Here is a 288,358-nt window from a genome sequence, read left to right as displayed (position 1 = left end):
AACCACTCTGGTACAGTCTGGTCATGTGCCCAAGTTCCCCCCTCAGTCTAATGGGTAGCCAGTGAACTTAGTTCATCAAAGACAAGTGAGACAAAAGCTTTCCTGAACAAGTACTAGGTACACTAAGTAAAGGTCAACAGATTTAACTCAGACCAGACAAATAGTGTTGGGAAATCAATAGCTAGGAGATTGGCATTTTATCTACTGTAGATTACATTGAACTGTTCTACTGGTTAGTAGTTTTCAGTGTCAGAAGGGTTCTCCTTATTCATGTTTGGTTTACTTTAACCATTGGTTCTTGTCTTACCCTTGGATATAAGGAAGAAGAATCCCACATTCTCTGCTTTGTGACATCTTTTCATGTTTTGGAAAACTCCTATTATGATAGTTTGAATGCATCTTCATAAGACTGGATAATTTTGTTTAGACCATTGCAATGTTTTTCTCCAAAATGGTTTGGAAACTAGTTGCTCAACAGGGCTGGGTATTTTGATCATATCATACCACTGCTATCCTAAAAGGCCTGGATTATTTCAAATTAGAAATCTGAAAGACTGCCTTTTCCTGTTTTAGATCGTGAAATCTCTAGAGCAGTGATGGCAAATCTATGGAATATGTGTCAAAAGTGATTTGTCACAATGTTTTGGGTAATATGCCAGAATTCACTGATACCAGATCACAGTTCTTTTGAATGGTTTTCAGAGGCTGCAGAAGACACTCCTCCAAACTGTTTCAAGAACAAAGACCTCATGCAACCTGGAACAGTCTTGGGTAGGCTGTAGGGGCCTGTCAACAGAAAGAGAACGATGCCTGAAAGTAAGCAGTGATGGCAGATTCTGAGGGGTGCTGGGCTATGGGAACAATGGAATGGTGCAAGGCAGGCTTTCTGAGTGGCAGCAGTAGTACTAGGTCTGGAGTCAAGGTTGAGTCTCAACTTCAGGCCCAGCTTTGATGCTGTTATTGTGCCTAGATAATACAAAGTTAGGATGGCCTAGGTAATGGAAAGTTAGAGAATGGTTTCTTTTTGGTTTGGAGAAAAGTGCATGTGACACTCCAAGTTAGACAGAGGATCTTTTGTTAGTAGTAATCTTAATTATGCAATTAATCGCCTCCTGATTCTTGACTCCTGGCATCTTCTTAACTGATGTTCAGCATTAAGTGATAAACTTTATTTAATTAGACCTCTGTGATAGATAGATGATATATAATTTTGTGGTCTGTGTGTGTGTGGAGAGAGAGACAGACAGAGAGATTAGAGAGAGATGATAGAGATAGACTGATTATACAAGTCTTCCAATTTCAGTTTTGAAATCATATTAAATACAATTTGAAATACAATATCTGAAGTTATAGGATATTAATATAGGACATGGCTAAATGTCAAATAATTTATGAATAAGACTGCAGGAGGATTGCTGAGCTACATGAAATTAAGATATTGTTAATATGTTCTATTGCTAGTCTCTGTTCAGCAATATTAATATGTATCATGTATTATTTGTAGATTTTTTGTTTTCTTTTTGTCTAAGACTTCCATGTCTGTCAGATGGCTAGACAAGCATTTATATAAACTTCAACCGGAACCCTCCTTATCCCTACTGCATGAAAATAATGGGAATTGTAGCTCCACCATTGGGGGGATGGGGAATACCTTGTTTAGAAGACTCTTCTCTTTAAAGGAAGAAGGATGACAGAGATTCAGCAGAAGGTCACCACAATGAATTTAACCTGCAGGACTAGCTAATTGATTTCACTTGCTTTGCATGATCTCTGTAAGAGTATTTTAAATGCTGAATGGGGAGTATTCTAAACAGAAAGGACAAGAGGCTTTTGGCAAACTCAGAAGTGTCATTGGGCTTTAAATGGAGAGGAATGGGTCCCCCTGTAATGTGAATGACAATAGAACAGTAATATGGTCCTAAAGCTCAGGCTGAAACAAAAGCAACTAGAGTTAACATCTGCTACCCTTTGGCTAATTCCAGTATGTCACCAAATGGTCTAACCTTTTCTTTCTTTCCCCCACCTCTTTTTCAATAGTCTTGCTTTACTGTACTTAATGGAATGGGGTGAGGGGGAAAAAAGAAAAAGAAGAGAGTTGTTTCTCCCCACGGAATGGAAGAAAGCAGCCAAGAGATTAGTGAGTTACAGATAATGCAGCAAACAAATATTGATTAAACCAAACTGCTCATTAAACAAAGAAAACCATTCAATCCAATGGACTTTTATTTCAGAGCTGAAGTAATCGTCACTCTTGAATTGCAGTTTCCAAAAGCCAGGTTTGCACATCGGAGTGGAAGCCATTTTTCCCACAGAGTCTGGTTGTGACAGTATATTAAACATGGGAAAAGGTCTATTTGAAGTGCAGAATGATGGTGCAGTTGTGTATGGAACAGTTGTATCCAAGACAAGGGGTGTCTACAGTGTACAAGATGGCAGCCATAATGGGCCAGTTGTAGTGTCACATGTTTTTTTATGTGCCTCCATATAAAACACAGCTGGAGCCTCAGATATGCCTGAACACTTTACAATTTGGAACTGGATTTTGGTCCTATACTCATTCATATCCACATCCTGGGCAAGGCTCCCCATCCCCCCTTTAAATCTATTTTACAGATAGATGAGTAATAAAAGGCAGAGTCTCCCGTGAGTCATGTTCAATCTCTGGGTACATGGACAACACTATTGCAATTGTTTGACCCTTGCCTTTTTTGAGGAGGTCGTCAATTTCCAACTTACCTTACAGCTTTGGTATTCCTGGCAGACTCTTATCCTAGCATAAACCGATTAGACTTTCCCCTGTTTAGGTTTTTGAGAACAAGAAGTCGCCTAATAAAGCAAGTGGAAAACAAAATTGCATTTAAATTATAGCCAGAAGTAGCTATCTCAAAACATCCAGCATTAGGACATTCACTCAAGAGACCAATTTTTGTTTGTTTGTTTGTTTTTCAGCTACTTCACCTCATCTTCACAGGGGAGGAATTGTCCTGGATGCATCCTAACAGTCCTCTGAAATCAGCAGAGTTGCAGTGCTGGTCCTTCAGTAGCCATGTAAGGTCACTTCTTTTCTTTGAGAAGTATGTGTCACTGTGTGGTTGGAAGGGTGTCTGGCCTTCGGATTCCCTTCTGATCTCCTGCCCCACAGCAGCAAGGGACCTGCTACTGTTGCTGGTGGGGGTCCCTCAAGGAGCTTCACTTTTCAATGTGTTTGACTCACAGGCTCTTTCTAAGTGGCTACCTGTCAGTTTCCATTTCAGCCTCACCTTACTGTTTACATGAGTGCTGACCACTGCTGACATATTACCTGTATTGATTCTCTAATAGCTGTCAAGGTGGAGAGAAAGACTATTCTAAGACGAGGCTCTGAGCTCTTAGTCGAGTAGGATCATAAACGCCACCCCATCCCACCCACCCACCCACCCATTACAGCTTCCATTCAATAACAATCTTTACTAAAGTAAATGGACATCAGTGATCTCCCCAGCAAGCTGCCTAATGCAAAGGCCATTATAACAGAGGGAAGCAGCGATAGAGTAAAATTATGGTGGTGGTATCAGTTTCATGTTTTCAAGCATTTCCTTTAATGAAAAGCACTTATTTCTTCCTCAGGGTCATAATAAAGAAACCTATCTCCTCAGAGTTGCTTAGGAATCTCCTGGTCAACTTAAGGGCAGAGCTGCCAAGAAAAATAAAAAAAAGGCATTCTTTCTGTAAATGTTCATTTAGGACAAAGAGGAGCCAGAGATTTGAGCTTGCTTGTCCTAAATGTAATAATGTAGGTTTCCCCAGCCTCTCTAGCTATGTTGGAGTCCTTTAATCGCTAAGCAACTAGTCAAGATATTATGGTTAACAGTGGCCGTGAAGGATTGGAAATGAGATCAAATATATTTGGAGTGCACCAGGAGGGAGAAGCTTGATAAACCCCTTCTCTTAGACAATTGCCTTGAGAAACATTTATACCTGTTACAATACTTTTATTTTTCAAAGGATCTACGTCCAATGATATGTTAATGTCAGAACCAGTTTTTGGTTCTGAGGCTCTCCTTCCTTGATGTAGCAGATGTCTTTTCAGGGCAGCTGTTGGCAATTTGGGTGACAGAAGATGCACCCTTGATTGATCAAAGTTCAGCTGAAAGCCTGTTCTGTATAGTATTTGAGGCTATTGTGGTTCTCATCTTTATCACCCAAGCCTGGTGCTTATAGTCTAGCTAGCCCATCCTACTGGTTTCCTCTATAGTACAAGAGAAATTGGAGTAATGAAAATTAAAAACAAGCAAAGCAAAGTAGGTCCCTTAACTTCAGAAAGTGAAAAAGCTCTTACAGCAAAATGTTTGATTCTGTAACAGCAGCTAAACCAGGACTAGGGGATATTATTCCAATTCATTTTGAATGTCATTTCAAAAACAATTTAGCTCCCTTCATTTCACGCTTGTTATTTGTTGTGCATTGAGAAATGGGTGCTTTAGTAGTTTCTCTTTATTTCCATCTACTGCTTGAAAGAATGTGGAACAGATGACTTTACAACAATGGCAGATGGTGAGCTTGCTTCTGGGATAGCTGATTAAGATGGCATGTTTTCTTCTCCCCCCCTATTATTTACCTTATATAAAGACTTACCCCAAAAGCGGCTGTTTGGCATAGCCTTATCGTCTAACTCTGTCATTGTGAGGTAACATCCATACTAGACTGAAACAGTCTACTCATATGTGGCATGGTCACTGATGGTGTAAATTCAAAGGCTAGTCTGTAAAAAAGACTTATTAATGCTTTAGTTAAACATATTAGTATTGATCACACAGAGACTTTCAGTCATAATTTTAGAGGTATCTACAAGGAGCAAAACAAGGGTCAGTTGGTGAATAGTTCTACACTTTAGGTCAAAGGTGAATGTGTTCAGTCATTAAAAACCAATCACAATAGATTAAATGCTTTCCTTTGATTGGTAATATAAGGTAGTTTTCCTGAAACAGTTAAGGTATGATTGGCTTTTTAGCTTGGCCAATAATAATATAAGTTAGTCATTCCTTAAGGTCTTTTATCTGAGACCTGAAGGAACAAGATTATTAGCTCAGCTCAAAAAGACCATTTCTATAGAAATCAATTTAATAGTAAAGGTAAACTTTAGATGTTGACTGTAGGGATATCAGGTCTATGAGGTCTGGTACAGATTCAATTCAGAAAACTATTAATTTTTTACTATTGTATAAAGTTATGTGAATTTTGGTAGCCCTAATGCTATCAAATCGCTCTTTTTATCACTGCAATTTCTCTATAGTAGGCTTGTTAAATATCTAACATTTGATATATAATTAATAATCTGACAAGAGATAAATGTTTAATCAGATTTTCTTAATGGATTATGGTTTAATATATTGCATCATGGCTTTACTTTGATCCAAATCACAGAAATGGGGTCACTTACCACCTCTTTGCTCATTTTACATACAGAAGCTGACCTAGCTAATTAGCATTGGGTTGCAATTTAGGAATAGGGCACCATCCTCCACTGTCAGGAGTAGTTTCAGTTAAGGACATTGGACAGATCATTCAGCATTCAGTTCTTCAGGTTACTGGGTTGCCATAATCTTAAACTTCTCTTACCTCATTCTACTTGCCTTCTGTTAGGGTGGGATACAAAAAGCGTGGTTGATATTTTAAAAGTTCCTCCAGCGTCCATCATTCTTTAAAGAAATAAATAAAATGCCTTCAAAGGCTGAGCTGTAATCCTGCCTCACTTCTCTCAGTTGAAAATGGGTTTTATTTTAAACATAGCAACTTTAAATTAAATCTGATATTTCCCATGTGGCTCATGAGCAAGGTTTAGATTTCATCATCTCTGCAGAAGAAAAAGACATTTGTAAATTTGCCAAGATAGATTTTTTTAAATGTACATAATGAGACATCTTTCTTTCATAATTTTATTAGGATAGTTAAGAAAACAAGATTTTCCTTTTTTACAGTGTATTGACCACAAATCAAATTTACACTTCAAATTCATTGGTAATATTTGTGTGTGCATAATGACCCTGGATTATGCCCATGCTTGAGAGTGCTTTAAAAAAATGATATGGCTTAGAACCAGTAAGTTTTTCTACCATTGTAGAAAGCAGGTACATATATAGTCTAGGGTTGTCCACAAAATGATAACAAAGGTTCGGCAAGAGAGTGTCCATCAGATTGATGGTAGGGGTAATAAATGTAGGGTATCAATAAATGCCACTCAGAATTAACAAAGCTGATGGGAGTGTAGTTAGAAAGAAGGTTAATTCATCTTCCCACTAGCTTCCTTCTCGGCTAAACTTTATTGCCCACACTAATAAGGCCTTTGGTCTTTTCCTGATAGATGCCTGGAATAGGCAATAGATTTCAAGATAATCATGACAATGACTGTAATAATGGTTGCTCTCCAGTTGAGGGAATTATGAGTTAGCTTCAAAAGAAGCCTAAGAGAAACTAGATCATTTTCCTGTGGTTTTCTCCATCTTTCAGAGGTTTATGTAGTCTTAAGAGTCAGCCCTCTCTGTGTTGACTGTTCTAGAGGAAAGAATTGACAGGTAAGGTCAGGCACATTCTTCGCTCTCTTGGCTTCAGCACAGTCATCTCTGCTCTCAAATGCAGAGATGCCCTCAGTCTCTGGGGCAGGATTTACCATTGTTATGGCTTGTGGTAACTGTCAGATGCCTGATTGGCCAAGGTGTCCACAGAGGCAAAGCAGACTGGAACAGAGGTATTGCAAGGAGACAAAGATGACAAAGCTTTTTTGTTTTTTGTTTGTTTTCCTTTTCCCTCTTCCTTTCAGAGTAGGTAAACCTGCATGTGGAAAACTGGATTATATAAATACATTCAAATGTTATACAATTATACTATACAATATATAAAACAAAATACAATACAAAAATATGTACAAATGCTGTACAAATATAAACAAAGGGGCAGTTTTTGTAATAATTTGGAGTGGGTTGGGCAGATCCTTTGTATTTGAATCTTAAAGAACTTTGATTTCACATTGAAGAAATGTTACATAGCAACATTGTGGACAGTACTCTTAAAATACAGAAAGGTCTTCCCATAATTGGATGCTTCTCCACATACAATATTCCCTGCATATAAAACATGAGCATATTAATAAAAGGGCTTTAGTCTGGCCTTAATCCTTACTTTCCACACAAAATAATAGTTTAGGAATGTTTAAAAATTGCAGTGCTCGCTTCGGCAGCACATATACTAAAATTGGAACGATACAGAGAAGATTAGCATGGCCCCTGCGCAAGGATGACACGCAAATTCGTGAAGCGTTCCATATTTTTAAATAATAAAAATATATTGGGAAAAAAAATTGCAGTCATTACGCTCTAAATCTCAACTTTAAAATGTAATCCTTCTGAATATAGAAAATAACTTTACTATGCAAGGAAGATATTATTACAATATGAATACCGAGCCCTCTTTTATTATTTCTCTTAATTACAGGGGGAACCCATTTCGAAGTCTTATGGAATAATTTGTTAGATGGTAGAAATGCTTTGTGGCAGAATTTCTGAGGATACATTTAGAGTTCAACAGGTAGCCATAGCCAAGAGTTCCTTCATCTGAAAATATTTCAGGACAGAAGCCTGTATACAACCTGATGAATTGAGAAACAAAACTGTTTTGCATTCCTGATGAGAGACATTTTGATGCAGCATAATAGCCATTATTTCAGAAATGGTTGTAATGGTGTTTTTAAAAACTCTTTAACCTATTTATATGTAGATGAACCATGGAGCATTGCATTCCAAGAAGATACTTAGCAAGTATAGCCTCAGGATGTTGTGTGTATGTGTGCATGCATGCACATCCACACATGGTAATCAATCAATCATCTCACATGGCTCCTATGTTCTTTCTAAGTGAGGGATTCAGTAAGATCAGAAACTAAAAGGAAGAATTTTTACTAGGCTTTTTGTTAGTTAAATATAACCTTACTGTTGTTTGTTGTTTTATTCTACTGTTATTATTTTGGTCTGCCTTTGGTAGAGACACAATAAAATATTTCAGTATGAAATATTAGTTATTTCCCTGAAGTACTTCTAGAAAACTTCAAAAATTGCTTACTCAATACTTTTAATTTGGTTGTATTACATTAATTGTCCTACAATATTCTGGATTTTCTTTTTTACATTTGTAATGCAACATTTCCAAGCAAGCCTTAGCCTGCTTTATAAGCATCAGGAATATCAAGAAAAATCCCTACTAAAACTAGGCTCCTTTTATGGGTGGAAAGACCCATTCAGCTGATAGAAGTGCAGCTTTGGATCTAATAGGCTGTTACTTTTTGCATTTGATTCTTTACATTTTCAATTCCGTACTATCTTTAAACTGTCTCCTATATTACAACTCCTAAGCCAAGTTGAGAAGCAACAAACGTTGCCTATTGCTGATTTAAAACCATCTTTCAATGGAATAGTTCTGTAAATTTTTTGCTAGTGTTCCAGGAATGCAGTTTTGTCCTTGCCCACTTTTCATCAATAACCTGGTCTAACGTTCCTTCTGCAATTTTTCTGTAGTCTCTGTAAGAGGAAAAGAAAACAGATGGGAAGAACATTTGCTCTTCTTCATTCTGAATGCTTCTTGCTAGAAATTGATTTCTTGATTTTGTTAATGCCTTTTAGCATAAATGCCCCCATTAAATTTCATATTTGAAGAAGTAGCAACAAATCTGATTGACATATTCAAGTATATGTCAGTGTGCTGTACCTAGTTTTCTAGTTATGATATTGAACATGCTTCATTTTAAGAGGAATAACCTTGAGTTGTCATTGTATTAGAAATCTCACACTGGTTAGGATGCTTCCATTAAGGTCCTCAGGTAAAAGCTACAGCCAAATCCCCTCGGGGAAACATGAGGGATAAAGGAATTTTATTGTTTTCTGGACACTAAATCCATTTGTTAAAATGTATGGTAAATGTAATTGAGAAGTTATAGTTATTTAATTCCATTGTGAAATAAGTTAGTAAGAAGGATTACATCTCATTGATGTTCTATAGTATCTATATCAGTGGTTCTCAATCTTTTTTTGGCCATGCCACACCTAAGCATCTCTAAAATCCTGATGTCCCCCCTGTGACTTATAATTCTTACTTTACTCAAAAAGTGAACTCTACTTACGCGGAGGAAGCCTAAAAGGCCAATAACTTGGTTTAAACAAGGTTCAAATTGCCCCCATTAAAAATCAAATTGCCCCCCTACTGGGGCGTGCGCCTCACATTGATAACCACTGATTTATATTATGAAATTTGGGGCTAACTCTTGTTTAGGAAGAAATCACTTAATAATGTGTGAATGATACAAAGCATAAAGAATATAAGATAAACATTTATGTCCTGATATGAAACAAGCAGCAAAGTTTAACTTTGTGTGATCTGAAATTACCATCACTTGAGAAGCTATTCTTCAGAGTAGAGTTTAGAAGGGTTAAATGTTAATCTTATTTTCTATACATAGGAGGAGACATATACTGAGATTCAGGGAAGCCCAAGCTTACATGGTAAGAGGACTTGGAGCTTATAAACAATTTCTTGTTGTTTGCATCCTTTTTATTTCCCCAATTTAAACTTTTCTTCCCAGAAAAATTAAAATAACTTAAAACCATCAAGTCATGGTTGGACCTGCCTTGTTCATAAGCAAATCTCAAGATTGACCAGGATCATGACTGAATTCTGACCAAAGAGCTGTGAGTAGTACTGAATATCACATTTTGTAGCTTGGGTTATTTCTCAACAATTTTGAAGGACAGAAATCAATGAACACGATATGAGTAAAATTATCAGAAAAATACATTTGCTAGATTCTGCTTTTCATGTACCATAGCTTAGTATTAAATTTCCCAGTAATTTCTACAAAATAAAGTGTCCTAGAAACATATCCTATGAATAAAACCAATTCCTCAAGCAGAACCTATGTAAATTCTCTCTCTTGAATATTTATGAAGATTGACTTACATGGAACTTCCATTTATACTGTTTTATCTTTGCAATGAGATCCATTTTACAGTTTAGTTAGCAAAAAATCTATAGAATGTTTTTTAGAGCAAAATTAACACAGACATTGCCATAAAGGTTAAGTAATACTGAGCATTTGTAAATTATTTTCAATTAATGTTACCATGAAATACTTTGAAACCTGTTTTTTTAATGACAGAGAGAGGAAAATAGGAGTTAAAGAAATTTCCTTGGGATCTGTTGTTAAAGAATCTAATTAGTCTAATTAGTAGGAGTAGAAAAATATTTGCAGATAACACTACAACCCCAGCTGATAAAATATGGTGGCTGCTGTTAACAAGTATAGTTAGCTTTTGACTCAGAATATTTTGCAGATGCAGATATTACGTTAATTCAGTTCAGTTAACCATGAGACAGTATATTGTATAAACATAATCACATTTTTGACAGAAAAAAATCCTCCAACTATATTTTTTATACTGGAAATCATTTTTACTCTATAAAAGTAGAGGTATGGGTGATTACTTCCCCTTCATCCGGTAGGAAGAATAATAAAAGAGCAAGGGTTCTTTTTTAGCCCTACAAAACAGGCCATGACAAACTCTACAGTTTGTCAAAAAATTGATGAGTAGAGGTAGACCTTGACTTAATGCTAATTGCTTTGCAACTGCTCTGACCGTGCTCCCTAGGCCTACTTATGACCCAGATTTGAAGTTCCAATGGCCACAACCCTCCCCCCACAGTCACATGATCAGATTTGGGACACCTTAGTGTAGCCAGTCACTAAATACTCTCTGCCACAATACAGTTCCCTCAAATACTGATTGGTAGATTATCATATTTTTGGGAGTATAAGACGCACCAAGGTTTTGAAGAGGCAAATTAAAAAAAAAGTTTTTGCACTCTACAAACCTCCCAAAATGGCTCATTTTTCGTGAAAACGGGCCCATTTTTTTTTTAAAGGGCTTGAATAGCCTTTAGGCGGCTTATAGAGTGCTCCTGGGGGGTGGGGTGGGCAAAACACCCCTTTTTTTGCTCATTTCTGCCCTCCCCAGCCCCCAGGAGCACTCTGAAAGCTTCCTAGAGGCTATGCATGGCCATTTTGGTGAAGGGGCGGGGTTTCGGAAGGCAAAAATGCTGTATTCGGTGTATAAGAAGCATCCAGACTTTCAGCCTCTTTTTGAGGAAAAAAGGTGCGTCTTATACTCCGAAAAATACAGTAGCTGATTAAGTCATATCCTCCCTGCCCATCTAATATACTGCCATGCACTTGAGATTTTCTCAGCTGATTTTTGATGGCTTCACTATTAGCTTTCAGTATTTTAAAATTTACCTAATATGAACATACATACCTTCATATATATATAAAAAAACAGGTTCAGCCTTATCATGAAGTGAGTTGTGGAAGCCCCATAACTTTGTCTTTGCATGAAGGGACATGCCATGAAAACCAGGAGACAGAATCTATGCAGCCTAGATGGAATCCATGGGCATTCTTGGAGATCAAGAGGATTCTGGAGAGTTGTGCTTTGTTTTGATGCTTATTTGCTTCCTTTTGTTAGTTTTACTTAATTTGACTTTTTAAAATATGGGATTAGAAAAGCCTGATGCCTCCGTAGCCATGTGCAGCTATTTTGATCCACTGAAACAACTAGGAAACCTTAAAAAGCTTTGAAGAAGGGCAGGTAGTAAACTCATTACAATTGTGTGCATTCTGATGAGCTTTTCTAACAAAACTATTTGTTCTGTCTTCGATTTGTGTACAATTGTTGGGATCTAATTGCTAGGTATCTTCCTACAATTCTCCTCGTACAGAAATTTCATATTTTCCCCCAAAGTATCTTTCCCTGGATTTTCTGTTTTTGATATTACACCAATGCTCCACATTTTCAATATTCTTTGAAACAACTTAAAGTAGATAGGAAAAGAAGGCTAGCAGTTCTATATGTATTTAAATAAAAGCACTATCCTTAGTATGCCCTTGTACTGTTAAGCATCACCGCCTTATTGATTGAAATTTGGAAGTTAATAAGCTTTGGACTAATTAATCAGATGGGTAGGGACTGGAACTGCACTGCAAGGCTTAATCAAGTCATCAAAATTCTCAAGCCATGGAAAAGGTAATTAGTGAAAACAAATATGCTAGTTATATAGTAACAGGAGCCTAGGGAAAAAAAAATAAAGGAAAGAAAGAAGATAGAGAACCCTCATTTTCTTTTGTGCACCTTTCTGGTATAAATCAGTCCTATGACGAAGAAAGTGCTTCCAGGTTGATCTTAGTAAATGGTGCCAGACAAATGCATAAATCAGTCCAGAAAAGTCATTTACTTCAGCTTGTCGAATTGGCAGTGAAGTTATGTTTATTTGAAATAGATTTATTTTGGTACTATGGAGGCCTTCAGCAGAAGCTACTTGTGCATGTGCCAGTTTTCTGCAAGGCAGCTTGATTTACTAATGTGTGGCTTACAAACCTAATGAATAAAGTGTATTTGTTAAGACAATAGACAGATTAGGCACTGGCAAACTGTATAGTTTAATGGAAAATTCCATTTATGTATGTATGTGTGTGTGTGTGTGTGTGTGTGTGTGTGTGTGTGTATATATATATATATATGTATGAATATATGAATATATATATATATATATATATCACATTTCATAAAATATATTCTTACAAGTAACATTTGTGGACAATATACCTTAGATTCTATGTTATTTCCGTCTCAAATTTTTTGTCCATGTTTACACCATTTTTCTGCAAAATAACCAAGTTATTATACAACAATGGAAGAAGAAAAATGAAAAACTACAAGGCTTGTAGCAACATGAAATCTTCAATGCTTACATAAAAATGTTGGTTCCAGAAAGCTTTGTATAATTCAATTTTTGCCTGAATTGGGTATTTAAATTTACCTAAGTCCTTTCTTAGGTAACCCAGGATGAGTAATATATTTGTTAATACTTTCCCCTTCTAAAACTGGAGTACTGATTGAAGTGAGTACATTCTTCCATCTTCATCCACCACTTTCACAATTATGTGACAACCAGCTTTTCCAGAAGCCTTTTCTTCAGTTTTAATAGGCAGATAGGTTCCTAGCAAAAGAAGTAGTTCCACTGTCATCAAACTTTTCAATCATTTACTGTTTAAAATTTTAAATAAACAAGTTGAACTGAAGCCCAGAAAAACTGACAGCAATTGCAAGGTTTCTCAAATGATTTTCAATAGTTTTTCTAGAACTGCTATTTGAATATGAACTTTGTGCTGTGCACCAGTTACCGGTAATTTCAGTTTATTCAGCGTCTCATAAAATTTTGAGCAATATGTCCAAATGCATTTGGTCCATCTAAGGACTTCCCTCCCTACATAATTATTAATTATTATCAGAGACATCCATTGAATCTGGGTTATGTTCTGGTGAAAGTTGGCCTACCAATGCAAAAAGGGTACTTAACATCATGGTGCACGCTTCAACACTTCTATCCCTTATTTTTTCCCCTTGACATTGCAGTTATTATTAACTTCATTTATGTAACATGATTTATCCATAGTAGTTGCCATGCAGCAGAGATTGTTAGAAGAATACAGTGATGCATTTTTCTGGTAACCTCAACAAGGCAAAGTGGTGGGATGGAGAAACTTAGGTACACGTTTGGATCCACTGGAATCACTCATATACTTGAAGAATCACGCTTCATGCTAAAGGATTGTAATGAAAGAGCAGTGCTCCATCAGGGTCCTTGCAGGTTGTTCATAATCCTTCAGAAGATTCTGAACTCTTGAGTATTTAAGTCAGAAAAGGCTAAATATTTCTTTTTACATTTTGTCCCTTTAGATTGAATGTCTGAAGGAGGTGCTAATAATTGTTATATTAGTCATTAGTAATTGATATTGTGACAACTGTCAGGGAACCAGTTTGGTGTAGTTGTTAAGGTACCAGATTAGAAACCAGGAGACAATTAGTTAGACAAAGAGTTATACTCTTGCCTTAGGCCAACTGGGTGATCTTGGGCCAGTCATTCTCTCTCAAGCCTAGGAAAGAGGAAGTAGCAAGTTTTGACATCTTCGAGGAAACTTGCAAAGAAAACTGCAAGGATTTTGCATACAGTCAGGAGTCAACACTGACTTGAAGACGTGCACACAATTGTCTTAATCTCAATAATAATAAATGCTTTTTAAAAGCATTTGGCCAAAAAATCTTGGCCAAATATGGTGTTTTTGCAATTGTGCTGTGATTGTCCTGTTAGGTCAGGCAGATTTCTTTTGGCTACAGTTTTATGGTCCTTAGGACAATTTTCTAAGGATCAAAAAGGTAGTCCTTGAGTTACAAATGCAATGAAGCCTGCCCATTCCATTCATAGCCTGAGGATTCATGGAAGTGAATCTTGTACCTTGAACGGGATCACTCCCTTCTTTTGGCCACGCATTCGCTAATAAAATGCGAGGCTTGTTAAGTGCACACAAGGAATCTCAAGTGGGGAAGGCCATGGAGGGGCCTAGTGATGGAAAGGCCACCTGCCTAAGACAACCCAAGGCCTCCACAACCCACTGAAATACCTCATGCTCCCCATAATTACTTTCCCCCCACCCAACCTGCAGCGCCAAGTCACTTACTTGTGAAGAACTAACAAGCAGTCTCCTTTCCAGCCTCTCAGCTGTGTATGCCCTTCTGCAGTTCCGTTTGGGCTTCCACAGGCCTCCCCTGGCCCATTGCAGGCCAAAATGGATTCACCCTTGGAAGCGCCAGTTTTGCAAGTTGTTTGCAAATGCTAGGGGACACTTATCACGTAACTTCAAATCAATGGTAGGTTGCAAATATTTTTATTACTGGTTTGGGTGCGCTCCCGCACGTGCATGCAACACTTCTGTGCATGGGTGGGTGGATGGGGCCTCCTGCTGCGGCTACTATCGGTTCAGCCAAACAGTGAGCAACATACCACTATTTCAAACATTTGCTAAGGGAACGCTCATAACCTGGTGATTACCTGTACAGTATATTAGATTTTTCCCTTTCACAGCTGGAAAAAGAAAAGGTTGCAACCTCAGAACAGAGATTTTATGTTGGAATTGGAATTCCTTTATTGTGTCTTGCCAGCTCTAAGTTAGTCTCTTTTTAATATCAGCAAACTGGAAACTCTAGAAAGAAGAAAAAGGCCAAAAGAAAGCCTGCTGATAAATGACATGGTTCCGTGTTGAAGGTTTAATGCACTTCAGTTTGTTCCTCTATTGGATACAATATACAATGAATTCTGGCCTTGGCATAAATGTTCTTCTTTAGCAAACAAAGCTGGGAAGAGAAGTAGTCCCGCAAAAGTCTTCTTTCCTTCCTTTCCAACCTGCCAGGTGCTTGCCAATAGGGCTTTCAGAATGTCAGAATCACCAGAGCACTCTGATTGTGAAAAATTTACCCTGCCTGTATCTTCTTATTGCTTCTTTTAGGTTCTCCTACGGAAAGGCATTAACGTCTGTTAGACATGATACCAATACTTTTTAGGTAGTGTTATGAAGGATAGGGATAGAGAAAAAAAGTGCCATCCTCACTTTACTATTCCAACATTCTGACATCTACAAGATGTACAAACAGAAAACAATCCAATTCAGCTGAAGCAGTTACGCCAACCTGATTTTCACCAACAGTTCAGTCCAAATCCAACATATCTTGTGTTAATTAAAAAGATATATTGCCAAAGTTAAGTTCTCCTTCAGGACAGTCACATTGTTTCATGGACACATTTCAGGCTTTTCTTGACAACAAAGTGGAGGACGTCTTAGTTTGCCATAACCTCCTATTGGAATCCCCCCCTCCTTTCCAGAATATAGTTTTGGTATTATTGGTAAATGCAATCCAAGTGCAATTCTCTTTAGCTTTACCACATCCACCAAGATTAGTTTAGTGTTCTGTTTCTAGGTGAAAAAAAAGTATAATACTTTCAAAATAACTCATGTTTTATTAGATCTGCAAGTCATTAAAATTGTCATAACGTATTTGTTTAATGTTATAATTAGTAAAATGAGTATACATGCTTCTAATAAAAATAGATGATATTTTCTATTCATCATTCAATGAAAGTGTAAATACAGAGACTATAAATCATGAATTTAATCACCATCTGGCATGTGCAATATGTTTACCTAAGTGATACATTAGCATTCAGAAGAATCTGACATTTTTATAGATAATGATGGCTTTATTACAGATAATTACTGTAGACATGCTCCTCAGACAGGTATGGCATGCTGGTTTGAGTCAGAGTAAAGTTCCTGAAAATCAAAATAAATTACCCTCTTCAGTACCATGTTGGTTCCAAATTTCTTTGCAAGTCACTGCATAATAATTATGAAACTTCATCTAATTAGCAGAATAAGTATACTAGTGTCTGTAATTTTTCACTCTGATATAGTCTGTTTGCATATAAAGACATAGATATGCATTGTGTATTGAATTCAGTTAAAAAAGAGAACAATTCTATTTCCCCATAGCATGCAGCTACAATATGTTTGAGACTCCCAATGGGATATACTTTCCCTTGCTAACAAGTCATTAGTAGAACATGAATACTTTTTTCATAAATAAATAGGTACACACATATGTATCTACATGCCTTAAGAATACTGAGTGATTTGATTCAGTCTGAAAAAAAAAATGATAATTATCATCCAAATAAGTACCATGACATTTATTTCTTCAGATGTAAGAATAACACACAACAGATCAGAACAACTAATAGGTCTCTTTGGGCATTATCTAGGGGAAAATCTTCTTTGGAACCACTGGAACTGAGGTCATTATCATGAAGATTGAATCATACTGAAATGGAACAATTACAAAAAATTACTTCCTTACATTCAGACTAGCTTAGATTACCTTCAGAGCTAAAGGAAACAAAAGGAAAACAAAGAAAATGTTGTTCAGGTTGCGAAATGTGACTGAGTGGGGTGAGGTCACTTTCAGAAAGCACCAGAATGTTTGGAAAATAGCAAAGGATTTTATCTCAGAGAGTTCATTTGTCCACCTGTTGAATTTTGCCTACCTTCTCTGACTTGGTACTCTTCAGAGGAGATAGACTTGAATTCCCATTATCCAGTTAGTCAAACTGTGTTGTTTAGAGAGGATATCAGTTGATGAATTGCCTATGGGAGTCCATGCTTTCATATGGTACAAGAGATATCTACAGGGATTGCTTTTCTGCTGTTTGAAGCATCTAATATACCATTGATAAGCAGTCCTGCCTTATCCTTGCTTTTTCTGTATTGTATATACAGTTCTCTGATGTTACTTAATTTTTAGCTTCCATTTTCTATGTATGTATTGAGATTGATAACTGAGGTTTTTATATCTCAAGAATAATACTAAACACTCTCTGAAAACCTGTTCAGAAGTCTTGGAAATATGTAAGGCAGGAAGAATAATGTATTTCCTTCCCGTAAAGAGCCAGTTTGTATGTTATGCATTAATTTGGAAATTTCTTTTAATTTCCCAGGCAAGGGTTGCCACATAAGAATCAGTAGCACCATATCTGATGCTATTTTTTAAAAAAAAATCTGGACTTTAATATTGTTACAGACATGTAATCTATACAGCTGATGAATGGAAGAATAAATTTGCCCACTGTTCCAAGAAAATAGATTTTTAGAAGTATAAAAATGGATTATTTTAATCAGATTATAAAGTCCTAACTTGGTAAAGTGAGATATGGAGTCTCTAATGAGATATTAAAAGTCAAGATGGTAGCCCCGACTGCATAATCAATCCCTCCCTTTTAATGTGCACTGTGCATATGACACACACACACACACACACACACACACACACACACCTACGGTACCATCTTTCTAATATAACCCTCCCCTGCTCAAAATGGGATCTCAGGGAATTATATATCTCTCTCATTCCTTTTTCAATCTTCTTAGTATGGCAAAAGCAAACAAACATGTGAATCATAGTTTCCTCCCGCTAAACTAAAAAATTATATTTACCAATTTACAAACAAATGCTTAGACTAGAGAACTCTGGAGCACCACTAGATGATGGCAGAAATACAAAACACTGTAACAGTTATTGCCATCTAAGGCTCATTGGATTTTTGGAGCCCTAAATAAATCAGCGTAGGGAACCAAACAATATCTTTGTTTTGAATTCATCATTTATTTGTGTATTTATTTGTGATTCATATGGTTGCATAACTTGAAGACATGCAATTTCTGTTAGCAAATAGTGCCAATCACAACATTACAACGTTCTCAACAACAAATATCAAAAATTATTCATGGTTTTTCAATTCAGTTTTTTTTAAATAAAAGGTTTATTAAAGCTTGCTATGTCCAATAAAGGACACACCAAAATGTGTGTTCACTAAAAAGATTTGTGGTTGGCTTAGCTTAATATGAAGTCAGTATGATATTGTCTGAATGTGGATTATGACACAACTAGATGTTAAAAAAAATTAAGGAATAAAGCTGTCTATAAATTTGTAGACACAAACAAATAGATATGGTGTGGGAAAATAAATTCATGCTGATTTATTTTGGAGAATTAAAAGCATGCATTATGTATCAATTATTTTTTTTCTTCATGTTGTCTGGAATACTTATGTAAGACATATATCTTATTACTGTATATACTCGAGTATAAGCCTAGTTTTTCAGCCCACTTTTTGGGCTGAAAAAAGCCGCCTCGGCTTATACTCGAGTCAGTGAAAAATTTGCCCGAAATGGAGGAGAAAAAGGGGCGGGGCCATGCCGCTGGACACTCGTGAATGGCCCAGTGCCCCTGTGAGTTTCCCCTCCCTCTGTGTCAGTTTGCCGTGCAGCGCGCACCGCACCATCCCCCCTCCTCACGTTCTAATGTAATGCAGGGCTGTCTTACGATTCCCCTTCCTCCCCCTCCTGCCGCTCTGCAACGATGTCCCACCTCCTCCTTGTTATGGCAAGCAGCCACATAGCGATGTCCCACCTCCTCTGGTACAGTGATCCAATGATAGGAATCACTGTGCCGTGTGTCATAGGAGGCGGGACATCGCTCCCGCGGCTGCACGGGACATCATCATCACAGCGGGACATCAGCATCATGAGGTGAGTGAAGTATTCATTGAATACACCGCTAGTTTACTGTTTTTCTTTGAAATAAATATTCAAAAACATTATTGGTATCTATTTTTATTTTTGAAATTTACCGGTAGCTGCTGCATTTCCCACCCTAGGCTTATACTCGAGTCAATAACTTTTCCAGTTTTTTGTGGTAAAATTAGGTGCCTCGGCTTATATTCGGGTCGGCCTATACTCGAGTATATACGGTATGCTGAATGCTTGATGACAAACAATTCATGGCATGATACACCAAAGAACAACTTGTAGATCTTTATTTGATATGTTGATATATAATTAATTTATGAAGCATATATTTCAACCAATAAGTAAGGTATATTTATTACATGATGATCACTTTCAAAACAAAAATTCTTTGCTCTCTAAAATTAATGCTTACTAATCGTGGTCTATTTCGACAAAACAAGACCACCTTTCAAAATAATGCATGGTTTAAAGATATTGAAGTCTTCAAAACCAGAAAGGTCAAAGGACATGTCAGTCTTTTGAAGTCTTTTGGGAAAAGATCAACTTCTAGCAGGGCAGGAGGGGGAATTGAGAATATGACAGACATCTATATTAGAAAACCTCAAATGTCTATAGAACTAGTAGTGGAACTGAACCGCAAGGTAATGTGAGCAGAGATGTTGTGCTGCTGTTCAAAAGAAAAGATAGATGATTTATGGAGAGCAGGTTTCTGCAAGTGACATCTGACAGATATATTAGAAGTTCTAGAATTTGAAGTGGCTGTTATTTTGATTCAGAAAAACGAACGGCTCTTCCACTTCTTGGGTTTCCTCAAGATCAGAATGTGTTGCTTGCCATTTCTCCTCAAAAAGAGTGAATAAAAGGATCAAAGCCTCAGGTTGTTAGCCATTGAGTCTTCAAGCTAATTTGGGCTATTGATCATTAAGAATTGAGAGTTTCTTCAATATATGTATGATTTTTTTTCATGGTAATTTCAGATTATTATTTTTTATTCTTTTTATAATAGGCAGTTGTGGTCTTTATATTTCATTTATTTTTATTTCTATTAGGCTTACATGCTGCCCATCCTGTCTAGAGGTGACGCTAGTGTATTGAAACTTACTTAGTTTCAATAAGTTAAAATGTATTCTGTCTCTTTCGCTTAACCTGCAAGTCAGTGTTGACTTCTGGTGATTGCTTGGACAAGATTTCAGAAGTGTCTACTTCCTAGAGATGAGAGTGAGTGACAGGTCCAAGGTCATTCAACTGGTTTTGTGCCTAAGACAAGATTAGAGCTCATGGTTTTTATCCTAATGCCTTAACTACTATCTCATACTATGATTTCAGCTAATAAACTGAATGCTCTCTAGATAGAACGATGTGGGCCATATCTACCCATTCTCCTTGGCTCATCTGTAATAATAACAAGACCCAGTTCACCGCAACAAGAAATGTACAGAAGGACATTCAATGGTAGAAATACACTGCATGCAGGAGAAAAACATGAAAATCCATACCTAAAGCAACATGAACTGAAACAGTTTTGTCAGACTTCTTGAAGGGAAATAAATACTTGTCCTCAATGCAAGACCACTGCATTCTGCCCATTCAGATGACTTTGGGTCATGAAGTATAAAACAAGTGTTTAACTTCTTTTGGAAGTTTTAAACGAATTAAGAGAATTATCTTACTGATCAAAATGCTCAGTGGCAAGTATATTTAATCAGTTGATTCTTACCAACTGAGCCTAAACCTAGAAACAAATGGATCAATTAGGCATTGATCTACCTGGTCCTAATGGAGTTCTTTGGGGAGGGAATACCTATGTGATCCAATACTTCAGGGCAATCCTACTTTGCTCACATTATGAGAGCTAATAAAACTCATTATCTTCCAATCTTTTGCTTTTCCTTCTGGCTACAAAGATGGTGTTAATTTACTTTTGTAGACTTCTTTTAATTAACTTTTACTGGTCCCTGTACTGATTTTATACAAATGCTCAACTTAGGAACTGTAGGTATTAAATATTAAGTAAGAACAATTATTTTAATTTTACAGGGAGGTTATTGTAAAATGTGTGATATAGCTATTCACTGTAAATATAACTCCTCTGTTACATGTTCCAAATTCTTTTTAAGATGTTCATTGCAATTAATTTATTAAGATTTTTTTTTTTAAAAAACCTTGCTTGTTATGATTTGTATGGCAAATCAGCAGAATAAAATTTTATCCTCCTGGAAAAACTGAGACGAGGGCAATTGTAGTTCAGCCTGGAGAAAGCTTATTAAATAAATATCAACTATTAAGATCTTACAGTATTTCTGGATAATGTCATTGCTTACTAATGTTCTGAGGTTAGGAAAATAATTTTTGCAGATTGAAATAGGGCAACTAGTATGGAGTAACTATTGGTCAAGGACTGAGTAAAGCCAGATTCAAGTTCAGCCTCAGTTATAGAACCTCACTGAATTACTTTGGGCCAGTCACTCTTTCTCGGCCCAAACTAACTTATGGAGCTTTTCTAAGGAAACAATGGTGGATGGAGGAGAAAAGGTAGGAGTTAGTATAAGGTATACTGCCTTGGGCTCCTAGAGGAAATAGTGCTCCAGTGCTCTGAATTGGAAGGGATTTCCCACATGTGCCCTATGTCCTATCATGTATTAAACTACAGGGGATGGAGGGTGGGATTCAAAATTTAAATCAGGAATTTTAAAATCAGTGGATAAGAAACAAATGTGAGATCTGTTTAAGAAAAATAAATTTACAAAAGTGCTATCTTTATTTCGCAGTATGTCATAAATCCACAGTGTGCAGATGAAATATTTTCTTTGCACCTTTGAGCAAAAATTCTATAAATACACTCAGTCTTGTAGGGGCAATATCACATAGCAAATTCCATATAATGATTATTCCTATCTGATCAAAGAACAAATTTAAAGCAATACCAATGATAACGATATTATTAAAACAGTAGTGGCTGCCAATAGTTGGACATTTTTTTATTATTTCCCCCACAATTCAAGTGGATAGTATAGTTACATTATAGTACTGCAGGCAAGGTCATCTTTATTCACATGAAGACAAAACCTAGGTGACTGAGTGGTTTTGCAATTTTCATTACAACTAAAAAACAGAAAAACTAATTGAGGACTGAAGTTGGATTCTCAAGACTTCATCTGAAACAACTGTTGTGTCTGGGGATTATTTTTCCATAACACATTTTCCTAACCCAGCATATTCTGTGCCAATTTATGAAAACAATGAAGTATGCTACAGTTATCTAGTTACAATTATAGCACATGCCTAGCACAGAAAACCTTTATGAATGACTTGAACTAGTATCTCAGACTTTAAGTGTATTATGCAACTGGAAGGAAAGAAGGAAAGGGAAGAAACCCTTTTAATATAAAGAAGCCACAGCTAATTACTGGATTGTTCAGCACAGAGCAAGTCAGGTGTGGATTTCTAAGTACACCATGTAGTTTTGACAACATTCCTCCAAAGGATTGATGACTTTGAGTCTAATAATGTTAAAAAATTGTTAGGCATTCATTCTTTTTAATGAGCTGTTACACCTCAATGCTTTTGAAAAATGGCTATATTTTGAAATCTTTCTTGAGACAGAAATTAGATTCTTCCACAACAAAGAGCATATATTTCCTGTTGTAGGCAAAGAGTCAAATGTAGCTTTTCAATCGTGGATGACTGCAGGAGAACAAGAAAGCAAGAAGGTGCAACTGATCTTCTTGTGACATCATAGTGATTTCTACATGATGCCTATGAATTTCACTTTCAATTGGATGGCAATAAAAGATGCCCCAGTGAGGTAGACAAGGATGGGGAACCAGGCTTCAAATACTGCTATTGCAATGGTCTAACATTTATGGCTGCTTCTCTTCCAATTACTGCATTGTTTATTAGCTAAACAATCTTACCTCTGTTATCATGACAGAAAGACTTTAGTACATGGACTTCTCAGAATTCAGCATGCCCTGGACGATTCAGATGGTAGGGGATCTTTACTACGAGGTGGACTGAATCTTGGACTCCTGTAGGCACAGGAGCCTACTACAGTACTTGGTGCAGTGGAAGGGATACTCCCTATCAGAAGCCTCGTGAGTGAGAAGCGTAGATGTAAGAGCATCCCGGTTGGTGAAATGGCTTCATTGACATAACCCAGGCAAACTCAGTGGAGGCTCCCTGCGACTAAGGAGAGATCTCATGGTGTCCTTTGCCTTCCAGGTGCTGTCCCCATGGTAGAGGGCAGCATATCACCCCCTGGGTCACCAGCTGCACTGGGGCTGCCATTGGGGTGGGGAGAGCTGCCAGCTGGGAGGTGTGTCCAACACCCACACTGAACGCCATGCCCGCTGGGAGCTCACCAACAACCCGCAGGCCGCACAGCTGAATCACGCTATGGGAACACATGCCAAGGGCCACTGCCAGACTGGGGGCGGGCAGGCACAGCTACGAGATGTCTGCCACAGCTAAGGAGCCCACAGAGAGCCAGAGAGGCCACAAGCTTAGTAAACAGCTGATATGTTGCAGTCTGGATGGACAACTGAGTGCGTGCAGGTGCAGGCTGCACTCAAGCAGGGCATGCCAGAGGGAAAGCTCTGAAGATGCAGGAATGGCAGCAAAGTGGTGGTGCATGAGGGTGGTGGTTATTATGTGGGCCAGGGTTCAGGTGATGGACCCATTGGGGTGGGATAAAGGTATGGAGGGTTACACCATAGTAGCACTGACTTTATTTTCATTACTATTTGTCACTCTGTGCCGGATTTCCCATTTGCAAGATAAAAGAATATCCACTTCTCTTTCTTCTCTGCGTTTCTTGTCTCTGCTAAACGCCAGGACTTGACACCTTATTTGCTTACCATGGAATAGGAACTTATTGGTTCCTGTTCCAATAACCTGAGCAGCTTTCAAGATTTCATACATTGTTTAATATTCTAAACAAGTGATAAAACATTAAAATGGATGCTGAAGCCTTTCAAATATTACAACTACAATTAGAATATGTCTTTCTAGACATATGAGTAAACCCAAAAGCTGTTTGTTTTGCAATATGGGCGCTACCACGGAGTTGACTCTTGATAGATAGGCTCATATCTCTGATTGGACCCGCAAAATGTGCCTTGTTGAAATCTGGAAGAGTGCAGGAATTTGGGTCTTCAACAAAGATCTATTATCTGCTGCTTGTGTGAGTAATTTAGGCTTAAGATGTATAGGGGTTTATATACTAACGTGTGCATCTTGAATTTGGATTATCACAAATGACAACCAATATATTTGAATGTGCAGCAATGTGGCAATTCTTGATTTGCACTCTATGTCAGAATGCAAATCAATTTTCAAGTCTCTTCGCCTACATAGGGTATGACTTTGCAATAATCTTTTATCTCTCAAAGCCTTTCTCTAACAGGTTCAAATACAGGAAGACTATTTTTATAAGAGCTGTCAATCAGAACTGCATCTAGCTATTTCTCCCACAGAAATTTATTTAGAAGAAGTTTTGGAAAATACTGAGAAATGCAGTATTTTGCTGGGTCTGACTAAGAGATCCACTTGAAAAAACATTCTTTAATTGTGCCTTGATAATACAAAAAGTCAAATTCTGATTCTTCTGATTCTGAGAAGGGGTTATAATAGAAGTATATCACCATGTTTACCTCCTTGCCTCATCAATTCATTTCATGAAATTAATATGTAATTCCTGACATCTGAAACTCGTATCATTAAAGCTATACCACAAATTTCTCTGAACAAACATATGGTACACGTATTCTAGCAAATCTAACACCTATCTGCTTATACAGTTCTATCAATATTGTTTTCCTGGCTGTATCAATGAAATCAATAGGTTTTACTTTCATGTAAAAAGGCTTAGTATTGGGGTATAAGTCATTCTGTTAACTGGATGAGTGATCTTTATTCCTTGGAAATTGTCTCTTGAAATATAGGTCCTGGTATGACCTACAGCTTCTTCATTAACCCAGTTTTCAGAATATGCAGTCTATTTAGCATACTATGACTAAATAAGCTATGGAGTCAGTTTTAAATAGGGTTAACTCCCATTGAACATGATAGTTATTTCTGGGGTAAAACATACATAATAACGTTTTATATACTTTTTATATATTATCATAATTCTATATAGTAAATTATTTTTATCCCAAACATGGTCCCTTAGAAAGGCTGATCTTTTCAGTAAATTTCAGTCACAGTTAACCTATTACCTTAGGTTATAATCTGATAAATGTAAATACTACACAGTGATTCAACAGCTTTAGTTCTTTTCATATTGTTTTACTCTCCAATCTTCTCTAATTGCCCAAACCAGTTTTCATTGTGTGTTTAAATTTAGCCCCTTAAGGTTCTTATTGTAGCAAAAAAGCTACCTCCCTATCAGATTTTTCTAACAAAATGGTACAGATGAAGCCCATCACTTTAATCCTGCTGAGCTATTGTTTGATTTCAAGTGCATCCTGTTTCTAAATATGCCATCTGTGATGGATCTATGCACATATAACCTGAAAAGCCCTCATCAGACCTTTTGTTAGGCAAATGCAGGAATCTAAAAAGCTCTTAATACACAAAGTCATAGCATTAAAATATTAATAAAAATATTTTGCATTATAAATCACAACAAATTATGTTGATATCTGTTCTCAAATGCTAAATTTTACAGTTAGGTTATTCTTCCTTCTATAGCCTTCTTTTATCAAATATCATTCTTCTTATTATTATTTAGAGATAATTAGAGATTATTTAGAGAATAATATTATTTAAAGAATATTGTCCAATCTTTCTGACATTTAGCTTGGAATGAAACTGTTTCCAGGTATTATAAAAATGTATAAACTCCCTTAATGCTATGATTTTTCTCCAGCTCCCAATTGGCAAGCTCTCCTTCCACAAAAGGAAATCATGCTGTTGAATGATTTAGCTCATGAGTAGTAGCTCATGAAAAGCATCTATTGCTGAATCCTATTTCTTTCTTACCTAGTAGTATCCTTATCTCTTTCTTGGAAAATGACAAAACTCCTGATTTTATAGAAATGTGTAAGGTTAGCATATTTATTTACCAATTTATTTTGCAGTTCAAAACCAACAGCTAACTTTCCCATCATATGGATCTCCAGTTTTAAAAGCAAGTTTTTAGAAGGAGGACGAGAAATGAAAACATTGAAGCAGCTTATATTGTATAATTGGCAAGGCTTCTGTTGATATTAAAAGGTTTTAGCTATTAGTAAAAAAAGATTGAAGACATTAAAAAGATGGTATAACATTATTTCTTTATGTAGCTTATAAACTGCTCTGTCTGAAACCACACACAATTCCTCAGCTTTGTAGATTTATATTTAAAAACAAAGTAAGCATAATGTTATAAATAATACCCTTAGGACAAATCAGTAATAAAAAAATTATATATTAAAAGCATAAAATAAAAAAAACAGGAATAAATTCAATGCGCCCCAATATAAAACATAATTCCTTACCAGAGGGATAAAATTATGATAAACCAAATAAGAACTTTATTATAGCCAAAAATAGCAAGAAAAAGATATAGGCAGACAAGTAATTAATATAGGAGGAACCAGTCTTGTGCTGTGCACGTTTCATCAGCTGCATTCTTCATCCTATAAAAGAACTTGGCAATCATATAATGGACTTGAACATTTTTGTTGCTTAAACAAATTAATAATTAGCTAACTAAATGATTACTAAAAATAGATAATGACATGAAAAAATAGCAAACACAGAAAGTATTGTGGCAATATAAAATCTATATTTTATATAGATTTTGTATGCCACAAACCCCATCCCTTTCAAGATCTCTCTCTCCCTCTCCCTCCCTCCCTCTCTCTCTCCCTTTCTTGAGTGGGGTGTCACTGCATTCTACAATGTACCTCACATTTGTGGAACATCTTTCACTTTCTCAGCTTACCAAATGGTATTGTCTGAATACCAATGTAATACAAGTTCATGTCTTCAACCAACACAACATCACAAAGAAATCTATGTACAGTATTTGTCCATAAACAAAATAAACATATAATGCAATTTGTATGATTCAAATTACTATGGTTTGTAAATCATGATGAATGGCTCAGCAGTTTGTTCAAAACCTATCAACTGTGATTTATTCACTATACCACGTTTAAATAAGCCCGTTATAAAGTTATGTGAACCAGATCAGCATAATTGCAGAAATGCACATTTGCTTATTTAGTTATACATAGTATGGCGATTTGCTCAACTCTGATACCTAGACCAGTCAGTTTCTAGGGTGAAGAAATTAAATGATTGTTACTAAAATATAGAAGTCATATCATTTATAAGATATCAATAGTACAAGTAAATTTTCCAATGCAAATAGATTTTTAAAAACCAAGAAGGATTTTGTATCAATGGCCCAAATGTCTATCAGTCAGTAGAATAAAAAGTGTTGGTGGATTTGTCTTCTCTCTCCCCGCCTCTCCTTCAGACACAAAGAAGCAGAAAGAGAACCAGAACTGGAAAGAGAGAATAGGAAAAAGACCAATGAAGCTGGATTTATAGAACACTTTTAAGAGAAGGGGAGCATTTTTTTAAAAAATGAGAAGGAGTGGCTGTACAACTTTTTTCCTGAATCATGTTTTCTGTCCAATGTAAGACTGCTCACAATTTAACACTGCTATCAGTTTAAGTGACTAATGGTGGAATTTAACATATTTCAGAAATATCTTTTACTTTAATTTTTTAAAATTCTTAACTTTGCAAATCTATGGATACATAACCCACTGAACTTAGTCACTCTTGAAAATAGAACTGCATTGTTAACATAGTTTTAAAAAAATCTTAAATGCATGGTCCAGTTACAGTTGATGTACAGTTTAAATTATGTGTTTCGAATATGGGAGATTTAAATGTACATTTGACTCTATCTGAAAATCAATCAGACTTTAAAATCCCATTGGTCATTGACTCTTTAATTAACATTCTCATCTTCCTGGCTATTGCTGAAACTGTTGTCATTCAGCCCTTGCTGGAAACTTTATCAATTAGTTAATCAACCAGAAAGCAATCTTGATTAAAAAACTTTATCATCTGAAACTTAAACAAAGAAAAGTAATACAGAGCTGATTTCAGCTAAACTTCATGGATTTAAAAGGGTTTAGAAAATACTAAGTAACACTTTAGGAAACTGAAAACTATAGACACTAATTTGTTCTAGGGAGGACAGTTCAGACATGTAGATACATATGAAATATTGTTCTGACACCCCCCGTCTTATACCAAAGCACGCTGAGAAAAGATACTTCCAGGATTTATTAAAACTCAAAATTTTTCAACATTTGACAGAAAAAAATAGGAAAAAGGGTTGCCTTCACAAATTGAACTAAAAGCATCCTAATTATATATAACTCTTTCACCCAGGAGCCCAAGAAGTGTAGCATTTTCAAGTCTTATCAATGTTATTAAGTAAGATACTGAATATGAGTCATTCAATTTGTCTGGTTTCCTGCTAGGTTGCTAGTCTCTCATTAAAATGATTCACTGGTGCCACCTACAGAACAATAATAGTATATATATATGGACTAAAATCACTAAAGATATATCGGGATGTTTAGGGATCTATACAGATCATCGCTAATTTAGCTATGTAGATATGTGAAGATTGGTCCTTCCTCAATAAGCAATTATTTTGATGTAGAATCTGTGAGAGGATAATTATAAGAAGCCACTTCTCAGCAATGAAGAGAAAGGTTTCCGTATTCAGCCATGTCTGACTCTAGGATGCAGAGCTCATCTCTGTTTCTTGGTCTTGGAATCCAGTGTTGTCCGAAGACATTTTTTGTTATCATATGGCCAGCATGGCTATATGTCAAAGGTGCATGGAACACTGCTATCTTCCCATCAAACTGGTTCCTATTAATCTTGCATTTGCATGCTTTCAAACTGCTACCTAGTGACTAATTATAAAACCATCATCATCTTCATAATCCTGAATCAAACTATTGCAGAACAAAGACCTCTCCATTATTTTATTTTATTTCCTCTATAAAAACTGTTTTTTTCTTTCTTATCTTAGTATATTCAGTGCAAATCAAAATGCACTATTATTTAAGCCATAAAGTAAAGATTGCCCCCTTCTGGGCAACTGTAAAACAACTGCTGTAGCCTCAGACCATGAAATCTCCTTCTCTGTATTATTTTTAAAAACCCAGCTTTCAAATGACGATTTTTAAATTGTAACTAGTCTTTTATAATTGAGTAAAGTTAATGTGTTTTGTAGTTTACAATCCAAAGATAATAGTTTTATATATCATTTTTCTTTTAAGTTTAAGAGGAAATGCAGCGTTCCAAAAAGGGGAGAATGAACAGAGGCACATGGACTACATGTAGCCCTGCTTCCTAAGTTTCTCCAAGATTGGGCTCCTGAAATTTGAAGAAAGAAAATGGGAATGTGATTTTTGCTCCTTTCTCATAAATTAACCAGTATGTTAAATGTCTAAAAGGGCTAACACATTTGAACTATGGTGCTGGAGAAGACTCCTGCGAGTCCCTTGGATTGCAAGATGATCAAACCGGTCAGTCTTAGATGAGATCAACCCTGACTGCTCTTTAGAAGGCCAGATCCTCAAGTTGAAAGTTAAATAATTTGGCGACCTAATGAGAAAGAAGAACTCACTGGAGAGGAACCTAATGCTGGGAAAGATTGAGGGCAAAAGAAGAATGGAATAACAGAGAATGATGTGGCTGGATGTGTTGCACGCCTTCGAATCCACTGCATCTGCTATAGGTGCGAGGGTGCTGCTTGCCAAAGGTACAATTGGGGAGATCAAATCAGAGGCAAGTTTTGGGTTTAACCATTTTAAATTTTAATGTGTCCTTCTTAGATCCTTGCAGTGGGAGTACACTGTGGGAAGGAGGGGGCTGAAACCTTTGGGGTGTCCCGTGGGAAAGGTATCCCCTTGTGACTAGTTGGTGTAGGTTGACCCAAGTCAGAATAAGCAGGGTCCGTTATGATAAAGACATGTGCCTCTTTGATTAGTTCGCCCTTGGAATTTCCAGCCTTGCGTTGGTAGAGGCCAGTTTCCCTGGGGGCAGTCACCCAGACCATCAGAGTGCTTGATTTGGTGATGGTGTCTGTAGTAATGGTCATCCTCGGGGCCCAGGAACTGGTGAGCCTCTGTCCTGCTTTAAACCAATGGATATACCATCTCCTTCCTATGATACCTTCAATGTGGCAAGTAAGAGTCACGTGCGATGGGGCTTTGACCTGTACTATGGTGGGTTCCAGTTCTAAGGTGAAGGTGGGGGTGGAGCGCCTATCTCGCGTCCTCCCCTCTACCTGGAATTGGTTTGTTTATGGGCCTCTGACGGTGGCACATAATGGTGGAATTATACCTGTCGTGTGGGGCCCAACTTGAGATGTTGGGTTCCATCCGACACTGCCAGTATTTTATCCCTTCCTGTTCACATGGGGAAAGGCCTCCCTCCTTGTGACAGTCCGTACACCAATGATCACTATAGACGAAGTGAGACCCCTGAGTCCCCTCATAGAAGCAATCGCTACATGGGGGGAAAGGACCTGGCCCCATTACCTCAAATGCGGGCAACGGTTTGGCCTCATTCCCCCTTTGCCACGAAGGAGGGGTAGGAGAGGGGGTAGTCAAAATCACAGTCTTCTGGAAAGCCCCATTCCACCTCAGCCTCCTCCTGTGGTTTAGCCAAGAGAACCTGATATAGATAAAGAGAACGACCATTGGTCTTACCTGAAGGGTCCTTCTCTGCACACTGCGGGAGAGTCCAAGCTGTGGGTTATTTCAGTCTGGTTGCCCTGAAACTGAGGAAAAGACTTTTCCTTGGCCACGCCTCCAGGCGTGCCTAATCCCCAGAAATTTGAGACACTTTGGCCGTGGAGATGCAGCTGAAGACGACCGTAGAATGGAGCCATGATGACACGACGATCCGTAACCCCGGACAGACCAGGGTAGGTTGGACTCTCCCGCAGTGTGCAGAGAAGGACCCTTCAGGTAAGACCAATGGTCGTTCTCTGCACACTGCTTAGAGAGTCCAAGCTGTGGGACATATCCAAGTTAATGTCCATCTGGGCGGGCAGAATCAGAGTCACGGGGTATGACAGAAGAAGTCACTGCCTGCAGCACCCGCCTGCCAAAGGTCGCCTCAGCCAAAGCAAACATGTCTAGCTTATAGTGTCTAATGAACAGAGACGGTGTAGACCACGCGGCTGCCCTGCAGATCTCCTCAATCAGAGCTTGCGTAGCCCAAGCTGCAGAAGTTGCCGCACTGTGTGTCGAGTGAGCCATTATTCGAAGGGGCACCGCTCTCGACTGTAGTTCGAACGCAGATGCGATACAGACTCTGAGCCATCTGCCAATCATGGACGAAGAGACCTTCTTTCCCAGCGATCCGGGCTGGAAGGATATAAATAGAGCCTTGGACTTCCGGAAATCAGAGGTGCGATGGATGTAGATTTTCAGTGCCCGTCACAAGTCAAGTTAGTGCCACTTGCGCTAGCTCGGATGGGAAGGATGCGGGCAAAAATTCGGCAACACAACCTCCTGCGCCCTGTGGTACCAGGAGTTGACCTTGGTGAGAAAGGTCGGATCAAGCCGCAAAACGACCCTGTCGGAATGGACGACGCATAAGTCCTGGCACATAGACAGAGCCGCCAGCTCCGAGATCCGATGGGCGGAGGTGATGGCGATAAGAAAGGAAGTCTTTAGTGAAAGGTGCTTGAGAGAGGCTGTTTGGAGCGGCTCAAAAGGTGGCCCCATGAGGGCCTGTAACACCACAGAAAGTTGCCATGTCGGGTAACGGTGGACCGTGGGAGGCCAAATGTTAGAGGCGCCCTTGAGGAAGCAGCGCACTCTGGGAACCTTGTTGAGGGGAAGAGAAGGGTCGCTGGCCCAAACGGTAGACAAAGCCACCACCTGGCGACGAAGCGTGGCCGGAGCGAGACCCCTCCCAAGGCCCCACTGTAGAAAGTCCAGCACCCTTGCCACTGGAGCAGTGACAGGGTCGAGTCCTGAGTCCTCACACCACTGGGCAAAGGTAGCCCAAGTGGAATCATAGATCCTAGTTGTCGATGGACGCCGAGCTGCTTGAATGGTGTGGACGACATCGTCTGACAGACCTCAGCCCTTAGCAGGTCCCCCTCAAGTGCCAAACTGCCAGCTGCAGCCACTGGGGCTCTGGATGGACAATGGCCCCTTGGCTGAGGGAGACCTGTTCCAGGGGAATCCGCCACGGCAGGGACACCGACAGGCTGACTAAGTTGGCGAACCACGACCTCCGGGGCCAATGGGGCGCCACGAGCAGCACTTCCGCCCCCCCCCTCTATGATCTTGATTAGAAGACGGGGAAGGAGTGGCAGAGGAGGAAACGCATAGAGGAGGCCGCAAGGCCAGCTGCAGCGAAGAGCGTCCGTTCCTTCCCCTCCCGGAGAATGGAAGCGGGAGAAGAAGCACGGAAGGTGCGTGTTGGCTTTCGTCGCAAACAGGTCTACCAGCGGAAGACCAAACCTGCGGGACAGTTGTCAAAACAGAGCAGGATCCAGCTGCCATTCCGTGGAGTCGATGGTGGTCCCGCTCAGCCAGTCCGCCTGGGTGTTGTCCACGCCGGAGATGTGGTCGGAGCGGATCGATTCCAGGTGCCGCTCCGCCCAGAGTCCCAAGGCTTCCGCCTCCGCCATCAGTCTTTTGGACTTGGTACCGCCCTGGCGGTTAATGTGCGCCTTCGTGGCGACGTTGTCCGTCATCAAGAGGACATGACGGTGACGTATGTGACGGTGAAAATGGCGGAGGGCCAACCTCGCAGCTCCAGAAGGTTGATGCTGTAATGCGACTCTGCCGGGGACCACCTGCCTTGGACCACGAGATGATCCATGTGTGCTCCCCAACCTGCGAGACTGGCGGTGGTGATGACCAGTCAGTCGGGCTCCTTGAATAGGTGTCCCTTGGTCAGAGCTGGAGATGTCCACCACCGGAGGGACCTCTTGACTGACTGAGGTACTGGAATCAGTCTTGGTGAGTTGCTCCTGTTGGCCCTCTGATAGGTAGGAGCAGCCACTGCAGGGCTCTGGAGTGGAGACGTGCCCAACGGACGATCGACAGACAGGAGATCATCTTCCCCAACAGCTGTGAGAGGAGGACAATCGGAACCTGCCTTGCTTGCTGAGTTATGGACCTGAGGGCCTCTAACATGTCTTGGGAGGAACACCCTGCAGGACATGGTGTCTATCACCGCCCCCAAGTGGTTGATCTTGGTGGTGGGGGTAAGGTGACTTTTTTCGAGATTCAGGGAGAACCCGTGATGCCTGAGAGTCCTCATGGTTATCCGGAGATCCCGCAAGGCCTGCCGCCTGGACGACGACTGGATGATGATGTCGTCCAGGTAGCATTGGAGCCTTATGGGCCTGCGGCGGAGATGGGCCGCCACTACCGCCAGAATCTTGGTGAAAGTCCTGGGGGCTGAGGACAGGCCGAATGGAAGGGCCCTGTACTGGAAGTGGTGGCCTGCATAAAAGAAGCGCAGGAACTTCCGATGTCGGGGGTGAATGGGGATGTGTAAGTAAGCCTCCCGCAGATCTATGGAGGTGAGGAGGTCTCCCTGGCGGATCCCCGCCAATATGGACTGAAGGGACTGCATCTTGAACCTCCGATAGGCAATATGCCTGTTGAGGTTCTTGAGGTCCAAGATGGCTCTCCACCCCCCCGAGTTCTTTGGGACCAGGAAAAGAATGGAGTAAAACCCGCTCCCTTCCTGGTCCGGGGGCACCTGCTCGATGGCATTGATCTCCAGGAAGTGGAGAACCTCCTGGTTCATCTGCTCCTTCTTGATGGGACACGAGGGAGTAGGGCACCTGATGGCATTGATCTCCAGAAAGTGGAGAACCTCCTGGTTCATCTGCTCCCTCTTGATGGGACACGAGGGAGTAGGGCACCTGATGAAGTTCCTGAGAGGGGGGGACAGGAATTCTAGGGACAGACCCTCCCGAACTACCTGCAAGACCCAGGCATCATGAGCCGTCTGGGCCCAGTGGAAGGTGAACAGCTGTAGTCGACCCCCGATTGGTGATGAACTTGGGGAGTCACTTGGACTTCCAGAAGGGCCTCTTGGAGGCGCCTCCGCGATTGAATTTGCGGAAGCCAAACTGCTGCCTACCACGGTCTTGAAAGGAAGACCTGTCCTGAGCCCTCTCCCCCGCTGCCCAGCTGCTCTGTTAGAGGGGTAAGAGGAGGAAGATGTGGATGGCTCAGAGGAGCAAAAGGACTGCCGCCTCATATAGGGCGTGGACTTGCGGTCCTGTTTTTTAGACGTAGAGGGAAGGACCTTCCTCTTATCCTTCGATTCAATGAGGAAAGAGTCCAACACCTCACTAAACCCCTTGAAGGGGGCAGAAGCCAATTTCCATTTGTGCTTCTGGTCTGCTTGCCAATGTCGGAGCCAGAGCAGACGGTGGGAGGTGACATTCGTGGCTAGAGCCCTAGAGGCGAATTTGGTGGCATTGAGGGCCGCGTCAGCAGCGTATTGCGACGCTGCGATGAGTTTAGTCACATCCTGATGAAGCCGGGCGTCCCCTGCGGGAATCTTATGTAATATGTTACGTGACCAGATTACAGCGGCCCTACTGAAGGAAGCGGAAGACGAGGCCCTAATGGCCCACACCGCTGCTAAGTGAGTCTTATAACAGACTTTCTCGGCCTTCCTGTCCTTCACCTTAAGGCCTTCAGACAGGTCCGCAGGCAGGGAAGCATTAGAAGTAAGGGCCGTGATGGGAGGATCTACGGCCGGGAGAGCCAAAAGGTCTTCCAAGACAGGCTCCATTGTGTACAATTTCTTGTCCACCCCGCTGGGAGGGGACAAGGTGGCTGGCTGAACCCACTGACGCTGAATAAGGTCCAGAAACAAACCTGGAACCGGAACCAACTCTTGCTGGGAAGTTGGGGCGTCAAACATGACTTGCATTCTGGTTTACTGGGGCCGAATCAGCTTGCGGTTGAGTGGGTTTAGGCTTAATGCCTACCATGGTAGTATTTTTTTTTTTTAGTATTTTAGTATTTTATTAGGATTTATAGGCCGCCCTTTTCCCTAAGGGGACTCAGGGTGGCTTACAATCATTAGGGAGGGGGTGCAATTCAAAATAAACAATATGTGAGCAAAATAAAGTAATAAAAACACAACTTGCATTCAACATTCAACACTCAGGTGGGGCAAATTAGAGGCTTATCCCCAGGCCTGTTGGGATAGCCAGGTCTTGAGGGCTGCGCGGAAGGCCTGGACGGTGGTGAGGGTGCGTATCTCGACGGGGAGATCGTTCCACAGGGTCGGAGCTGCAACAGAAAAGGCTCTCCTCCATGTAGTCGCCAGTCGACATTGACTGGCGGATGGAATTCGGAGGAGGCCCAGTCTGTGCGATCTTATCGGTCGAAGGGAGGTAATCGGCAGAAGGCGGTCTCTCAAGTACTCAGATCCACTACCATGAAGAGCTTTAAAGATGGTCAACAGCACCCTGAAGCGCACCCGGAGATCAACAGGTAGCCAGTGCAGCTCGCGGAGGATGGGTGTTATGTGGGCGAACCGCGGTGCGCCCACTATCACTCGCGCGGCTGCATTCTGAACTAACTGCAGTCGCCGGATGCACTTCAGGGGCAGCCCCATGTAGAGCACATTGCAGTATTCCAGCCTAGAGATCACAAGGGCTCGAGTGACTGTTGTGAGAGCCTCCCGATTCAGGTAGGGTCGTAACTGGCGGACCAGGCGAACCTGGGCAAATGCCCCCCTGGTCACAGCCGACAGATGATGGTCGAGAGTCAACTGTGGATCCAGGAGGACTCCTAAGTTACGAACCCTATCTGAGGGGTATAAAATTTGACCTCCCAGCCTGATAGATGGAACATTAGCCAAATTGTTGGGAGGGAAACACAACAGCCACTCGGTCTTGTCCGGGTTGAGTACCAGTTTGTTAGCGCTCATCCAGTTCTTAACGGCCTCAAGACCCTGGTTCATCACGTCCACCACTTCATTGAGTTGGCACGGGGCGGACAGATACAATTGCGTATCGTCCGCATATTGATGGTATTTTATCCAGTGCCTCCGAATGATCTCGCCCAGCGGTTTCATGTATATGTTAAATAGTAGGGGGGATAAGACCGAACCCTGCGGCACCCCATATTTTAGGAGCCTCAGGGACGATCTCTGCCCCCCGACCAACACCGACTGCGACCTGTCCGAGAGGTAGGAGGAGAACCACTGCAAAACAGTGCCTCCCACCCCCACCTCCCGCAGTCGTCGCAGAAGGATACCATGGTCGATGGTATCGAAAGCCGCCGAGAGGTCAAGGAGAACCAGGATGGACGCATGGCCTCCATCTCTGGCCCTCCAGAGATCATCGGTCAATGCGACCAAAGTGGTTTCTGTGCTGTAACCGGGTCTGAAGCCGGACTGGAAGGGGTCAAGGTAGCTAGCTTCCTCCAAGGCCCGTTGAAGCTGGAAGGCCACCACCTTCTCAACAACCTTCCCAACAAAGGGAAGGTTGGAGACAGGACGGTAGTTATTTAAAATGGCTGGATCCAAGGATGGTTTCTTCAGGAGGGGTCTCACCACCGCCGTTTTAAGTGCGGCGGGGAAGTGCCCCTCCCGAAGGGAGGCGGTTACGACCGCCTGGATCCAGCCACGTGTCACTTCACTGCTGTTGGCAACCAGCCAGGAGGGACACGGGTCCAGAATACAGGTGGAGGCACTCACAGCTCGAATGGCCTTGTCCACATCCCCAGAGGCAACATCCTGAAACTCAACCCAGAGAAGGTTTGCCAAGTGATCCTCTTGTGTCCCGGCTGGATCTGCAGCGGTGGAGTCCAAGTCCGACCGAAACCGAGCAACTTTGTCCGCTAAGAATTGGGCATAATCCTCAGCTCTACCCTGCAAGGGTTCCCCCGTATCCCTCCTATTTAGGAGGGAACGGGTTATCCTAAACAGGGCGGCTGGGCGGGACTCAGCGGACGCAACCAAGGTGGCAATATGAGATCTTTTTGCTGCCCTAAGTGCCCTGATGTACTCCTTGGTGCAAGTTGTTAGGAGTGCTCGGTTCGACTCGGACTTATCGGACCTCCACAAGTGCTCTAGGCGTCTCCTCCGGCGCTTCTTCTCCCGGAGCTCCTCGGTGAACCAAGGAGGTCTCCGGGATCCGCTGACCCGGAGGGGCCGTAGTGGCACAATCCGGTCAAGAGACTCCGATGCCGCCGAGTACCAGGCAGCAGCCAGAGTCTCCACTGAACTGTGGGCGAGGGTATCAGGAATAACCCCAAGCTCCGTCTGGAACCTCAAAGGGTCCATCAGTCGCCTGGGGCGGAACCACCTGGTCGGTTCCTCCTCCCTACGGTGGGGGTTTGGCCTCCGGAAGTCAAGCCTCAGTAGGCAGTGGTCTGACCACGACAGGGGTATGGTCCCATTACCCCTCAGACCAAGATCACACATCCACTGCTCCGAGAGAAATACGAGGTCGAGCATGTGACCCGCTGAGTGGGTTGGGCCCCGAATTACCTGGGTCAAGCCCATGGCTGTCATGGAAGCCATGAACTCCTGCGCCCCATCAGAGTGTTCACCGAGCGATGGCAAATTGAAGTCCCCCAGAACCATAAGCCTGGGGAACTCAATTGCCAGCTCGGCTACTGACTCGAGGAGCGAGGGGAGGGCTGCTGCAACGCAGTTGGGAGGCAGGTACGTTAGCAGCAGACCCACTTGACCCTTGAGGTCCAACTTCACCAGCAGAGTCTCACACCCGACAAGTTCTGGAGCAGGGACCCTACGAGGTACTAGAGACTCCCGGATAACAATAGCCACACCGCCACCCCTTCCCTGGGCTCTCGGCTGATGAAGCACCTGAAATCCTTCTGGGCACATCTCTACAAGGGGGACTCCTCCTTCTGTGCCCAGCCAGGTCTCAGTAATACATGCCAGGTCTGCCCTCTCGTCAGAAATAAAGTCCCAGACGAGGGGAGCCTTGTGAACAACAGACCTGGCATTTAGCAACAGCAGCCTGAGACCAGGGTCCTGATTACCCGCGCCATCTGGCCTTGGAGTGGGACTCATAGGGCCGGAAGGAGGGATCTCTGTAATATAGCGAACCCTCCTTCCCCGGTAATGGCCAGCCCTAAAGTCCCTGCCGTATCTGCCTCTCCCTGTAGTGACCATAATGCTCCGACCCACTCCCGTAGCAGTATCCCCCCCAACCACCTCAATGGCCCCCGCATTCCCCAGCAGGCCCTCCGAGTCATACATATTCATTCACTCACCCAAACAATCCCCACGTAATACTGTATATACTCGAGTATAAGCCTAGTTTTTCAGCCCACTTTTTGGGCTGAAAAAAGCCGCCTCGGCTTATACTCGAGTCAGTGAAAAATTTGCCCGAAATGGAGGAGAAAAAGGGGCGGGGCCATGCCGCTGGGTGACACTCGTGAATGGCCCAGTGCCCCTGTGAGTTTCCCCTCCCTCTGTGTCAGTTTGCCGCGCAGCGCGCACCGCACCATCCCCCCTCCTCACGTTCTAATGTAATGCAGGGCTGTCTTACGATTCCCCTTCCTCCCCCTCCTGCCGCTCTGCAACGATGTCCCACCTCCTCCTTGTTATGGCAAGCAGCCACATAGCGATGTCCCACCTCCTCTGGTACAGTGATCCAATGATAGGAATCACTGTGCCGTGTGTCATAGGAGGCGGGACATCGCTCCCGCGGCTGCACGGGACATCATCATCACAGCGGGACATCAGCATCATGAGGTGAGTGAAGTATTTCATTGAATACACCGCTAGTTTACTGTTTTTCTTTGAAATAAATATTCAAAAACATTATTGGTATCTATTTTTATTTTTGAAATTTACCGGTAGCTGCTGCATTTCCCACCCTAGGCTTATACTCGAGTCAATAACTTTTCCAGTTTTTTGTGGTAAAATTAGGTGCCTCGGCTTATATTCGGATCGGCCTATACTCGAGTATATACGGTAGTTAAAAACAAAACAAAAATACAGCAATAATTACAATAAAAGTGGGAACATTCACTCAAACAGGCATAACACAAACATATCCCATACTAAGACAGAAAGAAGAAGAGAGAAGAAAAAAAGAAGAATTTGTTAAAAGAATAAAAAAATGATGCGCAGCTCTTAAATTAGGATTGGATTGCGAGTTCAAAGAGTTCAAGGGGGGCCAAATGGCCTTCATCAGGTGGTTCTGCAGCTAACAATGATGACGTAGGGACAAAGCCTGAGTCACGGGGGAGCAGGCGTCCACGAGAGTTATAATAGAAGTGGTCGCAGTTCAGTAAGGGAGTTCAGTAAGAACGTACAGTGCCATCATCTGTCTGCCCGCAACACAGTCCCAGTGTTGAGAACCATTACCACTTCTGTGTATAGGACGGCTAAGGCTGTCTGGAAAACACAGGCCCAGAGATGGATGCTAACAAAAACATTCTTGTTAGCAATACGTAAGTCTTCCTATTAATTAGCGCGCCTTTCTGTACCAGCATCTATCTAGCAGTTAGCATTTCAAAGGCAGGAATGCGAGCTGCTCACTTTCCTCCACTCCCCCCTCCCTATTCCTTATCTCTCTTCTTCTGCCCAGGGAAGAAGCAGCCCCCCTTTTCACTCATCTCTTCTTTTGCCCAGAGACGAAGCTTTTTGCCACGCAGCATTATTGGATTATTTAGTCATGTGCCTGTTGATGTAATTTTGTATACACCTTTCCTTTGTTTGGGACTAATAAAAAAGCCTCCCGGGCATTGCTCGGGGCCAAAAGCTTATCACAAGAAGGATTTGTCCGGTGTCCTTTCTTCTCATTCGGCTACAAGCATGAGCGGCCCATCAGAAGCGTGTAAAAGCCGCAACTGGTGACCCCCGACGTGATCTTGCTGATCAAGCACGTCGCTGCATCCGTCCCAATTTGGAGTCCTCTTGCTCACCGGCGAAGGAACGCCTCTTGCATACCAGGACCGGCCGTCGCAGACGGAGCATCCTCCCAGACTCGTGAGTAATGGGGGCAGAATTCTCTAAGCCTCGGGTTGCACACCTTTTCGAACTTAGAGAATTGTCCAAATCCTCAATATTAATCTTAAAAAACAATGGGAACTTTCTCCCCATCCCTTCAAAAAAAGATCTTACTAATTTTCTCAGGTACATTTATCAAATTTGTCCCACCTATCCTGAGAAGGGCTCAATTCGAACAACCATTTGGGCAAAATTAGGGAAGTATTTTCTCCAGCCCCCAAGGGCACCAGCGAAAATACTCTCCACTTGGCAGATCGTCATGGAATGCTTAAAAGTTCATGAAAAGGCCATGATGGGGGGACTGGACCCCCCCCCTGCCATATTTGGAAACCTCTTCACTAAATTCACACTTTGAATCCAAGGCTTTCTCTTCCCTTATATGCATGCCTTTGTCACCCTCAGCCTTTGAAGCTCCTCGGCATTACATCCCTTTAGAGGAAGCTTCTGCCTGCTTTCCAACCTGACTCATAGTCGGGAAACTAAGCCAGCCTCACAAAATAGGCTGCTTCTTATCTTCCTTCTTATTTCAATCTCTTGGCAAGTGAATCTATAGATGCTCCAATGCCTGGCTCTTCTTACTTTCTTCCGGTCATCCTGGCTAACTCTCTTCCATTACCCGCTACGATGCCTCTCTTAGTCTTTCCTCATCGTGAGTTCATGTCTCAAGGAGTTCTTGCTACTCCCTTTCTTACTGACTCTTCTGATTTCTCTTCTGTTGCTTTGATGATATTTTCATGCCTGAGCACCTGAATCTTTTTCACAGATGCTTCAAACAGCAATTGATTTATAGGATCTGAATTGGAATGGAGAAGAATGCTTTTGTGCATGCATGAGTGTGTTTGTGTGTGTGTGTTTGTTTGAGGGAGCAAGGGCTCCAGTAAGGAAACTAGGAAAGTAGATAAATTATGGGGACAAGTTGGGCAGTAGAGAGTAACAGAGAAAGTGACTGAAGAATGGAAAAGAGAGTGAAGAGAAAGTGATAAAAGAGTGGGAGAGAGGAAGAAAGAAAAAAGAGTGACAGAGACTGAAAGAGACAAAGACAAAGAGATGAGAGAGACAGAGAGAGAAGAGAGAAAGAGGAAAGAGATATCCCACAGCCCTTACATTACCCCAGTGTTTGTTATAAAAAAGAAATCTGGTAAATCTCATGATCATTGATTTAAAAGATGCCTTTTTTTCTATACCACTCCATGAAAAAGATCGCAAACTGTTTGCTTTTACTGTCCCAGAATTTAACAACTCCAAACCTGCTTCTCGCTTTCAATGGACAGTCCTGCCTCAGGGAATGCTCAACAGCCCCACCATGTGTCAATATTTTGTAGACAAAACTTTGCAGCCGTATCGGACGGCACATCCTCACTTTTTAATTTACCACTATATGGATGACATCTTGGTAGCAGCATGTGGGCCCCCAGGCACGGTTTTAGCAACATTACCTTTTTTGACTAATCTTCTCCATAAAAATGGCCTGCACATAGCTCCAGAAAAGGTTCAAACAGCACAACCTTTTTCGTATCTGGGTCATAAGCTTTTGGCCTCTCATGCTGCACCTGCAATGCCAAAATTGGACTTGCCACACACTCCCACATTAGTACAGTTACAGCAATATTTGGGCTCCATTAATTGGGCACGCCCATATATGGGGCTCACAACCCCTCAATTGGCTCCGTTGTTTTCTGCATTAACAATGGGCAAAAACCCTGCAGATGTTATTAAATTAGATGAAACACATCAGCAAGTTTTAAAAGAGGTAAATGAGGCCCTTTCTCAAATTTGGGTGGATCGTTTTCAGGATAACACTCCCTTAGCTTTCATTATATGTAACACTCTTGGGCTCCCAACAGGAGCCGTGGTACAAAAAACTTCAAAATTATTAATTATTGAATGGGTACATTTGTCTCACACCCCCAAAATCCACAATTTCTCAGAAACCTGCACTTTTTGCAGCTCTAATTACAAAAGCCCGTGTCAGAACAAAATTGTTGGCAGGAATTGAACCTTCCACGATTTTTGTCCCTTGTTCTTTATCAACTTGGGAGACCTTATTTGCTAATTCGGAAAACCTTCAATTTGCACTCGCTGACTGGCCAGGTGAGATTTCTTGCCATGCACCCCCTGACCCAAGATTGGCTCTTTTGAAAACTGTTCCCTTGCAATGGCACACTCCATATCCCCCCCTCCCGCTTCCTCAGGCCATGACTATTTTTGCTGACGGAAGCAAAACCTATGGTGCTTGTGCCTGGCAGGAGAATGGTCAGTGGTGCACAAAAATCACCCCCCCCCCCGCAGACTTCTGCTCAGCGTGCGGAGCTTGCTGCCTCTATTTTGGCTTTTTCAACTTTTCCAAATACACCCTTTAACTTGATTTTGGATAGCCTCTATGTAACTCAGATTGTGAAATCAATTTATGAGGCCTATCTTTCTCCCTCATTGGAACCACAATTACTCTCGCTCTTTTTATCTTTGCAGAAGTTAATTTCTGCCCGCACCCACTTTTTTCATGTTTCCCACATTCGAAGCCATCAGCCGTTCCCTGGGCCTCTCCAGGAAGGCAATGATGTGGCCGACACTGCGGCAGCGGCTGCTGCCAACTCTTCTTCTCTTTTAACTTTGACAGCTCCCACGCCATGGGAGAGTCATTCTTACTTTCATCAGAACAAGAAAGCGCTCATGAAACAATTTGGCATTACTGCAAATGAGGCTTCTGCTATTATTCAGCAGTGCCCTTCTTGTAGCCAGCATGCAAACTCTCTCCCTATGGGGGTAAACCCCAGGGGGACAGAGTGTTGCCAAATTTGGCAAATGGATATTACCCAATATTTTTCATTTGCCCCTTGGAAATATTTACATGTTTCCATTGACACGTATTCAGGCTACATTATGGCATCCCCCCAAAGGGGCGAAGCCACCAAACATGTTATTAATCATTGTATTCGGACCTTTGCATCGCTGGGACGCCCAAAAGAATTGAAAACAGACAATGGCCCTTCTTACACAAGTGCAGCCTTCGCTGCCTTTTGTAACCAATGGGGCATTGTACATAAATTTGGCATTCCTTATAACAGCCAGGGTCAGGCGTTGGCTGAGCGCGCCAACCAGACATTAAAACATGCCCTGGACAGATATATTGGCAATAGGGGAAAAATGCCCCCTGGCCTCCCAGCAGTGCAAGACACGCTTAACCTCTGCCTTTATACCCTGAATTTTTTAAATCTTACCGGCAGCCCACCATCCTCAGCAGCGACTCGTCATTTTGCAGCTCCACCTACTGCAGACACCCCCCGTCCACCTGTCTACTATCGCTGCCTGCCTGACCTGACGTGGCGAGGACCTGCTGACCTGATCACTTGGGGACGGGGCTACGCTGCCATTCAACTAAAAGACAAGGTGCTCTGGGTGCCAGGAAGACACGTAAGACCTTTTCTTCCTAAATCACCACCACACACTTCCAGGGATGGCGATCGTCCGTCAGTCCCCAAATGAGGTACAGCTTGTGGAGGTTGCCTCCTGGCCTGACCTGGGAAACAGGCCTGGACACCCTCCACCATATGAGACCACAGAGGCTGTTTCCTGCCCCGACCAGGAAAACGGGGAAGGACACCCTCCACCGTATTCGCCACCAGAAGGATGTCCCTTATTTCGAAGAAGACCTCCAGGTTATCCCCTGTCGCGGTGGCAGGAGAGTATGAAACCTTTCAGTTTTAGAACTTTCTCATATCATTATGTTATTTTTTCACTGTGTGGCATAGTTTTAGTATTGCTTGCATTTTTAATACGCTGTGAAATTTCCCATCGTGCCTCTTACAAGTTACAGGAACCATTACATGTGCCTACTAGATCTCTCACACACAGGGTGAAAAGATCAGCTGCTTCTCACGGTCTGCACACTCGAATGACATACAACCTGTGGATGCGTTTGGCAGAACAGGCAAACGTATCCAATTTTTGCCTAAGCGAAGCTGTGGACCTGAACATGTCATTAGGGAATTGTTTAATACCAATTTGCACACCTCTTTCTGTTATTTTAAAAGACACCCAGCTAGCAATGTTTAAAAAAAGAGAGGAAGTTAATTACGGTGACTCTATGGTGTGGGGCCTTGTCACAAGACGGCTCCCAGCTGATGCCATGTCTCTCACCACACCCTTTGTAGCTAGTGGACCCAACGTTACATGTGCACGCATTCAAAATTGTACTGCTTCTCTCACACAATCCTGTATGCCCACGGGAATCTTTCCTGCCAACTGTTCCACCTACGAGAACATTTCCTACAACTGGGCTCACGTTGTGCTTCCTGCTGGTTGGTTTTTCACATGTGGTCAAAAAACTTTTAATTACATACCTGCTAATCTATCAGATACACGTTGCTGTCTGAGTCGCCTTACTGCGGTTCTACCAACCAAACAGGACCTCACTCCACGACCACAGAGGTCGGTAGTCCTTGATGAAACATGTGACAGCTCAATTAATCTTTTTAACGAGGCTGAATATCTTCCCCTTGCTATCTCTATAGTTGGTGTTCCGGCATTAGCAATGCATAATCACAGGACAGCCCATCGCATTGCCTGTTCCCTTGCAAAAACTATAAACATCACATCTGCAGCCATAGCTGCCTTGAATATGGAACAGGCAGAGATCAGACATGCTGTCTTAGACAATCGTGCTGCCATTGATTTTCTGTTACTGGTACATCATCTAGGCTGTGAATCTGTCAAAAACATGTGTTGTTTTAACCTGTCAGACACCTCTCAATTGGTTAAGCATCAGATCAGTTCCTTAAAGGAGTTGGCTTCCCAGATTCGAGAAGACGTCCTGCCAGCCTGGTGGGATGGTCTGTGGTCCTGGCTACCGGATGGCTCCTGGTTAAGAAGCATTTTTTCCTCCATTGTATGTATTATAGTAGTGCTTGTGTCACTTTGCTGCTGCATTCAATGCCTACCCTCCCTTTTTCAGCTATTCAAAGGCCTTTTTTCCTCAGCTAGGAAGAACATGCTTATCCACGAAACTAAGTCCCTTCTGGATGCTGAGAACGACCATGAGTTGGACAACAATTTGTTTGTAAAGGTGTTTGCTATAACCAGTGATGATGAAGAATCTGCATTTTGATATGTTTGCTTTCCTCCTTCTCATTTTAAAACAAAAATGAGGAGATGTTGAGAACCATTACCACTTCTGTGTATAGGACGGCTAAGGCTGTCTGGAAAACACAGGCCCAGAGATGGATGCTAACAAAAACATTCTTGTTAGCAATACGTAAGTCTTCCTATTAATTAGCGCGCCTTTCTGTACCAGCATCTATCTAGCAGTTAGCATTTCAAAGGCAGGAATGCGAGCTGCTCACTTTCCTCCACTCCCCCCTCCCTATTCCTTATCTCTCTTCTTCTGCCCAGGGAAGAAGCAGCCCCCCTTTTCACTCATCTCTTCTTTTGCCCAGAGACGAAGCTTTTTGCCACGCAGCATTATTGGATTATTTAGTCATGTGCCTGTTGATGTAATTTTGTATACACCTTTCCTTTGTTTGGGACTAATAAAAAAGCCTCCCGGGCATTGCTCGGGGCCAAAAGCTTATCACAAGAAGGATTTGTCCGGTGTCCTTTCTTCTCATTCGGCTACAAGCATGAGCGGCCCATCAGAAGCGTGTAAAAGCCGCATCCCAGAATCTTCTTTCGGGGAGTAAGACCCCCCCAGGGAGTTCCCAGAGGCTTCCCACTAAACATAAGTAGGGTGACAAGATGAAACCGATGTTAAAGTTGTCAGAGGGGGCTACCGCTGTTCGCAAAATAGGACTTACTTCCTCAGCGTCAAATGGCTGAGATAACACGCAAGCCACTGGAGCCACCAAAGCCAATGGGGTCATCAAGATCTGCACAGTCCAAGAATAGTCCCTCTGGTTCTTCGTCCCTGCTACGAGCAAACAAAGCAGAGGGGTGGAGCGGGTGATGGAGCTGCCGGGAAACGCCGTCGCCGCCACCAAGCTGAGGCCCATCTCCTCACCGCCAAACAGCTGAGGCAGTCGGAGCAGTCCGGAGGCCGCCGGAACCACCAGAATCCGCGTGGTCTGCAGTTGCACGGTCCGTACGGTCTGGGAGTGGTCCCGGGAGTGGTCCCGCGGTCCCGGGAGATGTTTCCTCTATATGAGAATGGCCGTTTGGATGTTTGGAAAGATCATCCTGAAGTTTCATTTTCAGATTTTTTTCATGGTACCATTCCAGTGCTTTCCCTGGAGCCTGTCTCACCCAGTGCATATCATAGCTGCTGAAGGTGAATCCAGAGGCTTGGCAAGAGAAATGGAGGGACTCTCCAGGTTTCCTCGCATCCCCTCCAGAGTCCACCAATTGAACATCAGATCTGACACAATAGCTCATGGCACATTCTAACAGCCAGCTTCCAAAACGATCAGATCAGCCCAGCAGCTAACAAACAGAGGTTGTGGTTGTGGTAGTGGCCTTCACCTTGCGAAGGACCGACTTGAACAGGCTAGGCTTGAACAGGTCGGAAAAGGAGGAAGCGTCCGGAGATAGGTCTTCATTTTCGGACAGGCCCTGCTCTATAGGGTCCGTTGCCTCCAAGGCTGAGGCCTCCCTTTTTTGAACAGGGAAGTACATTTTGGAAAAGTACAAAATCAGAAATTAATACAAAAGTTACAAAAACAGAAAAAAAGAAGTTTAAATTTGTACAAACAGTTTTCTACAAATTCATCCTTATAGTATCTTATACCCACGGTTAATTTCCTGTGCCCTTCCTTGTAAAGCATCTTGCCACACAGTTCCAGTAAGATTTGTAATACCTATGAGGAAGTATGAATTTCAGAGTACAGCAAAGTATCAATTTAAAGCCTGTAATATTAATTTATGCCAGAAAGCTAGGGTCTCATAGCCCTCGCTACATGGGGTGATTTTATCTGTTCACCCCTTCCTGCCTCAGATGGAGTCACTGAAGAAGTCGGCGTGAGCTTAAATGGACTCTGGAGGATGGTAGAGGACAGGAAGGGCTGAAAGAACATTGTCCATGGAGTCGTGATAGGACGGACATGACTTCGCAACTAACAACAATAAATTCTTGTTACAGTCTATGTTGAAAACTATGCAAGCATCATAGATAATACTTAGTGAACTTTGCATGTGTTTTACTCCAATCTCCTTTTTATATTGAAAGAAGCATCTAACCTGTTCTGACCCCCCTCTTTGCTCGTTCAGAAATGACAGCCACACACAGCTTGCAAAGGAATGTCTTTATTAGTCCCGGCTCAAGCTGGCTGCAAGCCCAAAATAAACATAGATAAATTCTCTGGCAAAAAGTTAAACAGCAAATGCAAAAACAAACTCTCACAGCAAACCATAAAGCAAATTACTTATCCAAGTGCTTCTTTGAATCATGAACTAGAACAGGAACGAACGAACGAAGTTGACTTCTGCAACTAAGGCATGGCACCATCAGTCTTTTATCCTCAGGAGGAGATCCTTAACGAGCCACAGCTGCCTGTTATCCTCTCCTGTGAGCATCCCGAAACAACTCACAGGAGATTTCTGCTGAGTCACAACATAACCCCATGATGGTGAATCTATGGCACGCGTGCCAGATGTGACACACAAAGCCCTCAGTAAAAGATAATTAGGAAAAGCACCTTTATCTGGTTGACTAACTACCGAAAAAGAAGTTGAATAAAACCCTAATGTTTTCACTGGTTGCAAAAGTGTGCCTATTTCTGGTCCATGGTTTCAAGGTTAGTGTGAGTGCAAGTCAGTTATGGTTTGATCAGGCAACAGTGGCTTAATCTGTCTCTCAAACCAGAATGTCATAAATCTGACTTTTTATTTTTTTAAATCCCAAAGAAGGATTCCCCCCCCCCCTTGCTTATTTCTGATTCATGTAAAAAGTGTCTAAAATCTATAATACTTCACTACCCATGTCTTAGTTGGAAGCTGCAGTCCAATGCGCCTGGAAGGTGAAGCTGGGAATAATGCTCTAAAATGTTATGTTAACATAACTCATGTTGTTTTCTCCCTCTTAGCAAAAAGTAGTCTGCCACTTCCCTAACCATAGCAGATCTATCTGTAAATCATGAAGCACATCTCTGTGGGTGATTCCTTTCTTCCTTCTTTGCCTAATTTTCTGATTCAATCTTTTGGAGTCTTTCAGAATGGGCAGTTATAATACCGTAAATCTAAACACACTAGCATATTCAGCTGGGTAGAAAAGGCCTTTCCCACTGACTCAAACTGGGAAGGACATACAAACTTATGTATTCTGATGATAGGAGAAGCCATGCACTGAACATATATTTCAGACTCCAGGATATTCACATGCAGAAATAAAGTATGAGAGGAAGAACAGCATTTTGCATACATGTGAAACAAAGATAGAGTGCAACAGCTTTGTTCTTCCTTATTACAGCACCCCACGTTGTGCATATTTTGCTGACAACTGTTGGTGTTAAAGAGAAATTGTAAAAATATTTGAGGGGAAGTCTATATATACAAAACAGACTGTTAGTCAGACACTGCCAATTTGCCAAATGTTGGTATGCCATGAAGCAATGCTATTTGGATAAAACTGCTATGGATGCATCGATGGTGAGATAGGTAAGAGGTAGCAAATGACAAAATGTTTGCTATGCCATCAAAAACACAAATCCTATTATTTATATACTTACATACATGTACATGTCTTTTTCATTATTGTCCCTTGCTGCAATAGACCTATGAAAGCTGACAGTGCTAGTGGATTTTGTTATTGTTAATTTCCAACAGCTGTTTAAGAAAACCAGAGTTTGTATATCAGTTCTGCACAGACCTTTGAAACAACAGAAATAGGGATGAGAATGACCTACTTGCTGCTTTAAATAAAGGACAACATGATATTCCCACTGCTACTTGAACTGTACAGTATTTCAGTTCTGATAATCAGATAGCATCCTTGGGTAAAATTGGTAGTAGAAACCCAAATTTAAATGTGCAATGTATACTTTTGTTATGCAACAGAGGGAAATAGCTGTAAGGCTCAGAAGGAACAAATAGGCAAACTCTATTGCTGCTACATTACTTTTGCATAACAGTAAGGACAGCCCCAAGCTAGATTTTCTCTCCTTTAAACAGAGAGGGGCATTAACTAGCATAATTGCATTGTAAACACTGCATGCAAGAATGTGAAGATGAAGACTAGCTGTAAATAGTTTTCTAGAATTTGGAAAGGGATTATTCATTGCAACAAATTTTCACTTGGTGACTTTTCAACAACTCTTTGAAAATAAAAGAGGAGTCTCAAAATTTGTAGGACTGTGAATTTGTAAAGGTAAAGGTTCCCCTCGCATATATATGCTACTTGTTCCTGACTCTAGGGGACGGTGCTCATCTCCGTTTCAAAGCCGAAGAGCCAGCACTGTCTGAAGGCATCTCTGTGGTTATGTGGCTGGCATGACTAAACACCAAAGGCACACAGAACGCTGTTACCTTCCCATCAAAGGTTTTTCTACTTCCATTTTTAAATGCTTTCGAACTGCAAGGTTGGCAAAAGCTGGGACAAATAACCAGAGCTCACTCTGTTACGTGGCACTAGGGATTCGAACCACCAAACTGCCGACCTTTCTGATCGTCAAGCTCAGCGTCTTAGCCACTGAGTCCCATTTGTAGGACTGTATATAACCCCCACACTCTAGGAAATACAGCTATTGGACAGTGTTCCTGCTGTCCTTGAACAAGTCAACTGTTTGTCCAAATACAGTAGGGGTGCAGCCTGGCAAAAACTCATATGTGCATCAGTGCAGCAAGTGTGTATACCCAAAGCTGCATTGGTTTATTTCTCCAAAATTGGAGCTTGCCAGGTTACCCTTTTGCTCTGACCTTTATTGGTTTTATTGACCTTAGGATTTAGCAAAGAGAATTATTTTATGTAGGTAGAAAGAAATGTGTAGTGTTGATGTGAAAGAGCTGCTTCTTTTTACTTTACCCGTTTTTGAAATGTCTCTATATGGACTCATATTTAAAATGATTGCCTATTCCATCTAGAACTGATCTTACAGTACTGATCAGATTGCCTAGGGAGAATTGCAACAAGTCCCACATTTCTGGAAGGTGTCCATGTGGGGTGGGGTGATGAAGCAAGATGTTGCTTCCCTTTGGTAGTGCTGATGTTAAGCAATTAATAGAAATTAGGATAATCTCTTTTTGTTGATATTCCCAAAAGGGTTGAAGATGGAATGTTTCAGAGAGCTTTCTCCTGATTCTATATCACTGTATTTAATTCTTTTTATTGTTTCTATTTTAATGTTTTTGTTTGGTGCTATTTTTATTGTTGTTACTTGTGAAATATTAGATATTACTTTAGATATTACTATGAACATTTTAATTGTTCTGTTATATTTTATGAAATCCCCCAAGAGTTATTTTTATTGCTTCAGGGTAATAAATCTAGGCAAAGGACTGAACTAAGTTAATACTGATACCTTATGAATCTCTTTTTTTCTTTTCTTTCTCCTTCCTATTATGTGTAACTTTTTTGAATGATTGTTGTTGCATTCTTTTAAAAAAATAAAATAAAATGAAATTTTTAAAAAAGTTATTATCCACTAAAATGTCTTTGGGATCTCATACCTACTGAGAGAGACATGGTCATAAATCAGATGCTTTGGCCATTTTATCTCCGTTCTCTTATAACAGTAACTAAAAGTACTGGGTACATTCTACTACATAAAACAAAAAGTACTGGGTACATTCTACTACGTAAAATGGTGCTAAGTATTTTCCAAACAATTGTACTGAAGTTTATCTACTCTGGGATGCAGTTTACATTGATGCCTCCCTCTGTGTCTATAATAATACTGTCCACATTAGAATTTGTCAGATCTTACCTTTAAAATGCTAGATGCCAACACATTATTCATTTTAAACACTACAGCAGTAAAATGCCATTTTAAATGTGAGAAAAATGTTTATTCCATTATTAAAATGGAATAGTAGTTATTTTAATAAAAAAGATAGTGTTTAATTAAACCAGGATATCTTTCACATGTCCATATTTGTAAAGGCCCTGACTGCACAGTTGTTTAGAAGGACCTTGAAAAACTGGCTCCTTGCCCATGTCTATGGTGCTGAAGAAGACCCTTGTTCTTGTCTACCCTGTCATTCTTTAAAATAAGTACATTTTTATGTATTTCTTTTAAACTGGTTATTATTTTATCTACCTTGTTTTAGCTGTTATGAGCTGCTCTGTTGTTGTGGATTGAACGGCTTTTGACTTTAAAATAAATAAATAAACAAACAAATAAATACAGGGCACCTATATTTAGATTGTCTGCAGGCATTGATTGATCACGTCCCTGTTATGCAATCACTCAAAAAATATTTGTAAAAAAGGAGAAGAAAAGGAAGCTTCTGCAGCAATTTAGACAACCATATTTTTTTTAAATGATATTAATCTTAAATTCTGAAATGACATATAAACTCTTATTTTATTTATTTCAGGTTAATCATATAAAAGCATATGGCAAAATAATAGATTTCATTTACTTGGATATTCCCTTGTCTAAAGACCAGCCACAGCCAATGGCTTAGCATCTTCTACATATGGACATAGTGAACAATAGAATTATTTTCCTTTATCTGTATGACCTCCTCTTCTTCTGAGGCTTAAAATTATTTCTACAATCCTGATCTAGTGGACAGAATGTAGACTGGAATAAAGTAATATTTTATCTTTTGAATATTCCTTACCATTAATTTTCTTTAACATTTTTCCATCCACCCCCCCTCCCCCAATTGCTTTTAGTTTTTTTGTTTCAGACAGAAGGAAGTAGGGAGAGGAGAGAAGGAAATGTGCAGCTTGACATGCTTGCTCAAGCTCCATCTGGCTGTTAAATCTGCTTGTTAGCACTTAAATTAAACAATAGATTACAACATATAAAAGACTCACATGAAGTGAGATGTGCAAACAAGGTATAGAGAAAATACCTGTCACAATCCTTGTTGTTGTCACTGGAATCCCTGCATGTGTCTCACTATGCATCCATTTTGATATTTTAGTAAGAGATCTTCAAAGAAAAGCAGAAAATGGACTTAGTGGTATTAAATTACAGCACTTTGTTTCATTTCCCACCCAAACATTTAATAATTTAAATGTATTTCTGTATTTTGTAATGTAAATTAAATTAATGTACATTTTGGTTTAAAAGGATACTTAATATAAACAAGTTTCACTGATTTCTGAATCATGGTTGTTGTGAATAATCCACTGGATTTATGTAAAGTAAATGCCTCCTTGCCAGGATGGGATGAGATGGCAGTAATAAGGTGTGCGTGTGAACCGAGACACAGAACAGGACAACAGTATCACCCTCCTCCCTTACATCAAAGGCACCACAGATAAAATCAGCAAAATTCTCCACAAACACAATATCAAGACAGCCTTTGGCACTGACCAAAAAATAGCCAACATCTTAAGAAACCCCAAAGACAAGATCCAGGTAGAAAATCAAGGAGTCTATGAAATACCATGCAAAATCTGCCCAGCCACATACATTGGACAAAGTAATGGGAGAATAAATGCACGCATCGCAGAACACAAGAACGCAGTCAGAAAAGAAAAAACGTCCTCCCTTTTCGGTAAATGCATTTTTATTTTCCATTTTCATTTCGTACAGTCATATATATATAAGGTGACCAGATTTTCAGATTGGTAAAGAGGGACACCATTGACCGGGGGGGGGGGGGGGGGGGGCAGGGGGCTTGATTAAAAATTTTATATTTTGTCAAACATGACCCCAGGACACTGAAACCATCATAAATATGAATCTGTTGCCAAACATCAAAAATTTGATCACGTGACCATGAGGCTGCTGCAACGGTCGCTAAGTGTGAAAATGGTCGCTAAGTGTGAAAATGGTCGCTAAGTGTGAAAATTGTCATCAGACACTTTTTTCAATGCCATTGTAACTTTGGTCACTAAATGAACTGTTTGAAAGTTAAGGCTAGCTTGCCTTATGCCTTATGCTGGCTTACATTTTCAAGAGAGACAAGCTAAACCCCTTGTTAGAATTGAAATAGAAATGAATAGAGTAGAGTAAAGTAGAATAGAATAGTTTATTAGCCAAGTGTGATTGGACACACAAGGAATTTGTCTTTGGTGAATATGCTCTCAGTGTACATAAAGAAAAATAAAATAGTAAGATAGTGGGATCCTTGCCCACCAAGCTCAGAAACCAGTGATCCCAAGATCTGTCCCACACCTCCTCTTTCCTCAAGAGGTGGTGGGGTGGGGGATCCTTGCCAACCAAGCTCAGAAACCAGTGATCCCACGATCTGTCCCACACCTCCTCTTTCCTCAAGAGGTGGTGGGGTGGGGGATCCTTGCCCACCAAGCTCAGAAACCAGTGATCCCACGATCTGTCCCACACCTCCTCTTTCCTTAAGAGGTGGTGGGGTGGGGGATCCTTGTCAACCAAGCTCAGAAACCAGTGATCCCACGATCTGTCCCACACCTCCTCTTTCCTCAAGAGGTGGTGGGGTGGGGGATCCTTGCCCACCAAGCTCAGAAACCAGTGATCCCACGATCTGCTCCACACCTCCTCTTTCTCCCTCTCGTTCTCTTTTTGGGCTAAGGAGGAGAAAGGACAAAAAGGAGAAAGAGGGAGAAATGGCTGCAGAGAGAGCGGCGCCTGAGAGAAGCAGGCAAAAAAAGAAAAGAAAAACCTTCCGACGGCTGAGCCTCTTGGCCCGGGACCGAGCCTCCTCCTTGCGCGCTGCCTGCAGAAAAACAGTGTGTGTCAGCACGCGCACGTGCAGAAGGGGAGGGAGCTGACCGGAGAGTGGGAAACCACTGCCCTCTAAAGGCCACATCGGGAACAATACTTCAGAGAAATAAAAACTCTTTTTTAACGGCGTCCTTTTTAAAATTGTTTTCTTTCTTTTGGAAAATCGGGACTTTTTGAACACGCTGCGGGGCACGGGACAAATAATTAAAAATTGTGATTGTCCCGCTGAAAGTGGGACGTCTGGTCACCTTACATATATACTGTGCATAACCGGGGCATATAACATTAAACAATAAACACAGCCATTCCTCTTGCCAATAATACCCCCCAAAATAGAAACCCAATGTACCTCTTCGACCCTCCCTTTCTTACGCCCCCCTCCAACGTTCCATCTTCCCTCCTTCATTCCCCTCTACCCTACTTCCCCTCCCCCTCTACCACTCCTCTCTCCCGGTACACTCCCTCCCTTCCTTCTCACCCTCCCTCCAATCCTCTCTCCCACCCTCTCTACCCCTCTTTCTTCTATCCCTCTACTCCTCCCTTCGGTGTATTTCTACTATCTATTAATGTATTCAGCTTGTCCTATTTTTACAGTGGGATTAAAGAGCAACAGTATACAAGTGCAGTCGCGTTGCTTTGAGATCTAACAGATACTAAATATCCCCCTCCCCCTAACACCCCACCTCCCTTCCCCCCCCCCAACTTCCCAGAGCCCGTACACGGTATAGATTTTTAACAAACACAGTCTAAAATATATTAAGACAAAGGAAATAAAAAGAGAAGTTGATAAGATCTCTACATTGAACTCAGCTTCTTCCTGTTGCACTAACTTTGAGCAGTTTAGATTATTCCTAATCTTAAGCATAAACTATCTGGAATTTCTTAGTCCCGTATTTGTTTTGTATATAGTCAATCCATTTTTTCCAATCTCGTTTATATCTCTCATTTGAATGGTCTTTAAGATATGCCGATATTTTAGCCATCTCGGCTAGGTTTGTAACTTTCAATGTCCATTCTTGAGTTGTAGGCAAGTCTTCCTTCTTCCAGTATTGCGCCACCAACAGTCTTGCTGCCGTTATTAGGTGCAGAACCAAATTAGTCTCTACCGCTGTAAAGTCAGTACATATACCTAGTAAAAATAACTGAGGAGTAAACTTTATCCTTCTTTTAAAGATATTTTGCATAATCCACCACATTTTTATCCAAAATGCCTTAACCTTTTGACAAGTCCACCATATATGAAAATATGTAGCATCGAGAGAACCACATCTCCAACATTTAGGCTGTACATTCGGATACATAGAAGCCAGATTTTTAGGATCTAAATGCCATCTATAAAACATCTTATAAAAATTTTCTCTCAGGTTTTCTCTCAGAAATGTGAATTTCACATTTCTTACCTATATTCTTTCCCATGCGTCCAACATTATTGGTTCCTCAATATTTTGAGCCCACTTTATCATACAATCTTTAACTAATTCTGTTTCCGAATCCATCTGTATTAATACATTATATATCCTCTTTATATGCATTAAACTTTGATCTCTTATTTGTTTAAACAAATTATCCTCAACTTGGATAAAACCAGTTTTTTGGTCTATTTTCCACCTGGCCTGTAATTGGCCATACTGGAACCATGTTTGAACTACCTTCTCTTTCAGTACCTCTAAAGATTTTAGTTGTAGAACCCCCCTATCCAAAGTGAGAAGTTGTCTGTAGGTGGTTCTATCCTGTTTTTGTGCTATATTCATATTTTCAATTGCATGTCTAGGAATTGCCCACATGGGTAACTTGTCAAAACTCCCTTTTCCAGCACCTTAAAGCAACAGGACATGAAACTGATTTTGAAAGAACCAAATTAATCTCCAAAACTGAGAATAATTATGGAAGCTATCGAAATAGAGAAACACCCCCACAACATGAATAAACGTGACAATACCTCCCGCTTACCAGACATCTGGAAACTAGCCCTAATCAACAAATGAGTCCCAGCCACGCAAACTGACACCGGACCAGAACAACACAGGACACAACCACCAATTGCCCTCACCAGACTCAAACCCAAACCCATCCCATAGACCAAATGCAACCACCATCCAGAAGCCAAACCACGGCGGCATCACCAACTGCTGCACCCCGCTCCAACCCCCACAAAAAGCAAACTGACATACGCCATGAACACATGGCCAGACCACAAACTCGGAGCCAAACTAAAGCCCGGGATGTTACACCACAGCCATCTGCTCAGGACATTACATCACAGAACTCAGGAAGTTGCAACGCAAAGGCTCAGGATGTTACAACGCAGCCAACCCCCCGGGAGGTTGCAGCACAGGACTCAGGATATCACTACAATAAAGCTCAGGATGTCATCACACAGCCCATTACCCAGAATGTTACAACACAAAAGAACAATAGGCACATAGCCAGTACCTCAGCCACACAGGATGTTATGAAAAAGCCGACTAATTTGCAAACATCAACTCCCTCAACTAATCAAGATGTTATAACACAGCCAACCAATCCGCTTACAGCAACAAAGCCAGCACTCCACACACCCCCACCTATATTTATAGAAAGACGAAGCCAAAGGCACCAGCCTGAACATAGTGAGGGGGACCTCGTTGAAATGTCACCAAGATACTCTCAATCTTACACGAGAAAAGATCCAAATACGCCAAGACCTGCATATGATTTTATATATATACTTTTGATTAAATCAATGCAAGGAATGCTTTTCTTTACCCCTCCAAATCCCATAGCAAATGGTGATCCATTATAAAATGTTATTTTATCTGAAGCTTTCCTAATTTTAGATGGCAGTTTAGTTTCAGCACTTAATTGGGGTGGAAAAATCAGCATATCTGTTCTTCCCATTTTATTGAAGATATGTGGGTTCTGGGGAAGAAAGGTTTTTTTTTTTTTTTTAAAGGATGGGAAAGGGTTTTGGAAGCTCCTTCCTAAGGTATTGCTGACTTTGCCAAAATCTAAGAGCCAGGACAGTGTCCCGATAGCCAAGTGACTAGGGCTTATAGCCCAGCCCATAAATAGGGTTTCATCGGCCAAACATGTAGGTTAGCTTGGAAGCCTGTCTTGCATTGGAATGAGAGGCTATGGCTAGGGCCTAATCTAGCTGTTTCCCTGTATCTATATGCTGATGATATTTTGGAAATTCTGGACTCTATTTCTTTTTCTAATTTTATAAAGGTTATGCAGTATTTTGGAAAGTATTCTGGTTATAAAGTAAATTGAGATTAATTTTGTTTATTTCCTATGGACTCAATACAATTATGTAAAAAGATGGGTTTTGTGATTACTAATTATATCAAATATTTGTGCTTTATACAGTGTAGCAAAAAAGTATTTCTAAATATGTGGAAATAAATATGATGAAACCTTTTGAACTGGATATTATTAGATAACTTTGGATAATATTAGCTTAAAATTCCTTTGCGTTTGTGGAGCAAAATTAAAGTTACTAAAATGAATATTATCTCTTATTTATATTCTGAGAGGTTTTCTTATGTTAATATCAAATAAAAAAGTTACTTAGGAAATTTATTTGTGATAGTGGACCACCAAGATTTCCTTTAGCTATATTGAGATTATCATTTGAACAAGGTAGCTTGATTTACAAAAAGGTCATTCTGCCAATATTTTATCAATTATCTGTTTGTTGGTGGAATACCAATATAACTGAATAGTACTCCTCACAGGCTAAGATGGAAACCTATTATGTATTTCCTTTGCAACCAGGAAAGTGCTGGGAACAGCATCTGGAGGAAAAGATGTTTTATTTCCAAAGGTATGAGCATTAAGAAATCCTATTGGCCCATACGGTAAATTAAGTTTTGATAATGAGGCTCATCAATAGCTAACCCTTTGGAAAAATTCTACTTTGAAAATTGGTGATACAGTCATCTTTACTTAAGGATGGGGATTCAGGGATCGTTTGAACATGATAGCACTGAATAAGTGATACTTACAATCAGTCCTCAAAGGTCCAGCCATTGCAGCATTCCACTTCAGCAGCTTCTTCCAAGCAAGGTCAGTGGGAAAGCCAGCAGGAGATTGCAAATGATGACATGATGTCCATGGTGATTTACTTAACAATGTCAAGAGGAAGTGCTGGTACTGTAGATACTGCAATTAAGACTTTAAATTAAATACCATTTAACAACTACTTTAAGGATTTTTCCTGATTTCAAATTGAATTTAATCTTCCCAATTCATAAATTTACCTTCAGTTAAACATGTTCAAATGTATAAATATGGATCAGTTGCTTTTGCTGCTCAGAGACACATAAGCTGTTTTCTTATTTGAGGGAATCCATAACAAATAAAACCTGTAACATTTTCAGAGTGGATATTTTTGAGATATTTCAGACATGGATTGAATAACAGGAATTTCCCAAAAAGCCACCTCAATGGCCTCGTGTCTTTTAAAATGGTATCTATAGATTTGAGATTAAGATTAATTCTTCAAAAATTGTATTTAGCGTGGATTACATTCCCTAAAAATGTATTCTAAAGATTGGACACCAGATTTCCTATGTTGGAGGTATAATAAATTGAGGGCTAACTAACCCATATTATATGGAATGTGATTATTTAGCACCTTTTTTTGAGATAATGTATTAGTGTATATTAATAGATTTATGTATATTAATAGATTTATGAGAACATATTTAAATGAAAGATGCTAATATACCAAATCTTTGAAATCTGCCTATTATCAGGAATGTAAGATGATTAAGAAATTGGAAAAGTGATATTATTCCAGATGTCAAACAATGGCTGTTGGAAATGTGTATTTTATCTGTTTTGAAAAAGGTAATACAGCTAGTTTTTGATTTACAACAGTTAATTTATTGGCCATTCAAAGTTATAACGGCACTGAAAAAAGGAAGTGACCTGTTTCACTTACAATCACTGCACCATCCCCATGGACACATGATCAAAATTCAGATTCTTGGTTACTGATTCATAATTATGACGATTGCAGTCTCCTGGGGTCATGTTATCCATTTTTGTGACCTGACAAGGGGGAAGCCAGCTTCACTTAACAATTGTTTTACTAAAAGTGATTCATCTAATACCTGTGACAAGAAAGGTCATAAAATTCACTTAGCCAGTTAGCAACAGAAATTTTGGGCTCAATTGTGGTTGTAAACCAAGGATTACCTATAGTCAAATATTAATCTATTCAATTAATTGATCTATTAATCAAAACAACAGCAGCAATATTTTTAACTATGGCAGAGATTCTGCAATATATTAAAAAGTAAAGGTTAAGGTTCCCCTCGCACATATGTGCTAGTCGTTCCTGACTCTAGAGGGAGATGCTCATCTCCGTTTCAAAGCCGAAGAGCCAGCGCTGTCCGAAGACGCCTCCGTGGTCATGTGGCCGGCATGACTAAACACCAAAGGCGCACAGGACGCTGTTACCTTCCCACCAAAGGTGGTTCCTATTTTTCTACTTGCATTTTTACGTTTTCGAACTGCTAGGTTGGCAGAAGCTGGGACAAGTAACGGAGGTGCTAGGGAATTGAACCACTGACCTTTCTGATCGACAAGTTCAGCACCTTAGTCATTGAGCCACCCTTGCAATATACTACAATGTTTTATTTAATAGTAGTGAATTCGTTGGTAAACCAGGGACTATTTTTAAATATAAAATATCCTTTTTTTCTTCATCTTTATAGTTTGCACTTTCATTTTTTCTCCCATTTTTTTTCTTTAAAATTAATGCTTGTTTTATTATTATTATTTTTAAAAAACCCTCCAGTGGCTTTGATCCGAAGCTGACGTACTGGATTTGAATTGCCATTCTCCGCATCCTGGGAACCTGACCCACCGGAAAGGCGCAGGTCGTTCCCTAAACGGTGCCTTGGGAGATTCAAGTGTCAAGGAGAGGTCGCGGGCACGGTAAAAAAAAAAAAAACAACGGAGCCACGAGGAGGGAGAGACACGAGTCCGTGCGCGCGCAGGGCTTAAGCTGGGGAATTCCGCTCTTGTAACCGTCTTCCCGGGAGCTCGCGGGCGTCCTTCCTCGGAGAGCGGCAGGAGCAGGTGCCCAGAGAGCGAGAGAGCCAAGAGTGAAGGGAAGTGCGCCTGCGCCGCCCGTACGGCCTCGCTTTTGGAATGGTGGGAGCTCCACATTCAGTGGGATCTGCCCGGGCGGGTTCGCATGTGAGGTGGGGGGAGAGGAGGCGGCGGGGGTGACGTAGAGATCGTTATCTGCATCTGGGAACCACCCAGCCGGAGCCGGCTGTCGGGCCGCTCGCCTCCCGTCCCGCTTCTCTGCGAGAACGTGCAACCGAGCGGAGTGAGTAATTCGTAATTCCTCAACAGCACCGAAGGCTGCCCGCCGGCTGGCATACTTTGCATGACGATGGTCCTTTTTAAAAATTATTATTATTATTATTATTATTATTATTATTATTATTATTATTATTATTATTATTATTATTATTATTGCTCTTCTTTGTATTATTATTACAAAATCTTCGTTTTTCCTGCCTTCTCCCGCCTCCCTTTGTGGGTCGCTCCTGAACTCCTAGCTCTGCCTTCCTGGGAAAAAAAGCTTAAAGTTTTGGACTCCGGGCTGCCTCGGAGCGAGCCCAACCAACGAGACAGGAGAACAAAGGGAAAACTGAGGCAGTTTCTGCCTCTGACGGTCGTTGGAGGAGCAGTTTCTCCCCCCCGCCACACGCCGCGTCCCCGCGCGCGAGCCTTTCGATTTTTTTTTTTAAGAGGCTGCAGTTCGGGGCAGAGAAAATCGTGGAGCTGATGGGGAGGATGGCGATAGAGGCTTATGGAAATAGAGGTCATCCGGGGTGCTTTTAAGGTTATGGACGTAAGGCTCCCTTCACTGCCAATGAAGTCTTACTTCAGAGTAAGCGGGTTTGGGATTGGTCGGGAAGTCAAAGCGCCCAGAGGATAAGATGTGTGCGCGCTGCGGGTGTATAAGCAGAACCTTATGGCAGAGGCGCTTCTTATATGGGGAGCGGCGTTATTCCGGCTGCTTGCATGCGGATGGAAGAGGTCGGGTTAATTGATTTTCCTCGCTTTCACTGGGTTTCCCAAGATGGTTTGGTTTAAAAAAAATTTAAAAAATTCCAGTGCTAGACAATGTCTTTACGCACAGCTCAGCAGATGTACAGGAATGTTGCTGTTTATTTAAGAGGGCTATTGGATCCTGGGCTATCTAAAACAAAACAAAACAAATAAGAAAATGTGAAATTGTCTGGCTTTTTGCAGCTCAGATCTGGTAGTCCTCTTTTTTTTTTTTTTAAGGCAGGGTATACAAATGCTCATTTTCTTTTCTTAGGCAATTTCTTCAGTTCTGCATCCCCATTGTGCTGGAGGTAAATGTTAAAATGCATGTTCAAAATTGTATTTCTTTGTTTTGCGTGCAGTTCAGAAGCTCTTTGTTTTCTCAGTTATTATTTTGTTCCCTGTTTTGGGGAAGCCTTTTTGTATCTGGAACAAATTGTGACTTTGTGTTCAGAGAATCTGTTGTACTAATATTTATAACTGACTATTTATTCTGTCTTTTAATTTTAGCTGTTAAAAATAAAACAATGAATATGTCAGGTTTTGCTCTAGAAGTAGTAGAAATAAATAAAAGATACTTATTGCTTGATGTTTGTGTGTGTTAGATGTTATAAAAAATTGGGGAAAATGAAAAAAAAACTTTACCTAGTGTTGTCCTCAAATGTCTCCCTACTTTTTAATGTAGCAGGACAGATTATGCATGGATGTATATAAATGACATGCTTTTCAGAATATTAAGATTGATCCAGACTTAAACTGGGTTTAAACAATTAGGAGAGGGATTTTAATGGAGATCAGGGATTCCAGCCATTCTGTGTTTCTATTCTGAGGTGAGAGCCTGATTATAGTCTGTTCTTTTCTACCCTCAGGGAGCAGCAGCTGGGAACTACTACTGTGAGAAGACAAAAGCAGCATGCTGATCTTCTGTGCATGATTTCTCCCCCCCTCCCTCTGCATTGATAGACATGTCATCTGAATACTTTAACTTGGAAACAGGAATAGTACATCTTCAGAAGCTGCAGTCTTATTGCCAATGATGCAGGCAGTCAAGGACCCTCATCTAGAATGACAGGGCATCATTAGGAGCCATGTGGGAATGAGTCTGCTGAGGGGGAGTGGTCCAGTTCACTTTGTTTAAAAGTCAGCTGCTGGCAGAGGAGAGCAGGGTTAAGAAGTATGGAACTACAATAAAATCTGCTGGACATGTGCTCTCATGTGTTCATGTAACGGCGTTGAATTGTAGGGTCTCTTTTTTCCAGAGTGGCTTGGAGAGATCTGGAAAGCCATAGAGGATGATTGTTCTTGGGCTGAAAAAAGCATAAATTTGACCAAGGTCATGCATATAACAGGGAATTAGTAATTCAGCCTAAACCAAGCTTGCTCTCAGCATGCTTTTATCAGGAATAATAAAGCACCAGCACCCAAACTCTCTTGGAGAGGAGCAACTAGAAAAGCAAGATAAGAATTCTCGGTCCAAAAGCTTGCCAATTCTGAATGGGTCTGTTCCGCAAATTAATACCACACAAAGTGCTCTCATCGCAGCCAAAAAGAACTTCTTACAGAGTTTGCAGGGGGGCTCTGATCAGAGATGTGGCCTTGACCCCGATATATCAGCACCTCATAGTAATGCTATTGCTACTTCTTCCAAGACAGTGTTGTCTTTTACACCTTCAAGCTTTTCGAGAATGGGGAATTTCACTGAAAGAAATAATTGCAACAACTCTGCTAGATTAAGTAATGGAGTGTCACCAGCTTCCACACTGCTAGTAATGCCTGGTAGAAAATATCTTGCTATAGTATTGACAGACTCTCGATTCTTTTTGATATGTATGTGTTTCCTGACTTTCATTCAGTCACTAATGGTCTCTGGTTACCTGAGTAGTGTTATCACTACCATTGAGAGAAGATATAGCCTGAAAAGCTCTGAATCTGGGCTATTGGTCAGTTGCTTTGATATTGGCAGCCTTTTAGTAGTGGTCTTCATCAGTTATTTTGGTGGGCAAGGGCGAAGGCCTCTGTGGCTTGCTGTTGGGGGTTTATTTATAGCTCTTGGGGCTGCTGTATTTTCTTTACCTCATTTCATCTCTGCACCATATCAAATCCAGGAATTAAACTCCTCTGTTTCTAATGATGGCTTGTGTTTGACTGGAAATTATTCAACGAAAGGGCACCTGGAATCATCAGGCTGTCTGAAGAATTCACGTGGAAATGGACACTCACTCTATGTAGCTTTGTTTATTTGTGCCCAAATTCTCATTGGAATGGGCTCCACACCTATCTACACTCTAGGACCAACCTACTTGGATGACAATGTCAAGAAAGAAAACTCATCACTCTATCTAGGTAAGATTTTTGTATGATTATTTTGAAAGAAGGCCAACTTCCTCTTTGAAGCTCCCAAACCAATGCAGCAGCTTTAAATGTATTTGAATGTTTAGCTAGACAGATATAGTAGCTAATATTTGCCAGAATAAAGACTTCAATAGCTGTTACTTTATCTTCTAAAAACTTTGTTCCATTATCTCTTATATCCTGTACTTTTTTCCATGTTGAAATATCTATGGAAATAATTGAAGTGATACTTATCTCTTTCATGAGGGAAATGGAATATGAACGTGTTTACTTTCAATGCATTATGTACCGTATTTTTCAGCATATAAGGCTGAAAATCTGGGTGCGTCTTATACACTGAATACAGCATTTTTTGCCTCACGAAACTCCGCCCCTTCACCAAAATGGCCATGCATAGCTTTTAGAAGCCTTTCAGAGAGCTCCTGGGGACTAGGGAGGGCAGAAATGAGTGAAAAAATCCCATTTTTTGCCCCCCTAGTCCCCAGCAGCACTCTATAAGCTTCTTAAAGGCTATCTATGCCTCTCTTTTTTTGACAAAAACGGGCCCGTTTTCGCAAAAAACAGGACATTTTTTGCTCATTCTCCCTCCCCGCCCAGGAGTACTCTACAAGCCTCCTAAGGGCTATTCATGCCCTTTTTTAAAAAAAAAATGGACCCGTTTTCAGGAAAAACGGGCCGTTTTGGGGAGGTCTGCCGAGGTAAAAAACTTTAAAAAAAATTTTTCCTCTTCAAAACCTTGCTGCATCTTATACTCCGAAAAATATGGTATATGTTCTCCCTCCCCCTTCCCCCCTATGTGCGTGTGTCTGTCTATCTGTCTGTCTATCTAACACACACATACACACACACATATATACATTCATTCATTCATTCAAATAAATGTTTAGGGCAATTTTATCATGTATTTTAACATATACACGCAAACATAAAATTACTATAAAACAAGCAATAACAAATATTATGGTAGCTGGTTAAAAAATTTGAAAATGGTAATATAATTTTAAATATATTGTTGACACATAATTTACAGTGTAAGTTGCATAATATCCATGAATTATGCTCAGTTTTTGAATTATGCTGAGTTTTAAAATACGTTGGGAAGATTTTTAAGTATTTTCAAATCTTTTAAATAGTTCCCGATAAAAGTCCTGTTTGACTAGAATTTTGATCTTTTAAAGCCAGGAATATTAAAGATAGTTTAAAATGCTGTTGGTAAAGCTCTTTCTATTTGTGTCCCAGATGTCAACTATTGTATTTTAATAGTGATATAAAGTAAATCTAGTCTTAAGAAGAAAATGTATTCATCAAATGTAAAATTATATCAGAAATTAACTTCTGAAATTTATTTTTGATATGTGTATGTATTTTTTTTTCCTGAACCATGGAAAACTATTCATTGGATTTATTCCAGGAAAAATACTTACATTTCACATTGATAATTCATTCAGTTAATTAGACCTGAAAGGTATTCATGTATGCATGGGCAATAAATTAAGCATTATAAACCAGTTTTTCTGACTTTCATGACCTCCTTCATGAAATGCATGACCAGAATCTTTGTAATTCTTGTAGATATTTTATTGATCAGACATTTATTATATTACTGTTGTCACATTGGATTAAGCAATCAAACCAGTAGTAACAATATTTAGTAGAGTCAAATGTTTTCAATGTTATTTTATTTTTTACTCTATATATCTAAAAGTCATTAGAAAATTCTTGTCAAGTTCTCTATTTACCCCCAGGGTCAACTAGAAATAGCTACCCAGATTTTTTTAAAACTTGGAAATAGAGTGTAGTGTTAACTTTTCAAAATAGATGGTAAAACCACAGGACTTTCATTTCACAATAATTGTTTATATCCACGCTATTGGTTAAATTACAAAATGCTTCATAATGTAATGATCATAGCTTTAGCTACATAAAAACCTTCAGAATGAAATGCTTGACTTCATATGGTAATCTCCCCCCACCCCGAACTTTCCTTTAAAAAAATTGTAAAGGGTTAAATTTGTTTAAAGAAAAATGTTTTGAACACTTTTTTTCTTAAGGGTACAAATGAAAATTTAGGATTTTTGTACACAAATGATGGAGAATAAAACCACCTACACTTCCTCCTTTTTCCCCCCTGTCAAATATGTAGTTTCCGTACCATTCTAATTTTTGATGTATTTAGTGATCTGACACATTTTTCCCAGAATGCACTTACTTAAATTTTATGGCTTCCTTGGAAACATAAATATGATCCCCAACATTGAACAATACATCCTACCACTTGTAAAGTGTATTCTTAATGTCAGCTCCCTATTTTCACATAATACTAGATGTTATATTACCACTTCTTTGTTTCTGCATTTGCATTCTGGATTACTATATTCTCTAATGGATCTTTAAATCCTATTTACAAAAGCAGATTTTATACATCATATGCAAAGCTACAGCACCTACAACAAAAGCAGGAAGCTTGTAGTGTAAAATCAATAATTCAGTCTAAGTTTAGCTACTTTTATCATTCAGCTATTCAATAAAATAATACAAGAATATAAATTTTAAATGTGTTTATTGTAAAAGAATTTCAGTGTTCAAGTCATTTAATAGAAGAAAAATGCTAGTTCTAGATGGAAGTCCTTGTTATTCTATAAAATAATTGAGTGGCTGACAACCAGTAAGTTAAATCTTTTATCTGTGCAAGATAGTTTGTATTAACAGATTCAGGTGTTTTTAAGAAGATGAATTTATATGGTATGTTTGAGTTCTCTGTTTATTCTTCTGTCAGAGGATTGTAGATAAGATCTAGCTAGAGAACCAGGCAGTGATTATTGCTAGGCTTGCTTTAACCATCTTTATCATAAACATCACAAACATGTTTTTTTTAAACACAGTATCTTATTTTTATGGTGGTGTATACATAATGTTCAGACTTGGTCTTTTCCAAGTTTAACACGTTTCTCTAAATGTGTGGATTTTATTTGTCATCGAATCCTATTCGTAATACAAACCTGAGAACAGAAAAACGTGAAACTGACAGACCCAGATAAGTTGGCTGAGATACCTTGAGTGTCTTTGTATTATTGACAAAGTTTCAATTTCCTCTTCAGGCATAGTACCTGTACAGGAATGGTCTTTAGAGGAAGACTTGGTGAGACCTCTGTCTTTAAAAAGAAAAAAAAGATCACATTACAACATTGTAGATGCACCAATATTCTGGATTGCCAATCCAATCTGAATATCAGAAGTTCATAGTAACATCTATTCATTCTGCTCTAGTTTTGTTTCAAGAACTTTTACACAATTTTTAAATTTTAAAAGAATCAAAGAACATTCCAGACAAGAAAATAACAATGTTTGTGCTATGCTAAGTACTCAAAACATCATTCTTTGGACGTTAAGGCAGGACGTTGAGACTTGGGATAGATGCTTTGGAAGCTTCCTCAGATTTCTTGCTTGTAAATATGCAAAGAAAGAAACAAATAGTTAAGATGGCATTGAAAAGTGACTTACAACTGATCCTCATTATGAGCATTATAGTGTCTCCACAAGTCATGTGTTCAAAATGTGAGCCCATGGCAAGTTGCATGCATTTATAATGGTTGTAGCATCCCAAGGTCATGTGCTAACCATTTGCAACCTTCCCAGGCACCCTTCAACAAGCGAAGTCAATGGAGGATGCAGGATTTGCTTAACATCCATGTGATTTGCTTAATGACTATGGCAAGAAATATTGTAAAAGAGGGCATGGCACATTTAGTGACCACATTTCTTAACAACAACCCTAACCCTAATCCCAATTATACTCATAGGTTGAGGACTATCTATCAAACCTATCAAACCTATATGTGCATGTGCACATATGCACATGTGAAGATGACCCAGGAGAAGATTTGAAGAAGCTCCTCGAAGCTGTCCATAGGATGTTGCTGTATCAATGCATTGGTTTATCAGTTCAAGAGAGATTCATTCTTTCCAGTACATTCCATGAAATACTGTTAAAATTTTTGCACAGCCATAAAAACAATAATAAAGACAACAGCAGTAATAAAATAGGTAGAGATAACTAGGTAAAGGAACTCTGGCAGTTTGTGAAAAAATATTCTAGTAGCTAGTTTGGTGTGTTTAAGACTCCAAACTAAAAACCGGGAATTGTGAGTTTTGGGCATAAAACCAGCTGGATAACCTGGACCAGCCTCTCTTAGGCCTAGGAAAAGCAATGGCAAACCCCTACCAGATGTTGTAAAAGATCACCCATCCACATACACACACCAAACTAGCAAGAAAACTGCAGGGAATAGTTCAGGCAGTCACCAGGAATCAAAGGTGACTTAAAGGAACAAAGATAAATACAGGTAGTCCTCAATTTACAACCATGATGGAGCCTGCCCACCATGGTAATAAGTTGTGATGTTGTAAAACAGATCAGTCACATTAACTGACCAGATTTTATGACTTTTGTGGTAGTCACTAAGTGAATCACCATGCTTATTAAGAGAAACCGTGATGCTAGGGATGTAATTTTGCAGAGAACTGGAAGTGCTAGTTTTCAGCAAAGCCAATGAATGCAGGTTGCTGCAGATGACCATAACTGTGGCCATGTTGCCAAGTGCCCAAAGTTGATCACATGATATGGTTGACCATTGGAACTTCAAATCTGGGTTGAAAGTAACCCTAAGGTACGTCTGTCATAATTTCAAACAGTTGCTAAATGACTGGTTGTAAATCAAGGACTACCTTTAGTCTATATTTTTTAAAACTGCTTAACATTTAAAGCAAAAAAATCAAGGAGACAGTTCCTGTTTCTGCAGACTTGGGAAGGAGAACACTGCTTAGAGATCTGAGACTGGAAGAACGTGGTTAGCCCCACTCAATATACTTTAAGCAAGAGAATAATCAGAATCCAGTCCATGACCTGACAGGATGGGTAATTTGTAAACATTGTTTCCAATGCTTATAATGAATTGTTTGTATCTGATAGTTCAGTATCAAGCCTTCTATGCTCATCTGGTACCAGTTAGCTGGTGTTCCTTTACTCCCAAGTAAAACCTTCTAACCTCACTGAATGAAATTCCTGTTAATGACAGCTCTGCAAGACATTACTAATACTTTGGGATCAGGACAGATGGAACTACGTTAGACACTCAGAAGGGTTAGGAAGCATTTTAATTTAAGCTTTATTCACAGACCCAGAGCTCTAGCTATGTTCATGGATTCTGCCACTGTTCATTACCATTTCCTTTCTTCTGCTTTAAAGTCGGGGGTGTTTATAGTTTGTTAGGTGCTATCAAATTGAGCTTAGATCTGGTAATTGCAAGGGCAGATGGCTGACATTTCATTCTATTTACAGTAATAATTAGTTGTTGTTGCGAAGTCGTGTCTGACCCATTGCAGCCTCATGGACAATATTCCTCCAGGCCTTCCTGTCCTCTACCATCCTCTGGAGTCCATTCAAGCTCATGCCTACTGCTTCGGTGACTCCATCCAGCCACCTCATTCTCTATTGTCCCCTTCTTCTTTTGCCCTCAATCTTTCCCAGCATTATGCTCTTCTACAGTGTGTCCTTCCTTCTCATTAGGTGGCCAGTATTTGAGTTTTTACAAGTCCTCAAATTTGTTTGATGGCATCCACTCAAGTTTATCTGTTGTCTTTCACTTCCTATACAGTAACTTCTCTCAGGCAAGAATAGTTGTTTTTAATTGTTATCTATTCACATCATCTGCTAGATTATGTGAGTTTCTTGCTAATTACCACCCAAGTGGTGCTGTCAGTTTTTTATTTCATTCAGGAGCAATTGCAGTTCATGGAACCCTCTTAATAAATGTCTCCAATACATAATTCAAAAATGTGCCTCTTCTTTTGTCACTCTGTGTTCATGTTTCCTTGCTGTATGTTACATGATCATTGTTTTAACCATTCTGATTTGTGTTGTCATAGATATGCCTTGATCCTTACTGTGTTTCATCATTACCATACTTTCAAGCATTAATCATGTTTATATCTGCAGCACTTATTATCCTGAGTCCAAAGAAAGAAAATCACCTATCATATTCATTTCTTCATTTCTTTTTTTTTATAAATGTAGCTAATCCTCTTTAGATAAGCAAGCTCAAGCTGTTTAATATTTCTGACTGTATCCTCTTCTAAAAAATATACTTGATAGTTATTCATCCTCTTGGTTGACTCACTTAACTGTATATCTGAACAAATCACTCTAGAAAAATGATGTGACATGTCCCCCCTACAGAGGTGCTATTCATGCCTGATACCCCATTCCATTTGTCACATTTTTGTATGAGTAGAGGCAGTCCTCAATTTACAACAGTTCATTTAGTGACCATTTGAAGTTACAACAGCACTGAAAAAAGTGAATTATGACCATTTTTCACACTTATGATCATTGCAGCATCCCCATGGTCACGTGATCAAAATTCTGCTGCTTGGTAACTGACTCATATGTATGATGGTTGCAGGGGCTGGGGGGGGGTCATGTGATCACCTTTTGTAATCTGACAAGCAAAGTCAATGGGGAAGCGAGATTCACTTAATTGTGTTACTAATTTAACAGCTGCAGTGATTAATAATTGTGGCAAGAAAGGTCGTAAAATGGAGCAAAACACACTCAACAAATGTCTCACTTAGCAACAGAAATTTTGGGCTCAATTTTGGTAAGTTGAGGACTACCGGCATATGTTTTGGAGTCATAAACCAGGCTGAATTCTAAGAAAATAATGGGGGACCCGAAAGAACAAATTCATAAAGAAGGAATATCCACCAAGTTCTTTTATTTTGATGTATACTGTAGCATCCTATAGATAGCTATCTTTACAACCCCCAGTAGTTTCTTTTTCAGATAAGAATCTCTGTCCTTAACTCTCAACACATCCCAAATATTGCTTATATCATAGTCTATTTTCTTCTCTTTTTTTGATCATTTTAATCATTTGTTTTGTTTTGCAAATAGGATTACTGAGATGGAAAATGCAGATAAAATGTAGCTGCTGTACATGTGTTTGTGTACGTACATGTACAGAGACACACCGAAATATGTTTTCTCTGGACTTTTTTACTAGTCTTCCACATAGTACACAGAGATTAATAACTATAGCTAAAGGGCTGGCTATATAAAATTCAACCTCCATAAGTATAAAAAAGAGTTCAACCTTTGGATAACCCTTCTACTAATCAACATGAACTCTGCCTGCATTGGAAGAACAAATTAACATCAATACTGCAAAAATGACTTTCAGTTTTGGATGATTATGGATTTTTGCAAGAGGGATTTGTTTGTTTATAACATATTCTGCACAACTCCCAATTCTGTGAACAAATCTATGTGGTTCATAGTTTAAAAGAGTATTAACAGGAGTGAGAAAAATTACCGCAATCAATGAAATTAAAGAATAAAAGATAGCAAAGATGACAAAGGCATACAGAAATGAAAATGAACAGACCCATATAATCCAAAGGGGATTTCAACCATCCTTGCCAAAGGCTTGGGCAAAAGCCAGAAACACCACCCAGAACACCAGCAAGGGGGGATATTAGAGTTTATAGTTTTTATGCAGATCAAAGTAATCATACTTTGTCCCTCTAAAATCAGAATTAACTGTGCTTATTTTTTCATGTTGATACAGTCTGTGACCCCAGGATCACATTGGGACATATTAACAATTTAGACAGAATCATAAACTGATATTAGTTTTTAGGCTTTTGTTTCACTTAATGTAATTTATCATTTTCATGCAGCAATAATACTTTCTAACATTTAGTTTGAAGAGGATAAACCAGACCGTAGTTTAAGTTGAAGAGGATAACAGATAGTATAAATATTTAGCTTGAAGAAGATAAAGAGACAGTAAGGTCAGTCTTTTCAAAAACTGGAAGGATAGCTGTGGGGCAGAGTAGCTGATGCCACAGTGAATTTGTTTGTAAGAGGCCAAGGGACTTTTTGGTATTTTTTCTAGACTGTCATTTTTCAACTTTAGGCAAGAAAATTGAATTAACAACCATACTGCAGTAGGGGCTGTGATACTGCTATCGTGTGTTGGTGTGTGTGTGTATGTGTATTTGGGCATATATGTAGGGTTGTGCATGTAACATCTCTGCTGCATTAGGTGGCAGTTTCTTCCTGAAACCAATTTGAAGTGTTGGTTATTACCTTTAAGGTCCTTCATGATATGGGACAGATTATGTGAGGAACTGTCATATTCCTATTTCATTGACCTATCCCATCCGAAATTTCAACTGGCAGGGTCCCGGGTCAAAGCCTTTTGTACTTCTGTCCGCACTCTATGGAACATCTTGTCCCCAGAGATGAGGGACACCCCATGCTTTTTGCCTTTCAGAAAGGTGTCAAGAACTGGCTCGGGCAATTGGCATGGGGATCAAACAAGGTCACGCAACCTTAGAGGGGGGGGAGGTGGCTTAATGGCATACCTCTATCTTTTTAAACTCTTGTAATTTTTAACATATTAATTTTATTTTAATTCTGTGGTGGTGCATCCATTTTAGTGCTTCTGCATCGGTTTCAAAGTTTGGGAGCTGTGGCCACCATGTGATAGTGGTTCTTCTGTCTCAAGAACCAATTTCAGTTGGTGTTGACTGAAGGAAGGGAAGATCATTTATTCATTCATTCATTCAAAATTAATATGGTTGCCCATCTCCTTGCCATAACTTTGTGTGCTTACATGGCCTCAACACCCCATCTATGAGGTATTTCAGGGTTACATCTTGTTTAACATCTTCCCAATGTCTGGAAGCTAATTTTGCCACTATCATTATCATTTCTTGCTCACCCCTTTAAGTTTATAGAGGCAGCAAGTAAGGAAAGCACATAGAAAAGAAGGAGGGCTTCACTAGCTGGGGTGGCTACTCATGGACAAACTCTTATATGTTGTTTGTTATTGGATGACAATTTTATTGCTGGGCTGACTGCTCTGGCTTCTTTCAGGACATCTTCTACTGTATAGACAGACATGACATGAAAGCACAGCAGCTGTAGCTGCTTTTAGCAAAGTGTTCCTTGTTCTTATTTTACCCTTGAACACCAGACATTTTAAAGTATTTTCAAACTGTCTCCAACTGGAAATTAAAGGAGTGAAATATGGGATATGTCTAGAAAAAAGGATGTATGTTAACACTGTTGCACACATATATTCAGATTTTATCATATTTGCCATATTGTAATGCGGGCTGAAAGAGAGTGACTGTCTCAAGGTCACTCTGCCTCTAAAACAGTATTAGAACTCAGGCTTGCCAAATCAGTGCCCTAAACACTAATCAAAGTGATTCTCATAAAAATCTAATAATCCTCGGTATAGCAGAATTTGGCAACTTTACTATTTGTTTCAGATTCGATATTTAGCCATCAGGAACATTATTAGAAGAGTCATGACTGATACATGAGAAGAATAGCAAAACATGAGGAACTCATCTGATTGAATTTGCTGAATAAAACTGTTATACCTGTCTTCCAGGATCTTAGATATCATAATATCAAATCTAGTTAGCAAGAGTGTCCTACTGTACTATGTGAAGCATGCAGAATGTCAGAAAACATAGTTGGCTAAAGTAAATGGTCTTCTGCTTAGATCAGCTATACAGTAATTGGGAGCAAGATCTAGACTTCAGCCTTTTGGTAATTTAGATGCCTCGTCTACAGAACCTCTTTTTCTGGTACCAAGATGTCCTGTAACCCTTGTTTAGAACATGATTTCACAAAGAGCCTTTGTGAGATGCTACCCAAAGAAGATGTAAGGACTACAAATTCAAAAATATTTTTTTCTCTTAAAAGTTGCAGAGCAAATATGCTCAAATGCATTTCCCTCTGTAATTTAACTTATCTTGCTCTTCTCTTCTAAAAGAAGAGTTTACCTGGTAGGTCTCAAATAGCCCAGTGAAAATAGCCAATTGAGGTCTATTTCTTTGGTTGTAGCGAACGGGGGAAAATATTTCAATCTTTATTTATCCATTCCAGTGACAGCTAATTGTAATTTTTGGCAAAAATTAACATTTCACCAGAAGGTTTTGGTGAGGTTTTTTGGTAACAAAAAATCCCAGTTTCTTATTTTTGTTATTGCTTTAAAGTTGTGTAATCCTTTGGAAGCATGTTTCATTTATACTAATGTAATCCTTCAAGTTTTAAAAATAGTCTTCCTGGCACCCAGTAAGAGATATTGATTTATAAGATCTAAATTTAGAACATAAGAAGATTTAAGATAATATCCAAAAAGGATATTAATCAACCACCAAATAATAGCAGTAAGGTGGAGTTTTAACTTTCAGATAGCAGTGGCCTATGCCTGGTTATAATAACAACAACAACAACAACAACAACAACAATAATAATAATAATAATAATAATTAAATTATTATTAATAATAATAATTAAATAATTATGGGTGCTATTCCAAAAGCACTGGAATTACATTTAAAACAGTTAAAAATTGACAAAATCACCATCAGTCAAATGCAAAAAGCCGCACTGCTTGGATCTGCACGCATATTACGAAAATACGTTACGACGTCCTAGGCCCCTGGGTGGGGCCCGACTAGTAACCAATGCCAAATCCGGCGAAACAACTGGCCGCTGTGATACAATTGTACAATAATAATAATAATTTTGCATTAGCAAAAATATTACATCCTTTACTGAAAAGGCAATGAAACAATGGAGAACTGAGTTGGCAGTAGGGAATGAGAGCTATGGAATGGTTAATATCAAGCGAGGAATTTTCCAGGGTGATTCACTTTCACCTCTTCTCTTCATCATCGCAATGATCCCACTATCAGTAATCTTAAAAAAAATGAAATTAGGCTACCAAACAGCCAAAAAAGCTGAAAAAATTTCGCATTTACTATATATGGATGATTTGAAACTCTATGGAAAGTCAGAAATAGAAATCCAATCATTGACAAATACAGTCCGAGTATTCAGCACCGATATTTCAATGCAGTTTGGCATGGAAAAATGCGCCACTGTATCCATAAAAAGGGGCAAAATCACTGCATCTGAGGGAATTGAAATGCCCAATGGCCAACTAATTAAATGCAAAGAAAATGAAGCCTACAAATACTTAGGCATTCTGCAGTTGGATAACATCAAGCATAGAGAAGTAAAAACTATTGTCAGGCGAGAGTACACCAACAGAGTTAGGAAAATTTTGAAAGCTAAATTGAATGGTGGAAATACAATCAAGGCCATAAATACCTGGGCAATACCAGTTATAAGATACACAGCTGGCATAGTTAACTGGACACAAGCTGATTTGGACCTTTTGGACCGAAAAACCAGGAAACTAATGACAATGCACTACAGTTTACACCCACGTGGTGATTCCGATAGACTATATCTGCCCCGAAAATCAGGTGGCAGAGGATTATTACAAGTGAAGCAAACAGTTGAAGAAGAAAAACATGCACTGGCTGATTATTTAAAAGACACTCAAGAACATCTATTAATCGAAGTAAAGAACAAAAATCTACTGAAGGCCCAACAGACAAAACAAGAATACAGAAAAGATGTGATAAAATCAAGAATGGAGAGTTGGCAGAACAAAGCACTGCATGGTCAATTTCTGGAAAAAATAAAAGATAAAGTGGACAGTGAACAAACTTGGTTATGGTTAACAACAGGTACATTAAAGAAAGAAACAGAGTCACTAATCCTGGCTGCGCAAGAACAAGCCATCCGCACAAATGCCATTAAGGCCAAAATCGAAAAATCCTCTGATGATGCCAAATGCAGACTTTGCAAAGAAGCTGACGAAACTGTTGATCACATACTCAGCTGCTGTAAAAAAATCGCGCAGACTGATTATAAATTGCGGCACAATTCAGTAGCACAAATGATCCATTGGAATTTGTGCAAAAATTATAATATTAAAACAGCAACAAACTGGTGGGAACATCAGCCTGAAAAAGTCACCGAAAATCAGATGGTCAAGATCTTGTGGGATTTCCGTATACAAACCGACAAAATACTGGCGCATAATACACCAGACATCACACTGGTTGAGAAAAATAAGGTCACAATCATAGACATCGCAATACCAGGTGATAGCAGGGTCGCCGAGAAGGAACATGAAAAAATCGCAAGATACCAGGACTTAAAAATCGAAATTCAACGACTATGGCACAAACCAGCAGTGGTAATTCCAGTGGTAATTGGCACACTGGGTGCTATTCCAAAAGCACTGGAATTACATTTAAAACAGTTAAAAATTGACAAAATCACCATCAGTCAAATGCAAAAAGCCGCACTACTTGGATCTGCACGCATATTACGAAAATACGTTACGACGTCCTAGGCCCCTGGGTGGGGCCCGACTAGTAACCAATGCCAAATCCGGCGAAACAACTGGCCGCTGTGATACAATTGTACAACAACAACAATAATAATAATAAAAGGTTATATCCGTATTGATGAGTGTAAGTTTGTGTTGTGGACCATCTTCCTGTCTTGATGGCATGCTTACCAAAAGCTAAATATATTATAGCAAGTAGAAATACTCTCATTACGCAATAAATGCTCTTTTCACTCCTGATATTCCACGTTTGAATTCCTCCCCTTACCACTCTTCTCCACTCTCTCATCTTTCCCCCTTCTATAATATGAATAACTCTTTCCCCCCCCCCCCCCCTTTTTTGCCTAAAAGCTCTTCTTTATTAGTGGCAACAAATAGATGGTTAAAAAAAAGTTCAGTAAACCTGGAGACAAATATATGTTATCTCCTTTCAATCTTTATTTATACACTAAAAGTTGAATATATCTCACACTCACTCTCACTTAATGGGAAGTGGTAGATACTCATATTACTAGTAGGACATTTTTAAAGAACATTTAGAATGTACCTACCTTCCAATAATTTTCATACAGAAGGAAATGGAGATGGCATCTGGTATTTTTATATATACTATACAATATTTCTTCTTAGTATAAAATTTTGTTACATAATGTCTGTTTGCCTAATTGCTGCTGCACATTGCAGTGTTATGTATGGCAGATATAAAGTAGAGCTATATATTATTTAAGTGGCTTATGTCTGAATCCTGATGTAAATGACTTTAAAACTCATTTTAGGTCCATGAATTTTTAACTGTATAAACTGCTTGGAAAATATCTAATTTTATTAATTATTTTCCTCAATTCTGTTTTTCATGTCTTTTAAGTGATATAATCTATCTCTTTAGGCTGAAAATTATCATTTTTTTCACCTACATGCCCATTTTCTCAAAAGCATGTATAAGACTGGATTGTTATTGTTTGTTAAGATTTTAATTGCATTTCTTAATCCATATAAAAGCAATTAAAATCTAACATACAATCATCCTAACAGATGGATTATACATTTACATATTAATTGTAAATAAATAATTACTTCATCAATGGCTATTTAAATTTGCAATTTTACTTGAATTTTGTTCCTATTCCAAATAATTTGTATCTTATTCAATCACAATATATATGTTAATTAAAATGTGCTAATTGCTCCTGGATTTAATTGATTATAAATATGCATATTAATATTCCTGGAGACAAGGTATTGTTTATTTCTGAAATTATGATACTTGAAATCTGGTTAATTTGAAATCTTTAAATTATGCAAAGTCAATATGATAGTGTTCTCTTGATATTACAGGAAGTATAAGATGGAGAATGTACTATAAAACAGAAAGAGATTAGTATTTACAACATAGGTTTACTCACTCAAACATACACTCCCGTACTTCTTTATTTAGGCCATGTTAATTATGCTACTTGATAATCATTCTATCTTGTCAATGGAATTCATTAATAAGACATATCTTAATAGCAAGTATATATAATATTAAATATTCAGTGTTCAATAAAATACATAATCAAATTCAGAGTAAATGGAGAAAATAATATGTATTTAAAGACCAGAGCTATTGAGAATGTTTGAAAAGGTTAATTTGCTTTTCCAAAATGCAAATGTTTTGAAAGGCAAAATATTACTAATAATACATAAATGTAATCTGTCAGTTTGAATTTGGAAGTTGAATGCTTATTTTATTTTCTATGACCATAGTGCTCAAGAATTTTTTCTGGCACATTTGCTAGTGAATGAATGAAAGTTCTGCATGTATAAAAATTGAGCTATTTTTAAATTCAGTTGACATTTCACAACCTAATTGTACTCTTGAATGCTACATTCTCCTATGAATGTACAAAGCAAAACAGAACTGGAATATAAACAAGCAGTGATCTTCCATTTTTGGAAGGGCTGCACCGTCCTTTGGCTTTTAAGGCAAAAAGTTATTCAGCCAGTGTGGGTACAGTAATATGATGTCCGCAACTCCTTAAAGCAGTGGTATCATTTGTGGAGTTAGGCAGCTGCCCTCCACAACCAATGTTCCCTCTAAGCTGCGCGGCTGTGTGGCCACACACGTGACAAGAAAACACCGTGCAGCAGTTTCCAGTGATTTTTAATGTCACAGCGTGATGTACATTTGATTTAAATCAAGCCGCTGGACTCTGGACTTTAGTCTGCAGGCGGCTCGGAGGTTTCTGTCAGCCGGGCTGGGATATTATAGTACCTGGCCATGCCCAGAGGAGGGCAGAAACATGGTCGCGTAAGGTTACGATTGGGCTCACAGCTGATTGACATGGAGGCCATTCCCTCCTAGATGAAAGTTACTGAGGGGGGCAGTGGCAGCAATAGCCAACTCTCCGCGGGACGTGTAAACGAGACAGTACTGCTCTCTGCTGTAATTGTAAAGGTAGCATATCAAAGTAAAATGAATATCAGGCCCTGTCCTTGAAGACCTACATGTAATCTTCCTAGTCTATTGTTAGTCCAGCTACAAACTGCAAAATGCAGCATGCTTCCGGTAGCAGCTCTAACCCACCCCACCCCACCCCATTTTGTTAAAACAATATACATGCTATCTTGCCATTCTCAAATTTGAAACCTTGACTTGGATAGATTCTCTTTCAGAGGTGGGTTGCTCCCGGTTTGGCCCAGATTGTGTGAATCGGTAGTAGTGGCAGTGGGAGGCTCTGCCCACCTGCCTGGATGCTTCTGTGCATGCACAGAAGCTTTGCACGCCAGAACTGGTAGATTACTGAACTGGTAGAATAAATTACCATTTATTCCTAACTTGCTAATATCACTGCAGACTATTGGATAGTAGGGGGGAAGTATAAAGCATATAAAGTAATTCATAGTATGGAAAATGTGGATAGAGGGAAGTTTTGATCCTTTTCCCATAGAGAGTCATCCATTGAACTTGAATACAAGTAGTCCTCAACTTACAACAGTTCACTTAATGACGTAATGAAGTTACATCAGCACTGAAAAAAGTGACTTACAGCTGTTCTTCACACTTATGATCATTGCAGCATCCCCATGGCCACATGATCAAAATTTGGATGTTTGGCAGCTGCCTCATATTTATGATGGTTGCAGTGTCCTGGGGTCATGTAGTCACCTTTTGCAACCTTCAGCCAAGCAAAGTCAGTGGGAAAGTCAGATTGACTTAACAATCAGGTTACTGATTTAACCGCAGTGATTCACTTAACTGTAGCAAGAAAGGTTGTAAAATGGGGCAAAACTCACTTAACAAATGTTTCACATAGCAATAGAAACTTTGGGCTCAATTATGGTGATAGATTGAGGACTACCTGTATAGGGAGATTTCTTTACTTAAAGGATATTTACATGGTAGAATTTGCTGCCATTAGATTGGGAATGGTTAATTTTGACAGGTTAAAATGGGACACTGGATAAATTCATGATTAGGCTATTAATAGCTGCCAGACTGGATATCTATTTACAGTTTTGCTACATTACAAGCCACACATCTATCTAAATTTGAATGTATTTATTTGCCTTATATATCACAGAGAATGCTGGAGTAGATGGGCCAGTAGCAGAACTCTTAGGTACTGTTTCCAGCATTGATTGAAGACAGACCACTTTGCTCAAATCTTTCCTTTTTTTCTGACAAAATATGTGGTGTCATTTTTATGAACATTGTTTTATTGAAATTATTTTACATTGTTTTACTTTATCCACTATATTAACAATGTGGTTTAGAATATTTCAAAATCTACAGTTGTCAAGCTTTTAAATACACATACAGCACATTTGCTGTAAAGAACTGATGTCAAAACATAAAGCTAATGATAAGACTGGAATAAAGGTTGTTACGAAGAAAAAGTCTAGCTTGAAGTTTAAACCAGAATGGTTGAGAGAGTTAGTAGAGACTGAACTGCCGACTTCGTCTAGAAAACAGTTAACAAAACTGGGCAACATCTTCACTTATCGTGAAAGTAGTGACGATGTTCTTTGCACCAAGAAGCTTGTACAGGTAGCGCATTCACCACTGGAAAACAATGTAACGATTGGAAAATTGATTATTTGAAGCATCATATCAATCAGAAGATTCACCTGGATTTGGTCACTAAACTATGATGCCAGAAATCTGGAGAGCTGCAGAGGCTACTGACTGAAAGTGCAGAAGACAGAGTGAACAGAAAAGAAGTTTCACTGTGAAGAAATGCCAATGCTGATGAAGTCAAAAGTTTTGATTGATAATTTGTTGCTGGCCATAAACATAAATGTGTTGGTATTATCAGTCAAAGTCATACATGACCACATAGGCAAGTATGTGTCCATTCCGGAGAGCTGGCGCAGCAAGAATTATGGCTTTGAGTTCGTGGAGTGCAGAAAGAAGTCATGCGTGATCTATGTAATGCCAGTTGTCATACTCGTATTGCTGATGAAAGCACCGATGTATCAGTCACCAAAATATTGATTTTGTATGCAAAATTCCGCCCGTCTAATGCTGCAATTTATAAGACCGTGTTTGTAGGAATTTTACAGTTGCCAACATGCGACAGCACAGCAATCACAGCAGCCATAAAAGAGTTCTATGCTACAAACAACATTGACATTCAAAAGATTGTCATGTTTACGTCAGAGGGTGCGTCTGTGATGCTGGGTAAGAATAATGGTGTGGCTGCTCGAGATGTATCCCATTTGCTTGAACAGCACTGTGTGGTACATCGAGAAGACTTGGGGATTGATGATGCATGTAAGCACGTCTCACTGATAAAGGACATCGAGATTTTACTACGAACTGTCTACACTCTGTTCTGCCCCTCTTCTGTGAAGAAAACTGCATTTGCAGAACTAGCAGAAGTTCTTGAGTGTGAATCGGTAGCCTTCAGACTGTTGAATAAAGTATGATGGCTTTCCAGACATTTTGCATTGCGAGCAATGATTGATGAGAAACATTACAGTTTTGGTTGAGTACTGTAAAGAGCAAACAGAAACACACAGTGACCCAGTCTGCAAATATTCTTACAGAAAGTTGATGAATCCACAGGTTCGTACTGCATTGATTGTGTTTGACGACGTTCGTGAATTAGCTGAGTTGAACAAGCTGTTGCAAAGAAGCAACCTGACACCAATCAAAGCCGTTCAGTTTGTGAAGGCCAGAATAACCAAGCTTCGCTTGCAGTATTTAGGCAAAACAGCTTACTGGAATAACGAAGCTTGCGAATATATGCAGACCAACCCAGACATTGACACGGCTCCCATACTCAGATTTATTGAACATTTGTGCTTGTATCTTGACAGTAGTTTTCCAGACAACGAGCTGACAGTTTGGAATATATTCGAAATTGCTGTTTTGTCAAATGTGATCTCTTTTAATTTTGGGGAAACTGAGATTGCAACTGATTGGAAAATACCAGCATTTCTTTGACGATTTGGATGAAGTCAGCATAACATCAGCTGTACAGTCACGGTATCATGACTTCAGATTTCTGATGTTGGAGAAATTCAAGTCTGGATTAATGCACTCATTCGACAATGTAGTTCAGTTTGTACTAAGAGAGCAACAGTTTGGATTGCTGTCATGTCTGCTGGACATTTGCGCAACATTCCAAGCGTCAAGCACCGATTGCGAGCGAGGTTTTAGCCTGATGAATGCCATCAAGACCAAAGCTTGTAATCGGCTGCAAACTGAGCACTTGGAAATGCTGATGCGAATCCAATCTTAACCAGACTTCAGCGGCGCAGATTGATCTTGACAAAGTGTACTCGGAATGGTCGTTAAAGAAAGACAGACGTGAGAAACTGTAAGATGAGACAGACTTTCAGTGAATACCAGTGTACATTACTGTAAACATTATACAAGTATTTTAATATTATAGACTTGCAGTATTATAAGTGATACTGATATTATATAGTACTCTTAATTAAGCGGGTACCTTGAATAAACATAACTTTGAGTTTCAAATAACACTGATTTTGTTCTTGTCTTGGGTAACAGCTGTGAAAAAAATTCAGGTTCTCAGGCATGAAAATGTGTCGCTCAAACACTATACTTTTTCGTGCACGCTGAAAAAAAATTAGAGGGAACATTGTCCACAACTGTAGCAGGATCCCAGGATATAATGTTGATTTAAGCAACCTCACCTCCAAAGCAGCTCTTGTTTTTGAATCTTAAATCTTACACTGCAGTTTTTATTCTCTCATGTTTAATTTAAAGAAGGAAGATTTACCACAAACTATGGTTTTTATTAATAGGCTGGAACATACTTTCCCAAAACCTTTTTATCTCATGCACAGAGAATATAGGGAAAAGACAGAAATTGCAGAAAAAAAAGAATAAATAGCTGTGATGAATGTACAAAAGCCCAGGAAAGCACTTAGTTTCATGCCCTTTTATTCTTGAAAATGATTAAATTACTATAGCATATTGTTTGATGTGTTTTGGATATTCTTTTCTCTTTTACAGCTATCATGTATGTAATGGGAGCTCTTGGTCCTGCAGCAGGATATTTATTAGGCGGAGTTCTTATTGGGTTTTATGTACATCCTACAAGTACTATTCAGATTGACCAAAGTGACCCACGGTTCATTGGTAACTGGTAAGCTGCAACCATGTGGGGGTTTTATGTGGAAGGTAGCAGTAATGTTTAACATTTGATCAGTAATATTTAACATCTGGTCATGTACTCTTTGATCCTGTATGCTGTGTTTTGAATAGTTGTAGCCAAAGGGAAATGTATAGATTGTTCAAATGCTGCAAATTTTACAACTATTTACTTATCATTTTATTTCTCTATTCTGGAAATATTTAAACTAAAAAAGTTACCCTATAAAAATGTAATAATAATGGAGCTGATGTGTTACTTTTCCACCTGGCATTTTTTTAATGTATATGTTTCTAATTCTTTGTGCACGTTTCTGGCACAGCTTGCCAACATTATAGGAAGGTGAATAGAGTAGGAGTAGGAATAGGAATAGAATAGAATGTTCCTTTTAACTTTGAATGGTGGCTATACAACTGGTCATTAAGCAAAGATCATGATGCTTAATCTGTTTTGGATGCAGTTTTTGTGATCTTCAAATCACTTATATGGTAATTGTTTTATGGGACAAACAATAACACCAAGTGTACATTTCTGCTTCCTATTATAGAGGATTTGCTTTTGTGTGTATATAGCAATAGCACTTAGACTTTTATACTGCTTCACAGTGCTTTACAGCACTCTCTAAGTGGTTTACAGGATCAGCATATTGCCCTCAACAATCTGGGTCCTCATTTTACCGACCTCGGAAGGATGGAAGGCTGAATATGCTTTGAGCTGGTCAGGATCAAACTGCTGAACTTCTGGCAGATGGCAGTCAGCAAAAGTAGCCTGCAGTCATGCAATCCAACCACTGCACTATTACTGTTCATATATGTATGCTTATAGGCAGTGGTATCTCTTATTGTATTGCTTGATGTAATAAATGTGACCCTATTTGTAAATGTTATTTCTTACCTTTTGATTTTAGGTGGAGTGGATTTCTCATTTGTGCTAGTGTGATGCTTCTCGTTATACTTCCGATGTTTGCTTTTCCCAAAAAACTCCCACCTCGACACAAGAAAAAGAAAAAAAAGATGCGCTCTGATGTTTCAGGTGATGATGATTTGGTGAAAGAAAAAGTGAATTGCAAAAATGAGCTGGAGCCGGAAATTTCTACATCAATGAACTTTGGAAAGAATGTTAAAGGTAAAAAATTTCCTGTTTGAAAAAAATCAAATTAAGATGAACTTCAAATTCATAGAATTATTATTTGTTGTTGAAAACTGATACAAAAATATATTTATTTATTTAGAAGTAGCACTAAAGTAGAAGACTTTGGTTCAATTGGTTCAACATTAGTTGCAGAGTAAATTGTTTCACTCAAAATATCAGTATTGGGTCGCTTCAAGCCTAATCGGGCAGGCTGTAATCCATAAACAGCCTTTATCAAGCTTGAACAGCTTGCTAAAGCTATGTAAATCCTATCTATTATTTTCCTGCTGTTATCAGCATTATGAAAAATAGATTTTGGCTAGGGATGCTGGACAAAAAGAAGAGGTTGAATACATGTACCAATATTAATTTTTATTAAAATAATATCCCAGTTTGGTGAAGATGTGTATGCTGAAGGGTGATGAATGAAGGGTTAGGGTTAGAAGGTAGAATTATAGTGCTCATGTGCTGTTCATAAATCATAGTTTTATATATCCAGTGGCAACTCCTCACTAAATGATACTTGATTGTTCTTTGTCTCCCATGCATTCTAGACAACATTTAGGTTTCCTTCTTTTATTGCTTTTTGTCTTTTTTATAGAACTTCCAAGAGCAGCTTTCAGGATCTTAAGCAACATGACATTCCTTTTTGTGAGTTTGTCATACACAGCTGAATGTGCCATTGTTACTGCTTTTATTACCTTTATTCCAAAGTTCATTGAGTCACAGTTTGGCATCCCAGCTTCCAGTGCCAGCATCTACACTGGTAAGATATTGCTGTAAATAAATCTTTTAAGGATTACTTTCCTCAGCTTTTAAAAAGAAAGTTAATGGAAAATAATCAGGATTCTGTTCTTAATTGTTTTAAATGTGCAGATTCTCTGTCTCACAGTTATTATATATGAATAATTTGTTATTGATACCATATAGATTAGCAACATAGAATTTGTGGCACTATTTGGTTTTCCATCAAACAGCCTTTTTGATCAACCCACACTATTAACACTAACAAAGTGGCATTAATTTTGCAAAATTTGGTGATTGTCTGAGATTTGTTGTTACAAGATTTACAGATATCTAATAGAGCTACTGATCTGTGCTTTAACAGATGAGATACATCAGTAGCAGGGAAAAAAATTCTGGCATTGCTAGCATTCTTTCAATGTTTGCTTTTATACTAATAATTAAAAGTTATGTTTTTTTTATCATTCTCTTTGCAGTGCTGGATGGATTTTATTGTATCACTAAAATGTACATGTATGAATAATTCCTCTATATAATCATAACATTTTTATTGCTCTGTTTTTTAATTTTTTTTACTTTGAATATTTAATATACCTTTAAATAATATTTGGAATATACTTTAGGATGTTTTTATTCTTGTAATTGCCAAGTGTCCTTGATGATTATGGCAGTTCACAAAATAAATAAGTGTTGCCAAACTGGCTGAGACCAGAAATCTATTTTAGCAACAGCTAATCCGATATCTGGTGCAGTTGCAATTGAGGCTGTCCGCACTATTTAGCATGATGTAGCCTTCAGTTGGAGGTTTTCAATATTTGTCATCATGTAGTAGTAAATCATAAGCATTATGCTTCTATTTTCAACCAAGAAGCTTAAAAAACCACAAAACTTAAAATGCAAACACAAATTGCAACAGAATAACATTAAGATAAATAGTTAAGCTGTTAAATATGTCAGTATCAAAATGCCCCAGATATATCCAATGTGAACTTGTTGAACTGTTTTTAATAGCCAGCTAATTTTATTTACATAAGTAAATAAGAAAGATTCATGCTGATTAATTCTTGGCAATAGTACTTATCAATCCTCACAAAGATAAATTTAATGTGTTTATTGACAAAGAACTTAATATAATTGTCAGTAATATTTTAATAAATAATTTCATGTGTTTTTTGCACCATAGATCATTTAAATCATGAAATAATGTTCTGATAAAAAAATAAGCTTTTTAATTCTTACAACCAGTAACTTTCAATATGAATCTTTTTCGAATAATCTGATTATGGAATTGTATCCTGGAAGCTAAATTTTTTTAAAAAAATTAAATTTTGGTTTTATGAATACAAATAATCTGTCATCTCTTAGTTTGAGGTAACGGTTCAGTATACTTGCCATTAAATAAGTTTACCATTCCTGAATGGTAGTCTTGATATTAATACTCAGTATAATACTGGCAGTATGATTATTTCAAATGTATTTAGCTTTTTAAAAACATCAAATAGGCTTATAATTTATTGATTAAAAATGCATAAACAGAAGTTTGGAAATGGTTAAATTTACTTTTACAAAGAAGTGTAAAATTGGATTGTCTAATTTGTTCTTAAACAATAACACACAATTTAAAAAGCTTTTAAAATAAGATTAATACAGGCTGATTCAGTTATTCAATTATTATGGAGAAGAAAAATTGGGAAAAACCTTAACACTTTTTTTCTAAGATGATCACGCTAATTTGAAGCCTTCTGATTTGCTCTGTAACATGTTCAGATACCGGTATTAAGTGGCCACAAGCAACACTTCCCTGAAAACATAGGTTAGTGTGTGTTAAAATGCATAAAGACACACAGCCTAATTAACACAGGTTTTCAAAGCCAATCCTATGTATATTTACTAAGAAATGAATTCTCCTTATTCTGTACTAAAGATAATAAGGATTGTAGTTACATGTATGAGAAGCCATCAGAAAGGAATTTTTATAAAAATACTGTAGTTCTCTGTGTGAGGAATTTTGACAAATCAAAGGGTGAAGCAGGAATCTGCTTACTGAAAACTGGTTTTGCTTTAGGGTGCTTTATGCAATGATTAAAACATGTGCTTTAGTTGGAATTTTCTTTTGAGCAAGGAACAGCATAATTGAATGCTATTTTTAGAAAGCTTTGTCTTGCAGTTCATACATATTATTAATTACATAATTTTAATAAGATATTTAAAAACCTTATTAAAAGTTCAGCTTGGTTTTAGTCTGGTTATTAAAAACTATAAATAGTGGATTTTTGATTTCTAGGCCTTCCACTCTAAAAAATGGATTCATATAACTGGTAAATATTTTATTGTCATTTTCCTGAACCATAAAAGGGAAGAAATTGACTTTTTCCCCAGGTTGCCCAATATGTTTTCTTGCGAGACCTGGGGAAGATGGTCTTATATGGCAGCAGTGGCCATGTGAAAAGCCAGGGCAGCAGGCATGCCTCATCAGCAGGGGCCTTGGAGTGCAGGGTGGCAAGAGCAACTATGGATGGGAGTGAGCTGGGTTTACTTCCTGTAGTGAGAAGAAGCCCCTTTGTACTGCTGGACCATGCTGGTGTTGGAAGAAATGTCTATCTGGTTCAGTTCCAAGCTGGGAGAATGACACTGGAAACATGGAGGCTGATTGGAAATATGGTTTATTGATGAAGCAGAACCACATGTGATTCCACATGGGCAGCTGACAAAAATGGAGTTGGGAGTGGGTAGGTTTTATACTTTCTTTGGGCTTTATATTTGAGCTTCCTGTTCCTGTGCAAGAACGTGTTCTTTAATATTCTATTGGCTGTTGTCAGATTCCTATGGGGTCAGCTAGGGGTTATGTAGGAGTCATAGCTAGGTATAAGTAAAAGAAGAAATGCAATCCTAGATGCTTGTCTGAGCTAATCTGGCCAACCTCCGGCATACTGTTTATCTGAGCTCCCAGGTTTCTGTGACTTTAAAGTTTTGTATTCTGAAAGGGTGTTGGGCAATTCCTCTTGCGGCTAATGGCTTTTGTCCTGTGTTGGTTCCTGGATGAAGGGCTGCTTCTAATCCTATCACTCTGCTTTTGTTAGCTGTCAAACTTTGCTGCAAGTAGTTTCAAAATATCCTTTCTTGAATGGATTTCTGCCTGCAATATTTGCTTTGCTTATGAATAGAGCCATCTAAATAGTTGGCTTCTTCTTTCAATAAGTTCTTTATCTCTTAAGTGCTGGCATCTGCTGTGGGCTATTAAGAAAGACTTCGGGGCTGCTTTCTACCTCTAAAAACATGTTTCTCCGTTTCCCATTTAGGAAAACATAATATTCTGCCTTTTTAATATTCCTCAAAATATTTCATTCTTCGGAGGGGGGCTTCCCACACTGGGCTAGGACTAGGTTTCTGAGCTCCCTGGGAAGACTGCACCTTCACACTGTGCTGTGGCTCAGGGGCTTCCTACAACCCCAGCCCCATGGCATATCAAGAAGCCTTGAGCTACAGCCCAGCATATTCTTTCTCCAGCCTCTTTGTGCTCACACATGCATGCTCATGTTTCACACCCTCTTTCCCCAGCCTCCCTGAGCTCATGCCACACTGCACTGCGCCTTGTAGGGCTTCCTCCATCCCACTGCAGCACCTGCATTTCTTATCTGGGATTCTCTCCACTTCACTTCCCTCCCAGCTACAGGGGAGTTATGATGACAATCGGAAGTGCTGGGATTGCTGTTGCTAAGTGTCATGTGTCATAAGGTCATGTGACATGCTTTATGACTATCACTTAGCAACAGAAATTCCAGTCCCAGTTGTGGTCTTAAATCAAGGATTATAATTTGTCAGGCTTTAAAACTCTAATCCCAAACCCAGTATATCTATACATAAAAAGCACAGTTCCATAAAATCTCTGAAATGGTATATTAACTATGACCTTCAATAACCATCAATGTTCCCTCTAATTTTTTTTCAGTGTGAGCAGAAAAGTATAGTGTTTAAGCAGCATATTTTCATGCCTGAGCACCTGAATTTTTTTCACAGATGTCACGTAAGACAACAACGAAATCAGTATTATTTGAAACTCAAATAATATGTTTATTCAAGGTACCCGCTTAATTAAAAGTGTTATATAATATCAGTATCACTTGACAACGCTCCTGCTTAGCAACCAAAATATTGGCTCAGAAAGTCTGGCATTTGAAGCACGCAAGTCTTAAAGCTGTTGTTACAAGATCCTTGCACCCATAACCCTTTAGAAAAAAAAATCCCAGGGGTCTTCAAACCTGACAGCTTTTTGTGGACTTCAACTCCCAGAATTCCTCCTCCAGTCATGTTGGCTCAGAAACTCTGGCTTTGAAGCATGCAAGTCTTAAAGCTGTCAAGTTACAAGATCCTTGCACCCATAACCCTTTAGGAAAAAAAACCCCAGGGGTCTTCAAACCTGACAGCTTTAAGACTTGTGGACTTCAACTCCCAGAATTCCGCCTCCAGTCATGTTGCAGCAATGTCATCTGCGTGGATCTGCTCCATCCACTGTTCCCTCTAAGGTGCGTGCCTTTGGTCACATTCCTATGGAAGGGCCCAAGCATCAAAACTTTGAATATGGGTCGTAGGTCCCCTTTTTTGCTTCCATTGTAACTTCAAATAGTCACTAACGTGCCTGGTTGCAAGTCAAGGAATATTTGTTCATCCTGTTCTGAATTCATAAATATCTATCATCATATGAGTGCCATTGTCAACTAAGTAAAGCTAAAGGGATTCTTTTCAGAAGGGACTATTGCATATAATATGGTCTTAGTATATTTCCAGTAATAAGCAATGGCATTGTACTTTCTCTGGCCTTTTAATCTTAATTCTAATGTGTAATTTCAATGCAATTCTTTATCTCTGAGATTTTTTTTTCAATTCTATTTTAAATTAACATTGTTACAATTTTTTAACCTCTTCATTTTTATTGTACAGTAATTTTTTAAGAAATTATGCTCACTTTACTAGCTGCTTCTTAACTCATTCCATTACAGTTGTGATTATTTATTTTCTAATTATGTAGCACTAAATAACTCTTTGCTAACCAAACAAATGACATTTATCTATTTCATAAGCTAGCTTGGGAGTTTCAATTGATCTTTAAGATAGGGTTATAAATATTGTTAATGTAAAAAATGTAGAGAGTTGGTATATTTCGCTTATAGAAAAGGTATTTCCATAATATACATTTTAACACAACGAATGTTTTAACATTCCTCTTTTTCTTTTTCTTTAACCAGGTGTGATTATTGTTCCAAGTGCTGGTGTTGGTATTGTCTTAGGAGGTTACATTATAAAAAAGCTAAAACTTGGTGCAAGAGAATCTGCAAAACTAGCAATGATTTGCAGTGGAGTATCTCTATTATGCTTTTCAACACTCTTCATAGTTGGATGTGAAAGTATTAATCTAGGAGGTATAAATATACCATATACCACGGGGTAAATATATTTTGAGCTTTCTAAATTATTTATACTTTGCGTCAAAGCCAGCCTTTTTGTGCTGTATAAAAGGCAGTATCTTTTTCATAAGAACATTAAATAATTTAAAAGTGCTTTAATAAGTAAGTAACAAAGAAATATATTGTATAATCATGGATTGAAATACTCCACAAGAAATAACAATTCATCTGTTGTGTTGAAATAAACAATCTTTGGTAAGTATTATATGCAAAATGCAAAGAACCTAATCTAAAAATACACAATGTTTTAGATACACACATACCACTTCTAAATTATTTATTTGAAGAAAGGGTACTAAGGATCATTTCCATCATTCATGGGATATTGCTTTGGAGATCATAGTCTTTCTTGGGTTATGCTCTTCTAAGTGTGAGATAAGTTAATTTTAATGGAAGAAATTTGATATTAAGACATTTCCCTTTTTTCCTTGCCTGCCTTCCCAGCTGAATGTTTTTGAATCTGTAAAGCTTGACCTTGGAAAACATAAAGACATGGATTTTGAAGGATTTTTAGTGCTTTCAGTATTCTATTTTCTCTCCAACCTGAGTATTTTTAGAACAAATCTTGACATTTGGTTGAATGAATCCAAAATCAATCAATCTCCCCCCCCTCACTCACTCTCTCACACACATCCATGTTATTACCGTATATATACAACATCAATATTTATTTCCATAATATATATTTAATACTGCAAATTATGGTAATGACCATCAGCCCAAGAACTTTAAATTGGTGATGAGGAAATATATTTTCAGAACATAAATTTATGAGCTCATTTAGCCATTATAACTAAGTGAATGTAGATGTTTGGCTGAATGACCAAGGCCCTATTTTGTTCAGGGCAAGAAAGAAAAAAGAGCTTTGACACTAACCAGCTTACCCTCTGAAATCAGTCACAATTGTTTCATTGCTGTCATTCACTTACTTAGGCAAAATAAGTTATGTAATGCTGTATCTTATATAAGAGAGCATATACAAATTAGCTATAAGAATCATCCATTTCTAATTTTTTTTTACAAATTTTACATATTTCTTAGTTCTGTATCTGTTTGTTGTTTATTTTGTTTTTAGGAAGATAATTTCAGTTTCTCCTAGGCGCTGCTTGGAGTGTCCAAGCTCGGGTTTAACTTCAGCTTGCTGCCCAAGGACTGAGTTTGATTTTTTTGTGTTGTAGCTCCGCCTCCTGGTTCCTCCAGAGGCTCAGTTTTAAAAAACTCAGTCGCCCTACAGGACGTCTTTCCAGGGGCTCCAGTCCTTGTTCAGCAAGCTGGATCCCAAATTTCTTATTTTTCCTTTTGGGTTAGAGTTAGTGTAGCTCCTTTAACTAGACTGCTAGTGAGATTGTAGATAGGGTTTTTCCTGCTTTCTACCTCAGCAAGGAATCCTATTTGCCTTCATCGCGCAGGCAGGCTCCCTGGGGCGATCGCAGCCCAGCCACCACCTGGGCTGTCTCTAGGTCGGGTCTTCTCCTCAGGACGGTTCAGTGAGTACGGGGGGGGGGCGATTGCGCTGTCAGAGCCCCTCTGAGCCCCTGACAGGAGCGCTAGGCTCCATCCAGCCCAATGACGCTCCAGGTGCGCGGCGCGAGCGCGGCCGCCATTTTAAAACGGGCTTTTGGCGCACTTTCGATCCCAGGGCCCAAAATTCGCCGCACAGCCTCCCTTGATTAGCGGATCGCCGCAGAGGGCCGCTGTAAGCCCGGAGCCTCACGTTGGGTGGCCACGGAGGCTCTTGCCCTTCTCTTTCTCCCAGCGGCTGCAGGGAACCCGGGCTTCAAACCCCCGCCTACCTGTCTTCAGCGCGGATCCGCAGGAGCCAGGCTGACCGCGTCTTGAAGGCCACACGCATGGATCACGCCCTGACCTACCTCAGGCCTGGTCTACTGCCATTGTCGGAATGGATCAGCTAGACTCTACCAGCGTGGAAGAGAGGCAAGGGGGAAAGACCGGGCCCACTCCCAGTAAGCGTTGCAGGTCCAATCCATCGGGCAAGGGAGTTGGGGGGGGTATTTCCCCAGGGGAGAAGCAGCCTAAGGCAGGTTCGACCTCCAAGGATGAGGAAAAGATGGCACTGCGCCGCCAAAGGGCCCTGGAGAAACAGTTCCAGAAGGCCCAGGCCGCACAGCGCAAAATTCCCATGGAGTCATCCCCAAGTGAGATAGGGGGTGGATCTCCCACGGGTGAATCTCAGCGAGGGGCTTCCCCTTTAGGCCCAGGTAGTGAGGACTTTGGGTTCTCCCCCAACCCTCATAGGGCATCCTTGGGATCACCTAGCCATTCCATGGCTGTGGACTCCCTGGCAAATTTGGATTCAGGGGCTGAAGAGGAATCCTTGGCTCCCTCAGAATTGGAGCCCCCTCCCCCTCAGGGTCAGGAGCCCATTCTATCTAGGGCCAGGGAGGAGGTAGTGACTCGTGCCATTTCCAAAGGCATCACCGATGGCATGGTGCAGTTAGTGAACCAGTTGTCCTCTGTGGCTCCCAAGCCAGCTGCCAGCCAGACCAAGGCCCCCAAGGCCTCTGAAGCCAGGGCACCCTCCCCCACCCCAACGGGGCTTAGTGAGGTGTCAGATCAGGAGGAGGCCGAGTCGGAGGCTCCAGCTCTCTCCGACGATGAGACCCCTGCCCCTGAACAGGCCACGGGCTCAGCTCTATTTAATCCGGCCATGTTCAGGCCCCTTCTTACTAAAGCCAGGGCTGCAGGTCCCCAAATGGGTCTCCCAGCCCCCGCAGCCAAACCTATATCCGACCCGGTCACGGGTGTAGTCATAGGTCCCCACGACCCCGGCGCAGGCCTTTTTAATGAGGTGTCTCCGCCCTTGGACCTCGTGCCAGCTCCCCAATTATTTTTGGACATCATCCAACGACAATGGGTTCAGCCGGGGACTCTGGCCAATCCGAGTGGGACGGATAGGAACCTATTTATCATGGAAGCTCCCCTGGAGGAGCTCCTCAAGATTCCCCAGGTGGACGATTCAATTATGGCCCTTACATCTCCCATTGCCCTTCCAGCGGAGCTATTGGAAGGGCTCAAGGCAGAGGACAAGAGGGCGGAATCCGCGGCTCTTAAGACGCACCAGGCCACTGCCTGGGCCATGTGCGCTTCCGCCAGCTCCTCTTATTTTGGCAGGGCAGCCCTCTTCTGGCTCCGCAAGCTACGGGCTGGTCTCCCGGCAGGCAACTCCAGGACTAGACAGGACATCACCAAGAATATTGCCGCCATGGAATACTCTGCTGACGCGTCCCTGGCAGCCACTAAATTTTCATCCAAGGCGCTGGCCTCGAATGTCACCTCGAGGCGCCTGCTGTGGCTCCGCCACTGGCAGGCCGATGTAAAAGCAAAATGGAAGGTGGCTTCCGCCCCCTTTAAAGAGGGTAAGCTGTTCGGCGAGGCCCTAGATCCATTTCTAACCGAGAACAAGGATAAGCGAAAGGTGCTCCCTCCGGTCACTAAGAAATAGGAGCGGAAGGGTCAGCCCTTTCGCAAGAATTCCTTTCGGAATAACGAGCCCTCCACCTCCACAGCCGGTCCCAGTCGCACCTACGGCACCTCGCAGGATCGCTCCCAGGATAGGCCCTCCTTTAGGGACAGAGGGAAGCAGCAGGGTTTCCTCCAACCTTGTTGGAGGTTATTCCAACAAGCCCTTTAGGAAGTCCAAGTGACCGTCACAGGGCTCCCCCCATAGACGGCCGGCTCCAGCTCTATGCCGCACAATGGGAGGAAACCACGACGGACAGCTGGGTCAGGAACACGGTCCGCCACGGGCTGACTCTGGAGTTCCTGTCTTTCCCCCCAAGAACCTTCCTCCGTTGCCCTATCCCCAGATCCGCCCACAAGCTACAACTGATGAGGGCGGAGATAGAACACCTTTTAGAGATAGCGGCCATAGAGGAGGTCCCCAGGGGTCAAGAAGGCAGGGGGTTTTATTCCATCCTCTTCCTGGTCCCCAAGTCATTGGGGGTGAGGGTGATCCTGGACCTCAAGAAGCTGAACAAGCATCTGGCGTACAAGCGCTTCAAGATGCAGTCCCTCCAGACCATCCTGGGCTGCGTCAGACCGGGCGATCTGCTGACATCGATCGACCTGAAGGAGGCGTATCTACATGTTCCAATCTACCCGGCGCACCGCCAGTTCCTTAGGTTCCAGTTCGCCCATCGCCATTATCAGTACAGGGCCCTTCCCTTCGGGCTCTCGGCGGCCCCGTGGACATTCACCAAGCTGCTGGCAGCTGTAGCCACATGACTCCGGTCTCTGCCCGTGAGACTGGAATGCTACCTGGACGACATCCTTATCCATTCGTCGTCCAGGGGGCAGGCCCACGCAGACCTGGCCACCACCATCAAGACCCTGCAGCTTCACGGGTTCTCCGTCAACCTCACCAAGAGCCACCTGAACCCGACCTGCAGGATCCAGCACCTCAGAACGACCATCGATTCCGAAACCTGCCAAGTCTTCCTCACTCAGGAACAAGTCGACAGCATCTGGACCCTGGTGAGGAGCATCCGCTCGACCGGGTCGGCCTCGATCCTCTCTCACAACTGATGGGGAAGCTGGTGTCTTGCATCTCGGTGGTCTCGTGGGCGCAGCTGCACACACGAGAACTACAATGGTTCCTGCTACCTCTCCAGAGGAAGAAGGCCAGCAACTCCAGATGGGTGGTACGGGTCCCCCCGAAGGTCCTTCGCTCCCTCCAGTGGTGGCAGACGGATGCCCTTCTCAAAGGCAGTTGCTTCAGGGAGCCGAAGCGGCTGATAATCACCACAGACGCCAGCCTCTTCGGCTGGGGTGCTCATCTGGGGACAGCGGTGGTTCAGGGCAGGTGGTCGCAGGCGGAGCTCGCCCACAACATCAACTGGCTGGAGCTCCAGGCCGCAAAACTCACCCTGCGCCACTTCCTCGACCAGGTCAGAGGCCGCAATGTACTGATTCTGATGGACAACATCGCCGCCAAGGCCTACATCAACCACCAGGGCGGCACGCGGTCTCTGGCTCTGATGTCAGAAGCGGAGGCCCTGGGTCGCTGGGCGGAGAGGCACCTGGCGTCAATTCGAGCAGACCACATCTCCGGCGTGGACAACGTGACAGCGGACTGGCTCAGCAGAACCACCATCCAGAACTCGGAATGGTGGCTGCACCCGAGACTGTTTTACCAGCTGTCCCAGAGATTCGGCCACCCGGTGGTCGACCTGTTCGCCTCGCCGGCCAACGCCCAACTTCCCAGGTACTTCACCCGGTTCCATTGTCCCAGGGCGGAGGGCATGGATGCCTTAAGATCCCGCTGGCCTCCGGGTCGTCTGTACGCCTTCCCCCCTCTTCCCCTAATTCCGCACGTCATCCGGAAGATTCTGGAGGAGGGGGCGGAGGTGCTCCTCGTCGCTCCCCACTGGCCGAGGAGGACTTGGTTTGCCGACCTAGTCAGCCTGTCGGTGTCCCGGCCGTGGCGCATACCTCAGGAGCAAATCTCCCTCAGCCAGGGGGTCGTCCAACACCCGGAGCCCCAGTGGCTACAGTTGGCCATCTGGCACTTGAGGGGGACCTCCTGAGGCTTCATCGCTTCTCCGACAGAGTCATCCAGACGATTCAGGCTTCTAGACGACCATCCACCGTCAGAATATACGAGGCAACATGGACTGCTTTCTCCCGTTGGTGCCTCAATCACCACCTTGTGGCATCCTCCGCGACCATTCCGCAAGTCCTGGAATTTCTTCAGGACGGTTTGGACAAAGGGCTAGCGCCAAACACTCTCCGTAGACAGGTGTCTGTCCTGAGCACCATTCTGTCTTCTGACACTCAACTACCGATTTCACGACATCCTCAGGTAAAGGGATTCCTGAAGGGGGCATCCAACCTTTGCCCGCCCATCATTCACAGATACCCTACCTGGGACTTGACTGTGGTTCTGCAGGCATTGACCGCATCACCCTTTGAACCGTTGCGGACGGTGGGCCTACGCCACCTTACGCTAAAGACTGCCTTCCTGATCGCCATCACCTCCGCCCGCAGAATTTCAGAGTTGGCCGCCTTATCTGTCAGGGGCGACCTTTGCATTTTCCACTCCGACAGAGTCATATTGAGACTGGACCCTGCCTTTGTCCCGAAGATTAATACAGTCTTCCACAGAGCGCAGGAAGTGATACTCCCTGATTTTTGCCCTCGTCCCAAGCACCAGAGGGAAGTCACTTGGCACAAATTGGATGTGCGGCGGGCGGTGCGCATTTACATCAAGCGAACAGCTCCTTTCCGTAAGTCGGAGGCCTTATTTGTGTCATTCCAGCCAGCCTCCATGGGGAAGAATGTCACGTCCTCTACAATAGGACGTTGGCTCAGAGCGTGCATCAAGATGTCTTACGAAACTCAGGCCAGACCGGTTCCCTCGCGCATAACAGCACACTCTACAAGGAGCGCTGCGACTTCGGCCGCCTGGGCTACACAAGCGCCAATTGAAGAAATCTGCCATGCTGCAACGTGGTCTGGTCCATCTCCATTTATACGTAACTATAGACTTGATTCTTTCACCTCAGCTGAGGCGTCTTTTGGGAGGAAAGTTCTACAGAGGGTCGTGGCAAGCATTTCTTCTTCCCTCCCAACTTCGACATAGCTTCGGCATGTCCCGAGCTTGAACACTCCAAGCAGCGCCTAGGAGAAAGACCATTGGCTTACCTGAATGGTTGTTCTTGAGGCGCTGCGGAGTGTCCAAACCCACCCTTAAGGTGGGGCCGCAAGGTGTGTGAATTGCACCTTCATGTCTTGGACTTGGACTTGGACTAGTTCAGTCATGGACTATTGATCTCCTTCATTTTTTAAAACTGAGCCTCTGGAGGAACCAGGAGGCGGAGCTACAACACAAAAAAATCAAACTCAGTCCTTGGGCAGCAAGCTGAAGTTAAACCCGAGCTTGGACACTCCGCAGCGCTTCGAGAACGACCATTCAGGTAAGCCAATGGTCTTTTTAATAATAAACCAATAATGCTTTGAGTCCATTCTTTTTCTGTCTATGTATGAATAAAGTAATGCTTCAATTATATATTTGAAACTGACCAGTTATTTTCTAAAAGTCACCAAAACAGTTGCGATTCTCATCCATTCTTGAGACTTTGAATCATGTTTTTCTCTATTCATCTTGTTCCTAGCCATTCTTTATGTCACCTAACAGAATAATATTTTCCTCTGGATCATATTTATTATTGCATATCTCATCCTCCCCAAATTCATCTCTGGTTCTTTTATTGTTACCATTTGTTAGAGCAGAACACATTTTTTTCATCAATTCCTACTTTCACATGCATCCATAATTCATGCCTTGATGTAAATTTTAATTTTTCCACTCATAATTAAATCCATACTTTCAATTCTGTGCAAGAATTTTGGAGTATTATACTCCATTCAACAATATCAAACCATCCTCATTTAGTTTGATGAAATCATTTTATGTTCTTTCTTAAATTTTTTAAATTTGTTAATCCATATCTTTTATCATATACAATATTGACATATTTATCATATTTATTTATTCCTATTACCTACCAAGTTAGCATGTAACTATTTAGGATCCTTGTTCCTTGGTTGCCAATTATAATGCTACTTATGTTGGTTTTATATTTGGTATCTTCAAATAGAATGAATTGGAGGTGACATGGCAAATGAGATTTTACATTGTATGTTCAAAGCAATTGCATAGTATGGCAAAAGTTTCCCTGATTTCTCATAGATACTGGTAAAACTTTACTGATGATTATAGTTAGCTCAAATTAATATGAGAACAGTTAATGGGATATTTCCTAGTGAATTAGCATTAAACTTTAAATATTGTGTATAGTTTGGTCATTATGTCACATGGGTGGAAAATCTGTGGCCAAGAGGGAAAATAGACAATAGTGAGATGGGATTTTTAGTACAGCAAAATCTGGAGAGACACAGGTTCCCAATTTCTGCTGTATATCAGGATTGCTATTATAGAAGTAGAAAGTGTGCAGAATAATCCAGGGAATGAAACACATTTTGTATTTACTTTTAACTTAGTGGTAGCATTACAGGTTTACAGAGCTAAACAGGAGAATAGGAAATCTATAGGCCAGGGCATCTCAGTGAAGCCTTCATTTTCTATGCCTCTTAACTGCTAGATATGTATGAAACAGAGAACAAACTACTGTTGTTTGAGTCCTTTTGAAGTTCCTTGTTAGAATAGTAAACTGAAAAAGTAGATGTATACTTGATTTTGTTCATTAAGAGTTATTTCTTGTTACTCGTTCTTTCCAGTTAGCTTTCATTTTGTCCTGTGGAATTCTAAAAAATAGATTTAAGGCTGGGAACCTCTCTTCTCTCTCCCTCACTCCCTACCACAACACTGACTAGAACTGCCCATGAAGAAAAGAACCACACAAGGTCATGCCTTCCACTGCCAACTCAATGAATCTGTTCAAAAGAATACTGTGATCAGTGCTATCAATTATTTAATAGGAGTAATATACCAAATTTAGTACAACATAAATTATTTGGAGGTTCACATCAAAATAATTGTAAAATGCTTAAAAAAAAATCAAACATCCGTAGAATAAAGTATGGAATTCCAGTCAGTTTTTTCTGTGCTTTGTGGGAGTTTTGGTAATGATTCTTAGTATTCATGACCTTTGGTGTCATTTAGCTGGAAATACTGAGTTTTCAGCTAATTAAAGAAAAATACAGAATCTCAGGAATTCTGAAACATGCAGTGTGTTTAGAAAAGTTTTGTCATACTCGTAACCTTCCCCAACTAGTTATTCAATTGTGCTGGGGTTGTGCCAGCTGGAGCTGATGGGAATTACAATTCAAAAGAATGGAGGCATCAAGTTGTAGATGTAAAGTAATCCATTAAATATTTTTGCATAAAATACCAGTCTTCATATAATGTAACAAAACAAAATGTAAAAGCATGATAGAGATCTTCCAATAAGCAGCAGACAAGATGTCTAGAGTTTACCTTTGTCTCCCTGTGAATTTAGTGTAGGGCTGTTAAATCATGGTGATCAAGGCTGCATTTAATGGTTAAGGAAAGGACAGGGCTATAATGGCTAAAACAAAGCATTCAAGTGATTAGGATGCATCATATACATATAGAAGGAGCCAGGATTTTTTTTTTTAAAAAGGATTGGGGTGCTCCCCCCCACTCAGTTTTAAAATTTATCCTATCCTATTTTTCATATACAACTCAAGGTGACAAACATATTAATACTCCCTTCTCCTATTTTTCCACAATAACAACTGAGGTGAGTGAGGTTTCACCATCCCACCAGACTGATTCCCTTTTAAAAGGATTGCTTAAGCTATCTAGACTAACATCATCGTTTTTATATATTTCCTACTTTACAATGTTAGAAAACTAAAATATATAATGTGGTTAGACAGAATTCTAGGAGCTGCGGAAATGATGGTTTGGGGACTTAGTGCAAGAAACGCTGGTGTTTTATTAGTATCACATCATATGTGGATTTGTCTTCCTAAAATTAAAGCTTGATTTGTATCTTTTATTATAAGTATATGATTTTGAAAATATAATTCTTAGAGTTTGTATTTGTTGGCATCAATGTATCTTTTGCAATGAATAGATTATAATGCGTCTCCCTATCTTTTTTTTTTAGACCTACTCTCACCATGGCACATAGGAATCTGACTGGAAGCTGTAATGTTAATTGTGGCTGCAAAATTCATGAATACAAACCTGTGTGTGGATCAGATGGGATCACATATTTTAACCCTTGTCTTGCTGGTTGCATTAGCAGTGGAAATTACAGCACAGGAGTGAGTATGCCTACAAGCAATCAAAGTGGTAACTTTTGTTGCTGTTAGAAAAGCAACCTATGCACCAAAGATAACTTCAATTTTCAGTGTTGTACATCACAAAGCAGTTTTCTTAATAGTCTGGGCAATATCATTGTAGTAAAATGCCTATTTTGCATATAAAAAAGTCTTAGGCAGCAAACATGAAACATTTATATATGTGGGGGTAGCAAAAATATTGTTATACAATAGTGATTTGCCGTTGTTAAATGTTTTTATTTATTTATTTACCCTGTTTCCCTGAAAATAAGTCCTCCCCGGATAATAAGCCCTTCCTGAAAAATTGCAACACTGTAACAGCCATGAGGTGACCACGCTCGCTGCCTCCTGCACCTCAAAAATAATAAGATCTCCCTGAAAATAAGGCCAAGCACTTATTTCATGTGTCAAAAGAAAATAAGACCCTGACTCTTCTCCTCAACTGTGATAAAGATATCTATTTGTGGAGATTATTTTTGCATAGTTCAATGAAATGGCAATTTCAGTCCTGCACTAGCAGAGCAGGCATGCTGTGGGCCCTGTCAATCAAGGAATTTCAGCTTGCGGAGTTCAATAGAAGGGCTTTCTCTGCCATGGCTCTTGTCCTTTGGAACATCCTACCCTGGGAGGTGAGATAGGCTCCCTCCTTATGATCTTCCATAAGGGCTTGACCTAGCTCTGCCAGATGGGTTGGGGCCCCAACAGGTGAGCATCAAACTGCAAATGGTTGATGAATTAAGAGACAATCCTATCTCACCCACCCACCCCCTACTCCTCCTCCTCCCTTTCTCCCCATGTCTTAACTATAATTTTACTTTTGATTGTAACTCCATTTTTATCATCTTATAAATATTTATCTTACAGTTTGAATGCTTTTAATCCTGTAAGCCAGCCAGAGTCACTTTGAAACAAGATGGGTGGCAAATAAATTTAATAAATTCTGGCAATATGAAGGCTACTATGATCAGCATGTTCATCAGATTATCTGCTAGAGTCAGAAAATTTTCTAATTAAATTATTAAAACCAACAATTTTTCCATTAGAAGGAATGGAAATATTTCATCAGGTTTTCTGTAACTTTATAGTTATGGAGGATCCCTATTCTTTATGAAGTAAAAGGAGCACAAATCATCTTGGAAGTTGCCCATTCTGTAGAAAACTATGTTTGTTTTTGCCCTGTTCCTTCTTGCTCTTTATAATCATTTAAAGCCTAATTATTTGTCTAAGCATTTCACTGTGTGGATTCGGACCCCCCAGGCCACATTGACAGATGATGCAACCCCTAGCGAATTCCACCTCCCCACTAATGCAAAGATTTGTATTTTTACCATGATTCAGAAGGAGGGGAAGTGTTGGTGGCCCCTAACCTTTGATGCCCTTGTTTTTACCTATTTGGCCTTAGCCTAAAGCCAATCCAGGACTCTTAGACATAGAATTTTGATACTGTGTTTTCCTTTCATGTATGCATTTTCCTTCTTTCTGTGAACTTCCTCAAGACTGGATAATTAACAATTTATAAAATTTTGCATTTTATTAATTAAGTACGGTATTAAGCTTGCTATTTGCAAAACAGAACAAAAAACTAAAACACTATAACTTTAGACCAGGAAGACCTTCCTTAAATCTTCCTTTTAAAACACTCAATTCAGATATTTTAAATACTGTTACAATTTTTTCTGTATAAAATATTTTGCCTTCAGATGAAAAGCATTTCTTATCTGCTGTAAGTGTCCCAATTGTATTGTGCATTATTTCGAGTCATAAATAAGATGAAGCACATGTACCAGATGCAGGCATTCTTGATAAAAATACAAATAAGGAATCATGATTGTTTTACACTTTTTAAATCTTTTTACAGATAAGAAATTACACAGATTGTGCCTGTGTCCAAAGCCGACAAGTTATCACACCGCCCACAGTTGGACAGCGTAGCCAACTAAGAGTGGTGATTGTCAAAACATATCTCAATGAAAACGGCTATGCTGTATCAGGAAAGTGTGATAGAACCTGCAACACACTCATCCCTTTCCTCATTTTTCTCTTCATAGTAACACTTATCACAGCATGTGCCCAACCATCAGCAATCATAGTTACTCTCAGGTGAGAAGTTGCCTGGATCATTTCTCTCTACTAGCATAGCATGCTTTATTATAATTGAGTTTCTCTGCCATCTCCCACAAAACATAATTCACCTTTACTTTTCTGATGATGAATTACGTTACTTCTAGAGATAGATGGATTTACAAAGTTTGATTTCACTCCGTTTCATTGTTGATACATAATTAATATATGAATCAATATAATTTATAATTGTAGAAGTCAGAGAGGGTAATTGTGTCTGAGGGGGTATTTGTTATTGGGTAGGTTGCAGGATGCTAAGGAGAATGGGAAGACAATTTTCTTAGAAAATAAATCTACTTGTCAATCTAGATTTGATTGAATCTACTTGTCATCAGAAATGTAGGGGAAATTTCTCACTTTGCTTTCTGGATAAAGTTTTTGTTTCTCTGAACTTGTGATTCTACTGAACTCCGGGCTCCTGCATGGTTGGCATTGGTTCACTCTCCTGGGATATGGCTAAGGAGAAGAGTTATATCAAGTAACAGTTAAGTATCATTCCTACCATTTTCCCCGTTCAAAACTTTAAAATATATTGTATCTTTTTGTAGGTCTGTGGAAAAGGGTGAGAGGCCTTTTGCCCTTGGCATGCAATTTGTTTTGTTAAGAACTCTTGGTAAGTGCAGAGGCAGATCTAGTGCCTCACAGTTGGTTACACTGACTATCATGAAACATTATGTGAATTGGTAGAGGAATTGTCAAGGTAGCTGAAAAGAGCACTTTTTAAAAAAGGTTTCCCTGCCTATGATCTGACACTTTTGATGGAGTCTTAATTAAATTAAATTAAAAGAGGCCCTCTTAATTGGTGCCATCTTTCTCAGTTTTTTCAGTTTTTTAAAATTCATACACACAACCTTGCACTTCTACAGTGGCTGGGGTCGATATATCAGTTATCCACTCTTGCTGATATGGATTAAGCCTACATTACCATCCCCCCTCCCATATTTCTCTACTGTAAGAAAGGAGAGAACTCCATAAACGTTTACTTTCATTTTAGGGTAACTATGAATTGTTACATGTTGTTAATATTTTTCTTAACTTTAAACCTGATTTTTATAACAGATTCTATACACCAAACACTATTGTTAGCTAAAATTGAATATATGATTCTGTAAAAGAAACAGGGACGAGGTCAGGCACAAGGTTGGTGAGAATACTAGCTATAGTACTCACTATAAAATCAAGTACAGCTACTAAGTGCTGAGGTTATTTAGTAGCTGTTGTTGGAATAAACTTCCAGTAACCTGAAGTAGGACCTTGTTCTGGATTTATGGAATATGACCAACCAGTTTACCTTGATATTCTCTGAAACTTTAAATAATTATATTAAAGTTGACTTACAATATATTATTAATATTTTAATGCTTTACAGTTATTTCAACATTTGAAATTCTAATATTTGAAGAGTGATATTATTGGATTGAGATTTATATAGGATATGTCTAATGGTGTGGTGATAAATGTATTATCAGCTAGCTTTGCTGACTCCATTGCTCTGCTGCATGACTCAGTGAGTCTCCAAACAGTTGATCAGCACACAAGCATCTTGGCTCTTCTCTTAACTAGTTCACAGAATTCTTAAAAATTCAACAATTGTCTGTCACGAACCAGTATGAGACATATCTAGCACTCCATTGGCTATAATTCAAAATAAATAAAAATGTGCTATTGTAAAAGTTAAAATTTAGGTATTCTCTTCATCACTTCAAAACCAAGTCATTTATAAATATCTTACGAGAATTTTGTCTCATTCTGTTTGTATGTGATGTGATGTATATCCTAGCCAAAACTGCTTAAAAAGAGAAATATTAATAGGTTTAGCTTTACTCTGTACTTTGTCAAAAAAATTCCCAATAACTGTCTCATTTGATATAGAAGTTGATTGACAACACTTTTCCTATTTATTACAGCATACATTCCTACCCCAATTTATTTTGGTGCCGTCATTGATACTACCTGCATGCTGTGGCAACAGGAATGTGGCGTTCAAGGCTCTTGTTGGGAATATGATGTGACGTCATTTCGTTTTGTGTACTTTGGTCTGGCAGCCGGTCTCAAATTTGTTGGCTTCCTATTCATTTTCCTTGCTTGGTACACCATTAAGTATAAAGAAAAGAAGCAGCAAAGGCAGATGTGGGAAGATGCTCCTGTTAGCACTGTGAGTGAAGTGGTGTATAACAAAGTTGCTCAGCAAAACTATGCAAGGACTAGATCCTGTCCCACTTTTAGCTCTCAAGGTGACCATGGTAATGATGTCAATCTAACAACAACAATGCATTACACAGCACAAACCTATCCTGGCCCCCCTACAATAGAAGCAATAACTACATCAGTTGAGAAGCCTTCACAAGAAGTCACTTCTGAAATAGAGGGGCCCTTGCAGTAACTTCAGATTATTATTTATTTGTACATATTAAGTATGGGGCCTTTTAAAACGCCTGTGCCTTCTTTTTCCTAATAAGATCTGCCACTGATAATAAACCAGAACAGCTTAATGCATAGAGCCATGGCATATCTGAGAGCTGGTTACCTCCAAACAACTTAGAGATAGGCCTTTCTTCTTTTTAGGAACTGGAATGTTAAAGTAGGTTTGCAAGTCCTTTAGGTATGTCTATTGAAGTTGCATGTTCCAGGCAAATGCTAATAGATTCCCTACTGCGAAAATCAGTTCTGATAGAAATGTATGCCACTGTTGAAGATAAAGCATCCATGATTCTTGAACTAGGAGAAAACAAGTAATTATTTTAAGTTCTATTTCAAAGCACAACTTAGCTATGCAACATGAACTGGATAATTTGTTTGGTTCTATGTATTTTTAAATCAAAATTTTCAATCACCTGACTTGGAAAAGGGGCAATTTGAAGTAATAAAATATCCAATTAAACATTTTATTTTAAAAGATAAAACAATTTTAAGACAAATCAATAACAAGTTAAGTTATTGATAATTTGTTTTATTTTAGTACGATAGTGTATTTTTCATTTTAATTGAGAATTTATAACTCATTAGTGATTTCAATACTATTTGTAATAACTTTAAAGCGTAACAAACTGATCAATAATTATTGGTTTGTATTTGCATATTTTTGCAAGAAGAAACAATCAGCTGCAGAACTCCTATTAAGTTCAAATCCAAATCTTAAGGTTACTTTTGTTTCTCTGCGTGCAGAAACTAACCTTGATAGTGTGGCAAACTGAGATGACTCTAGTATCTAATCCTCTGCTGGTATGGTACAATGGTTATTTGTTCTAACACATGGCCCAGATTGCTGTTTACATACCTCATCATGCCCTAAATATCAATCTGAGCATATGCTGGTACAGTAAAATGATTGCTTTGCCAAATTGTCTATTCTTAGGTTCCTACTGATTCTTGAGGGAGAATTACAGGCCTTAACAATCCATTTCATATTAAAGGCTTGTACAGACCTGCTTATATTTTAGCATTTGGCATCTACTACATTTATTTAGCTTTGTCAGCAATAGAAATTGTCTTGGGCATCCTGATCTGATCACCACTTTTTCATTACTGGAAAAAAAGGTGTGCGTTTATAGATGCCAATATCTGGAGAACTTGAGACTGAAACTCAACCTATAATGCTCAGTTGTGCAACTCTTTCACCCTGCCACTAGGGATTTTTAATGCAAAAGATCTATCCGCTAGAGTGGAACATTTGCAAGGTAAGTGGATGCTATAGATTTCCCATCCTGCCATCTGTCTGTTCAAAATTATACATTTTAACTGTTTTTTCATATTGTTAGTCATTTTTTTCTTCTTGGAGGAGGAGGAGTTATGAATAGACAAATGGCAAGAAGAATAAATATTCCACAGTTACTGCTTTTTGCACTTGCCAGAATTATTTCATCTTTTTTTAAAAAAAATCTGTTAAGGGAAAAATGCCATTGAGGCTTTCATATTGCTAAAATCAAAAGTACAAGTTATCTTTCCATTGCATAGATTTGCTAATACACTTTAAAAGAGTGAGATTCATAGGCAATAATCAGGGGTGTATTCCTGAGGCCTTGTTCAGATCTGTTTTGGAAGCACTATGTTTCATGCAATTGCACTGCTATTTTTTAATCTAAAATATTTTGTTACATTCTGTTGTCTGATTCTGAGACTAAAGGATCTCTTAACTCACACATTGAAGAGCAGTTCCCTAGGCTGGATCAATTTGATGTTCAGGGTAAATTCAAAAAGGGCTTCTGAGGCGTGGCTTTCCAAAAGTTGAAATGAGAATATGATCAGGTCCCAAGCTCTTCTGCACCCCTCAAATAATCTTTAGAGTGGTAATCCAATGAGAGGAAATGCTTATTAGTAGGGAATTTAAAAAGTGAAATATTTCATAATGGGCAATGAGTATGCAATCAAAGCTCAACTGCTAAGGCCCTGTAGACTTGAAAAATGAGGTTAGGGAATAGTTGATGGAGGAATTTGAGGTGTGGGGAGACACCTCCTTATATTTATCAGATTGTGTTCTACGTTCTTGAAGGCATCAGCCTATTTGAGCTAGGCCTATATGTGTCATTGCATTCTGAAGAAAATCGATGCCATGAATTGAACATCTATACTGTTAGCTTACTACAGTAGTTGAATGGCCAGTTGCTCTCTTCTCAGACATACATCTTCCAAGCACTGTGTATGTCTATGTATTTTCATTGTGAGCAATGTCACTGCAGTAGCTTAAAAGAGCAATAGGAGGTTTAGCCAGACTGTTCCCCAACTTAGGTATTACATTTTTTAAGCTTTGGAACAGAAACTAGAGAGCATGCACTAATGTAATACTTCAACTCATAACTGAAGAATTTTGTTATCTCTTTGTTCCATCCTAGAATAAGTGTTAATTTTTTTCATAGTGTAAATAATGTACATGGATGTAGATTGCCATAAATACTAATATATGTTTATTAATATAGTGCTAAGATTATTTATGCAAACCTACCATTGCCTCAAAAGTGTCATTATTCATTCAGTGTTGATTGCATACTTGAAATTTGGAAGTAGACAGTTTATACAACTTGTTGGCTAGTTGTAGTTTACCACGAGAAGGTAAAGAGAGAACTCAAAAGGGAGGAGCACAGAGAACCGTATGGGCCTGAAGAGGACCAGTGCTCATGTTTGCTTAAATAGAAGTAAAATTCTCTGAATGTACCTTAGTGTGATGTAAGGTCTTAACTTGCACTGACAGCTTTACTCCTATTACAGCAAATATGAGTATAGCTCCTTTTCAGACCTGCTTTCTGTATCTATGGCGATAGGAAACAAGTGGGCCTAGTTTTGAGCTCACCATGTATTCTGGCAAACTTTGAAATGGAGCTTCTGAGTAAACATATCAGTTCATTATGTCATTTAAACATTGGTACTGTTCTGGCTTTTTTTTTTTTTTTGCAATGTATTCATAATATGGACAGTTCCCTAGAGAGTGCAGTTGTCCCAAAGTCTTTTTTAAAGTATTGTTAGTGTACCAGAAAATGTACATTGGTCCTCTAATGTAAATGAGCGATCCTATGGATCAGCTTTGAACTGATCCAACTGGTGCTAATGGGATAAAAGAATTCCCTCCTGAGACTGAAAAATACTTTGAATAGCTGCTCAGGTGCTTTCCTTGCAGGACTATCAGCTTGATGGTACGTTTGCAATATACTCTTGCTCCACATATATTCACGAGGCAGCACAACTTTGAACTAGTTTAAATATTTTAACTGAAAGAATTGCCTCTCATTTGCCAACTGGAAATGTTTTAATTGTTGAATCTGGAAGCAATTTTCTGGCAGAGCATAGCGATAGCCAAAGACATGGTTATCCGGTGTCTTGCCAAAGTTGCTAATTGTTTTACTTTTAGCTATAGTAGCTTGCAAGTCTAGGAGGCAAAATTTGATGCAGCTGAGGAGCAGCTTAGTAGGCAAGGTTTTGTTCTGCAGATGTTATGACCAGTGTTTCAGACTATGGTACCTGTTAAATGAACACAAAATGTACAATAGATGACCCTCGATTACTCCCAGATTATTGTCTCCCTCAGTCATTTGGTCAGTATTGGACTGTGGTGGCAAAGACAAAAGAATTGTGTCCTTTGATTTTTGAACTTTAAAAATTAACTTTCAGAACAGAACTGTTAGCCAAAACCATGTGTCATTAAAAACACACTGTATGCTAAAGAATCTAAAAAAATACTGTTCCAAAAGAATCCAGGGTTGAACTTAAAATTCTTAAATATGCAATTTTGAATCATTACTTTTTTATACTTCACACACTCCCCCCTTAATATATAGACAAGGCTATATTTTTTCCCATTGATTTCAGGAAAATAGCAGTATGGTGTATATTGTATTTCGTTTTAACCAAATATACCTGAAAGAGGGAAAGTATTATTAATCAAAGGGTAGACTAGTTAAAATTTTAGTTTTGATAAATGTTTTTAAGTGTGTCAGTCAGGAAACTATAAATTGCATCTGTAATAACAAAATGGATATCTGTGGACTGTTCCTTTTTTTTAGGGAAGATTTGAATTAATATTTATCTTTCAGTGGAACAAAGACCAGTTTTCAAACTCTTAGGTATAAGCTTATGTAAAACTTTATGGACAATATGTGAAAATAGCTGTTTGCAAATGAACCTTCAGTACTTGGCATTTTGAAATAAAAATGACTTCTTAACTTTGTTGTGTTTTATGTCAAATCTTGTACTATTCCAAACTTAAAGTGTTCTTTTGGGTAGCAGGACAGTAGGAGAATCCATTCTAATCCAAAATAGTTTTGCTGCAGAAATCAATGCAGTAAATATGGATACAGTGCTACTATCTCATTTAGTATATTGTTTCCGCTCAGCCCTGTTTTTCATAATTAACTAATCATCATTATGCATGAGTCAAATTGCCTGTGTTTTAATCTTTCAGTTATATTTATTCATGATCTGTAACATTACATAATATAACATTTAATGCCAGTTTTAATGTGGGCAATTATTTTCATTTTATATTATCTTAACTCCAAAATTCACATTTTTAAAGGTATTAGTTGACAAAGGCAATATTTATCATTTAAGAATCCCATCTCTACACTAATATTTATCATAATTACTACAAGCTATTATGTGATGTTGTAAATGTCCAATGGACATTTATGAACAGTAATTTTATACCTGTTGAGTGTGATTTTAATTTACTGTTTAACAGCAACAAACTCTTGAAGACTCTTAGGCTGCTGATTTCATGTTCAAAAGCTGCCCCTTTTTCCTTCAACTATCTATTATGATTTTAAGTCAGAGGTTTAGACTGGCATTTTTTATCAGACTATCGAGTCTTTCTCAAGGATCTGAGATTGTCTGATGTTTCATGATGTTAAATATATATATCACAGGATAAAAATTGTTCCAAGTAAAGCTGCCTTTTGCAATTGACTAATAGTGATTTTATCAATGCCTCTGATATTCAGGTGATGCTCCATATATTTTGGAATTGTACCAATATACCTATTACTATTAGTATTACTTTTATTTTCTTTATTAGTCTTTCTACTTCTATTTGTAGGACTTTTTTGTTTTGTGATTCCTCCGCCTCTTCTATTCCACTGTCTTGTATACACAATAGTATGGAATCACAGCTGCCAATTCTTTAGCTGATACTGGCTTTCATACGCATTGACTCTTTCTAAGAACTTAGGATATTTTAAAATATCAGGTAGTATATGTGGAAATCAAAGAGTGTGACCTTTGGTAATTGAACAGATGAGATTTTTGTCCACAGCTGGTTTATGCCATGCTTTTTCAGTTTTAATTTTCAAATTTTGATACTAAGTCATCTTCTCCAATTCTTTGCCATCTATTTTCTGGCATCGTTATTTTAAATCAAGTAACTGGAAAATATTACATAGTAAAACATTTCTTATTAGTTTATAGATGAATACATTGAATTAAAATAATTTAATACCTTTATGAAAATTTGACTTGACTGATTTCTACAAAACAGGTAACGTAACATTTTTTATTTGAAGAATTATTGCTTCTAGACTTTCCTGAAGCCAGAATTGTTCTATAAAAGTACTGCAGAAAATTCTTACATAAACAGTTTGTAACCTAATGAAAATCTATATAAAAATAGCATCATTCACATTCTTAAATAAATTTGTTCTGCCATTCAGTTTGAGACATGTAAATGATAAATATCCATGTTTACAGAATCTACTAAAAGTTTTTCATGAAAATTACTGAAATGCCTTCAAATAATAAGTAAATGTTACATAAACTATAATATAAGGAGCACACAACTGAAAATTAATACATAAATATCAAGACAATTGTGTCAGACAGAGAAAATGGAGCAAACAATTGCAAGTTTGTATATAAATGTCAAAAAAGAAAAAAAATAAACTAATTTGTATACCTTGTTAAAATGTGTATTAAATGAATGGAGCTATTTTTTTATGGAATGAACAACAGAAGAACCAAAAATGGCTGTATATGACAATATATGCTTTTCTCCACATTGTTATTTGGAAATAAGGAAAGCTAGGAGTAACCTAATGTTAAGTTGAAATTGGGAACTAAGTACTGCAAAGTGTGTGAAGAAAAAGAATGAAAGAAAAGGTCAAAAGTTAATATATTCTGAATGTGGATTGAATGCAAAAATATGAGTAAACAATCTGGAACAACATTGGAATTGGGCTACTGTATGTAGGGAAAAGTAATGAGAATTAAATTTCAAAACAAATATGAAGGAAGAATGAATGGGTTGAAAGGAAACAGGAGGCTGAGATCATTACTGGAGTTGAATTCCTCGAAAAGGAAAGGTGAGAAATTTAAAACCAAAAGTTTTAAAGTAGAAGATGTTGCATATGGATTTACTGGAAAAGTGTGGGGTAGTGAATGGTATTGGTGTATAAACTTCACTTAGCTATCTTTGTCCATGTTAGGACTTTAATTTCATTGGTATACTTTACGAGCTTATACTTTTAGTATACTTTAAAACTAATCTTTATTCTGAAGGTTTGGGAGGGTGTTTGTTTAGGCTCCCTCCCGGGGGGGGGACCCAACCCCCCCATTTTGGAACTATCTTCTGAAGTCATTTACTGGTAGCTACCTTCACACAATTTCAGATGACGGTATCTTTTTATTTCCTGCTCAGATGCTATATTCTAAAGCACTTTAATAAACCAACATATGCAAACTTCCCTGATGTGAGAAGCATTCTTTTCCTTGATTCTGGAGAAGAGGGTAGAAGCACTTTTGCACACAACATTATTCCCTGTGTACAGGACCTTGCTGTTTAAAAGGTATACCTACAATCCGGTATTCCGTATGGCTACATACAGATATGGCAATGCAATTTGCAGTCTTACCTTAGATTGTGTTTAAAAAGGGATATGTGTAGCACTTCTAAAAGTGTGCCAAGATGTAATATAATATATAGCATATTTGTATGCAGAACCTTTCTTCAGATTAGATTTTATTCTAAAATGACTAGAACAGCGGTGAGTGCATTAAGACCATTTACAAAGTGGAAATCAAATTTCCTGAAAAAACAAACATCTTAACAATTTAGTCCCTATCTACTGGAAAATGAACTCACTTAAACATTTTCTGTTAAGTTTCCTGTTTGTTATATCTAAGAAAAAGTCACTGAATTGATTGGAAGATAAAGATTTTAAATCAAACATGAAAATCTGCTCAATATACCAATAACTGCTTTTTACAATCCATCTACATAATGTATTCTCTATCAACTTCTTTTATCGTTTTGCAAATTACATTTCATTTGAGTCAGATTAATAAAAAGTATGGCACAAAGATTATAAAGGGGCATGTAAATTTACTTTAACAATATAGCAATAGCAATAGAGCCGAGGTGGCGCAGTGGTTAGGGCGCAGTACTGCAGGCCACTTCATCTGATTGTTATCTGCAGTTCAGCGGTTCTAATCTCACCGGCTCAAGGTCGACTCAGCCTTCCATCCTTCCGAGGTGGGTGAAATGAGGACCCAGACTGTGGGGGCAATATGCTGACTCTGTAAACCGCTTAGTGAGGGCTGAAAGCCCTATGAAGCAGTATATAAGTCTAACTGCTATTGCTACTTTAACAATATGGAATTTCAATGGTTCAAATTAATAAAAAATACTCAATAATGGGATAAGAATATTTGTTATGAAAACAGAAAAATGAACTTATTTCTTTTGAAGGTGCATTTACACTACTTTAAAAATAGGGTTCTGCTTAAAAAAAGTCACAATGGTGCCTTTTAATTCTCAGATTTTAGTAGCTGCAGCCACATTGACAAGAATGTGTATGTAAAATATACACTACTAGAATTTTGATAGCCTAATTTGAGGGGAGTGGATTTGAAGCACTGCCTTCTTCATTTAGAAACACTGTAGATTTCTGGAAACCTTCCCTTTTTCTCAACATTTTAGTTTTATGTTGCAGAACAAATGTATTTAAATCCCAGCTGATTATTTTTGCAGGAGAATTCATGGGAAGGTAGACTTGCTCTTCAAAAACACTCTGTGCAAAATCTTTGTCTGCCGTAGAGGCTTTCTGAATAATGTTAATTGGTTGCAAGATGAAGCTGTGTCTGGATTCCAGTTCTGTCAAATCGTTCCCACTAAAATCCATTTCTGAATTAACTGGCTCTTCAATCTTCAGCCATGTTTTGGCTTGGTGACCATTTGTACTCCTTTTTGCAGGAATATCATTGCTTAATTCAAGTCTGCTATCCTTGCTTGACACTACTGTGCTCAAGTTCAGGTCTCCATAATATATTGGGATGATAGGTTGAGCCTCTAGGGTTGTCAACCCACTCGAACCTTCCTCCATTTCAGCAGAGCTCATTCCCAGCAAGGAGAATGATGTGGATGAATCATCCAAGTCTCCACTCGTATTAACAGTGGCAGTCTCTGCTCTTTGATTTTGTTTAGAGTACCTGTTCAGCAGTGCAAAAATTCTATCTACATCCTTCAAGTAATTTCTCCAGTCATCAGAATGAATGCTGTAGTTGTTTCTGGCTTCATATAAACTTTCATTCACACTGTACAAATCTTCCAGTCCTTGCCAGCTGATGCTTTCTGTAAAATTTGGGAGCTTAGCCTTCCCATCCATGCCATAAGTGTCCTCTGTTAAAAAACAAGAAAGAAACAGTAATACTTGTAATATTGGAAATCAGTCGTGTGTAGTTAGCTTGGAACTGATTCAAATTGCTTTGGTTCAAATTTAATTTAATTTAGAAAGTCAAATCAGTTCCATTTGGCACTTCAATCTGATTCTCCAAATTGATTCAAGAATATCTAGTTTGATTGTTGATTCAAAGTGATTCATAGAACCAATTGAAAAATCAGTGATTTGAATTAAATATCAATCTAATCTTAGCACAGTCGTATTTAATAATTGCCTTCTCAGTTGAGTAGCACAATACAGGAAAATCCTTACATGCTCTTTTTCAGAATTTTAGTATATTGGTTGCAATGAGAAAATACCAGCTCTTTTAATATTAGGCAGGGATATGCAATCAATATTTTACGCAAAGAGATCAAGTATGCCATGAGTGGTTTAATACCAGGCAGCAACATTTTCTTGCATTTGTTCTTAGAAGGTTCCATTCAATGTGATGAAAGTGAATTTGCTTTAGAAATTCTTCCAAAAAAAGAAAAGCATTACAGAAACATTCACATGGATTTCTTGCTGTTATAGTGATTGACATTTAGTTGCGAGATAGCCAAAGCATATGTATGAACAGTCTTTCATTATACACTTATTTCTCCCTGGCTTAATTAAATCCCAGGGGATCATAAGGAAACTCCTTTTATTGGAGAGTACTTCTAATTTGATGTCACCAAATCTTTGCAAAACAGGGCTTACAACAATATGCTCAGATATAATATAATAGTCTATATTTAAGTAAAGCACGCTGTAGTTCATAGCAAAAAAAATAATAATTTCTAAGCAGTAACTAAATAAATTGGTGAATGTGTTGAACAATGCTTTTTCCCCACAGCACATCCTGAAATTGGGGCACCACAAGGAGCTTCTGAGATGAGTTTAATCTGGTGGCCCTGCAGAATACCTAGGGACCAAGTCATATAGAAAATTTCTCTTTTTCCTGGAGATGTGGATGTATCAAGACAAAGCAAAAATCAGCTTAACTTTTTTTAGCTTAAACAGAAACATTTTTAAAAATTAAATGCTGAAGATAAAAGAATCACTTAAGAGTAAGTTCTGTTGTACACTTCTATAGCATGTAAATTGTTTTACCTTTACATTGCAGATAATAACATGTTAAGCTAATTCTTGCTTGTCTTCATAATATTTCTCAGCTATATTAACCTACTTTTGTCCAATCTTTTTGCATAAAACTGGAAAAGTTATTGATGCCCAGCTCCAGAAAAAGAAAAATGGCCACATTTGCTAATTTTTTATCTTTCAAATGGTTTGAGCTACAATGTTTGTCAATAATGGGGCCTGTATTAGCATATATGTGGAGGAAAACAGGTGAAGACAGAAACATAACAGGTATTTTTCTACTAAAAGCACACATTTGAACATTTCAGGAAAGTTCTCATGCAAGGAATAATAATTGACACCAAGAGTTCTTTTATCTCTGGCCTATTCGTAATTGTTATAAAAAGAAATACTTTTGTGGGGGCAATAAGACGTGTCAAGATCTTCTATCCATGTTGCCCAGTTGACTTTGTTTTCCATAAGTTTTCATCTCCAGTCAGTAATTAGGAGGGATAAAGAGTATATTTGTTTTGTAGATTTTTTTTAGAATGTAACAACAAATGGAAAAAACAAATGTCATTTAATTGATTAATATCCTTATACAGGCAGTAGCAACATTACCAATACCACTAGATTCATTTGTGTGCTTGTGGAAATAACGCAACTAAACTAGAGACTGAGGAGGACTTATTATAGACACTAATTGCAAATATGGATGCACATATGGACTATGCAGGGGGGTCATCCAGAAAAGCTTTCACATGCTTCAATCTCAAAATCTGTGAACATATAGCTTTCCTATCAAAAAGGAAGCAAATCTTATACAGTGAAGACTCGACGTGCCCAAATATTTGAGGAATTGGAGAGAAGCAGAAATTATTGGAATTAAAATGTAGGTATCTGACATTGAATAATATGCAACAATTTTATCATAGGACTAATTTGTAGTTCATAATTTTTAGGTCAATCAGTAATTTTAATCTTTGCCATTGTATGCAATGTCTAAGGCAGAGGCATCCAAACTTTTTGCAAAGAGCGCTAGATTTGGTGAGGTGAAAATGCGGGGCTGACCATTCAGCCTGACATTCTTTGAACCATTGACATTAATGTGCAGTGAAGGAAAAAACGCTGAGTGACAGGCTGAGCTGGCGGGGAGAAGAGGCTGCGGGCCATTCAAAATTTGAAAACGGGCTGCAATTGGCCCTCGGGCCGGACTTTGGACATGTCTGGTCTAAGGAGAAGCAACAGAAGAAGCTATTACACTGAAAATCTTTTTTTTTAACTTTCCAAAGATGTCTGACTGACTAGTGATAAAAGTACTCAGCTAGATAATGACCTTAGATTTTATATTCTTAAGAAATATAGAAAAGAAAGTTTTTGGATAGAATGGTAGAGGCAGATGGAGGGACGTTTGTGTGCTAATGATTAAATCAATATGACATAATCACTTTGGTGGTATTGATATCAATTAAACAGCAAATTTTTACAGAAAGAAGGAGGGTGCAATTCAGAAGAGGGACCTTAGAAGTAAATCCAGGAAAGGACTTAGTACTAGAGAAAACATTAGAAATAATTAAAAAAAAATTAAAAATGAAGATTAAAAACAAAATCAACTTCAGCCATATCAAAGCAATGTTTCCAAACTTAGTGTCTTCCAGATGGATCAAGAATTCCATAAATCTAAGCCAGAGGATTCTGTGATTGTAAGACATAGTGGGAGTCCCCGTGCCATTGGGACAAATCTAGAAAGTGCCAATTTGAAGACTATTACCCCCCCCCCCCAAATGCTATGTTACTCAGGACAATAATTTGGTGTAGCAACATTGTGGACTTTTTCTGAATACAGGTACTCCTCAGATTATGACAGCAACTGACAACAAGAACTCCATCACTAAATGACATGGTCATAAAGCATGAAATCATGTGATTGCATCACTTAGCAATGGCAAGGTTGCCATTGTTGAACAAAGATTACATGGATCATAAATCAAAGACATCACATGCTCATGATTTCAGATTCTCTACTGGTTTCCCTGTTGATTTTGCTTGTGGAAAACTGGCAGAGAATGTCAGAAATCCCAATTAGGTCACCAGGGGGGATGTTACAATGGCTGGAACTCCGAGTCTCCATCCTCATTCAGCACCATCATAGATCTGAGTGGTCACTGAACAATGTGCCTATACCAAGAAGAGGAGCACACTTGCGTATATGTATTCTTATAGGTGTGCCTGTACATATAGATCCTAGAAGGCATATCCCAAAAAGAAAAGAATGTATATTAATTGAATCAAAAATAATTACAATTAGCAACTTATAAAGGAAGGTAGACCATTTGCAAATTTAAATGAGGCCTATCTGCATATACCAACCATTTCCCCTACAAATACGTCTCTCACACAGATAACCATACATGCTCCTTCCTTTAGAGACAAGGGGAGACAACCCATGTAGAAAAGGAAAGAGGTAACAGGGTAGAAGGCAGAAATGCTTTGTTTCTGTGTTGCAAACAGGTTAGATTCACCAGACAAACAGCCTTCTCAAGCCCCAACTAATCTTCAGTGCTAATTCTACCTTTAAGTGGCTTAATGCTAATCCCTTTGTTTTCAACAATATTTCCTGCCTTATCAGCGAGGTAGTTTAAACCTTTCTATCATTCACCTCCCAATTCATGACATTCAGTTGATCAAGAAGTTGACTTATTGTTTTTATTTTAAATGATCATAGAAGCTTTGGTGAATAAGTTGCTTATTTTAGTTTCTTACTGAATAAAACTGTGGCTCAGTTTGATCTGGATGCAAGTTGATACTGGCCTCAATCACCTCTGGTTTTGCCTGAGACAAATCTGATCTTCGGTGAAGGTAATCATTGAGCCATCAATTTGAAGTGTGTAAGATAAAGGTAAAGGTTCTCTAGCACATATGTGTTAGTCATTCCCGACTGTAGGGGATTGTCCTCATCGCCGTTTCAAAGCTGAAAAGCCAGCGCTGTCTAAGACTTCTCCATGGTCATGGCCAAAGGCGCACGGAACACTGTTTCCTTCCCACCAAAGGTGCTTCCTATTTTTCTACTTGCATTTTTACATGTTTTCAAACTGCTAGGTTGGCAGAAGCTGGGACAAGTAATCAGAGCTCACTCCGTTATGCGGTGCTTGGGATTCAAACTGCCGAACTGCCAACCTTTCTGATTGACAAGCTCAGCGTCTCAGCCACTGAGCCACCGCATCCCTTTGAAGTGTATAAAGACTGGTAATTGTTGCCACCAGTGCCACAGTAAGCAGAGACAACTTGAAGCAATTTGACAGAGTAACAATCCTTGAGAAACTAAGCAGAAGGAAGCTTGTAAATCCCAAAAATGAAACAATGTAAATATTTTCTAAATATGTAACAAAGCCCAACCTCTTACTGAGGTTCTGCAAAACAATCCAATAATCCTAAGAGTCACTCTTCTTTGAAAATTAATTTCTTAATTATTATCTCATAGCATTCTATATCATCTGGGTGCTGATCCAATCCACATTGGCTTAACTTCAACAGCTTTGTAACATCAGTTTTATTGGTGCAGAATTACTTAACCCTTTTTTTGCATTTATTTGGGAAATGTGCATAAGTGTATTATGGACCAGGTCACCATCTTGCAAGCTGACATCAGTTTTATAAAACAAGAAGTTCTAAAGGAGAAAAAGTGAACAAGTATCCATTCAAATATATTTCATACAATGTAAGCTCAATTGATTTTGCTTTGCTGTGCAAAGGTACATGTATTTAAGCACCTTCTTTAGGGCATCATGACCTACAATACATACAACAGTACAAGAATGTATTCTTCATTCCAGGTTGCCTAAACACATGGAAATTCCTGATACCCATAGAGAGTGATATGTAGATGTTCTAGATCAGGGCTGTCAAATTCCCGGGCCATGGGCTGGATGCTTCATACGCTGGCCACACTCACGCCCAGTTTAGCAATGGGGGAAAACACTTCCAATACATCATGTGATGCTGCCATGATAATGTGAATTTGACATCCCTGTTCTAGATGGAAAGACAGATGGGGTGGATTGGTGAATAAATGGCTGAGCATTTTTTCTGCACTATACCTTCTCTCCCTTCCTCTGCTTAAATATGAGGATGAGAGTGAATTTCCTAAGGTGGAATAAAATAAAATAAAATTTTGATGTAAATATATTAAATGTCTTGTGAAAATGTAAACACCAGTGGTTTCATGAACAGCATTAGCGCTTGCATGCAGCAAAAGCTATGTGATGTGCAGCAGGCAAAGTAGAGGCATTAGTTGAAATGGACCAGGTCATGCAATTATTTGGAAAGAAGCTGCTGAGGAGAATAATAAAGTGTGGATACCTGTGTGGATCATAGCTTCCTCCATCTTTATTTCCTGATATAGGAAAATACAAGAGTAACTTTTGTTAGTGTTTAGATTTGGTAAAATCATTCACAATGTAGCTTTCCATGCACAGCATCTAATTCCTAATAATAATTTTATGGGGTTAAAATCAAGTAAAGAAGTAGTCCAACAAAGAATACCTGAGTAAGGTATGTTCTGAAATGACTAAAATAGGACAAAAAAGTAATTAAGTTAAAGAAAAGGGAAATGTTTATTGGTAAAAGAAATGAAACCATAAAAAATGAGAGATAAATCTCTAAGGAACAAACCCATGATTTCTAATTATATTACAGATGATAAAAGAATGGACATATTTCCCCTTTGGGAGGAAGTGAGAGCTGATTCAGCTATGCACTTCTGTAATAGGAGTTGATGATATTGTGCAAGGCTGATGCCAATTCAAATTCCTTTCTCCTATTGGCAAGCTCAGGTTGCTAAGATCTGTAAAAAGAGGCAAGTTTCAGGCTTCGCCCATCTCAGGTAGATTTCCTAGTCACCAGAAAGTTCTAAATCGGCTAAAGAGAATATTTTAAATGACAATACAGAGGATATGCAACATTAAACTAACGTTAAGGAACACACATTAAGGTCTCATTATCTAACCATCTTAATGGTTATTTGTATAATAAAAACATGACCACTGTGGGTCATTTATTTTTATCTTATCATACTTTTATCTTATCATACTCTTATCTCAATTTCCCAATAGATTTTGGGAGAAAATAACCTAGCCTAATTTATTGATAATGGGTAATTATTGTATAAGGTAGGGGTGATTTCTTAAATCTATCCTAACTTACATTGACCAAAGAAATGCCTGTCTGTTAGAAATATGTAGAGCAAACATATGGGTAAATAAGGAAATTGCAGCTTTTTCTACTCCTTAGATGATTGAGCCAATCACTGCCTGTCAGTCCAACCCATCTCACAGGGTAATTGTTGTGGGGAAAATAGACGAAAGAAATATTAGATTGGTTTGTCACCTTGGGTTATTCATAAAATCAATAAAGGTGAAATATAAAGAAAAATAAAATAGTTTGATATGTATTATTCATATGTTCAGTGAAGTGCATTACTTTCTTGAGCTTTTAAGTCCTTATCTAAAAGTCATTGTCAGGATCTATATTTGATCCATTATTACACAGCAAGAGGTTTCACAGACAACTTAACTGCTCCTTGGAATAATTAAGGGAAACAAAACACAGTATTCCAGTTTTTAAACCATAGGTTGTTACCTGTGTCAAGTCCCTTAGGTCTTGGATTGCACTGCTTATAACCTTGACAACTTCGTAGCTCCATTAGCTGAAGATGTAGCTGGTTCAAAATGCCTCTTTCTACTGTATGTACCGAATTTGTTAGCTGGGCATGAAAAGAAACAAATGAATGCCTGCATCTGCAAAAGGAGTGAACTTTAAATGATTATGCTTATGTATGTGGACTTTCAGCAAGTTATAACTGCTTCTCACATTTCTTTTGTAGTTATATAAACCCTTTGGAAAACACATGCAAGTATCTACAAATAATTCTTGATTTACAACTCTAATGCAACCTGCTTCTCATGATAATAAATTGTGATGGTCATAAATCAGGTCACCCACATTACCAATCCAATCTTTTTTGCAGTGATCATTACGTGAACCAAGGGGCTACTTTTGCCAAAAACTGGAAGTAAATGCCAATTATTGGCAAAATCATCAAAAAAGGCAGTTATGTGACCATGGGAGCAAAAAGCTGGAAATGCAGGGAGCCTAACATACAAATATATGACCCGGAGTTGGGTGGACAGCTTTCAAAACTTTGGAACTGGGTTATAAGTACCCCCAGGAAGTCTGTCATAACTTTGAACAGTCATTAAGTGACTGGTTGTAAATCAAGCACTACTTGTAATCTTTTCTCATGCCACATACGCCATGTACTAAGAAAGCTGCAAAGTATTCATGACTCTACGCTTGGATCAAAACTTGGATGTGAAAGTGTTTGGGGAGACAAGTGTACATTATTTTGAGTTTCATCAAGATATAAAATGGGATATAATTGAAATGTATTAATAGTGGCTTAACTAAGTTAGTGTTCCACAACTGTATCATTTTTAACCTACATTTACCTGATAGGGATCAGAATTCATATCAAAATACTCCAAAAATCCTGTAGCAAATTCACAGAAGAGGAAGTTGTGTGTTTCATTTACTGTTCGCAAACACCAGTAAGTGTTGTTGTTGGAGCTTGTACAAGCACAAAATGATCCCACTGTTATAGGGGAAAAATAAATTTAAACATGCATGTATTCACATCACTTGAGCAAGGACAATCTGTTCTATAAGCAGATCACAAGCTTCATGCAATGATATTGCATGTTAGTGGACAATGCTTGTACAAAGTGCAGATATAACTATTACAAGTGCACAAAAACATTTCTGCAACCCATCTTATAATATTAAAAAACCAACCTACTGGTGATAAGAACCAATTTGGAATTCGAATTAGCTACCAGGATAACTTTCTCTCCTGGGAGTTCTTCAAAGCAGAGCCTAGACAGCCCACTATTGGATGAGTTCAAGCTCTAGATTTCTTGAACTGAGCAATGGATTAGCCCTGTTTGCCTACAAGACCTCCTCCGGATACATCACTAAATAGATAATGGGCACTGCTAGGTTCCTAGCACTGTCATATATGTTGCTGTCCCTCTATTTAATCAGGCAACTCTTTATACTCCTACTGGGTCACATAAGATCTCTGGTTTCATTTACTTGGAAACAGTTTTCACTCAGAAATCTGTAAATTTAAATCTAGTCAGTTCAGCTGTAATTGTAATTCTAGTTTGAATTAACATACCCATTTTTAATGAGCTCATTGTCTTTTTCTCTCCTCTCCATATGAGATCCAGAACAAATATGCCCTCCAACTCCCTAAGAGCTCACATCAATTCTTATTCCTATGAGCATGCATCTACTGGAAGTGGTTCTCACAGTTCCAGAATGGTGCAGTCTGCCAGTGATTGTTGTCATGAGTAAAGCAAGTGAGTCCAGGAAGGCTGCATTCGTCTCCTTTCTTCTGGCGCTTTTTCCCTTTCCTTTCTTTTTTTCTCCTCCGATTCTCTTTGAAGAGCTGAAGCTTACCATCCACTTCTTGAGCAGCATCCCTAATCATTGAAGAATATTTAATAGATGTTAAATAATAGCATCTTTTAAACATTGAGGCTACAATAAACTAAGTCTATGTACATGTAGATTTTTCACATATGAACTGACCACTGTAATTTAGCTTATAGTCTAGAAACATTATATATTATTAGTTTCCCTAGTTTCCCTAGTTCTGGAAGAGCATCATCAGTCGCATTGGCTAAGCTCACTACTGCTAATGGGAACTATTATGCAAAATATATGGATTGCACCAGGTTTTGAGAAGTTACCGTATTTTCACCCATATAACCCGCGGGTTATATGCGGTTTTCACATGCACAGCGCCCCCTGCGGGTTATATGCGTGGGCGGGGTATACGGAAGATATTTTACACGATCGGAGGCTTGCACAGGCTTGTTTCTCCGTTTCTTCCCCCACCCCGATCTCAGCTGTTTCCTTCTCCTCCGTTCCTTTCCTCTTCCCCAGCTTGCGCAGGCTTGTTTCTCCGTTTCTTCCCCCACCCCGATCTCAGCTGTTTCCTTCTCCTCCGTTCCTTTCCTCTTCCCCAGCTTGCGCAGGCTTGTTTCTCCGTTTCTTCCCCCACCCCGATCTCAGCTGTTTCCTTCTCCTCCGTTCCTTTCCTCTTCCCCAGCTTGCGCAGGCTTGTTTCTCCGTTTCTTCCCCCACCCCGATCTCAGCTGTTTCCTTCTCCTCCGTTCCTTTCCTCTTCCCCAGCTTGCGCAGGCTTGTTTCTCCGTTTCTTCCCCCCCATCTCAGCTGTTTCCCTTCTCTCTTACTCGTCGCGGGTTATATGCGTGGGCGGGTTATATGCGTGGGCGGGGTATACGGAAGATATTTTACACGATCCGGAAAACCCGCGGGTTATATGCGTGGGCGGGTTATTTGCGTGGGCGGGTTATATGGGTGAAAATACGGTAATCTGCTTAATCTAACCTCTGTGATTTTAGTTTTGTTCCCCTCCCCCCCGAAAAGAACTAGCTTATTTCACAGCGGATCACAGATATTACTTCTCAGCTACTCATCTCTATCATTAAGAATATAAAGACATAAAATCATGTTCAGAAACCTATATGCTTTTAAGTATACATAGAAACCTGTCATAAACAACGCTTCCTGCTGTTATTTATAGTCTTCTTTGTCAGTGGTGGAATACGGTTACTGCTGTTTATTTTCCTATTCTTTACTTATACATCTATCAGATAATTAATAATTTAATATGCATTTTAAACAATAGTGTTATGCTTAGAATGGCCCTCTCTAAAATTTAGGCTGATTAACTCTAAAACTTTCTCTTAGAAGCTGTGAACTCTGAGATCTTACGCATGATGATTGGGATACTCTGCCATATAATCACCATCAGTCAATTGCAGCTTTACTTGAAACAGCCTGCATCTTGCAATGATACCCTTAATACTATCAAACAACATCTGCCTATCTCAGGTCCTTGGGAAGAACCTGATGGATAAAAATACCAAATTCTGGTCTAAACATCCATCTGATTGCAATCAACCATAATAATAAAATCCATTGAATTTAAATATATAAAAAGTACAAACAAAACACATTAAAACCTAAGCAGCTCTAACCCTAAAGGAATACTGGAATACAAGCAAATAACCCCTTTCTAAAAAAAAGAACACATAAAGTAGACCCTGTAAAACCTACTAACAATTTATAACGAATTAAAAGAAAGTGGACAGCTTATTTGAAGTTGTTAAGTAAGGCCATCTGTATCTATCTATCTCTTGGTTGGGCAAGACTTCCTGGGAGATGACTTGTAGTAGTGGTGAATGAATCATTAGGAGATTAGGTGATTCTGCAGGTTCTGGAGGAGACAATGGTCCAGGGGTGAAATCCAGCAGGTTCTGATAGGTTTTAGAGAACTGGTAGCAGAAATTTTGAGTAGTTCGGAGAATCAGCAAATGCCACCTGTGGCTGGTCCCAGAGTGGGGTGGGAATGGAGATTTTGCAGTATCCTTCCCCTGTCATGCCCACCAAGCCACGGCCACCAAGCCATACCATGTTCACCAAGCCACGCCCATAGAACTAGTAGTAAAAAAAATTGAATTTCACCACTGCAGTGGTTTAATCACTCCAGTAAACTATGACTGGATCTTATGAAACAGACAATTTCATCCAGTCTCCAATCTTCCTTTTTTAGAAGGAGGTTGCATTTCAGCAAAGTTGCCCTGGAGAAAATGAATTAAGCAAGAGTTCTTTCATTTGGTTCAACTGGAGATGTAATCCTTTTTGATAAATCTATTCTGGGGGGGGGGATATCGTCCTTCTGACCCTCTTTGGTCTCTCAGTAACCTTTAATACCATCAACTATGTTATTGTTCTGGACTGGTTTAGGGGGTATTAGGAGGCACAACATAATGGTGGTTTTCTGCCTATCTTCAGAACTGGTTCAAGCTGGTTTGCTGAGGAGAGACAGATCTCCATGGTGGGATGGCTTAGGGATCCCTTCCACTTTTCTTTAACTTAAATAAAGTTAAGTTATATAAATAAAACTGTTAGATGTGATCATTCATTGACATAGCTTACGGATCATTTGTATGCTTTGACTGTCAGTTAAATATATTCACCCTGATCAACCAAGACAAGTGATGCTTGGCTATAGTCCTAGGAAGATGGAGTAATTATAGGCTCATTGTATTTTACACAATTATGATATTTAACCTTGTCAGTTTTAATGTGCGTCTAAGTCACCAATAGAAATGGATGGGAATATACTGTACTCAGGTAAAGTGAAAATGTATGTTTAGAAACTGAACAAAATTGAAGTAAAAAGAACTGGATACATCACAATTCCAGTGAAATGAACATAAAGTTAAGCCATCAACATGAGATACAACAAAAAAAATTGAAAGGTACCCAAGAAGTTTGTTAAAGCTATTTACTTATTCCAAATCCCAGATCATTGCGAAACATTTTTTTTTTACAAACTTCCCATAGCATGTGAATGACAAGATGATTGGAAGATAGGTCTCATAAATATACACTGGAAAGATAATAGGCTGAAAATTAACAAGACTCACTTAAATGGATGTAGATGACTTGTCTTAAGCTTTTCTTGAACTTTTGCCCCCTTTTCTTTGTGGTAATAGCTATAAAGAAATATAAAAAACTTTCTGTAAAATGTTCATTTAAAGCAAAACATGTCTGATATTTTAAAATCTGATCATGAGAAACACTGATTCTATACACAGTGGGCATCTTTTAAAGAAGCATGGATCTGGGGTAAAAATTTTGTTGAATTTTAGAAGCATTCTAATAATACTACATGACTTCTTTACATGCTTAGTTAATAGTTAAAAAATCAACTTCAGAACAATGTCATGCTCCCATGTACGTTGGTTTCCAAGTTAGATGATAATATGTAAGTTATTGAGAATGTTTTACATACCTTTTTTTGTTACAGTCACATTCATCTGGTTTTCGTCTTTTAAGATGTCCTCTTACTTCTCTTAAATTTTTAATTTTATCCTGGAGCGCTTCAATCTGAAAAAAGGACGACTGGTTTAATAGTAATATATACCCAATTCTTATATTGTTCCTGATAAATTTTCCCATTAAACTATTTCATATCATTGCTAAATGTATATGAAAATTATTATTGCTTTTTAACATTTTAAATTATTCATATGTTACAAGCACATCTTGTAAATTGTTGTATATCTACACATGCTATTACAATAGCAAGTCAGACATGTGAACTGCCACTAAACAATTATTTCCAAAGGCCATAGAGTGTTTAGAATGTTCTTTAGTGTGATGTGGATTACAACATTGGCTACTCTCAGTCTATTTGTTTAGATTCTGTAGTTGTTCCATGCTCCATTTCTTATATTAGTTTTTTTTGAAGTGAACAGAGTTGCTGCTACACAAACCCAATGTGTTAAAAAGTTTTATGTGGGGGAAGACTGGTTTAGGCAATCAAACCCAGAAACATGGCACACTGTCAGAAGCTGTCTTGTTTGTATCATAAATAGGACTACAGTTTGTCCAAATAATATTTTATAAGAAATCATAGTGAATGACAGTGGGCATCCTTCATACAAGAAAGGATGCTGGAAAAGAGAGAACCACAGATAAGTTTCATTCTCATAACACTAAAACAATAGTTTACCATTACCTCCAAGAACCTATATTGTGCGTATCAATATGCAGAAATTTGCACCCAATTCCAATATCATTCCAAATGTTCATTCAATATATATTTTCTGATAAATTATTCTGTTTCAAAATAAAAGTTCTAATTCTAAATTAAGAAAAGGACCTTCCAACCTCCTTGTCGATGTAGGCTTTGTGATCTTTCCAAGCTCTGGCTGAATGATATAGCTCCCTTTCACAATGAATAGAGTCATTTGAAAGAATAAAACATCTGTAAGGAAAGAATAAAGAGAAAACAATAACAGAGTGTGATATATTTGAGATACCTTGCCCAGCTTAAATTCTAGGACACTGCACAGCCATAAGAAAAGCAAATAACTCTCACTGCTTTAACAGTTAATAGCAATAGCACTTAGACTTATATACCACTTCATAGTGCTTTTACAGTCCTCTCTAAGCAGTTTACAGAGTCAGCATATTGACCCCAACACTATGGGTCCTCATTTTACCCACCTTGGAAGGATGAGTCAACCTTGAGCCAGGTGGTATTTGAACTGTCAAATTACAGGCAGTCGGCAGTCAGCAGAAGTAGCCTGCAGTACTGCACTCTAACCACCACACAACCACAGCTCTCTGTGGTAAGTGCTTGATCTAAAAACTTTCCATAGAGAAAGCAATACCAATGTTTTAGGACAGTGTATCTAAACATTAAATCTGAGCTTATGAACGCTTAAATAAGTACACAAACATTCCAAGAAAAGGCATTTGCTTTCAAATATATCTACTGCATTTCCCAGGACTTTAATGATACAAAACTATCCCTAGAATTGTTATTTTTCTCCTTCTACCTCCATCAAATATTTATCCTACCTTTAAAAGCTCTCCATGATATTGTTCTCTTTATTGTACAAACTAGTCCTATCTCAAATGTATTTTTCTTATCCTCTTGGTTCTCAAGTATCCTGCATTATGCATAAAATTCTATCGTCCAAATTAGAATAAAATTCTCTATGCAATCATAAACCTGTTTCATCTTGAATTCTCATTCAGGGTGAGTCTGCTTGTGTTCAGATAAAAATAATTTCCGACTTTCCTGCTCAGTGAGGGAAGTTGAGAAAAGAGTGAATGGCCACACAGGGAAATTGGCAGAAGGGCTCATGTGCTGCTCTAGCTTTGATGTTTCAGATCTTCTGTAGTTCTTCTAGATAAGCCAAAGTCTCTTTGGCTTTACTATTTGATATTCTTCCTAAAATGAAAAGCAGACATTCCTTTTGCTCAAAATGTATCCCCTAAGATCTTCTCTTTTCTATCCCGGAAATCTGCCCTGGGGCTATCTTTACTTCTGCTACCTGGGACAACACACATAGTAGATGGTTCTGAATAAATAATGAAAAGTAATTAAGTAAAGCACTCCTACTTATGAGTAACTTTGACAGAATCTGGCTGGCCAACTGTGTTAGTCCCATCAGCAAGCATTGCTTTTATTCCATCACCATCTTCTAGATGACCTTCCTCTGCTTCATCTTCTTCCTCTTCACTGTAACTTCCATGCCGCTTAACAATGCTTTTGGACGGAAGGATGTGCACCACCTCCTCCTCTTCCTCCTCCTTCTCCTCTTCCTCCTCCAGATTTATACTGTATATTTCCCCTTCAAATTCCACAGATAAGGACCGAGTTTGGCGAGTATGGACAAACCGAGGTTTGTATTCTGCATAAGATCACAGACTCATCAATAGGCTACTATAAAATGCACACTCTTTGAAAGAGAATCAAGACATTGGAACTAGGGCTGACATTCCTACAATGCTGATGTATATACAGTGCATATAAACAATATAAATAGTGATAGCTATTTCCAATTCTGCATTTTGGGGTAAAGATTTGCTACATTTTTTAAATTGTTATTTATTTAAAAATAATAATAATCCTTTCCAATCTTGACAGACTCTCGGTGGCTAACAGCAAGACAAAAATCATTTAAACGCAACATGAAAATAATGAAAGCAACGATATATAAAAATGCCTATAATGGCTGCCATACCAACTTTCACTAATTTGTGAAATGTAAAAAGAATTGGGTGCCTTAACCATCAGAAAGATATTCCACAAAGTGGGAGCAGCTACCACTGAGGAAAGCTCTTATCTTCTCTATATCAAATGTACATTGAAAAGAGGCAGGCCCTCTCTAGATGGCTGGCTGGATGGGCAATTTCAATTCAGTTATGTCTTTAAAAGATAACTGGTATTGAAAGAATATACTTGAACTTGCTTTATGCAGACAGAAGAATGTGCTAGTAAAATGAATTGCACAAATTCTGCAGGTGGGAGATGTAATTTTTGAATGTTCTGCAATGTAAAACTAAGACATTCTTTATAAGATTTTACCTTTGCTCTTCCAGATTACCACCTGAATATTTTTTTTAGGATGATAATTCAAAGATGTGATTCCCATCCTAACAAGTGAGTCTGAATACAGTGGAAGTTTTTTTTTCAACCTATAAGGAACAAATGATTCTTTAGCATCGCTGCCCATCGTGATCTCTGGCTTTTTCAAATCTATCATCACCTACTTTGTACACTGGATGTCCTGATGAAGCCTCTTTGATTTTTCCTTTGGGCCCGACTGGTCTGGTAATCAGCCTCCCCACAATCACAGTCATTTTCTTTGCTGCTATATCCCTGGGAATGTATGCTCCGTGTTCTTTTTCTCACAGCAAGAATGTCACTGGCTCCTTTGCATTTGTGAATACGTAGTTTTCCAGACGTGTCTTCAATACACTGCCATTTCTGTGGGAACAGGGAAAGATAGTCCAGTGAAATACAGATGGCAATAATAGCCTAGAGAACATTTATTTCTTTTTGCACCTTGTTAAACATTAATCTGTGTACTACAGTGACATTCATAATAGCCTCATCTCACCATTACTGCAGAGATATTCAGGATGCACAGGGCAATTCTTCACCTCCCTCCTGTTCTCAAATACCAACACTGCTACAACATACAGGTTAGTAGATTGTGTGCAGCAGTGCTCAAAATTTGTCAGAGGATGACCAGTGCTATAAACTAGATTTAATGAGCACTAGTTAGTTATATCATAATGCTCTGTAACTTGACATAGACTTCCACATACTGTATTAACACTTTAAGATCCCCTAGACCTCATCTAAAGCGTCTTTTATATTTTTGTTTCTATATATACTTTGTTTTTTAATTCATATACTTTTTATATTTTGTAGCTTTTAGAAATATAGAATTTTAGTTTTTAACTCTGATTTATCTTCTGGTTGTTAAATGACTATACTCCATGCTTCCTATGACAATAAATACATAAAAAATTAAGTGTTTTTAGGCAAATTAGTTTTTTAAAAATGAAATGCAAACAAGGTAGAAATCCTTCAGGTGAATTTTGTTGGGAGAGGATACATTTATAATTTGCCAAATTCAAACAATACTTGCATTATTTTCATGTCCCTTTAAATTTCACTTTAGTGTTAGCTTTATTTTGGGCAGAACTGGATGAAACTTCTCAATAATTAATGAAACCAGGCTTGCTTGGTTTCCAAAAATGAGATACGTACATATCCCTGGGATCTGTAGCCAGTAAAAAAGGCACAGAGCTGAGATATGGTTGCACCATACGAATCTGCACTGTTTCGGAAGAAAAGCAGCAGCGGTATGCAAAGCCTTTGATTTGAAAAAAGTTGAGACTGCACTTCTTGCTGTTACCAAAAGGGGTCGACAGTACTCTGCTCATAATTTAATGTTTTGAGATGCATACAAAGTTTCTTTATTCTGAGAAAGACATTTACAGGTACTAGTGGAAAAATAATTCTAGTAGAAAAGTAGTAATTTATTTTATAAAGTTACAGCTCTATTCAATGAGAAGTGATTTGTTCATGATAACCAGGAAGCTACATCATAAGCAAAAAGATTGATCCATCAAGTCAGTGTAAATTCCCCTTGACTAAATAGATACATTTTCTCCAGCGGGATTTGTCCCTAACTTGGTATTTCAGATCTTTGAATGGTGCACCTGTCAGTCACCACTGTTAATTAGCCCAACAAAAGGACTAGAATAACTGAAATGTATAGCATCTAATCTGGTGTTTAGCAGTTCTTGAGTTAAATAGATAAAACACTCATCTGTTGACTTCACCCTCGATGAGGAGGCATCCTGAGTATACAGGATACTTCACTGAATATTGAAGCCACTGCTTGAACCGTCAGGATTCTATATATAGTTTTTAGAAAATAGACAGGTTATTAATAAGTAATCCCACCTTTATGTTTTTACACTCCGATATAAAAATAATTTACTCATATCAACCATGTGAGGAATACTGGGTAGATTTACATTGTAATAGGAGGCTATAGAAATGGGGAGAGAGAATTCCAGCACCAAAGTGATAAAGTATGTGCTATTTGCTAAAATTTGAATTTATTTATTTATTTATCATTGATGTTTTTACAACTCCTGTTGGAAATAGGCAAATTATATTATAGGGAATCACATTTTGCCCAAGATCATCCATTAGAATAGCAGATTTCTACTGATTTTCTCATAGACACTTAATTTTGACCATGAAACCTGAACAACTTATAGATGTAAGTATATATAGGCATGTTTATCTTGACTGTATGTATAGTAGCTTTCTGATATTGCTGCCTTTTCTCAGTAATACCGGACCTTGTGCTTCCATCATCCTGCTACATTCTTTTCTAAAATTATTTTCACAGACTAAGCTATCTGGAAAAAAAAAATCTTTTCCTGTCTGTTGAAGAAATTACAGAGAACCAATGGTGACAAACATAATTCTGGAAAGATTTGCAATAAACCACATGAGGTAGATTATGATGCTCTCCCTTTATTGGTTTTTGTAAGAGTGTTAATGTAGCTTTGTATTCAACATCATTAAAGTGCAATAAATGTCCCTCTGAAGTCTAAAAAGTAAACACCGTTTATTTAATATGCTGTGACAGCTTGAAACAGCCACAAAAGCCTTTCGTGTAATAAGGAAATTAATTACATCGTCTACAAAATATGTCTCAATGATAGGCACGCCTGAAGGTTAGGGAAAGAATCATTGCCAGCTGACAATTCAAGCTTTAAATATGCTGGAAAGTTTGACTGCCAAGACATAAAAAGTGCAACACGGAGTAAAGAACTTGTTCATAGGATTCAGCAAGATTTGAATTTCTTCAACATGGTCTAACCCAGTGTTTTTCAACCTTTTTTGTGCAAAGGCACACTTTTTTCATGAAAAAAATCACGAGGCACACCACCATTAGAAAATGTTAAAATTTTTTAACTCTGTGCCTATATTGACTATAGGCAGCAATGTTCCCTCTAATTTTTTTTCAGTGTGAGCAGAAAAGTATAGTGTTTGAGTGGCACATTTTCATGTCTGAGCACCTGAATTTTTTTCATAGATGTTTCACAGAGCAATTGATTTATAGGATCTGAATTGGAATGGAGAAAAATGGTTTTGTGCATGAGTGTGTATGTGTGCGTGTGTGTATGTGGGTTTGAGTGAGCGATGGTTCCAGTAAGGGAACTGTGCCTATTTAGAAAAGAAGGTAAATTATTGCAAACATGATATATGTTTCTAGAGAGAGAGAGAGAGAGAGAGAGAGGGAGGGAGGGAGGGAGGGAGGGAGAGAGAGAGAGAGAGAGAGAGAGAGAGAGAGTATCCCTCCTTCCTTCAGCCCAACACATTCTCGCTGGCATCCCAGCCAGACGAGAGGGACTGCAGAGGGTCTCCCTGAGTTTAGGGCAGCGAGTCAGGGCTGGGCCAGCTTGGGCACCGCAGAAAAGCAGTGGCAGCCAAAAGGGGAAGGGCAGGAACAGCCTGAAGCCACCCCCACACCAGCTAGAGGGGGTGCTGTGGGCTGCAGGCGGCGGCGAACAGGAAGAGAAGCGAATGGCAGCCAGCATCCCTGCCTTCTTCCTCCCAGAGCCGCTTCTTTGCCAGCCTCTCAGCTGATCGGTGCCAGGCAGCCCCCACGGGACGAGCGCTGCCGGGGGGAGATCCGGGGGAGAGGAGGGAAAAGGCGTCCCGAGCAGAAGTTTCCCTTCTCCTCCCCCTCCCGCTGACTTCTCCCCAGCAGCGCTGGGAATGGAGTGGACACGTGGGGGACCAATGGGAATTCTCCCTTCTGCAGCGTCATCGGTCTCCGGGCAGAGTTTTCCTTGATTTCACCAATCAGAAATCAGAGTTCAGAAAGGAGGGAAGGGGGATATTTCCAGTCACATTTAAAGACATTCAAAAACACTGCGCTGCACTTTGAAACTTGTGCGCGGTGTTTCTTTGTTACCTGCGCGGCCGCTCACGCGCGCAGCTTAGAGGGAACGCTGATAGGCAGGTGTTTTTCCCACGGCACACCTTACACTATGCCACGACACACTAGTGTGCCGCGGCACAGTGGTTGAAAAACACTGGTCTAACCTATAATATATGTGGTAAAAGAGGCTAGTCAAGAATGAATAGACGCTGAGTGAAGGTAGATTGAATACACAGGCAGTCCCTGGTAACAGCTATTCGATTATGACTGTTTAAAGTCACAAAGGCACTGAATGAGAAGTGGCTATGACCAGTTCTCAAAGTTCCAGCATCCGCACAATCACATGATTATGATCTGGGTGCTAGGCAACTGGCTTGCAATTATGACAGTTGCAGCACCCACCTATGTGATTGTAATTTGCAAGCTTCCTTGCTGGCAAAGGAAGCAAGCAATGTCAAGGGGCAAGATGGTAGGGAAGACTGCAAGTTGTTGGGGTAAGTCCGCCATGACTGTACCCCTTTATGCTTGTACCGTGTTCCCTAGTCACTCACACACCATCGAACACCTTTGCCCCATCTGGCAGCAGCCATCCTAAGCCCTGCTATACTCATGCCATGGCTCTCCCGCTATTTGCACACTCTTGTGTATTTTCCCCCCAGCAGCATCCATTTACTTAACTGCTATAAGCTAAGTGGGACTTGCAACTACTTGCCAGCTTCCCCCAGTGCCATCATAACTCAAGGAATACCTTTAACAGTAAGTGGCTTGAGGAAACAAGTATGTTACTGTTGTGGCCCAGCAGTGGCTGGTTGAGCTGTTGGTGGAATCTGAGAGCGGTGAACACTATGGGACTGCCCTGGAGGCTGAAGAAGACTCTGGGGGGGGGGGTGTTAAGAGTCAGAGCAGGGACTAGAGAGGCCTGTTGGCCACCAGGTGGTGTCTGAGTCAGGCAGCAGTGAAGAGGAACAAGGGAGGTTGTCCCTGACATGCGGATGCGTAGAGCTGATAGGAGGAGAGAGCAACTTTGGAAACAGGCTCACAAAAGGAAATAGGAAACAGGTGGCTACTGAGTGGCCCCTCCCAGAGAGCTTATAGCTGGGGCGATGGGAGGGGAATTTTGCAGGAAACAACAGTTATTTATCCAGGTTAGCGAACGTTTGAAGAAATCCGTGAGTTCAGGACTTCTTTTCATAAGAGATAATTTTCTGGGCTCCTAGCCAAGGCCTATCTCCCTCCTTAGTCGTGGCAGATAGCCAAGCTGGTGTCAGTATAAGTTAGAGGCTTGGGACAGAACAGTTATAATTGTTACAAGGAGGATTGACCTATGAATGAATGAATGAATGAATGAATGAATGAATGAATGAATGAATGAATGTATGTATGTGTATATATGTATATATACATACATACATACGTGTATGTATGTATGTATGTATGTATGTATGTATACATGTATAAACAACATGAACAAACATGATGATACCTCCCGCCTACCAGACATCTGGAAGCCAGCCCTAATCAACAAACGAGCCCCACCCACCACCCAGGCCGTTACAACACGAAACAACAATGGACACACAGCCAGCATCAATCAGCATCCATCTACCAATCATGATACAACCACACAACCAATCATTCCACTTACTGAAACAACACCAGCACTCCACACCCACCCACCAAGATTTATAGAAAGACGGAAGAAGCAGGCTACTTTCTGCAAGCCAGATGACTACCGGATGGACGCTGGGAGGCATTTTTTTCTTGTTTTCCTCCTCTAAACCTAGGTGTGTCTTAAGGTGAGGAGCATCTTATGGAGCGAAAAATAAGGTACTTCTTATATATAATGGAACTCCACCTCCTCTTTTATTAGGTATGTTTCTTTAATCTCTCTAGCTGTATATTCCATTCATGGGTTTCATCCCACCAAGTTTCCGTAATGCAACAATATCATATCTGCCCTCATGTACTTGAATTTCTAGATCACCCTGTTTATTCTTCATTCTTTCTGCATTACTGTATAGACATTTGAGTCCTTTTTGACTGACCCTGTGTTTACTTTCTACATACCCTGCTTTATGTCTGAGTTCTCCTTCTTCCTTACCATGTGTTTGATTAGTGCACATGGTATGGCACACCCTTATCAAAAGCTTGATTTTCCTTCGTATTAAAAAGTCCCTTAAAAAACTGGTTCATATGACATGTGTTATCAAATTAATCACTGTATGATCACATCAGCTCTTAAAGAATTATGAGGTATAATTAAATATGTGTTATATCTACTGCTTACCTGACCAGGTTGCTCACAAGCTGTTTGGTATCGCGTTTGTTGACATAATTCTTTTACTCTCTCATATTTAGGCAAATGATTTGACTGTTGAGTATTTTTGCCCAATTCCTCCTTCTTACGCAAAAATTTGCTTTAAAAAGAAAAGAGGCAGTACTTTTGAGAATGTATGAATAATATACATGAATCAAAACAGAAGCGTCTCTATGAATTGGAAGTAAATCAACAAGGACCAATAATTGTTTATCAGAGAATTAAAAGCAACGTATTTGAAATACAGGTCACGGTGAGACATGAGAAGAGTTTCAATCTAAAGCAGTGTTTCTCAACTTTGGCAACTTTAAGATAGGTGGACTTCAACTCCCAGAATTCCCCAACCTGCATGGATGGACTTCAACTCCCAGAATTCCCCAGCCTTCACACTGAAGTCCACATATCTTAAAGTTGCCAAAGACTGAGAAACACTGGCATAAAGAGATCTTTGAGAAGTCTTATATGATTTATGTATGTTCTCCGGGATATCTAAAAAGACTTTCTCCATGCTCAGTTCTTTCCAATGAGCAGATTTCCACATTTTGCAGGAAGATATGTACACTGGAGGAGGAACATATTTTAGTGTAGAACATGTCTATGTATATGATGTAAATGTATATATGTATGCTGTGTGAAAAAGTCCTGCACGGTTTACGGTTTACAGTTAATGACATGTTTTGGATAGGCCATTGATTTTAGATATTTTATGCTAACTGCTATGTAAATATTGTTATATTTAAATAAATACTAGTAGTTTTTAAGTGAAAAGCATACACTTTTTGCAATTTGGTGCTGTTTGGATGGGGATTGTGAATTTTCTTGCATGCTTACAATATCTATGAAGACAGATTAACTGATGCATACCCAGTGACATACAACACGTTTACTAAGGCCGATGCTAATATTTTGTTAAAATTTTTATTGTTTGTGGTCCTGAAAAGGACCATTTACGTAACCAAACATGGTTACTAATATGAAATTGGCCAGCCCTTATTGCTTATCGCCAGGCGGCATCGCTTCGGCATAGACTGTATAAGCCTTTGCATGTGATCTTTGGTGACAATGTGGTGCCAGGCTGCAATAATGGATTCAATCAGTTCCTGCTTGGTCTTCGGATGCTTCTTGCTTATTTTGTAACCAATCTTGGCCTACAAGTTCTCAATTGGGTTCAAATCCAGGCTCTGAGCTGGCCAATCTAGGAGTTGAACACCATGCTTCTTCATCCACTGCTTAATGGACTTGGCTTGATGACAAAGAGTGTTGTCATCCTGGAATTAAAAGTCCTTCTTTAAAAGTTGCTGAGAGGAAGGAAGTATGGTCTTTTCCAGGACTTTAACATACTTCTTGGAATTCATGATTCCCTGCACGATTTGAAACCGACCAATACCAGAAGCAGTGATACAGTCCCAGATCATCAAGTGCAATGGATGCTTCACAGATAGATTCAGGCAGTATGGTCTAAATTCTTCAGCTGGAAATCTTCTGACATACTTATTGCACTGATTCCCAGTCAAGTAGAAATTGCTCTCATCACTGAAGATGACGTTGGCCCACTGCTCGTTGGCCTACTTGGCGTACTTCTTGGCCCACACATGTCGACAAGAGCAGTGAGAGTCTGTGAGCAAAGGTTTACTTCAAGCCCTGCAGCCTTTGAGCCCTCTGGCAAGCAGTCTGCAACGTACTGTTCTTGTGCACACTTTTACATCACGTTTCTCCCCAGGTTCTTGTAATCTGAGGTGAGGTTAACTTCCTGTCAGCCATCAAAATGAGTTGCAGAGCCTGATCTTGCGGTTTCGTTGACTTTCTTGGTCTTCCAGAGCAGTCTGTCATCAACTGAACCAGTTATTTGGTATTTTTCAACCACTCTTCTCACTGTGGTGTGGTGGCATTTCACTCTCTTGGCTATTTCTATACAGGAGTAACCTTCTTCATGAAGCACAATGATGCTGTGCATTTTGATTGGTCAGCCAAAGCTCACTACTGATTGGCTACTTTCGATCCTAACATTCTCGAAAATTCAAGGTGTGTTTGTTTTAGCACATAAACTCACTCAAAACCTTTAAAAGACTTTGGTTATATTAATAAAAATTATGCATTTCAACCCAACTACAGAAATTTTCATCAAAATACGAATTTTGTGTGGTTTCTTTGAGTAAAAAGTTGATTAAACATGTAAATACAGCTTAAAACTGAAAATGTGCAGGACTTTTTCACACAGCTGTCTACATATAATGTATATATGTACATGCATATGCATATGTATATGAAGGACAAAGATGACTGGCAGAATTCAAGGCTGCATTTCATGCAGTTGTTGCCTCCTAATGAGAGATTGCATGGATAGAAGAAATGTGTATTTTCTACATTAAAATATGCAGGATAAACATTTGCAAAACCATTTCTATCATTTCTTGGCACAGGCAGAGAAAACAGGGCAGAGTAAGAGTTGGCATCTGGCCTCGCCTTTAGTACTGCATTGGATGATCTCTCTAGGCTTGTTCACCACAAGTTTTTAATATGGAAGCTGTAAAGAGTTGGAAGGATTAATTCCTCAGCTCAGATACTTCGACAGGATTCTCCTTATGTATTTCAGTTGTGATAAGATCTGACTGGGCCAAGGATGAAAAGAGACAAATCAGCAGTTTCTTTTGTCAAATGATTATAGAGAGAGAAAAAAAGAGAGAGAGAAAGAAAGAGAGAGGGGAGAGGGAGAGAGGGAAAGAGAGAAAGAGAGAGAGAACACAGATTCTCTTTTCTAGGCATGCTGGTTTGTGAGGGATAGCGCAGTCCTAGAACAAAATCAATTTCATTCTTATTAAAATGCTAGGTTTTACTGTTTGAATTGTTCCTTTCCTCAGTTCCATTAGGATGCCATTGGGGAAAGTTTGCATTACTAAAACTGAGGAGATGGAAAGCAGCTCACACCCAGTGAGGTCTTGGAAGAAAAAGCCCAAATATTGTTCCTGTTTTGCCTTTTTTCCATTCTCTAAAGCATCCAAGATGATTTTCTTTTACAATCCGGGTCAACCTAGTCTGACAAGGAAATCAGCGTCACCACCTGCACTGTTAATAGTAGCAAAAAAAGGTTGAACAAAGGATTTTGCATACAAAATTAAGAGAATTTCCCACCAGGCAATTTTCCTAGAACTCACTCAACTTCAATAATTACCCTCTTTCCACAAGAAATGTATCACGCCAAACTTTGGTTTTCTTGTTTGTTCGAAACCTAAAATCAAAATAACAACAATTTACTGTTGGCATTTGTGGCTATGTTTGGCTATGCAATTAAAGGTGACTAACTTATTTTTACTCCAAGCAAATTATTTGCTCACAACTTCCACAATTTTATAAATATGATCTTTAAAATTGTTTTGTGTGCTGGGAAAGCAAGGGTCATTTGTACTTTAGACATGTTTCACTTTCTCTCTTCTTCACAAGCCAACTCAAGAATTTGGTGTCAAATGGGCCTCAAGAAAGTGCTTCAGCTCACCTGTTCCCTGGTTTTTCAAGGTCCAGAAGTTTAAGAATAGATTTGCCATCCATATCTGGAGGTGTATCAAGTCCTGCAATATCCAAAACTGTTGGAGCAAGGTCAATATTCAGCACCATGTGAGATACTCTGCAAATGAACAGAAAAGATCGGAGCTGTATTAGGCACATTAGAAGAAATATCTGAAATCTTTGTAGAATTAAAAGAACCTGAGCGTCATTTTATACAAGTACTTAAGAAAATAGTATATGCAATGGCAGTTTCAAGTTTCTTCCAAGTTTCCCTTACCGGACAGTGAATTAGGACGAGCCACACTAATTTCAGTTATGCAATGAGATAAAGCAGTCATGCTATTTGAGCCAGCAGACTTGTGGCTAAATATTTATATACCCGGTAAAGCCACAGTAAGTGAAATATATCCTCACATGACCCCATTACAGTCTTAGCAACAAGCTACAAAATAACAGTCCAAGGCTATAACAATAAGAAAAGGAATATGCCATTATACTTCTAGCAAAGTTTGGAAAGAATAACATTTACAAAGTAAGAAAAAGATGTTCTTCTTTGATCATGCTTCGCAATAATCTTGATGAAATAAACCATCCACAAGAATGACAATCAAATGTGCTTACAAATATTTTACATTAGGTACAACAGCTGTGCTGCAGACATAGGAGAACGTACACTGATCCCGGCTCTATACTTGGACCACGAATAAAGAAAGGAACCCGAATATCAAAATCATATGGCATTGACTTTCCCTTGACCAGTCCAAACTGTCCAATATGGTAACCATGATCAGCAGTGTAAATAATGTAAGTATTCTCCAGTTCTCCAGTTTCCACTAGCATATGATATAACTGAAATGCAATAAATGGAAAAAATATCAATGCAAATCATTGCTAAATCAATCATTATACATACACACAAAGCAGTATTTACAAAATTTACATTTAAACAATTCTGTTAGGGCTACGTCACTAAAACCAATTAAAATCCAGCAATCGTGAAACAATCACCATATGCATCTAGAAGAGATTATGCAAATTCCATCATATATAAAGCAAATTGGAAATGTGCATTTTAGAGCTTGATGCTTCAAACAAAATGCATCAGCGGTTTCCAGATTGGAACAAAGCGCAGTAGTTTGTCATGATTTTGGAACAGAACTAGTCTTTTTCAAGATTGGAACAATTAGCAATAGCAATAGCAATAGCAGTTAGACTTATATACAGCTTCAGAGGGCTTTCAGCCCTCTCTAAGCGGTTTACAGAGTCAGCATATTGCCCCCAACAACAATCCGAGTCCTCATTTTACCCACCTCGGAAGGATGGAAGGCTGAGTCAACCCTGAGCCAGTGAGATTTGAACTGCAGAACTGCAGTCAGCTGAAGTAACCTGCAGTGCTGCATTTAACCACTGCGCCACCTCGGCTCTATAATTGAGGCTTTCAATCACTCTAATTGGCCTTCGGTGCCGAGTATTTATTTTTTTCTTTTTAATTCCTAGCCTACCAATTCAACAGCAGGATTTTGGCTTGACTGATCTGAAACATTCTAGGCCACTTAAGGAAAAGTGGCCATTCATTTTTTAGGCCCAGAGAAAGAGGGGAACTGCTGCAACTGACTACCTGCAACAGGGCTGCTACAGCTGTTTCCTTCAAGGCAACCCCATCTTCCTGGTCCTATTCTACTTTAGCAGGTTGTTGCTTTTTACGGTGTTTGAGTCTCCCTCCCCTTTTCCTGCTTTTCGGTTGTCTCCCGCACATAAAGAAACAACTGACAAGTTACATGAAATCTTTTCTTTTTGCTTTTCTTTTTCTTTCACCTTTCCTTTACAGTACCCCTCCAGTTTAAGACTAGATAACTAGATCAAGTTTATCTGCCCTATAAAAGTCTACTCCCCAAAGCCATGATTGGAAGAGGCCAAGGAATAGCTAAAGAGAGAGATGATAAACCGAAAGAAAGACCAAGGCAGAATTTGCTGATCAGACGTGGGGAGAAAACAACTACATAGAGGCCTGATTTAATAGTACCTCTTCTTGTGGTACATCAGCCAGCATCATAATGGAAGAAGCCAAAACAAAGCTGAGGACCAAAGAATAGGCTCTTCTCCCATCACAAACAGAAAACAGCTCCCATTAGCAAACCACTGGCCACCTGATCATCACTACCTATGCACATATGGTTATTGGTGCCCATGAAAGCTGTTCTTTCCATCAATTCACCTGTGTCTAGCTCTAGAGGTAGAGGGCGGAAGGAAGACCTGCTACTAAGGCAACAGAGAAAAGGAGGCTGAAGCCAGGCCAATGACTGAATGTGAATAAAAGTTTTAAGTTCTTCCTTAGCTCACATGAAGATAAGGGGAAGGATGGGAGAATACATTCAGACTTACGATTCTATTATTGTAGCTTTACAATCAAAGTAGTACTGATCTATGAGGCTTTGGTTTCCTAGACTGATCTACTTTGAGGGGCTGACTATATTATTCCCACCCTTTTTGTGAGTATTCAGTATTGGATTCTGATTGCTAATTATCTTGCAAGATAAAATGCACTAGCTCAGAGACCATAAACACACTTATTTATTGCTTTAAAGATATAGACATGATTCTCTCAACAACAGCAGAATTGGCCACAGCCAAGTCAGATGAAAAAGACAGCTAACGTAATGTCTTCATGCCATTGCCTGCCTATTAGCAATACTAAGCAAACTATTGCTATTTTTTAAATTAATTCTGTTATGGTGAAACTTAAGTTTATGATATGGATAGTAGGCAGGTAAATACAAAATAAGTGTGTTTGTGAGAACGAGGCCTTGTGAAGTAACATTGGTAAGATTAATTTACTTTAAATGATTTGTTGAGCCTATTTGGAAGTGGGCAGTTTGTGCAAGCTGTTATGACTTGCAGAAGTTGAATTTACAAAGTGTATTCAAAAATACACCGGCTGACATTTGGAATTGTTTGATGAACTTTTGATTTCTCTTCTATTTAACTTTTGCTGATTCAGCTGTGGTTGTTGAGTGATATGTTTGTGAATATACAATCAAATCCAAATAAACACATGAGCACGTAATTGTCCCAACTATTGCTTAATCAGAGTTTTCAGAAAACATTCTGGAACTCAATGTTTTATAGTTTTATACTCAACCAATATTCTGTATTTTTTTTCTGCAAGAATTCTAATTAAGCATTTTAAGTAGCAAACAATACTTAGTTTAAAAATTATCTGGAAAGATAACAACAAACCTGATAGGAATGGTAGCACCCATAAGAAATTAACTTTTTGTCCAGGTCTGCATCTGGTTACTTACTTATAACTTGGCTGGATGGTTTTCGCCAAGTACTTGCGGGCTGGCGGTTAAATATCAATGAGTCTTTCTAGCTTCATCTCTTTGGTTTGTATTGTGTTGCTGAGCATCCCCGTTTAATTGAAGACTTTTGTGGTCTTTCCTGAACACCTTAAGGGTTTTTCTAAGTTGATGGTTGGGTAAAAATGTTTTACTTATGATATTTTACAATGTTTTTCATTGCCACTTTTTCCAACCTTTACGTGAGTTCATTGGCCAGGGATCACCTACTTTTGTGGTCCTGGGCCATAAAATAAGCCAGCAGCAACAGCACTTAGACTTACTGTATATAAAGCTTCACAGTGCTTTAAAGCATATCTAAGCAGTTTACCCAGTCACCATATTAGCCGCAACAATCTTGAATCCTCATTTTACGGGCCACGGATGGAATGCTGAGAAGGCAGTAAGGATCTGATTCCAAGTTCTCATTGTCTCTTGGAATCTCAGAACATACAACTTATTTTAAGACTGAATCTAGTTTGAATTTTGTTCCATTATATTGTTTCAAATGAGGCTGTTTGTTTCAGGCTCGAAACAAACTATGTTTCCCATCTTATGTACATCTCGGGAAGCTTTTGTAGGTCTCTACAATTCTGATATTCTCCAGGTCATATGAATCTATTTGGCTGCAAAACAAGCAAGTATGACTGTAAAACTAAGTTAGTTTCACTGATACAGAAAGTCTCTTTAAATGTGTTCAAATACAATTTGTTTAACTTTTCTGTATTTTTTTCTATCAGCTAAAATGAACCTATCAAACTATTTGCAATAAAGATTTCAAACAACCCAAGGAAATTTATTATAGAATGTTTTTAATTAGTACAGAACATGGAGGGACTCATACAGATAGTTCTCGACTTATAATTATTTGTTTAGTGACCATTTAAATTTGAAAAGTGACTTATGATTGTTTTCCCCATTTATGGCCATTGCAGCATCACCATGGTTATGTGATCAAAATTTGAGCTCTTGGTAACTGGCATGGATTTATGACAGTTGCACTGTCCTATGGTCCTATGATTATCTTTTTGCAACCTTTCCAGCTGGTTTTCAACAAACAAAATCAATGGGGAAAGCCAGATTTGCTTAACAACCACATGATTCACTTAACAACTGTAGTGATTTAGTTAACCACTATGTCAAAAAGGTCATAAAATGAGGCACAGCTCACTTAACAACTGCTTCGCTTATCAACAGAAATTTTGGGCTCAGTTATGATTATAGGACTACCTGTACACTACAATGCTTCACTACACAATCCTTGTGTATGTGTATATCTATTTTACCAGATGAAATATTACCCTTTTTCATGTACTTGGTTTGCCTTATTATCGATACTGTTGCAAGAATGAATGGAATAAAAATTGGGGTATTTATATAAAAATGGAATGTATTGGTAAGTGGAATTCTGGGACAAAGATTTCCTACCATAGCAATATTCAAAACAGAGCAGAATGTAGTACTACAGAATGGCTTTAAGCATGTCTATTTTTTTACCCTTTCCATGGAATCATCAACCGACAGCAGAGTTTGAAGTCTTTTGCGTTGCAAGATATTTGTAAATTCCATATGGATGGGAAGCATAGGCCCTGTATACTGCATGATCCAATGCTTATCCATGTTGGGTGCATAGTTGTAACTAGGAGTTCTGCAGGGGAAGATAATATAGATTAAGCTCAAGATGCAAAATCTGCCCTTTTTGCTATTATCTACTGCACATCAAAATAACTTTCAGAAAAAAAAGCAAGGTTATGAAATGCATTCTTATAAATTACCAGTTGAGAGTAAGCAATCACAATTAAGTAGGTAGTTTATTTCATGCAATTCTGAGATCTGACTTCTAGCATATTATTTATAACCCCAATATTATAATCACCTGGTCTTTTCTGAGGCTGATGTTTCACTTCTCATCCAAGAAGCTTCTTGGATGAGAAGCAAAACATCTTCAAAGAAAAATTAGAAAGTCCAGTTGCCTCTTGAAAAAGCATCTTTGGGATAACTATGCCCTGGTTGACTGAGAATCTCCATAGACATTAATGGATGTTTTAAATAATAAAGGCAATTTGCTCCTAAGAAACAATCAGGGATGTGAGGATTGTTCTGTGTGACTCCCTGTGTGACTCTCTTGCTCACAAGCCACAGCGTAGTGTATTTCAACCTTGGCCACTTTAAAGGGTGTGGGCTTAAACTTCCCAGGCATCATTCTTTCAACTTTCAGGCTTGCTGGCTATACCACAGCAAGTTTTTTTTTCTGTTTTTACTGACTAATTTCTGAAAATTAACATTTTTGAAATTAATATATAGATAAACTGCTGTACTACATGTATATCAGAGTCATGAGAATTAGGAAAATTAAAAATAAATATTTTTTTTCCTTATTCAATAGCAAAAAGAAAATTTCCTACTGATGCAAGAATGTCATGTAATTAAGGAATTGCTTAATTAACAGACATTCCTCATTAACAAACAGAACTGTATCATAGTTCTTTAACTATGTTATAGTTTTTAAACTATGTAATAATGATAATTTTTTTCATCTAACTTTGCCGAGTTATCAAGCAACATTTTTTCTGCTTTCCATTCTTTGCCACAGACAGCACCACAATTTCTGCCATTCACATAAGCAAAAAAAATAAAACTAAGCATGCGCATACCATGCCACTCCCTGCAGCACTATTATCTTGCTTTTTGTATAATTGCCATGATTAGAGCCAGAAAATAGTGTTTATCTTCCGTTTTGATTACTGAAGAGTCTATTGATGTTTGGATGTTGCCCACAGAGAGTCAGCTGCCCCAATCGCCCCTAAAACAATGGCTGCAGCCATCATTAAGAAGCATGTTATGTCTGTTCTCATTATGATATGGGAGAAAATAACACTAATGCTACTGTTTGTGCTGTAAATATTTCATTGGGTGTTGCTGAAAAAAAGAATGACCCAAGTCAAAGATTTTAATGTCACATCTGAGACATCTGTAACGGAATTATTGAAGGCTAATACTCTTCAGGTCAAAATAATGTCTTTCAAATCTCAGTCTCACCAGTGCAACTTACACATGGTTGGAATTCTACAAGAAGCAGAACATATTAGGTGGAATATTAGCTCTGGCAAAGCTTATCAGTAGAAACCGAGAGGGCTCCCTGCATATTCTGCCCTTTCCATTTTGTATAGCTGATAAGCCTTTGCCATTTATTGGGAAATATCTCAGAGATCCATATTATGTTCTGTCCAAACTACCTTAAGACTGTAATATGGTTTTTTCCACAGGAAGAAATCTGATTTAGGAGATACATTTTAAAATGTTATTGAACTTAAAGTCATTATTTTGCTTATCTGACAAATTAAGGGCATCCAGAAATCTTTTTGTACTCTTGTGGAAGCAGGAAAAAGCAAACTGCATTTTCTTTAAATTTCGCTACCAAAGTCACATTAGTGGATTGAAAATCCCCCCCCCCCCTTTTTACAGAATTTATTTGCACACTGTTAAGAGTTTGGAGCTACAAGGAAAAGTTAATAAACCACAGTGCTTTTTAAATTGTAATTTATTTTTTCCTCTTTGCTCTACTCCTTTTCCTTAATATTAATCTAGCCTTCCTCAAAATATATATTCAAAGGCAAATAAAAAGTTTATTTCATTTTGTCTCCTATTCAATTCTGTGTAAAAGTAATGATAGTAATATAATTTATTTAATAATTTATTAAGGTACTTAGAGGAAATTAGAGATGCTTCATAACACTTTTAATTATGATGCACATTGAACCATTTTTAATTTTTTTCTCAGAGGTGCTGTGTTTGCATATTTATAACATATGATATAAAACTATTTTCAAGTCCTTTGGATCCTGTCTTAATTGATCCTTGGGGTACTCCTCTTAATTCGATTGAACTTTAAGATTTAGATGATCTTTATATAAAACTCGTAGAGTTACAAGCAATAAATAAGTCCTACAGAAAGCTTGGGTGAGGGAAATATATAACTATATATGAGACAATTCTGAATGTGCAGAGAATGTTTCAACTTGATAGATTTTTTAAAAATAAGATTGCTGAAGGGAAAAATGGGGTGAAATATATATTTATGCGATTATTTACAATGCATCTGATCATCTGAATGGTTTATAGTCCTTCATTCAATACAAAGCTTAAAAACAAAATATAATAAAATGGTGTAAATAAAATAAAAACTTTTCCTTCTAATTTGGTTTCAGAACGTCCCACGACTTAGAAATTCTTAAATAATTAGATGGACGGCAGTTGGTGAACAGTGGTAAGATTCTGTGGTGTCCAGATTATACGTTACATTTCTTACAGGATTACAAAACCTATTGTATATTCCTAGCTCAGGGTAAATTCCAGCCAACACTACTGTCGGTTGTTTGTGTGCGCGCTTGATGTGCACTGCATGCGCATGCACAGTGCAGTTAAAATTGTTCTGCGGATGCACAGAACTGAAAAACAAGATGGTGGCATCCATGGCGCTGACTGAGCAACTGGTACGGGGGTGTGGCAGCCGTGGGTCATTGCCGATTCCAGCGACCCAGGTTGGCAAACCACTACCATTTCGGCCAAACCGGTCTGAACCGGTAAGAACCCATCATGTCCTGGCTACATTTTGCCAGTACAAGTAATCCTCAATTTACAACAGTTTATTTAGTGACTGTTCAATGTTACAGTGGTACCGAAAAAAGAGACTTATGACCAGTTTTCACACTTATGAGTAGTGCAGCATTTCCATGGTCAGGTGTTCAAAATTTGGCAATTGACTCATACTTATGACGGTTGCAGTTTCCTGGAGTCATGTTATCACCTTTTGTGACCTTCTGACAAGGAAAGTCAATGGGGAAGCCAAATTCACTTAACAACTATGTTACTAATTTAAAAACTGCAGTGATTCACTTAATGACTGTGGCAAGAAGGTCGCAAAATGAGGCAAAATTTCTTAACTGTCACTTAGTAACAAAAATTTTGAGCTCAATTGTTAAGTCAAAGACTATCTGTGTACTTATCTGGTATTCTATCTGGTTACTCTGAATTGCATTAAATAAATTAGGTTTCACTAAAAATATTTATATGTTTAGGCTGTATTCCGAATCCTATATTTTCTTGCTATAAAAATTCCAAAGAAGTTCAATTTAAATTTATCTCGAACTTCACACAAACAAAAGAATATCTAGTTCTCAAACTTGGAGGTAAAATTAATATTATTAAAATTAATTTAACTCCAAGATTATTTATATTTTAAAAGATCTTTCTATTTATATTCCTTTTATATTATTTAATAGCATTAATAGTTTATTACATATTACATCTTCTAAAACACTTTCTCGTATGCTTTAAGATTGTTACTGTGTTAGGATTCAACTGTCTACAGACAAACATCATTTTTAGACCTTTTATTAGGCATTTTTTCCAGTTCTGTGCACTGTTTAGAATAAGGAATTGCAAAAGTCAATTCCTTTCTGGCCTCAGTTTCAAAAGTTCTATTTGACCTCAGTAAAATTCTGATGAATATTCAAATAAATATTTGATTATCACTTTCCTACTTGCATTTAATTCTGCAAAATACAGTAATGTGGAAAATAAAGTACTGTGGCTAAAATTTTGAAGGTCTTAGCCATGAACAAGTTATATTACTTTTCCAACATAGTAGCAAGGAACAAAACTTTCAACAATTTATATTTTGCTTGTAGATAATATATTTTTCTAGCCTTTCAATACTTTTGTCTTCCATATTTCTTCCCATTGTTAACATTATACGAATACATTTGTTAGTCTGACGTAATACAAAACAAACCAAAAAAAGAAAAGTCAGACAGCTTAAATTTAAACCCATTACCAGAAAATAATGGTGCCAGAATATATTTAGCCACCAAAAGAGAAGAATCCTCAATAGTTAAATACTCAAACAATGACACTTCTTACCAAATGATTATATTGCTCTTGCTATTATTTTCATGAGCTATAGCCAAAGGAAAAGTCAGGGAGACATTGGATTTTTCCTTTGTTAACAGGCCATGATAAGCTGGCAGCGTATTAAAAGCAGAAACTATTCCTTTAGCAATTTAGTCATGCAAACTGGCAGTTTATCTTCCATTTCTCCTTTTACACTTCCAAATAAGATTTTACTCTGTTTAGTCTTTCAGTATTAAAACAACCTGCAGTAACCACTGAATAAAAGATGCATAATAGTCCCAGAATTTCAAGACAGCCGGATTGGGATAAAATAGTGATTTCTGATTTGTGCTTCCACACTTTTTATAATCAGTTAAGCACAAATCAGTTTGGCTTCAAACTATTACATATTTTCAGGGATGCATACTGAGTTTAACAAAAGTTTCCAAGGTTACCAAGTTCAGATATTAATATCATATAGTGTCCAGTGCAGACAAAACTTTTCTCAATCTCCTAACGCAGAAGAGTGGAAGTGGCTGCTAAGTTTAATGCTTGAGAGCTGTCTTTGATCATTTTTTAAAAGTGAGCATAGATTCCACATGCAAAATCCAGGCAAGTGTGAAGACAAACAATTTAACTCTGTTTTGCCCTCCATCATTTCCAACAGGTAACAAGCCACTTACTGCAAAAGAGGGCTTCCTTTGTCCATGAAGACCTTTCATTTAATTGGAAACCCTGGTCAATCAGAGCTCTCAACTGTGCAGACAGCCTCCACAGAGAGTGGAGTCTCTCAGCTGCAGACACCCCCTCCCCCATATGTAGAGGGCGATGGGAACAGTGCAGCTTACATGCTTTAAAAATGATTAAATGGGGCTATTACTTGGCCTTAGTTTCAACCACTCCATGAAATCTGCTTCTAATTAAATTTTTAGAACACAGCCATGTCTGAGAGCCTTCAGGCGAGCCCTCCCTCCTCTTCCTTACTCCCCTGCCTCATCCTGCTATCCTGTCTGCTATCCTGTTTATTTTTGGGGTGGGAGAAGAAACGTTAGAGGCTGAAGTGATAATGCATACTTTTTTAGAAAGTCAAAAATTTTAGAAGGTCAATCTTTCAGTATTTAAAAAGTAAGTGCTCGGCCTAAATAGAGCTGTTTGCCTTTCCAGTGGGGGTGACCAAAGACTCCCTGCTAAGAGGCACCAATCTGTTGGCCCAACAGTCTGTTAAGGGAGTGTGGCCCAGACTCCCACAAAAACTTAATACAGGAGATAAGCACATTGTGGACTGGATTTTGCTTCCAGGGAATGGATACAGAACTCATTACAGTTATAAACCCTTGCGTGCCTACAGGACTGGCTCTCAGTCAAGTGGAAAGAGGTATTGAATAGTAACACTACAAAGATCCCAGGCTCTGTAGTGTTAATATACTATTTATTAATGATTTGAGTGATGACTTAGGAAACATAACATGGATGACATATACATAGGGTAGATAGAGAATTATTACAGTTTTAGAACTTAGGATGTATTGACAAGCTATAACAATAGAGCAACAAGATGGATTTTAACAGGAGAAAATACCTTGATTTGGAAATGAAAAATCAAAGGCATAAGTGTAAAGTAGGGAAGACCATGTTGGGAAGCAATATTCCTGAGAGAAATTGGGTGTCTTGGTGGATTACAATTTGAACATGAGCCAACAGTGTTGATGGAAATAAAGCAAATGCAACTCAAGGTTGCATCAACAAAAATACTGTAAAAATATCAAGTCATTTGTGCTCTCATTTCTGTGCTGGTTGGACAAACTCTGATACATTGGAGCATATCCAGAGAACCATTACGATGATTAAGAGACCTGGAAGAAAATCTTTATAAGAAAACAATTGGAGGAGTTGTGGATATATAATTTGGAGAAGTCTGTGGGAAATGTGATAGCTGTTTTCCAAATGATTCTAATGTAGAAAATGGAATACTTAGGAAGCAAATTTTGATTGGATATCAGAAAGTATATCATTTTGCTGTTAAACAATGGAACAAATTCCTTCAGGAGATTTTAGACTCTTATGGGAGGTGTTTAAACAGGGTGGACAGCCATCTGCCAGAGATAGCTATTGCAGTAGATTCTGTACTGGAAAGGGAATTGGACTAGATGATCTCCATGACACTTTCTAACCATTCGGTTCCATGACTGCATGACTATGGTTGGTTCAGCTTATCCAGGTTGGGAAATTTTTGTATCTTAAAATTATGTTTGCCTGCAACTTCAGTCAACAACTCTGATTTTGGGGGGGATATATTTATGTACTGATTATTTGTTAGACATTTGGGATCTCAAAACTAGGAATAGACAAAAATAAATGTTTGGGAATTGGAATGTCCCAATTTCAAGTACAAAAATAAGCTAGAAACAGCTATTTTGAAGATGTTTTGCATCTGAAATATTCAAAAATGATGAAGTTTACAAAGTTTCACTTAAAACAGTTTAAAATAAAGCACTTCACAAACCCTTTTATCCAGATTTAATGGTGTTACCCAACAAATTTTGGTCTGAATTTGTTGCACCAATTAAGATATCAAAGCAAAAGCATGGGAATTGTCAATGGGATGGGAAGAAGTATAGATGTCAAAAATATAGCCTTTTTTCATTTATTATTTTAAAATGTTGACATAAACTGGCTTTTTTTCTTGTGCAACCATTTATCTCAGGCTTAGGGGAGATTATGAAATATATTTTCTGAAATACGTTTTAGGCTGCAAATGTGTCTTCCATATTATAAACACATTAGCAAATACATAAAAAAATATCACTATTATTTTAATTCATACCCATTTTGTAGATGCTACTCATTGGTTTTTAACAGAGAAAGCATGCAAATATGTGATCCGCATCTACCACCATGAATTGGTAAAATCCACTGCACAATACCAAGACTTTACTGTTTCTTTAGTGCAAACTTAATATCAATTGTACAGAAATGAGACCAAATGTTCAGAGAGAAACTTGAAAGAAACTCAGGCAACCCCGGGAGAAAAAAAGGAAAAATGGAAGAAAAAGGTGTTCCAACTGCTTTAGACACCAAGGCAAATGACAACTCAGTATTCTCAGTGTTTACAAGGCTTTCCTAAAACAAAAAAGTAAAGATTATGTTTTTCAAAAGGTAGAAAATATGGACCCTTGCATAAGTATGGAATATTCTAGAATATTTTATTGAACCCTCAAGGAATTGAAGCAGGGCAAGAAGGTGACTGGCTGAGGCTATGCAGGACATCAAATTTCCATTCCAAAGGGCAGTCAGCAATGAAGTGGCAAATCCCCAGCATGTTCACAGTATGAAGTTTCACTTACATGTGCTGAGAAGCGTTTGCATACAGCTCAGAGAATTGTGGTGCAGAGTCTTCTGGGCCATGGGGAGCTGCATGGCTGATCACCATCATTATAGGTCTATGGGGATATGTCCTCTTAGACATTTTGAAATAACTGATACTGTCATTAGTGATTAAATCTGTAAAATAGTCCTGAAACAAACATTCAACATAAATGACAATTTGCCAACTGCATCCAATATCACAAGGTCATATTATAGTGGCTTAGTCCAATAGGCTTTGAAAGGATTTCACCTATCTAGTTTTAGAGGCTGGGCACAGTTCCCAGATCAAATATATGCAGATGAATGGCTGCATTCCAATAGACTTATCTGTGTAAGGTAAGTAGGAATGACACCTTTTAAGTAGAAGACAAAGACTTTGGGACATTTAAATCATATCCAAGCTACCCATAGCCTCTTGGCTATAATTGTAATTAAAAAAGAATACTTGCATTTCTAAAGAAATCAGCTCATTTTAGAACAGCACAGCACAGCTACTAATATAAAAATCCTATCATATCAACTAAGCAGCTTAACCTATAGACAATGTAATAAAATGAAATCTCTCTCTCTCTCTCTCTCTCTCTCTCTCTCTCACACACACACACACAGAGAGAGAGAGAGAGAGAGAGAGAGAGGGAGAGAAAGAGAGAGAGAGAGAGACTTTTTAAAAAGTTGGGAATTAAACTATCTGTCATCTCTAGGTTTGCGGCGTTTTTGATCAAATGACTGGCATGTACTCCAGTGAGGAGTTCCAAGGTAACATGAACATACAATTTCAGCCATTTCCAGACTGGACTAATCAATCAGATGATGTGGACTCAGGGTCATGAACAGCTGCAAAAGCAACAGTGAAAAAAAGTGCAGGATTTTTTGACACATAACACTATTAAGGGAAGCCCATACAGCTGTGAACACTTTGTCCTCATTCCAGGACTGTTTCTCAAACTCCTAACGCCAAAAGTACTTTGCAGATACATGTGAAAAAGTATGAAAGAAAGTATGTCATAACTCTAGAGTAAGAGGTCAGCTTAAATGTATAAATGTTGTATAAGAAAGCCAGAATTTATTTCTTTAAATTTCTTTTTTTCTGAGCTTTTGGCTTTGTCCTTTATTTTTTCAAAAAAATTCTCACCTGACTTATTAGTTTCAGTTAGTTTTTATCCTACTTGTTTAAAAATTTAAGAAAGTTCTAAAAATCAGTTTGAAAGATAAATTTCACTGATTTTCAAATATGTTTTTCCATTAAGCCAGTCCCACTAGCTCTTCTCTCTCAAGAGTGAAAAACTTACTGGGGAAAAAGTATTTTCTGAAGGAGGAAGTTTTCTTCAAACTTCAAATGCCAAAATATTGTACATAACATGGAGTCATAGATAGCACTGGAAACCAGAAACTTTTGCAAATTATCTCTCTCCCAAAAGATAAAAGACAACTGCTTTTTATGGGAAACAAATGTGCTGTGTAATTTGTGTGTTTGTTTGTTGCCACTGTCAAATTTCCAGGATTCAGTAGCTTTCATTATTTTTTCTTCATAACCAGAAATCCATAGTGTTACCGACCTTCTATGAACATTCTGTGAAAAAAATTCTGGCCATACAGTAACAAAAAAAGAGTTTTATTTCAATAAAGTGATTTTAAAATATCATTTCTTCTATCAAGAATAGGTTTTACCTATGTGCATAATAAGATTAATGTGATCCTTCCTTACCTTTGCATATTCAAATCCATGCTTCTCTTTAAGGCCATTGCGACAAACAGTGTAATTATAGAAACGAGAATTTTTTATTAATCCAACCCACTCTCGCCAGCCAGGGGGGATATAGCTGCCATTGTATTCATTGAGGTATTTTCCAAAAAAAGCTGTGAAAGAAACAGAAGCCACATTCAATGGCACTTGAATGTGATGTTTTATGAAGTAAAAAAGTTGGTTACAGCAAAGGTTGGTAACAAAAGGACCCATTTCTGTATGCAACCCTCAATCTTTTGGCAATTGGAGTGTTTTCTATCTACAAAGAACAAGAATTGATGGCACATTCTTCATCAGTTTGAAGCAGATGATACACAAATATGGATAAATACAAAAAACTGCAAATATGTGTTCTTCAACCCGTTCCTCACAATGAGCCCACCCCAGTCCTTTGTTCTTGGGGGGCGGGGAGCCTAATCTTACACTGAAGATAATCCTTGCGACATATTCAATGCAGAGATGGTATTCAGCCAGTTCTGACAAGTTCTGGAGAACCAGTAGGGGAAATTTTGAATAGTTTGGAGAACGGCATATAGGCTGGCTCCACCCCCACTGCCTCATAGCCGATCTTCTTTTGTTGCCCTGAACAGGAGAAGCAGGTTTGTGGGGTGGAGGGAATGGGGATTTTGCAGTAATCTCCCCCCTCTACAGGAGTAGGCAGGGAATGGGGATTTTGCAGTATCTTTCCCTTGCCATGCCCACAAAGCCACACCCACAAAGCCACGTCCACAGAACCGGTAGTAAAAAAATTTGAATCCCACCACTGATTCAACGACAAGTGGGAGTAGTGAATGCATGCTTGAGAGAGGAGATGATTCTGTTAGCTCTTAAAGAAAATGGGGTCAACTCTGTCCTCTTCAGATATCAGAATGACCTGTGCCGGGTTGGCCTTTGACAAGGCTGTGAAGACTTGGTTGGGTGCTAAGGGACCCATTTTCTGTCTGTATTAATGCCCATAGTAACAGTTTTATTTGGGCCCGTATATATTTATTTTGTATTGTTTTAACTCTTTTTATGTTTCATAATGTATGCCATCCAGACTCATTTGTTGAGATAGGCTGATAGAGAAATAAAACAAAACTAATAAATTTCAGGACAGTACTATATTGTATTGTCAAAATAAGAATTAGAATGATGTTTTGAAAAAAACCCATTAGAAGCTAAATAATTAAAATAGATTTGAAACTATCTTAGTCACTGTGTATAACAGCAATAGTTGCAATTAAAAATGTAATATCAATTAATCTGTGATTTATAATATAAACCAGCTTTTCCTCAGTTAAATACTCTACAGATGTGTTGACTTTTAATCCTCATAATCCCCATACAAAACCAAGAAAAGCTCTCCAGCTGGCTGCTTACATCTTCGCCCTACTCAAAATGCCCCTGGCCAATGAATATATTTAAGAACAGAGGCAAAGAAAATTAGGAATTTATTTATTTATGTATAATTAATAAGCATACAAATACCGCTGAATTAATAAAAGTCTCATTAAAAAGCAATATCACTGCCCATCTTTTCATTACTGTAACTAATGGTGCCCACAGGAAGAATTTTAATTTGTACATTCGAATGAGATAGAAAAACAGTCAGTACACAGAGGAAATGGTGAGCAAAATCCTCCACATTAGTCCCTTAATTGCAACTAATTTTAAACTTTGCACCATTTTCATTATCTTTCTCCCTTAGGATGCTAACATGTCACAGTTGTTTTCATGCTATGATTCAAGTAGTCAATAGTCTCCCCCAATCATTCCAGGTTTTTTGTAGACATATCCTCTGAATCTGAGGATGTGACCAATTTCCTTTAAATTCTATCCATCTGTCCCCAACCTTGTCCTTACCTGATACCTGAGACTTCAATGTGTATTACCCTGGTGAAAGATGATGCTAGAAGGCACCCTATTGACTAACACCATTTTAATGACAATACTACAAATATTTTTAAGTCTCTCTTAAAAATGTAATACAATATGTTCAAACCAAGGCTTGCTAAAATTCAGGCATTGGTGAATTAACTAAGAAAAATGTGTTTCTGGATATGCCTTGTCCAGTGAAGTACCTTCTGAAAATCTGAACAGCAAAAGACATGCATGTGTGAAAGTAAAAGTCTCCAGTATTGAAATTAACATAGTAAACTATCAAGGATAGATAAGAATATGCTGATAATTGATGGAGAGGACTAAGTCAGAAACCTGATAATGCTGATAGAAAAAAAATGCATCAAGGTAACAATAGATTTGCAGACTTCTCTGGTTGCTTGGTGGAATGGTAGTATGAATCTTAGACCAATGCATGGCCACCAAAAATTCAAAAGATTGAAGGTTCTGAAGAACCTGTAATGTATTGAAGGGTGTGTGTGTGTGTGTGTGTGTGTGTGTGTGTGTGTGGTAAGCCTTCTTCTGATTACAGCGATATTTGTAAAACAGGATTCTTTGATCCTACTGAGCACATAGGATGGGCACTAGATGCATTCTAAATCTGCTGGTGCGATTCTTAAGTATAAGGATTGCTCTGCAGCTTTGATTTGCTTCATCCAAAAGCAAGGGGTGTTTCATAGCTGCAAATTTCTTAAGTGGGAGCATAGACAAAGATGGTAACAAATATGTTTAGAAGATGGAGGTTTTCAACATTGCCCACGGCAGTGCCAATGTTATTAACCCCCCCCTCAAATAACATTAATCTCTGCCTTCCTAGGATTCAGAAAATTCAGAACTGTTTAAGAGAACCTTTGATTTATACATGTGCTATGTATTTTAACTGCTTTTCAGTTGGTTGCTTTGCAATTTTATCTGCAGTTTAAACTGGGTAACTGCTTATTGCTATATAACTGGAACTGTATGTGGATACTTTATTGTAATAATTGTAACCTGCTGAAAATTTCTTGACTATGGTGGGCCTAAACCAATGAACAAATATTTGGACTTCTGAAACAAGACATCCATCCTTTTGTTGAGATGGAAGTTACTTTGAAGTTGGATGAGAAAAAAGAACAGTAATCCCCAGTACTGCCTTTGGTTTAGCCTACAAGCTGTCTGGAGGCATTCCAAGCCATAGTGGCTTGTCCTTACCTCCACAGAATGTTGAGCCCTTACAGGTTCCAAAGGCCATCTTAATATGCAAAAACTCTCCACCCCAAATAATGTAACACTATTCTCCAGGACTGAGTAGAGGTAATTGACGCAAAGTTCTCAAAATTTATGATGTTTGTAAGAGAATGCCTTTGAACAATTTTAATCCCTGAGGAGTTGCCAAGCCAGAAAGGTTTCGATCTTTATTAGATCCATCTGAAGTCTTTCTAGTGAAATGTGATGGCATAGAAAGTCAATAGTGGCTATTTGAATTTAAGTTTTTAAATTTGATTTATAGATAATGCTCCTGAACCCACTGTAAACTGCCTCAACATGGCATGTGTATATCTCAAGGGATAGAAAATAAATTAGAACGTCATCCAAATAAATAGTATCAAATTGTTCCATGAAATCCCACAAAACATCATGCCTTAGATGATTAAAGACAGACAGTATGATGCAGAACCTGAAAGTGACTATGTATTTTTAAAATAGTTATACACAGTACAAAAGGATGTTTTCCATCAAAGGCTATTCTAGATACTTCTGCATAGCATGGTATCCTTCTGCCAAAGTGAGAGTGGTCTGCCATGTGTTTTATGTCTATGGGGGAAATATTTGTATGGCAGAAAATGGTTCTGCCAATTTCACATTCCCTGAAGGAAGCACAAGGAATATCCTGGTATTGTCCACTACTGCCTCCTTCTCTTTGGAGTCTGATAGAGCTCACCACTGGCTAAGCAAGTGATTCTGACAAGGCCTTATTCCAGTGGCCTAAAAGCTGTTGGGATCCTGGATGGAATCCTACTGATGGATGTTGGAGTCATTTGGGTCTGGAAACTTTTTCCCTTTAGTTCTGAATGAGGTTGCAGTTTTTCATTTGGGTCTAAGCATGCAATTTGGATTCTTCTGCAGTCTTAGTTGTTACTCAAAGGACAGGTGGAAGCTATGGTTTAGGACAGTCTCTGCACTGATCTAGTCTGACAGGTGCATTTTTTCCTGAACCAGGAGACCCTCCTTATTCAGATCTTGGTCACTTCACGTGCAGATTTTTGCAGAAATGGGCTATAAATAAGACTGCCTTGCAGACTGTTTAGAACTTTCAGCTGGTCCAGAATGTTGCAGTAGAGCAATGATGGACCTGCCTCAGTATGCTTTGCGAGTTGCACTGGTTAACAGTTTTCTTCTAGTTCAAAGTGCTGATTATCACCTCTAAATCCCTACATGGCATAAGGCCAAGTACTGTATTTGAGGATCTGTCTGTTCCCCATAGTTTCTCTTGTGTGGTCAGACAGAGTTGATAAGCTCCAGGTCCTTTTTATAAAACAATGTCATTTGATGGATACATGGAGTGGACCTTCTCTGTCATTGTGTCTAGCTCTGAGTTTCCCATGAAACTCAGATGAAGAACTGGCTCAGATGAAGAGAGGCACATAAACTGGCACTTTTTCCTGCTATTACTTCCCTTGTGAGGCTCCTGGACAGCTCCCACTTTCTCCCCAAAGCACTACTTTCTCCTCTCTTGTTTTCCTTCTGCCCTGGTAGCACCAGTTTCTGCAGAATTGGCTTTTCCCCTACAGTGTCATGGAAGCCACTTTGTGCACTAAATGCACTTAGTATTGCACAAGCTGGCACTATGGGAGAGAAGCTTATTCTGAAAGGAAGAAGACAGTGGGGTACATGTTGCCTAAGACAAATTTGTCTAGGACAAATTGTAAATTAGAAATGTACAGTCACCCTACTGAGAAGTTGCTGCTCGACATGGCCAAATATGTACAGGAGGGAAGCTAAGACAGCAGCTCCTGAGTGATAACCACTAAGGGCTGCACATGGCCCATGAGCTTTAGGTTTGAGACCTCTGTGGCTGCTTAATGGATGGCTGCTTAATGCAGGTCTAATCATCAAGAATTTGGCTTCCAGATCTTTATGGAATGGATCCATTCATTCTGCTCCAAGTCTTGTCAAAAGCAGGAAGTTATTTAAAGATTCTGCCACTGAGTGGCACCCCTGTTGCAGCTTTCTGATCTGGTGATTGGCAGATTTAATGGGGTGTTCAAGTGTAATGCAATAGAATTGCATATTTGGCCACTGTTCCTATTACTTTCTGTCTACTTTGTTACCGTATATACTCGAGTATAAGCCGAGTTTTTCAGCCCACTTTTTGGGCTGAAAAAAGCCGCCTCGGCTTATACTCGAGTCTACAACTGGATCCGGCAGTGCTGTTGCCTGTTGGAGGAGGAGGAGGCGAACCAGCCTGCCATCGCCAGCCACCGCTAGCCCTGCCGCTCTTCCCACCCCCTTCCAAGCCCCACAGTCCAGCGGATGGAGCAGCGAAGCCCCGGGGCTTCGCTGCTGCTCCCCGCATTTTCTGCACGGGGATCCCTTGGAGAGGGGATTCCAGCCTGCCATCGCCAGCCACCGCCACTGTTCCCTCTAAGGTGCGCGCGTGCGCGGCCGCGCACATGGAAAGAAATCCCCGCGCAGAAGTTTCTAACTGCCGCGCAGAGATTTCTACCAAAGCAAATGTGGGAAGTCCTTTGCAGGCGGCTGGAACTGGCCTCCCGCAAAGGACCTCCCCAGAGGAATCTCATGTCCTGCAGCCCAAACTTTCTCCTCCCAGCAACTTGGCCTGTTGGATACAGTTGTGGCGGGGGAAGAATGGGCTGGGTGGGCTGGCTGGCTGGGGAGGAGGGAGCCCTTTAAAGCCCTGCTGCCGCGTCTTCCCAGCAAGACTTCCTTTCGGCTCGCGGTTTCCCTTGCCTGCCTTAACCAAAGCTTGGCGCCCCGCCTCTGCTTTTGCTCTCCCTCCCTCAGCTGTGCAGCAGCAGCAGCTCTCAGCCTAGGGCGTCACGCAGGCTGTGGAAGGAGGGGGAGGAGGAGGGAACCAAAGAGAGGATTTTAGGGGCCTGCGCCCCACAGCCAGGACCGTCCTTGCGCCTCAAGCCGCGTTTCTTCGTGCAAAGCCCTTCGGGCGTCAGGCGGAGCTCTCGGGTTGCCCAAACCAGTTCCTCCCAGGTTCAAAACTACGGAGGGAGGAACTGGATTGGGCAACTCGCGCTCACACACACACACATACACACATACACACAGAGAGAGATTCGGCTGCGTCCGGCTCATTTGCAAAAAGCCCAGAAAAGGAAGTCGGTCGGGGGCAGAGGAGGGGGGGGGGAGACCCGTCGGAGAAACCGACGGTCCCGAGGCCGGAGGAGGGGGTTCTTCCCCAGACAGGGCTCCCCAGGAGAGGGCGAGGCACCCCTCCCCCATCTCCCTACTGTCAATGTCGCACAGGAGGGCTGTTTCTATCTCGGTGCTTTCATGGAGAGTCAGCGAGAGATCCAAGCCATCCAGCGAAGGCAGACTGCTGTTTAGTAAGAATGTTTTAAATATTGCATTTCAGCTTATTTGTCATGGATTGGTGATCAACCTACTTGCAAATACAAATTCTTTTTCATATGGCGTGCTGGTGCTCTGCAGATTTTATTTGATTTTAGAAAAAGAAAATAAAGGCTTCTTGGTCCACCTGGACCGGAAAGTCAAAATCCAGAAAATTAACCTTGTTTAGGAAAGTTTTGCACTGATGGAAAAATAGTGTTTTCCAGTGAAAGTTTTTTCCCTACTTTTCCTTGTTTGCTTTTTTGGCCTCTATTCCTTCTCTACTCTCCTCTTTTCTTTCTTCCTTTTTTCTTCCTTTTTTTCCTTCCTTCCTTCCTTCCTTCCTTCTTTCTTCCTTTCCTCTTTCTCTCTCTTTCTTTTTTCTGCCTCTTTTTCTTATCCTCCCACCCTCCTCTCCCCTTTCTTTTTCTCTTTCTCCTCTTTCCTTTTTTGTCTCTCCCTCTGTCTCTGTTTCTCTCTCCCTCTCCCTTCTTTCCTTCCTCCCTCCCTTCCTCTCCCCTCTTTGTTTGCTTCTTTAAGTGCTCCAATTGCTAATCTACATCAGTTGGTAATTTATTCATAACTTGCTAAATCACTGCAGACTATTGGATAGTAAGGGGGAAAGTATAGTCCTCAACTTACAACAGTTCACTTAATGACTAAAGCTACATCAGCACTGAAAAAAGTGAATTACAGCTGTTCTTCACACATGATCATTGCAGCATCCCCATGGTCATAGGATCAAAATTTGGATCTTTGGCAACTGCCTCATATTTATGACGGTTGCAGTGTCCTGGGGTCACCTTTTGCAACCATCTGCCAAGGAAAGTCAGTAGGAAAGTCAGACTGACTTAACAACCAGGTTACTGATTCAACCGCAGTGATTCACTTAACTGTAGCAAGAAAGGTTGTAAAATGGGGCAAAACTCACTTAACAAATGTCTCATTTAGCAATAGAAACTTTGTGCTCAATTATGGTTGTAGATTGAGGATTACCTGTATAGGGAGATTTTTTACTTAATGGATATTTACATGGTAGAATTGAGTTTCAAATAACACTAATTTCGTTGTCTTGGGTGACATCTATGAAAAAAATCCAGGTGCTCAGGTATGAAAATGTGCTGCTCAAACACTATACTTTTCCGCTCACACTGAAAAAAAATTAGAGGGAACATTGGCCACCGCTAGCCCTGCCGCTCTTCCCACCCCCTTCCAAGCCCCAGTGGGCTTGGAAGGGGGTGGGAAGAGCGGCAGGGCTAGCGGTGGCCGGCGATGGCAGGCTGGAATCCCCTCTCCAAGGGATCCCCGTGCAGAAAATGCGGGGAGCAGTAGCGAAGCCCCGGGGCTTCGCTGCTCCATCCGCTGGACTGTGGGGCTTGGAAGGGGGTGGGAAGAGCGGCGGGGCTGGCAGTGGCCGGCGATGGCAGGCTGGTTCGCCTCCTCCTCCTCCAACAGCACTGCCGGATATCCGCCCAACGCTGCGGGGGCGCCAGCGGGAGCTTTGGCGGCTTCACCTCAGCCGCAGCGCTGGGCAGCAAATGTGCTGGTGCTGTTGGAGGAGGAGGAGGCGGCGGCAGCAATAGCACCTGAGGACAGGACAAGAAGCAATGGAAACTTGTCAGAAGGAGACTCAAGCTGGAAATAACGAGAAATCTGACAGTAAGAACAATTAAAATCCTAGGAAAATGTCCTTTCATGAAAAATTACTTTTTCAGTTAACTCTGCCTGACATTAGTTGGGTGAACAGAAATATTAGTTGGCCAATTCTAAAAGGGAGCACCAGAAAGAACTTAAAATATTTTTAAGAGAGCTGGGTTTTTCATTTATATTATATGTATGAACAGAATTAACACAAATTGCAGATACCAATCAAACATAAAGAAAAAAAGGATGAAATAATGCTCATTTTAAAAAACTCAGTGAAAATAAAAACAATATACCAAGAAGGTGGCATACTGGTTGTGATTTGATCTCTTCGGGGGATCCCGGGGATCCCCTATACAAGTATTTTAATATTGCAGGCTTGCAGTATTATAAGTCATACTGATATTATAGAACACTTTAATTAAGCGGGTCCCTTGAATAAACATAACTTTGAGTTTCAAATAACACTGATTTTTTATTTTTGAAATTTACCGTAGCTGCTGCATTTCCCACCCTAGGCTTATACTCGAGTCAATAACTTTTCCAGCTTTTGGGGGTAAAATTAGGTGCCTCGGCTTATATTCGGGTCGGCTTATACTCGAGTATATACGGTACATAATCTTCAGGGTGTTTCAAATGTTGGAAACTAGTTGTGAGAACCCTCAAGCTTTTCAAGTATGGCTACTGAACATTTGTATCATGGAGGGATTGAAGCCGGCAATAGGTTCAGTTCCTATGACAAAGCATCAATCGGAGCAATTAGCTGGAACAGCTGGCCTCTCAACTGAACATACTCTATTTCAGCAGAGAAGGCCGAAAGGAAGGGGGCCTTTAAGAACTGACAACAAACTCTCCTGTTCAAGGTAGAGCTCAGAGCAGGTGGGAGTAAATTAGCATGTAGGTTTTAAGTACTTCAATTACTTAAGCCGTAAATCAGTTCAATGCGTAAACAGAGATAACACACAAGCTGATGGTTGTAAATCAACCTGAGCCTTACACACAATGGGACGCTCATTGGAGGAACCTTGCCTATGGACTAGAGCAAAGCATATGTCACTCTGTGGAAGTAACTAGGGGAGATAAAACCTGAATTATTTAGACAGAAGTCCAGAGCCAGTGGAGTCCAAGAGCTGATGTCAGCCCATCGAGGTCAGGAAATGAAAGTCACAATAAATGTACTTTAATGCAGTTAAGGTATTGAAACAGATCTTGAAAGGCTGCCATAGCCCCTTTTTACTTCAGCTTGTATCTCATACAGTCAAGGCACAGTTGTTTTGAATTTATTTCTACACTTTCTATTCTCCCAAGACTTGGATATCTTTTCTGTAACAGCTCAGAAATCTCCTCCTCTGTCTTTGAGTCAAAGCCACATTCCTTCACAACTGAAAACTGGATATCCACGGGGCAAAACACTAGGAGGAACTAGGAACTTGAAGCCAAAGAAATTCAGATTAGGAAAGCAGGAGTTGCTTCCAACAAAGGAGGCAGTCTTGGAGAATGTTTTCTATAGGAAGAGTCAGCAACCTTAATTAAGTTGACATCCTTTCCTCTTTCAGGGTGACACAGATCTCTACTGCTCAGCTGTTTTTAACTGCCATCTTGTTTTAGGGCTTAATATTCAACCAAAATCAGGATCCAACTCTTTTTAATATCAGAGTCAGCACCCTACATGTGCCAGGAACAGCCTCATTTGGCTGACAACTTCAGATAAATGCTGACAGTCCATTAGATTCACTTCTCCGCTTCCTTCATAACAAGATTAGGGCCTGGTATCTATCTGCAGTTTGCATTTTCAAAAAATATTCTATTTGTTTCAATTTCAATTTTAGGACATGCAAAGGACAGATAATTGGTTCCATGATCTGGAATATAAGGATTAAAAGACAGGATCCTTATTGAGAAAAAAATCCCAGTATTTTTATTTGAAGGTCTTCAAATTAATATGGGTCCATGTTGACTCTCTAAACCACAGGTGTCAAACTCACCACGTCATGTTGCTGTCATGTGATGTTTTGCGATGTTTTTCCCATTCACAGAGTTGGAGTGGGTGTGACCTGCCTGTCACACATCAGGCCCATGGGCTGGCAATTTGACACCCCTGCTCTAAACTTTGGTGCTACAACTTCCCTCTATCTTATCAGAGCTACTAAACTTTAAGAAGTTAGTATCTGCTCTTTTATACAGCTTTCTGCTGATTTCTAACCCACAAATTAACAATCACAGTACCATTAAGCTTTGCAAAATTTCTGCATCAATGTTCCAGAAATAATTCTGTTATTAACAGCATTAACAGATTGAAAACAAGCAACTTTTAAAAATCAATTGAAAAAGGAGTGTGAAAAGTAATCCCTTACCAGTTCTATATCCAGTATTGTTGAGATACACAGCAAAGGTGCGTGGCTCATGTGTTGCTTGCCAGGACGGAGAAGAGCAATTCTCATTGTTAGTATAAACATTGTGATTGTGAACATATTTTCCTGTCAACATCGAGGACCGAGATGGACAGCACATCGGAGTGGTTACAAATGCATTAACAAAACTGGCACCTCCATTCTCCATTATCTTCCTGGTTTTATTCATCACTTGCAAGGACCCTAAACATCAAAAGCAAACACATAATTAACTCATATACGGCACACATTCAAAGTTTATATAAACTATGATCTTGATCCCTGATATTCCTAAATACAATTTTCAGTGTTACATTTTAATTTATCCCAAGAAATTTCCATTTATTGAAGTGTCTCTTGTGTATACACTATTGTTTACAGTGAGTGTGATTTAATTACTCAATTGTATATTACTTAAGTTTTTTTCTCACAGTATGATAAATCTTATAAAGCAAAGCATTTTTAGATTCCAGAAAGGTCAAGAAATTTGAAAAGCTATTTCTGTCTGGGATTAAACTCAAACAGTTTATTTGCAATAGGAAAGCTTTTGCCCCCAAATAATTACCTGAGATTCATTGAGAAGAAAAGAAGAATCTGTTGGGGGGGAAATGGAATGAGCAATGGGCATAAATTAAGGTGGCTGTAGGAATAGGTGAGTTTAATCCTTTTATAACACCTAAGAAGTGTTCCTCTTTTTTCCCCTCTTTCATCCCAATGGCTAACTCAACAGGAGTTGAGTTACTTGGCTAGCATCTAAGTGTTTGTCTAGATATTTGTCTAATATAGTCACATATTAATCTCTCTCTCACACGCACAAACATACCTTGCGTTGAAGATAAATATCCTGGATTGGTTTCAACTGGAGTTGGAAACTTTAGATTGACAATATGGGTATTACATATAATGTTTGTCTGTTTCATAATCTTTTTTCGCTTATTTGCTATAGGAATGTTCAACTCAATAAACACTACATTCTTTTTTAAAGTTCAGTAATGATAAATGTGCTATCAGTTTTTAACTAAGAATGCAATGAACAATTTAAACTTTTAAAAAATGTCTTCGAGCACTACAAACTTCCTTTCTTAACATTTAATTTCACAGGAAAAACTATATTCCATACTATAAAAGCTATATTGTCACATTTTATAGCTTCGGGGTAATAGCAAAGTATTAGGTTTAAGCCCAGGAGCCTTGTAATTAGTCGCTATTTACATATAAACCAAGGGCTATTAAAAACATGCAGTTAATTTTTAAACAAATGCACAATAGAATGGCAATCCCTTGGGGGGGGGGGCATACTTTACATATCAACACTGTTCAAAGGAATTTCTTTCATTTAAATTCTGTGTTCAGAATTTCAACCTTTTGGGTATTGGCCTATGATATACACAATTGCATAGTAGTCCCAGTTGCACTATTTCTAAGTAAATGTAATCCACCTCTTAAAATAAAGTAGTATTTTATTCATGATCTCAGTTCAAAAGACACAAATGAGTAGTAGTAATCTGTAATCAAGGATTTCCAAGTATTTGTCTGTCTGTCTGTCTGTCTGTCTGTCTATCTATCTATCATCCATCCATCCATCTATCTATCCAACAATCTATCCATCCACCCATCTACCCACCTACCTACCCACCCACCCACCCACCATACCTAATACTCCTGCCTGCTATTTTTCCAATAACAGCACTATGAGATTGTTTGGGTTGAGAGAAATTAGCTGCCCATTATATCCAGTTATGCCAGCCTTTGTGGTTCTTGTGAACCAAAATACTTTGGTTCAACTCTTGAGGACCGTGATCATGAACCGGCAAAAAGGATGAAAAGAAAAAAGCTCAGTTCCTTGTAGATATAGTGAAGAATAAACAGTTAAAAATGATTCAGACAGATGCTATAGATTCAGTGATGAGCAAAATGCATATTCAGAGACATTAAAAAAGAGTGCAAAAAATGGGAAAATGTATCTTTGACAGAAGAAGACTAAGGAAGGATGATGCTTTCCAAGTGCCTGAAAAAGTGCCATACAAAAATATCAAGACATATCCCTGTCCCATTGTTTGAGAGGGCAGGACATGAAGTAATGGCAACATCTGATTGACTTTGGCTGATCTCAAAAATATAAGTAAGGCTTTGACATGTTTGACATTTGGTTGAGCTGCAGGCCAGATTGTAAAATTGAAAACAAAATCACTTCTCTATTATTGCCAATAAATTTCATGGAAGAACCCATGACATCACTGAGTGTAACTTAGTTATTCACCATTTGCTTACTTTCCAGGAAATGTTGACTCACAGATGGAATACTTTATCAATGCCAGGTTACTTTGGGATCTATTGTAGGAAGTTATCACCCAGCCCTCTCCCAGAAAAAAGAAATATCCTAGGAAATATTGAAAAGGCAGAATATTTCTCTGGATGTGAAAAGGAAGAAACATGTTTTAAAAGACAGAATAGCTGCCTGGAGCTTCCTGCCCATCCCCCTTTGTCAATGAGCCATTAAAGCCTGAGCTAGTCTACATACTAAAGAGCTCTCTCCTTCAGCTCCAGGGGATGGGATTAAGGCATGATAGTATTGGCCCTTTACCCAACTCCCCACATGGAATCTGAGAACGCAACCAAACCTGGATTCAAAACGCAGCCTAGAGAGTTGCCCCTGCATGGGCCCATGGGAGTCTGACAACCAATCAGAATGCAAGATCAAGATCAAAGGCTAGAGAGGGCATAAAACCATGGACTCAACTTCTCTTTTTCTCCACCAGTATTGAAGCATGTGATCACCTTTTCTGTTCAGGACTCAAGCCATGTGGTCCTGTCCACCATTAAAACCATCTTTCCAAGCAGCCTCCATGTCTCCAGTATCTTTTTCCCCACTTGGAGCCGAACCCAGAAGGACATTTTTTCCAACACTATATTGTCCCAAGTGAGTCTGCCTCTACTCTTAGATCACTGAGTCAAATTCTGCTCTATGAGTCAAAATCTGTCCCAGTTGTGATCCATTCCATGGAATACACTGACCTTGGAGATATGCTTGGCCCTTTCACTCCAGACTTTTAGGAAGATAGCAATAGTAACAGCACTTAGACTTATACACCGCTTCACAGTGCTTCCTCTCTAAGTGGTTTACAGAGTCAGCATATTGCACCCAACAATCTGGGTCCTCATTTTACCCACCTCAGAAGGATGAAAGGCTGAATCAACCTTGAGCCTGTCGAGATTTGAACTGCCAAATTGCAGGCAACTGGCAGTCATTCTTAAGATCCTTAAAACCTTCTATTTCAAACTGATTTTGGGTGCTCTTGTGGGCCTCACTGGCTTTTTGATTGCTTGATATTAATTGATGGTTTGGATTTTGAGATTTCTTACTGAGATACTTATATAGCTAGAGTGAACTTGAGCCATACATAAAAATGCCTAGTAAATATTAATATATGTATAAAAATAATTAGCTTGTAATTGTATACATAAATAAAATAGAAGTGTAACTGCATCCAAGAGATTATGTTTTCAGTGTTCCAGATCTTTAAAAATGTTTTACACACATTCATGAATGGCCATTATTAGAAAATTAACTGCTGTTGACAGGAAACTTCCTCTTTTCCTTTGCCACCCAGTCTTATAAAATGCTTCAGTTAATCAGAGGTAGCTGAACATTATCTTGATTCTGCAGTTAAATGAGGATAAGATATATCATGTTGAAGCAAAAAAACCCTGATCGTTTTGTTTTCTGGGAATGGGTTGTCCAAATCTGTCAAGTAGTTATAATAATGGACAGGAAAGGCCACTATAAAGAAGGATTATTTACAGAGCAGAAAGTGATTTTCAAAAGAACAAAACAAAGCCAAATGAAATTGTGATGGTGGTAAAAAGAAGCTGGAATTCAAAACAGACTTACCAAGCTCCACATCCTGGTCATCTGTAAGCACAAGTATAATATTTGGCCTAATATTTTTTCGTTCATGCTGCACCCGACCTCTGAACCTTGGGGATTTGACAGGGGTACCAAAGCTCCTTAGTAATTCAGTGCCAAGCACAGTGCACATAAAAGCAATGTAATAATGGTTCATTGTTATCTGTCCAAGGCTACTGTTAAATTCTTGTGCAAATGTTGCTTTTCTTTAGTTGTCAGGTTCTGTACAATAAAAAGGGGAAACAGAGAAATCAATTCAATTGAAAATATAATTTTTAGACAATGCAGCCAGAAACCTGCAAGATACACATGAAAAAGTACCAGCTAGTCAAAATGTTATGTAGTTAACTTCTGAGCCTAGGATAATTTATTTGGGAGGAAACCCTATACAATGAGACTTATGATTGATTAAAGAAAAAGATAAATGGATGGAGTGATAGCATCAAATGCTGCTCTTGAAAACTTCAAATTGGTGTTCAGAACTGAGGCTAATATTAACCAAGGCTAATATTTTTCAAGAGCAATACATTGTCCTTTTGCCAAATGTCCATACTTTAACTGATCTGAATTTCATGTATCTGCATTTAAAAAAAAATAAAGCTAATTCCTAATATTTAATAACATCATTATTATTTTTTAAAAAATCCATTGTATTTTCCCAAAGTATTACTTGAGAGCAGTCTAAGTATTCTTCAAAATTCCTATAAAGATAAGAGCTAAATTCTCAGTTTTCTGTTAAAAATAAATAAATTTCTCATTTAGCAAAATGGACCTCTATATTGTACAATAAGCACACACCCTCATTGGAAAGATTCAGTGTTTCTTAAAGGGAGAAAAATGAGCAAAGTAAGTGTTTAAATAACTCTCCTGAGTTTTATTACATTTGTTAAAACCTTCCAAAAGGACATGTGCTCCTTTGAGTCCCAGGCTGCCCATACAGCATCCATCCTGTTTTAAGAAAACTCACCTGCATTCCCAGTTTGAAGAGATGACTTGGCTGCTGGACTTAATATGCAGCAGAACATTGATTTTTTTTCAATGTAAACAATTTGTTTAGATGATCCTACTTACTGCTATGAAAGCCTGTATTACTATCCTTCTTTGGTCAGCAATGGGATTTAGTACATCATCTATTATGCATAGAACCTCTGAGAAAACCCTTATCCCCAATTCTCCATTTCCAGATTCGGCTCACTGAGCCTATCAGAATCATTTCTCAGGAAATGTCAATCAAATAGCATTGCTATTGTGAGCCCTAACGTACTCCCAGGAGTCTAAACCTAAACCCACAACAGAAAATGATTGATTGGCCTTTTAACTCAAAAGGTTAGTTACTAGCATTCTCTGACCTGTTGACAGACACATCACCAGAAGAACTAAACTTGCAATGGGGCTAACTTAATTCCCCGTTTAATTGTCTGCATTTATAAAACAACTGAAGACTCATTGGTCAACAGTTAGTAAAGTCTGGTCCCATGGGAAAGTTTTCTTGAAAAGGATGCAACACTAGATTTAATGAGAATGAGATGCAACTCATTAGGCCATTGGTACTCCCACACCTGAGACTTCGTATTTAGACATGCAACATTAACCAGCAGGAGATAAATCAGCAGAACTAATTAAATGGAAGCATAGCAGAGCAGAGAAGGGGAGGGGCTGGATGAGAGGAAAATGGCCCCATTGCTCATTGCAAAATACAAAAAAAAAGAGATGAATGGATGGATGGATGATAATGTGTGGTGAGTTTTCTTTGTCCCCCTCTTAATTTTCTTTATTCCAACTTGAAGCTTCATAACATAGCCTATAAATGGTGTCATGTATCTTACTCTTCAGGCAGATAATTGCCCAGAGACTGAACATTTCAAAACAAAACTTCAATCTCTAAGCAGACAAATTTTGGCTCCATTGTCTGAACAAACATTCCAATCTATGATTGACAACACAGAAACTTGTAAGCAGGATGCTGAAGAATTCAACATTCTAAGTTAAATGCCACTGCTCTGACCAGTGAAGTTTAGATAAGCAGATTGGAAACTGGTAATTAGTTTAGGGAGTTCTGGATTTTTTTCTCCTCTTTCTTAAGAACATTTTGAGTTCAGGAGAAATAAGATAGACCCAATAAGTATTTTATTATCTAATATTACACTAAGACTACCTGAACTTACAGGGGGAAAAAAACCCAAACAGACATTTGTCCCAAGGTTGTTCTTTAAACAACCTTGTTGATGATGTCTACTTTAGGGCTTGCAATAGCAACGCTAGACAATAAATCTTAGACAACTCTTGCCAAAAGGAAGAACATGTAAGAATAAAAGAAGCAAATGTTTAACATTTCCTAGATCAATTATTTAGCTTAGAAAAGTTTCAGATCATGTTGTCTCAGCAAAATACAGTATATTTTCTGAATACAGCAAGCCAGATTTCCAGATGTGCTGGGACAGCATCTTCCAGAATTTACAGCCAAAATCAGAGGAAGATTATCATAAGAAAATACTGGGAAAAATCCTAAGGCTTCAGTTTTATCATGGGGTTTCTAAGTAATATGGTGAGGTTCTCTTGCATCAATGTACCTCAATTGGCTTATCTGCTGCAATATTTCCAACAACTAAATCTAAGTTTCTTAATTTCCTACAATGTCCCTAAATTACTTTATTTTAGGGCATTCTGGGAGATCTAAAATATGTCAGACTGAGTCACTCAGTACTGACTGAAGGCTTATATTGGGAGGGTGGGGAAATTAAATGAGGCCCGGGTATTAACTTTGCTCAGCTGTAGCACTGATGCCAGCCAGCAAAGAAACAATTTTTCAATTCCGAGCATTTCAAATGAAAGGACTTCTTGCACTTGAGTATACTGAGTACTATTATAGTAGTTATAAATAAACAGATGACCATTTGCGTGTTAGCATCCCTTTTCCAGGAAGAACCATCATTTTCCAGCATCTAAATTGTAAATAATTCTTCCTTTCTCTGTATGTAGTTTTGTTGCAAATAAAAGTACTGTTTAGAGGCTGACAACTTCATTAGTGCCTAGTAATATTTGTCTTCTCCCATGATATTACTTCATAGTCTGTCAGAACTTGTTACTTTATCATAGGATAGAATATTATTTATTTAAAAAAAATATGTAGTCACCCATATTATAATATAACTCAGAGGAATGGAGAATGTTGTTGACAATTGGATGCTCTTGGCTTCTCTCCATCTCTTCTATTGTTCCCTTTTCTTTTTCTCCTTCTTGTTTCCTATCTGACCTTCTGGGTTGGTTCTGCATCTCGAATTTAGGTTAAAAGCTATGAAAATTAGAGGATGAATCATTTTCTGTATTTAGGACAGGGTGGCTCTTGCAGAACAAATAGCTTTGTGAAAGTATCCAAATGTCATACAAACTGAATCCTAAAGAAGGAATTTTCTATTGGCATTAATAAAAATACAAATTAGGAGGCATGCTATCATTGGTTGAAAGACTTGGAAAAGATGAAGACTGGAACACAAACCTTACCATATTTACAATTGCTGAGAGGGAAATAAACATTTGGAGATATATCTATAGATTCACATTAATTCCAGGACATGGAATGATTTAATTTTGAATTGGTAAATGAGTCACATTGTTTATTCATTACACTAGATATTAGTCAAGGAAACCATACAGTATTAGAACTTAAAGCAATGTCTGAACTCAATATCAGGCTTTCCACCACTCATTCCTTGATTTCCGTAGCCTTAGTGTACAGAATTCATTTTCAGTAGGGTCTCCAAAGATTCAGTATCAACTTCCAAAGTTTGGTGAGATTATCCATTATTGTTACTATTATTATGTGTAATATAACAAAAGTAGCATATATTAAATTATTTTCATATAAGGTATGGGTGTCAAACTCAATCGCGTCACATGACATATTGTGACATTTTTTGCTTTTGTGGAATCAGGGTGGGCATGTGACACATCCAGCCCAAGGGCCATTATTTTGACAACCCGGATATAAATGTTTGGAGGTGAATGAACCATCTGAAATTTCATGAAGAGCTGGATAAGCTGAAGACTTTGGTAACCCCTGGTTTATATTAGAGATGAGCATCTTTGAATGATCACACATCGTGAAAAAATTGGGTTTCTAATGGCATGCTTAAACAGGTAGGGATGTATAGGACATGGTCAAAGAATGACAAAGTAGCCCACTACATGGATTTCTATATATTCATTTCTCCTATCTGTTCTGAAAAAAGCTACGGTTTCATACAAACACAAAGAGTTAAATGATGTAACCTACCATGACACATTTTTCCTTTGCATGGGGATTTCTCTATTCAACAACGAGTTCTTAAAACTGTGTCATCTACTTGCAGCCTGTCTCCTACCTCTTGAAGAAAATGAGGCAAAGAACCATCCCTAAAAAATCTAAGGCTTCACAGTGGAAACAAGAATATAGTGTGTGCAAGTTTTCTCAGAGACACTGCAATTTATCTTTCAGAAACAGTCAAAAAATGGAAAAATTAAAGAGGCCTTTTTCCTTCACACATGGTATATTAACATAAAGTATTGTGCAGTGTCCAAGATTCAAGAAGAGACTACAAGTTGCCTTTCTTCCCGAGGGTAAATGAAAACAGATTTAAGTGTACTGAAAAATATGCTACATGGAAATTGTAAAGGTGTTTTTATAGAGACGAGCACATAATCAACTATGAAAAGAATGAGAGTAGTTCCATTTTGAGACCTTTCACTGGCAAATATTATTTTGCCGTACACACACTAGATCTCAAAAGATCAGATCTGCAGCAAGACCTAAGAAATCCAGACATTTGATGTATTTACACAGGTCCATATCCAGACTGAGCCATTTTTGCCCTATAAAACTATATAATGGAATGAGACTAAGCAGAGTCTATGTTATGAACACTGGCTTGAGTGAGAACATTAGACCCTTTAGCTGAATGCTGCCAACACTCCCCAATACTGTGGTAGTTTTTTTTTTAAAAATGCTTAAAGCAGAACTCTTTTCAGTCCTACCTAAAGATTCCAGAACTTAAAATTGGGACTTTTTGCAAGAAAATCATGAGATCTTTGATTGAATTATGACCTAATCCTATGAATCATTACAGTTCAAATTGTATTATAAACTTTTCACCTATAGGCAAAAGATCTGGAAAGTACAAATCTAATAATTATTATGCTATGTCAATATTAGTCCAATTTTTGTCCAGGTTTTTGTCTCTTTAAAAAAAATTGTAATTTCCACAACATAATCCAATCCACAACAGATAAAGGATTTGATAACTCAGTTTAAAAGCAAAATGTGAAAAAATTATAACACACCATTAAAACATCTGTAAAAAACTAACTGATCTGATTCACACTTTGATACATGATATTGATCTGGAAGCATAATTTATTACATTTATCCACTTTGGAATTTTGTTTTGAAGCAGTGTTGTTTGAATTGAAACCTTTGTCTTCATTAGTCACTGTAGCAGGTAAGCACATAGAAAAACATTTCCTACTAGATATAGCAGTTGTAAAAGCCAAGTTGGCCTTAATTATCTGTAAGCAATTAAATAACACATTGTTCACAATTTAATTGGTTACCCAAGAATATTAGGACTGGATAAACTGGTGCAATAAGTGACACAATAGCCATTTTCTATCCCATATGTCTGAAACAAGTTTTTTAAAGGCATTTTTGTAACCAAGACAGACTTGCCTTCCATAAAGCTCAAAGTATCAGTTTTTGTAGGTTTTATTGATTTATGTCAGTTTTTTTTTTAAAAAATTGGAATTATAACCGGTATCTACAATTATGTCAAGTAATTCAAACATATTTCAAGGTTGTAATCACCGGCTTGTTTTCCACAGTGCAATTCCTTTTGAGGTATTTTGTAATGTAAAACCCTAAAGACTTACACACATACATAGTACCTTCAGAATAAGTTTGATAGAGGAGGAATCTAATTTTCCTGCATGAATAGCTTTTACAGATTTTAAGTGAATTCATCTTGAGCAGGTGCTCTATTAGGGATTCTAATTAAGGTTACATATAGTTTCGAAACATTAAAAAGACAAAAACATATATAGTCTTCTGATGAATTTTAGTCAAAAGAAATCCAATGTTTAGGACAGTTCCTTTTGGAAATGTAGTTATTGACAATCAAGAGTTCTGTTCGCTCACAGCAAGTTCAAAATATACTGAATGTCAAATCAAAATTAAAAGGGAGCAATAATACTTTTAAGATCCGGCATTCATATTGCATCTCTGAAAAACAGAGATAATAATCTTTTCAGCAAATCAGGAATAGCATAGTGAAATTCCATTTCATTACTCAATGGGGTATCCGGTATTTACCATGGAAAATGCATTTACAGTACAATAAAATCAAGAAACAGCAGGATCTGTTGCCTCCTCTTAAAGGTTAATCCATTAATCTTAGTTGTAAAATGTTAGATTTATACTGAATACAAAGAATGTAGTTAAATGTCTAAGTCTAGCACTTATCTCTCCGATCTACATATTTACCAGTCAATCAGAATTATTTGCTCTCCTCCAAACATAATCTCCTTATAATTACAATGTTTTAACCCATGCCTAGGGATAAATCAATGAATCTACCAATTATAATTTAGTTAGACTGCAGGCACAATAATTTGTAACCTCATAATAGGCAAATTATAATTTACATAAACAGCAATATGCTGTTAAACATATGCTCTTCCGGAAAACAATTCTTACATGAACAAAAATGTTCATATGTTTTAATCTATCATAACCATGTATATACCCAGAAATAGCATAAATAGTAAAAAAAGAAAAAAATGAAACCAATTTTTTAGATTAGTACCAAAGGTTTTGTTTTATACACCTTTAGGATATAAAAATAATTTACTCCATGTACTTGTAAACTAGAATTACGAAAAGACTTTGCATTTCCATACTGTATCTTGTTGCTTCTTTCCAAATGGGTTGAGACTACCATTTCCAAAGTTTTTAATTGGCACTGTTAGAAAGACTATAATGTAGAATTCATTTGTTTATTAGAAAGTTTACTGGTACTGCATTTTCATTCATTAAACAGTCTGTATGGTTTAAATGAAAAATTCTGAAGCAGTTGCTAAGAAAATAATCAGAATACAATAATCTAATGCAATTCTAATATTAAATCAATGCATGAAGAAATAAAATTAACAATTTTTATGGATATTTGCTGATTATATATTCAAAAGAATACTCCAATAAATAAGCCTTTCCTGTTATAAGAAGCTTCAACATTGGGAACCACAAATTTCAATAAAAGAGCATTGCATGTAGCAGGTATACTTTAGATCTGCTAAAAGTTCAGACTGCTGTAATGGCTGTCAAAGTATATTGTTCAAGATGGTACTGTTCATTTTCTGTTTTTAAATTCTTTCAAATTCTTTTAGTCTTAGTCTTCACAGATGAAACCCTATTAAACAAGCCAAATCCAAATTGTATTTTATTTCTTTACAAAAGCAAAGACTCATTCAATGATGGTTCAGCGAAGAATGTTCCACAGTGCCAGTTTATGGTAGGCATGATCAAAAGTTAAAACATATCAAGATTGAGGCTTACATTAACCACATGTCACATGAAACAATTCAAAGGAATGTTCCAATATGTATCTTTCAGCAAAAGGAGCTCTTACAAACAATTCTGGCATAAGCTTTTAACACGCTCTTTCCCAATCTTGTTTTCTCACTGTCTAATTTGCTTTGTTTCAAAGCTTCATATTTCAGCTTGTTAAGGATTGCACTTGTCACACAAAAGGATGTTGATATAATTAAGCCAGATGATGTGCCCCACAAGTAAAACCAGCCATTCATGAAAGCTGGTCACCAGAGGCCATTTCAAACAATGCATATTTCAGGGTAATCTAAAGTAATCCCTTCTCTCTGCTGATTTGGTTTCCAGGCAGACTTAAGCACATGTGTGGAGCAAACAGGAGTCTTATTAAAACCTGATGTTATATTGGAGAATGCAAAGCAGTGGACTTATGGCTGAATTCAATGTTTCTTCAAATAAAACAAATATCAGATAGGGAGATGTTTTAAAATGGAGAAATGAAACCATATAGCCAATGAGTTCTTATCCACTTCATTAAATAAATAAGCACTTTGAACTTTATGGCAAGGGGAAAATAAAAGAAAGAACACCATAGCCTGATTTAGCTATTATCAGGAAATCAATGGCAAAATTCTCACATGTCTTTTGCAGCCATAAACAATGATCTCATTGTTTACAGGAATTTAGTCTATTTTCATATTCCCTTTGTAAACCTCATCCATTTGCTATTATTCTCTCTGAACTGCTCAGCAGTGTACAACTGAGGAATCTGAAGTCAGGATATCAAAGTGTCAAGTAACAAAGTGATCCTTTTTTTATATTTTACTAGAATGCTAAAGATTGGGGAAGGTGGAGTGAGGAGACACACTTTAAAGATCTTGATGCCCTCCAGAAATATTAAGACTACAACTCTCAGATTTTTATTGTGGCATATATTCATACTAGTAGATATGATGTACTCATAACTTTTTTTAAATTATTTTTTAAATGTGTGTAATTATAAACTGAGGCAGTTTAGCAATAGCAGTAGTAGACTTATATACCGCTTCATAGGCCTTTCAGGCCTCTCTAAGCGGTTTACAGAGAGTCAGCATATTGCCCCCAACAATCTGGGTCCTCATTTTACCCACCTCGGAAGGATGGAAGGCTGAGTCAACCCTGAGCCGGTGAGATTTGAACCGCTGACCTGCTGATCTAGCAGTAGCCTGCAGTGCTGCATTTAACCACTGCGCCACCTTGGCTCTAGTTTGATGTAGTAGCTAAGACAATGAGTGGTCTAGAAATCAGGAAACCACAAGTTCTTTTCCTGGGTGACTATGAACCGCTCACTTTCTCTAAGCACTAGGAAGAAGGGAATGCAAGCCACTTCTGGAAATATCCAGCATTTGCCAGGAATCAAAACTAATTTAGAGGGATCAATTTGTTTGTTAAATTGAACTTCCATTAAAGATGTCCTGGGATAAGAAACAGCCATGGAAGAAAATCCTGCAGTTTTATTTTAGGACTCAATACCCCTTATTATTGTCACAGATATAACTTCTCCAATTGGAAAAAAAAACCTGTTTTCACAAGTTGATGCTTGTATCTGCTATAAGTTTTGTCTGCAATCCTGTCACATTAAAATGGGAATCCTTTTTTATTACATCCAATAATAGCAGAATTTACTTCTTTTGAGACCAAAACATATTTAGGGACTATAACTGGAAATCAAGATGAAGGGGTCTTTTACTCTTTATAATATATGTACACATGTAATTTTCAAAAGTATATTTTGCATCAGTCCCTCACTGATGTATTTATATCTAAATAAGTTTATATATTTATAAAATACAATATTTAATAAAAGCTCACTGCATAAATCCCTTATAGGAATGGTTTATATTTATCAGAATTTTTTAAAGTAAAGTATTTGTCTGCATAAATACTGCAAACAATAAAGAACTCATAGCTACTTCAAAGGACAAGCTCATTTTAGCAAACTTTCTTAAGAGACTGAGTTTGGGCCAGACATTTGGGGAAATCATTTGTATCTTGAAGTCTGTATATTTACTCCACTCTTCTCTAGGTTCTTAAACCCTTGGTGAGAGCTAAGTGTTCTGAAGCTGGCAGTCTGAAACCAATCAAGTAATTACAAAGACCATTGGCAAACAGTGATCAACAATTGTTATCAAATAGTGATTAGTACGCTTACTAGCAGGAGCATATAAACACTATTTGGGTAGAGAAAATGTCTCTTTCTGAAACATAGTCTCCACTGCCATCATTCCTTCAGATTCAGAGGTTATTTATCAGACTGTTGTCAAGGCCAGTAATGGCGAACCTTTTGGGCACCGAGTGCCCAAACTGGAACATGCGTGCATGTGTGTGTGCCACAGTGCAAGAAACCCAAAGACCAGCTGGCTGGTTCGCATGCACATGGCAGCGAGCTGGTCTTTAGTTTTCCGGCATGCTAGTCTTTGAATGTGCCGGAGCACTGGAAACCTGAAGACCAGCTGGCTGGAGCATGCATGGCTGTTTTTTGGGCGTTTTCAGGTTGTTTTTTGGGCCATCTTCAGGCTGTTTTTGGGCCATTTTCAGGTGTTTTTTTGGGTTGATTTTGGCCTGAAAAATGGTATGAACATGGCCTGAAAATGACCCCAAAACAGCTCAGAAAACACCTGGTTTTGGGCTACTTTTGGGCCCATTTTCAGTCCATTTTCTGGCACTCCAGTGCCTGCAAAGACCAGCTGTGCATGTGTGTGCCAGAAACCAGAAGAGCGGCTGGCAACGGTGTGCGTGTCCACAGAGAGGGCTCTGCTTGCCACTTCTGGCACACGTGCCATAGGTTCGCTAACATGGGTCTAGGATGTGGCTCTTTCTGTCATCTCCCAAGGTCATTCCCACATGCATTACAAACACCCTCTTCAAACCTTCTAAAACAACTTTTACTTTATGCATTTCAACAATCATCTTAGGTTGAGGGCTTTAGACCACTATTGCCTTTGGCTAGATTCTCGTAACATTTATACTTTATCCTTGTGTTTTATTTGGCAGTTTAGGTAGATTTAATATCAAAAACTGCTTCTAAATACAAATATCAAGTCTAATAGTTCAATTTATTAGCTGTGACTAAAGATATTTAGATTAAGATTTAGTGGATGGGGAGAGATGATAGATGATATTTTAGTAAAGAAATGTTTACATGTCAGAAATCAGATAGATTTAATTCTCAAATGTAATTGTAATAACTTTAAAGATGTTAGTCTTTAAATTTAAAAACATATTGAAAATCTGACCAGACCTTTTAAGAAAATTTTCATAAATAATTTATGTAAAACAGATGTTTTAGTACTTTATTCCATAAAAGCTATTATTATCCAGGAAGTAACTGACATAAACATATTGCTATTTGTAGTGAATTTACTTAAAGATGTTTTTTTTGTTGTTAGTCAAATTAAACTTCCAGAATGACCCCTAAATGTTACGAGAATCTAGCCAAAGGCAATAGTGGTCTAAAGCCCTCAACCTAAGATGATTGTTGAAATGCATAAAGTAAAAGTTGTTTTAGAAGGTTTTCAGAATAATTCAATATTAAATCTCTACCGCCATACCCTACACATTATTGGAGTTCTTTCTGCACTAAAATAAGTTTACTGTTTAAGGTATGTATAATCTATCAATTTCGTGCAGAAAAATCTCATGATATGGAATTGTTCTGCTGAAATAAATACAAGAATGTATCTCCATTATAATCACATTCTACTGCCACAAGATATAGCAGGATTCTGAACCTGGATAATGGAATAATCATGGCAAGTGTATGTATGTATCTACAGTATATGTATACATAAACTCTTCAGTTCAAATGTTTCAATTTATACCACCTAGCACAGATGTATCTTCAATTAGGCACATCTTCTTTTAAAGAATTTAGGTTGCCTGAAATCTCAATGTTCTGTGCCTTGTTGAAGCCCTTTGTCATTAAATTGTAAGGCTTTGATATTCAGGCTTTTTCTAGCACCCATACCATATTTTTTTTTAAGTATCCATGGCTTTCACCAGCATCAATACTTTGTTGGGATCAGGATGGCAAAGTATAATCTTCAAGTGTTCAAACTTACATGGAAAAGTTTGGTATTTTAAATGATGTATGATTTGACATAGACTGAACTCAGCCTTTCACCAAGTCTGACTGTTTATTAACTGTGACAGGCAGCTGCTCCCAGGAGATTTTAACAAAAGACTTTCTTTTTCTGAGAAGCTTGCATACTATTTTGTAAACCCTGAGTTTGCCTAATAAATGTTTTGGCTAAACAAAGAGTGACACTTCTTTCCCCCTCAAAACCCACAGTCAATCAGGGAGTCAGCATGAGGTTACATAAAGGTTATCTGACTAAATATGAGATGGCTTATTATGCATTTGTGCCTTCTACAGAGATGTATGATATGTTTATCATTAAACAGAAATATGTTTCTCCTAAGAACTATTCTACTAAGAAATGCAACATTGTGCCCACAAGTCTCAGAGTCTTGTGGAATCTCTAGGTAATGGCAGTTCCACAGACCTAGTAGCATTTTTGGACTGCATTGCATTTTGGCATGAGATCTCACACAAGAATATTGCCATTTTGCAGGCTTTGGAATGGAAAGTCCAGACCATTACATGACATCACACAGCTGTACACAGGTCTAGAAAAGCATGACAAACCATGATGTTATACTTTTAACAGTATTATCTGACATGTAGCAGCACCTGGCTGATCTAGTTTGGGTGAAACCAAATTAGTACTGAGAGTGGTGGTGGTGGTGGGGAGAAACTACCAGGGAATCCTGGGGTATAGGCTAGAGAGTGAAGTTGAAAAAAATCCCAGAGGAAAGCAGTGGTAAACTGCTTCTCTACTGCTACCCCAAAAAATAATGTGTATTAAGTCACAGACAGTGAGCTAAACTCATTGGATGCTGTGCCTTTATCTTTCTCTCATAGGCTGAACACATCACACATAATGGCAGATTCCCAAATCTCTCTTGAATGCCATTGCCCAGAGCAAATTTTTGGTGCATTGTTCCCCAAGAAGCTGTTAAATTTGTTACTGGATCATGTGATGCATATCAAGACCACTTTTTTCCTCTCATTTCTTGTATATTATTGTAGACTTTGAAATCAATGTCCTTGTGAAATGATCATAAACAAGATAATCTAAACAACGTGCCCATTTGGTACTTAGAGGATATTTGTTTTCCATGCTGCATGAAATATTTCAATGTGAGTGGCTGCAGAAGTGATGTGGTCTATGGCATGGATGCTGCTTGCTAATTATGTGTGACATCAATTTTTGCCACTATAAATACAGTGACTACTAAAAGGCTACATAATTAATACAATCAGGTTTGCATATTAGGTTGCTGAAACAGTGTTTAGTTTTTATTCCCACTCAGTCTTTATTTTTCAAACTTGTGGAGAAAAAAATAAAAACTTTATGGAAAAACAAATATTTGTCATTCTAAGCAACACAATCCATTGCCATGGAAAAATTCTACCATACTCAACTTTCACCTGTCAAAACAAATATAGGTCAAAAGTTCCCGTTTGAATATATTTAAGCCTTATTAGTCATATAGTTAACAAGTCTGGGGAACAAATATATTTGCAATCTAATGTACATTAGGATCTATTTGTTTTTTCTTGGGTTATTTTTTTTTTACCACTGAAAATATCAGAATTATCTGAGCTTAGATACAGATTCTCTGAGAAAAGTAACATTTCTGTGAGCTTAAAACATCATGGATAATGTGATCAATACAAGTCAATATACAACATTAATTGCACAATTATGCCTAATGTCTTAACACCGTTCTTTTTGTACTCCACATCCTGAGTGTTCAACTTGAGATTCACTCACCACGCCCCAGGAAAAATAATATTTTGGCTTTTTTTTATTCATTGAATTTCAGAAACCTGGTTTTATTACAGCTGGGAAGTTCCATGTACTCACAGGCTATCCAGCCCCCCCCTTTTCCATATATTCTATAAACAATATATTCTCATATCACACAATCTAGACCAGTAACAGCACTTAGTACTATGGAACAATGCTGGAGCTACAAGACAAGAAGTGGATAAGTGGAACAACTTGCTTCCAGAAGTTGTGAATGCTCCAAAACCAGAAGCTTTTAAGAAGATATTGGATAACCATTTGTCTGAAGTAGCAGTGATGGCTAATGTTTTTGTTGTTGGTTGCCAAAAATGTGAGCGTGCATGCACAGTAGCATGCACATGTGCTGGCACCAATAATACAAAGCGCCCCCCACATGCACATGTGTGCACAACCCCCCCCACACGTTTCCCTTCCATGCGTACTGCACTGCTCGCCCCCAAGCTGAGCTTAGTATTTTCCCCCGGCCGCCAGAGGAGGCCGTTTTCACTCTCCCCAGGCTCCAGGAAAGCCTCTGGAGCCTGGGAAGGGTGAAAAATGGGCTCAATGGGCTTACCGGAAGTTTGGAAATGATCTGTTTCTGGCTTCTGTAGGTCTTCCGGGGGGATGGGGGAGGCAGTTTTCACCCTCCCCAGGTTCTGGAGGCTTTCCTGAAGCCTGGGGAGGGCAAAAATGGCCTCCCCCGGCCCTCCGGAAAGCCAAAAATCACCTGACTGGCGAACACAAGTGCGCTGGAGCTGACGGCTCAGTGCCGGCAGATATGGCTCCGCGTGCCACTTATGGCACGCTTGCCATAGTTCTGCCATCACAAGTGTAGGGTTTCCTGCCTAAGCAATTCAAATTAGACCTCCTGGTAAAACAGTGGCAACAAGCATAAAATTCTAGACTGTTAAAGAACAAAATGCCAGTATGGCAGACAAATCAAGAAACGGCCAATACTCTTGAATATGAAAGTGAACAACATGAACAGTTGATTTTAAAGGTCTATTATTCTTTTGATACATTAGCATATAAAAAGAGCATGAAGAATTCTAGAGAGTCTAGATAGGAGAAGGCTAATAAAGACTGATACTGTGCCTTAGTTAAGTTTAAATAAGAAGCAAAATTGGTAGAGCTTTGGATTCTGGACTCATTTAGTACCTGTTCCTCCTAACCATGACGTTACTTCCATACTCCAAGCATGTTTTTATTGAAAAAACACTATTTTTCTGCTATATTATAGGTCATTGCTGTTTACAAAATTGAAGCTAAACTACAAGACAGGGGGTCAAAGCCCACTTATCTCTAAGCTTTGGTAGGTAAGATCTCTCTATCCTTCTGCTTCAGTTCCTCAACTTAACTGAAATTAATTAGTCATCAGCCAATTGGAGAGAAAAAAGCATCATATGGTTTGAGTCTTCTAGCTAATTAAATAAAGGAAGATATTATCATTCCATAATTTTAAAAAGAAGAGGGGTTTTCTTTGTTTTTTTAACTGATAACACATCTACAGAGGTTGCAAAGTTACATTAGAAGCAACAACCCCTAATTCCTGATATACAAAAATAAAATGCCTCTTTGAAAATAGTGGAATAACCACTTGTAATTTTTAAATACAAAAAAAGTAATTGATAAAAGTTAAATTATTTATAGATCCTCAATAACAACTGAAAGCATTTTTGCAGCCAACTGAAATTAATCCACTCACTTTAAGTACTGCAGCTCCAACCATCATTGTGAGCTAATTCACACAGTTTTAAAAATAAAAATGCATGGAAAAGACTGATTATTTTTTGTTTAGTAAAAGAGTACACTGTTTTGTCCTGGAAAAATGTGTGCATTCATGGGAATATCAAAACCATATGCCACAGAAGCATCACTAGTCCTCAGATTAAAGACTGAAGAAATAACGTAGAGGCCATTGGACAATTTTTTTTGGGGGGGGGGTATGGTGGCCTTTTGAAATATATTTTTATAAGGTTACAGATGGTGTTATTTGACTGAATTAGGTATGGAGAAACCAAGGATAAAAATTGTACATTAAAGCAGTATATTAAAAATAGAATGGGACAAAAGGAACAGCAAGAATTGTCCACTATCCCAGAGTCCTAGGAGGAGAATCCTAGTGAGAGATTATGCCATCAGGCTTACAAGGTTTAAAAATACATGGCCACGGAAACCCTAGGATAGCACAATATATGAAATCTAATGCAATATAAATTTAAAAAGGAGAATGTAAAAAATGATTAAGAATTGCATGCAATGCAATACATACAATTCATGTATGGCATCATATTTACAAAGTTTTGAATTCAGGTTGCATTAACTAGGCTGTTGCTCAGTATTGGTTAACAGGAGGAACAGTTGAAGGTGGCGGTAGTGGTGGAGGTAGAATTGACTATTTCTGTTTCTTTCTTCTCCAAATTGTTCCACTTCTTTTATATTAACTGAAAATTAAACAGTATATGTAAGCTTTGTTTCTGTTACATTTTCAGTCATTTGTTCTAAATAAAAGTGAATGAATTTAATGTCATTTGCTCTAAATGAAATTAATGAAATGTGACTTTAAACCAACAACAGCAATTTCTGCATTATCAATAACAATCAAGAAGAAAATGGAAGGTAATGTGAAAGGGGTGGGGGCAGCAAAATAGCATCTTACCCAGAATACCAACAATCTAAAATATTCTGTGGTAAGAAAAGAGTTGTAACAAATATTTGTCTCCACCACCAACTTCCTCTTACAAGCCTTCCTGCTAGAAGGTAGTAAATGAACAGTTTTGTTAGATGAACAATTGCTTTTCTTTGTCCCAGCTGTTGATGCTGTAAAAATAATTGCAGGATTAGGAAGGAAGCAATTGAGCTGTCTAATGATTTTCAGAATGCCTGTAATGTCTTTGATGTTTACCTCCTGTCATAAGAAGATGTTTTTCAGATACACCATTATCCACTTATGGCTCTGAGAGAAGACCTCATCTCTACCTTTTCCTTTTACATTTACTTACACCAATTGGGCAATATTGGTCCGCATCCCAACTAAATTGCTAGAGACTATTAAACATTTTGCAGATTTGCAAGCTTTAAAGAAGGAACTTATTTTATGTCATTAAAGCTTTTTTTCCAGCAAAAAGTATAATAGACCACTCCTTTGCCATTAATTTAGATTTTTAAAAAATACCTCCTTACATATATACATGCATAATGATTCCAGCATGTGAACTTTTGTGTCAGATTTTTCAGCAAAGATTATTAAGTAGTTTGATTTATTATTGTTATTTTATAATCTACCTTTTTAAATATATAACTCAAGGTGGCAAACATATCTAATACTGCTGTCTTCTCCCCTCCCTTCACCAAAACATTATTTAAAATTCAATCCCTCTTGAATTGAATGGGGAGTGACTGGCCCAAAGTGATTCTGCAAATTTCCATGCCTAAAGATGTGAACCTCGCTCTCCCCCTAATCCAACATGACACTATGTTGGTTGTATAATACTGCAATCCAACTCCTGCCAAAGGTTGTAATGCCAGCACTATATCTTAATTCAGAATTTAATCCCAAACCATTCTAAGAGCAAATGTTGTATGCTTCTGCTCTGGCAATAACCCTGAAATGAAATCCAATATACAAATCCAACATATCCAACCCAACCTATGATGGAACCACAGTTTAATTAACAGGGAAACCCCATTTTCTTGCCAACCTTTGTTAAATCTTACAATATCTCAGAATCTAAACTAATGTGCTACTTTTAAATGTTTTGTAGAAATAGTACATCAGTTAGTGGAAAAAATGTCAATCACGTCCAAAATCACTGGAATTAAAAACTATATTTTTCATAAATGTTTGGTCAAGTGTACAGGTTTGTTATTTTTGAAATCTAATAAACTTCTTAGATCTTATTGAAGATGTACAGTAATGTTTATTAGCAGAAAGCCTTATACACATTGAAGAGAAAATTAACTTTGTGAAAGTAGTTCACTCTACAAATTCTCTCTTCTTATGGAATATCTTTTCCCCACCCAATATTTCTAGATGCAACAGAATTACATTTCCCAGAGCTCTTGACCAATACGACATTGTGTTGTACTTTATTAATAAATTGTGTATATTATTATCCTGGCAAATATCACTATGACACCCTCTGCACACTGTTAAAAGCTAATGGGCCATATTTAACAGGCAAAACAATCCTAAAAGAATTATAACATTCCATATAGAAAGTTCACGCCTAGATTGTGTATAAAAGGACCTTCCTAAATCAGATTTTTGGGTTGAGACAACAAATTATGATTACAACAAATCTTAGTAAAATTCAGAATATACAAGTTAGTGCTTTTGTTACAAATGAATGTAATAGTGATAAATATAGAAAGGTGTGGTACATTAATTAGAATTTAAAGGGACGGATCAATTTTTGGAAACAAGATAAAATGAAACTGATTTTTCCCCACCTATAGGAAATAATTAGCATATATTGTGTCTTTAAATACAAATATGTGGTGCATTTCAAATTGTAAGAGAGGCAGATAGGTACCTCTTACAATGAACTATTTTTTCTCTATCACATTGTTCTGTAGATGGCCATGTCTACTGGGCATGGAAGGAGCATCTTAGGTCAACATATGCATTTATTTATACATGAATATATAGGCATAAGAGTTTATACCTGGTTTCTGAAGGTCATAAGGTTAACAAAACTGATACTGCAGTACATATAATGATGTATATAATAATGTTATATCTTGAAAAAAAATAGAAATAGTTTTTGTGAATAATTTTTCACTTTACTGAAAGAACAAGCATTAGCCCATTTTAGCTGCTTAAGTTCTTGTTCAGGCAAGTAATTTCTTTTTCTTCCCAAGACTTGGGTCAGTTTTATTTAATCAGATTACAGGACCTCCCTTCGTTCTCCTATATGAAATGCATTATCTTACAAACTGAAAAGGTTTCTCCAATGCCATTTTGTTTATAAAGGAGGAAAGAAAAGAATAGCCATTTAATCATGCTGTGCAACAACTTGCCCTGAGAGTTTTAAGAGCTGTAATCCTTTTTCTCTTCAATTCTCCAGAAAGAAAGTGTTAAATTATAAACATGTACTCCCTGGTTGTTCCTATCAATGAGCAGGAAACAGTTGTTTTACAATGGGACTTTAAAGGATTAAGTAAAATGCAGAACATATAAACTTTGGATTTTCATGACTTTAAAACTTCAGTGTTTCAAACTTATTAAAACACTTCCTTTATATCCCTTGAATGTATATAGGTGTCCCATCTCATCTATTCAACTTTCAATTGTATTCTCATGCCAATTTATAAGACAGAAACTTTGAACAGTTAAATGGGGATGGTCATATGCATTTAAATTGAACACATATATAAATAGGTGTGCTTGGCTTGCATTTCTCTAGAATTCTCCTTTTTAGGTCCTTTCCCCTTCTCCTTTCCTCATTCACACTTCTGGAAAAAATAATTTGAAAATATCTAGAACTGAATAGTAATTAAGAATTTTAATAAAATGAATCTAGTATGCTAAAGATATTCAGCCTTCAGTGTCTTTTTTTTTTAATAAATGGAAATATATCCACACATTTTATCCAATCAACTCCCCCTAATTCTGAAAATTCACCCCTCTGGTAATTCTTTAGTTTATCAAATTTATTACAGTCACCAACTCCATTAGGGATGGGGTGACTTATAAAATCTAAAAGATAATAAAAACAATTTTATAAAATTAAATGCATCTCTCAAGTAGCCTGGATGAAAAAAAAACAAAATAATAAACTACACCTCCCACAATAGATCAATAAACCCATTAACTGATAACAGAGGTAGGTTTAAGGAGTTTCTGGAGCCCCAGAAGAGTGGGTGCCATAACCATTATGGCGAAATCAAGAGGGTCTTTTCAATAGCTACTCTTTCAATGTGGAGTCCTTGGACCCTAGTATTAAGATTCCCAAACCCTTCTGCCATTTAAAAAAGCCTACTATGGCATGTAAAACCAGCATGTTCATTCTGTGATGTTCTAAAAAGTATTACTAATAATACAGATAAAATGGCTGTTCCATTTTTACAATCTTATATTCTTCTCCTTACTTTATAAAAAAAGTTCCCAACATTTATATGTCTTGAAAGCCTACATCCAATTTAAATGCTAAGTAATTCGTTTACATCTCTTTTCTTATTCTTGCTAACTATCTCAGGCAACCTATGTTAAGAGTAAGCATTTTTGTTAAGGCAAACCAGATGGAAGGAAACTTTTTTCCCAAGTCTGTTTTGATTTCTATAGTGTTTCTTTTTAAATTGAACTACACGCTGGAAGATTGTTGAAAAGAAGATATCATACACTTCAACTTCCTGTTCCAGGTTGGATGTACAATATAGGATAAGCATTTTTAACATATAGCTATAAATCTTCTACTTGAAATCTGTAAGACCTATCATTTCAAGAATTAGACTGAGCCCTGAGAATCCATCTCCCCCTCCCCGAGGAAGTTCTATTAGGTTCTCTTTTGCAATGCCAAGCCCTGGATTCAGAATCCAAAGGCTGTGTTGTAGGCACAACCAGTTGAAAGGAAAGGTTCCTGAAGAGTCCATATGGCAACAATGTTTATATTGTAGTGTTTCTCTACAATTATCTTAATAAATAGTTGCTGGAGTAAGGTTGTAAAAACAAGGCCATTATTCAAATTAGACCACTATAAAAACATTAGATCTTGTCGTCTTATTGCTAAATTGTCTTCAGTTTCATACTTGAATCTTTTTAACCTTATCCCCTATATATTATGGGTAGACACTCCATATGTCTTCCAAGCATCCTATCTTAGACTAGAGGTGGTACTCAACAGGTTCTGACCAGTTCTGGAGAACCGGTAGCAGAAATTTTCAGTAGTTCGGAGAATTGGTAAATACCACCTCTGACTGGCCCCGCCTCCATCTATTCTCTGCCTCCCGAGTCCCAGCTGATTGGGAGGAAATGGGGATTTTGCAGTAACCTTCCCCTGGAGTGGGGAGGGAATGGACATTTTACAGTATCCTTCCCCTGCCACATCCACTAAGCCATGTCCACAGAACTGGTAGTAAAAAAAATTATCCCACCACTGCTGCAGACCCCAAAATGTCTTGGAAACTTTGTTTTAGGAAAGACTTTTTTTAAATAGGCAGGGAACTGTAGGAGGGAGGAATCCAGCAAACAGTAGTAGAAGCAGAAGATTTTTTTTTTTTTTAGGTATAAACTCCCTTGTACTCAATGGGAATTTGTTTTGAGTAGATACATACAGGATTAAGTTACCAATTTACTGCAGATCAGAAAAAGCTGGGTATAAAACAATAGAAACATTCTTCACAATTTAGTGAAAACCCCAATCTGCTTAGAAGACCATCTACTTGCTTTCTTGATTAATCTGAGTATGTTGGTTCATTTTTTTAAAGCAAAAAATAACATTCTCATTTCACTGCATAATCAATAAGCCAACTTCTTCAGTAGCCAAGTCCAAAATTCCTCACTGTCTAGTAAGAGGTACACAAATTCCTGAGTCTGCGGTGTGGAGAGAACTAAATGAAGCTATGTAGATTGCAGTCTAGTGGGTATTTGTTCTATTCCCTTAGACACAATCTTGGAGGCCCATTGCTTCTCTCAAATAGACACTGCAGATTGCTAGCTTTGTTAAATGTATGCTACATTATGCTCGTCATACTTGGGAACAACTGTATTTACCTGCACATCTACGCCTGAAGGTGTGACCTCTGCTGCTAATGAATAGCACTGCCTGTCAAAGGCATCTTCAATTAACTCCCTTCATATTCATGTTGACCCTATAATTAATGTATTGTTTCTGAATGTTGTATAACTACATAAATTTTTATTATGCCAGGCATTGCATTGGAGACATATTATGGGTTATTATTTCTGTACTATAATTACTAAAAACTGCAAATATAAGATTAGTATTGTTACTGTCCATTAAATCCCTTTCTGCTGTGCTTTAATTAGTTTGGTCTTAGAATTGGGCATGGTTATGTTTTTTGGTTGCACTGCATCAACTATTTGCATTAATGTGAATGGTTTTTAATAATTAATGCTTTTATGTTAGTTTGGAAAGCTGGTGATGAATGAATTAATAACAAATAAATAAACATTTGGTTTGGGTTTACATCCTTTCCACATAACTGTTCCAGAAAAACGGTATCATTATATCTATATATAGAAATATTATTTCAACCTCTTTCACTTGGTCAGTGAAAGGAAATGATGATGATCAATGAATTCAGAGCCATGAAAAAATTGAATGTTTATTACTAAACATTTAATAAATGTTTATTATTGAGATGATTTAGAATACAAAAAACTTTGACTGCTTTAAAAATAATAATAAAAACAGAACTAATTATCCAGAAAGGTAATTGTTTCCCCTTCATTAGAGACAGAAAAGACTAATCCGCCTTCTGTTGGGGAAGTTTTAATTCATATTCTTGAATGAAGTAGCATTTTAGACTTGATACTCTAGTCTAATAGCCCCCTGTGGGATTCTAAGTTTGGCCACAAAAGAGGGAGACACTGTGCTGCCATACAGGCGACTCCCATGAGTTCATCTAGTCCTTCTAGTCTAGTTCATCTAGTTCATCTAGTCTAATCCTTACTCCAAGGTTAACATCATACCAGCAATTAAGTAAACAATACCTTAATCAAGGAACTGCCAAACAAGACAACAGGTCAACCAAAGAACCTTTAAGACCACCCCTCTCCAGCATCACTGACTGGGCAAGCCACTAAAATATAAACTGAGAGCAAACCCCACTGTTTACTAGCACTGATTATTTACTAGCACCTGGTTTGGGTAATGAAAGGTCAGAGAGCAACAAGGACTTCTCATTTCACCCTGAACTACAAATATTTTCCTTTATTGGTACACCAGACTTTACCTACTTATTACTACTAATACTTTTATTCTATTCATTAAAATAAGGAAAAGTCCTTATTTTAAAGGATATCTATTTGCCTGAATTAGTCTATAAAACTGATAGTTTGTTGCAGTGGTGGGTTGCAGGCAGTATGCCCCAATACGGGTGTACCGGAGCCTTCCTGGAGCACTGGGTACCATTCCGGTATGGTGCTCCGGAGGGCTCACCCATCCACCCAAGCTCCTTACCGGTCCTTTGAAGCCTTCAGCGCTTCCGAGCATGCGCCTGGCACTTACAGTGCTTGCCAACACTCCACCGAGCAGCTGGAGCGTCGTGGAGGCTTGTGGAGGCGTCGCAGGCAGGTACGACACATGCACGCACAGCTCACATCCATCTGGACGACACCGGGCCCGTTCCAACCATACCAGTTGGAACGGGATCCGGAACCCATCACTGGTTTGTTGTGACTGAAAGTCTGGCTACCTTAAAAAAAAAACACCTCCAAATCAGATTGGTTGCTTCATTTTTTTCTAAGTGTTTGGTCATATGTATGTGCTTCCCATCATAAGGAGAAAGGGAAAATATTAGTATGCAGCATAGGGGTTAGAATTACAATCATGCTCTGCTCATTAGTTCTGTTCCCCACATATTTCTATATACATCTTTTCAATCTTCTATATGAAATTTAATCTAAAACCCAGACTTATAATAACTAAAAGTGAGCAAGAAGAGGTAGCATTCTTGGGAATATGCCAAAATAGACAAACCTTCAATCATTCTATTTGTTAATTCCCAATGTCTCCTGACTCTATCATGTGTCATACTTGAGATTGCCGCTTATTTGTTTCCATATTCAAATATATGGGGAGTTAAGTGGGCTGATATAGCATTAGTTAGAAGTAGTAAAGCTATAGTATCAATGAACAGACAGCTGTGATAGTAGAAATTAAAATGGCCCTTTAGAAAGGAAGGGTGGTAAGAACATTTTACTTGAGGGCTCTTCGAAATCTGGAATTAATATTGAGAATAATCATTTCTGTGCCATAAAAAAACTTTCACAAATAGTGCTTTTGTAACAAGATATCTAGCCATCAATAATAAAACTAGAAAATCTGTATTTTCTTAAATACATTTCATGGTAGGAAAAAAAAGGATTGAAATTGTTTCTATAGCATTTCTCTTAAATCTGCATATTAAAAAGACTGCATGAATGAATTCACATAGTGAAGGACACAAGTTGTAGTTTCAAGTTGTTGCCCTTTCATAAATTGTACTTACATATTTTGCTTTGTTCTCTAATATATTATGAAATATGTCTTCTCCGTTAACATATAATTACTGAAAATTCAATAGGTGAAAGGGTAGCATTGAAAATTAAGGACCTTTTGATCTCTTCCATCCATTAGTGTTCCACAAAATAAAAATAGCTTCAATTATAGCAGAATCTTTGAAAAAGGTATGCAAATTGTGATATAGAATCATCTCATCTTATTAGAACATCCATGGAGAAATTACCTATAGTCCCACTCATTTCCAAAAGGGTTGGGAAGCTAGAAGGCAATGCTTTTATACAGAAACACTAGTCCTTTGGAACCCCCTTCTTGCTGGTTTTTAGTAAAATGTTAAGAATCAAACTATTTTATGATTTTCTTAAGTTTATATATAAACATTTACTCTTTTTGCCTATTTGCTCGCCTTATTTATTGTTTATAAATAAATGTTTATTTTTATATAAATTAAAAATTAATACATTTTTTTATACTTCTTTTTTTTGCAACTTGTTTGGGATTTTAATCAGAGTATGGATGTTTAACTGGCTTTATATTCTATGTATACCACCAACAGTAATTTTGACAATAGTGGTAAAGAAATTGGTAAATTTAGGCAGTATATTTGCTCAGAAATATTGTGTTATTTCATTGTCATCAATTAACAAGAATTTGACCAGTGGAAACTTTGATTATGCAACAATCTGAAAAGGAAGTGAATTTCCTCCCAATATATTCCATGCAGAAATTAGTACATAGCTATTTAATCTTCTTTGCCTGGTTTACAATAATGGCATTGTTTGCATTCTGAACTTAAGTCTTAATCAGCTCGAATTTGCCACTATAGTGCTGTATTGTTTGGTTTGATACTGATGTGGTAAATTGTTTCTATTCTGGATTTAAGCCAGAAAAGGGATTTCATTCTCTAGATTTTTTTCCATGTTTTGAATACGTAGTTGTAATCCAAATGATGCTATTGTGTTTCACTTATATTAGAGAGCTTGAAATACAACAGTCCACACTGGGATCATATTACTGACAACTGAAGCATGCGGTTGACCAAAACATATTCTTCCTCTAATTGTATGTATGGAGGAAACAAAATGTGATCACCTTGCAAAGCTCTATATTTACAAAGGAACCTTCTTAAAAAACATTGCTTGAAAAGTCTGATTCAAGTACATTTCAGTTACAATAGCAGTTCTCCATTAAAGTGCAGCAAAAAATATAAATTGGATGTGCAGGACAGAAAAAAACTTCTGGTAATAAGTTTCTAGGTGTTCTAGAAAGATTTTGCTTTCTATCACACATTTTATATATTTGATTACAATTTGGCATTTTTATCCTACTATTAGAGCAAGGCTGTCAAACTCCCAGCCTTTGGGCTGGATGCCTCATATGTTGGCGATGCCCACACCTGGTTTAGTGAAGGGGGGGGGGAAATCCCGATATATCATGTAATGATGCTGTGAATTTGACATCCCTGCACTAGAGTGATCACAAATGTATTTGTTTTTTATGCCTATTAATCAACTCATTAGAGTTTCCCATTGTCCTCTTTAATCTGTTTCTAGAACCGTTGGCTTTTTAAAATTAGACAATAACAGGATATCATCAATGTGCTGTTGTAGTGGGCCCTAAATACATGCTTTCGATACAAGACATTTTGAGAATTTTGATATTTAATATCTATACTAAATTGTGCAATGTGGCTTAAATCCAAGGCATACGATTATTTGGAAAAAGGCCTAATCTGCTTCCTCTAAGATTAAAAAACCAACAAACCAACAAATCAATGTCAAAAGTTGGATTTTACAATTTGAACTGTATAAAATGCTTGGAATGGATTTCCTTTTATATCCTAAAATATACTGAATTATATCTAAATGCATAGATATGATTGTATTGGATATAAATCAGTTAAAATTACCTTTGAGCCTCTGGAGTAAGATTAATGTAAACAAATTGTATATAGCATTTAGAGTGATGTACACCTTCAGAGGAATATTGATGTTAATTTCATTTAAATATCTAAACTATTGAGAAAAGGTTTATAGCAGGACAAGGTCTCTCAATTTACTTTGGCTAAATTGCCTTATGATGATGGTAGCTAATTTAGGTTTATCAATGGTCTTTTATAATGGAATGAAGGCATATTGCTTCATTTGGGCTCATTTAAAAAACCAATGTGTGACTCCTTTCAAGTTCTGGAAAGTTTGTGAATCAGATTTCAGAAGAAAAGTCTCATTCTCCCAGATTTGGTGGCTATTAAATATATTTAGACATTATTTGCGGTGCAGTTAATCTTTCACCCACATTCACATGAGATAATGACATTATGGAATAATCCTAATTTGAAGACAGAAGAAGTGAAAATGTTTTATTTGGAAGTCTTGGGCCAAGCAAAGGTTTAGTACCTTGAATTAATTATTTAGTAAGAGCTATTTTAAGAATCTTGAGACATTACATTTTAAATATAATCTCTTTGAACCATTGCTTGGCACTCTATACAATTAAAACATATACTATCAAAACAATATGGCCCAGATGTTTTAGTAGCTTCAGAAGCACCATAATATTTGGATGTTAAAAATATTGTATCAGAAGTAAAATAAAAAATCAAATTCTATACAAAACTAAAAATATGACACAGACTAATATTGGAAAAATATATGATTTGAATATAAGAAATCAGAGTATACAGTCATGAAAAATATATGGGCCCAATTTTTCAGAAGTGCTAAGCACAGTTTTAATGACCTAGGAATGAAGCTAATTCATCACAAAAATCTTGATCTGAATTAGCTTGACATCTCCAAACATTTTTTAAAAAATGTGTAACACTAAAGAAAATTTGAGAGCTTTCTGATTCATACAATATAGTCTTGTTTGTCCAGTCTTTCCTTTGGTTTCAAGGCATCAAGGTAATATGACCTTGGGGAAAGGGGAATATAACATGTAGCTCAGTAAAGAAATAAATATTCTCACTTTATTAATACTGAGAAATTTCAAATTCTATTCTATTCTATTAAAATAAATGATATCATTCAATAATAAATTCAGTTTACCACAAGAGTTTACGATGGATCTCCTTTACACTTGTGTTTCAAAACTCCAAAGAATATTTTTAGCATGTCCACTCTAAATTCTGTGCAGCATATAATGACTTTGTTTAGTTTCATATGTTACAAATTTGCTTAATTATTCACAGTGCCCCATGGTACAGGAACTTCCAGAATATAGCATTCATATATTGGAATATATTGGCCAGTCTATAGCTACATCTAGTTAGATAAGGTTTTTTATAAATAAAAAAGTAGACCAGAGTTCTATCAAGTTATAGAGTTTTTAAAACAAACCTACTTCTCATTCACAAGTGCCTAAAGTTATTTTCTCTATGAAGTAGTTAGTAATGGCAATACTTTTCTGTGTGTTGAATAAACTGATACATAAAATGTGTTCTCAATTAATAAACATTTTCCAGATGAATAATTACTTGACTATAAATGAAGTCCAAGCTATGTTTGTGTAAAACAACTCACCAAATCAGCTGCTATGGAAAATATTTTCTACATCCACCAACAAGCCACAGTCATAGATGGTCAGTCAAATGGGAAGCAATCATATCTGATCAATTCCCAACCATTGCCAAGAGGGCCAAAATGCTGTTATTTTTGAGAGATTTTCAAATTTTTTGGCCTAAAGTGTAAAAAAAAAACAATTAGTGGTTCAACTAAGAATATCACTAGTACAGATAGAACTGGTAGAGCTCTGCCAGTTCCCTGTTCCTTTTTCCCCCCGTTTTATGTCCCTTAACCAAAATATAGATCAATTATTGACAGCTATAAACAATAGTTTTGCACCTTTTTTAACAGAGGTGAATTTTAAAATCGTTCTTAATTTCCTGAGTGGCAACATTTGTGGCACACTGTTTAGGAAGGGAGACACATTTACTTTACTTTACTTTACTTTATTGTCATTGTACCTCGTACAATGAAATTAAATGCCATCTTCAGTGTACATCATACATAAGAAAACTATAAAAATAACACAACAACAGACATCCTTCACATTCTATACAATCAAATTGAAAACCTCTGATACTAAATTAGTATTACAATGCATTAGTATTTAAATTTAAATATAAAGTAAGGAAGATCATTACTGTAATGTTATACTTATATGATTATAATTGCAGTACATTGTATTCCGTTGCATCCTCAACATATATTTAGATTGCATGTCAAAATGGGTATTTATATTTCTCTTATTCAATTAAAAATTAATGAACTGATGTATGCTCCAAGAGGATGGTTATACTCTTATTGCTGAGTTACATAAGATTTTATGTGGAACTTTGACATAATGTAAAACTACTATGCAAAAATATGAAAATAAATAAGAAGCAGGTCCTATAATAGTAATTCAACTCCACAATATGAAAACACGAGAATACCTGTGATAGCATCCAACACATCCAAAGACTTTCTTTGTATTTAAGATCTCAATCACTGTTTTATCTTTCTGGCAGATTTTAGTCCCCCCCCCCCCCCAATTAAACACTCAACTATAAGCACTGCATAAGACATGACTCTTGTCGTTGAAAATTTTGGCCCTTCAGGAAGATTTCATTTTTCATATTTCAAACACTATATTTATAAACTTAAGATACAGTTACAAATTATTTGCTTGATGTTTTCCATTGGCATTTTCAACAAAATGTTTTAAATACTAAAAAAGTCAGTATTTAAAGACATATAACGACCAGTCAAAAATAAGTAATTCTTTCATGGGCATGAAAATTATAAAAAGCCAAGCTATTCCTTTTGAATCCAATTATACTAAAGTGTTGGACTTGCAATACAGAAAGTTTTCAGGCCCAATTAAAATTTTTCACTTTTCCTATGAGGCATATTTTGCCTCATAGGCACTTATTAGGCATATTATAGATAGTTCTTGATGTACCACCATTCATTTAGTGACCATTCAAAGTTATAATTGCACTGAAAAAAGTGACATGGAATTTTTTCAGCCTTTGCAGCATCCTCATGGTCACATGATCAAAATTCAGAGACTTGGCAACTGGTTCATATTTATGACTGTTACATAGTTCCTGAGCCATGTGATTACCTTTTGCTACCTTCCGGCAAGCAAAATTAATGGGGAAGTCAGATTCATATAACAGCCGTGTTGCAATTTAACAACTGCACTGATTCACTTAACAACTGTGGCAAGAAAGGTCAGGAAATGAGACAAAACTCACGTAACTATCTAACTTCAGGCTTAACTGAAGTTAACTTGGGCTTAATTGTGGTTATATATTGGCCTCAGACCTCAATTATTCCTCAATTGTTTCTGACTCCATCAAGCATGGCTGTTGTTATCTGGAGTGAAATGAAGGATATTCTTTTTCACTAAAGTCATTAATTTATCTAGCCTTGTACTGTTGATAGTAATAGACAGCAGCTCTATAGTTTCAGGCAGTACTTTTCCCCACCCTTACATTGGGATTTACTTCAAGCAACTTACTGAAGCCCAGCTCTTAAGATTCTACAACCTGATAATGCAGGTTGTACTAATGGAGGTTGCATTAGTTCAAAATACTTTGAACTAATGCAAAATTTGTAGTCTACTTAAACTTTTGAGCCAAAAGTTTCGCTTGGATTTTTATTGTAACAATAGATAAATGCAAGGGACTGGCCATCATATTATTTTCATAAAAGTTCATTTTCCATAATATGTGCAGTTCTATCAGAATATGACAGCTTGGCTTTCAGTTGCATGCTAACAGAAAAAGAAATAAATACTATTGCAAATATTCTTGTGGGTTTCCATAAGTTTCTTCTGAAATTGAAAGCATGCATTAAACCAACTTTCCTCAGTGTGGATTCATTTAGATCAATTAAAACTTCCACTTTTATGTTAACCCAATAATAGTGGAACATTTGAAATATATTTCTTGAGGTCTAAACAGTAAGAAACTAATTTATTCAATGACAGTAGTAGCCTTAAGCCAATGTCTTAATAACCACTTGTTATTTAACACTGAAGGAGTGGCTTAATGTAATTAGATACATGTTCAAGACTCTTAATTTAATTAACTACAGCACCAATATTTCCCCAAGTAGCTTCGGCCTTTTTTTAGCATTGTTTAACTACTAGAAGCTTTTCACTTGAAGAGGTAAAACCAATTGTGCATCCTAGTGAGGTCATATAGTATTCCATAGCATCCTACGATTACAAAGTGCATGGAAAGTTTGGCCTAACCAGAATAAATAAATTTCTTAAAATAGAATTAAGAAAGCACCAACTTTGGCCACCCAAGATGAGGATGCCTTAAGACAGCCTTTCCCAAGTTAGTGCCTTCCAGATGTTTTCTCATATCCCCAATGACCATTGCAAGTTTGTGTCCAACCTCTAACCATATGATTTTTCTCCACCAACTAGTATGGATAAAATATAGCAATACACAAACTTGGTACTGTGACTTCATAAGGTGGCAGAATATGTTAACATCAAATGAAAGTTACTTCACAATATTCCCTAGGAAAAATATTTTGCTTACCTTGCCTGTTGTTTGAAACAAACAAAACATCAACTGTTGGAAGAAGAAAATTGCCCATAAATAAGAGTTTTAAGAATTATTTAAAAAAATTATAATCCGACAACAAAGATGTATGAAAGAGATATTATGAAAGTTTTGGTCTGAAAGTCTGACGCCAAAAGTAGATTTGCCAGATGCGAATAGGCCTTTTTCATTACAGGATATTAGAGTGGGATGGGTTGAAACCCTTCTATCTCAAGTGATTAAAAATATGATAAAATGGTAGAATTGCATATGTATACTATACATACATAGAGCTTATGTTGGCCAGAAATACACCCAGTAATTGGCAATTACTGGAGTAGCACAGCAACACAGGCCTATGCAGGTATTCCCAACATAATTCATAGCCGTTAAGTAATTGTGTTAAGAGATACAAACAAGTTTAGAATGCATTTACAGAACAAAAAATTCTCAACATAAAATAGAGTAGACTAAATCAGCCTCTGCAGCTTTTCCAAAATTTAAATATGGTAACAAATTCCACTATCTTTATACTAATATCAAACCCTCTAATATCTCCTCAGCATCTCTAAACATCCTGAAATAAATAGCGAAATATCAAATAGTGACTATGGTGCATAGAAAGGTTCACATTGGAGGAGGCAACCTTCCACATAATCTGGACATTTTGAGCTTGACACATAATAACCAACATTGTTTTTGTGCCAAGACAAATTAAATGTATTACTATAATATGTTTAAGAAATGAATACAAAACCACTGTAGCTACTGCAGTACACAAGGCTGGAATTTCTGGAAACTCTTATAGAACAGTGCATTGCAGTAGTCCAATCTATATGTGAACAGGATAGCAGTTAAACTTTTATGAAAAAGTACTAGCAGGCACACATCAAAACTCCTAAACAAGCCAGGTCCTCTATGGACTAGCTCCTGTACCTAAAAAATGATTCAGGACTTTCATAGTTGATTTGGCCTTTATTAAAACCAAAGAGAAAAAGCTTGGTATTCGCTGCATATAACCAACTCCAAATTGTCCATAGGTCCTGTCAGACATTAAATAACACAACGAACAAGCAGATCCTTTAAAATTAAAGGAATTTCTTCTATTAGAATTGAGTACTGGTATATACTCCAAATCATGCATCTATGCATTAAAAATGAGTATTTTTGGACATTTCAGCATTGTAATACCACAGTTTGTCTCTTCTCAAAAAACAAATTGTTCTTATTATTCAGTATTATTTTAATTATTCATGTTTTCAAATTTCAATTGCATAGACTATTTTTGGGAAAGAAGGCAATTATCATCAGTTAGACTGATTATTTGCTTAATATATTTCAATGAATTATTATTTCAAAGTTGTGTGTTATAGTAACCTAGTGAGGGACGTAAGAACAAAAAAAGGTGGAGTGTGGAGTATTTGAGTTGAAAGGTGAGTTAAAAATCAGCCAATACGTACTGCCCTTTTGAGTTTTAAGGGTGGCAAATAAAGTCATCATATTATAACCAGGTTTTCCCCCCTTTTACAGGTATTTTCTAGCCATTGTGATAAATGATCTACCATATGAGCATCTATTTATGCATAGATACATAGAGATGCTGTGATTTAATCATATTGCAGATATAGCACAATTTGAAATATAAATTGGGAGAGGTTTCCCCACAAAATGAAAACAACTGTAGAAGAGGTATTTTCCTCTGAAGAGCAAGAGAAAATAATAAATTTCCTCAACTGCCTTGGTCCTTTAATTACCACATTTCTCAAGGTGGATCTTTTGCATTTTTTTCCTTTGCTATATACTTACTTTGTCCCTCCTTATTACAGGAAAGTGGGTCTCAATTTGTGAGCCACCTCAACTCCATGACACACAAAAAAGAGAGCTCCATTTCAATACCTAAGTTTTAGCAGACCAGTTCATTTTAACCAAAATGGTTTTTTCCCCATGCTGGATACCTCTTTGAAGAGTTGCTTCATCAAAGTTTTAACAGAAGCAAAGCACCTTTTCAAATCTTCACACAGACTAATTAATGAATGCACAGCTGTATGATTATATCTTGGCAATTGCTTTCCATATTAATTGGAATGGAGAATTTACATTTATAATGAATTTGGGACTGAGTAATCTTCAATACTCTGGGCAACTGAAAAAGATGTGGCAGTATCACGAGAACCTGGACCTTTCTGTAGCATTTCTCTTGTTTTGCTTTTTGCTTTTTACATTAAAATGTGCTAAATTCAATTCTGTTGTTTATTGTAAAAAAATATTTGAAGATCTCAGAAGAATCCAAACTTTATTTTTCTTCGCTCAAGTTCATATTTGACAAAATATTACTCCCCTTCTTATGACCCTGTAATCCCTGATTATTAACTGGGATATTAACTGAAGAAAAGAAATTGTTAATAATTTGCTTGTTTGTTTCTTTAAAATACATCCCTTTAGGATTTAAAAAAAAGTATTTGTCAATGTGAAATACCTATTTTGGGGTTATTGTTTAAGATATTAGATTTGCATCTGTAGACTTTCTTCTTTAAGAATAATGCAAAATTATTAATCTATATATATAAAAATGGTTGTGTGTATGTTCCAGCATAACTCTGGAAGGCCTCGAGCAATTTCAACCAAACCTGTTACACAGATGACTTACTCTCTGGAAACAAATACTGTGGGGGTAAGACACCTCTAAAACCCATTGAGGGTGTTCTGTTAAGATACAGCCTGTTGTGGCTTCTACTGTACTGCCGTAAAATGGCTTCTACTGTGCAGCACAGTGGAGTTGCCATGGTAATGGCTCCACAGTACTCCACAAGGGGGCTCCCTCTGGTAAGGAGGAAAATCCAACATTAGAAATTACATTTGATCCCAACATTTTCTCCCTATAAATAAATACCCAGGCTCGCCGGGTTATCAACTAGTAATAATAAGAATAATCTCATGTATTAGGACATTCAGTAGTTAACATCAGAGAGTTGCTATGGGTAAGGCATCCTTCTCAGTGATTCAGTAGCGCAGAGAAGATGAGCGACTCTTCCATTAGAGATACTAATAAGTACAACTGGTAAGCATTTTGTAACAGATTCATTCCCACATGGTACATACTATAGATCTGGCTGTCTGACAGCGTTCATACCTCAAAGGAAATCCCACATCAGATTTACCATGCTGATCTATTATTTTCATTCTGTTTCTGTTCTTTCACCTGTGCACTCCAATTATGGGGTCATTATATGCAGTAAAAAGAGGAACATCTGCATTCAATTGTTTTGCTGTCTTATAGGAAATCATAAAAACTAGGCAAACAGAAACTAAATAAGTCTGCTGTATGAATATATCTCAGTGACTCCAAAATTTGGAGCCAATCTTGACATCCCCTTTTTCTGGGAGTGAATATTCCACGAGGATCTAATATTTTGCAGCAGCAAAGAGCTTTAAGGTACTTTATCCACAATGTGTAACCAGATAGTATATAAATCTACTATATAGTAATATTATTTTGTGTCCTAAGTTCTGAAACTGAAAATAATGCTCTTTAGCAAAGATGACGAAAGCTTAACTGGCACACAGAAAGTTGATACATTTTTAGTAAGCTCAGAAACATGTTGTTCCTCCAGAAATTATAAAAGTTATTTAAAAATTGTAAAATTATAACCAGCACATCAATCCATCAATATATTACTTGCAGACTCTCCAGAAAATGTCGCATTTCACATTCTTTGGTATTATATTAAACACCCAGCTGCTACAGTTAAATTATTCCAAAACTGTATATGGAAATGTTATATTACAAGAATGAGATGAACTCCTAATGATAATATAAATGTATGAAGTGTGTTTTATTTGATAAAAGCTGTAATAGTACTATTTCTGTGATGATCTGTCTCTAGTTAGATGAACATTTATAGCAAGATTAGGCAACTTGATATTAATTAGATGCATTGGATTACAATTCCAATAATCCAAAACTATTGACCAGTATAACTGAATTTATAGAAACTGTATCCTAAAATGTCTGTAAGATATGACAGTGCTTTTGAACAGTCATTAAATAGGCAACACTCTAAAAGCAAAATGATCTAGTGATTTATTAGACAGTAAATTCAGCACTTCATACAGAGTGATAATTAATAGAACTATACATTTCACATATCTTCACTAACTGCTTTCAGTACTATATGAATATCTTACTGCATATTAGGCAAGGAGAGTTTTTACAGTTTAAATCAATCAAACTGTGGTGCATGTCAACTGATTCCAATGAGACCTATTTCCATGTTAATGTGCACAATTTTTGTGCAGGTAATATGCACCTCACTGTATCATTAGTTGTGATCCTACCATAGCCCAACTTTATCCTTTATTTATTTATTAAATGTATATGCCGCTCATCTCACTCTAAAAAGTGATTTATAAACCAAGCTAGCATGAAGAGTATTGGAAAGCACCCAGTCTGGCACAGAAGAAGGATCAAGCACACAGTTATCGTGGAGACACTACACAACTACAAAAGGTCACACACACAAACACACACGTTCCTGGAAGCCTTATCTAATTGTTCTCAAGAGGCTGCCAGATCAGGGAAATTCCTGTATTATAAGCAGAACATAATAAAATAGTTAGCTTGAACTCTGCAAGTGTGGGTCAGGTGGTTCATGTCTACAAGTAGGCCATAAATGTGGTTTACAATTCTTAATTGGTAACGCTTAGCTGGACAGTTTTAATAAATCTCGATCTCATAGAAACATACTAAAGAAAAGAAAAGAAAAGAGATTCTCTATTTCCTCACACAAAATAAGAAAGGATCATGTCGAGTCCAACCTCCCTGCTATTTTCAGACATCCAAATTAAAGATCCTTGAAAGTTGTCAGCATTTGCTTGAATGTATCTCCAATGAATGGCAGTTCATCACCTCATTTATCATTGGTAAATGGAAAAACTACTGTTGAACTACTTTTACTCTTAGGAAGCACTTATAAAGCACAGTGGTTTCTTGTTAGTAGGCAGAGTATTGTAAAAGAAGTTACTGTTGAGATATGAAGTATTAATGCTTTTACCAATCAAAAACAGTTTCTCAATACAATTAATTTATAATACTGGGTTGTGAAGGCTTTGAACTGATTTTGTACCGTAATTAAAGGAAAGGAGGGGAAAATGCAGGTGACTGCTTAACATCAGTAAGCTTATTAAAAATCATGCCCACAATGAATAGGCCAGATATTGGATCCAAATCTCAAAACATCTCTTTCATGTGGGTTTAAGCTTAAATCAGTTTCAACTATTAAAGTATAACATTAGTGAAATGTTTTCAACCCCATCATAAAGCCTTTTTCAGCAACCATGCCCATGTAGTTGTGTGTGTGTGTGTGTGTGTGTGTGTGTGTGTGAGAGAGAGAGAGAGAGAGAGACAGACAGAGAGACAGACAGAGAAAGACAGACAGAGAGACAGAGACAGACGGAGAGAGCATAAATGCTTGACAATTTTAAGTGTTGCTGTTCTAATATAGGTGAAAAAAGCTAGTCTGTAGATTATTGCTGTTATATTTTCCTCCACTACAACAAGAGGATTAAACAGCACATTATGAACAAAGGTCAGCAAATGCAGGTATTTTGACCTACCTTGAATACCAATACTATCCTATCTTCTTGGATTTCTTTAACCTGCTTATAGCATTTTGACTAAACATCAAAAATGATGACATTGCTTCTACGATAGTCAGAGAACAAAGCTAGCTCTTACAGAATAGTATGCAGTAAATCCAAGGATAAATCCTTGGATATCAAGAAGTCATCCTTTTATTTTCCAAACCATGAGAAATCAGAACAAATAATCCAGTTTAATATGGTAATAATATAACAGGATCCAGTATCATACAAGCAGACTTGCATGAGCATGATGGATTTTTAATCTAACTAACACTTCACATTGTCAAAATCTATTCTAGAAAGATGAAAGAATATCTGCAGATTCTGAGAGCAGATGGGAGCTGAAATCAACTTGCCTAGTTTTATTAGTAAAAGCACATAACTGGACAACAACCAACACATCCATTTACCACCCAGTAATAACATAAGAAAGCAAAATCTGCCTAGACAATTATTTGATTGTGACTATACAAGTTTCAAAACATTGATAATAATGTCTTTAAAATCCTTTGTAATTGAAGACTTAGAACAGTATTTGAAAAAGATTCAAAAATCATTATTCCCATGGTTGACTAACTTCCTTTGAGAGTTTTGGTTTATAATTCTTTCCATATTTGAAAATACTAAGCCACTACATTTCAATGTATTTCGTGATCTCTTTTCATTGATTCCTGCTCTGAGTGAAAACCATCATTTGATATAATTATTCTCCCAATATTTGCTGTTATTTCAAAGGAGCCAGTAATTTCTTTTCAAGTTCTCTGGGGCAGACACTTGGCAAGATGAGGTGACATGTTTGTATCACTGGTTCAGCACATTTAAAAAATGTTTTAAAAGTGCATATACTTGTATAGATTATTCAGCAATTACATAGTGCATCAGCTAATAGAAAGCTCAAATCACAAAAGTATCAAGCAACATATGATGAGTAGAGCACTCTCATCTACCTTGACAGTGAAGTGCCAAAAGGCAAAATGCCAAGTAATAAACTAATACACAATTATGTAAATATACATCAAAGTAAAGTACCTTGTTCCTCAAAGAAGTTACTGCATTTGCCATTTGCCTGACATTAAGGTGGGAGAGGGAGGGAAGGACAAATGAGCTGGGTTAAAGCAACTACTACTATTTGGTTCAATTAAATTATATTTCTGAATCTAATCACGTGTGTGTGTGTGTGTGTGTGTGTGTGTGTGCACGGGTACTAGACTATAAATCCTAAGCAAGCATATAAAAAGCACATCAGATTGTTTTACTTCAATTCAACTCTTCCCAGACATGCCTGTGATCACTCATATCCCATCATTCATATCCCATCATTCCTTAGCCCAAGAAACTTATCTTCATAGGACCAGTGTCAGCTATTTCTATTTAGTGTTGAGGAGGAAAGAAAACCTCATAAAGTCTGGATAACTTTTACTTTTCATAGCCAGATGGCTATTATTTGATTAAGTTTAAGCTTCCTATTAACCTGGGGAGGGGGGAACAGCTCAGTAGTCATGCCAATAGTTTGGCATCTCCAGATAGAAGTAGGAAAAAATCCACTCTAAAACATGCCAACACTGAGTCTGTGCTAAGCCTCCAATATACTATGCCATGGTTTATTAAGTAAACCACTATTGGTCAGGGTTACACCACAGTTCAACCAACATGTTTGGCCACAAACTACATTTTATCTGAGCAGGTTATGTAAACCCAGCCAGTATAAGGCAATTTCCTGTATTCTTAACTCATCTACCGTAAAACCCATCTACCATTTAATAGGTTTACCAGTGTTTTGACACTTTTCTTCTTCAAATTTGGCAGATTAGCCATTCAGCATAAAAGCTTTTGACTCATCTGGTATATGTGACTTTTCATTTTAAAAAGGATCATGCTTCAAAACAGAGAAAAAGCAATTGAAATTGGAAGGTCTTTTTGCATAACTGGCAGCTTTGCCAGCCACAAGTGGTTTTCTCTAGCAGTTGAGAATATTTTTCCTTATTCTTCAATGTAGTATTGCAGCATCTTTTAAGCTCTCTGAATAGTTTTACAGCTGTTAAGTTACTAATGGGAACTTCATGTGTTTGTGCCCAGTATAAATGCTGTCAGGAAGGAACCAAATGTCAACCAGAGGTATGCAGCAGTAGCCATAAATATTCCTTTGAACATTTACCATCTGGAACCCTAGATTACATCTTGACAAAGAGCTGGACTACCTTAAGGGCATTTCCCCTCCCCCCTCTTTTAAAGAAGCCCCATCGGGTCAGTGATGTAAAAACATGGTTTCACATCCAATTTCTTCTACTGTGTCTTATCCAACACCCAGGTTTTTTAGAATTTGCAAAGAATATTATAAGGCTGCAATGATTGGCACATTTAGCATCAGTTGAAATCTCATCACTTATACTGCTTAAATTTGCATACTCTGTTATGCCATGGTGGGTTTTTCTAAGTTTGAACTTTATGCATTGTGCCAACCTTGCTATCACATGATGAACTGTAAGGTGTGGATTCTGGCTTAAATTTTGTTTGCACAATATGCTAGCCTTTAGTTAACTATTACTGATGAATTAACGGCAGAAGACAGTGACTCATAACTAGCCACATTGATCAGCAACGCTGTCATGTTTTAGCCTAGTCTTTTGTGTAACCCAAACAAGCACTTTTTTCCAACAGAATGTTTTTTTTAAAAAAAAACCACTTTAGCACATGCAGTAAAAGACTTACCTTTGAAATATATGACACAAGATCAGGTTATAAACTTCAGACGTCTGGAATTCAGCTAGAAAACAAGAAGCAGTTACACTGCATCAATGCACAAACTTCAGGCTGGTAATCTTAACATTCCTGCCCTTGTTTTGACAGTATGGTTATCAAATTCTAAATTTTCACCAAATTCAGGCTGTTTGGAAACAATTTACTATGATTCTGTATATCTCTCATGGATGCCACACATTTACATATGTTCTTCTTGTCAGTGCTAGTATCTAGGAAAGTTTACATCACATCTTTGAGTGGAATGGAAAACTACTTCATTTTAGTCATTTAACTCAACTAATTAGCAATTTCTGATACAAACACAGACACATACTTCTGGAGAAGTTGTTTTTGAGGATATTTTCTTCCAATGGCGTGCATCAAAAATGAAAGCCAACAAATATATTTGGAAGGGGAGGCTGACATATCAAGTTTCACCTTCAAGCTGCTGTACAGATTCTTTGATGTTTGGTCAAATGCCAGAATCATAGAACATTCAACAGACCCATATCCCATAATCTAGCTGCCTAAATAATTTTTCAGAAAATATACAAAGGTTAGCATTTCATGCCCAGGAAATTCAAGCTAAAAAGGCAGAGAGAGGTGATGTGCTTTCTTCTGTACTCATGGGAAAATGCAGGAATTATATACATTCATCTTTTTGGGAAATTATCATTTAGCAACACATTAATAGGTACATGGACTTTTGCATTATCTACATGAATACCTACCCTAATTCTAACCTGTCCAATTAGCATCCTGAGAATTCTACTTAAGCTCCCTTCACCTCTTGCCTCCTCTGCAACTGCCTGTTTAATGAGATATTAGAATACCTTAAGAGAAACCATTGCATCACAAGAAATCTAGTGGAAGTTCGGGTAACCATGCCCAGTAAGGGTTTCTGCTTCTTCTTTAATCGCCACATTTAAAAAAAAACTTTCAAGTTTAATTAACACTTCAGCTAAATTGCTTAGAATCTATAAATACAGCTAGGTTTTAATGACCGTTATGATGATGCTACTTCGTTTACAACCACTGGCTTAAACTTTCACAGACCTTTATATTAATTACATCCCACTGCTGTGTGGCAGCTGCCTGAGAAACTTCTCCACACTGCGGGGCGGTTGCTGCCTTTAACCTCTCCTTCTCCTTATTGGAAAATCCACGCGGAAGCTCTGCCAAGACCCCGGCATCCCTTCCACCAGCCCAGCCCTCTTTTTTTTTTCTTATGGTGAAGAAAACACTCTTACTATCCCCCAAAGTCAAAGAAGAAACGCGCGCTGCTCTATTGCCAATTTCAACAGCCTTTATAAATTACCCTCTCTCCAAAAAGGGTCCTTTCCCGGAGAAACGTGATGACTGGGGGATAATTCGTTTTAGAAAACTGCGCGCACGCAGTCAGAACCTATCACACCCCAGAAAAGGGGTGAAGTGAACTTTTCCCCCCGCATCAGAAAGCTCAGAAAAGGAGCAGAGAGAGAAGAGAGAGTCAGAAAGAGAGAGATGAGCGAGCGAGCGAGAGAGAGACAGGGGGATGAGAGAGACAGGAAAAACCGAGAGAGGAGAGAGAGAGAGAGAGAGAGAGAGAGAGAGAGAGGAAAAAAAGGGGAAAGAGAGAGAGAGAGAGAGAGAGAGGAGAGAGAAAGAGAAAAGAGAGATATGAAAGAAAAAGAGAGAAAAGAGAGAGAAACCGGGGGGCGTGCGCACGCGGGAGACACGCGTCGCCCACTCCTGCCCGCGGGCGCCAGAGCCTTCTTAATCGACACCTTCCCTGGCCTGACCTCGAGCCGCGTCGCGGAGCGCGTTTGGTCTGCGGGGACAGGCAGGCATCTCAGGCAGCCCAACCTCATCTGTTAGCTCCACATCGGCGGCGCTGAGGCGGCGTTTGACAAGTGGACCACGCGCGCGTCCCATTCAAACAGGAGTGGGGGGGTGGGGGTGGAAAGAGGCACGGGAAGGAGGACGAAATGGGGGGACTCGCTCTGCGCCCCTTTACCTGCAGAGCCTCTGTTGCTGTGGACGAGGGGGGGGGGCGGAAAGGCGCCCTCTTTCGCGCCCCGCTCTTCACCCCCTCACCCCCAAGCGACGGAAAACAAAAAGGCACCTTGGCTGATGAAGTTGGGAAGAGGAGACCACACAGCTCCGGGTCGGCAGCCCTCGGCTCCCCTAATCCCCACTCGAACGAGATGACACGCTAACCCCGACCATCTGTTGAAACACGTCCTCGACCCTCTCGGCGCGGCGTTGTGTCAAGACGCGGCTGCCCAATCGCCGGCGCTGGGTGGCTCCGGAGGCCAGGCGGGGTTTGGGGGGGGGGGTAGAGGAGGACGGAGGGAGAGCGCGAGAGAAACAAAAACAGGCTGGCGATCGGAGCGCGCCCTCCGCCAAGTAACCTGAGAGTCGCCAAAGAAAAAGGCGGCTGTTAAAAAGAAAGTGGGCGGGTTTGGGGGGGGAAGGTAGAGGGGAGGGGAAGCCGTCTCCCGCTGCCGGGGGGAAGCGGACGGCGGTGACGCGGTGTGGCGTCTCCCCAGTTCTTGCATTCTCCGGGGATCCGCCGTGTTCGCTGCACGAGAGAAAGAGCGCGCGAAATCCTCAGCGGCCGTGGGGATGTGTGGAAAGTCCATTGAGAAAACGACCGGGGGGGGGGGGGGGGGGTCAGGGAAAACGTATCTCTGTGGGAGGAAATGAAGAACTGGAGGAGAAGCTTATCCCGCTGCTCTTTTGCGCCAACCTGGGATATTAGCATTGCAAAGTCCTAATCCGGCCGCTTTCCCTGCTTGACCGCGGGCGATGCGTCCTGATTCTTCCAGGACGAAAGGGGGAGAATCAAGTTGGTTCCCTGCCCCGTATACAGGTGTAAATTCAACGCGATGCGCTCCCAACGTCAATCCTCCCAGGACTGATTTCTGCAGTTGCATTCCTTTTTCGTAGAATAAGCGTTACTGAAGTCAGCAGGGCTTGTTTTGGGGATCAGTTTACAGCATTGCTCCGTGTACTCATTGTACCAACAAGGGGCTTCATCTGGGGCGGTGGGGTTCATCCAGTCGTAACCCTGGTGCTTATTTAAAATTAAGCAAACAATGTATGTCAGTTTGCTATAGGGGTTAAGCCTAGAAACGGGAAGAAAAGCTACCTGTGTAATTTTGGGCCCATACAATTGAAATAACATTCCAGGAGAATTACTGTTGCAGTCTCTTGTGTGGGACTGCAGTCTGTGATATTTATGTGTAAAGCAGATCTAATCATCCTAATAAAATGTACATTATACAATATGTAAACCAATAGGATCTTTTTGACATGCTTTCTAATACTGTAGCCCAATGTGGGGAGAACAGGGACAATTTTTTTGAAAGGCTGTGGGTTTTTCTTACATTCCAAAATGTCTTAACACTTGGGTTGAATCTGCATTTCACATGGTGGTAAATGTTGAATTTCTTTGAATTGGAGAATTCTAAAAAGAGAACTATCATTAAAAATGTAAATCTAACTTGTACATGGTAATTGTTTTAGATGCTTCGTGCATATTTTTCCTAAAGTGGTTTGCTTGATTTGTAAAATCAATGTGTGTCGATGAAATATATTTGAGACTCACCAATGCTGTTTCATTAAACACTGAGGAAAGTATGTTTTGTGCCATGTTAGTAAGTGACATGTAAATGGAAAAAATGAATATTTCCTGATTTCATTTGCTTCTATTTCTTCCCAGAAGTGATTACGTATGTGACCTCTGCTTCAGCCTATTTAAAAGAGCAGTACTTTCATAAATGTATAAACTAAAGCACAATAAACAAGGAACTGGATAATATTTTTGAGAAAGGCAAGTGGCAAGTTCATAATAAAACTTTGTTGAGTAGTGCCAATTAATGCCAGTTAATGCTGAGACAAACTTTATTCCTTTTCCTACTGTAATGTAGTCCATTTGGAAAGCTCTTAAGGCAGTTTTAAAACCAATTTCTTTTATATTTGCTTGAGTTTGTTTCATATTTGCATGCTCTTGAATACCAAATGTAAGAACCTGTGAAATTTCAGTTTCACCTCTATCCTGTCAGTAACACTACATCCAAAGTATGTTCTAACTGCTCAAGGAATATCTAAAATATTACAAATACTGCAAACAGCTTAAAAACTGGGTGTGAATTAAAAGTGCAGACATGGAATGAGTTGTTATTTGCATAGTAAAATAATTAAGATACTACTACTAAACTTCAATAAAATAAAAATTAAAGAAAAATAGAAAAGAAAAAATACACAGAAATGCCTTCCAATATTTACAGCATTTATAATTCCAAATATATTTTAATCTCTGTCCCTAACATTAAATCATGTTACTGTTCCTGCTATAATCCAACTTAATCTTAAGATCTTTTAAGCAGACTCTGATATCAAAGTCTGTTCATATATTCATGTTCTGCACTTGAAGTCTATTGGATCTATTGAATAGAACAAGTAAAGAATCCAGCCAGCACATGCAGGCATAAAGCAACACATTCTTTAAAAGGTCGTAGCATTCCATACAAGTAAACTGGGTCAGAGGCAACCTGCATTTGCATATTATCTCCTAACTCCATGTCTTTTAGAGATTTGGAAAGAGATTGTTATAACTGCTTTAGTTAAACAACCTACCATAAATAGTGAATGGAAAATGAAATCCTGACTAGGTCAGAATGACCTTACTCTGATCAGATTTAAAACAAAATAAATTACACATTCAGTAATAGGTCAAGGTAATTCTAAAGCACAAGCTCCATTGTTGGTAAATTCACTGTTGTATACTACCTTTCCCTGACATTTTTCCCACACTTAATATGGACTTTTAACTTGACAGACCATTTAATTCTATGATTTATGCTGTCAATACGACTATTTATATTGTATTGCCAAAATTCCTCTTTTTTCACAAGAGAAAAATACAAGCAAACTTGGGAACTCCCCCCCCCACCAAAACTTTGCTGAAATGTAAATAAATTCACTTGGGTAAGAAACTGGGATGAGGAATCACACAGCGGCTGAGCATCTACTCTGCTTGTAAATATTTATATTATGTTTAGATCCTCGTATTTTATTTTTGCTGCAGTCAGATTCTGAGAAGTTTGCAACATACATCAATACAAACTACACATATTTGTATAACAAAACCAAATAGCATAAGAAATCTTACATACATAGTAGCAGATTAATGTAACCTATAATGTTAGCTCATGTGACAAAGGCTTCCCCAAAAAGTTCATATTCCCAGAGAGAAGCAATTTCAAAGTGAAGGAATCCCTATCCTCACTTTATTGATTGAGTGGGTTAAAATCATTAGTCTAGCAAACCCAATGCCAAGAGATGTAATGATTTCATACTTAAAAACAACACTTTGAAGTACAACTAGAATCAAATAGTTACAGAGCCAATGCAGGGCCTGGTGTGTGCCAGCCAGCAGCCAGCTCTCAAATACTGGACCAAATGGAACTTCTGCATGGCCTTCAAAGCAGCCTCATGTATAACACAACATGGCAGTAATCTACACTGGTGGGAAAGTCATAAGATTGCGAGATTCTCATGATCAGGTAAAGCTATAACTAATGCATCAGCTGGACAAAGACGGTCTATCCACTTATCCATATCCATCCACTATCAGTAATTATGAGTCTAGAACTGCCCCAAATTGTAGACTGCTTTGGCAGCAACTGTACCATCTGATCAAGAATCAACACCGGGAAGATCAAAGAACAAACAGCTGCTCATTATTTCTGAGTACAGCTTCTGCCTGATTCATCCCACCCAAATTCTCACAGGGCTAGAAAAAATACCTGAATCTTGGGCAAAACAGCAAATTAAGATCTATTAGGCTTCTTGTTCAAAGCAGAGGTGGGATTCAGAAGGTTCTGACCAGTTCTGGAGAAATGGTAGTGGAAACTTTGAGTACAGGGCGGGGCATAACCTTTTCCTAGGGGGTCACAGCAAGATCGACAGCAGTTTACAACTTCCACGACACCTCATTTTAAAGCCCATAAAAAACTGAATTGAATGAGCTATTAAATGTTAAATTTGCTTTAAGAATGGCTGGAAAATTCAATTCGGAAGAACAAAGGATCATTGACAGAATAAAATGCATTGCCTTTCGAGAGGCTCGCGATGCTGGAGCGACGTTTATCAATCGAAAATGGATTGCAAACAAATTGAAACGTCATCCGGATTGGGTTACTGATAATTGGAACAAAACAGCCCAAGAATGTTTCACAAAATTTGGAGAAGGGCGTCCTCTGCAACTGTCCCAAGAAAGCAAAGCCATCATTGCAACTGGCAGTCGCAAACAACGAAAAGGAAACCGAAAAGTGGCCCAAGAAATCCTTCAAATTCATGGAAAACGAATGACGTCTGGCCGGGAAATTCGCCAGATCTCAATCCGGCAGAGAACATTGGGGCCATAATTAAGGATGAAGTGGAAGCTCTGATGATTCAGGAGCAAGGTCAAAATCGATATTCGGTTGAAACTTTGAGAATGAATTTGGAAACTGTGTTGAAAAATCTGGAAAATCGAACGGAACTGTTTGAAGATTTGTTGTGTTCTTATCCACCTCGTTTGAATGCTGTTCGAAGGGCTAATGGTGGTCATACTGACTATTAAATCGTGTCAATAAACTCAGTTTTTGATGGGCTTTCGAATGGTGTATGAATTATTTGTGTTGTTATTACAAGTGTTGCTGTGACCCCCTAGGAAAAGGTTATGCCCCGCCCTGTAGTTCGGAGAACTGGTAAATACCACCTCTGACACCTCTCCACCCCCATCTATTATCTGCCTCCTGAGTCCCAGCTGATTGGGAGGAAATGGGGATTTTGAAGTAACTTTCCCCTGGAGTGGGGAGGGAATGGAGATTTTACAGTATCCTTCCCCTGCCACGCCCACCAAGCCACACCCACAGAACCAGTAGTAAAAAAAATTTGAATTCTACCAGTGGTTCCAAGCCACTACTGACCTGAACACTATAGCAGGGATTTTAAAAGAGTGTTTCATTGATGGGGAAGGAAATAGTAATTGTTCCCTGTCCCAAAAAATTTCAATCACATCCAAACATTCCTTTTATTTTTTGTGCACCATGTGAAGTGCTTTAAATACTGGTTTTCCTGTAGCAAAGGGCATCTCATCAATTGATATAGGTATGATTTTGAACAAACCCATGAGAAGCACTTCTGATGTTTAAGAAACCATTAGTCTACAGTGGGGGAGGATGTCACTTTTGTTTAATTGTGGCCAAACACACTACTGGCACACATCTCCTAATTTAAAAAGAAATGCAAAATACCAGGTTGCTAGTTATGTTGCAAAATGAGAAAGTAGAAAAGGGAAAATAACGTAATCAAATGGTGTGGCTGGAATTCCACACTGTAGTGTTCTTTATGGCAATATTTTCACCCAATTCGTACTTATTAGCTCTAATATCCATGGTAACTGACAAGTGTTTGTAAGTAGTGGTCTTAAGCATTTCTCATCTTGAGCTAGAATAATTCCTTGCTTTCTTTCCCTTTACTCGAATCTTTTCATTAATTAAAGGTCTCGTAACCCTCAGCTCATTTACCTGGAGCACTGAACTCTGAATTGACATGAATAAGATTGGCCTGCATAGACTTTGGATTTTTTGGAATAATTACCCTGAAATATATTTTGCTAGTTTCAGTCCTGATATGCATAGAGGATTGCAAGCTATAAAGTCCTGCAGTACTATGTTCAGCGTAATATAAAAACTTGTGATTCATTTCAATCTGAAGAACAAGAATGGCATTAAATTTGGTACATATGCAGACAGGCAAGCTTTACATTTTCAGACAACCATTCATTATTTTTACAGTAAGCTTTCAACTGCAAAAGCAACATATCTAATACCAAAAAGATGCAAATGTGAAGGCACAGCTAAAAAAGGCTCTAGTGCTGATAAAGGAGAAAGGAAAGAGAAGGAGAGGATGACCAAAAGCAAGTCGTAGTGAAAGTGGTGATGGGTGTACCTGCAAACTGCACGAGCTAGAAAGAGGACTATGAAAATTATCTACAAATCCCACACATCCTGGACATAATTTGTTTCAATTTTTCCCTGAAGACAATGCTACAGGGCATTGCAGGCCAAAACAACTAAATATAAAGACAGTTTCCACCCCCTCCCCATGCTCTCACTTTGTTAAATAACCAATTCCCACTACACTGTCTTATGCCCCTGGGATGTCAAACAATCTTTTAGGGCTGTATTGCTATGATCCTTCTCATCTTTCCTATTACTTACTTCCTTAGCTTCTCAGGACTGTAACTTTGTTGCTTGAATCTTATGATTTATGTTGATTGTTTTTATTAAGTATCCTATTATGATTTATGTTGATTGTTTAGTACACTATGACTATAACTGAGTGTTGCATCTTATAATTTATGATGATTGTATTTTATGATTATGATTGTGATTTATCACTTGTTGCTTGAATTGAATTGAATTTGAATTTGAATTTGAATTTACTTTATTTGTATGCCGCCCTTTTCCCTGAGGGGACTCAGGGCGGCTCACAATTCAAGGGAGGGGAAAAACAACAAAATTACAAAATATAAAGACATACACACTTAAAAAAACCTCAACAATCATACCATTCGGAGTGGGGCTGCAAGTCTTTAGCCCCAGGCCTGTCGGAACAGCCAGGTCTTAAGGGCTATGCGGAAGGCCTGGAGGGTGGTGAGGGTACGAATCTCCATGGGGAGTTCGTTCCACAGGGTCGGAGCAGCCACAGAGAAGGCCCTCCTCCGGGTAGTCGCCAGTCGACATTGGGTGGCTGATGGAATTCGGAGGAGGCCTAGTCTGTGGGATCTTATTGGTCTAGTGGAGGTAATTGGCAGTAGGCGGTCTCTCAAGTACCCAGATCCAATACCATGAAGGGTTTGTAGGTGACAACTAGCACCTTGAAGCGAATCCGGAGACCAACAGGCAGCCAGTGCAGCTCGCGGAGGATAGGTGTTACGTGGGTGAATCGAGGCGCACCCACGATCGCTCACGCAGCTGCATTCTGGACAAGCTGAAGTCGCCGAATACTCTTCAAGGGCAGCTCCATGTAGAGCACATTGCAGTACTCCAGCTTAGAGGTCACAAGGGCACGAGTGACTGTTGTGAGAGCCTCCCGGTTCAGGTAGGGACGCAAATGGTGCACCAAGCTAACCTGGGCAAATGCCCCCCTGGTCACAGCTGACAAATGGTGTTCAAGAGTCAGCTGTGGGTCCAGGAGGACTCCCAAGTTGCGAACCCTATCTGAGGGGCATACTATTTGACCCCCCAGCCTGAGAGATGGAACACTTGGCCAATTAGTAGGAGGGAAGCACAACAGCCACTCGGTCTTATCTGGATTGAGTACAAGCTTGTTAACCCCCATCCAGTCCCTAACAGCCTCGAGGCCCTGGCTCATCACGTCCATTGCTTCATTGAGTTGGCACGGGGCGGACAGATACAGCTTGTATGTACACTGAGAGCTTATGCGCCACGGACAAATTCCTTGTGTATCCAATCACATTTGGCCAATAAAGAATTCCTCATTCATTGAAGGCCTCATTCACTGAAGGTTGCAAAACCAAATCTACCACACTGCTCTTGTCTCCGTTGGGTAGACTGAGATGTTTCAACTTCCCATGCTGAAACAGGATGACTAGGCAATATCTTTCAGCCTGCTTCCATGTCTAAGGGAAGACTAGAAACAGGGTTTCCTAGCTCCAGTTTAGCATTTAACTACTACATCCACAACCAGAACCACACTTGGTTTCATACTGAATGTAACAAATGATAAATTAGCTTAAATGTCTTATTGTTCCGGGACATTCTTGCCTAACTGGTGTAGGATGAATTGTGTTGTCTTTTCTCCAGGAGTTATGTGTGTGTTTCAGGTTTCAGGTTTCGTTTTATTTATATGCTGCCCTATTCCCAGCGAGACTCAGGGCAGCTCACAAACCCAAGAGGGGAAGGGAAACACTAGAACTACAAATACAAGTATTTAAAATAACCAACAGACACACAATCGAGAGGTGAAGGGAACTCATCAACCCCAGGCCTGCTGACACAGCCAGGTTTTAACAGCTTTTCGGAAGGCCTGGAGAGAGGTGAGGGTCCGAATCTTGGCAGAGAGTTCATTCCAAAGGACCGGCGCTGCCACAGAGAAGGCCCTCCCCCAGGTAGTAGCCAGATGGCATTGGCTGGTAGACGGAACCCGAGGAGGTCAACCCTGTGTGATCTAATGGGTCTTTGGGAGGTAATTGGCAGCAGGCAGTCTCTCAAGTACCCAGGTCCAATACCATGAAGGGCTTTATAAGTGACGACTAGCACCTTGAAGCGTATCCGGAGCCCAATCGGTAACCAGTGCAGCTCGCGGAGGATAGGTGTAATGTGGGTGTACCGAGGTGCACCCACAATCGCTCGCACGGCTGCATTCTGGACGAACTGAAGTCTCCGAATGCTCTTCAAGGGCTGCCCCATGTAGAGCGCATTGCAGTAGTCCAGTCTTGAGGTCACGAGGGCATGAGTGACTGTTGCGAGTGCCTACCGGTTCAGGTAGGGAAGCAATTGGTGCACCAGGCGAACCTGGGCAAATGCCCCCCTGGTCACAGCCGACAAATGATGTTCTAAGGTCAGCTGTGGCTCCAGGAGGACTCCCAAATTGCGAACCCTGTCTGAGGGGCGTAAAAGTGTTGTGGGCTAAGGAGTATGGTCCAAAGTTATTGAATGAGTTTCCAGTGGTAAGCTTGAACGTGGATTCAAGCACTTTAAGAACTAGACCATACTTACTTGCCTTTGTTCCTGAAAGAAATTACAACTGGGTTTAAATATATTAAGTCATAATGTAATTTCTCTACTTTTGATTTAAGAATGTTGTGTAAAATCAGCCTTTGTGGTTTGTAAATTATGGTTTAAGGCTTAGCATGTGAGCACAGCTAATTGCTGCCAATTCAATAAATATAGCTAAGTAAACTGTAGATTAATGTGTTCTTTTAACCTTTAATATACATTTAAAATATGTTTAATGTTCATAAACTGTTAAAAGCATTTTGGCAACAATTAAAATAATTGCTAATTATTGGTAACATATTGACATGCTCTGATGTTGTACCATATTATTTCATGTCAAGACAGAAGCCTTGAAAGCTATTTGTATGGGATGTCTTTATGGAAAAGTTTGGATATTTTAGGTTTCTGCACATGTGAAGTTTGCATCTCCTATTTTTATTGGCAAAAATCTTATATGGTTGCATTACCCAAAAATGTATACAGAAAGCCTGCACAGTACTTAGTAATAAACATATAAAAACTCATTTCTGTGTACATACAGCTAAGACCATATCAACAGAAAACATGTTTTGGGTTCTCAAGTATCCTCACCTTCCACTTTCTTGTTCCTAAATTACTTTATTCAAGTTTAAAAAATCTGGGAGTGAGCCATAGAAAACATAGCCAAACTTTCGCTATACAATGGTTGACTTAGGACTAAAAGGACTTATGAGATCTAAAAATTACATGTGAATTAACCTCAAACAAATAATCAGAATGAAATCTTTCACATTAGCCAGATCTCACCATCTTCATTTCATCCCAGCTTAGCTTGACATAAAATTGGCTGATGAACATGAGGAGATATGAGTAATCCACAAACTTCTATATAAGTTTTTCTTATCAACATTCAGCCTTAATGTTTTCCCCTAACCTTTTTTTATTATTATTACATAGAGAATACCTAAGAAAACAGCATGGATGCAGTTTTTCTCTGAACAGACATTGTCAGAATGCATGTAGTTCAATGCAATTTGTCCCCCCACATCACTTAAAGGAAATGAATTTTCAAATCAATCTTTTATCATGGTTATAGACTAGCATAAGGAGGGTGGGATACAGTCAATTATAGCAGTAGACTTATATAGCAATAGCAGTAGACTTATATACCGCTTCATAGGCCTTTCAGGCCTCTCTAAGCGGTTTACAGAGAGTCAGCATATTGCCCCCAACAATCTGGGTCCTCATTTTACCCACCTCGGAAGGATGGAAGGCTGAGTCAACCCTGAGCCGGTGAGATTTGAACCGCTGACCTGCTGATCTAGCAGTAGCCTGCAGTGCTGCATTTAACCACTGCGCCACCTTGGCTCTAAAAAGCATAGAAGATATCAGAGTCTTAAAAATATTTTAAAAACTATAGCATACATTTATTTAGTATAAGGCAAATACATGGACTTAAAGTGGTTCAAATCTTAATGTCCAGTCCACTCAGCCATTCAGAGACAGGGTGGTCTATGTTGAAAAAAACCAGACATTGGGCTGGTGTAAGCTCTTGATAGACATTCGGACACAATGTGATAGATATTTTGTTGAGGAGCACTACAGTCAAACTGAGGGGTAGAGACAAGACCCTACTTAAACAATGAATCCTGGCAGAAACCATGTTCGGCATGGATTCTGTTTAGAGTTGACAAATGCTGGTGAGTAAGGTCAAAACCTGTCACTTTTGTGTAGGGTCATCTATGAAGCTGCCTGTCTCTGGGTGTTCAGCAGCTCATTTGGCTTTCCACTGTGTGTTGATGTCAAAGTTGTTAGACAGCTGTTGAGTGAGTTCCAGAGAGGGCTTCCTGGATTTAAGCCTGCCAATTGATAGATGAGGAAGATCAGTGTGCACAGGAAGAAGTGGGTATCTCAACGTTTTCTTGTACTCCTTCACTAAGGCTTCCTGCCTTTGTAGAGGCAGGTGGTGCAATGTGGCTCAAGATGGGGAGCCAGCAAGTAGGAGTAGATTTTATGCAACTGCTTATGATCCGCATTGTATCATTTGGTCTAGCATTGATCTTGCTAGCTATTAATCAAACAGGGGCACAGTATTCAGCTGGGGAGTAGACCAACCCTTGTGCTGATATTCTGAGAGTAGAGGCAGAGGTTCCCCATCTTGATCTTCCTAGTTTATGGAGTAAGTTGGTCCTGGTATTGATTTTAGTGGACATGCTCTTTATGTGTTTCTTATAGGAAAGAGTCTGATAGTAAGTTGTTATTCAGTCATGCTTTCAGAATGGCATTTGTGAGTTTGTTGTTGAGATGGAAACAGGTGGTCACCATTTTGCTGACACTGGGTATGAGTCTCCAGTCAGCAAAGAATTTTCCCACTGACTTCAGGGCCTCAGAGATGAGGCACTCCAAAACTTCCAAGTGTTTATCTTGTGCTGCTAGGACCAGGTCATCTGCATATCCAAATTTACATCCCCTGTAGCTGGCCTATCTGAGATATAAAGATTGAACAGTGTGGGTGCCAGTACAGACCTTGTGGAAGGCCGTTGTTGAGTATTCTTAACTTGCTAACATTGTCCCTCTTAATGATCTGAAAGGATCTATTGCTGAGCATGTTGTTTATTAGGTGAAAGAGGATTTTACAGGAAAAGATGTGACTCAGTTTGTAAAACTTCTTCCACAAGGTAACGTAGGTTGCAGTAAGGTCGATGAACACAGCTGTGGTTTTTAACCCTCACTGGAAGTCAGTCTCAATATGCCCTGTTAGGCTTTGCACCTGTTCAACACAATTGTGATTATGATGAAAGCTGGCTTGTTCCTTGGGCAGAAATGTATCTATTGTGGGTCCAATTCTGTTTATGATAAGTTTCTCCAGAAATTTGTAACAAGAACTCAGAAGGGCAATGGAACAGTAGCTTTCAACTCTTGCCAGGTTTCAGAAGTGATATTACTTTGGCTTTTTTGAATTCCAGTGGAGGCGTCTGTTAGAAAGTATGTTTGAAAATAATTTGCCAAGCCAATTCCTTGTTAGTCTCCCAGAATAAGTTAGAAATTCAGAGTGGATGCCATCAAAACTTGGTGCTTTGCTGGACTTCAGACTGCTGAGGGCTGCGTAGATTTCGTCCACAGAGAAAGGATGGATGAATTCAGAGTGTGTTGGAGCCAACTGTCGAAAAGCTGAGAGCGGTTTCTGGATGGTAGTGCTCTGTCACCCTTGGGGCTTTAGAGAGACAACTTGGGAAGTTACTTGGTTGGCAGTTACACTGGGTATTTGTCGAGCAGGTATAAGATATAAAAATTTATGTTATGTATTAAAACAGAATTGTATCAGGGGTGTGTTCCTACCAGTTCAAACTGGTTCGGCCAAATAGGTAGTAATTCAGCCTGCCACGCCCCCAAACCGGTTCTTTCGGCAGCGCCATAGGCAGCACCATCTTGTTTTTTGTTTCTTTGCATGCACAGAAACAATTTTTTTAGTACTGTACATGCACACGTACACAGCACGTCCATGAGCAAACCAGCAGTAGCAGCAGCCAGAACCCACCCCTGAATTGTATATATATAAAAAAGACTCTAAAACAAATCTAAAGGGAACAGGAGCATTAAATGGGTAAATAGAAACATATAAAGAGTAGCACTAGCAATAGTAATAACACTTAGTAATATGTGATTTGCACAATATCAGTATCATCATAGCCAATGAATCTATGGAGATTTTCAGTCATCCAGGATATTTTGCTTCTCTTCTAAAAAATTTCTACTGTTCAGAACTGAAGAAGCTTCTTGGATGAGAAGCAAAATATCTTCAACCAAAAACAAAGAGACTTTGGGACATAGCCAATGAGATTAACCCAATGTGTAATTATTTATAATTAGAAAGAGGAAATGAATTTTATTTTTACTAACAATAAATGTCTAAAAGTTTTATAGCATTAAGCAAATCTAGAGGACAATTGCAGGCATTGTCAGTGGGAAGAAATGCCATTCAGAAGCAAATTTTCATCCAACACCTGTTGGAGAGATATCTATGTGGTCACCAGGAGCTGACAATGACTTGAAAGTGTATAATCAGTCAAATTAATCAATCTTCAAGTATCAGCTATGTGAACTGGAGTAAATTACATTAAGCTAAGTGGTGTTGGTAGTAGTTTGTTGCTATCTGACAGAAAATTATTGTGACGGCCCCTCTTCCTTCTTGTATTTGTTATGTCTGAGCCAAACACAATTCTCATCTTAAGGCTGTAATTAAGAAGATGCATGTAGTCTGGTTTAATAAACTAGTCTGTGGACTGATATGAATTTAGAAAACTGGTCCTCTTGGAAACTACTGTAATCATGTCTTTTCTTGCACTCTAAATTAGCTGCCTGGCTTCAAATGCAGTCATGTTTACTAAACCCATTAATATCACTTAAAGTTATGTTTTGATTAGACTACTACAGCATATCCAACAAATTATGATTGAAATGAATGATGAATTAGCATGAAGTTGATCTCTCTTCATCCTGGCACTAATCTAGCATTATTCTATAACGTGATAGATATTTAATTTGATGGGCAGTGAAATATTATTTCCTATCACACCACATTTGAAAGATACACAGACAATGCTTAATGACATGCTATAACTCATTATCAAAAATAAGCTTACAGAGAATTATGTATGAGCACCATAAAGTTTGCTATATTTTTTTCCTGTGCCTTACAAGTCAGCCTGAAATAGAGGTTCTGCCACTATAAAAGAGAAAGAAAAAACATGTTTTTGTGAAATACTTTTACAGAATGTACTGAAAAGGTATATCATAGCAGAAATTAATCCTGTTTAATATCATATCGCAAGAATTGATCCAGAAGCGTTCTGACACAGGACCATAGGGCATTGAAAACTTCCCTGTGCAGAAGTCCAGCAGATGTAGTTGTTTGGTGTTTTACAGCAAGCTGAACTCAGTCTTAGACTAAGATTCCTTAGTCTAAGAGAGAAAACACTGCAAGCAGCTTTCTCAAAGTGTTCTGAAATCTAGGAAGAAACTGTGCAGAGGATGACCCTTTGAACTGTCCTTTCTTTGTAGGCAAAAGTAGCACAATGCCACTGCTATACACCGCCTCATTGCAATACATGTTGAAATGAAAGATCTGCTAGAAGCAGATGGGAAGCAGCTGCCTGAATATGCTCATTGATCAATAACCTATTTAAGAAATGTATGTATGTGTCTTTCTTAGATCTATCTTCAAGTCTTTCGGTTTGTCAAAGAAAACTAGTCATTTTTAAACAAGTCTCTGCTGTACTACCTATCCAGTAGTATTTCCAGAGGTAGAGCTGTTCCTGATTTTCCATCTCAATCCCAGTTTCAGAAGAACATAAGAGCCCTGGTGGACCAAGAAAGCTTTTTTAATACAGGCCTCTGTTGTCATCATGTCTTGCCAGACATCTATTTGAAATTCAATGCAGAACATGAGCACAAGAGCATCTTTGTGCTTGTTTTCCCAGTAACTTATTTTCAAAGTTTCTAATACTAAAGATAATATATTTGTAATACAAGGCTGATCATAGAAACAAGGCTGATCATTATCTCTCTTTTACAGCCGTCTAAGTAGGATGTTATCGCTATATTTTGTAGTAACAACTTCCACAGTATCCACAGGCAATGTACAAGCTTCCATCTCTTACCTTGAATCTTATATCATTCAATTCATATGCTAGAAAGATATATAGAAAAATTTCACCAAAAAAAACCCCTTAGTTCAAAGTGATTTGGGGATTGAAGATTAAGTATAAATATTTTTTATTATGGTTTTCCCCCCTCAGGAGTCTGTGGTGAAAGACTTGAAATGTTTGAGTATAATTTTTCCCCCAAGTAAGAGACTTCACATAATTCATTCTCAAAGACTTAACCTTCCCTGACCATTCTTCAACTCTTACACTGTCCTATCAGTGTTCATTGTGGGAGTTGGTATCCAATCAGAATTAAGCAAAGCTTCTCTGCTTAGTTTATAACAGGGCTGTCAAAGGTTCGCCACACGGGTCGGATGCATCATGTGCTGGCCACGTCCACATCCAGTTTAATGAATGGGGGGAAAGTCTCACTACATCATGTGATGCCACTGTGAGTTTGAAACCCTTGGTTTATAAGCATTATTTAAGCAGCTGAATGAATCTTCTTCAGCAAGAATCCTTACATAACATTTGATACTCTTACTTTTAATATTTATTCCAAAATATGTGCAGAAAAAGTTTCAAATTAACTGGTCTGTAATTTTCTGACATTTTTAAAACTTGATGTCTAATATTAGTGGGATATCTAAATTTTGCTACAAATCAGCCGCTTGATATAAGTAAAGGGATATAAATTCCTTAATTTTATTTTTTACATATATTATTTTGAGATTCGGTTATTTTTTTATTTTTTATTTTGGTTTTCTTCTGTATTCTCTTGTAATCTAAAGATCCAGCTGTTTTCCTACCTGGTTTTCAACTTTAAACATAACTAAAAGCTAAACCATAAAAATTCGTAGAGATTTCAAGTAGCCTCTTCAATAATATATTATTATATGTGAGGTTTCAAAGACAGAAAGAATGGTATAGTGATGTGTAACAGCTGCAGCATCCAAGCCCAAAATTGAGTCATAAATTCTATGCGCATTTACCAGCCTTGTAAAAGTCATATTGAACAGACATGGTTAAACATATTATGGAAGCCATATTAACATCTGGATGGATGATTTTGATATAAGTTTCTCTTAAGGAACATCACCTCATTTATTTGGTTTCAAACATGAATTATGCAAACCTAGAATGTTGTCTTTACGCATGGTTTGGGAAAGCAAATATAGAAATGTGATGGTTAAAGTAAGTGGAAATTGACTATAGGGTAAATAAGAACCTTCAGTTCATGATGCAGAAGCATATTGCCCAATTAATGTGATTTTCCTTTCTTTGATTAAGTTATTTAGTAATCATATGAAGGTAGGTGTGTAGGCTTGGTATGTTCAGGGCAAAGATAGACTACAGTTAAAAGTTAATTATAAACAGTAGTGACAGATCTAGAAAAAAATAAATCAATATGTAGATTGAACTAATTAACATATTTCCCTTCTACAGCACACACTGTAGAATACTACGTGCAAAAATGATTATATTCTAGTTGTGTAAGTACAAATATGGGGTGGGGGACCACTACACATAAAATGCCTATATCTAGATGATATGGACAGCTTTTGTTACTAATTAAATAAAAATAATTTTAAAACAGCTGAATTATTCTGAGATTAACTTTGCTTTCATAATATTTCAGTCAATTTACTGAAGAACTGTTCTTTCACTTGTTTAAATACATACATTTAGTCTTTCATTCCATTTTTCTCAGATGTTCACAGGCCAAAAGTATATATGATCAAGAAGCTTGTGACCTTGTTTCAAGCTTGATTTTCAAACCCCCAGACTGCTGTGTAACTCCTCTTTAGGCTGCTTTGAAGAATTTGTTCATTATAATTGCATTTAGCTGTTTTCCAAACCTTCTGTCAAACAGTCATTGTGTATGAGCCCTCTAGTTCTGTGTGTTTTAAAATCCATGGCTTTGATATTATAATTGTTGCCAGTGGATCCAATTAAATCTTTATTTGGAAATCTATACTGATGCAAGTTATTCACAGAAAGCCACTGGCTCTGTATTTTCATGTGCTTTTATTTGCTTAAGATAACAAATAACTTTTAGCGTAAAAAATTTAATCTTTAGTGTTACATATAGCAATCTTCTCAGTCTTCTCTTCTTTGCAAAATGAAAAAACTAATCTAAATTAATAAGCAAATATTTTGTTGATTATATAAGAATGTGAACATTCAAATAGAGGTTAAGACTTCTAGTTGAGTAGTGGTGCTTTAACAAAAATCACATAATCTAGTCATGGTACTCCACTAGCAGAATTTGTTCTATCAACGGAGCTGGGAAGGAAATTATCTCTCATGACCCTCAAAATATTATCCACATGGCTGGAGACAAAGAGAATGTCCAACAAAATAATATGTTTTAAGAGAAATAGTTTCTATTTTGTCTTCCCATGTATGAACAATATATTCTGTGGTATTACATATATACGAGATGTTCTTAGCTTAACAAATTGCTTCATGCTTCATGAAAACATCCAGGTACTGAGTATTTGTTCTGAGCTTGAGACAATAGGACTGTTTCAACTAGGTCCTTCCTTTTGCTTATATGCCACTCCATTTCCAAAGCCTTCAAGCAAGTTACAATTAACATCACAAAATGGAAACATGAACAGTCAATAATATAAATGTAATACCAAAAAAACCCTAATATGTCACCATTTGGGTAGAGAATTTTCAGGTGTTCCCATATCAGAGAAAACGATCTGAGACATATTCATATCAGAGGAACACTGATCAGAGGCACACTGAGTGTGTGTTCTCTCAATTACTGTGATTCTATTTCCACTATTATTAATTTGATTGGGTTTTTAAAATTTTTTGGGAAAGTTAGAATTTATGATTGCATTTTGTATGAATTGTTTTGTTCTGAACTATGTGCTTTCTTTTCAAAGACAAAGTCCTCTGCTATATGCATTTCATAAAGATTGCTAATAATCCTCTTTAAGTTTCCAGGTTGCAAATTGTAACATGAAAATACTATGGCATGCTTCTTCTTTCTTTAAGTTTTTTTAATTTTATTTTTACAAACATAATGCATGAACAGTGTGGCACCAGATGTCATACATTCTAATGCAAATAATACTAATAGAATTAATCATAGTTATTACATTCAGCCAACTTATATTTGTAGTACTAATACATATTTATATTAAGTTGCAGCCTGTCATTATTCAACTATTCCATATTTTATCTTGTTATTGTTCCTATTCCATTATATAAAAATGTATATATTATTCCCCCTCTTATTTCTATCTCTTCCACCCCTAACCCTTTAGAAAAAAAACTTGAGAGCTTTAAGACTTGTGGACTTCAACTCCCAGAATTCCTCCTCTCGCTCTTCAGCTTGATGATGTGCGGACGGGCGGAGGGTGGGGAGCTGGAACCGGTTCTAAACGGCACTGTAGATTTGTTGAACCTCTTCTATAGAAGAGGTCAGAACTGGCAGGAACCCACCCTTGCTAATAATACACTGTACCATCTGAGAGGTTTTAGCCAACAGGATATGTCCAGTAATAAAATTATCTTTCCTGACTGTGTTAGGCTGTATTTACATACAGTAGACTTTTAACATGGCACACAGATGGTTTCCAGACATTATTATTTTTCTATAGTAAATAAGTCCATTTCAACAGATTTCCATTCATCTTTTCTGAGTAGGAAAGTCCATTAGGTAGAAATACATGTTTTAGAAGTGCCACACAGAACTATGGATATTTATTTGTATGGATTTAATTTTTTCACATTTTAGCAGGACAACTTAGCATCTTAACAGGGGTTATTTCTATTTCCTTGCACACTGTTGCTTCCTACAACCAAGCATGTATGTATTTTAACAGTCATAGTAAACCGGGAGAATGTTACATGCCCATATCAATTAATCAACGTGATCATAAGTATTGCAAATGGAGGGAAGCTGAAAAAATTATTCTACTGAGCAAAGCAAAAGTTAGGATTCTAGGCTTCAGCTAAAATTCAAGTAAATTAGTTGTTCAACAGTAACATATGAAACCGCAACCAGTATATATACACTGCTTTATAGTTCGCACATCCAGAAAGAATGAAAGCTATGGTATAAATGTGAGAACTGTTGTTAACATACTGTATATTAAAAGAAAATCTGGAGGCAAGCTTAGAAACAGTGTATTTTAAAAAGCTAAAAAATGAGAAATCCAAGAACTGCTCTTCTCTGCAAGATCAGGATCTTGTTTAGGGTGTCACTGTTTCATGATATTAGTATAGAAAATAATGTTTCTAAATTCTAATCATGCAAAAAGATATCTTTGTCCGTCTATATAAAATGAAACCAAAAGTTGTTGTTATTCTCTGGACTGCATTCTATCTACTGGTTGTGTGTTCTATATGAAATAAATTTCCAGATGTTGCATTAAAAGCTAATAAAAGCCTCCTCCCGCCCCTTTGGAAATTTTTTCCAAACTTGAGTCTACTGTGTTGGTAACAGAATCAACATAAATTTACAATATTTGCGACTTAAATAGGCAAATATTTGCACAGAAAAAATGTTTATTGCCTCATAAAGTGATTTCTTCCTTGTTATTCTAATTCCCAAAACATTCAGCACCAGTAGCCTCCACTTCACTGCCACTGAAATAGCCCCTTTCTTTTCTGGCTCCCACGTCTTTGCATTCTGTAACCTTTGCCCTTTCATTTGGTCTAACCAAAATGATACCATTAGAAAACTAATGTGCCAAAGAAAATGAGGATGTGTGGCTATCATAATATCCCATTATTCTTTTAATGTTCCTACTGACTCAGCCTGAATTTCTCAGCTTATTTATCAAAAGGAAGTTGTTTTTTAAAGTAACTGAGTAAAGGTAGCAAACAACCTTGGTTTCATAGTGTTTAAAGTGCTAGGCCTAAATGTCTTCACTGTGAAATAATAGCATCATGAAAAGTACCTTTTTGGGGGGTAGCTTCTCATAACTCCCTGGGAATGACATTTTTATCAACCTTTGGTCCCACATGAAAGCTTCACCTTTGTTTTGATCCCAAAAGTGAACCCATGTGGAAATGATTGAGAGTGACGTCACATATTCAGCATTATGATTTAAATCAAAAGTTCAGTAGGAAAGGAGGAGGGAATTTTGTCTGAGGTGGTGGATAATGACCCTTGCAGTCAAACACAACTCATAACTGTCAAGCCCCAATCTCAAACAATAACAAAAGCAAAGGCAAAATCATGAACTTTTATGGAGACATTTGCACACCATGATTTGATGGAAGCAATTAAAATATTCTGGTGCCTTTCAGATGTAGTGAGATACAACTAGGCACAAAAATAACAAGATTTTTGTAACACAAGGGGGATTTGTTCTCTAAAGTTTGTTCTCTACAAAGATAAACTTAACAGAGCTTTAAAATAATGTTGGATCTTTTCCAACATGTTTCGCTGTAGAGCTTCATTTAAGGTACAGTTTAATGTGGAGCTGTACACATCTCAGAACCTGTTTCATCAGCAGCAACTTATCCAGCAGAGAAATGACACACTATTTATTAAGATATTTGGAATGCTTTATATATACAAACCATTATTTCTTCCTTTTGATAAAACATTTTCAAAATAACTGAAAACATACATTGAAAATAGTAATAAAGTTAGTTAAATACTTGAACTGAAGAATATATTATTACCATTAATTGTAATGACAGCCAATTTAGAGGACTCTAAAAAGGGACTGGAGAACCAGTTTGGTGTAGTGGTTACGGTGTTGGCCTAGAAACCAAGAGACTGTATGTTCTTGCCCTGCCTTAGGCATGAAATATTGACTATGTGACTATATGCCACTCTGTCAGCCCAACTTACCAACCAGGATTGTTATTGTGGAGGAAGGAGGAGGAAGAAGTACTATGTGTGTTTGCCACTTCGAATTGTATATGAAAAAAATGTGGGATAAAAATATAAAATATGTTGTCTATAGTATTATACATTCTGATATTTTATATAATTCATCTCAAGACAGTATATATATAAAATAATGTATACTATATTTCATGTTCATAGAATTGTATAATATTAGAAAAAACTAGGATATGCATTGCTTTATATGTTGTTTATAATTATTATGCACAGCCTATTTCCAGATTCAAATTTCTTTCATGAAAAGTAGATAAATATGATATTTCCCATTGTAATTGATTATTTATTTAGTCCAAAGAAAATGGAAGGAGAATAAACAAACTGGTACATGGTATATAACTCTTCAAAAAATATTTAAAATAATCTTTGGGAACAGCACAATAGTGATAAATTTAGATTCATGAAGATCTTAGTTATTTTATATAGCCTACATGATCGGACTCACATGTAGCCCCTCCAAATTTCCTATTTTGGGTATATGGATCACCATATTCTGCTAATTGTTGAAGGAATATCTATAGATTTTATCAGCCTTTTGTGTATCTAGGAGGATGACTATGTAACATAAAAACCTGATGTTTTGATTCACACTGTCAAGCTATTCAAAGACTCCCTTAAGTTTTGGCAGGACATGTCAAATGCAGACACATGTTTACAATCAAGCCATTTACATTACCAGACCAGTTCAAAGACTATTTCTGTACTGTTTAAAGCAGAACAATAGGTGCAAATTAATTCCATTAATTAATTAATCCCATCCCATTTGTTTTAGTATGATCTGCTCATACTTAAGCTGTAAATTGGAAAGCAGCTTCAAGATCAATATAGCAACAGTGATAGCACTTAGTCTTATATACTGCTTCATAGTGCTTTATACAGTTCTGCTTCATAGTGCTTTATACTCTAAGCGATTTACAGAGTCAGCATATTGCCCCCAACAAAACTGAGTCAATCTTGAGCCAGTGAGAATTAAAATGCCAAACTGCTGGCAGCTGGCTGTCAGCAAAAGTAGCCTGAATTACGGCATTCTAATCACAGCGCCACTATGGCTCTTATATAGTGAATTCAATTATGATGTGCCCATACTTTTTAGGGGTTCACTTGTGGTTTTAGGGATGATTTTTCATTAGAATCCAAGTTCTTGTCTGCATTTATGAATTCATCCATCTGAAGCCTTACCTTTTCACTGGTTGCCTTGTGCATTGTGAAAAGACCACTGCAGAAACATCACACATAGCTTGTGCTTTCTTTCCTTGAGACAATTTATTTGAGGAAGGCTATCTTCCTATAGTACTTCCAACTGAATCATTGAAAAGCGCAATTTTAAATGTATATTATGGTTTAAAAAAAATAACAACAACCAACCAATCAAGTAACCAACCAACCATCAGCCAACCTCTAAGGCTTTCATTACTTGTGCTTAGAGTTTTAAAAAAATGTTTTAGGATATATTACTGTTTCTTTTTATTTTTATCCTTTAACTTTTATATTCTGTTACTCATTTGCTAACGTGTACCCATGTGGTCCTAGGTTTATGGTAAAGTGACCAGATTTTAAAATTGGTAAAGCGGGACACCATTGATGTGGGGGGGGGGGGGGGGCAGGCCTTTTTCCATTTCAAGATGCTGCTGCTTCTTCCACGGCCTCCTTCTCCCCCCCACCTCTTGGAAAGCTTCGGGCAGCTCCTGGGCAGTGGGCGTCCGGGCAGGAAGAGCCAGAGCGATTGGGTTGATCAGGATTTTTTTTTTTAAAAAAATGCCGGATTCCTTGAATGCCCGCGCCTGTGCGCAACGCAGGCCTTTTTCCATTTCAAGGCACTGCTGCTTCTTCCACGGCCTCCTTCTCCCCCCACCTCTTGGAAGTCCAGCCAGCTGCCCGCCAAGCTCTCCACGGAGACTCACCCAGAGTTTTCACCATGATCTGCCTGGTGAGGGGAGGCAGCAGGTTGATGCAGACCAAATCCACATTCTGGTGCAGCAGGACCTCGTCTATCCAGCTTGGCCAGTTCTTCTGCCTCTTCCTGAGTGCGGCCCCAGAGCGCCTTGACTGCAAAGCCCTAGTCCTTTAGAAGCAGGATGATGACCTGGGCGGTCAGGCTGGTGCCAAACACGCCCACCCTGGGCAGCATGGTTGTTGCTGCTGCGGCTGATTCTGCCTGCTTCCCTCCACCTTCACCTTTTTCCTCCCCTTCCTCCTCCTCCTCCTCGCTGCGATCTGGATGCCCAACGCGCCTTCCTTTCCTCCGCATTCGGCCCTTTCGCGTGGAGCCTCAAGATTACAAGCAATGCGGGGTTGCTACGCTAAGGGCGCCCGGTGCCAATTGGGAACTGCTGCTGCTGCTGCCGCCGCAGGGACCCAGCAGCACCCGATCCCGGCAGCAGTGGTTGGCTCTGCTCCCAGCTGCAGGCCCCTGCTGTGTCCAGTGCGTCTTCATCAGCAAGCTGGTTGTCTTTTTTGTTTTGGTCCCATTCTACATTGTACACACACACAACCTAAACCAGTCAGTCTGGGTGGGGAGGACCTAAGAAAAAGATCGCCCATTTCAGCTGTATTGGAAAAAATATCCTTCAGAAACAATGGACGGTCCTGATTTTTATAGGTAAGACTTGGGGCATATCCTTGTCTAAAATCCTTTAATGCTTGTAAAGTTATGAAATTAGACCATATAATATTGTTATATATTGTTCATGCTTTTAGCAATAGAGTGATTGTTTAAAAGGTTCTTTCAGAGCAAATAATAAATGAGGTAGATGATCCCACGTGCCATGCAGACTTTGGCACTCTGGTCGTCAGTTCCTTATTATATATGCAGCAGGGAACTATGACCTAATGTTGACATAAGAATCCAGCCAAATTAACCTACTGAACAGAAGGCAAAAATACATTTTGACTCTGGCCTCAAATCCCGATTTATAAACCAATATTAAATTACAGTTCTGTTTTGGAGTATCTGGGAATATTTCTGTTAGATTGGGTAAACAACAGCTCTTTATTGAGTACAACAAGTGAGAACAATCCAGCGAAGGTTGAGTCTGATAGCAGCCCTTTTATAGGGAGCTGTCAGACCCTTTGACCAGTAGAATTAAACCTCTGTTCCCACTGGAACAGAGGACCTTGGTGGAAACCACTGTAGTTAGAACAAGTATCTAACACCCCTCCCCTCTTGGATGGAACAATCCTACTTGTGATGTAGTAATGCAGGTAGGCAGGCTTTTGGTTTGTGCCAGACCTGTGCAGTTCAATAGGAGGGTTTTCCTTGGACAGGTCAGACGGACCTGTTTGCTTCGCTTGGTAGAAGCTCCTGAAACCTTCCACAGGCCGCGGCTGGAGCTTCTAGAGCTGGTTCGCTCGGAGCTTGCTGCGGGCCTGCAACATAACCAGATAGGTTCCCCAGTACCCTCGGGCTTGAGCTGGCTGTGGACAGAGTGAGTGTTTGTTCCATTTGGGTAGGACTTTGCTAACTTATGCAGGAGTAACCTCTGGTTGTCTATGAGTGGAGATGGAGAGGAGGCCACGGAGTTGCCTCAATGTGCCTTCTCCAATTCCTACCGTCCTAGAGCTCTAAGAGGTAAGAGCGAGGACCGGTGATGCCTATCACTGTGGCAGGAATCCACAGATTCCCCCGGTGTAATTGTGGGCATATACTGAATCCCCTACACTAAATGTCCGAATCTTGCTTGTGGAGTCTGGGAGCGATGAGGCAAAACAGTTGGGGTATAGCCGGTCTAAGTGGGACTTTAACCGGCGACCCATGAGAAGCTCGGAGGGGCTTCTCCCTGTCGTGGCACTGGGTGTGATGCGCTGAATTAGCAAATAGTGGTCAACCCATGTTTGCCAATCTCCCGGGCCCATCATAGAGAGGGCCTTTTTTGCAGATCTCATCATTCTCTCTGCCTGACTATCAGATGGAATAGTGCGACCAAGGCATGCCTGATTCCCTGAGCTGCTAGGAAGGTCTCAAATTGCATGGCCGTGAATTGGGGCCCATTGTCAGAGACCAAGACATTGGGCAGGCCGTGCATGGAGAAAAGTCTCTGTAGCACCTTGATGACTGCTTCTGCCGTAGTGGAGGTCATCAGGACTACCTCTAACCATTTCGAGTAGGCGTTCACAACTACGAGAAATGTCTGGCCATGAACTGGGCCAACAAAGTCAATGTGCACCCTAGACCATGGTGCTTGAGGTCGCTCCCACTTCTTAGTGGGCGCCTCTGGGGGAGCTTGTCTGGACTCTTGGCACGGTATGCAGGTAGTCAACCATTCTTCGATCTCCCTGTCCATGTTAGTCCACCACATGTAACTCCTAGCCAAAGACTTCATGCTGACAATTCCAGGATGCCCTATGTGTAAAGCCTCTAATACTGCAATGTGCAATTTGGATGGAACAACGACCCCGTCCCCCCACAGTAAACAGCCATTTACAACCAATAACTCATCACGTTTGGCAAAATACATTTTGAAATCAACCCCAACAGGCCCCTTGGGCCACCCCCTCCACACCCAGTTCAAAATTTGCTTGATGGTGGAGTCCTTTGCAGAGTGGCAGGCAATGTCACTGGACGAGACAGGCCCAGTCTCAAGGCAGTCAATGAGGAGGACTGGCGTCTCGGGGGTAGGGTCAGTGAGAAGTTCAGGCAATGGGTAGCGGCTTAGAGCGTCAGAGTGCCCCAAAGTGGAGTCTGGTCAGTGGATGAGCCGGTAGGAGTAGGCAGCTAGGAAGATGGTCCATCTGGTCATGCAAGGTGATAACGACACTGGGGTAGGTCGGTCCCCAGCCAGTAAGCCCAACAATGCCTTGTGGTCTGTAACCAATTCGAAGTTACGGCCATATAGGTACTCATGGAACCCCTTTACTCTGGCCACTGCAGCCAAAGCCTCATGGTCCAGCTGGCTGTAGTTCAGCTCTGCGGCAGACAAGGTCCTGGAGTAAAATGCAATAGGGGATTCGATTCTGTTGGGTATGCAGTGGTTGAGAACGGTGCCAACTCCAAACGGGGAAGCATTGCAGGTCACTTCATGTTCTTAGCCAGGAGATGGTGTAAAGGCTCAGCAATGGTGGCTTTTTGCTTGAGAAAGACACTGTAGAAATTAAGGAGCCCAAGGAACGCCTGCAGCTCGGTTTGATTGCAAGGTGTGGGGGTGTCCTGAATAGCTTAATTTTTTTTGTGTAGTCAGGTGAATCGCAGAACCATCGATTAGCTACCCTAGGAATTCAACCCTTGGCACATTAATTTGGCATTTTTCTTTTTTGAGACGGAAGCCTTTGTTTCTAATTTGAGCCAAAACTGTTCGTACATGTTTTAAAAGTTGCACCTCATTTGCAGCCAATACCAATATGTTGTCGAAATAGGGGACGACTCCTGGAATCCCCTGAAAAAGCCATTCCATGACGCTTTGGAACAGTCCAGGGGTGATACTAACGCCGAATTGCAGGCAGTGACATTTGAATGCACCCCTGTGTATCACAATGGTTTGGGCCTCCGCTGTAGCACTATCTACCACTGTTCCCTCTAAGGTGCGCGCCTGCGCGGCCGCGCACCTCGCAAGAAAAGCCCGCGCAGCAGATTCTATCTGCCACGCAGAGTTTTCTGTAAAGCAAACGTGGGGAAGTTCTTTGCAGGCACCTAGAACTGGCCGCCTGCAAAGGACCTCCCCAGACTTGTTTTGATGAGCCGCCAGTCCTCTTGCTTCTTCTCCTTCACCAGCAAACCTCCCGCAGTGGTGCCTCTCCCTCCACGCGGAGCACCTGAGCTGGCCCCCGCGTTATCCCTCCCCCTTCCTCCTCTGCCGTGCTTTTGAGGCCGCGGGAGCTAGTAGGAAAGCGGCGGAGGTGGAGGCGGCGGCAGGGATAACCCAGAGCCCAGCTGAGCTGAGGTGCTCCGAGCGGAGTCAGCTGGGCTCTGGGTTATCCCTGCCGCCGCCTCCACCTCCGCCGCTTTCCTACTAGCTCCCGTGGCCTCAAAAGCACGGCAGAGGAGGAAGGGGGAGGGATAATGCGGGGGCCAGCTCAGGTGCTCCGCGTGGAAGGAGAGGCGCCGCTGCCATGGGCGGGGACCCCAGCGGGAGCTTTGCTGGTGAAGGAGAAGAAGCAAGAGGACTGGCGGCTTTGAAATGCAACCCCCTGGTCCCGCCGGCCGCGGATTTGATTCGGCGTAAGTGGGGGCCGAACACATGCTGAGCCGACTTTGCGCAGTGAGGCGGAGTAATTCAAACCCCCCCCAAAGAACGTTTGTGTGTGTGTGTGTGTGTGTGTGTGTGTGTGTGAGAGAGAGAGAGAGAGAGAGAGAGAATTGGATCAAAATGCATGACCAGATGGACCATCTTCCTAGCTGGAGTGGAGGGAGGGAGGGAAGGGAGGAAGGAAGCCCTGCCCCCTGTGAAAAAAACTGAAGATGGAGCAGTGAATGAATAAACCATAAAAGCAACAAACAGTTAATGCGTAAGTAAGCTGAGGAGCAAGTTCTCAACTAAGGAAGAAATATAAGAAAGAAATATAAAAAGCTCAATATGCCAAAACACTTATTTTAGTCTTCATTTAATTACTTGTATTGTAGTCTGATGTAACATCTTTTTAAAGTTAACGTTAGTTAGAAAAGATAGGGTACAAAACTTAAATAATAAAAAAATTGTACATTCATTTTGAAAAATAAATGCAATACTTGATTAATTTCATATCTTTATTTAAAATAGTTTTGGCATGGCATATGATTTTATTGACTCAGTTGGAAATGATGTGGATGTTGTATCTGATTCTGAGGTATATATATTCTTAAGTAACATAACATATAGCATATTGTCCAAACTTGCTAGACTATTTAATTGATCTTACTACTTTAAAGGGGGAGAGTTTTTTATGTTGCATTTATATATTATATTTATTACATTTATATTCCACATTATATATTTGTATTGTTATTTTAGTGTATATTGTCAATTTCGATAGATATTATATTGATATATCAATACTGATTTTAATCATACTAAATAACAATTACTGCTATTGTTTATCAGCATTGCATATTTACAGTTTTTAATATTGAGTTAGTCATATTTTAGAATAATAGCGTTATTTTTTAATAGGATAATTGGCAAAATCTAATTCACATGTGATGGGTTGCATTCCAAAGGAATGTGAGAGGACAGGTTGCCTGCAAAATGCCAGGACCCAGGACCCTGTTGGTGCCATGTCTCTCTCTAGCCAGTCTAACAATCTAAAAGCTGAGCAGAGAGCCTTTTTTTTTCAGGGTGAGGGGAAAAGTATAGTGTTTGAGTGGCACTTTTCATGTCTGGCATTCATCGGGCTGAAACCTCGCTCGCAATTGGCGCTTGACGCTTGGAAGGTTGCGCAAATGTCCAGCAGACGCGACAGCAGTTCAAACTGTGGCTCTCTTAGGTGCTCAGGCATGAAACTGTGCAGCTCACACACTATACTTTTCCACTCACACTGAAAAAAAATTAGAGGGAACATTGCTATCTACAGGCAATTGTTGGTATGCCTACGCCATGTCCAATTTTGTGAAGATTTTTCTGGGCCTAGTGAATAAGTAGGTGCTGTACAATGGGTACAGGGTAGGTACTTTGTTGTAGTGCTTTATTTATTGTGCACTTGTAGTCTGTGCAGATGTGGACAGACCCGTCAGATTTGACAGGTGTCACTATAGGGGTCTCCCAGTGTGCGTGATCAACTGGTTCTAGGATTACCTGGCCCACAAGCATGTCAATTCCCTGTCAATTTTGGGGTGGAGAGCAAAAGATACTCTCCTGTGTTTTAGCCTAATTGGAGCTATGTTGGGGTCCAAACTAAAGGAAATTGGAGTCCCCATATAGTTACCCAGACCGGTGTCGAAGACATCCTCGAACTCCTTAAAGATGGCTTCAACGACATCGTGTTTCAAGGTGTTGATACCAGTCACTTCTAGGCCCAGGGCTTGGAACCAATCTAGCCCTAGGAGGCTCTGCAGGTTGCCCTGACCATTGTCACTGGGAGTTTCCCACTGAACTGCTTGAACTTCACCTGGAAGGTGCCTTGGCCCACAATGAGGACCTGGTTTCCCTGTTAATTGCATAGGCGGATGTCAGGGGTGTGTAGATGCTGCTTCTTTAGGCTAGGGATAGCCTGCTTTAGGGTAGACCACGGTATGATGGGCAGTGATGACCTGGTGTCAATCTCCATCTCACATGGAGAGTTCCTGATGAGTACTGTGACCTTCAGCTTTTTTGGCCGCCTGGTGCGAACTTGGCCGATTGACGTATGGTAGGTGACTCTATTGTTGCCCTCTGAGAGCAGTGGTGGCTTCTGCCAGGCCCCTGGGTTGGGCCTCTGCTGGCGGCTTGGTGCACTTTTAGGCTGCCAGGTAGTGGCAGGGAATTTGCTCCGGCACACCTTGGCGATGTGTCCCTTTTGCTCGCAGTTCTAGCAGGTTGCGTCGCAGAAACAGCAACCCGATCTGACATGGTCTCCTCTGCAGCTAGCGCAAGGCGGGAGACGCAGTTTGAATTTGCGTACCAGCTGGGCACAGCTACTGTGCATGTGGCAGCTGTCATTTTCCTCGCCTTCTGAGCTCTTTGGCTCTGCAGCTTAAGGATGTACGTGTGTACTCTTTTGCACGTCTTCTGGAACGCTTTGGTGCTGCAGAGTCTCAGTAGATTTGAAGGCTGATTCGGATGCCCTGGCCTCGTCAAAGGTGATCTGCACAGTGAAGTTAGATTTACTGAGTGAACTCCTCTGCAGAGTAATGTCCTGCATGCCGCAAATTATGTGGTCCAGAATCAACTCGCCCAGGTCTCGGAATTCGCAGTACGCTGCGGCCTTGCAAAGCGCTGCAACATACTCATTAATTGACTCACCCTCTTTCTGGTTCCTGATGTAAAACTCATGCCAGCGAATGTGTTTGGATGGCTTGGGGGCATAATGAGTCCTCAAAGTTTGCTGGAGCACGGACCAGATGGCTGATTGTAGTGGTGTCGGCTCAGAGAGGTCTTTCACCATCTCAAACACTTCCCGGCCACAGCATCGGAGGAACATGTTCTTCTTGTGGCCTTCAGAAAGGCCCATGAGGTTGTTTGCCTCAAGGAAGCAGTCAAATCATAGCATATACGGTTCCCAATGCTCAGTGACTGGATCATATGGAGTTGGTGGGGCATGCATGGCCATTTTGTGTTCTGAGGGTGTTTTGAGTTTGCAGCTCAAAAATGGCTGCTCAAAGCCTTATTGAGCTCCGGGCTGGATGTACTTGCTGGATTGCTACGCTCTTTTTGGTTCGCCTAGTTGCCTTCCAATCCCATCCTCGTCGCCAGTGTTAGATTGGGTAATGGATAGGCACACACAGGCTTAACAGTAACAACAGCTCATTAATTAGGAGTATGAAACAGTAATTACATTTGCATGAAACAGAACTCCCTGCTAACTAGTAAAAAATTCTGAATTCGTAATACATGATTACTTCTACTGGATCCAGCTATTAACAGGTCCAACTAACAAATCTGCATATCTCATTTGTGGTAAATTCATAGTGCTTATGATGTAGTCAATAAGCAACAAACCATATAGTCAGAATTTGTCAGCTGCAGCTATTGGGATGAGATGCCAGAGGGAATAACTGACAGTTGTTAAAAATAGAGAAAAGGATATGCTGTTTTCATAAGAAAGAGAAACGTGAAATCATATTCCAGCAGCAAATCTAAACTTCTATTTGGATGTACTCTAAATATATGAAGGAGGAACAGTATCTCCGAAACCCAAAATACAAGTCTTACAAATGGGATGGATATATAATAATCTTTCTTCACAAAGTGTTAGACACTTGCAGTTGTATCTGTTGGAAACAACGAGTGTGTTCTACTTGACAAAGATAGGGAATCCACCAAAAATGCAAATGCTTTTTGTTCCATCATCTATTTTATAATTATAGAGTCAGAAAGTTCCTTAGAGATCACCAACAGAATACCTCTGCATAATAACAATATCACTTAGATATATATACCACTTCACAGTGCTTTACAGCCCTCTCTAAGCACTTTACAGAGTCAACATATTGCCCCCAACAATTTGGCTCCTCATTTTACCGATCTTGGGAATATGGAGTCAACCTTGAGCCAATCAGGATCGAACACCTGGCAGTGAGCAGAGTAAACTTGCAATACTGCATTCTAACCACTGCACCACCACTGCACCACTAATGCCGATTCACTACAGGTAGATTTTGACTTAGGATGACAATTGGGACCAGAATTTCTATTGCTAAGCAATGTGGTTGTTAATTGAGTTGCATTTGATTTTATGACCCTTTTGCCACAATTGTTAAGCAAATCAATGCAAACATTAAGCAAATCATGTAGTGTCGAATTGATGAATTTTCCCATTCATTTTGCTGATCTGAAGTTACCTAGGAAGGTTCATAAATGGTGATCAAGTGACTCTGGGACACTGCAACCATTGTAAAAACATGGTAGTTTCCAGTTGTCTGGATTTTGATCACATGAACATGGGGATGCTCTGAGTGTGAAGTGTGAAGAAAGTCATAAGTCACTTTTTTCAGTGCTGTTGTAATGTCAAAGAGTTACTACATGAATGGTCATACATTGAGAACTACTTGTACAGCATTTCTTAGAAATCATAACCTAGCCACTATCTGAAGACATCTGACAAAGGAGAACTTGCTACTTCATATGGCTGGCTTTTCACTGGCTGCTGGCATGAATAGTCTTCATCTTTAACCTGAACTTCTTTCCTCATCCTTTTCAGCTGTCCTTTTGGGCACTACCATGTCAGTTCTCTCCCTCTTCTGTGGGGCAATCCTTCAGATAGTTGAAGACTACTATCATGTCTCAGTGACGTACGGTGAGGTTTATGCCTGGTGAGGCTCAGCTGGGCATCTCTTTAAAGACTCGCCAGCTCCAGTGGAGTTCCTTCCCAGACTTTGGTGAAGCAGCTCAGCGGGGCAGCGGTCGGCCTCGGCGGGGGGGATTTGCATTGTGGGAGCCGCCAAGTGCCCGGGTCTGCAGCAAAGGCGCTTGGCGGCTCCCGCAATGCAAAGTTCCCTGCCACTGCCACCCGCCCGCTGCCCCGGCCTGCAGCCGCTGCTTCTCCAGGCTCCGCCACTGGAAGTCCTGGATTGACTCTGGGGGAAGGCTGAGCGAGAAGCGGAGCGGAGCTTCTCCGCGGCCTCCCGGCACCGCGCAGAGGCTCTCGCATGAGCGCGTGCCAGCAGCCGGCGGCCCGGAGCAGCCCCGGCTGTGAGACAAGGCAGCGCTTAAAGCAGCCGCTGCCACTGCCACTGCCCCTCCTTCGCCCGACGGGGCGTTCCTGCTGCCTTGGGCCGCTTTGCCGCGCGGCAGCTGCTTCTGCAAGGAGGCACTGGGCCAGGAACTGGAGAAGCTGGCAGATCGCTCGGACTGGAGCCTCCATGGAAAGGGTGCGGAGTGGCTTCCCAGCGATCCGCCGGCTTCTCCAGTTCCTGGCCTGCCTCCTCCAATGAACAATCCTGCTGCCCCGGCCTGCAGCCAGCCAGCCCACCCACCCCCGCCCGACCTGCTCCCTGCCTGGACTCACCGCTCTTCTCCTCCTCCTCCTCCTCCCCACTCGTCCTCCCCGCCCACCCAGCCCATTCCTCCCCCCGCCACCACTGTGTCCAACAGGCCAGGCATCTCACATTTATGGCGGACATAAACGCAAGACGCCTAGCCTGTTGGGACACAGCGGCAAGAACGTCCCTGCCACCTCCACGCTCCGCTGCCTCAGCCCCCCGCCTCCTCCAACCCCACCGGACTGCTGTGAAGAAAGAAACACACACACACACACACATACACTCCACAATAAAAAAATTACATATTTAATTACAATAAATTTGAATTCCCCCCCCTCCGTCCGATCCACATACCTTTTCCAGCTGTGGAAACTCTCTCAACTCTCCTCTTGTCCGCCCAACGTAAGCACGCTCAACGTAAGCATGCTCATAAGGCATGATTCACTGCTCCCCGATCAGGAGGCGGGAGAATCAGTGCCTCTTTTGCATATGGAATTTTTTGCTTTTTAACTCTTTCTTAACTTTTAAAAGGCGAAAAATTCCTTATGCAAAGGAGGCCCCGAGTTCTCTGGCCTCCTCCTAGTTAATACTGAGAGCAGACACCAAGCCACTGTGACTTGAAATCTGGTAGCAAGTACCCTGGCTTTAATTATTTTAAAAAAATTATTTAAAATCCTTTCCTTTCCCTGAGGAGACTGATGAGGCCCCGCCTCCCTTGCCTCTAGTGACTGCACGTCCCTGTCATGTCTCTTCTTAGTTGTTTTTGGCTAACATCCTTATATTCTTTAATTGCTTGTGAGGCTGGACTGGATAAAATTATTGAAAATATCTTAGATTGTAAAAAGAACAAAATTAAGTAAAGAAAGACTGTTAGGAATATAATCTAATGGTTGGGTTGGCAATATATAAATCATGTAACAATGCTGTACCTGTTTCTTTAAATCATACTGTAAAATGTGATTGGTTACTGTTTCCTCAATCTGCCATAAGAGGGAGCCAGAATGACTGTTAGCTCTCTGTTTGTTAGATGCTGGGCTGATCTGATCTGAGTGTTTTGGAAGCTGGCTGTTAGAAAGTGCCGTGAGCTATTGTAAGTTTTGCAACTGCTAGCAAACTTTGAGTACCGGACTGTTTGTATGATTATGGACTATGTTATTTGGATTATCTCTTAACTGAAAGACACTAAGATTTATATGCTGCTAATATGAAAATAATTTGAACATTTAATCCAAAGGCAAGTGTCACTGAAGATGGTCCTGACATTTTGAAAACTCAAAGGTAATTAGAAAAAGAGGTCAACAGACTATAACTGTGATGGTGAACCTTTTAGACCGTGCTCAGTTTGGCATGCGTGCATGTCCAAACTGAAAGGTGTGCACGGCGCATGCAGCAGAGGCTCAAAGACCAGCTGGCCGGCAGAGCATCCCAACACTGGCAGTGCGGCAAGAGGTAAGATCTTTTTATTTTGTGAACTTCTGTTTCATCATTTGCAGTGAAGAAATGCCACAAAGATCTTACCTGGGGTGACAGTGCATGTGCCAGCAGAGAGGCCTCTGTGTGCCATCTCTGGCATATGTGTCATAGGTTCACCCTCATGGGACTATAAGGTAGATAGATACTATCACTGATGACCTAAATATAAGTTAACAAGAACTCAAATAAGCTGTTATTGACAGAGAATGCTGAAAAAATAAAGCTTATCAGGATCATAAAAAATCAGAAGTGCCATTAGTAGAAAAAATGTTTTTTTTTAAATTTCACACTAGAAGTGGCACAGTATTCTATAATCAGAAAACAAGAAATGGGTAGTACAGAATACAGATATATACTTCAAGTAAAATATTCATTTACCCATAAATCAAATCAACTCTTAAGCACGAAAACTAAAGATAATAATCAAAGATAAGGAATAGATCACTTAGTCTTTTAGCAGCATATAAAAGTTTTAACTAAGACAATCTCATTGCTTTAAGGATTATATGTTCTCAGTTTTATGTATCTATTAATTGAATCAATTTTACTGCTCAGTTGCACTACATAAAATGTAATTGGGTGGCAAAAATTCTGGCTATGTGGAGACGTGATTTAATAATTGCTAATTCATTTTTTTTATAATCCAAGCTCATAAAAATAACACAAGATACATTAGCATTGGTAATGGACCAGTTAGGGATATGTCCTAGTCCATAAAATCTGGCCCATTATTTAACATTTTAGTTATGTCTTAAATTTAAATTGACAAGAATATTAACTAAATAAATAGCAGTGCCCGGGTGCATCTCTAACCAGCCACTTATTTGTTACATAATATTTACCAATTACTACATTACAGCTGATTTACTTTGTACTATAGTTTGTAGTTATTTATTTATTTGCAAATTTCTCATCCTCCAAAAGTAGTATTTGTAAACCAAGACACTTGCAAGGGTCCAATGTTTTAGCTTTAGCTAAATTATCAAGTCAATGTTATTTTATGGGCTTGCTTTGTTGTAATTCTTATTAATGTGAAACTGAATTAGTTCCCCTAATATAGAGAATATGGGAGAAAATTATCCATGCAGTATTAAAAGAAGCTAGAAAAAGAGGATAATAACAAGCCTAGGAGTGCTTTACCAAGTATTCCGTGAACATGGAAAAGTGAAGGACTTCAGGATCTCTGACTTAAGTCTGAAGCTGTCTTCCTGTTGACTAGTTAACACGATTAACTGAAAGAATTAGAGCAGTTAATGAAAGCAGAAAATGTCATGCAGTATGGTAGCTGGAAAACTCTCTTAGAAAAGGCAGCTGCTGTGGAGGTTGGCCAATGCTGTTTGGTCATGTAGTATTTGAGTATATTCTTTTTTTCCCACAGGCTCTCCTTCTCCTCTACTATGAACAAAACAGGATATGGGTGAAGACATTATTAGTAATGTGGTATTTTGTTGACACTGGCAAGTTCCAAGAATATATATTGTATTGCTCACTATGTACTGCAAAAACAAGAATTTTCAGACACTGTAGCAGTGATGTAGCAGTAATTTTCCATGGATTTGTACCATCACACTGCTAAAGGTTTGAAAGTCAATTTCCAATGGCTAGATTCCTTCCATTGAATAGTTTTCTCTGATTCCAGTTCTGATTCCAATAATACATTGGCTCATGTAATATTAAATAAGTATCACAAAGCAGTAAAATATGTATCTTTTCTTTTCGTGTACATGTGTCACACATAGTATTCAGCAAATATACATAAATATACAATACAATTATATATACAATACAAATATACAATACAATATGCAATACAATTAGATACATCATACACACATAATATGAACATGTTGTCTGCAATAATGGCACTTCCAACTACTAATTTAATTTTCTGAATCTTTCAGTCAAAACACACAAAACAATCCTCCAAAACAAAAAATGTTTCCTTATAATTGAAATAAATTAGCTCTTGCACAGAAGAGCCAAGAGTATATGAAAAATAAAAGAACTATGGATCTACTTGTATTATCAAAGTATGTTTCAAAGGTTCTAGCACAATGTTATAGGTTTTATGTTCTCAAAACATCTGGTACAATGCAAGAAACACACAGACACACACAGAAGCACTCTAGTTAATCACAGATTGTAAAATGAAGGGCATCAGAAATGACTTCTAGAAAAATGATATATCCGTTCCCTACTCAGAGCAACTTGTGTTTTGCATTTGCAACTTGATTTTTAACAAAGAACTAATATAAAAAGTTTTAGAGAATTTCTAAAAATTCATCTCTTTTTCATTATCTGTCTATGTATGAAGTTTGGCTATCTTAATGACCATTAATTTTTATGGCCACCCACTCAACACATAACGTACGAGCGCTATATATCAGATAAGTTAAAAATAATCTTAAAAAAACAAGTCCCATGTTTAGAGTCATTCAGCAATATCTGAACGAAAACTAATACAAGAAGACTGGCTTACTTCACAACAAGGCTCAAGGCCCTAAGAAAGAACCAGGTCTTCAGCATCTTTTTAAAGAAAATAAGGTTGGGGCCATGCAGTTTCATCTTTGTCCTTACATAGTTGGCATTTGCTATTATTTGAAATATGTTTGATTTTGCATTGATGTTCATTTTCTTAGTTTGTTCTTATGCTGTAATACGTTTTTTTAAAAAAAAATCCAGTTTTCAACTATTTTTAAGTCAGATTTTGTCTGATTTTCTTTATTATCATGATATTTGTTGGGCTTTCTTTGCAAACTTTCAATAGTGGTCTCTTTCTATATCTGATCCAAAATACATTTATCTTCTTTGATTATTAGGTTTACTTGTGAGACAGGAGATTCCTCTCATTCCACTATTCTTTCCGGACTCTTGGTTTCAGTCTCAGACTTCACCCCTTGATTGTAGAAATTATTTTATTTTAAAATCTCATGCAAGCAATATCTCTTTCTTTACATAGAAAAAAAAACCCAGATGCTTACAGTTTTACCTCTGGAAAGTCACTTTTAAGCCTAAAATGGCTTTCCAGCTCTTTAAAAACATTGCTTTCTTGTTTTAAAAAATGTCCTTATTTCTAAACACTAGGAATTTAAATGGGAAAATAAACAGGAGATTTTAGAGTGTGTGTGTATATGTATAGTAAGCTCCTCTGGGCATTAAAGTTTACTACTTTATTGTGCATAATTTTGGCATTTTGTTTTTCACTTTGTCAGGATGCCAGGTCTGGATTAGAGGATCACTATTGCACACCAAGGATGTGGAGCTTGAAGAGGCTAATCTTTCATTGTTCCGTGATGTTAGCCCAATTAGACAGAATAAAAACAGGAACTGAGACAGTCAAAATGATATGTTCCAATATGAATATAAAGCCAGGGCTGGTATATGCAGCCAAGCTTCATCTAGGCTTTAGTTGAAGAAAATGCTTGCTTTGGGAATGTAGAGACTTAGTAGATAAAATGCAGAATTAATCAGACTCATTTTAATGGCTGAAATATAGTTGATTTTTACAAACCTTTTTGATACTTTACTTGATTAATCCAGTCCAACTTCAATCAACTCCTGTGATTTACTTTTTTATATTGCTTAGTTGGCAATTTCAGTACAAAGAGCTTTCTAGATGATACAACTGTAAGCAGAGCAGTTGCTACTCTTTCAACTGCTTGGGACTTAAAAAAGAAAGTCAAGTCATTTCCAGGAAAATTAAATAAAACATTTATGATAATTTACCATTTGCTCCCAAAATTCACTACTGTACAAATATGTTGCCAAATAAAGCCATAAATGTATTTATGTAGCAAATAATGGTGATTACCAAAATTTGAATGCCACTTGAGTAGGAAGACTAAAGACCTGAATAATATGATTTTGGATCCTATTTTTACCTTGAGAAGTTGCAGGCAGACATTTTGAGTGTGTGTGTGTGTGTGTGTGTGTTTACTCTGTACTTTTGCATGTGTGTTTACTCCATGCTTGTCTAGCATATTTTCTCTGTATTTTTATCACTTAGCAGACTTCATATATAAAGTAAAATGAGCAGCACTTGCTTTTGTAGCCATTTTACTGAACAATTTTTTCATGAATAATAAGAGAATGAGACAGAATTTAAGATTTAAATAATAGAAAATATTTATTGAGCAGACAGAAACATTCCTTCAAGCAATTTGTATGATCATCTGTCATGAGATTGCCCTTTCTAACAAATGACCAATGCTTTCTTTTTTTCTTAACACATAATTGTCAAGGTTTCTAAACGTGCAGATGTGGACGCCCTAAAGGAGTTGGTAAATACTTTTGGCTATGAAGGCCATAAAACTGCTTGGACAAAATGGGTTTCTTTGAATGGAAAAAAAAATATCTCAGGCTAAGGAGCAATGCTAAGCAAAATTTACTAAGTGTTTTTTTTAATCTATTCAGGACAAAAAGGTTAGCGTGTTGGATGATGACATATAAGTGCACATGCTCAAAGCATTTGCATTGATTGGGATAATAATAATTAATAGATTCTGCCAAATACACGATCTCACCTTCCACCTATATATTAAAAAATGAGACTCTAACTTGCTATGTTCCCAAATATGGTTAATGATTATTGTTAGATACCAGAAACATAGATAATGGTTTACACCAAGGTCCTCTGTTCCAGCGGGAACAGAGATTCAATCTGATTGGTTGAAGGGTCTGACAGCTCCCTATAAAAGGGCTGCTGTCAGACTGAACCTTCGGTGGATTGTACATAGTTGACTTGTGCTAATAAAGAGCTGTTTGTTACTCTGAAGCCTGAGTGTGCCTTCATTCACTCGATCTAACACTGGCGACGAAGGTGGGATTGGAAGGCAACTAGGCAGACAAAAAGAGCACAACAATCCAGCAAGTCAATCCAGCCCGGAATACGGCGCGGCATCGAGCAGCCATCTTTGAGCAGTATGCTCAGGAACACAAGATGACAACACACGCCCCACCGACTCCGTACAACCCAGCCACCGAACACTGGGAATCCTACATGATGAGGTTCGATTGCTTCCTCGAAACCAACAACATCATGGACCTTTCTGAAGGCCGGAAAAAGAGTATGTTCCTGAGCTACTGTGGACCAGAGGTGTTCGAGACGGCGAAAGATTTCTCTGAGCCAACGCTACTCCAATTGGTCACTTGGTCGGTTCTACAACAGACATTGAGGACACACTACGCTCTCAGACCATCTAAATATGTCCTGAGGCATGAATTCAACATCCGTAACCAAAAAGAAGGGGAATCCATCAACGAATATGTTGCAGTGCTCAGAAAGACCAAAGCATACTGTGAGTTTAGAGATCTTGATGAACTACTACTTGACCTCATCATATGTGGTGTTAGGGACATGGGCCTGCAGAGGAGGCTATTAGCAAAAACTAATCTTACTATCCAAATTGCCCTAGATGAAGCCAGGGCTACTGAGTCTTCAATTAAATCAATGGAAACCCTGCAGTGCCAAAATAGTCCAAAGAGCATGTGGGAAAGTGCAGGCATGCATTGCAAGGCCACAGAGCCTGAAGGCTCGGAAAGCGAAGATGACAGTTACTGCATGCACAGTGAGCACACCAAGCTGGTGTGAAAATTTGAACTGCGCTTCCCTCCTTACGCTGGCTGCGGAGGAAACCACCTCAGAACACATTGCCGTTTCCATGATGCCATCTGTCAATGCTACGAACGCAAGGGGCACATCACCAAGGTGTGCAGAAGCAATCGCCCCGCTAGCCCAGAAGCATACCTAACCACCAGCAGAGGCCCAACCAAGGGGCATGGCAGCCGCCACCATGGTGAACAGAAGGCGACACCAGAGTCACCTGCCACACCTCCATAGGCCAAGTCTGCACGAAGCGGCCAAAAAAGCTGAAATTCACAGTCCTCATTGAGAACTCTTGATGCAATATGGAGATTGACACGGGGTCATCCTTGACCATAATGTCTTGGGCAGCACTCAAACAGGCTATCCCTAGCCTTAAAAAGCATCAGCTGTGGGTTCCAGATATCCACCTTCTCTACTACCAGGGGAACCAAGTCCCCATTGTGGGCCAGGGGACCTTCCGGGTGAGGTTCAAGACCTTCTGTGGCCAGCTACCAGTGACGGTAGTCAGAGGAGACCTACAGAGCCTCCTGGGGCTTGACTGGTTTGAAGCCTTGGGCCTAGAAGTAACCGGAATCAATGTCATATGAGACGAAAGCACTGAGGAATTCCTTAAGGAGTTCGAGGACATCTTCGGCACCAGTCTAGGTAATTATGAGGAGACTCCAATATCTTTTAATTTGGACCTCAACGTAGCCCCCATCAGGCTAAAACCCAGGAGAGTACCTTTCACTCTCCACCCTAAAATTTATTTGGAACTAGACAAATTTGGAACTCTAGAGCCGGTGGATCATGCACGCTGGGAGACCCCTATAGTGATACCTGTCAAGCCTAACGGGTCTGTCCACATCTGCACAGATTACAAGTACATGATAAACAAAGCTTTGCAGCAAAGCGCTTATCCTGTACCCATTGTACAGCATTTACTGCACTCATTAGGCCCCAGAAAAGTTTTTGCAAAATTAGATATGGTGCAGGCATACCAGCAGTTGCCTGAAGATGGCGCCACGGTGGAGGCCCAAACCATCATGACTCACAGGGGTGCATTAAAATTCAGAGTTAGTAAGCGTCATGGAATGGCTTTTTCAGGGGATTTCAGGAGTCGTCCCCTATTTTGACGACATATTGGTATTGGCTGCAAATGAGGCGCAATTATTTAAAAGATTGGGAACTGTTCTGGCCAGAATCAGAGACAAAGGCCTCCACCTCAAAAAAGAAAAGTGTCAAATTAACGTGCCAAGGGTTAAATTCCTAGGGTACCTCATAGATGGCTCTGGGATTCACCCGACCAACAAAAAAATTAAGGCAATCCAGGATGCCCCTACAACTCGCAATCAGACCGAACTGCAGATGTTCCTCAGGCTCCTTAACTTCTACAGTGTTTTTCTCAAGCAGAAAGCCACGGTTGCTGAGCCTTTGCATTGGCTTCTCAGCAAACACACCAAGTGGTCCTGGGACAGAGCTGAAGCAGTCGCATTTGCAACGGTGAAGAAACTCCTGTCAGTGGACACGTTTTTGGTCCAATATAGCCAGACCCTGCCACTTGTCCTAATGTGCGACACTTCCCCATTTGGCGTAGGTGCCATCCTCAGCCACCGCATGCCCAATGGAACCAAGGTGCCCATCGCCTACTACTCATGAACATTGTTTGCTGCCAAGCGGAACTACAGCCAACTGGACCGTGAGGCTCTGGCTGCAGTTGCTGGCATGAAATCGTTCCACGAGTACATCTACGGCCATGACTTTGAACTTATCACACAGACTACAAATCATTGCTGGGAATGCTGGCTGGGGACCGGCCTACCCCTGCTTCTTTGTCACCATGAATGACCAGATGGACAATCTTCCTTGCGGCCTACAGTTATCGCCTTGCCATTGACCTGGCTCTACCTTGGGACATGCTGACACCTTGGGTCGATGCCCATTGCCTGAACTGCTTGCAGACTCTCCACCCGAGATGCCAGTGCTCCTCATTGATTGTCTTGAGGCTGGTCCTGTCTCGTCTTGTGATGTCGCAGCAAAAGCAAAACTCAGCAAAAGACTCTACATTCCAACAGGTTTTGAACTGGGGGTGGAGGGGGTGGCCCAAGGGGCATGTGGGGTCTGAATTTAAAATGTGTTACTGCAAACATGATGAACTATCAGTAATAAATGGTTGTTTACTGTGGGGGGACCGGGTTGTTGCTCCACCCAAACTGCACATTGCAGTATTAGAGGTCTTGCACGTAAGGCATCCTGGAATTGTCATGATGAAATCTTTGGCCAGGAGTTATGTGTGGTGGCCTAACATGGACAGGGAGATAGAAGAATGAATATCTACCTGCACACCGTGCCAGGAGTCCAGACCAGCTCCCCCAGAGGTGCCCACTAAGGAGTGGTAGTGACCTCAAGCATCATGGTCTAGGGTACACATAGATTTGGCTGGCCCTGTTCATGGCTGGACCTTTATGATAGTTGTGGATTCCTACTCGAAATGGCTAGAAGTAGTCCTCATGACTTCTACCATGGCAGAAGCGGTCATCAAGGCACTACGGAGACTTTTCTCCACTCACGGCCTGCCCAATGTTTTGGTCTCTGACAACGGGCCCCAATTTATGGCCATGCAATTTGAGACCTATTTAGCAGCACAGGGAATCAGACATGCCCTGGTCGCTCCATTTCATCCTGCTCCCAATGCTCAGGCGGAAAGAATGGTGAGATCTGCAAAAGAAGCCCTATCCAGGATGGGCCCAGGAGATTGGCAAACAAGGGTTGATCAATTCCTCCTCATACAGCACATCACGCCAAGTGCTACCACTGGTAGAAGCCCTTCCGAGCTTCTAATGGAACACTGGCTAAGGTCCCACTTAGACCGGCTACACCCAAACTACTCTGCCATGTCTCCCCCAGATTCGACCCGCAAAATAAGAAACTTTAGCATAGGGGATCAAGCTTATGCCCACAACTACACTGGCGAAACCCTATTGGATTCCTGCCACAGTAATAGGCATCACTGGGCCTGCTCTTATCTATTAGAGCTCGAGGACGGTCGAAATTGGAGATGACACATTGACCAACTCCGTGGCCGCATCTCCAACTCTAGGCAACCAGAGGTAACTCCTGCATGAGTTAGCCAAAGCCCTATACAAAAGGAGCACGAATTCACTCCTTCCACAGATAACTTAACCCCGAAGGTACAGGGGGAACTTATCTGTAATTATTGCAGGCCCGCAGCGAGTTCCCAGCGAACCGGCTCCAGAAACTCCATCCGTGACCTGTGAGAAGTTCCAGGAGCTTCCACCAGGCAAAGCTGCGGAGACAACAGGTCCATCTGACCTGATTGAAGAACACCCACCAACTGAACTGCGCAGGTCTGGGCAAGCCACCAGAAAGCCCACCTACCTGCGTGACTACGTCACAAGTTGATTAAGCCCATCTAAGAGGGGAGGGGTGTCAGATACCAGAAACATTGGTAATGGTTTACACCAAGGTCCTCTGTTCCAGCGGGAACAGAGATTCAATCTGATTGGTTGAAGGGTCTGACAGCTCTCTATAAAAGGGCTGCTGTCAGACTGAACCTTTGGTGGATTGTACATAGTTGACTTGTGCTAATAAAGAGCTGTTTGTTACTCTGAAGCCTGAGTGTGCCTTCACTCACTCGATCTAACAATTATATTATTATATATCACTAGTTTCCCCCCTGCTTAGCTCAATAATAAATTTGATAAGCTTAGGATTATGTTTGGTGGGCTTTGAGCTCTACAAAGAAATTACATCCTAGCTTACTGCAATGTGTTGCCTCCAACCTGTTTGACAGCCTTCAATATTTGTCTTTAATATATGGGAAATGAGAGACTCTGACATGTTCTAAGCATGCATTCTTTTCTTCTTCTTCTTCTTCTTCTTCTAACCCTCTTCCTCTTCTTCCTCCTCTTCTTCTTTTTCTTCCTCCTCTTCCTCCTCCTCCTCCCCTTTTCCTTCTTCTGTCTTTTTCATGAAGAGAGGTCATTTTATGGGTAGGTTTCATTCTTCTTTTTAGAACATTATCTCCATTCTTAAAGGCCTTGACATCTTGGCCATTGTGAATACTATGAAAATAGTTTTTTATTGTGATATTTAAAATAAATGTTGTTGCACTGATTAATTAACAGGGGAAAAAACCTACATCACTGTACAGAAGAAATCCATTGTCAAAGTAATGAAGCAGTAATTGAAAAAGGAAGAAAATGAAGGAAAGACGAAATTATGCAAATTATACTACAAACAGAATTCTGAAAAAAATGTTTAGATATCTTTGCCCCTTTTTCAAATAAATGCACACATATACATACATAATTCAGGGTTACTTTATTTATTTTATTTATTAAATTTGTTTGCCACCCAACTTCATATTGGTGACTCATAAATATTTCTACAAATCAAGAATATATTTCTATTTCCAGTGTTGGAATAATATTTCTTTTAGCCACCCTGCATGCTAAAAAAAATCATTCTGCATCCTTCCTTCCTTCATTCTTTCCTTCCTTCCTTCCTTCCTTCCTTCCTTCCTCCCTCCCCCCCTCCCTTCCTGTTGAAAAATACTGTTCTAGATGCAAAGACTGCTATATTATTGTTCATATGAATGGTTAATGAACAATGCTTGGGAAAACATCACTCTCTGTCCATTACATTTTGTAATCTTATTTATACATATTATTTGACTCCTCTCAAGGCAGTAATTGCATTCACATTACATCTGTTTGAAATGCTGCCTCATTAGGGCATTTATAAGTGTGAGTGCAACTGCATCACATATACAGTTTATTCACCTGTTAGATGTTTTTATTATCCAAACATTGTTGAATGAGTCATATATTTGCTTTTTGAAATACATTAACACATAATAATATAATGTAGAAGAGTTGGCTGCAGTCTTCTCTCTTTCACACTACTGTTCAAATTTTAAGCTAAACTATCTAAAATCTGTAAATCTCTTGGGCTTATGAAATTACAGCTATGCTTGGCTGTCCAAAGGGCATTTGAAATAAAATAAATACACACCATAGTACCTTTGGGTGCCAATTCAAACACCAATTGCCAACTGTTATGAAGACTTCCTTTTGCAACTGGAACAGATTAATCATAGAAAATGAAATGACAAGAAATGCTTCTGCTTTTCACATAATCTGTTTGTACTCAAAGTTTTCCTGCCACAGATGTGTGATTCATACTTCATTTTTATCAAAGAGATTAGCCAAACTGGAGATGTTGACTTCAGTGGAAAGAATTACATGTACATTAAATTGTACTTGCTGGATATTTTAAAACATGCTACAAATCATCCTTTTGTACTCCTGTACGTGAAATGAATTATAAAAAAAAATAGCATAATATTGATTCTACAAAATCTGTTTCCATAAAGCTGAATCATTAGACAAAAAATAACAACCAGTATTTTGTACTAGCATGCACCCTTATGTTACTAGTACAGTGGGAAGCATCCAGTAGGCTTTGTGCCTAAGGCAGGACTAGAACTCAGTGTCCTGGTTTCTAACCTATTGTTAACCATATGTAGCTAGCATTATATTCCTATGGACTACAGTGACAATAAATCACTGTTGTAGACTATGACTTTAATCAATACAAAACAGAAAGTATTTTTTAATCAATACAACAGAAATAAAATTGGATCTTGTTTCTCACTACACAGAGCATACTTTTTGGTAGACGTGAATGTATTCTATGGTTTGCTTTATTATAATCATAACTAAGAGCAGGAGTGTTTAATATTTTCAAAACATGAAATTCTAAATAAATAAGAATATGGTTGAAAACATGTTATGTATTTATTAGATTTTCCCCACCTTTATTATTTTACAAGTAATTCATACCTAATACTCCATCTTTTTCCCCACAACAATAATCTTGTAAAGGTTGGTTGAGCTGAAGGAGAGAGTGACAGGCCCAAAGTCACCCAGTCGACTTTCCTGCCTAAGGCAGGACTAGAACTCACAGTTTCCTGGCTTCTAAGTCAGACTTTAACCACTATACCAACTTAAACACCAAATTAAATTATTGAGTTTAACAGGATTTAGGTAGACCCAGCATATTTGACCAGCAAACATCCCAAACCACTAACTCTTCCTGCCATCTAATCGTTTCCCAGATTTTGAAGCCCAACTATATACACAAGTAGTAAATTAATGAAAGTAATTATTTAAGAAGGAAAATAATAATCTATTGACCTATTTTGTTTTAGTCATGTTTTATCCATATTCAATACTATTTGAGGACTTTTTAAAAAGAATTTCAATGTCTAGCTTTTCTATTTTCAGTTACATTTTAGGCCATTGTTGTGTCAATTGTTCTTTAAAAATATCCTTGATGGGAAACCCAATTTTTTTAATGGTTATTCTATGTAGAGTAAAATGTCAAACCTTCCTGAAAATGGATGAAGAATTATGAACATACACAATTCTTCCTGAAATATAAAAAAGATATGATTGCAGATTGTTTTGCTATCTTTGAATAAAATGATTTGATTGTTCTTAAGTTCTGAGTGTGTTCTCCACAATAATGCCATCACGTAGTACTTTTACTGAAGCTAAGTTATTTCTCCCATACAACTTGCAATCTCATTTCTTAGCCTTTCACTAGACTGTTGATTGGTGTCACTGACTTCAGAAGCATGTTTTGACCCAATGGCGTGTCAACTCTTTCATTAAGACTAGCTTCCTACTGTGTAAAGACAAAGATCAAAGAGCCAGGAGCTTCAGAATTATAAAAATAAATTCTACTTTTCAATTATTATTTTGCTTCAGATACAGTTTCTCTGTATAAATATGTGCCATTTATCTTAACCTTTTGTATTTTACATCTCATCAATCCCTCTATTAAAAAAACACCTTAAAGAACCAGGAAAGAAGTTGGTCTGTATTTTTTCTGAGAAAAATATTTATATGCTTGCAAGTATTCTGCTACTACAGTTATCATTTACAATAATGAAATGAAATTTTAACGATATAAAAATTACAGAGGTATTTTCTTGCTAGTAAATTTCAGTTCTACTGTTTTATAATATAAACATAAGCACTGTTATTTAAGAATAATTTCATTAGGATTTGACAATCATGGTACGGGAAAAGGCTTGCCAATATTTTATATATCGTCATGAGTATAAAATATAAAGGACAAATGATATAATAATTTATAAAAAAAATTATGACTGAATACAATTGACCAGAATCTCAAGTTGGCAAATATGATTTGAAATTGTGTCTCAAGGACTGCTTTAACAGATGTTTATAAGAAATATGTCACTCTTTGCTGTCTTTTTCAGGTGTAGCATGGGCCTCCAAATGAGACAATCTTGTTTTTACAATGATTATCTCAGCTCACTTGAGAAAGATTGAGGTGAATGTAAACAATCCTTGAATAGGCTATTTTGATCAAACACAGGCTGGGAGAAAACAGCAAAGCAATTATCCTGATTAGTGAGTGGGGGGTATAAGAGGAAAGGGGAAGGGCAGGTGGCATATACTTAAGATTGATATGGGAACTAAAGAAGATAAAAATCTTAGCCATTGTTAGAAAACTGGTGTATTTCTTACACAGTTCCATGACTTACAAATTCAGAATTGTTAGACTGAAGCACATTTATCATTTCTTAAGAGTTAAACTAGATGTGGCATTAATTGAATGAATACAATTAACATTCATATTAATTAGGAGCTCTAGGGAAGTCTAAGCAGGAAGTAAGCAGGAAGTGTAATTAAATCCATTGTTTCATGTCATAAACCAAGCAGTTTGCATTTCAATTAAAATTTATATTGGCACCAATATATATATTTGGATCTATTTATAGTTTAAACCTGGATTTATAGCTCCATTTATAGTGAATGTGTGTACCACACGTTTAGATGTCACTTTACCAACAGTTGTCTAATAATTCAAACTATTTGCATAGGAAGGGAAAAGAAAAAAAGGAAGAAAGAAAGAAACTTGGTACCTTAGCAATGAGTCTGTGAATGAGTTTGTAAATATTTTTTTTTAAAAAATTGAATAATAGTTAGGAAAGTCAGTTCAAAATGCCCTGTGCCCTTTATCAGAGAAGCAATAAGAAAATGAGCTATGATGCATTATATTCATTCATCATGTAAAAAAAAAATCACACAATATATTACCTTTTGTTATATATTAGCAAGCACATTCATCTCACATTAAAATATCAATAGTAACTTAAAGTATTAGCAAATCTATTGAGAAAGAACACTTTAACTCCTATCTGAAGAAATCAGAATTCTGTTAATGCCCTAAGTATTTCTTAATTGTAACTTTTTGTTTAAGACAGAGAATTTTATAAATAAACAAAGGAGTTATCTTTTATTTAGAAAAAGCACTGTAGGTATATATTAACAATATTCTAAGTATTTCTTCATGTATAATCCCTTAAAATAATACAAAGATAACACATGAGCCAAACAAAACTAAATCCCATTGATTTGGAAGGATACCTAAGGACATGTTTTAACTTTCCGTTGAGATCAGTAGAACTATGTAACTTAGTGGATCACCATCATAATAATGTTTATTCTATAGCTTAGTTAACTATAATTAAAAGCATTAGAAACAGCCCAACCAAAAATATATATCTTACTTGGATAAAAAAAAAGTTGGGAAAAAGACTTACTGTGCTTAGAAAAATATAAGCTTTCACTAAATAGATTCCCCCCCCCCCCCAGGCTATTCTTTTAAAGCTCTGTCCAACATGAAAACACTGTAAAGGTACAATAAATAAATATTAGAAATAAAGTCAGTATTACAAGCATACACTTGCAAACTCGAAAAATCTGTGATGCGGGGAACAGCCAAATGCTGAATGAATGAATGAATGAACGAACAAACAAACCAGAAAGAGCGCTGAGAAAATATCTACAGACTCCTAACATGCAGGACATAAACATTTTTAACTATTCCCTATAAGACCCTGCTATAGGGCATGCATCCCAAAACAAGTAGACACAAAGATAGTTCCTTCCTCCACTCCACTGCTAAACACCCACAGCACTGTCTTATGCCTATAGACATTTACCCATGTAGTAGTTTGTATTACTATTAACTTTGTCAAGTTCTCCTCTTTCTCATCTCTCCTCTTTCCTACTACCTTCTCCTATATGTATATTATGATTTATAAGTTGCTATTTGTATCTTATGATTTATAATTGTCTGGTGATTTATCATCTATAACATCATTTTGTCTTTGGTGCATAAGCTTTAAGTGTGCATATAAACAACTTCCTTGTGTGTCTAATCACACTTTCCCAATAAAGAATTCTATTCTATTCTATTCTATTCTTTTCATGATATTGTTTCTGTGAAATCTATATTTTGATAATAGAATAATAGGATTGAAAAATATCATTTAAGTCATCAAATCCAAGTCATTGCTCAATGCACACTTTGAAATATTAGTGAAGAGTAAAATTCCACCAAATGCAATGAAAACAAATAACATGAAATTGTTGTAAAGTGGATTGCAGCCTACTACTTTATCTACTGAGAAAGACGCTGCATTGAGTTCAACTGAATTAAGTTCAGATATAAATGACTAAGTTTAATGTAAATTTATTTTGAAATGAACATTGTGTGTAATAAATTCTCAAGGTTTAATTCCTTGAAAATAAGCTTAAGATATTATATATTTTAAAGAGGAGGCATAAATCTATATAACTGTCTTAAAGCTACTTTAAGTAATAACCAAAGGTTTATATTTTCATGTTTATCAGGAAAAACTCCATACTTTAAATTGAATTAATTACCAAATGCTGATAGCAAAATGAACAATTAAATATAAGCATTATTCTGATTAGCTGAAATAAAACTTCTTAACAAATAACAAGATAATGAATTAAATTTAGATTTTGGAAACTTCTAAATATTCAGTAATAAAAAGTAGAAGCATTAAAAAACCAGCATGCTAAAATCCCCACATTTATTGATAGTTATTATAAAGATATGCTTTTAATTTCCAAATTCCTACCAGAATTGATATTATATTTAACCACAGGATGAAAAAATACTGAATATGGGATAGACATTTTTCTATCTCAATTTTCCATTGCATGACATCAGTGAAACCTACGTATAATTAATATTTTAATGTGCCTATTTAAAAAAGAGGCATCTTATCCCACTCCCCCTCCTCCTCCCTCCTAGACAGGGAGGCTCTCTGCTCAGTCACCCAGAGGTGGGTTGCTGCCGGTTCGGCCTGGATCAGCCAAACCAGTAGTAGTGTGGGCAGGAGGCTCCGCCCACCCACCCGGACATTTCTGGGCATGCACAAAAGTATTGCCCGTGAGTGTGCGCGGAAGTGCGCCCAAAGCGGTAGTAAAAAACATTGGCAACCACCTCTGCAGTCACCCATGTCCTAGTCATCTTCTATTTGGACTATAGCAATGTACTCTATATGGGGCTATCCTTGAAAAGTATGCAGAACCTTCAGCTGATAAAGAAAGTGACCATTCGAGTAATCTTAGGTCCCTAAAGAATGGCACATGTAACACCTTTGCTGTGCAAGCTGCGTTGGGTGCAAGTTTGTTTCTGGATCCAATTTAAAGGGTTCATTAAAGCCCTACATGGCACAGAGCCAGGTTACCTACAGAACCATCTCTGCCCTATCACATGGCCGAGGAAAGAGCTTGCTCTGCTTTTGTCCCACTCTGTGGAAGATTCCCCCACTCCAGAGTTGAAACAGGTGCTTATTCTCCTGGCCTTTCAGAAGGATGTAAAAACATGGCTCTGTGGCCTTTTGGGCCCCGCAGAAGAACATTCAGTGCTTGGGCTGGTTAGTGCCTTGTCTAGTCCTTCCCTGCCTTTTAATTAACTTTTAATATTAATTTTTCATCCATCCTTGCTTTTAATTTGTAAGTTTTGTTTGCTGTTTTTATGCTTTAATATTTTTTATTTGTAGGCTGCCCAAAGTAAAGGAGACAGGTGGTTTTAAGAATTTGATAAATATATGAAACGTGGAGGATTCTTATTTTATAAAGTTGAAAACAGTGTAGCTATTATATTCTTATTAAAGTCAGCAAAAAAAGTTGTATCAACCTTTCTCTGTGTAAAAAATATAATTTTGAATATCAAACTAGAGAAAAGATCTAAAATTAGGGGGGGGAGCAGGAAACCAAGTAAGCCATCCTACTATAGGAAGGAAATCAAACTCTGCACCATTCAACATCCCCCCCCCCCCAATGTTCTTTCTCGGATCTTTCAGACAAATTCCAGGCAAGAATTAGAGATCAGAAGATTACTTTTAAACAGATTTAATACCAAGGCTAAAATTAGCAAGACATATTCAACAAATTAGCAAAAGGCGTCAATCTCCTCAAATAAAGGAAATCTCTTCAGGATATCAGAGACTTTCCCTTTCCATATGAGATTTCCTCATTAACAGACAAAAGGTTTTTCATTCCAAAGTCATCACTCTGATTTGTAATGCAAAGTTCACAAACTCAACTGGGTAGTTAACCACTGAGTGCCCCATTTGGCTGACCAGCTAATTGCACTCTCCAAGAATTTGTAGAGGGTGCCCTTTGTTTGCATGCTTTCAAGGAACAATAGAGGGATTTTCCTATAGAAAAAAACTACCCCGGGAAACAAAGTTGTGGCCACTTTTGACAGCTGATCTGGCATACTGCCTGTAATGTGCCTTCAGAAATAAAACTTCTCTATTTTAAGCAGTTGCCCATCTTCCTGATCCTTTATGGGTTTTGTCTTGGTTTTCTGATTGTAAGCAGATAGTACAGTGATGGTTAACCTTTTTGGTGCCGAGTGCCCAAATCCCCAAAATGTAATGTGGATGCCCCCCTGTGCATGTGCCCCAGCCCCTCGTGCCCCATTTTGGCTTCCAAGTTGGTGCAGGAAGATTTCCAGGCCTGAAATGGGGGACAGGGGCTTGGGCACCACCCGGTGCCCCATTTTGGGCTTGGGCACCACCCGGTGCCCCATTTTGGCCCTGGAAATCCTCCTGCACCAACCTAGAAGCCAAAACCAGATGTGGGAGGGGGCACCAGCAAAGAGGCTGCAGGTGCAGGCTGTTTGCGCTGGCAAGGAGGCAGTGGTGGCAGCAGCAAACCAGTGTCTTAGGGCGGAATCGTGCCCAGCTGCACCCACAAAGGGAAACCCCCAAAATGCAATGCAAATGCCCTTGTCCCAGCCCCTGCACATGTCCCACATGCATGCACGGATGGATCCTGTGCATGCACCCTGGCCCCCGCACATGCGTACCAAAGACCCAAAGACCAGCTGGCTGGCAGGAGGTGTGTGTGCATGCACATGGGAGCATGATGGGGCATCAACTGGCATGCCTGCAGAGAGGACTCTGCGTGCCACCTGTGGCATGCATGCCACAAGTTTGCCATCATGGATATATCGGTTTAATAAATAAATAAATTTATATATATTTATAAATAAGAACTGGCTCAGAATGGACCAATTTTTTCTAACACAATTTTTTGTATTAATCTCCAATGGATTCCAAAGAAAAACAATTACCAACCTAATCCAAAGGGAGACTCCCTCCAAAAACCGAGACATAGAACAGGACAGCAGCATCGCCCTCCTCCCTTACATCAAAGGCACCGCAGATAAAAATCAGCAAAATTCTCCACAAACACAATATCAAGACAGCCTTCAACACTGACCAAAAAATACCCAACATCTTAAGAAACCCCAAAGACAAAATCCAGCTAGAAAACCAAGGAGTCTACGAAATACCATGCAAAATCTGCCCTGTAATGTACATAGGACAAAGGAACAGGAGAATAAATGCACGCATCGCAGAATACAACAACACAGTAAGAAAAAAAGAAAAAAACTTTCTTCCTTTTCCAGCACCTTAAAGCTACAGGACATGAAATTAATTTTGAAGGAACCAAAGTAATTTCCAAAACTGAACACTTCAACAAGAGAATAATTATGGAAGCTATCGAAATAGAGAAACACCCCCACAACATGAATAAACGTGATGATGCCTCCCGCCTGCCAGACATCTGGAAACCAGCCCTGGTAAACAAACGAGCCCCACCCACCACCCAGGCTGTTACAACACAAAACAACAATGGACACACAGCCAGCACCAATCAGCACCAATCTACCAATCATGATACAGCCACACATCCAAGCAATTCACTTACTGAAATGCCAGCATTCCACACACCCCCACCAAAATTTATAGAAAGACAGCATCTACGACCACGTTTTAAACCAAAAACGTAGAGACTGGAACTTTTTCCTCATTAGATTATTGATTAATCGATTAGGGGTCCATTTGTTCCCAGGTATGGCTGGGAAATATACCAAATTGAAATAGTTAATGAATTGCCACCTGTTGAGATTTTATCCATTCTCATTGTGCCCTAATTCTTTGTTGCTTCAATTATGTTATTATTATGCAGTGGTGAAATTCAAATGTTTTTACTACCAGTTCTGTGGCTGTGGCTTGGTGGGCGTGGCAGGGGAAGGATACTGCAAAATCCCCATTCCCACTCCACTCCTGGGGAAAGGATATTGCAAAATCTCCATTCTCACCCCACTCTGGGGCCAGTTATTTGCCGGTTCTCCGAACTACTTAAAATTTCCACTACTGGTTCTCCAGAACCTGTCAGAACCTGCTGAATTTTACCCCTGTTATTATGGTTTGTCACACAATCAGCCAGTCGTTTAGACTGGATTTGGCATTTTTATCCCCCTATCAAGTCCTTCCCAATTTATTGAGACAGATATACATTGATAGTGTTAAAAGTATTATTGCAGGATGTAAGCTGCTCCTAGCAAGGTGTGTTGATCAAGATTCTAATAACTCTGATGATTTGTCTAAAGATTTTCATGTTGAAATGACAGAAATAAAATTCAGACCTTAGCAGAGTCCTCAGAGTTGTGGAGACCTCAATAAAGTAATTACTTACAGCTGAACATGTGTTCATAACCATGAGAAGCATGCACAAATATTTTTGTAAGTTCTGTACCTTATCTCTCATAATGTTCTTGTTATATAACTAAAAATTCTATATATGCTTGCTTGAAATTGCACTTGGGGTTCTTTCAGCTTTATGGGAGAATCCACCTTTGTTCAGTGCCAAATAAATGTATGACTTAGAAAGAGCACCTAGACTCTACAAGTGAAACTCGAAAAATTAGAATATCGTGCAAAAGTTCATTTATTTCAGTGATGCAATCTAAAAGGTGAAACTAATATATGAAATAGACTCATTACATGCAAAGGAAGATAGTTCAAGCCATGATTTATCATAATTGTGATGATTATGGCTTACAGCTCATAAAAACCCCAAATCCACAATCTTAAAAAATTAAAGTATTGTGAAAAGGTGCAATATTCTAGGCTCAAAGTGTCCCACTCTAATCAGCTAATTAAGCCATAACACCTGCAAAGGGTTCCTGAGCCATTAAATGGTTTCTCAGTCTGGTTCAGTAGGAATCACAATCATGGGAAAGACTGCTGACCGACAGTTGTGCAGAAAACCATAATTGACACCCTCCATAAGGAGGGAAAGCCTCAAAAGATAATTGCACAAGAAGTTGGATGTTCCCAATGTGCTGTATCAAAGCACATTAATAGAAAGTTATGTGTATTCCTCTTGTCAAGCCACTCCTGAACAACAAACAACGTCTGAAGTGTCTTACCTGGGCTAAAGAAAAACAGACCTGGTCTGTTGCTCAGTGGTCCAAAGTCCTCTTTTCTGATGAGAGCAACTTTTGCATCTTATTTGGAAACAAAGGATCCAGAGTATGGAGGAAGAATGGAGAGGCACACACTGCAAGATGCTTGAAGTCCAATGTGAAGTTTCCACAGTCTGTGTTGATTTGGAGAGCCATGTCATCTTCTGGTGTTGGTCCACTGTGCTTCATTAAGTCCTGGGTCAACACAGCCGTTACCAGGAGATTTTGAAGCACTTCATGCTTCCTTCCGCAGACGAGCTTTATGGGGATGCTGACTTCATTTTCCAGCAGAACTTGGCACCTGCCCACACTGCCAAAAGCACCAAAACCTGGTTCAATGACTGGAATTACTGGGCTTGATTGGCCAGCAAACTCACCTGACCTGAACCCCATAGAGTAATAAAGACCGAACAATGCAAAAGAGCTGAAGGCCGCATCCTGTCTTCCATAACACCTCAGCAGTGCCACAGGCTGATAGCTTCCATGCCATGCCACATTGAGGCAGTAATTGCTGCAAAAGGGGCCCAAACCAAGTACTGAGTACATATGAATGTTTATACTTTTCAGAGGTCCAATATTGTTCTATGTACAATCCTTGTTTTATTGATTGCACGTTTTGTAATCTAATTTTCTGAGATTGTGGATTTGGGGTTTTCATGAGCTGTAAGCCATAATCATCACAATTATGACAAATCACGGCTTGAACTATCTTGCTTTGCATGTAATGAGTCTATTTCATATATTAGTTTCACCTTTTAGGTTGCATTACTGAAATAAATGAACTTTTGCACGATATTCTAATTTTTCGAGTTTCACCTGTATTTAGGCTAATCCACTTCTGGTCCCAGCTTGGCAGGCTGCTTTTTGCAATTGATGGTGGCCATTGTATAAATTTTTATAAATGCCAAAGTGTTCAACTGGTGCTCCAAATGTTTCTGATTGCCCTCTTGATACTATCTTTGCTTTCTTTTTTCTTATTACATTATTCTACTTCTGTTTACATATCTTTGTATTTTGTGATTTTCTGCATTTCTTTCTCTTCTCTTCTACTGTCTCAAGGTTCTGCCATACCCACTAAACATTATCTTTCTTGTAGCAAATGTTTGCCTTTTTGAATGCTAAAGTCCTACAGCACTTTAGCTTCTTCATTATCTATTATATTGTCTATTTGTGGTCCTACCATTCTTGTTTACAGGCAAGCGGTATTTCTTGCAGATATTCCAATGCATCATTGTTGCTACTTTGTTATGCCAATGTTTGTAGTCAGTGTGTGTGATCTTTTTGCAGCAGCTAAACCACTGCTTCTTCAGCTTTTTTGTTGAGACGGCACTTGCTGTCTGTTGCTCTTTCTCACTTTTGGCTTTGTATGCATTTGTTCTTAAAACTTGGTCTTGTGTAGCTAGGATATTATTATCATTATTATTAGTAATTTCCTTTGTGCAGGAGTCTTTGTTTTGGGTGTTCAAACAAATTTTATATATTGTATAATTTAAAGCTGTACATATTTGACTGAATTAAAAAACTCAGCTTCCTACCATTGATATATGAAATGCCTTATCTAATACCTATAGTTTCTGCTTTCAGTTTTGATCTGGAAGTTTAATAATTACTTGTTTTCTACTAGTTTTCCTATATACAAGACTTACTCTTTTAGAAAATTTATATGAAGTTTATTTCTTCACTTTCTCAGCTCCCCAGTGGTTCTTCCTAAGCAGTTATTTATGGTTACTTCTGATTTTGATCTACTTTCATCTATCTCTAAGTTGAACCAATCAACAAAAGGACTATCTTTTGCAGACAGTCATTATCTGGTATTAATCTGTTTCAGAAGTTTAATATACCACTTGAATACCACTTGTAGAATTTCATTTTTTTTACTGAGAAAGCCCAAAAAGTATCACTAATCACTAACTGCACCTACTGTAAGTCATATGGCAAAACTGCTTTTGAAAAAAATGGCATTTTAAAAACAGTTTCAGATATGGTATATGATACAATATAGGAGTATGTGTGTGCCTGTGTATAGTATTCAAAGAAAGTTTAAGCTTCTTAGTAAGCATACAGTCAGTCTTTTAATCATGTTAAAGTAATATTTAGGACTCCAGCCAATATTTTTATGAATAAACAATGGATGTTTTACAGGTAGCAAGTAAAAAATTCGCAGAAGGGAACACATAGTGTCTTACTATGGCAAGTTAACTTGGCTGAGAATAGACATTGCTCTCTCTTTTGCTAGGAAACCTTCCGATCAGGGGTGCAAAGCTACCGGTTCGCACTGGTTCGTGTGAACCGGTAGGAACGATTGCCGTTGGTTCTGCAAACCGGTAGTAAAAAGAAAGCTTCCAAGGTTCGCACTTCTCAGCTGTGAGCTGCGCAATCATCAGAAGCTTTTTTTCCACTTTTTAAAGCATTTTTTCCCTGCCTATTTGCCCGAACTGGCAGAAAAAAATGCTTTAAAAAGTGAAAAAAAAACCTTCTGACTATTGCATGGCTCACAGCTGATTCATGCAATTGTTGTAAGTTTCTCCCTTGCCCCCTGCTTCTTAAAGCATTTTTTACTACCAGTTCGGGCAAATAGGTAGTAAAAATGCTTTAAAATTTAAAAAGTTGGCCACGCCCACCCAGTCACTTGAGCCCCCCCCAAGCCATGCCCACCAAGCCATGCCCAGAGAACCAGTGGCAAAAATGTTATATTTCACCTCTGCTTCCAACATGTGTATTTCAAAGCCTGACTGGTTGTAGCAGGCTGTCTTCTGATAATCAGCCTCTAGTATTGGCAAAGGAGCAGGAAGCCAATGCTTAATCTATAAATATTATGACTTAAGGTCAAAAAGCCTGATAGTAAAATTATGCAATCAGTGTCATTCTCTGGATGAATTTCAAACTTGGGGCAATATACCACTTTCCTTACAGTCACAGCTCTAAGCAGATGAAGACACCAACTTAAAAATAGCTTTGGTAATCTCCACAGGGATTTCAGATCATCATACCTACTATTAACCTCACCTTGAAGTTAATATTTTAAGGTGAGGGTAGAGAACATGCTACAACCATCATAAAGACATGCTAGTTTCCAAGTGCCTGAATGTGACCATGGGATCACTGTGAGAATTGTGACTACCAGTTGCAAGTCACCATTCCCAGCCCTGTTGTAACTTTTAATAGTTGCTAACAAGTGGTCATATGTTGAGGACTCCCTGTAAGATAATGCTGAATGATACCGATATCTAACAACTCCATAAAACATATATAATTATAAGAGATAATTCAGGTATATCAGCAATTTTAAAAGAAAGGAAAAATAGTAATTTTTAATAATCTGCCCAGTTTCAAACAGGTGAATTTCTGTTTGCAAGTCAAGTCATTATAGCATTATTGGGAAAAGAGGCTCTAGAAGACACTTAATTGTAAGAAAAGAATGTTTATTATTAAAGTTGCACATTGTGAGTTCATGAATGTGTAGTCTGCTTTGTTTATGTAAATTCAGCTGAAATTTGTATATGTACCAAAATAAAAGTATCTATGTCCAGAAAGGCCTACCATATGAAGGAAAGCAACTGGCAATTGAAAGGGTTGGAATAGGCCTGAAGGAGTGGTCCAGAAAATCTCTACCCTTTTCTGCTAAAAAAGCCAATACAGTCCTGCATTAATACAGGGAGAGAATCTAGATCACATGAAGTGTTAATTCCAGTTTATAATACCTTGGAAAGATCACACTTGTATCCAGTTTTGGTTGCCACGATATAAAAAAAATCTTGAAATTCTAGAGTGAAGAGAAGGGCAACAAAGACTGGAGGCTAAAATATGAAGATAAATTTCAGGAATTGGGTATGTCTTGTTAATGAAAAGAAGAACTAGGGTGACATGATAGCAGTGTTTCAATATCTATAGAGCTACCACAAAGAAGACAGTATCAACCTATTCTCCAAAGTATCTGAAGGCAGGTCAAGAAGCAATAGATGGAAAGTAATGAAGAAGAGAACCTGCCTAGAACCGAAGAGAAAATTCCTGACAGAATAATTAATCAGTGGAATGACTTGCTTTCAAAGGTTTTAGATGTTCCAACACTGGAGGCTTTTAAGAAGACATTGGACAACCATTTGTCTGAAATACTGCTTGACCAGGATATTGGACTAGAAGACCTCCAAGATGTCTTCCAACTCTGTTATTTTGTTCTATTATCTATAGTGTTCTAGTATCAATAGTCAAAAACAAGATTTGACTATGTTCTCATATGAAAACAATAATTTTAGTCCTTAGTCAGTTGCTCAAACACTGTAGGTTTTTTTCTTATTTCCAGAACTATAATGACTGTAGATCTCTCTTCTTTGCTAACTGTCCCTTGAGTGTGAATTCTCACTTGGAGCTGAACTTTGACATTAAGGTTCTCAGTGAAAAGGTAAAAATAAATCCATGAGAGTCAGACAAGCACACAAACACATACTGTACCCCTAATGTCATTTCCTGGCTAACAGTGTTATTTTATTTCTATTAAGGAGGTATTGAGTTCCTGCCAGAAGTAGGTTTGTCTCCATAAATCCCATAAGGTTCCCCGCTTAATTCCTTATTTTCAATACCAGCCTGGTTTTCTTTTTTGCTTTGTTTTAGTAGAAAATATCATATACTGCCAAATCAACTCATATAATTAGGGGATTTATAAGGTGCTAAAGTAGCCTCTAGGCAAGATACTGACACAAGAAGAACATCATCTTAGGTACTTTCTCACTTGCTGCTCTATGGAGAAAACTGTGAATATAGAATGCATTTATTATCTGAAAATTAAAAAGTTACACAGTTCAAAAGAGAAGTTTGCGGAGTGTGAGGATAAATATTTAACAGTGTTTATGAACTATGGAGACTCCATTGAAAACATGAGACACAGATCTGTTAATTTTAAGAACCTGGGATTTAGTCAGTCACACCATTAATATCAAGGCAACATGAACTACTTACCAACCATGCATTTATATGAAAGAATCCTGGAAATGATGTTTCTAGCATGCAAATAGCTTGATTCCTAGCAGAAGGAATTGCAAGACAGCAAGATTCAAGCAGCCAAAATGGACATAGTTCCTATACAAAGTAAATAGCATTGAAATATATTTAACCACTGAATTTTTCAGTAAACGGTAGTGCAGTTTGTGAATAAGAAGTTTAAGAATGCAGAAGTTTGTTCATATGATATGCCTACAATGGCAGTAATCCAAACTACCTGTCATGCAAGGTAGTTTCTAGATAAAGGAACTTAGTTTGCATAAAATAATAGGAGCATTTGCAACACCCTGGAAAAATGTGTCCAGATTAAGTGATACTTACTTTAGCATTAACAGGAAATGCTGCATATGAGGATATGACAAATCTACTTCTTCTCTATCTTGTTAAAAAGCATTATGTGGATTGACTCAGTCATGATGAGCAATGGAGATTAACAGTATTGTGGCAAACTGGCGATGACCATGCATATCCCAGATTGCAAGTTTGTAAGAGCATGAACCAGAGAAGATAAGAAAGACAATGAGAATTAAGATATATAAATGAGATATGTTATTAACTTAAAATAACTTAATGAACAATTTAAAAGAAATTATGATATACAAAGACTAAGTAACAAATGAGATAAGATATATATTAGAGGTGAGAATTCACCTACAAGTAATATCAATAGACTACAGTGTTGAAAAAACTTTGACGATCTGATAGGAAAAATCCGTTATGAATACCTGCATAGAATTAGTAATATAGCTTCTTACTGTTTCTTTTCTTTTTTTGTTTTCTTCCCTCTTTTCTTTTCCTTTTCCTTTACTTACTTACCTTAGATAGATATGTAGACGGGCAAGGTGAGATGAACTATGTACATATATGTATGAATTTTTGCCATTTGCATTATAAACATGTAATGAGTTCTATCTCTTTTTTTTTTGTATTTTGTAAACCTTGCCTTTTTTACAACCTTTAATAAAAATTATTTTTTTTTAAAAAAAAGAACCAGAGGTGGGTTCCTACCAGTTCGCACCTATTCGGTAGAACCGGTTCATCAAATCTACCGAACCGGTTAGAAGAAGTTCTACCAGTGGACCCAGAAAGCAGGCGACACCTACAGAAGAGGTTCCAAAAATTTTCGAAACTCACTACTGGCAAGGATCTTGTAACTTGACAGCTTTAAGACTTGCATGCTTCAATGCCAGAGTTTCTGAATAGCTACTTGGACCAACCTAAGTACTAATTCATAATTTCATATCCGGTCACATGGGCGGCAAGCCACTCCCACAAAGGAGGCCACACCTACAGAGTAGGTTCCAACAATTTTTGAAACTCACCACTGGCATGAACCAATGACTGAAGTGTAAGAAAGCATGTTATGTTGTATGTTTATGAAAGTAAGATAAAAGGGAAGATGTAATAGATCTGAATGAAAATATCCCAGTATCATGAGTAGAATTGATATAAATAAATGCAGGGGAAGTAAAGCTGCTGGCTTAATTGTGCATGAAAGGACTAACATGGATCTTAGGAAATATGGAGATAATCGAAATTATTGTAAATACACAAGAAAATAGGAATTCAAAGGCTGGTGACACCTGCTTGTTATGCTACAGTGAATGATCATATTCAATAAGGTTTGAGAAAACTACACGTTTTGAATAAATATGCTCCAACGAAAAACATTATTTTGTTAGATGGTGAGAATACTATATGAACATTCAGAACAAATAATTTGACCAAAGATCTGAATTTAGTCTGAAATTAATCAAAATGAACTGTTACTGATAATTATAAGACTATTTTCCTCAAGGACAAAATAGATCTGAGGAAAACAGGTGTTTCTTTAAAAGACTCTTCTGCCCACATCCCCATACTTCTCTGGTGTTATAGGTCTAAACAACAGAGTTAAATGTCTTTTGATTTACTTAAAAATAAAGGTTCCCCTTGCACATATGTCCTGTCGTTTCCAACTCTAGGGGGTGGTACTTATCTCTGTTTCAAAGCCAAAGAGCCAGCACTATCCAAAGATGTCTCCGTGGTCATGCGGCCAGCATGACAAAACACTGAAGGCACATGGAATTCTGTTACCTTCCCACTAAAGATGGTTCCTATTTTTTCTACTTACATTTTTACATGCTTTCAGATTGCGAGGTTGACTTTTTCTAAAAGATTTAGAAACATATAGATAACAAAGATGCTTCCAACTAAGAAAAGATTTGCATGCTGGAGCAGGTTTATAGTGATTAAAATGTATTTGTTGTATTATAAATTTTGTTTATGGACAATTATGGCAGAATTATAAACAGGAGTAACTCATGTTATAGCTTACATATTGCATTTTTCTAAAGAAAAGTTTCTAAAGAAATGAACTACAGATATCTTACTTTATAAGCTTCTGAAGAGAAGGGCAACATGTGCAATAACATGGCAATCAAAAGAAATATGGATGACTGCAATAATACTATATGTCAATGTTAAGCTATCCCAAGCCTTACAAAGGACTGTATGTGCACTGTTTGAATCCCTTTTGGGTTACAAACCTCCCTGGAAAATATATATTATATCTAATAGATATATATGCATCCAACAATTTATCTATCCTTTATATATGGAATCATAAATTACAGTTGCATTCATATATATTAACATAGAGGATGGTACATATATTTCATTTTCTTCAGTGTAAAAATGAGGTCTATATACTTCACCATTTTACTCAGACTTGACTTCTATCCTACAGCCAATGTGATTCACTGAGTGTTAAATAAAACTTTTAAACAAGAAGAATGGTTATCATTTTTCCCTTATTCTGCAACCTTTTTTTGTAGTGCTTAGAGAACAAAGGAACTCTATCATGATTTATATGCAATCTGCAGTGGCATTTTCCACTGTCTTAAACTAAAAGTTCTTGTAACTAAAAGTTCTTTCTAAGCCCAAACACATTGGCGGATTTCTATACATACATGCAAATTATTACCACTTCATTTTGTGCCCTGTATATTCTCAATTTCTATTAAATCACTAACCCAAATCATTTATTATATAGACTTCTGTCTCTAAAGTCACATTGATCTATTGGTTTCCTATAAAAATGCATCTAACTGCTTAAATGTTTTCATTATAAGAGAATTGTTGAAGTTGTCCTTATGGGTAACACTGTTGGTCATGCCCTTGTCTATGTATTTATTTCTAAACAATAAATATAGAACTTAGTAGAACCTAAAAAGTACTTTTCAGTATTTTGAATGTGTTTGATGCACTGTCACTATGCCTTTACCCCAAACTGTGTGTAATATATTTTCCAGCACATGTTTTTATTATCAAGCAAATGGCATTTGGATCCATCAATACTCAGTCCTCTGTGGTATCCTTCTAGGAACTGCAGTTCAGGTTCTTCTGGTTCTGTTAACCTTCGGGTTCCATTAATGACTGAAGGGACAAGACAGAGTTGGTGCAGAATGACAACATTTTTTAATGGTATCAAAAATTTTAAGAAATCTAACAGAATCAGAGCAGGTGCACATCCAGATGTTAGCAAAGATAATCCACTAGTACAACCAAAGTTGACTGTGTCCCATGGCCAGGTTTGAAGTTTGACTAACAAGTGTCTAGGCAATCCATTTCATCTGTACTTAGTTCATCATTACCATCTCAAGAACTTTCATTCAAATGAAAGTGAGACATTGCCAATAATTATCTAACATCTTGGGATCCATGGAAGTGTTTTTAAGGAAATGCATACCACAGTCTCCTTTAAGACCCAGACTTCTGCTAAGAGGTATTGATAACTTCTCAACCTAAGGAAGTCCTTTCTTTCCACTCCCAGCCCTACCATCCCCAGCTGCTTAAAGAACCCAGTAATGAGACTGATTAGTTAAAGATAGTCCCAAAGAGCACTTCCTCAGAAATCACCAGCCAAAACACAGTCCATGGTAATCTGGCAATAGTCAGTCTGTAACTTGGCCAATAGGTAGTCCCAATTTGAATGAACATCTCCAACAGCAAAATACATTTGGGAGGAAGGTTTTACAGTTGGTTCCTTCTCAACAGGGAATTAACCACTGTAAAATCATGCTGATGAAGAGCAGAAATAAGGCTCACAAGAACAGAAACAAGAATACTTCTCTTTTTTTTGTCTGGAATAGGCACAAGCTGGGCACATATCATTTGTTAATCAGATTCACTCTTTGTCCTCCTCTACCTACACTCTAGTGTTGCTTCTCAGAAAACCAAGGGGACAATCTCTCAATCTGCCAAGAAAGAGAGGATGCTCAGGAGCAATTTTTCAAAGATTTGACCTTAGTAGTGAGCCAGCCCTCAACAGATTCATTTGTCAGATTGTTGGGAGAATCCCCAAGTGCCTACCAGATCTGTGAAGCATCGGAGCAGACCATCCAAAAAGGCTCAACCCTGCGAAGGTCATGGGTAGCCATCAATCATAGCTGGATCAGGAAATAATCTGACTACAACAAAAAAGTGATAGCAATACTCTCTGTATCCAACTCGTTGACATTCTATTTCCCACTGACTTGAGTATTTACTCATTTTTCTCCCTTCGGCTCAGTTATGGATACATATACAAAATTGTACAAATATACATACACCTTTGCATCAGGATGACCTGTTCCTATGTTAAATGTTACAAGCATATTGCACATCTTCCATTCATCAACCCTGTATTCATAATTTAGTTAAGAATGTAATATTAGCAGGGTCTATGAAGAATTCCTTAGGCATTGTCTTTGAAAATGTGCCAAACTTACAAACTATTGCAGAAATACAGTACTGGAATCCAATACTGAAATGCCATTTACCAATATTCATATTCTATTGAATCTATTCCCATAATAATTTAGATAATCAAATATTGTCTATTGAATTTGTTTTTCTTTTATTCCTCTTATACCCCTTACTACAAATGAATTTCAACTGAAAAAAAGAAATAGCAATGTTTGATTACAATCTCAGTAATTAAAACTGAAAATTAGTCTTTATGGACTAAAGATTCCATTCATGTATATTTTACCTCTGTATTCCCCAATTTGTGTTAAATTGAAACTATTGTCCAATAAATAATAAGCATTGCCATTCTAGACAGTTTGCCTACAGTTTTGGTCTTTCGTTTCACTGCAGCTAGTTTTCCCCAAGTAGTTTTACAAGAGAATTGCAATCATTTAAAAGCCATGTTATCTTTTATCTTAGTCTGTTTTGAAATGAAGGCATGCAATCCACTTCAGCTCCAGCTGTGTCAGTTGCTCAGTTCCTGCTTTTTACAACTGCTAACGCAATTCTTTTAGTTGGAATCATTTGATAAACATGTGGGGACCCAGGAAAAATAATATTTCTGTTGCTTCTTTGTTGCTATAACCTTGTTGCTGCCATTTAAAAATGTTCGTAAGGACTTCCAGAGCACAGCTGGTGATTTCGAAGCTGGTTTACGTTCTAGCATTTTTCATTTTACAAGTCAAGTCAGAGCTTTTTTTTTTTTTGCAGACACAAAATCTGCAATTTAAGGGAAAGTAAAACTACCCTAAAACAGCATTTGTGCAGCTCAAAATTTCAAGTTATGGTAATGTTGTACTTTGTTTTTTGCTAGAAATAAAACAATAAAACGATAATATAACTGAAAAGTCTACAATCATTTAGGTTTCTAAATGTCACAGAATAAGATTCTGAACAATCACAGGCATTAGTAAACCTACAAAAAATATACTACTGAGATATATTTGCACACAGTAAAATCCTAGGCTGTGATAAGGTTCAAACTGTCTCTTTAAAGGTTCTATTTAAGCAGTAGTCTACAAATCATCCTCAAACTGCTTAGTTATTGCTCTAGACATTAGAATTACTTTATGAACCAGTGCTAACAGAGTCATTGAATTATTTGAGCATTGAATTACAGAGGCCAGGTTGCCTCGACACGGAATCCAAATCATGCCCTTTTTTATGTGCTTGCTATGTTGACTCACCTGTCCTCTGCAGATGCTCCTGCAAAGGCATTTGTGTTCTCACCTCTTTTCTATTATAGATTGGTGAGTTTGCCATTCCTTTCAATCTAAGCTATCTCCATGGTTTGGGTTTTTTTTTTTGCCAAGGTTATGTTAAACTCATTAAATGAAGGAGAATAAAAATAAAATCAACACTGATGACCCTTTGAGTCCAAATATACAATGTACTATGTCTATAAAAAAAATAGGTCTGTAAAAAAATCATAGCCCATTTGCCTGTTATTATTTATAAACTTCAAGAGTTTTGGGGGAATTTCCAGAATAAAACATTAACTTCCCTCTTTCATCATGAAGTTCTACTTATGCAAATCAGTCCTATGGTACTTATACTAGATTAAATATAAATTAAAATTGCATACATATTTAATTACAATGACAGTAATATGGAAAACATATACTGTGACATAACAATGCCAGGTCTGCTTTTTCATACTTTTCTGTGACATATGTTTATTTTATCTCTATCTTGCTTTGCCATTCCCTTTTATTCAGTACCACAATTCTCATTTTGCAAACAATCTATTTAACCAACACGTGTGCTTCCTTACAGAGGCTTTGTGGACCAATTGCCCTGGTTCTTCAAGACAGAATTGAAGCATTGTGGACGCAAAAGCTTTTCTGAATAGTCTATTTTCATCATGCTTGCTAATAACTAAGATACATTGCAAACTGTTGTCTGAGTTATTTGGTTTTCCTTTTCTCTCATCATTTCTTTTTCTTTTCATGTCCTTCCATTGTAATTGTAAGCCTAAAGGTAGGATATGCCTAGTTTACTGGAATGTAATAGTCTGGTAGCCTTTTATACTGAAGTATGGAATCTCAGTATTTGAACAAATCAATTTCTCAACTATCAACAGAAGCATTATTTTCTTTAATGTCACATAACTGGTGAAATTGGTTTGCAAGTGTTGAACCATGGTGAGTCTATATGTGCATAAGTTTATTCCATGTTTAATATAATATAGGACATGTATTTGTTTGTTTAATAGGACACGGTGGCTCAGATGCTAAGACGCTGACCTTGTCAATCAGAAAGGTTAACAGTTCAGCTGTTTGAATCCCTAGTGCTGCATAACTGAGTAAGCTCCCGTTACTTGTCCTAGCTTCTGCCAACCTAGCAGTTCGAAAGCATGTTAAAATGCAAGAAGAAAATTAGGGACCACTTTCGTGGGAAGATAACAGTATTTCGTGCACCTTTGGTGTTTAGTTAGGCTTGCCACATGACTACAGAGACATCTTTGGACAACGCTGGCTCTTTGGCTTTGAAACGAAGATGAGGATGGTTTAGGAACATTATTGCAATATTCTATGATCATGACCAAAGCAAATCAACTAAAATAATAACAATTACAACAGGGACAATAATAATTGTATTCAGTAAGGCATATCTAAAAATATATCTTTATGACAACTGCAAATTATTTCTAGGTTCTGTGTCTCAGATGTACCTGGGAAGGGTCAGTAGTGCAGTACTACTATACAGCAAGTGTGCCAGGGGGTGAGATGTGTGGTGGTTTTTGTTTTCTGTCAATAGCTTATAGGGAAAATCATTTTAAAAAATCAATTAAGTGACCGCTCAATTTCAAAAGAAAAGTCACTAAATGCTAATGATGAGGCAAGTCACTCCTTTCTCTCTTTTCCTATTTCCCTCCCTTTTAGCTACCTCTTTTCAGCCCAGCAATCTAAAGCCTAAGCAAAGAGCAAGCTTGTAGCATCCCCAAATCCCAGATGAGTCACAGATGGCACTATCAGAGGATGGTACTCCCAAAGGATGGCACTGCTATACTGCACCAGATTTGAAGTTTCCAGAGAAATCCATACTATGCACCAGAAAAATGAAGTCTACCATTTTTCAATGATGTCCTGCCCTTCAGTCATTAATTATTTCCTTGCTTGATTAATTTCTTTGTTGATATTGTCCACCTCAGGTTATGTGGTTGACAAAAATATACCCTCTTGCACTTTGAGAAATGCCAGGGACATTATTAGCAGATGTGGACTGTGGTGGTGCAGTGGTTAGAATGCAGTACTGCAGGCTACTTCTGCTGATTGCCAGCTGCCTGCAATTTGACAGTTTGAATCTCATCAAACTCAAGGTTAACTCAGCTTAACTCAAGGTTAACTCAGCACCACCACGGTCATCAAACTCAAGGTTAACTCAACCTTCCGAGGTTGGTAAAATGAGGATCCAGACTTTGGGTCAATATGCTGACTCCGTAAACCGCTTAGAGAGGGCTGTAAAAGCACTGTGAAGTGATATACAAGTCTAAGTACTATTGCTATTTTGTAGAATCAGAAACAGGAAATAATTTTCATCCCAGCTGTCTTGGGCGGACAAGATATGAACTAATATGTTTCTGGGAAATGTTTAAATATTTTTTGTTCTCTTTGTGCAGGAGCAACACAATATGTAATCCCTACAGGGAAAAAAGGTTAATTACTGTATGACGGTATGTTCTTACTTCTGTTATTATCTTTAGTATTAAAATCTCTACTCGCTAGAGGTAAATTTAACAAAATGTGTCAATGAATGATGTTTAGATGTTGCAGACTTTTTGCATATTAATAGAACATTATAGGTAACTCCCAGCAAAAGCATAAAATAAAATAAAAGCTGTATAAACAAACTCATCCAGCCAATGTAATACTGCCTACTGGTCAGTATAACCGGTAGGCAGTTATAAACATAATAAGCCTAATGCTAATTTCACAAAGTATTGCTAATTATATCTATATTTTATGTAAATTAACCATGAACACAAGAATAGCATCCCTGTATTGCTTTCATTGAACTATCATTCTTGCCCATTATTCTCTTCATCTGATGTTTGCCCATCGTGTTCGAAGAGGACCTTGACATCTAACAGGTTGTGGACTGTCCACGATGTGTCCACAGGTGGCTGGTAAGGCCTATATGGGCATGAAATGTTTTGCCACATGTCAGGCAGACATGCGTGGGCACCATTGATGCAGCATTTGAAACTCTGGCTTTGCGGAGTGCTTGCTTCTCTTGTGCTATGGTGGTTCTTCTGTCCTCAGATGTCTGGTAGCCTTTGTGGATCAGCATGTGCCATGTCGATCAATCTTGTGCCAGGGTGGTGTTACCATATGTGGGATGTATCTCCAAAGACAAGCTCCTGAATGTGATGTGGAACTCTGTACAATCAGATTTTCTAGTTATGGCACCTGCTCCAGATAATTAGTGGGTCCTCTCTATAGTCAGACCCACCCAATGTATGAACAGCAACCAAATGGAGCTGAAATGAGACACATGGCAAGGCAATGTACATGTCCGTGCTTTTGTCACATTATTTCATAGGCCAAATATGCCATTGATATTACTTTATTTATTTATATCCCACTTTTATTGTTTTACAAATAACTCAAGGCGCTGAACACCTTCCTCAAGGATCCTATGAGGTGAGCTGGGCTGAGAGAGGCTGACTGGTTCAAAGTCTGGCTTTCAAGGCTAAGGTAGGATATGAACTCATGGTCTCCCAATTTCTAGCCTAGTGCCTTAACCATTACACCAAACAGATTTTCTAGTTTACCATGTTTGAATCCAGCCAATGTTATACTGCCTACCGGTCTAAAAAGTTAATTTTGTACTATGGTTGCCAATGACTTAAGATCTTGCACAAAACTTCACTGAGCAAATTCTTTAGCAGAGATGCATCTGGTATTTCATTGTGTAAAACAGGCATTTCTGTGCATAGCAACCAAATTTCCTTTTCAAAAATTTGTGCAAGGCTAAGAGCTTCCTATTTGTTTTGACATTTTACCTAATGTTGTATGATTATTGCTATATTGCACTGATTTTTGTGCAGCATCTTCATTATAGCAGGAGAAGCAGAAAAAAAGGAGAAGTTTTTGGTAGGGAAGGGGAAATATGTACATCTGACTAATTAATTAAATGATTGTATCAGGTTGGGAAATAATGCAAAATGAGAGACTTTTTTATATTTCTAGGCAATACCAGTATTTAAAATATAGAGTTTATATAGTACACTGTATAATTTATAGTTTTTTAAAAATAGCCTATTTTAAAACATACAATTCAATATTTTATTGGTTCTGCCAGTAAAGTAGCAGAAAATAGTGCACCTAATTTCAGCAGCTATAGTTAAAGAGGCCACACACATACACGCGCAAAGTTCAAGTGTTGCTAAAGTTTGACAAATCTATTTTTGTTAAGGATGACTTTTGAGATGTAGAATAATGTTTGTGAGCTGTATTATATCAAAGTCAATTAAATTAATTACTCAGACATCTTTAAAGAAATATACAATTTTATATGTTTATAAATATATAAAAGAGTGAATCCCTTAAAAAAACCTGAATGTCAAATGGAATACCAACTAAATATTTACGTTTCTGTTTAAAACTAAATAAAAAGCAAGTTCAACAAAACAAAATATTATTTATTACCTTTTTGAATGTAATAAATACGTAATAATAAAAAAATAAATCTCCTTAGGGAAGAAATTCAGTTAGATGATGCCATAGAAAAGACTCTTTTCTCTGTTCTCCTGAAACAGCTGTTCTACTGTATTCCTCAATTGGATATTCAGTATGATTTATTCTTGAGTAAACATGAATGGAATTATGTCTACTTTTTCTCTCAAAATAACAACACTTGCAGTATTCACAGTCTTCCCCCATTCTGCCACTCCACATAAATATAAAGGTTGATCTGATATCCCCAGGAGCCTTAGTGCAACTGTACCTGAAATTTTCAGATATAGTTTTATTTCTCAGTTTTTACCAATGTGTTTGCGTAATATACTAAATCAGAAATTAGCTAAGTATATTGTGTGAATCCAGTCTATGTGGTTAGCTTATCATTCAATGTGTTGTGTAAACCCAGAGAATCGGGTTGAGTAAACCACAATTGGGTTAGTCAGGATAACTTTTAATTCTTTTATGTTTCCAAATGGTATATTTTTTACTTCTTTTTCATTTGCTATAGGAATTGGCATCAAATACACTTGTACACTTGCAACTACTATGTTTCCCCAAAAATAAGACCGAGTCTTATTCAGCAAAAATAAGACAGAGTCTTATTTTCTTTTGACCCCCAAAATAAGCACTTGGCCTTATTTTTGGAGAAATCTAATTCTCTTTGAAGTGCAGGAGGCAGCGAGGATGGTCACCTCACGGCTGCTGCTGTGTTGCAATATTTTCAGTGAGGTTTATTTTCAGGGGAGGGTTTGTTTTAGAGCATGCACTCAAAAGCCCGATTGGGCTTATTATCCTGGGAAGTCATTTTCAGGGAAACAGGGTAACATATTTTTTGGAGTATAAAATGTACCTTTTTCCCGCAAACAGAGGCTGAAAATCTGGGTGCGTCTTATACACTGAATACAGCATTTTTGGCCTCCCGAAACTCCGCCTCTTTGCAAAAATGGCCATGCATAGCCTTTAGGAGGCTTCCAGAGTGCTTCTGGAGCAAACATGAGTGAAAAATAGGTCATTTTTGCCCCACTCCCCAGGAGCACTCTATAAGCCTCCTAAAGGCTATGCATGCTTTTTTTGTCAAAAAATGGGCCCATTTTAGCAAAAAATGGGCCGTTTTTTGCTCGTTTTTGCTCCCCCCTTTTTTTTACAAAAAATGGGCCCATTTTTGTGAAAAACAGGTCTTTTTTGGGAGCTCTGCAGAGTGAATTTTTTTTAAAAAATTGCCTCTTCAAAATCTTGGTGCATCTTATACTACAGTGCATCTTATACTCCGAAAAATAGGGTAGATTGAATTATTTTTCAAGTAAAGATAAGGTATGCAACTAAGGAGCTAGCCCTCACCAAATGACAAAAAGTTTAAGCACTGCTTTCTGACCACAGGAAGCAGAGTTAACCCTTCCTTGTTGCTCCCTCCCTTCAGTGACACGATAATATGCCTAATGTACTGATAATGTACTGAAGACCAGTACAGAAACAATGGCTTCTGGATTTTTAGGAATTACACTACAGATAGTCCTCGACTTACAACAGTTTGCTTAATAACTGTTTGAAGTTGCAACGGCAGTGAAAAATGTGACATGACCTTTTTTCAGTTACGATCTTTGCAGCATGCCTATAATCATGGGATCAAAATTCAGATGCTTGGCAACAGGCTCATATTGATGACAATTGCTGTGTCCCATAGTCATGTGATCGTCTTTTCTGACCTTCTGACAAGCAAAGCCAACGGGAAACCCAGAATCACTTAATAATTGGCTTTTCAGCTACAGCTTATTCACTTGACTGTGGCAAGAAAAGTCGTAAGATGGGGCAAAACTCACTTAACAAACATCCCACTTAGCAACATAAATTTTGGGCTCAATTGTGGTTGTAAGTTGAGGACTGCCAGTACTGTATTTAAAAACCTTTCTGTCCCAAATGAAGTTGCTTAAAAGTAATGCTCATGAAAAATCAGGAGTGGTCATATTTATATCAAATAGACCACTGGTGACCTGTTGGGTCATCATTTCGGAGATATTTCCTTACTCATGCACTTGGACTAAACCTTACTCCCTCACCACACCCTGTCTTATTTTCAGGGAAACACAGTATTTTTTACTAAATTGTTTTAATAAAATCAAAGCAGATTTTGATAAGCCTGAATGAAATGGAAACCAGTGTAAGCAGGAATTACAAATTTAAAAAAAGAAAGAAAGAAATATTTTTCTAGCATGTTTTGGCTGGTTTGCTCAGAAAAGATTATTCATACAGAAATCTGAATATCTGTTCCAACAAATTGCCAGCAGAATGATTTTATTTTATGTTTTGGCTCTCGGATTAATTAGAAAGTATCAAAATGTTTACTTCATTCTCACTATGAGCTAAAACTCATACTGGAAAATTTCTTCCCTTAGCTAAGGATTATTTCTCTTAGAAAGTGCTCAACTGGTTACTTTAGAAAGCATAAAATCCTGCACTTCAAGTGGAACTGCTTCATCTAACAGAAACTGAATCGGAGAACACCTGCTTTAAAACAGCTCTAGAGGCAGCATAAATGAAGTGATAATAACCAATGAACATGTGGAGGTGACCACAGTCATAAAAATTATCAAAACCATTCAGAGGGAATTTTCTGAAATTAGCCACAGTGCTTACCAGTGCTCTCATCTGGCTTTAGTCATCCACATTTCTTTACTGCTTCATCACTTTGCAAGAAGAGGCAAAAGATGCCAAATGGCACGAGTCCACATGCAAGCGCCTAGAGCGTTGGCTTTAATGACTTCCAGACAGCATAATAGCTATTGCAGCTAACTGGGATAAAGGCAGAGGTGGCTTGAAAAGACTCAGGTGCTTGAAAATAGTAATGGTATTACTTGAATCCTGCCTGAGATGTTCTTCTTCAAAGTCAAGAGGACTTGAAGGTTCTGATTAACAGGTCAACAAATGCCCATTAATAAATGCTAAGCTGAACCATCAGGAGTTTCCAATAGCTTAGTATCCGACACATATCAAACAGCAAGAAAAAGATAGATATCACCAAACATCAAGGCAAAACGTGTTCATTATCTTCTGTCAGATTCTTGGCACATTCTGTTTCCAGTTGCTCACTTCTCTTGAAACCTTTTGTAAACTCTAAAAGGTTTTAGTGTGTACGTATGTTATCCCTTGCACCATGTGCATCTCCTAATACTGGGCAATGTACAATATTTTCAACTACAGATAACAAATATAATCTCTTCTGACATTCTAAGCCTAGGATGTTATTGCCAGTTTTATTAATATAATAACTATCTAGCTTCTGCTTTCCAAAATGAATATGAATTATTTAAAGAAGCCTAGACATTTTTGGGACTTACTCTATGAGTGAGATGGGAAGTCTCAAAATGTCATACATTAAATGGTTTTCTTCATTCTTTCATTAATCTAAGAAGAGTGCTAGATGTATCCTGAAAAATGAAAGAATCTAATTTCAATGTTTGCTGCCTCCTCTCACATTTCATCTTTGCAAAGCAACTTTATTGCCTACTTCAGATGTTCCACAGTAAAACCTTTGCAGGAAAAGATAAACAAGGCAGGACTGAGGATAGAACAGTCTTCACTTCCCTGTGGGATGGAGGAGGAAAAATTTAATTTGAACCAGATTATGTATTGTTTTACATTTATCTTAAGAGTTAGAGTAGCTGAAAAGATGGGGAAGAGCTCTTACAGAAGCACTGCAATTTGCTTCTGATTTTGGGTTGTTTTTTTAATGCCAGAAAATCTATATTTGATGGCTGAGAGAAAGAGAATTCATGACATCTTTCCCCTTCCTTAGACCAGATCCCTTTTCACATCTTGAGATGGAAATCTATTTCGCTCTAAGGCTTTGAGAATAACATTCCAAATGACATAGGGCTTAGCCTAAGGCTATTAGTTACACATTACAGACTGTTTATGTTCTTTCCTATCTTTCTTTTTGTTTTATTTAGTTATTAAATTTTTATTCTATACATCACCCACTACAAGGTAATTCAAGATGGCTTTATTTATTATTTATTATAATTTCTCCAGGATTCAAAATCTTGCACATTTTATAAACATGAATTGTCCCAGTGTGACTTTTGGTGCTGAAATCCATTGTCCAGATCAGGAAGAAATTGCTTTCCTTGTGGCTTACTCATTTTTTTACCCTGCTGCATGTGCAAATAAACAAAGAAATCACTCTTTACAGGGAGATCTTACTTTACCATTTGCGGCATACTTTGCGTAACTAAGTGCTGCAAAAGAATATATCATCTAATATCACATTTGATAAGAACTTTAATAAATATAGGTTACTTGCTTTATGCTTTATAATCCATTTCTATTGATTTTTTTAAAAACCTTCCTTTTTTTATCCTAAAAAAAATCTCTAATTGCCCCAGAGATACTTTTTCCTCTGAATGATAGTCTTTCATTTAACATATGAAAAAATATCAATACTTGTAATATATTACATTTCTTATAAAGGAATGTTTAAACATATTCTAATCATTGTTGCAGAGTCCAATAACTGCAAAGTTTTAGCACATGATTCTAATTTGTTTCATCCATCCTCCAGATTTAACAATAACATTTATGACATTTTCAAAGAAGAAGTTGAAAGAGAGGGTTTTTTTTTTAATTGGAAGAGAACTTTGAAAAAATTACTGGGCAACATGGTTTTGAAAAAATGAGCTTAATCAATTATCTGTCCTGAAAATATTGTTCTTGGTTATTTTCATCCCTCCAAACGAATTGCTGCTGTATAGGCCAATTTGCGCTACAGAGTTTTTAACTGTGACTCAGCATTCATTAAGTGAAATATAATTAGGCACAGTTTCCGAAGATTAGTGTGCAGACATCTGTGGGTTACAGACATTAACCATGAGATTATTAACTAATTAGGATGTCAAGGGGAAAATATGTTGCAATCAATTTATTTTAAAATGCAAGTTTTGGCGTTTTGAAAGGTCATAGTTTTTAAAATAGGCAATATCTGCTATAGATCTTTAACTATTAATGAGAAAATTACTTGTTATGTTTGGAGGTTACTGTCTATTTCATTATCTAAATTTTTCCAATGAAGAAAAGGTAATGTTTATTCCTAATCTTGGTGACACCTCAGATGATGAGATTTTCTAGTGACATGGCTACTGATGAAGATTTTGACCAGTGAAAGTACACACTCCATATGCTGTGGAAGGCTTCTTTGCTTTTCAGAAAATCAATGGCAGAAAGAGAGCGCCAGGGATTAATCTTCTATTTATTCCTCCCAGTCCATAGCCTCTTCTTATTGACAGAAAATAATGGAAGAGTTGGAAGCACAGCTGAATATGGGTGGAAATCCTCTTCAGAAGGTTGCTATCCATATGGGAACCAAAGTAGAACAGCAGAGGGAGACCATACTATATGTTTGTAGTCCCTCCAATCATACACAATTTTACCTTCTGGGGAGAGTTTATTTTGTTGTCCATTTACACAATACTCAAAGTTAGGGCTGCAAAGATCTGAATGAATGAGAGAAGTTTTCTTTCTAACTTCTATTTAATGTTGTCAGTATTTGTGCAGCTAGAAATTGATAGCTAAAATCCTGATGGCCACATGAACCTATCTTTGATCAATAGTTTAAATATGTATTTAGCTATAGTTTTATTTTGGGATGGGGGAATGCTTTTAGAGCTATTCTGGAAGACCATTAATATGTTTCCTATGTTGGATGGTCTCTTCAAAAGTCAAAGTTTTATTAGAGCTGGCATATGACTTTTCCTTTGAGCATCAGACAAGGTGGTTTCTTATTCTTATACTGCAGTAAAGATTCAGAGATTAAAAACCATACAAGACTCAAACACATTTGCAAAGGCAGTATGAGGACATAAAACCATGTGTCAAAAGTAATTGCTATTTTGAGTTGTTAAGGATAATACTAGTGCTTTAATAAAGCTCAAATAAGAGATTCAGCAAATAATATTGCTATAATATTGTATTATAGAAGGTAAATGTAGAGAACAATTTTAACAATAGTTAAAAATAATAAACACAAACTTATTAATAAGTTTTATGAATAAATTAGAGTTAATGATTAAGGCGCTAGATTAGAAGACAAGAGACTATGAATTCTAGTTCCACTTTAAGCATGAAAACTGGCTAGATGACTTTGGGCTGAGAGACATGGGCTGACCCAGTCCCTCTCTCTCAGCCCAACTCATCTCACATGGTTGTTGTTGTGGGCAAAATAGCAAGGAATATTGTGTGTGCTTGCTGTCTTAAGTTATTTATATAAACACTAAAGGAGGATACAAACAAACAAACAAACAAACCAGCGTCGATTTTGTTTAGTATGTGACATGGCAGGCCTTCCATGCCTGGAATCTCTGTGCTGTCTTTTTCTTGATCCAGTGTTACTTGAAAAGCTGATTCCCTACCATTTTGCAATGGGAAGAAGTGAGGTTCAAAGAAAGTAATGTATTCCTTCAATTTAATTTTCCATGTCCAGTTTGGAGCTCAAGTGAAACAGTCATCTTCAGTCTAATATATAAATGGTCAGCATGGACATTTCCTTTACCACCACTTAAATTTCTAGAGAGTCATTTAATTCTAAAAAATAAATATATAAGAAGCTAAGATTTATTAAAACAATTTGCTTGTCTATAAATATTATCTTTATTTACAAGAATGCTATTTCAGACTCAGGTAAAGTGTTGAATGCTCCATTTTTCCTGGCAGCCACTCTGTCAACATGCCCATTATATACTTTCTTTTTTTAAAAAAAATCTTACCTATTTTAAGAGTTGTTCTATATTTTTTTGGCCTGGATCATTCTTACATTTTGACACCTGAGGGTATTTCTAACCAATACACTGATATTCCAATCAGGCACAGTGTGTTAGATTTGATTCCCTTACTGCCTAAAAATCATAAGCCTGACAGATAGTAATATATGATACTAGTCTATAAAAGGAAAAGGAAAATAACACCAATAAACACTTGGTATCTGTATTCCCCATGATACCACTCTCCTTTCCGCATGCATATTTTGACAACAACACTTCATTAATTACAGCTATGAAAATTTCAGCCTCCTCAGTCCTCAGAGGAATCATCCAGATTCATTAACTAGTGACTAAAAACAGATTGAAAGACATAAATTAATATAAATAGCAAATAGAGTTAGATTAAATGAGTCTTTTTTAAAAAGTAAATAAATCTTACTCAAGGCAAGGAAGATTTGAGTTGCTTTTTCCTCAGAAAGAAAGAGTTTGTCTAGAAATACAATTGCAGAATTTTCTACTGGCTCTGTAACACACAAACTTTTGGAAACCAGAAGTTCAAGGGAGGGGTGTCAAACTCAAGGCCTGTGGCCCAGATCTGGCCCAAGACGTGCTTAGATCTGGCTTGTGGGCTTGCCCTGGAAACAGTGAAGGACCGGTCCGCAGTGCCTCTGCCAGCAAAAACAGAGCTCAAGAGGGCTGTGCGTGGCCCTCCCTGACTCCATTTTCAGCCATGATGGCCTCCTGCAACCCTCTGCCAGTGAAAATGAAACTTGGGGAGGCTGTGCCCAGGCTCCATTTTTGGCTGCAATGGCCTTGTCACCTTCTGCTAGCGTTTTTGCTGGCAGAGGGTGAGAGGAAGCTGTTGTAGCCAAAAACGGAGCATTGATGAATGGTGTTAATCTGGCCAGGTCCCCCCCCCCAGCCCCCTCAGGTTAAACACAACCCTGATGCGGTCCTCAGTGAAATTGAGTTTGACACCCTTGTTCTAGGGTTGTTTTTTTCCTGTTTCTTATGAAGTGTTTCTTCTTACAGCCTCTTTTAAAAACTATACTACATTTTTGTATGTCTCCTGCCTCAGAAATGGAAGCTTCATGGTCAGTTTTTGGTAGTTTACCATTTTGTCTCAGTAGACCAGCAAGAGATGATTTTATGGACTTCAAAAAGGGATGTGAGACATCCATGCCCCTGATGGCCTATGTGGCCCATTCAGGTGTTCATAATTGCTTAAAAATAATTACAACTCAGCTCAGAGTTAATTAAAAGATGGGCATCTATATAATGTTTTAAATAAAGTATAATAAATAAACCATGGACTTTATAGTTATGTTCAAGTTATCCTATGAATGAAGACATCTGGCTTTGAAAAATACATTGTACTGTATCAGGGAATTTAACCCATTTTATTGCCAAAAGAGAATATGAGGAATATTTACATTTCCGCTTTATTACATAAAGGAAAGATTTGATTTGTTAAAATGTGTTCCTTATTGTTTCAGAGTGCTGGTCATGGAATAAGATATTTAAATTACAGGAAAGTAGATTCTAACTGAATGCTATATAAACTTTCTAAAAGTAAAAGCAATTAATGATGGTGGACAATAACATGTTGGTCCTCAGTGAGTGTGGGGAAGCAGAGTAGTTAGCTTTTCATTAGGAATGCTTTCATGTACTTGCATATTGAGCTGGGATTTGGATTTAAAGGCATAAATTATCCTTTCTAACATTGTGAAGTTATGACAATTGTTGAAATCCATACATCTTTATGTTGCCAAGATTGAAAAATCCTGCTCTATATGCTTAATTTAAGCAATCAGTAACTAGATATTCCTGTGACACATCTGCATCTTTTTCTCTGGTCTCCATTGTTCTTAGGCTAAGAGAGGTTTGGGCTTGAGAGTGACTGGCCCAAAATCACCCAATCAGCTTTCTTGCCTAAGGCAGGACTAGAATTTGCAGTCTTCTGGTTTCTAGGCCAGAACCTTAACAACTACATCAAATTTTTCCCTGTAGCCTGTGTGTATTTGTGGTGGATATAACATATATCTATAATGAAAAGAGAGCATTTTTTTAAAAAATCACTGAGATTTTGCCTGTCTCTTTTTCAACTTTCTAAAAAATATTGTTGACCAGAGATTTACAAACATAAATGTGCATATTTCAAAATAATCAACCAATTAATGAAAAATAATTTAAAATGCAACAGTAAACAAAAGCAACCAAGGTTAAAACTGCATCTGAAGAAGCAAGCATTTAAAGAAATAAGAGACAGTTGGTCTGTTCATAGCAGAACAAATCAATAAAATTCTGCATAAACTCTTGTTCAGTGTTACTGATTAAAACTTCTCACAACTTGAAACTAACTAACATGAAATACTTTCATAACAACTTAAAATTATTATTGTGGTGACCAATTCTGCAGTATTGTGAAATCTACAGCTGCATTAATAATCACATTTATCTTACTATTAGAAATCTATTTGAAATAGGTTCCATCATTTCCAAATGAATTTCTATGGTAAAAATAATCCTAATGCTATGTATATGCTTAAACCATACCACACACTATGATCACAAAAAATGACTTGGTAATGGTTACACAATACAGTTGAAAATATTGCTTTCAATTGTCCTAAAGGTGCTTTTTCAAGAGGCATTTGGACTTTCTGGTTTTTCTTTGAAGATGCTTCACTTCTCATCCAAGAAGCTTCTTCAGATCAGAGGTGAAGAAGCTTCTGAGATGACAAGCAAAACATTCTCCAAGAAAAACCAGAAAGTCCAATTGTTTGAAAAAGCCCCTTTGGGATAACCATAACCTGGATGACTGAGAATCTCCCTAGACATTTAGTGATGCACTTTGGTATGAACACCCTTCGCAGGAGTATAAACGGATTGCCAGAAAAATTGCAGACTACAGGAACCGTTTGTGCTTCAGTTTGAGATGCAAACAGCAGAGACTTATCCCCAACAGCATGATCCTGCGCCCAACAGTGAAGGGACACAAGGCAGAAAACATGCTATAGAAAGCACAGCTCCAATTTCTTAATGAAAGAAAAAATTGCTTTCAATTGTTTGCAATTTAATGGTATTCTTTATGCAGCAATCACAACATAGTAATACTCTTAAATATTTGATGACTATTCAGGGACAGATAGCAATTTCTGTCAGAAGCGTAGAATGAAACTTAACAGAGGCAACTAATAAGTAAGTGCTTTTCCACTCCCAAAGGTGTGGCGTCCTAACTCTCTAGTGCTTCTCAACTCAAATGTCACTTCCTTCATACTCCTGTGAGTTATATTTTACTTATTTGGAAAGATATCTGCATTACTTTATACCGTAGAAAAACAGCTGTTATGCAGGCGGCACTTCACTTCATTTATAACTATGTAAGGAATGTGTTACATCATGAATTTTTCCATCCTTCTTGCTTTTATTTCTTGAAATGATGCTTTTATTGCTTAGAGTTTGGCCCTCTCTTTAATATATGGAATCTAAGGACACACTATATATCTAGATTGAAGCCAGAACATTACTAAGCCATCTGCTGATAAAATTTAGTATAATGAAACTTCAGTTCACGCAAAATAGTCAAACTTGCCAGAATGTTACCTTCTATTCACTCAGAAAGACATTTTGGACTAATAAAGAGCTATACATATTATACAAACATCTGGAGAAATTATAACATTAAAAAGACAAATGCTTTTTTTCAACTCCACCCATTCCCAGTGCAGTTGTTATATTCCATTTTATGTGAGACTTTTAACAAATCAAGAGCAATATTTGAATATAAACTTGTCACACCCATTGATGTTATTAAGTTAATTTATTTCCTGAAAATAATTATAAATGGAAATCTTCCTTATTAAAAAATCAAAAACCTAAGTTAAAAGAGGGAAGCTTATTATTATATTATATATAAATACTTCTATTTGCTTTGGCAAACTGTTTTCTTTGGCAAGAAAATAATGCAAATTCATTTCATTATTTATTTTAACTCACAATGCATTTATTACAATAATTTCTAAAGCAAGCAACTTAATTAGTCTATCATTGTTGTTGGAATTTCTGGCGTTTCATCTTCTGTGGAGCCATTCAGAAAAGGTGAATGGGTAACATATTAAGGATATCTCAAAGAGATGGAAAGTGAGATTTAATCTGCAATCTTTAAGAGAACTTTTGCTATTGTCAGGATCCGAAATTAAAATATTAATTAAGGCTAAAGGGATCCTATTTATTGAGCCAATGGTTAAAAAATATTCAGAAAATATTTCAAAACTTTAGAAAGCTCCAAGTTAGTAAGTTCGTCACTGCTAGATTGATACGTATGCTACCCCTGCCCACATAACATGCATACTTGTATAGTATATTTTGGGGGATTTCAGACCTGCCACATTATTGGAAATGGTCTGAAAGGAATTTCTGCAATAAAATCTGATCTGAAAGAATTAGACAGGTGGGCAAATGAAACAGTGCTGAGGTCATCGTAGGGTTAATGTGTTGCTGTTTTATTGTTGCTACATCTGCGCTTTCTGCCCATGCATTTCTCAATGTGGCTAATAAAAAAAAGATTTTTTTAAAATAAAAAATAGATTACATGATGGTTAAATGCCTTGTAAATGGAAGGTCACCTAGCTAAAGAGAAAAGAGCCTGTTTTCTGATACATTGCCATTCATTTGCTAGAGCCTAATATGAGTTCTGAAAAGACATTAAACACTTACTCTCTGTGTCCACGTACTTCCTATGTCCATGATCAAAGGCTGCATCTTCTAAGCATTGGTTATTGAGAAACGTCTATGGGAAAGTGCAACTCCCATTGGCATCTAGTGGACTACTGTGAATGAAAAACTCAACAGGCATTAGTCTGGTTCTTTTATGGTATGCAATCATGTTCATCTTTCCTCTCCCTTTTTTTTCACTGTCCAGGGACGTGCAGTCACTAGAGGCAAGGGAGGCGGAGCCTCACCACTCCTCAGGAAAAAGAAAGAAATTTTAATATTTTTTTTAATAATTAAAGCCAAGATAGTTGCTACCAGATTCCAGGTCACAGTGGCTTGGTGTCTGCTTAGCGTTAACCAAAGCAGGAGGCAAGAGAACTCGGGGCCTCTTTTCCATAAGGAATTTTTCGCCTTCTAAAAGTTAATAAAGAGTTAAAAGGCAAAGAAGTTCAGATGGAAAAGAGGCACTAATTCTCCCGCCTCCTGATTTGGAAGCAGCCAATCATGTCTTCTTGAGCACGCTTACGTTGGGCGGGGCGTGCTTCATAGGAGAGAGGAGTGGGCGAGAAGGAGGAGGCTGCCTGCCTCTTTGCTGCAGACCTGGGCGCTTGGCGGCTCCCGCGATGCAAAGTAAGTGCCCCACCATCCCCGATGCTGCCGCCCGCTGCCCCGGCCTGCTTCTCCAGGCTCCGCCGCTGGAAGTCCCGGATCGCCTCTGGGGGAAGGCTGGGTGAGAAGCGGAGCAAAGCTTCTCTGCGGCCTCCCGGCGCTGCCCAGAGGCTCTTGCAGGAGCACGTGTCAGCGGCCGGCGGCCTGGAGTGGCCCCGGTTGTGAGACAAGGGAGCACTTAAAGCAACCGCTGCCGCCGCCGCCCCTCCTTTGCCCGGCGGGCGGTGGTGGCGGCAGCGGCAGCGGCTACTTTAAGTGCTCCCTTGTCTGTCTCATAGCCGGGGCTGCTCCAGGCTGCTGGCTGCTGACACATGCTCCTGCAAGAGCCTCTGGGCAGCGCCGGGAGGCCGCAGAGAAGCTTTGTTCTGTTTTTCACTCAGCCTTCCCTCAGAGGTGATCCGGGACTTCCAGTGGCGGAGCTTGGAGAAGCAGTGGACGCAGGCCGGGACAGCGGGGGGGGGGCAGCGGGGCACTTTGCATCGCGGGAGCCACCAAGCGCCTTTGCTGCAGACCCGGGCGCTTGGTTGCTCCCAC

General features: G+C 38.6%; 2 protein-coding genes and 1 non-coding gene across 3 annotated transcripts; 2 read left to right on the top strand and 1 right to left on the bottom strand.

Annotated features, from left to right (window-relative positions):
• The first annotated feature begins 7,197 nt into the window (after nt 1–7,197).
• Nucleotides 7,198–7,304, top strand: LOC116512826. Its single transcript, XR_004255930.1, has one exon. It is a non-coding gene; the product is annotated as a U6 spliceosomal RNA (small nuclear RNA).
• Nucleotides 7,305–62,273: 54,969 nt separating this feature from the next.
• SLCO5A1 (solute carrier organic anion transporter family member 5A1) lies at nt 62,274–103,777 on the top strand. Its single transcript, XM_032222274.1, has 9 exons — nt 62,274–63,228; nt 82,003–82,135; nt 83,049–83,266; nt 83,874–84,038; nt 89,260–89,458; nt 99,096–99,255; nt 101,132–101,373; nt 101,943–102,007; nt 103,302–103,777. The coding sequence occupies exons 1-9, from the start codon at nt 62,274–62,276 to the stop codon at nt 103,775–103,777; spliced, it is 2,613 nt and encodes an 870-aa protein (XP_032078165.1).
• Nucleotides 103,778–112,376: 8,599 nt separating this feature from the next.
• Nucleotides 112,377–193,396, bottom strand: SULF1 (sulfatase 1). The gene is made up of 20 exons (XM_032222247.1): nt 193,252–193,396; nt 166,062–166,298; nt 162,134–162,373; nt 151,653–151,804; nt 149,926–150,095; nt 142,187–142,337; nt 138,025–138,200; nt 137,341–137,469; nt 137,020–137,076; nt 133,821–133,950; nt 127,821–128,037; nt 126,667–126,958; nt 125,424–125,520; nt 124,543–124,637; nt 124,175–124,243; nt 120,960–121,132; nt 120,098–120,240; nt 119,229–119,352; nt 117,951–117,984; nt 112,377–112,489 (listed from the first exon to the last, which is right to left on the bottom strand). Exons 2-20 carry the CDS (start codon nt 166,231–166,233, stop codon nt 112,459–112,461), a joined length of 2,652 nt encoding a protein of 883 aa, XP_032078138.1. The 5' UTR covers nt 166,234–166,298; nt 193,252–193,396; the 3' UTR covers nt 112,377–112,458.
• Between the last annotated feature and the right edge of the window lie 94,962 nt (nt 193,397–288,358).

Source organism: Thamnophis elegans, chromosome 8 (genome assembly GCF_009769535.1).
Source record: "Thamnophis elegans isolate rThaEle1 chromosome 8, rThaEle1.pri, whole genome shotgun sequence".
NCBI lineage: Eukaryota > Metazoa > Chordata > Lepidosauria > Squamata > Colubridae > Thamnophis > Thamnophis elegans.
Note: the sequence above shows the minus strand (reverse complement) of the source record. Positions and strands in the feature narration are given on the sequence as shown.

What these genes read in the sequence shown, in the direction of transcription:
- SLCO5A1 (XM_032222274.1), top strand. Translation starts at nt 62,274, where the DNA reads ATGCTTTTATCAGGAATAATAAAGCACCAGCACCCAAACTCTCTTGGA. An exon ending in CCACGGTTCATTGGTAACTG is followed by an intron (nt 82,136 to 83,048) that starts GTAAGCTGCAAC and finishes TTTTGATTTTAG; the next exon opens with GTGGAGTGGATTTCTCATTT. An exon ending in GCAATCATAGTTACTCTCAG is followed by an intron (nt 101,374 to 101,942) that starts GTGAGAAGTTGC and finishes ATCTTTTTGTAG; the next exon opens with GTCTGTGGAAAAGGGTGAGA.
- SULF1 (XM_032222247.1), bottom strand. Translation starts at nt 166,233, where the DNA reads ATGAACCATTATTACATTGCTTTTATGTGCACTGTGCTTGGCACTGAA. An exon ending in CAGGACATCCAGTGTACAAA is followed by an intron (nt 126,959 to 127,820) that starts GTAGGTGATGAT and finishes GATCTTATGCAG; the next exon opens with AATACAAACCTCGGTTTGTC. An exon ending in GACTGCACCATTCTGGAACT is followed by an intron (nt 120,241 to 120,959) that starts GTGAGAACCACT and finishes CCCCTATAACAG; the next exon opens with TGGGATCATTTTGTGCTTGT.